Genomic DNA, 288,358 nt, shown 5'->3' with positions numbered 1-288,358 from the left:
GAATGGTGATATAATAAATTGTGCACAATGTTTAGTTTCAAAGATATATGATAAAAAAACAGATGGATCTCGGTTTTTCTTACATATCTTTGAAACGGTCAGTTCTAAAGCATTTTAACATGGATTTTCGTTTCTCTCACCCCAAAATACATATATTTTGAAAGTTTTATCTTTATCCGAGATATTAAAAAATATCGCTGTTTTTCCATGCAAATGGTCGGAAATTTTGCGATTTTTTGCCATTTTCAATGTTTTTGTTCCCATTTCTGATCAAGTAATCTCGGGTTAATATAAATTACCAGGTTTATAGAGAATTTTACGCTGAATCGAATGGTGATATAATAAATTGTGCACAATGTTTAGTTTCTAAGATATATGATAAAAAAACAGATGGATCTCGGTTTTTCTTACATATCTTTGAAACGGTCAGTTCTAAAGCATTTTAACATGGATTTTCGTTTCTCTCACCCCAAAATACATATATTTTGAAAGTTTTATCTTTATCCGAGATATTAAAAAATATCGCTGTTTTTCCATGCAAATGGTCGGAAATTTTGCGATTTTTTGCCATTTTCAATGTTTTTGTTCCCATTTCTGATCAAGTAATCTCGGGTTAATATAAATTACCAGGTTTATAGAGAATTTTACGCTGAATCGAATGGTGATATAATAAATTGTGCACAATGTTTAGTTTCTAAGATATATGATAAAATAGCAGATGGATCTCGGTTTTTCTTACATATCTTTGAAACGGTCAGTTCTAAAGCAATTTAACATGGATTTTCGTTTCTCTCACCCGAAAATACATATATTCTGAGAGTTTAATCTTTATCCGAGATATTAAAAAATATCGCAAATTTTCCAAGCAAATGGTCGGAAATTTTGCGATTTTTTGCCATTTTCAATGTTTTTGTTCCCATTTCTGATCAAGTAATCTCGGGTTAATATAAATTACCAGGTTTATAGAGAATTTTACGCTGAATCGAATGGTGATATAATAAATTGTGCACAATGTTTAGTTTCTAAGATATATGATAAAATAGCAGATGGATTTCGGTTTTTCTTACATATCTTTGAAACGGTCAGTTCTGAAGCAATTTAACATGGATTTTTGTTTCTCTCACCCCAAAATACATATATTCTGAGAGTTTAATCTTTATCCGAGATATTAAAAAATATCGCTATTTTTCCATGCAAATGGTCGGAAATTTTGCGATTTTTTGCCATTTTCAATGTTTTTGTTCCCATTTCTGATCAAGTAATCTCGGGTTAATATAAATTACCAGGTTTATAGAGAATTTTACGCTGAATCGAATGGTGATATAATAAGTTGTGCACAATGTTTAGTTTCTAAGATATATGATAAAATAGCAGATGGATCTCGGTTTTTCTTACATATCTTTGAAACGGTCAGTTCTAAAGCAATTTAACATGGATTTTCGTTTCTCTCACCCGAAAATACATATATTCTGAGAGTTTAATCTTTAACCGAGATATTAAAAAATATCGCAAATTTTCCAAGCAAATGGTCGGAAATTTTGCGATTTTTTGCCATTTTCAATGTTTTTGTTCCCATTTCTGATCAAATAATCTCAGGTTAATATAACTTACCAGGTTTATAAAGAAATTTACGCTGAATCGAATGGTGATATAATAAATTGTGCACAATGTTTAGTTTCTAAGATATATGATAAAATAGCAGATGGATCTCGGTTTTTATCCGAGATATTAAAAAATATCGCTGTTTTTCCATGCAAATGGTCGGAAATTTTGCGATTTTTTGCCATTTTCAATGTTTTTGTTCCCATTTCTGATCAAGTAATCTCGGGTTAATATAAATTACCAGTTTTATAGAGAATTTTACGCTGAATCGAATGGTGATACAATAAATTGTGCGCAATGTTTAGTTTCTAAGATATATGATAAAATAGCAGATGGATCTCGGTTTTTCTTACATATCTTTGAAACGGTCAGTTCTAAAGCAATTTAACATGGATTTTCGTTTCTCTCACCCCAAAATACATATATTTTGAAAGTTTTATCTTTATCCGAGATAATAAAAAACATCGCTGTTTTTCCATGCAAATGGTCGGAAATTTTGCGATTTTTTGCCATTTTCAATGTTTTTGTTCCCATTTCTGATCAAGTAATCTCGGGTTAATATAAATTACCAGGTTTATAGAGAATTTTACGCTGAATCGAATGGTGATATAATAAGTTGTGCACAATGTTTAGTTTCTAAGATATATGATAAAATAGCAGATGGATCTCGGTTTTTCTTACATATCTTTGAAACGCTCAGTTCTAAAGCAATTTAACATGGATTTTCGTTTCTCTCACCCCAAAATACATATATTCTGAGAGTTTAATCTTTTTCCGAGATATTAAAAAATATCGCAAATTTTCCAAGCAAATGGTCGGAAATTTTGCGATTTTTTGCCATTTTCAATGTTTTTGTTCCCATTTCTGATCAACTAATCTCAGGTTAATATAAATTACCAGGTTTATAAAGAATTTTACGCTGAATCGAATGGTGGTATAATAAATTGTGCACAATGTTTAGTTTCTAAGATATATGATAAAATAGCAGATGGATCTCGGTTTTTCTTACATATCTTTGAAACGGTCAGTTCTAAAGCAATTTAACATGGATTTTCGTTTCTCTCACCCCAAAATACATATATTCTGAGAGTTTAATCTTTATCCGAGATATTAAAAAATATCGCAAATTTTCCAAGCAAATGGTCGGAAATTTTGCGATTTTTTGCCATTTTCAATGTTTTTGTTCCCATTTCTGATCAAATAATCTCAGGTTAATATAAATTACCAGGTTTATAAAGAAATTTACGCTGAATCGAATGGTGATATAATAAATTGTGCACAATGTTTAGTTTCTAAGATATATGATAAAATAGCAGATGGATCTCGGTTTTTCTTACATATCTTTGAAACGGTCAGTTCTAAAGCAATTTAACATGGATTTTCGTTTCTCTCACCCGAAAATACATATATTCTGAGAGTTTAATCTTTATCCGAGATATTAAAAAATATCGCAAATTTTCCAAGCAAATGGTCGGAAATTTTGCGATTTTTTGCCATTTTCAATGTTTTTGTTCCCATTTCTGATCAAGTAATCTCGGGTTAATATAAATTACCAGGTTTATAGAGAATTTTACGCTGAATCGAATGGTGATATAATAAATTGTGCACAATGTTTAGTTTCTAAGATATATGATAAAATAGAAGATGGATCTCGGTTTTTCTTACATATCTTTGAAACGGTCAGTTCTAAAGCAATTTAACATGGATTTCCGTTTGTCTCACCCCAAAATACATATATTCTGAGAGTTTAATCTTTATCCGAGATATTAAAAAATATCGCTGTTTTTCCATGCAAATGGTCGGAAATTTTGCGATTTTTTGCCATTTTCAAAGTTTTTGTTCCCATTTCTGATCAAGTAATCTCGGGTTAATATAAATTACCAGGTTTATAGAGAATTTTACGCTGAATCGAATGGTGATACAATAAATTGTGCACAATGTTTAGTTTCTAAGATATATGATAAAATAGCAGATGGATCTCGGTTTTTCTTACATATCTTTGAAACGGTCAGTTCTAAAGCAATTTAACATGGATTTTCGTTTCTCTCACCCCAAAATATATATATTCTGAGAGTTTAATCTTTATCCGAGATATTAAAAAATATCGCTGTTTTTCCATGCAAATGGTCGGAAATTTTGCGATTTTTTGCCATTTTCAATGTTTTTGTTCCCATTTCTGATCAAGTAATCTCGGGTTAATATAAATTACCAGGTTTATAGAGAATTTTACGCTGAATCGAATGGTGATACAATAAATTGTGCACAATGTTTAGTTTCTAAGATATATGATAAAATAGCAGATGGATCTCGGTTTTTCTTACATATCGTTGAAACGGTCAGTTCTAAAGCAATTTAACATGGATTTTCGTTTCTCTCACCCCAAAATACATATATTTTGAAAGTTTTATCTTTATCCGAGATATTAAAAAATATCGCTGTTTTTCCAAGCAAATGGTCGGAAATTTTGCGATTTTTTGCCATTTTCAATGTTTTTGTTCCCATTTCTGATCAAGTAATCTCGGGTTAATATAAATTACCAGGTTTATAGAGAATTTTACGCTGAATCGAATGGTGATATAATAAGTTGTGCACAATGTTTAGTTTCTAAGATATATGATAAAATAGCAGATGGATCTCGGTTTTTCTTACATATCTTTGAAACGCTCAGTTCTAAAGCAATTTAACATGGATTTTCGTTTCTCTCACCCCAAAATACATATATTCTGAGAGTTTAATCTTTATCCGAGATATTAAAAAATATCGCAAATTTTCCAAGCAAATGGTCGGAAATTTTGCGATTTTTTGCCATTTTCAATGTTTTTGTTCCCATTTCTGATCAAATAATCTCAGGTTAATATAAATTACCAGGTTTATAGAGAATTTTACGCTGAATCGAATGGTGATATAATAAATTGTGCACAATGTTTAGTTTCTAAGATATATGATAAAATAGCAGATGGATCTCGGTTTTTCTTACATATCTTTGAAACGGTCAGTTCTAAAGCAATTTAACATGGATTTTCGTTTCTCTCACCCCAAAATACATATATTTTGAAAGTTTTATCTTTATCCGAGATATTAAAAAATATCGCTGTTTTTCCATGCAAATGGTCGGAAATTTTGCGATTTTTTGCCATTTTCAATGTTTTTGTTCCCATTTCTGATCAAGTAATCTCGGGTTAATATAAATTACCAGGTTTATAGAGAATTTTACGCTGAATCGAATGGTGATACAATAAATTGTGCACAATGTTTAGTTTCTAAGATATATGATAAAATAGCAGATGGATCTCGGTTTTCCTTACATATCTTTGAAACGGTCAGTTCTAAAGCAATTTAACATGGATTTTCGTTTCTCTCACCCCAAAATACATATATTCTGAGAGTTTAATCTTTATCCGAGATATTAAAAAATATCGCTGTTTTTCCATGCAAATGGTCGGAAATTTTGCGATTTTTTGCCATTTTCAAAGTTTTTGTTCCCATTTCTGATCAAGTAATCTCGGGTTAATATAAATTACCAGGTTTATAGAGAATTTTACGCTGAATCGAATGGTGATACAATAAATTGTGCACAATGTTTAGTTTCTAAGATATATGATAAAATAGCAGATGGATCTCGGTTTTTCTTACATATCTTTGAAACGGTCAGTTCTAAAGCAATTTAACATGGATTTTCGTTTCTCTCACCCCAAAATACATATATTTTGAAAGTTTTATCTTTATCCGAGATATTAAAAAATATCGCTGTTTTTCCATGCAAATGGTCGGAAATTTTGCGATTTTTTGCCATTTTCAAAGTTTTTGTTCCCATTTCTGATCAAGTAATCTCGGGTTAATATAAATTACCAGGTTTATAGAGAATTTTACGCTGAATCGAATGGTGATACAATAAATTGTGCACAATGTTTAGTTTCTAAGATATATGATAAAATAGCAGATGGATCTCGGTTTTTCTTACATATCTTTGAAACGGTCAGTTCTAAAGCAATTTAACATGGATTTTCGTTTCTCTCACCCCAAAATACATATATTTTGAAAGTTTTATCTTTATCCGAGATATTAAAAAATATCGTTGTTTTTCCATGCAAATGGTCGGAAATTTTGCGATTTTTTGCCATTTTCAATGTTTTTGTTCCCATTTCTGATCAAATAATCTCAGGTTAATATAAATTACCAGTTTTATAGAGAATTTTACGCTGAATCGAATGGTGATATAATAAATTGTGCACAATGTTTAGTTTCTAAGATATATGATAAAATAGCAGATGGATCTCGGTTTTTCTTACATATCTTTGAAACGGTCAGTTCTAAAGCAATTTAACATGGATTTTCGTTTCTCTCACCCCAAAATACATATATTCTGAGAGTTTAATCTTTATCCGAGATATTAAAAAATATCGCTGTTTTTCCATGCAAATGGTCGGAAATTTTGCGATTTTTTGCCATTTTCAATGTTTTTGTTCCCATTTCTGATCAAGTAATCTCGGGTTAATATAAATTACCAGGTTTATAGAGAATTTTACGCTGAATCGAATGGTGATATAATAAATTGTGCACAATGTTTAGTTTCTAAGATATATGATAAAATAGCAGATGGATCTCGGTTTTTCTTACATATCTTTGAAACGGTCAGTTCTAAAGCAATTTAACATGGATTTTCGTTTCTCTCACCCCAAAATACATATATTCTGAGAGTTTAATCTTTATCCGAGATATTAAAAAATATCGCAAATTTTCCAAGCAAATGGTCGGAAATTTTGCGATTTTTTGCCATTTTCAATGTTTTTGTTCCCATTTCTGATCAAATAATCTCAGGTTAATATAAATTACCAGGTTTATAGAGAATTTTACGCTGAATCGAATGGTGATATAATAAATTGTGCACAATGTTTAGTTTCTAAGATATATGATAAAAAAACAGATGGATCTCGGTTTTTCTTACATATCTTTGAAACGGTTAGTTCTAAAGCATTTTAACATGGATTTTCGTTTCTCTCACCCCAAAATACACATATTTTGAAAGTTTTATCTTTATCCGAGATATTAAAAAATATCGCTGTTTTTCAATGCCAATGGTCGGAAATTTTGCTATTTTTTTGCCATTTTCAATGTTTTTGTTCCCATTTCTGATCAAGCAAATGGTCGGAAATTTTGCGATTTTTTGCCATTTTAAATATTTTTGTTCTCATTTCTGATCAAGTACTCTCAGGTTAATATAAATTACTGTGTTTATAAAGAATTTTACGCTAAATCGAATGGTGATATAATAAGTTGTGCACAATGTTTAGTTTCTAAGATATATGATAAAAAAACAGATGGATCTCGGTTTTTCCTACACATCTTTGAAACGGTCAGTTCTAAAGCAATTTAACATGGATTTTCGTTTCTTTCACCCCAAAATACATATATTTTGAAAGTTTCATCTTTATCCGAGAGTTTAATCTTTATCCGAGATATTAAAAAATATCGCTGTTTTTCCATGCAAATGGTCGGAAATTTTGCGGTTTTTTGCCATTTTCAATGTTTTTGTTCCCATTTCTGATCAAGTAAACTCAGGTTAATATAAATTACCAGGTTTATAAAGAATTTTACGCTGAATCGAATGATGATATAATAAATTGTGCACAATGTTTAGTTTCTAAGATATATGATAAAAAAACAGATGGATCTCGGTTTTTCTTACATATCTTTGAAACGGTCAGTTCTAAAGCAATTTAACATGGATTTTCGTTTCTCTCACCCCAAAATACATATATTTTGAAAGTTTCATCTTTATCCGAGATATTAAAAATATCGCAAATTTTCCAAGCAAATGGTCGGAAATTTTGCGATTTTTTGCCATTTTCAATGTTTTTGTTCCCATTTCTGTTAAAACAATCTCAGATTAATACAAATTACTGGGTTTACAAAGAATTTTATGCTGAATCGAATGGTGGTATAATAAATTGTGTACAATGTTTAGTTTCTAAGATATATTATAAAAAGTGTATTTTCAAAAAACTGATGGATCTCGGTTTTTGTTACATATCTTTGAAACCGTCACTTTACAAGCAATTTAACATGGATTTTCGTTTCTTTCATTACAAAATACTTGTATTTTGAGAGTTTTATTTTTTCCGAGAATTTAAAAATATCGCAATTTCTTTGAAGCCGTCAGTTTTTAATTTACTATTTTAATTAATTATATTTGATGATTTTTCTGTTCAATTATTTGATTTATATTAGAATTTTGTGGTATGTCAAAGCCAAACTATATTAAAACTCAGAGTTGAACGTTGCGGCAACATTGTGATGTTTCGACGTCGCAAATTTAGACGGCGTATATAAAAAATAATTTTGAAAAGATTATATTTATAACAGGTGTTTATATTATTCTGTCAATCCCTTGTACATACATGTCTTTACTGCAATAAAAACTTAAATAATAAGCACCAAAACAATGATTCTACATTATAACATCGATATTAATTTCGTTTGACGTTAACGATACTTCAAATCCAGGCGATATATAACAGAGAAATTAAATTGTGAAAAAATGTACTGCTTAAAATTTTACGAACACACCCGAGGGTATCCCGCTTTCTTGAAAAAAGATTTAAAATTCTTGCAACATCTAAAATGTCCCAATATCAATATTTAATTGGGTAACCTCTCTGAAAAATTGAAATGAAGCAGGGGTTGCCTTGGATGTTGCAAATTTAATGATCCGTATAGCCGGCCCTCAAATATATAATTGAATTCTTTAACGAAAATTGTCATCTGCTGAGTGTAAGTACACTTTTCAGCAACTTTTTATGTTTACACATTAGTTTATTAACTTTTTTAGATGCTAAGTTTATTAGACAAAACTATTTTCTGTAGTGATGCATCGTTGGAAACTTCGTCATCTAGTATTTTGTTTTTCTAATAGCCTGTCATTCAATTCATGTTCAGTCATCCCAGCACCTTTAGGATCTTTTTCGTCGCTTGCAATCATTTCTCTAAATAACTTTTCTGCCAATTGCTTTTTGAGTATGAGTTGGGCCTTCATCTAATTATAATACATCCTCAAAAGTTATTGCACCATCAGGATGTTCCTTGTCTTGAACGGTGAGATTATCACATTTCAATTGTCGAAAACACGTGTGCATAAAAGGTCAATTGAAAAGTCCCCGGCCTGACAGATAGATGGCGCTACCAGAATTAAATCTATATTTTTTAGTTATCTCTAACCCTCAAAAGAAGCGGGTACAAATTTGACAGCTATCGGATCATTAGTTTGTGATTTATAGCATTTTGAGTGAAGCAACATTTGTTATTGTGAAAAAATGTTTAAAAAGGAATTTCGCGTGTTGATAGAATATTGGTTTTTAAAGGGAAAAAATACAGTTGAAGCAAAAGCCTGGCTTGATTCCGAGTTTCCGGACACTGTCCCAGGAAAATCAACCATCAAGGATTGGTATACTACGTTTAGACGTGGTGAAATGAGCACCGAAGTCGGTGAACGCAGTGGACGCCCAAAAGAGGTTGTTACCGATGAAAACATTAAAAAAACTCCATAAACTAATTTTGAATGACCGTAAATTGAAATTGAATGAAACAGTAGACACTCTAAAGATATCAATTGAACGTGTACATCATATCATTCACGAATATTTGGGTATGAAAAAGCTCTATGCAAAGGTGCCGCGCGAGCTCACTTTTGACCAAAAACAACGACGAGTTGATGATTCAGAACAGTGCTTGAAGATGATCAAGCGTAATTAACCCGAGTTTTTGCATCGATATGTGGCAATGGATGAAACATGCCTCTATCGTTTCACTCTGAGGTCCAATCGACAGTCATCCGAGTGGACTGCACACGATGAACCCGCTCCAAGGCCTGGGAAAATGCAACAGTCAGCTGGCAAAGTTATGGTGTCTGTATTTTGGGATGGGCATGGAATAATCTTCATTGACTACCTTGAAAGAGGAAGGACCATCAACAGCAACTATTACATAGCGTTAGTGGACCGTTTGAAGGACGATATCGCCGAAAAAATGTCCGCATTCGAAGAAAATGAAAGTGCTACTTCACCAAGACGTAATGAAAAATCCATGGAAAAATCCTCATCCACCGTAATCTCCAGATTTGACCACCAGCGACTATTTCCTATTCTCAGATCTCAAAAGAATGCTCGCTGGGAAGAAATTTTCGTCGAATGAAGAGGTAATCTCCGAAACTGAGGCTTATTTTGAAGCAAAGGTATAAAAGCATAAGGTTTTGAAAATCGTACTACAAAAATGGTATCGAAAAGTTGGAGGGTCGCTATAATCAATGTATCACCATTGAAGGGAATTATGTTACCTGTTATGTTTTTATCGTTCACGTAACTTTTAAAAAAAATGCTGAGGTTAATACTAGTAAAAAAAAACTGAAAGGTAATTACTGACACACCTGGTATGTCATATTGCGACCGAATTGTGACTGATTAAACACAAAGTGATATCAAATATGATTTTAGCACCCAATATTCGAATAATGCGCTTAAAAAATGTTTTAGACATATATACACTGAACTGATAATTTAGTAATCATAAAGTTTTCGAATGGACTCTCAGAGTGGTTAAAGTTCTGTCATTTACCTGGTTATATGCGCTCTGTGTGACAGTTCGGAAATTCCTTAGACCGAAAGTTCGGAATAATTTCGAGTAGCAGTCCTATCATGCAACATGATTTATGTAGAAAGTTAGATGGACGTTCACTTCAGCCTAAAGAATATAGGGGTCGCTCTTTCTGCGCGATGTCTGCATTAGCTGATGAAAATTTAATTTGTGTAAAGTAGTCGCATTTATTTAACATATTTCAGTCTATACTTTTATATAAATATCGCTACATACAGTCTTTGAAGGTTGTGTTACCTTTTTGCTAAAGTTAATTTATGATTTTGTTAACGTATATATATATCTACTGGTATATTTTCTTCTCCACTTCTCCAGCCCGCATTATTGTTTTGCTGCAATTTGTAGACGTATTTTCGACCATTTCGAATTCTGATAACTCTCTCTGTCTAATTTATATAACAGCGTCTGCAAGTTTTGCTGAAAAATGTCTTTAGTTCGACAATATCGACGTCTTTGACCTTGTAGCCTAAGGCATACGCGAAAGAGACGAACACTTACAAAATACTAGAGAAGAGTATCAGTGTTTGAGTGAGGCAGACACAAATAATAAAAAATATATTAGCTAGACAGATTTTATGGTCTCCAATAAATTTTTTATTAGATCAGGTTCGTTTTTAGCCGAGTGAGACACAGAGGGACAGAGATTTTCGTAAAAGTTCTAGTCATACTAGAATTTCCCGTGAAAGTTGCATATATTTTGTCTGTTCTATAAGTTCCTTGTTCTGGTCTATATGAATATTACAGAATGACTGGAAAATATAGGTAATATTTTAAAAATTATTTATTATAGCAATCTAGTAAATTAACAGAAATAAGCTATTTGTATTATTTTAATATGCAACAGTTTTTGCGCACTGGATTTTACTAATAAATTCACTGAACTAAATCAAATGGTTTTTCTCTCCTTTATCTTTTAAAGAATAAGCCATCATTATCTAGAAGCTGGAGAACTTCAACAATGACGTGCTGGTGGAGCCTATGCTCGTGTTTTCGATATAGTTCTTGATAACATTGTCACACTACATTTCCTACCTTGCGGTCCTTATGCAGATTGTCATAATGAATATGTCATGAGGCATCAACAATCTCTTACAGTACCTTGGTTTGGAGTTTTTTAATGTCTTAATGTCTAATGGCTTTGCTAATGGCTTCTACCTGAGTTTAACATTAAAGGCTATGCCAGTATATTTGGTGGTGTTTCTACACGGGACTACTTATTGATTTATATATACTAGCTTGTGCATGATTATTTGTTGGTTAATTCAATATGCACTGATTTATTTTGATTCATTTTGATGCGCTATTTTCATGTCCCACATTGTATTTCAGTAATAGCTATTTGTAACTTCTCGGATGATTCACGGTTGTTATAACCAATGGCTAGGATTGTAATGTCATCTACAAATGTAGCAATAATACTTCCATTGAATCTAGCCAGTCCCCAGTGAATGATAGATGTTTGATGATATTCTGATGCTGATGCTTCTCAAACCAGACTGAACCGTAACAGAACAAAGCATATAAGGTTTTTAAATATTAACAAGATTTAGCATACCGAGCATTACTTACTCGGAAGCAATATTGCGAACATACAACAACGTGTACTATATTGTATAGCATTGCATATCATTGTTGTTTATCCCCTGCACTTTCTATGCCATAACATCTTTTGGTAATATTAAAGATATATGTGGATTTGGGCTTATAACTGATATTGTTACTGCAACATTGTCTCATGCAATTGTTTTCACACAATACTTATCATTCCTACCACTTTAACAAATTAATGGAATATCCTTAATTAATAAGTTACGGTCATTTACCATTATTTATTTACATGGCTAAGAAAAAAAAATTATAAATTTTAAAATAAAGGTATCCTATTTTTGTATAGCTAATTTAAAATATAGTCGATCCAAAGTTGGTGTGAACATACGTCATATCAATTTATGACGTTAAAACAAAATTCTAGACTAAATAGAATTATGAAACAAAGATGTTATCAAATATAATTTATTTTAACATTATAGTACATCTAAAAGCTACAGTTAATTATACAGCCACAGTAGTTTATAGATTAGAATTATAATCTCCTGTTACTATCGTTCTGAAGATTTTTGTATACGCTTGACAAACGGACGACTTTGACAGGCTGGCTCTGTTACATGTTCGAACTTATCAGGCAGCATTGTGTCTCTTTTTAACTAGAATAAAATGAGAAGGAAAATACTGTGTCTCGAAAATGAATTTACAAATTGCGGCAGGCAATACATTAAACATTTTGATGACGTATGTTCACAGTAATTTTGGATAGATTATAAATAACTATCATGGAAATAGTGCAATTCTTAAGAGATATGAAGCAACGGCTTTTAGAAATACCTTTAAAATATTTCAGTACTCTTTTTAAGACTCAAACCAGGAAAATATTTCTATTTTAGACATAATTTTAAGCTCGAAGAACCCACCTATAAGAATCACTACATAGTATAAAACAAAGTCGCCTTTTCTGTCCCTATATCCCTATGTGCGCTTAAATCTTTAAAACTACGCAACGGATTTTGATGCGGTTTTTTTCAATAGATAGAGTGATTCAAGAGGAAGGTTTATATGTATAATACATGCATAATATACTAAGGCAACATTGCTAATTTTAGAGGTTTCTAACGTGATGTCGTAAATTAACCTATTTTTTTAGGCTTATTTAGCAATTAGCAAAAACGCTGCCTAACCCTACGAGTTAGATCAAATTAATGTACTACAGTATTGTACACCATAAAAAGGTCTACAAAAAAGTCCGGGATGGTATATGTTTATCTTTTAGGGATAACCCACATTAACCATTTTTATTGTTTACTTTTTACGTGAGAAAATGGCTTATTTACGAAGCTATTTTAAGCAATACGGCATTAATCTTTATCGAATTAAGTACCTTAAATACAGTGTGCAATTAATATAGATCAATATGGTTCCTTACAGCATGTAAATTAAACAAATATTTTCGGAGATATTACAAATTTAAAATTTGCGTTTAAAAATGTGTAATGTAATAAAAATTGTATGAATTTAGATATTCCAAAGATAGCAGGAAATCTTCATAGTAAGTATAGGGGAAGAGGAATTGTTTTACTCCAAATTTAATGCGTGCAGGCCAAGGGCAGTAATGAATGAACCAAAAATACTGGATCGATTTTAATCATGTTTTCATTGAGTGACATAGGCATATATATTTTATGTCCGTGCAAAGTCGGAGCGGGTCGCTATGTTTTTATATACAACGTTCATATTTTTTCTGTAGTGTATTTAATTTAGTATCAGCATTGCACCCGTGCGAAGCCGGGGCGGGTCGCTAGTTAAGTCATAAATCTTTGTTACAATATCTTTATTATATATAAAAACGCCGAATAACTATTCTAAAGTTGAACTGGATATATCCTATGCGACGTGAGAACTTGAAAAATTCTATTTTAAATTGTGTCTGCATTTCTCCTTTTTTTTAAATGTCGCCAGTCTTAAGTCTGATCGTGCCCCATCAATTCCGTCGGCTGCTGTAAAATGTGTAAAGGAACGTAATTTATGTGATGTCGTCTGCAACTTCCACTGAAAAATGTCTATAGTTCTCCGGGGCCATTGTCTTTGACCATTTCGCGTCGAAAAAAAAAGGAAAGATCGTTAGCTAGTTTGCTTCGAACGTATTAAAATGTAAATTTCGTTAAGGCTTTAGAGGCTATAAATCGCCTTCCGCCTATGTTTGTTCATTATGTTTAAGAATGAGAGCATTTCCAATTTTATATACTCATTTTATGGCTTTAGATCTATATTAGATTCTATTTTATAATTTGCAAAGAAAATTAATATAAATTCATTATACATTTATCTAACAGTAGATTTATTTGTTTCAGGTATAGCACATCATCATCCATTATATGGGCCGCAAATACAAATAGGGGTACAGTTTACACTGCAAAATGCAGTTATTTTGTATATATGTGAGTAAATATTAATGAGTATAAATAAGTATGTCTCATTATTGAAATTTCTTCTTCTGACAGCACGAATAAAAAAAACAGTCCAACCGTGCATTTGACTGAAAATAGTAACTACTATTTTCTGTCGCTAGTTTTTTGACTATCGACTGTCTCGACGATTTTGCGACTATCGACTGTTTTCAGTCGATAGTTTTCAGATAGTTTAGTTTTTAGTCGTTAGTTTTGTAACTTTTAGATTTTTTTTGCAGACTTGCCTGTTTTTGACAATTCCTTTAAGAGAACTTAAACATTCTATATTTCTGTCCACTTTATAACATATGGAGCTAATTTTAATCAAACGATAAAATCAATAATTCAATGTCTATATTACGACATCATAAATTTTTAATAATCAAACATAATTGTTCACTAACCTTTTTTCGATATTACTTTTATTGCATGTTATAAATATCAATGTTTGTGGCCCTTTCTGTTGGCAAACATCCAACAACAGACAGCAACGACAACAACACCGTTAACAAGAAAATTCGGCGCTCTTAATTTTCCGTTTTTATCATCTTGTTTTTATCTGGAACACTTTTTTCCTTTCATTGGCACATAATGTCGCGTATTTTATTAAGGTTTATCGTCGGGACCTTCCACTGAGAACTGTGTCAAGAACGTCATTGCAGAATGCGTCTAAAAAGGTCACTCTGGAAGTGTATATGTGCATGCATAATATATATATATGGCTCTTATCTCTTAATTGATTACGTACGAAATGTAAATTTCCTTATCGTTATGAGTTTCATTAGAATAAAAAAGGGAATAATTATAACGGTATACGATGAATTTTAATTGTAATTAACAACATTTTTTAATTGTTAGTACTTGTAAAATGCAAATAACTACTATTATCCATATTTTATATTGAATTACTCAATGTTTCAAGCACGAAAATAGCCTGTTTTCATATGTTTTCGTCTGATGAGTTCAAAAATCACCATGAAAAGTATCGATTAGTTCTAGTTATAAAGATACTGAATAGAAAAATTAGAAAGTTTAACTAAATATAACAGTGCGAGTGAATTTGTGAGGGTTTTAAAATCTCGAAATAGTTACATCAATATATCAAAGAAATGCTTAGTCAAAACATCTTGATTATATTTATATTAAAATAACATTTGGTTCACAGAAGGACAATTTGTGATGGTGAAAGACAACCTAGAAAAGTCATTAGCTTCATATATAAGTTGTAACTCACGTGATTTAACTTATTATTAACTTATAGACTAAATTGGAAAGTAGCGGCAAAACCATAACCTTTATGTAGCTCTCTTTACCTATCCAAGAAGAGGGAGGGATCACTTGCTGAAAATTTCCTCAGGAGTACACATATGAAGAACCACAGTAGGCGCAACTTAAGCTTATTCTCGGGTCTTAGAAACGGTCACTGCAAACTGAACCATGAGTTTCTCATTAAAGGAGGAAGTCCACCACTTAATATCTTTAGAGCGTCTGCTATTTCATTAAATTTCAATTTACGGTTATTCATTCAATATTTAATTCATTTCAAATTACGGTCCACTGCGTTCACCGCCTTCGTTGCTCATTTCACCACGTCTAAACTTAGCATACCATTCCTTGATGGTTGATTTTCCTGGGGCAGTGTCCGGAAACTCGGCATCAAGCTAAGTCTTTACTTCAACTGTATTTTTTCCCTTCAAAAACAATATTTTATCAACACTCGAAATTCCTTTTTATTCATTTTTTCGCAATAACAAAAGTTGGTTCACTCAAAATGCTGTAATTCACAAACTAATGATCCCACAGCTGCCAAATTTATACACGCATCTTTTGAGAGTTAGGGTTAACTGAAAAACATATGGATTTAATGGTAGCGCCATCTATGTGTCAGGCCATTGTATTTCTGTAAACAAACCCTAAATAGTTCCGCAGGTTGATGGATCTATAATATACAAATAAAGAAATAACATTGCTGGTAGTTCTTTTATGTCGGCACTTTGTGTAGGTCGGTTTAAACGCGGTAGTTTTTGTGCGTGTGTACAACAAATCTCACTCGACAGCGACTACGCGCACGCATACATCTTTAATTAGTGGTTCAGAAAATGAAAGCACCCATTCCCGAAACACAATGTCGGTCCTCCGGGAGGGGTTCCGCACAGGAAAAGCCAGACCGGATGAGGGCGATAGAGAGGCGCTAGAGGGTGAGGAGGAGGAGGAGGAGGAGTAGGGACGAAAACCGCTCCCACGCCCGAACGGAGTATTTATCAGCGGATTCTCCGGCCAGATAAGACGGGAGGACGTGTTGCGGCATCTCTAAATACGCTAAACAGATTCGGTGTTTCTCTTGTGGCGGGATCCAAACAATTTTCGAAACAACTGCGAAAGTTTGTTCGGAGCTTAATTAAAACTCGATCAATATGGCTCAACCGTCATCAACTAGGGTTGCAACCCGCCAGCCGTGGTGTACGAACCAGGTGCCAATAATTTTGTATGGTTTTAGTAAAACTATTCGCTTCAGAAGTCGCGATAAAGTTTAGACATTCTAGCATGGCTTGTTACATTTTCGTTTCGAATTTATTGTCAGATTTATGGAGTTCTATACATGCAACATCCATGTGGTATGCAATATCCGCATCAAAATAGTTTTTTTTTATTAATTATGTCACTACTTAGTCATTAAAACTGTTTATTTTGAAGATGTGTCTTTCCATTAATTTTATAAGAACCGTTTTTATTTGTGTTAATATTTTTTATTATTTAATTATTACATTTTTACTAGTCGTTTCCGTCTAACATATAATTTGTCTTTATAATAACTTAAATCTACATATATACCTAGGAGGACCCATCAGTCCTATCTCACTCTCTGGTGAAATAATGTTTATACATGTCACTGCTGTATATTTATTAAATGCACCTCATTACACAACATGCCTTTGAGACTGTGTCCTGTTCTGGTAGTATCCAAAAGCTGCAAAACTTCATCATGCCCCCTTGTTGTTTTCTTGAATTCTTGTCCGACTGTGTGTATCTGAAGGTCTCGATGTAAGTAATCAGTCCTAAAGTATTTGGGTGCGCTTACAATACCTCTCAGGACTCTGCGCTGAAAAATTTGTATTTTATTTATGTTACTCTTTGCAAGACATCCCCATTGTTCAACTCCGTATGTCCAGATAGGTTTCAGTATTTGCTTATATAATAGCAATTTATTAGGTACTGTTAATTGTGTTTTTCTTCTAATTAGCCAGTACATTTTCCTATATTTCAATTCCAATTCTATTCTTTTCTTTTTTATATGTTCCTTCCAGCGAAGTTTTGCATCAAGATTCATTCCGAGATATCTAGCGTTGTTACTATATGGAATGATAGTATTATTATGTAATGTTATTGATGCTTGTACGGTCTGTTTATAGGTGAACTGCACATGTACATATTTACTTTAATTAATTCTTATTTTCCAAGCTTGTGTTCAATTATTTATATTGTAACTTGCCAGTTATAATTTTCATGATTCTTCACTATTGTCTCCGACAGCTATAATCGCAGTATCATCAGCAAATAAAGCCATCGTAATATTCTCCATTTGTGGTAAATCACAAGCATAGAGTAGATAAAGTATTTGTCCCAGTATAATTCCTTTTGGTAAACCTGCATTAGCTTCTTTTATGGTAGAGTAAGCTTCTTCTTCTTTGACTCCAAACATTTTGGTTGTAATAAAGAATTTTAATAGTTTGGTGTATTGTTTTGGTAACATTTTCTGTAGTTTATGAACAAGGCCTTCATGACAAACCTTATCGAAGGCTTGTGACACATCTAAGAATATAGCTGAGCATACTTTTTGACTTTCGTAGGCTTTTTCAATACCATCTGGGATTCTGTGGACCTGGTCAATTGTTGAATGCTGGTTAATAAACCGAAACTAGTGTGTTGGTATTAGGTTTTTTCTGTCTATGATCGTTCTTATTCTTTTCAACAGGGGTTTATCAAAAATCTTAGTTGGTGATTTTTCAGGTTTTGTATTTTAGTATTGAAAATCATTATTTGGGAATTGTTGACGTTTGTAGGAAAGGATACCAGTTGCATGTTGCATATGACACAATATGTTAGTATTTTCTCCCTTCATTGTGCAAATTAATTTCACTCCAAAGTGATCGATCCATGTTTCATCCACTGTCACATATCGATGCAAAATTTCGAGTCCGTTAGGTTTAAACATGGCCAAACATTGTTTAAAATCATCAAGACGCTCTTGTTTTTGGTCAAGAGTGGCCAAATGTGACACGTTATTTGAACAAAATTTTCTCATAGTCAAATGACCATACAACACGTTCTTTTGATATCTTTACGATGTTAGCTAACTGATGCAACCTCACTTTTCGATCATTCAAAATGATTCTGTAGATTTTGTTAGTGTTTTCTGGGGTTACCACCTCATTGTCCTCATTGTCCAATGCGTTCTGCACCATCGGTGTCTCTAAGACCACGTTTTAAATCAGAAAACCAAAGTTTTATTGATTTTTTTTGAAGAAGCAGGGTTCTTATAACACTTTTCAAGCCATTGCCTTCATCCCTATCAAGAAGCAGTGTAAAATTAAAACACGAAGTTGTTTTAGATCCATTGTTTCGAAAATAACAAAAGTATGTTAGTGACATTCTTAGCGCACTAACTCAGAAACTTATGAGTAGAATACAATGAAATTTTAATCGCATTCTTTTTAGTTAGTTAGTACCAACTGAAAAAAGGGTGAATGCAATAAAACGAGCGCCATATATGTTTTAGGCCCGGGAATTTTCAGCCCCTGTTCTATATCTCTATGTAAAAATCTATTGAATAACCCATTATTTCAAGACTTAGCATTCTGCTTATTATTTTCAATATCCGTTATGTCTGCGGGAAATAATTGTTTAAATTGCGGCCCTTAATTATCCCCCCAAACGGTATTTATTAAATGTAATAATTCCGGTATCGATTGTACGGTACTCCATATCCGAACAATACCCTTTCGACTATTGCTAAACGCTTGACGAGGTCACCAAGCAACCTTTACAAACAATAACCTCAATTTATGTCAGTTAGTCGGTTCATGCACTGCTTGTTAAACAGTCACATAATGAAATCTCGATTCCCCGACGAGCCAATTTTGGGGAATAATTAGTTTCCTTGTTTTATGTTCAGTCTGTTTTATTATCGATAAAGTTTATCGGGACGAATGAGACGGGATCGTCAATGGGGATGTTTAAAACGAAGAAATGATGGAATAACTAATTAATTTAATCTATAGGACTGACATATAGTCTGGTTTGCGGCAAATTGTAAAATAAAACGTAAACGGGATTGAATTATAGAGTTGTTAAACTTTAGTAGGATCGTTTCTAGGTTTGATAGTCATCATTTGAAGCCTTGTTGTGAAAAATCGGTGTAATGTATTTTATTGAAAGTATTGTCCATCGATAGTTGCAACTTTTCCCCATCTTTCAGGCAATTTACGGATTCCATCTCTAAAGAATGATATATATTTTGGGGCTTCTCCTCTTATCGCTCTATGAACCTGTTACCTGTGATAAACGCAAACAGCTTGGGCTTAAACTAAACCAAGTGTATTGGCTGATAAACTCTAAATTATCATTAGATAACAAGGTTTTGCTGTATAAGTCAATACTTAGGCCCATTTGGACCTATGGTATTAAACCGTGGGGCACTACTAGCAAATCTAACATAGATATCCTCCAGAGGTTCCAGAATAAAGTGTTGCGAGTCATCGTCGATGTCCCATATTATGTCTCCAACAAACTGATTCAACGCGATATCCCCTTAGAACCCATAACGAGTGTGACTCGGAGTGCGAAGTACTTGGAAAGACTATTAGTGCATCCCAATGCACTCGCCAAACAGTTAAATGTGTGCGATGACAGTGAAGTGCATAGGCTCAAACGCAAGCTACCATACGAACTGATTAATAGACATATTGAGTGATATTTAATAATCTCTAGAATGAGCTAGAATAGTTTTTAAAATAAGTTATGATAGTATCTACAATAAGATTTAGATTATAAGCTGTACAGTAGATCACTTACTGAAGCGATCTAGTACATGTCAGGATAGTATTATATTGTATAACTGAAATCATATAATAATACTTATTGCCCACGGGCAGATTGTTGACGTTCTAGGAGATCAATAAAAAAATCTTTTTCATGTGCTGCTCAGAGAGCTTACGACTTATATGTGGGAACAAGTAGTAATCAAAAGGAGCAAGGTCTGGAGAATACGGCAGGTGGGGTAGCATTTCCCATTTTAATGTTTCCATCGGTTTTGCATTTTATGGTCGGTTTCACTGATGGTTTCACCGAGTAAAGTGTCTGTCTTCTATACCAAAATCACTACCTTCAGCCGTTGTTATCTTCAAATAGAAGCAAAGTAGTAAAACTTCTTGCGAATGCGATTCATTTAGTACGCATCTAGACACTTTCGATGCACTGAAAAAAGTTTGATGACATGATACATATTGAAAAGTGAAGCCTGTCAGTGACTAATTATTCAGTGTTTCAGTGTTTTATTTCCATGTGTTCTAAATACTTTAAATTTAATTTATAGACCTCAAATAAATGTAAAAGTAAATGTTAAGGTTTTGTTAAAGGGCAATTTTATCGGACTTTATTTGAACTTTTCTAATACGTGGATTTTAATTTACTGCCTTGCTTGGTCTGCGGTACGACGTTGACTGACGTAGTTTTGTTAAATGGCCGATTCGCATTTAAACGTCCCAACATTTCTGCGGAAAATACACAGCTTTCAGCCGAACTTCGGCTAGGGGAACTATATGTAAAGGTCAGTTCGTGGTAACAGACGGTTCGTATTGATCCAAAAACTTTATAGGAAGCATATTCCTTTGATTGTCGTCGGGTTTTTTTTTTGCAAAAGCCATATGTAACCGACCTTTATTTTGTCTTTATGGAAATGTTAACGTTCGTGATGTCTTAAAAATAATGTATCTTTTTGAAATAATATAATTATGTATATACGTTTTAATCATGAAGCAAACTTAATTTAAATTAATGAAGCTCATCTGCGTAACTAGGAAGACTATTACATCGTTTACTATAACGCATGTGCTTAGAGATAACTGCAAACAAAACACCATGCTAACTAGATTGTAGTAGGTAATCGAGTATGTTTAGTTTCTGATACGTTGAGTGTATAGATAGAATAGTTTATATTATATTAGAAACACATATTTTTTTTACTATAGATATAGACAAATACAGTCATACACTACCGTCATTTTGAATCAAAACAAGACATTAAGTGGTATTTTGACTTTGAAATGAAATATATATAGAGTGTACAAATAATTTTGATCAGATATGAATATAAATGTGAATTGTTCTAATCTACTTTAGTGAATTTGATTCTTTGGTCCCTTATTTCGGTTTGTTATTCCTATAAAATTATAGTGTTTCGAATAATAAAATAATATTCCGGCTTGGTTGGCGCAGTGGTCAAGGAGACAGGACGGTTCTGCTACTGTTACGATAGTCGTAGGTTAAAATCCTGCTGGGGCATGATCGTAAGGACACTCATTTATTAAAATATACCTGATCTTAAATAATCTTTTATTATTTATATTGTTTTGATGTATTTTCTGTGATTTTTTTTTCGTTATTTGCCAGCAATATCATTAAGAAAGATATAAGTTTGGTAGAGAGATGGAAATACAGTATTATAGTATTCAATAGATCATAGAAGTTCCAGTACAAATATATGTATAATACAGGATGTCCATCAAACATCGATACTTCGCATATTTAAGAATAGTTGTCTCTGATCAAAATATATTGAAGTATCGATTTTATAACGCATCTTGTTTTAAATAATATTGAATTAACAAATTTAATCTATAGACCAATTTAATTACTCATATTATAAAATGAAACACTTTTTTATCTTGCGTGGTATAGTAAATAGATAACAAGTATTGGTGTTCTCGTGCTGTTCAATTTTGAAGGGCACGGTCAGTCACAAATGTTTTACTGGCTTTGATTGAATTTATTTCCCCACCATATGCACCCGATTTCAGTAACTGAAGTAAATATGTTTTCGCCGAACTATTCCAGAACATCTGTTGCAGTGGCACAAGCACATATTTTTTTAATCAAATATTGTTTTCCAATATTTTCCACTTTAGCAATATGTATGGGGACTAGTGATATATTGGTCACATATACATTATTACAAAAAATTACAAAATGTCAAAAAACTTTTTATATCTAAGTTAGAAACGTAATATATATGAAATACAAAATTTCCATGCTCTTTGAATATCATTAACTTTGATAAGTTTCTTTGTTAGGTTACCAATTCAATTTCCTTAATATGCTGGAGACCATCGTGTATATTTTAATCAAAACTTGTTCTCAAACTGGATTTAGATTAGATAGTTGGTGTTTTTACAGTTAGTTCTCTTGTCCTATGAGTTTAAATATATAAAGGAGCTTCTTATTCGCATTTTAAAAAGTATAATGTAATATGTGAGTATATTAAAATGTGAAGTACATGGGATGGACAAAATGATATGAACACCTGACATATATACAATATTAGTTTATTATGAAGGCGTGGAGTCAGCACTGGCAATTCTTCACGGAATAGATTCTTAGGGTGTTTGAATAGTTTCCGATCAAATTTTGTCCCGTTCTTATACCAAAACATCCAACAGATGCTTGAATGATGTTGGAGATGGAAATCTACTTCTCACTCTCTGCACCAAAAGTCGTCATAACAGTTCAGTTATGTTAAGGTTTTTGGAAGCGATATTTTAGTAAGAGTAAGAACTTTATCATTAAGGATGTCGATATATTCATTCGCAGTAATTCGGTCAATGATGCGAATGTCAGTTGTATACTGCGATATTGTCGCCCAAATCATAACCGAACCTCCACCACGCTTGACTGTAAAAAGAAGACGGTCCTGGTTGTAGGCTTCTTTTGAGGTTCTTCATATGTAAACCCGACCTTTTGTAGGAAACATCCTTTCAATCGCCAAGTGTTTAAGTTTTATCAACATTTTGTAAATTTTATGCGTTTGACTGAAGATATATTGGGAAATTCGTAAAAGTATCGTAACACAACATGGAAGAGCCTTAACATTTTAATACTCCATTCTTACATATTTACCGTCATAAATACCATCCAAAAAAACTGAGAAAACGTGGTTGACAGAAATGGGCAATAAGAAGAAAAATAAAAAATCCCTCAGAATTAATTCACATGTCTTATTAGCAATTCCTCCCTATTCTCTGTTAATTTATATTATATTTTCTGCTTGAAAATTCAGATTTCTGTTTCGTTGAGTAGTCCTAGTCATTAATTATAACTTTTCTAGAGATTTATCACTTCCCATAATTTTGCGGAGAATTTTATTAACGAAATATGGCGAATATTGGCTGGTAGATCTTGATTTATTTAGGAGAGACATGTTTCCATATAATTTTCGAAATTAATACCGCAGGGTAAGAAGGCACGCGCTGGTTAGAAAGTTTCAGTGTAAGTTTTCAGGATAATTCGCTGATATAGATGTTGATGATTCAAACTATTTTTATGGCCAGCTTCGTTGGCGCAGGGGTAGTCCTGCTGGAGTATGTACGTACTTTATGTTTGTGATTGTATTTGTAAATGTCTTTATAGGCAACAGTGGCAAATCCAACAAGGAATAACCATTCCAGTCACGCCAGTAGGACGCCAAGCTGGGCAAGATTGGATGTCTTCTGGAATGGTCTCTAAGTTGGTTACCGGCCAGTCGATAGGTTTAATGCCGAGGACTATGGTTCGGAAAATTCAAGAATATGAATGTCTATGAAATGAATTCAAATTTCTAGTCGAAATTACGCGTTTAACTCGCTATATTCAAACACGATTTTACTGCGGTCCTCCCATCGGTGACTTCTTCATATTTTATCATTCCCGATAAAAATATATGTTTGCGTTTTACGATTTCATCTTCTTCTTTGGCATCCCTCATTTTAGCAGCCGACCTTGTTATATTACCGTCGAATTACGTCTCCTAATTTAATCAAAAACATACGTAAGTAAATGGCGAACGTTCGATTCGCCAATAAAACCGTTCGCTGCCGTTTGACAATCGCGCGTAAAACGAAACGGGCAACTTTGAGGGCATCCCAAGCGATTTTCGCCGCCGCCTCATCCTCAAATATGTACATTTTATTACCATTCGGGCAAAAAAGCAGGGCCTCGTCAACGCGCCAGACGCGATACACAGCAAGTTTCGTCTAGCATCGGAGTATTATCGCTAAAAGAACGGTCGTCACGGATACGAGATCCTTTTTATTTTTATTATATTCTGGTGGATGCGCACGTCGCGAAATATCGTAAAGGGTACACTGCTAGTACAAGTGTTTTTATTAGTGTTGGGAACTGTCGACTGAAAATAGTCGAAACAGTCGATAGTCGCAAAACAGTCGATAGCTAAAGGACTCTAATGCACGGTTCGATATTGTTCAATTGTTCAATTTGTGATATCAGACGATGTACGAACCCTTTCCTGTATAAATTGTGAGAGAGGAAAGGACGGAGATAATTGCATGGAGCAGTTAATATTATATGTGCTTGTATTTTCCAACGGTAGTATAGGTGAGACGGAGATGTACATATTCCTTCATGAACTAACTTTAGAAAAGAAAAGGAAAAAAATAATTACTGAAAACTATGAACATGCAAATAATAATTTCATTTTAAACGAAGTACAATTACTTTTATATTTGAATGTTCTGTGGATCTGTAATAAGGAATGTAATTTTTCTATGGAACGGTGTAATACCCCACAAATGTTTTATCGTATTTTAATATATTAATTGCTCTTTTCAAATAATATACTATAATACATATATATATAGAAAAAAAATTCTTATGACATAATTAAAAATGATCGCACAATAACAAGTAGAGCTTTCTTAAATAAAGTAAATGCTTTATTTATTATTGAACGGAAATATTTTTAACAAGAATCAAGAGAGTAATTGAAATATTACCTATTATTGTCATAAAAACAGTCAAAAGTATTTTACTATTTATCATGCACAATTTTAATCTTTTTGTCCTATTACATAAACAATCTTGAAAAATATGGTTCCAAAATGATGCTATATTAATATGCAATACATTGTTATTTAAAAGCAAACTAACAAAAAAATCATAAAACCATATTATTACATATAAATCCATGTGAGAACAAATTGGGTACGTTTTTATCAAGGTCGTGGCTTGGACGACATCCAGAGCTTTAAAAATCAGTCGAATGAAACTAGCAGAACCAGAAATGGTGACTAAAAGTACACGACTGAAGCAGTCGATAGTAAATAGTAGTCAATTATTAAACAGTCGATAGTCGTTTTCAGTTGATAGTTCCCAACACTAGCTTTTATTATTTATCTGTTGGTTTTCAGCTAGTGAATCGTTACACTGGGTTAATTCTATATAAAACACGTCACTGAAATGTATAACTGTGATAGTTTTTTCGATATGAACATAATTTAACACAATTGTTTCAGAGTAGAGAGTATTTCACTAGTTATCTTTATACTATGGAAATCCTATGTTTTATAACAGTGTCTGGAACATTAAAGTAGATTACTTTCTTTCTATGAATCCAAAATTATATTGTTTTTTGGTTGAGAGATTTTAATCATAATGTCCATACTAATATTCAGTATAGCTGTAACGTAATAAAAACATTTACAATAAAAACCCACGCAGCTTAATATGCAACAATATCAACGCGTTTACCGACTTCAAAGTAGTCAGTTGGAAGTAGTTAAAATAATATGGTAAATAGATAAATAGGTTTAGGTAGGTATTAAGCTAAATTGTGTGTATATAGTATAATATAAAATACGTGTAGCAGATAGGTTAAATAAGATTTTTGTTTATTTTTATTTAGTTATTATAGCGATTGTTACGTACATAATTTATTTTAAAACGATTTTTTTATGTTAAAAATGTAGGTTTGATTATTTTTTACTATTTAGTGAGTTCCTTATTTTTTATTGAAGTCAATTCAATTTAGTTGTTAAAAATATTGTATTACAATCATGAACCATATCATTGTCATAATTACAAAAATATCTTATGCTCTATAGCGAATGGTAGACCTTCTATACGTTTAAATGATTCATAATTAATTTAAGATCGTTATATAACGACAAAGGATTAGAGTTTTTCACATAACGCATTATATAACATACATCTAACTACACTCGATTTACTATATCTACATGCTGCTAGTCAAGACGTTGATTAAGAGACCCTCAAAACAAAGCCTTCAGTATAGAACGCAAACATTTATCCTCTCCAAATTAGCGCGCATGTTTAATTAATTGTTCATCCATAAAAATTTCGCTCAGGGCTGGAAAGCATTAAACTCTACGGGCTTTACGACCCATCAGAAACATTAATTGTAAATTTGTTCATCAGGCTCTTACGATGGCGATCTCATTTGCTTAACAATGCCTTCAATGTATTTTAATTAAAACGCCTTCAGTTAATATCTAACTATAACAGAGTTATAAAAACTATTCGCAAACTGTGTGTTGTGACGCAATTATGTTTTAGTTGTATTGTCAATTTTATTTCATTTTCTTTAGTGTTAATTCATTCTGATATGTATAGTTTTTGTGCAAGTGGATAGTTTATTGTTCCATTTTATTATTATGTGTAAAACGAAAATCTATTAGCATATTCTTGTACATGATTAAATATTTTCAAATTTCTTGTCTTCCTATCGTTTTACAGGGATATACATGGCGCCAGTTTTATTATACTTACCGATTTTTCAGTTAGTACTAACCTTCAAAAGTAACAAGTCAATTGAAAAGTCCCCGACACATAGATGGTACATCTAGTATTAAATCCATATGTTTTTTAGCTTTAACCCTTAAAGGATGCGTGTATAAAATTTGATAGCTGCGGATCACTAGTTTGTGAATTATAGCATTTTAAATGAAGCAACTTTTGTTATTGTGAAAAAAAATGGATGAAAAGGAATTTCGAAAAGACGGTGAATGCAGTGGACGCCTAAAGAGGATGTTACCGACGAAAACATTAAAAAAATCCACAAAATAATTTTGAATGACGGTAAAATGAAATTGAATGAAATAGCAGACACTCTAAAGATATCAACTGAACATGTACATCATGTCATTCAAGAATATTTGGGTATGAGTAAACTCTGTGCAAAGTGGGTGCCGCGCGAGCTCACTTTTGACCAAAAACAACGACGAGTTGATGATTCGGAACAGTGTTTGAAGATGATGAAGCGTAATAAAGCCGAGTTTTTGCGTCGATATGTGACAATGGATGAAACATAGCTCCATCTTTTCACTCCAATCCACAGTCATCCACAGTGGACTGCACATGATGAACCCGCTCCAAAGCGTGGGAAAACGCAACAGTCAGCTGGCAAGGTTTTGGCGTCTGTATTTTGGGATGCTCATTGAATAATTTTCAGTGATTACCTTGAAAATGAAGGACCATCAACAGCGACCATTACATTGCGTTATTGGACCGTTTGAAGGACGAAATCGCTGAAAACAGCCACATTTGAAGGAAAAGAAAGTGCAGCTTCACCAAGACAATGCACCGTGTCACAAGTCAGCGGAAACGATGGCAAAAATCCAAGAATTGGACTTCGAATTGCTTCATCAACCACGGTATTCCCCCAGCGACTATTTCCTGTTCTCAGATTTCAGAAGATCAAGAAACTGAGGCCTATTTTGAAGCAGAGGACAAATCGTACTACAAAAATGGTTTCGAAAAGTTGGAGGGTCGCTATAGTCAGTGTATCCCTTGAAGAGAATTATGTTGAATAAAAAACTAATTTTGCCAAAAAAATGTGTTTTACTACGGTAGGCCGGGGCTTTTCAATTGACCTGTTACAGGCAGTATTTTGAACAGGGATTTGATATAGGTTGGAGCAGCAGCGACGAACAGGAGAAAACTACACTATGGCTTCCTAGACTATTGGTAAGGATTATAGAGGTATATATTTTGTTAATACTTTATCAATGCCATATGGTAGGTAATTAAAATTATATCTGATATCAAACACAGTTTCAACATCCCCAAATACATAAGATTTACGTGAACTAGTTTTTTTATTGGCCTTTGCTAATGATTAGTTTACTTAAAAAATAATTTGTAAGGTCCATTATTAGATCTACTTGATTACTCCCACGTACAAGACCGACAATAAAAGAAAGGGACCGTCGAGCCCGATATACATATCAGCGACAATGCGACTTCGATTTTAGCGACAAAAGCTGACCCAAATGGCAAATAGGGTTCGACGGCTTCAATGCCTAAGGGCTTTTTGTTCGCTGATTTAGGCTTACCAGTGTTTTTTATTCGGATCAAAAAAGCCCGAACCAATTCGGGTATCTAATAAGGGGATTAGAGACATATCCCGAGTTAATTATGATACGAAGTTACAAGTATCTGTTGAAATAATGCTATTGTATTAGGATCCATTGTTATAATATACCAATATTTAAAAATATATTTTTTTAAAAGTTGATTATGTATATAAAGTACTATAGTCTATTCAAAGTTTATTAGTATATGCGTCATCAACATGTTTAATGTATTGCCTGTCGCAATTTGTAATTCGTTAAAAAGAGACACAATGCTGTCTGATTAGTTCGAACGCGTAAACGAATGAGCCTGTCAAAGTCGTTCGGTTGTCAGACGTATGCAAAATTCTTGAAAGCTCTCTAACCTATAAACTATTGTGGCTGTATAATTAACTGTAGTTTGATTTGATAACAATGCTGTTCAACCATTTTATTTAAACTGAACTAAACTGCGGCAACATTCCGAGGTTTTGACGTTACAAATTTCGATGACGCATGTTCAAATAAACTTTGAATAGACTATATATATTCCTATATAGATATAATATGTTATTGGAAGCTTTATTTAGATAATCTATTTGAGTACATTTTATTCAATGCTCTATCATTAGCTGCGGCTGACTTAGACTGCGGACTCTTCATATAACGAGGACACAATGACCACAGATAAAATAGAGAGTTAACATTAAAGACAATTTTGGGGAAATATTTCGTAATTGTGTAATATCTAGATGTCACTACTTTCAATTTGTTACTTATTTGAACTTCTGTGCTAAGGGTTTGTTTTTAGTTTGTGCTTGCCTTTTGCAGTGTCTCTCTACATTTTTCTGTTTAGTCGACCAACGTCTTTCGTAAAATAAAATAGTTCTAAGCAAAATAAAACTTTTTGTTGCTTTAAACCATTCAACTTTCATAATTCTTAATGCTTTATTCGAACGTCCCAAGAAGAAAACATTTCCTTACACAGTACTATTTACTAAACATAATTTTTAATGAATATACCCTTTTTGATGAAATCAACCATCGTGCCCAATATATCTCGTTATAGGCAACCCGCAGAACAGAAATCACTCCCCCCCCCCCCCTTCCAGAACACTTTTTAATATTAAATAACTTTCAACGTTAAAATCTGATATTCAGATAACACAAAACGAAAGCACCCTCGTTGTGCGGCCTCGGTGAAAGTGGTCCTTTTTTCCTTTTTGCCATTGCCTCGGTCTGAACAAAAGCAAGGACCGGTCTCCTCTTATTGAATTAGAAACTTTTACTGCAATAGCATCTCGACGTTGCCCGACACTCGGGTTTAGAATAAAAGAAAGAAGATGGCCAGACAATTGGCCAGGAAAATAACTAAACATTAACATTTGGGACACTTGACGTCGAATTATTCAGAAGGGACGAGATTGTAAAAAAAATGCATTACGTGCTGGTTTTATGCTTCTTATTGCAATAGTATACTGCATGCCTTAATAGTGATTAATTCGTTGAATAATATTGTACACTAGTGATCGTCATGTGATCGAAATTTGACCACAATTTATTAAGCTCAACTTGATTTCATAATATTTTTAATATAAAATAAATAGAATAATGTTGTAAATAGATAAATAGGTTTAGGTAGGTATTCAGCTAAACTGTGTGTATATAGTAGAATATAAAATACGTGTAGTAGATAGGTTAATTAAGGTTTTTGTTTATTTTTATTTAGTCATAGCAAGGTTTATTATGTACATATTTTATTTTAGAACGTTTCTTTTGTGTTAAAAGTCATCAAACTTATCGTATTTATTTTTTACTCTTTAGTGAGTTCCTTGTTTATTTTTTGAAGTCGGTTCAATTTTTCTGTTAAAAGTATTTTATTTTTCTCTTTTTAGTGTTAGATAGTTACTCAATAAATTACTCATTATTTTCAATCATTATTATTTTAAGTATTACAATTGATAGCCCAAGTAAAAGTGCAGCCCGTATGAGAAAAAATAGGAATAAAGAAACAACGATTGAAAATAAGGAATGCCTCTGGCCCCGAAGTCCGCTACCTAGTCTGGGTCATTTGATAAATGTCCCAACCGAACTAGAACAAAAAAAGTTGGTGCTCTGATTGGGAATCGAACCCGCGAGTTCTGCGTGAGAGCTTAGCATTCTAACCGTTACACGATAGAAACAGTTGCCCGCAGTATTTATACGACTTCTCATATGATATGGTTGACGTATGATATGATAAGCAGATCCTGATTTGGTTCTAATGGTACCATCTCGGAAGTGCACTCTTTCGATTAAAAAAATAATTTTGAAAATCGGTCCATAATTGATTGTAAAATCGGCGTACATACATTAAAAAAAATTACAGCCGAACATAGAGCCTCCTCATTTCATATCTCCTCATATCACTCACTTTCCATTTTAGTATAGTCAAATGTAAAATTTAGGTATTTAGGGAATATTGCCAGCCGGCATTTTACGACACAACGTTGCCAGATTTTTAACAGAAACAATGAATAATCTCCCGTATAAAAAATTGAGTTCCGGCTTGGTTGGCGCAATGGTAAAGGCGACAGGACGATCCTCCTGCTGTTGCGATAGTCGCGGGTTCGAATACTGCTGGGGTATGGTCGTAAATGTATGTTTGTGATTGTCCTAGTCAAGAGCGCAAAATCCGACAAGGAAAATGATCCCAGTCACGCCAGTAACCAGGCTGGGTAAAACCGGATGTCTTCTGTGATGATTTCTAAGTTGGTCACTTGCCAGTCGATAGGCTTAATGCCGAGAATAGTCGTTCGGAGCCCACGTTAAAACAGTAGGCCCTGTCCAGAGACTCAAAAGCAATTTCTATATGTTAAGAAGTTCTAATAATACCTGGCGACAATACCATCGGTCTGTTTGCTTGAAGCATTAATCCCAATAGATATTGGCAAATTAAAGAAAAATATGATCAACATTTGCACTATTAATAACAAACCGTAAATGAGAAATAACGACAAGAAGCGCGTGTTTTCAACGAGATAGTCGCTTGTAAAGAATTTCCGACGAACAGATTCCTAATGGGAAAAAAGCCCATTAAAAAGAAAATTGGTTTTTCCGAACTGGTTGCATCATTCCCGAAGTTTAATTAAAAATTAGCCGACTGGGAGCGAATCGATGAAATGAAAATTCGAGTGAATCCGTCTCGTATGCTTGTTAGAAGCGACTTTCGTTTATAATCAGTTTTCTACGTACTTGTTCGAACTCCTGGGACAATCGCGACTTATTAACGAAGAAAACTTTCAAGATCAATTTTTATTTTAATAGAGTATTGATTTTTTTATAGAAATTTTATAAAAATCCTCATCAGAGTCCTCATCAGTTTGTAATCTACATGACATATATTATATATAGCATTTTGGGTGAAAGAACTTTGTTATTGTGAAAAAAATGGATAAAAAGGAATTTCGCGTGTTGATAAAATATTGCTTTTTGAAGGGAAAAAATACAGTTGAAGCAAAAACTTGGCTTGATGCCGGGTTTCCGGACACTGCCCCAAGAAAATCAACCATCAAGGATTGGTATGCTAAGTTTAGACGTGGTGAAATGAGCACCGAAGAACGGTGAACGCAGTGGACGCCCAAAAGAGGTTATTACAGATGAAAACATTTAAAAAATCCACAAAATGATTTTGAATCACCGTAAATTTAAATTTAATGAAGTAGCAGATACTCTAAAGATATCAACTGAACGTGTACATCATATCATTTACGAATATTTGGGTATCAGAAAGCTTTGTGCAAAGTGGATGCCGCGCGAGCACACTTTTGACCAAAAACAATGATGAGTTGATAATTCGGAGCAGTGTTTGAAGATGATCAAGCGTAACAAACCCGAGTTCTTGCCTCGATATGTGACAATGGATGAAACATGGCTCTATCATTTCACTCCGAAGTCCAATCGACAGTCATCCGAGTGGACTGCACAAGATGAACCCACCCCAAAGCGTTGGAAAACGCAACAGTCAGCTGGCAAGGTTATGACGTCTGTATTTTGGGATGCGTATGGAATAATTTTTATTGACTACCTTGAAAAAGGAAGGACCATCAACAGCAACTATAGCATAGCGTTATTGGACCGTCTGAAGGACGAAAAAACCGTCGCATTTGAAGGAAAAAAAGTGCTGCTTCACCAAGACAATGCACCGTGTCACAAGTCAGTGAAACCTACGGCAAAAATCCATGAATTGGGCTTAGAACTGTTTCCTCGTCCACCGTATTCTCCAGATCTGGCCCTCAGTGACTATTTCCTGTTCTCGTATCTCAAAAGAATGTTCGCTGGGAAGAAATTCTCGTCGAATGAAGAGGTGATCGCCGAAACTGAGGCCTATTTTGAAGCAAAGGACAAATCGTACTACGAAAAAGGTATCGAAAAGTTGGAGGGTCGCTCTAATCAGTGTATCACCCTTGAAGGGAATTATGTTGAATAAAAAAACTAATTTTCCAAAAAAATGTGTTTTACTATGGTATGGTATGTGAGGTAGGACTTTTCAATTGACCTGTTATTTTGATAATTCAGCTGCTGGTGGTTATATTTTATTCTTTTATGATTTTTTCGTAAAGTGCTCGTTACGTAATTTTACCAATGAATATTAATAATTGATATAATATTAACTGAACGAAAATACTGTTATCAAATATACTTAATTTTAACATTATAGTAAACCTGATGCTTATATTATCAAAGGACTTAAAACTACAATTAAGTACTCATTTATAATAGTTTGTAGGTTAGGGTTGTGTTTGATTATATGTACATTGAACTCTTTTCCATACCACCTATGTGTTGGAGTTCTAGGTGTAAAAGTAACCTTATAATTTTTTTAAAATATATTTTAAAGTCTCCTTTTACCAACTATGGGTTTATCTGGACTGGGCCTAAAGTTTAACGTGGGTTTCGAACCACAGTCCTCGGCTTACCGAGTGGCGAGTGACCAAATTAAAAGGTATCCCAGAATATATCCGGTATTACCCAGCCTGGTTACTGGCGTGACTGGGACCATGTTCCTTATCGAATTTTACATTCTTGCATAGGACAATTACGAATATTTGCGACCATGCCCCAGCAGGATTCGAACCCGCGACTATCGCATCAGTAGGAGGACCTATGCTTGCCTATGCCTATGCCACTGCGCCACCAAGCTGGCAACTATTTATTACTGGAAGGTCGAAATTATGCATCTATCGATCGGTTTTAAATATTTCAACCATCCGCTTTCTAATTTTAACCTCAATTGATATTTAAATTATTTGCGACACAACGTTGCCAGATTTTAAGTATATTAATTACGCGTCTGTAGTTGATTTACCTACAACAGAAACGATGAATAATCTACCGTATAAAAGATTGAGTGCCGGCTTGGTTAGCGCAGTGGTAAAGGCGACAGGACGATCCTCTTGCTGTTGCGATAGTAGCGGGTTCGAATCCTGCTGGGATATGGTCGTAAATTTATGTTTGTGATTGTCGTAGGCAGGAGTGTAAAATCCAACAAGGAAAATGATCCCAGTCACGCCAATAACCAGGCTGGGTAAGACCGGCTGTCTTCTGGGATGATTTCTAAGTTGGTCACTTGCCAGTCGGTAGGCTTAATGCCGAGGATAGTCGTTCGGAGCCCACGTCAAAAAAAAAGTACGTCTAGTCCAAAGACTCAAAAGCAATTTCTATATGTCAAGAAGTTCTATATAATACCTGGCGACAATACCATCGGTCTGTTTGCTTGAAGCATTAATCCCAATAGATATTGGCGAATTAAAGAAAAATATGATCAACACTGCACTATTAATAACAAACCGTAAATGAGAAATAACGACAAGAAGCGCGTGTTTTCAACGAGATAGTCGCTTGTAAAGAATTTCCGACGAACAGATTCCTAATGGGAAAAAAAGCCCATTAAAAAGAAAATTGGTTTTTCCGAACTGGTTGCATCATTCCCGAAGTTTAATTAAAAATTAGCCGACTGGGAGCGAATCGATGAAATGAAAATTCGAGTGAATCCGTCTCGTATGCTTGTTAGAAGCGACTTTCGTTTATAATCAGTTCTCTACGTACTTGTTCGAACTCCTGGGACAATCGCGACTTATTAACGAAGAAAACTTTCAAGATCAATATTTATTTTAATAGAGTATTGATTTTTTTTATAGAAATTTTATAAAATAAAATAAATAAAAATAAATTTTATAAAAATTTTATAAAAACCTGATGCTTATATTATCAAAGGACTTAAAACTACAATTAAGTAATCATTTATAATAGTTTGTAGGTTAGGGTTGTGTTTGATTATATGTACATTGAACTCTTTTCCATACCACCTATGTGTTAAAGTTCTAGGTGTAAAAGTAACCTTATAATTTAAAATATATTTTAAAGTCTCCTTTTACCAACTATGGGTTTATCTGGACTGGGCCTAAAGTTTAACGTGGGTTTCGAACCACAGTCCTCGGCTTACCGAGTGGCGAGTGACCAAATTAAAAGGTATCCCAGAATATATCCGGTATTACCCAGCCTGGTTACTGGCGTGACTGGGATCATTTTCCTTATCGAATTTTACACTCTTGCATAGGACAATTACGAATATTTGCGACCATGCCCCAGCAGGATTTGAACCCGCGACTATCGCATCAGTAGGAGGACCTATGCTTGCCTATGCCTATGCCACTGCGCCACCAAGCTGGCAACTATTTATTACTGGAAGGTCGAAATTATGCATCTATCGATCGGTTTTAAATATTTCAACCATCCGCTTTCTAATTTTAACCTCAATTGATATTTAAATTATTTAAAAAGGGACTGGCGAAGTAGAAAAAATCGGAATCCGATTATACGATGCGAATGTGGAAAATATATAGATGAACTGTCTGACATGGTGAGAACTTAAATAGGTTCGGGTGTAGGATGATAAATAATCGTGACCCGCGCTTTATTTCTGTGAAAAACAAGGTGAAAGATACGCCAGAAAGAAGGCAATATATTATGAGCATAGACCAGCGATTTTAGCAGGAGTAAACTCCAATTTGATGTTGAATTATTTCGGCTATTTCAAACTAAGTCTATAAGTGTTGTAAGACAAAATAAGAAGGGCTGTTAAATCGTTAAGCTCATCGATATTGTAACTATTACCCTTAGACAGTAAATAATTAGTGTAGAAAGGAGTTATTTAGGTTATTTAAAGGTTCTTCAAAGCGAATTTATTCATATTAATTTCTGATCACAACAGATCTTTACCAAAATCTTATTAATCTTCTGAGATCCAGAGTTATACGGCAAAATTCAAAAGAAAATGGTTGAAATAGAGGATGTTTCTGTTAATATATTAGTAATATGGTCTAAATTTTAAAAAATCTTAATAAAGAAATTAATACGAATATTTTTATCGATACATATATATATATATTGCTTGAGAAAGAATTTGTAAAAAAAAATGGACAAGAAAAAATATTTAAAATACTTAAGCTACCACAAGATTTTTGTTATATTTTTAAAACAAAAAAAAAGTTATATTTAGTTTACAAGAGTTTTCTAAATGCATTTAGGTCTTATAAAGAAAAAAACAAGCATTTTTGTGCTAAGTCTTATGAAAAAAGAGCCTGAAAATTTTTGTTTTCTAAATGCGATGAAACCCTCATATTATACGTAAATTATCTTGAAAAAAGTGATAAAACCATTATTTTCTGTGTGGAGCGAATAGTTTAACAAAAAAGTTGACAGAAACATTATTTTGTCAGTATTTGCAGAATATCTAAATTTCGAAGGAAAACGATATCACCAGCTTATTAAGCATCTGATTTTACACAAGTGGCGATATTCTCATCAACACATCTTTTACTAAATCAGAGTTGTGATGAAAAGTCCGAAAATTGCCAAAAATCGCGATTTTTCCTGAGTATATATATGGAAAAAGTACGACAAAATGTTAGATCTCTAAATGAGCTAATAGCTCCGAATTTTATCAATGTTAAGGTGAGAAAAACATAAAAACCATTATTTTTCATGTACGGTAAATTGTTTTTAAGTTATGAATAAAAAAGCTTAAAAAAATTGTAGTAAAAAAGATATTTTATATTAAAAAAATACGAATATTCTAAATAATTTTAAACGTACAAATAAAGTGATATTACCATCTTATTACGCTTAATTGTTTCTTAGTTTGTAGCAAAGTTAAATGAGAAAGAATCACATATTCAAAATAAATAGTTATATTATCTTATTAACTATTCAATTCTACATAAGTAGTGATATTTTCTTGAATATATTGTGTATCCAATATAATTAGAATAAACGTATTTTCGATTAAAACGATATTTACTGTTTTAATTTTAAAATTTTTAAATAATTACAGCACCATGTTAAGAATTAACATTAAGCATAACAATTTATTTCATAGAGATAAGTGAGAAATACTTAAACATACTTTTAGTCGCAGTTAAAAAAGGAAACAATATTTTTGTCAAACTCTTGAAAACCATAAAATATATAACACTAATAATATTATTATCTAATTGAGCATTAAGTTTTATATAAGTGATTATATTTTCATGAATATGTCATAGTTTCATCCACAGTTATATGAGAATATTCAAGAGAATTATAAAAAACTTATTTCTGATTAAAATAATAGGTGCGTTTTTAAGTGATTTTGACGATGACTATATTTCTTTTTTTCCGAAGTATTAAAGCAAAATACGACGAGAATTACCAGAAAAGTTTATTTTCAAAGTGTACAATAGCTTCTGACTGAGTTTCAGAATTTCTTGTTAATAAATATTTTATTTATATATTAACTGTTTATATCATAAAGGCTTTTCTCTGCACTTATATCTAATAATAAATTAATAAATACGTCCTCACTATATGTCATTCAATAAATTATTAATAACAAGGCAAAATAACAATAAACTATTATTAAATATCCAAAACTAGGCGGCAATTTAATTAAAACATTTTAATCAGAAAACGGATCGTCTAAAGAGCCCCAGAAATGCGAAAATAAAAATCCCGTTTTTTTTCCTTCCACGTCCGGACATTTCCAACGTTTAATTAAAAATTACTCGGCAAAGATTCAATCGCCGAAATTGAAAATTTGTGTTAAATTGAATTGTAGATCCTACGGTGAGGGCTAGAGTTCTACGGTTGGTCTTAAGATTACGCGATTAGGGAAACGGAACTACTGCATAATTATTTCACGTGTCGAATTTTTATAATCACTCAGATTAAATCAACAAATTTAGTTTTATTTATTATATATAGTTTGGGAGCTTTATAACATATACCAGTGATAAAAAAAAATTAAAATATTACAGGAAGACCTTTTTGCCAACGAGTGTTTATCTGGACTGGACCTACCATTTAAGGTGGGCTAAGCCTAGCGGCTGGCAAGTGACCAACTTAGAAATGATCCCAGAAGATATCCGGTCTTACCCAGCCTGGTTACTGGCGTGACTGCGATCATTTTCCTTGTCGGATTCTGCACTCTTGTCTAGAACAATCACAAACATAAATTTACGACCATGCTCCAGCAGAATTCAAACCCCCGACTATCGCAACAGTAGGTGGACCGTCCTATCGGCATTACCACTGAGCCAACCAAGCCGGTTATACCAGTGGTCAAAGTTATAATAGAATAAAAAGAATAATTTAAAAGTGATTTGTTATGTTACTAAAACATGTTTTGACAATATTTTCAATATAATATGAAAAATATATACGATATATAGTATTAATTAACATACGCTTGTATGTTAAAACATATTGACATATTAAAATAACGAAAAATAGGCACTTTTTTCACATTTTGGAAAGGGGAAAGAAAAAACATATTAAAGGATGTAATTTTATAACCATATACAAAATAACTGTATATTTCTTTGTATTAACTAATATATTTATAGGGAATATATGAATTTTGAATTTATTCTTCGAGTTATAGTGTATTACTAGCGACCCGCCCCGGCTTCGCACGGGTGCAATGCTGATACTAAATTAAATACACAACAGAAAAAATATGAACGTTGTATATAAAAACATAGCGGCCCGCTCCGACTTTGCACGGGAATAAAATATATATGCCTATGTCACTCAATGAAAACATGATTAAAATCGATCCAGTATTTTTGGTTCATTCATTACTGCCCTTGGCCTGCACGCATTAAATTTGGAGTAAAACAATTCCTCTTCCCCTATACTTATTATGAAGATTTCCTGCTATCTTTGGAATATCTAAATTCATACAATTTTTATTACATTACACATTTTTAAACGCAAATTTTAAATTTGTAACATCTCCGAAAATATTTGTTTAATTTACATGCTGTAAGGAACCATATTGATCTATATTAATTGCACACTGTATTTAAGGTACTTAATTCGATAAGGATTAATGCCGTATTGCTTAAAATAGCTTCGTAAATATGCCATTTTCTCATGTAAAAAGTAAACAATAAAAATGGTTAATATGGGTTATCCCTAAAAGATAAACATATACCATCGGGGACTTTTTTGTAGACCTTTTTATGGTGTACAATACTGTAGTACATTAATTTGATCTAACTCGTAGGGTTAGGCAGCGTTTTTGCTAATTGCTAAATAAGCCTAAAAAAAATAGGTTAATTTACGACATCACGTTAGAAACCTCTAAAATTAGCAATGTTGCCTTAGTATATTATGCATGTATTATACATATAAACCTTCCTCTTGAATCACCCTATCTACTGAAAAAAACCGCATCAAAATCCGTTGCGTAGTTTTAAATATTTAAGCGCACATAGGGATATAGGGACAGAAAAGGCGACTTTGTTTTATACTATGTAGTGATATTAGTATGTATATTGAAGGAATGTATTTACCGTCATTAGATTTTGCAAAACCTAGATCTATAAACTATATTATTAAAATAATTCATAATAAAAAGTTCAAATAATAAAATGTCATATGGTTACATATTTTATTAAATTAACTGTAGTAAATAAACCTTTAAAATAGTAGCTGCCATATTTTGTCTTGGGTCTCACATGGGAATCAACAAATTAGGAATTAAAATTCTACGAAGCTATATTATAAATTAATGTCTTTACAACATTCATTCTAACTCTTGTAGAAATTAATACGTTTATTACTTGCAACGAAATGTATTTACAAATGAATCCTGAAATGGATTAGAAATTAATAACAATGAATTATACCAAGAAATCCTAACAACTTTTACAATTCTCTCTAGTATAATAATATATTATGCTTCCAGAACCTTTAGAACCTGCTTTTTTAGTTCTGTATTCACCGGACATCACCGGAAATTCTTAAACTTTAAAATGGATTGGTTAATGTTTATATTATATATAAGAAAAAGCTGCTTGTAAAAATCTAATCCACCTTGCGAACTAGAAGATTTCTTGTTATTCTTTTATTTGGCTGAAATTTTCGCAATAGCATTATTTCTAATTATATTTAACTAGCGACCCGCCCCGGTTTCGCACGGGTGCAATGCTGATACTAAATTAAATACACTACAGAAAAAATATGAACGTTGTATATAAAAACATAGCGGCCCGCTCCGACTTTGCACGGGCATAAAATATATATGCCTATGTCACTCAATGAAAACATGATTAAAATCGATCTAGTATTTTTGGTTCATTCATTACTGCCCTGGCCTGCACGCATTAAATTTGGAGTAAAACAATTCCTCTTCCCCTATACTTACTATGAAGATTTCCTGCTATCTTTGGAATATCTAAATTCATACAATTTTTATTACATTACACATTTTTAAACGCAAATTTTAAATTTGTAATATCTCCGAAAATATTTGTTTAATTTACATGCTGTAAGGAACCATATTGATCTATATTAATTGCACACTGTATTTAAGGTACTTAATTCGATAAGGATTAATGCCGTATTGCTTCAAATAGCTTCGTAAATAAGCCATTTTCTCACGTAAAAAGTAAACAATAAAAATGGTTAATGTGGGTTATCCCTAAAAGATAAACATATACCATCGCGGACTTTTCTGTAGACCTTTTTATGTTGTACAATATTGTAGTACATTAATTTGATCTAACTCGTAGGGTTAGGCAGCGTTTTTGCTAATTGCTAAATAAGCCTAAAAAATAGGTTAATTTACGACATCACGTTAGAAACCTCTAAAATTAGCAATGTTGCCTTAGTATATTATGCATGTATTATACATATAAACCTTCCTCTTGAATCACTCTATCTATTGAAAAAACCCGCATCAAAATCCGTTGCGTAGTTTTAAAGATTTAAGCGCACATAGGGATATAGCGACAGAAAAGGCGACTTTGTTTTATACTATGTAGTGATGATTCTAATAATATACACTCTATATAGTTAAGTTTCGCCTTTGCAAAAGGAAAAGTAACAGGACAGCGGCGCTAGACATTAACGTATTAATGAATTTATTGCATAAGTGTTGTTTTTGTTGTTAAGGAAAAGAACCGTTGTACCGGTTGTTGCTTTCACACTGCTTATTTTTAACAACTTCAAAATAAATTAACATTAATTTTGTTATTGTCTTGAAGCTTTAACTAATATATATCGTTTGAAATATGCCAAACTGCTGCAAATATTTCTGACTTAAAACACTTAACTTTACCTATGGTTTCCTTTAAATTTTCTAAATAGTTTTAGAATAATTATTAGATTTTGGTGGCCATTTCTTTATTGTTAGTTTTGGTAGTACATTGAAATTATGAGAATCAAGCCAAACGGTCCCTTCAACAAATAAAAAATGGCACATCCTCACATACAACAATAAAAATAAGAAGACTACTATCTAAATACGCTTTTATAGCTATTTTTTAAGATGTAGAAACAAAAAGAATTTAGTGGGAACTAATAATAACAACAATTTTTAATTTACGTAATGTTCCATAGGCTATTTTCTTGCGTTTGTTGATCAATTTCCTTTAATAAATTAGTCTTAATAAACAGTGTTTTTTCAGTAGGACATGGAAAATAAAAGAAAAGAAAAAGAGAATCTGATTTTATTGGTAGTTCGACTGACTTTACGACAATACACCCTGTAAAGGTTTCCTTACGTATTCAATGCCATCGCCAAGAAACAACCATTTACTCCAATTGATTTTTATTACTGTAAAATATAGCACAGCTATAAATACTGCTAGATATATTTAAACTGATATTAGTTTTGTGCTGTGTTTTCTTTGATTTTGCAACTTTCTGTCAACGAACATGATTTTGGTGGTGGCTGCCGTAACATTTTTTCTTTTAGCGCTGCTGTAATGTAGTTCCAGATGTAAATCGTTTAAATATTTCATAGGTACGTAATTAGGTTAGTTATTTAGTGAATGAAGACAACAAAGAATATTAAAACAAAACAAAAATGTTCGAAAATAGACTAGCGAACTGATAGATTGAATGAATTCTTTGTTAAATTTTGCCATCGTCAATTTTACTATTAACTCTATTAAGTATTCCCAGAAGTCTAGCGTGTTCCATTTACATTATATGTATTCCCACAACTGTACTAGGTATGATATCTATTTCGTTATTTGAACATTTCTTCATTTTGTTTTTGCTCTGGGAACCTCTCACATAATGTTGATAAAGACTTAAGTCCATTGTTCTGTTTAAAAATCATATCAGGAGGAATCACATTTTCCTGAAGTATTTTCAGATGGGCTCCTTTATTCAGTTTTCCATCAATTTTTATTTTTATTACCAACTAGCGACCCGCCCCGGCTTCGCACGGGTGCAATGCTGATACTAAATTAAATACACTACAGAAAAAATATGAACGTTGTATATAAAAACATAGCGGCCCGCTCCGACTTTGCACGGGCATAAAATATATATGCGTATGTCACTCAATGAAAACATGATTAAAATCGATCCAGTATTTTTGGTTCATTCATTACTGCCCTTGGCCTGCACGCATTAAATTTGGACTAAAACAATTCCTCTTCCCCTATACTTACTATGAAGATTTCCTGCTATCTTTGGAATATCTAAATTCATACAATTTTTATTACATTACACATTTTTAAACGCAAATTTTAAATTTGTAATATCTCCGAAAATATTTGTTTAATTTACATGCTGTAAGGAACCATATTGATCTATATTAATTGCACACTGTATTTAAGGTACTTAATTCGATAAGGCTTATTGTATTGCCGTATTGCTTAAAATAGCTTCGTAAATAAGCCATTTTCTCACGTAAAAAGTAAACAATAAAAATGGTTAATGTGAGTTATCCCTAAAAGATAAACATATACCATCGCGGACTTTTTTGTAGACCTTTTTATGGTGTACAATACTGTAGTACATTAATTTGATCTAACTCGTAGGGTTAGGCAGCGTTTTTGCTAATTGCTAAATAAGCCTAAAAAATAGGTTAATTTACGACATCACGTTAGAAACCTCTAAAATTAGCAATGTTGCCTTAGTATATTATGCATGTATTATACATATAAACCTTCCTCTTGAATTACTCTACTCTATCTGAAAAAAACCACATCAAAATCTGTTGCGTAGTTTTAAAGATTTAAGCGCACATAGGGATATAGGGACAGAAAAGGCGACTTTGTTTTATACTATGTAGTGAAGATACCAAACTACTAGATAGCGTAAACTGATTGTATTCATAGTATATAAATAAGATTTACATATTATAATATTTTAAGAGTCTCCCTTTTCTGGACTGGACCTAGAGTTCAACGTGGGCTCCCAACCACGGTTCGGCATTAAGCCTACCGACTGACCAACAACCAACCAACCATAGAAACCATCACAGAAGACATCCGGTCTTACCCAGCCTGGTTACTGGCGTGACTGGGATCAGTTTCCTGGCCGGATTTTACCGCTTGCCTAGAACAATCACAAATACTAAACAATCACAAACAGACATTTACGACCATGGAAAGGCAGGATTCGAACCCGCGACTATCGCAACATTCGGTGGACCGTCCTGTCGCCTTTACCACTGCGCCAATCAAGTCGGCAAGATTTATTTTCGATCGGCAAGAATATTTTATGACGTTAATTCGAAATCTACATTAACGATGAGGATAATATAAAATCGATAGCGTAGCAAATGCTATTTATGCTTCGAGGATTTTTAGCGAATGAATTAACTTGCATCTGGCTCAACGTTATCGAATTGGAAGGCACTACTCTCCTGCTCACTAATTCCACGGGTTTACGTTTGATGTCACCGCTTGATTAAATAATCGGATGAATAATACACACTGGAATAAATCGAATATTATCGGAGGGTACAAAGAAAAGTTTCCGTTCTGAGATGAAAATTTACCACAACTTCTGGGATTTGTTCGAATAATGACTCTTTCAGTTTGAACTTTATTTTTTTTTTAATAACATGGTTAATAACAGTATGTGAACTTTAGCTCAGTTTCGCTTTAACCATTGTGTTGTGTAGACGTCCAAACTTTATTATAGATATATACGCCACAAGAACGAGCAGAAATAGTGACAATATTTATTGAAAATAATCGTCCATTATTGCCACTCGGCGGAAATTGCGTCAAAAATAATCGTCGTTTTCGACAGTACGGTACGACAACAGACAGGTCTCGTTCTGGAAGGCAACGGACGTCTCGTAACGCTGAAAATGTAGCTCTGGTATGTCATAGTGTCGCCGAGTCTCCAGAAACATCAATTCGGAGACGTGGTTCCCAGTTTCACATTTTCTGCACGCAGTTTAAGGCGAATTTTGAAAATTGATGTGAAAATGTTCCCGTACAAAATTCAATTAGTCCAAAAATTGCTATCGAGAGATCCAGATCAACGAATTCGATACAGTATTACAATCCTAAGGCTGTCTGGTGGAATTGAAGATTTTTCGTCCAAATTGATAATGAAAAATGAAGCCCACTTTCATCTCAGTGACCACGTCAGTAAACAGAACAGTCAGGAACATATAATCCTTAATTAATTCATGAAACATCATTGTATCCACTAAAAACAACTGTATAGTATGGTATTCATGATGGAAACATTATTGGTCTCTATTTTTTTGAAAATGACCAAGGTGTTTCAGTTACTGTTACTGCTGAACGGTACCAAGACATCATTCGAAATTTTCTTGTACCCGAAATGAAAGTGGCTTCAGCAAGATGAAGCCACAGCACACACAGCTCGTACATCATATTGAAAGACATTTTTTCACGATGACTAATTTCGCGAAGTGGCGTCATAGTATGGCCAGCCAGATCTCCGGATTTAACAGCGCCAGACTTTTTCTTATGGGGATTTTTAAAATCAAAAGCTCCATTCGTCACGAAATTGAAGAAATTCAGTCTCATATATTGCAGGATGTCATGAAAAATGGCTTAAAAAGAGCCGAAAGTTGGATAGCGAATCGCGATATAATTTTTCAATAATAACGAAAAAAAAATGTAAAGACCAAATAAACATTTATCAAACTTACTCATCTTTTCTTTGAGCAAAGTTATAGGCAATCAAAATGGTAGCGGAACTTTTGCCCTACGTTATATACTAATAATTATAATAATTAATATTAGGCGTTGAAATTATTTCGTAGTATTTAAATTTGTTTTTTTTTTCAATTTATTTATTAAAACTAATAAATAACTAAAATTTAACTTTTATCTGACTTAATCTACTAACAAACAACCACAACTAAGATATTTTTTAACTTCTTTAAAAATACTTCACCGGATGAACATTTCTGCTCGCAAAAGTAATCGGTTCGATGTTAATTTAGTCGAAATCTTTCCGGAAAACTTTTCCAAGATTTCAGATTTTATTTAAAACTCTCGGTTGACATTGTTCTATTCAAAAGTAAATTATTTGTCCCCCGGGATTCCGTATAAAATAATAAAAATGCCATAAAAGGAAAACGTAAATTCGCGGAATTTTCATTTGAGGGAACCGAATAATAAAAAAAGTTTAGCAGCCGTACGTAGGTTGTCGCAGCGTCGATTTATTCCATCTATTTTCTGGAATAGTAGTCGGGTTTAATAAGAGAAATTTTCAGCAGACCAATAAGTTTCATTGGAAATGACGTTTGGGCGATATGAGTGAGAAAATAGTGTTAGTAAGTGGAAATGGTGTAGGATTTGGTTTCAGTTCCATTCAAAATTACTTTATTAGAATTTATTTTATAACAGATAGTTCGATGATGAAATTTTTCCTAATAGATGGCGATAAAGTACATATAAAATACTAACAGGTCAATTGAAAAAGTGTAAAACACATTTTTTTTTTTGCCAAAATTAGTTTTTTTATTCAACAAATAATACCTCAAGGGTGATACACTGATTATAGCGACCCTCCAACTTTTCTATACCTTTTTTGTAGTACGATTTTTCTGCTTCAAAATAGGCCTTAGTTTCGGCGATAACCTCTTCATTCGTCGAAAATTTTCCAGCGAGCATTCTTTTGAGATCTGAGAACAGGAAATAGTCGTTGGGGGTCAGATCTGGAGAATACGGTGGATGAGGAAGTAATTCTAAGCCAATTCATGGATTTTTGCCATTGTTTTCACCGACTTGTGACACGGTGCTTTGTCTTGGTGAAGCAGCACTTTCTTTTTTTTTAATGTGACTGTTTTTCGGCGATTTCGCCCTTCCAACGGTCCAATAACGCTATGTAATAGTTGCTGTTGATGGTCCTTGGTTGATGAAAATTATTCCATGCGTATCCCAAAATACAGACGCCATAACCTTGCCAGCCGACTGTTGTGTTTTCCCACGCTTTGGGATGGGCTCATCGTGTGCAGTCCACTCGGATGACTGTCGATTGGACTTCGGAGTGAAATGATAGAGCCATATTTCATCCATTATCACATATCGACGCAAAAACTCAGATTAGTTCCCAAAATATAAAAATACAATACACGCTCATCGAAAGTTACATGTTCTTTCTAGTGGTGAGTGCTTAAATGAACGCTAGTGTGAGAATGGACTTACTTATTTTCATTCTGAATAAAGTTCCGACATTGATTGTTCATGTTTGATGCTATTGATCAACAGAAGTCATCAAAAGGAATTACTACAGACAATACCTTCAATAAAATACTAAGTTCTATATCTATATGCTATACTAAGTTTTATGTATAAAATTATAAAATTATTTTAAAAAACCACGGTTGTCGTAATTAAACCTACCGACTGGCGAGTGACCAACTTAGAAATCATCCCAGACGATATCCGGTCTTACCCAGCTTGGTTACTGGCGTCATTGGGATCATTTTCATTGTCGGATTTTGTACTCTTGCCTAAGAGCAATCACAAAAGTTAAACAATCACAAACATACAGTTACGTTCATGCCCCAGAAGGATTAAAACCCGCGACTATTGCAACAGTAGGAGGACCGTCCTGTCGGCTTTACCACTGTGCCAACCAGGCCGTGGCCGTCAGATAATCGTGGATTATATTTCCCTGCGCCTAATATTAATAGTATTTTTGCATATTCCTTAATAGTTACTAATATTTATTTCTTTTCTCTTTGTAGGATGACTCTGCTTCCTAAAGAAATTTAGGAATCGTTTGAGTCTGTCACCATCATCTACGTCATCTTCACTATACTCTCGAGATAACTCTCGAGACTTCATATTACGTGCTATGAAACGTATGAGACTTCATACCTTTACTATTGCGTAGTGCTGCTGTAAAATCATCGATCTTAGTACCTGTAACATCGACTGAGTACAAGTTATTTTTTGTTTTCATTGCTATAATTATTTAAATTTAACTGTTTAACATGATGCGCACTAAAAGTTCAAACAAATATATCGATTTATAGCTTATTTTGTAGTTTTATTTTGAAACAAAGCTTCTTATGAAATAAGCTCTGATGGTTACTATTAAATATTTAGTGAGCGTTACATTTTTGTGATAAACCAGAGAAGAGGTAAACTTTCTGGGTAAAATTATCATTATAAGAAACAAATAAAACTGAATATTTTCGTCAGTTTATAGAATAGTTAAATAATTCGACACTAGTGACCAATTTAATGACATGCAGAAAAATACCTTAGTAAACACCTGTAGTGTATGTCAAATTATCAGGTCACTGCGTTTCATTGGTTGGTTTAAATTACCATTACAAGGACCGGTAAAGAAAATATGTTATCGGGAAAGCAATTAATTGGTTGACGATATCATACGCATCACGTAACCGACGTCTCAGATATGATTTTTAAAAACAATTTATTAAAATACAAATATTATAAAATATCAAAGAGCTAGTATATATATATATATATATATATATATATATATATATATATATATATATATATATATATATATATATATATATATATATATGTATAGATATATATATATGTATATATATATATATATATATATATATATGTATATATATATATATATATATATATATATATATATATATATATATATATATATATTAAATACATATCTATCATATCATATCAAATATATCAACATATTTCTTTAATGCTATCAATTTAAACAAGATGTATTAAAGTTTCTATCTTTTTGTTCGTTCGTACTGAAAGCAGAGCAGCAGAGCTGAAAGTCTTTATCTGTTGATATTTTACTTACTTGTTCAACACAAAAATGTATTGAGGAAAGCTATAATTAATTTTACAATGTTATTGTGAAAATTGTGGAACGGATCATTAAAATGGTTAAATTGCATGATATACATCAGAGTGGAGAAATCCCAACTACAATAAAGTAACACTTTAAAGAATAGCAACAAAAAAATTAGAATTTGTGATATATATCAAAGTTCCTGCTGTGTTCTTATTATGGTAAAATCGAGGAGTTAAAGGATTATTATGATTACAGCTTAAGGATCTATTAATAATATAATAAAACAATCATAAGATAATCTCTTGTCTATAAAATCAAGCTCATCTTGTTGGTATACAAATTGTATTATTTTATTTTATATTAATGTATTTTTTAACATCCTTGTTGAAAAGGTTATCTCGGTTAAAGTGCCTTAAGCCAAAATATGAATTATACGTATCTTAACCAATATACATATTGACACTGACTTGAAAGTGATCAGTTGGTAGTAGTTATACTAATATAATATTGTAAATAGACAAATAGGATTAGGTAGGGATTAAGCTAAATTTTGTGTATATAGTAGAATATAAAATACATGTAGTAGATAGGTTAAATAAGGTTTTTATTTATTTTTATTTAGTTATTACAACGATTGTTATGTACATACTTTATTTGAAAACATTTTTTTCTTGTCTTAAGTTTGATTATTTTTTGCCTTTTATTGAGTTCCTTATTTATTTTTTGAAATCGGTGCAATTATTTTGGTAAAAATATTTTTGTCACTTGTATTTTAATTAATATATATATATATATATATATATATATATATATATATATATATATATATGTATATTATCGTTCGTACTGAAAGCAGAGCAGCAGAGCTGAAAGTCTTTATCTGTTGATATTTTACTTACTTGATCAACACAAAAATGTATTGATAATTAATTTTATAATGTTATTGTGAAAATTATGGAACGGATAATTAAAATGGTTAAATTGTATGATATACATCAGAGTGGAGAAATCCCAACTACAATAAAGTAACACTTTAAAGAACAGCAACAAAAAAATTAGAATTTGTGATATATATCAGAGTTCCTGCTGTGTTCTTATTATGGTAAAATCAAGGAGTTAAAGGATTATTATGATTACAGCTTAAGGATCTATTAATAATATAATAAAACAATCATGAGATAATCTCTTGTCTATAAAATCAAGCTCATCTTGTTGGTATACAAATTGTATTATTTTATTTTATATTAATGTATTTTTTAACATCCTTGTTGAAAAGGTTATCTCGGTTAAAGTGCCTTAAGCCAAAATATGAATTATAAGTACCTTACACAATATATATATTGACACTGACTTGAAAGTGATCAGTTGGTAGTAGTTAATATAATATTGTAAATAGATAAATAGGATTAGTTAGGGATTAAGCTAAATTTTGTGTATATAGTAGAATATAAAATACGTGTAGTAGATAGGTTAAAAAAGGTTTTTGTTTATTTTTATTTAGTTATTACAACAATTATTATGTACATACTTTATTTGAAAACGTTTTTTTCTTGTCTTAAGTTTGATTATTTTTTGCCTTTTATTGAGTTCCTTATTTATTTTTTGAAATCGGTGCAATTGCTTTGGTAAAAATATTTTTGTCACTTGTATTTTAATTAATATAATATATATATATATATATATATATATATATATATATATATATATATATATATATATATATATATATATATATACTGGGATCATAAATTTTGCCGAGCTCTGTGAATGTCTATGTAAATTTATAAACAAGCTAGATTTCTATTTAATTGAAATACTTTATTTATAAAATAGTTAAATACTAACGTTATCTCTTGATCACATCATCGAAATAAAGCGTTTACTAACTTGTTGAAACATTGGCGAATCGATTAATCAGCGATAATGACGAGCGCCATGAAGCTTTATGATGAAACGGGCCCTTTTTATACATAGAGCACGCCGGAGCGTTCAGTCCTAACGAGTATCCAGGCTCCAAATAACATTTTAATTAACGTTGTCGCATACCTTTCGATCCGGACCGTCCCGTATCCAGTTTATTTTTCCCGGCGATGTATTAGGACAGGGCGGAATTCAATTATCGACAGATTGTAAAATCTACAAAATATAAACGGGCTATCGGGAATATTGGAATACCATAGATTTTATGGTTCGTATCGCAATCGGTGAAATAGATCGCGGATTTACGTTCGAATCTATGTTCAGGTTAGGGATGCCGAAAAAATATTTTCATTCATTTTTCAAAAAATATCGATAATTTTGACCGATATATCGATATTTTTTCGAAAAAATTAATTATATTCCTTAAATATGATAAAGAACCGTTTAATAATTTTTTATAAACAATTTAAATTGATACTTAATTTTAAAGGTTTGGTAATAAATTATCCTTTTTACCAACGAGTACGTGGGCTCCCAACCACGGTTCGGCATTATTTTATATATATTTTAAAGTCTCCTTTTACCAACTATGGGTTTATCTGGACTGGGCCTAATTTTTAACGTGGGCTCCGAACCACGGTCCTCGGCATTAAGTCAACCGACTGGCGAGTGACCAACTTAGAAATCATCCCAGAACCCAGCCTGGTTACTGGCGTGACTGGGATCATTTTCCTTGTCGGATTTTACAATCTTGCCTACGACAATGATGAATATTAAACAATCACAAACATAAATTTACGACCATGCCCCAAAAGGATTCGGACCGGATATTTTAAAAAATATCGAAATATCGATATTTTGCTCGGTGGCCAGCACCCTTAGTCCAGATTATTTCTATTATGAAAAAAAAATATCTAGGCAAATTTTATTCAATTAAATATCGGACCAAAGTTGTGGACTTCGCCTGGTGTTCTCCAAATGTTGTCTGGGGACTACTCATGTATCTGCTCTGCACTGCTGAGCTCCTAATACCAAAGAAACAGTACTTGGAACCATAACTACACCACACGTTCAGAGCCATATATCATTATTCCGTGGCTTTTTTTTTGTAAATTTGAATTAAAAAACTGCCAACTAATTGATCTTTATATCACAGAGATCCAAACAATTATTTCTATTCTTTCCTTCTTCAAGGTTAATATGGGAAGGGATTCGTACTAGGGGTGTCGGCCGCCGAGTAAAATACTGATATGATTTTAAAAAATATCGATATATCGGAGAAAAAATATTGATATTGTTAATGAACCATTATAATTAAATACCAAAATATCTAACAATACACTTTCTCGTGTAGTTTAAGAAAACCGCTCATCGAAATCATTGAACTCGTCCTATTCGCCAGAGTTATCTCCATCTGACATTTAATTTTTATCATGTTTCAAAGATGAATAAAAAAAATAAATATGGAGATTTTCGGAATGTTTTATGACTGAAGTCATAAAACTGCGTTTTTACAACAATTTATTCAACAATTACTGATATTTTTCAAATACAGAAAACTATACATATTAATGATGATTATACTTTCTAAAAAAGAGCGATAAAGGATGTATAAGCAAACTAGGTTATTGTGATGCAATACTGCAGGTAAATTTCAATCTTCAGGCAGGAGAAACATATAAAATAGCTTGAGCTTATATTTCCACATCAGTCAATCACAGAATCTCGTGGTAAACTTTCAAAAATCACAATGAAATTCCTTATTGTTGCTCTGTTCGCCATCTTGGCCATTGCATCAGCCTATGGAGGTCTCCTTGCTTCCCCCGCTGCCGTTATCGCTCCCAAAGCCGCTGTTATTAATCCCCATGGCATAATCGCTGCATCAGGATTAGTGGCTACACCAGGAATAGTAGCTGCGCCAGGAGTAGTACCAGTTGGAATTCCTGCATTGAAGGTTGGACCTAGTGCTATCAACCCTGGACTCTGGCATTGAATATTTTAATTAATATTATAATGTTCTGGTATATACTGTGGCATCAATAAGTAATAAAAAGTAAAAAGCAAAATATTACTTATTTTATATTAATAAATAACTACACAAACTTTAATATTAAATTCTCTATTATTTACCTAACAGTAATGGCACTTTAAAGGTTTAAAAAAAAACACGATTATTTGATTTAATTAATATCTGACACATTTTATTAACATATATGAATAACATATTTCATATATTTCAGTTATCCCACATCTCAAAGCATTCGTAGATAGTTTACTCAAATATATTTTTAAAATGGCATAGAAGTTTAGAGAAGAATAAGGGAAGAGAAGTTTATAAAGAGACCCTTCTGAAAAAAAAGCATTTTTTTAGAGCTAAGAAGCTAAGCTTTTTATGTCATACATTTGTTTATTCAATTGTTTCAAAAACTTCATTTCTACAATATTATTTATTTTTATACACAATATGAAAAAACTATTCAAATACATTGATTTTAAAATATGTTTAATCTACGATATTTAAAATCTCAGATAGCTATGTAACATAATAGGTTTGACTTTAATATATTGTAATGTTACAATAAATATTTAGACATACTGCAGATCCAGATATTATCATAAGGATATTTGCCTACTCTATATTGGATATCAAAATCACATCAAGAGTGCAATCTTTTGCAGTGAGTTCATCTTTATAAAAACTTACAGAACCTTCAGCTACCCTTTATTATATTTAAAATATAAAATGATACCCACAATACTTCTTTGATTTCTGTGACAATTTATCAAAAATTTATCTTCTAAATTTTCTTCTAAAACTTATGTATGTATTATGCAAAAATATATTATTGGGCTCGAAAGATTTTCATTCGTGAGCAGTGTAGTGGAAATGCGTTTATCTCTCCTGTAGTACTGTTTTTTAACCGACTTCTCTTCTATCAACTGATTATTTTGAAATCAGTGGTGAGCCCAAAAAAACAAAACAAAAATAATAATATAATTTTGTGACATACAAAAACTTAAATTACCAACAAAGCAAATCTAAATTAGTATCACTGTTTGGGTTGGGCATCAACTTCAAAGTAGTCAGTTGGTAGTAGTTAATAATATTGTAAACAGATAAATAGGTTTAGGTAGGTATTAAGCTAAATTGTGTGTATATAGTAGAATATAAAATTCATGTAGTAGATAGGTTAAATAAGGTTTTTGTTTATTTTTATTTAGTTATTGCAACGATTATTAGGCACATATTTTATTTTAAAATGTTTTTTTACGTTTTTTTTTATGTACCCACTTCTTAAACTCGGGATTATAAGTAAATCAGTTTACAAAATTGCATCATATTATTAGAATGTAGTTTATGATGCAACTCTTGTGATAAATATATAGTTCTAGATTATAGATCAACTTAGGTAAAGGTTAAAAGACAATTGATCTATATTTCAAAACAAATTACCTTGAAAATGACATAACATTAGAAAAAATCATCCCATCTACCCTTGTATCTATTTCTGTAACAATCAAGAGATCTATATCTTTAAACTTTTAATACGGTAAAAATAGAGTAATATTTGGGCAATTAGCCATGAAACGCGGAAAATAAAAACAGAAAACATGAGTTATCACTATTACAGAACCCAATCAAAGTTTTCCTATTTTAGATTTAGTATAAATCAGAAAGATTAATGGCCGTTGTGCGTGACATACCCATTACGTGTACCCATATTACTTTGGGTAACCAGATAAATGATTATCTATTAATTTTTAGAAGCACACAAAAAGTTTACCCCTAAAAAATAATGACAAATTATTCAATGGGTTAAAATACGTGGGAAATATGATGATATTTCTTGAAATTGTTTATTTTAGTAACAAAAAAGTTTTACTCTATATGTTTAATAGCGGTGTACTTAGATGACATTTAAAGCTAATTTTTAAATAATTTATTATCCAACATAATATTTATAAGTCCTAAGATTTAAATTTGTCATAATACTTCTAGTAATAAAATATTTTTAACAAAAAAATTGAACCGACGTCAAAAAATATATAAGTAACTCACTAAAAATTAAAAAATATCAAACTTAGATTTTTAACATTAAAAAACATTTTAAAATAAAATATGTACCTAATAGTCGTTACAATAACTAAATAAACATAAATAAAAGCCTTATTTAAACTATCTACTACACGTATTTTATATTCTACTACATACACACAATTTAGCTTAATACTTACCTAAGCCTATTTATATAATTTAGATTTGTTTTATTTGTTCGATTTCAAAGTTGATAGAAGAGAGGTTAGTTAAAAAAGCAGTACCACAGGAGAGATAAATGCATTTCCACTACACTACTCAACAATGAAAATATTTCGAGCCCAATAACATATTTCTATATAATATGATTCTATTGGGTCTCTAAACAAGAGTTTTGTTTTTAAGTAAAAATTAAGTTATTCTTTTAATAAAATATATTTTTAGAACCCAAATGTTGAAATAATTTTCAATAAAATCGGCAGAAATTTACTATGGCTTTGTAAAAACTGCAATAAAAGATGTAGCTGCTTTCGATGTTATATATTTGGATCAATTCCCATTTTTGATTCAATATAACATAAATCCGAAAGATTGATGGTGATTGTGCGTGACATACCCATAATATGTACTCATTTTACTCTGGATAACTATATAAACGATTCTGTATTTTTTTTTGGAGTGGATAAAAAATGGTTAAGTTATAGAAGAAAAATTATGGCAGAAATTTTTGATAAATTGTCACTGAAATGAAAAGAAGTATTGGCGCTATCATCTTATATTTTTAAAATAATAAAGGGTAAGTGAAGGTTTTGTAAGTTCTTATAAAAATAAAATGATATTTTTTTAATTAATTTTTTTTACTGCGTATTAAATGTTTTCTTAAATATATTTTAAGGTCTCCTTTTACCAACTATGGGTTTATCTGGACTGGACCTAAAGTTTAACGTGGGCTCCGAACCAACTTTAGAAATCATCCCAGAAGACATCCGGTCTTACCCAGCCTGGTTACTGGCTAGAACATTCACAAATTTTAAACTATCACAAAAATAAATTTGAACAAAATAAAGATTCGAACTCGCGCCTATCACTATAGTAGGACTTATCGAATGTTTGCACACATTGGACGTATTGCACTCCAAATGTGATTTTGATATCCAATATAGAGCCGGCAAAAGTATACTTATGATATATCTGGGTCTAAAATATGTCTAAATATTTGTTGAAATAAAATAAAATGTGTCAGATGTTAATTAAATCAAATAGGCGTGTATTTGTTAACCTTTAAACTGTCATTACTTTCAAGTAAATAATAGGTAATTTAATATTAAAGGGCTTATGTATTTATTTATTAATACAAAATAAATAATATTTTGCTATTTATTTATTACTTATTGATGCCACAGTATATACCAGTATATTACATTATTAATAAAAATACTTAATGCCAGAGCCCAGGGTTGATAGCACTATGTCCAACCTTCAATGCAGGAATTCCAACTGGTACTACTCCTGGCGCAGCTACTATTCCTGGTGCAGCGATTATGCCATGGGGATTAATAACAGCGGCTTTGGGAGCGATAACGGCAGCAGGGGCAGCAAGGAGACCTCCATAGGCTGATCCAATGGCCAAGATGGCGAACAGAGCAACCATAAGGAATTTCATTTTGATTTTTGAAAGTTCACCACGAGATTATGTGATTGACTGATGTGGAAATATAAGCTCAAGCTATTTTATATGTTTCTCCTGCCTGAAGATTGAAATTGACCTGCAGTATTGCATCACAATAACCTAGTTTGCTTACACATCCTTTATCGCTCTTTCTTAGAAAGTATAATCATGATTAATATGTAAAGTTTTCTGTAACAATATTTGAAAAATATCAGTAATTGTTGAAAAAATTGTTGTAAAAACACAGTATGACTTCAATCATAAAACATTCAGAAAATCTCCATCTTGAATTTTTTTATTCATCTTTGAAACATGATAAAAATTAAATGTCAGATGGAGATAACTCTGACGAATAGGACGAGTTCAATGATTTCGATGAGAGGTTTTCTTAAACTGTATGAGAGAGTGTGTTGTACTGATGAAAAATGAGTTTTTTAAAAAGTAGATTCGTTCTGCCAAATTTTTATATCAAACTAGTCCATATGTTTGCAATAATAATCTCAGTAAATTGTTTCCCAGTTTAGAGTCATTTATATATAAATTATATTATAATTACGTCTTTTTTGTAGTAAATAAACTTAATAATTTATATTTAATTAAGTCGATATGATGCAACAATAGAAATATATTTCTTGATGATAACTTTTAAAAGTAGGAGCAATATATATAAGATTAGTTGCCTCCTGTGAATATCAGTTAATCACATAATTTCGTGGTAAACATACAAATTATAATGAAGTTCCTTGCTGTTGTTTTGTTCGCCATTTTAGCTGTAAACAGCGCTTATGGAGGACTACTTGCCGGTCCCAGTGCTATTGTAGCTGCTCCTCAAGCTGCAGTCATTAATCCCCATGGAATAGTAGCTGCTCCAGGCATCATTGGCGCTCCAGGAATTGTTGGAGCACCAGCAATTGTCCCAGCTGCGCCAGGAGTACTTGCACTTGGAACCCCCGCATTGAAATTAGGTCATGGCGCTATTATCCACTGAATGAAAACTGATATTTCTTATTTTGGAGATTTGCTAATTTTACGTGAAAGAACAAATAAACATATTTGAAATTATTTGATTATTTTATTTGTAACCACAATTTTTTTCTTTGTATATATAAAGTAGAGACATTTTACCTTTTTCGAGAAAAACTATACTACTTTAAAACTTTAAACCTCAGTACTACTTTTTAATAGAGATCGGGTAGTAATTACATTTCGACTAGAAAAAACTACTTTTAATTTATAATCGATATAATTCCTTCTATCTTTGTAAGAATGATTTTTGTTAAGACAATATTCCCAATTGCAATCTATTAAAGGAAGTGCGATAATATCCAGAACATGGTAAATTTTGCGTTGCTCAAAGTAAATGAATAAAGATCACAAGAACTCATGGATATTTTGACGAACAATTGAATGGGAAACTGATATTAATGAAGTAAACTTATGTATAAGCTTATTAAAACGAACGTACAAATAAAGACTAAGCACATTGATATAAGATTTACAGCGACTTCTTGGAAACATCACGGTATGTGTCCATTGATAACGTTTGTTATGCTTGAAGATTCAATGGAAAAATTGATGTTAAAGTGTGTATAGAGGTATTTAAATATATAGAACAATTAGTATTTTGCAATTTATTTATTATTTATTTAAAACACAATATACATATAGTGTTATTAATCATGATATTTAATTCCAGATTCCATGGTTGATAGCACCATGTCCAAGCTTCAATGCAGGAACTCCAACTGGTACTACTCCTGGCGCAGCTACTATTCCTGGGGTGGCAACTATTCCTGGGGTGGCAACTAGTCCTGGTGTAGTAATTACGCCATGAGGACTAAGTACTGCAGCTTTGGGAGCAATGATGGCAGCGGGAGAAGCAAGGAGACCTCCGTAGGCTGATCCAATGGCCAAGATGGCGAACAAAGCAACAATAAGGAATTTCATTTTGAGTTTTGAAAGTTTACCACGAGATTTTGTGATTAACTGATGTAGAGATATAAGCCCAAGCCATTTTATATATTTTTCCTGCTTGCAAGTTGAAATTTACCAGCAGTGTTGCGTCACAATGACCTATTTTAATTATACTTCCTCTGGTGTTCTTTGTTGGAAACTATAATCGTCACAAATATTCTTAATATATAAAAGAAATATTACAAAAATGAAATTTTATAATTTCAAATATAGAAAATATAGAAAATCGAGAAAATCTTGATCCTTTAGTTTTGAGACCTGAAAAGAGTTACCTGGTAGAGAGAGGTGATGCAACAATAGAAATATATTTCTTGATGACAACTTTTAAAAGTAGGAGCAATATATATAAGATCAGTTGCCTCCTGTGAATATTAGTTAATCACATAATTTCGTGGTAAACATAAGAATTAGAATGAAGTTCCTTACTGTCGTTTTGTTCGCCATTTTAGCTGTAAACAGCGCTTATGGAGGACTACTTGCTGGTCCCGGTGCTATTGTAGCTGCTCCTCAAGCTGCAGTCATCAATACCCATGGAATAGTAGCTGCGCCAGGCATCATTGGTGCCCCAGGAATTGTTGGCGCTCCAGCAATTGTCCCAGCTGCGCCAGGAGTACTTGCAGTTGGAACCCCTGCATTGAAATTAGGTCATGGCGCTATTATCCACTGAATGAAAATTGATATTTCTTATTTTGGAGATTTGCTAATTTTATGTGAAAGAATAAATAAACATGTTTGAAATCATTTGATTATTTTATTTGTAACCGCAATTTTTTTCTTTGTATATATAAATTAGAGACCCTTTTCGAGACAAACTTTACATATTTAAAACTTTAAACCTCAACACCACTTTTTAATAGATATCGGGTAATACATACATTTCGACTATAAAAAACTATTTTTATTTTATAATCAATATAATTCCTTCTATCTTTGTGAGAATACATTTTAAGACAATATTACCCAATTGCAATCCATTAAAAGAAATGTACTAATATCCAGAACTTGGTAAATTTTACGTTGCTCAAAATGAATGAAGAAATACCACAAGAATTTATGGATATTTTGACGAACAATTGAATGGGAAACTGATATTAATGAAGTAAACTTATATACATCAATTTTTAATCAGACTGAATGTTATTATGTATATAATCAATGTACTAAATATGTATAAGCTTATTAAAATGAACGTATAAACAAAGAATAAGCACATTGATATAACATTTACAGCGATTCCCGGGAAACATCACGGTATCTGCCCGTTGATAACGTTTGTTATTGCTTGAAGATTCAAGATTCAATGGAAAACTTGAAGTTAAAGTATGTATAGAGGTATTTAAATATATAGAACAATTAATATTTTGCAATTTGTTTATTATTTATTGAAACCACAATATATACACAGTGTTATTAATTATGATATTTAATTCCAGATTCCATGGTTGATAGCACCATGTCCAACCTTCAATGCAGGAACTCCAACTGGTACTACTCCTGGCCCAGCTACTATTCCTGGTGCAGCTACTATTCCTGGGGTGGCAACTAGTCCTGGTGTAGCAATTACGCCATGAGGACTAAGTACTGCAGCTTTGGGAGCAATGACAGCAGCGGGAGAAGCAAGGAGACCTCCATAGGCTGATCCAATGGCCAAGATGGCGAACAGAGTAACAATAAGGAATTTCATTATGATTTTTTAAAGTTCAGCACGAGATTTGGCGATTAACTGTTATAGAGGTATAAGCTCGAGTCATTTTATATATTTCCCCTGCTAGCAAATTGAAATCTAGCTGTAGTCTTGCATCATATTGATCTGATTTGTTTCTCAATATTTATCGCTCTTTATTAGAGAGCATATTAACAAGAATTAGTACTCTAAAGAGTATAAAGATTAGAAGTTGTCGAAAACGCTCTTATAAAACATATAATTATATAGGTTTTAACATAAATATACTTCGATGAACCTTCTATTCCAGACATATATCTCCGAGGTGAGACAAGATCTAGAGGTCACACGGAGATATATTCGGTTAATAGGATTAGTTCATATAATAAATAGCAGTGAGCTACTACATGTTAAAATAGAAAAACTATGTAACATTTTGGGGGGTTTTGGGTCAATTTCAGGTGCAAATAATTTGAGATGTTTAATGTGATTTCTATTCGTTGCATTATATCTAATTTATTGTATTTCTGTAGATGATCATTTGTAGTGCATAAAGACAATAATTTGTGAATAATTAAGTTGATATGATGCAACAGTTGAAATATATTTCTTGACAAATATGAATTTCAAAAGTAGGAACAATATATAAACTCAGTTGTCTCTTATGGATATCAGTTAATCACATAATTTCGTGGTAAACATTTAAATTATAATGAAGTTCCTTACTATTATTTTGTTCGCCATTTTCGCTGTAAATAGTGTTTATGGAGGACTTCTTGCTGGTCCCAGTGCTATTGTGGCTGCTCCTTAAGCTGCAATAATCAATCCCAATGGAATAGTAGCTACGCCAGGTGTTATTGGCGCTCCAGGAATTCTCGGTGCTCCAGCAATTATCCCAGCTGCGCCAAGAGTACTTGCACTTGGAACCCCTGGATTGAAATTAGGTCATGGCGCTATTATTCACTGAATGAGAACAGATATATCTTATTTTGGACACTTGCTAATTGTATTGCAGAGACGAAATAAACGTGTTTGAAATAATTTGGCAATTTTATTTTTTACCGCAAGCTTTCAATTCGTTTATATGCATTAATTGTATTTTATAAATGAAAACTTTATTCAGAAAAAATCGTATACATTATTATTTAATTTAAGCTAGTCAGTAGTCTTTACTAGATGTCTAGCAGTTTATACAGTTCGACTAAAAAATCCTTCATACTACTCGTATTTTCCAATCGACACTAGTTTCTTCTAACTTTATAACAATGTTCTTTGAATATTGCAAGCGCCTTTATGACAGATCATGGATCAAAACAAGCCGAAATTCAAATTAAATAAAAATGACATCTTTAATGTTTTAGTATGTGGCTGAGTCGTCGCCTATCGGTATATAACTGGGGGTAATAGAGTTTTTATTATATAAACCAATTCTTATATGACAGAACGCCCATATTTCATTTAATACAACCGATTGACATCGTTGCTAAGTAGAAGCGATTGATATTGATTAAAAGCCAATGTCCATCTATATTACTGTGAATTTTGGGTCGAAATATTAGCTGGGATCAGCACTAATGTAAGGTACTACCATCCCAAGAGCTCAAAGCTAACGAAGAAGATAGCAATAGCTTTTAAATATTTTGCAAGAAAGGTAGAGTGAAGAAAACTTAATATTAAAAAGTTTTCGGTTCATTTATGTCAGAAATGTACCAAATACTTATACCACATTTTATACCATAGATGAAGATATAAAACGGAGATAAAGCAAATAAAGATATGCTTAAAAGACTTGGAGGAATTTTTAATCAGGCTGTTGATATGTTGAATCCTTTCAGGATTTATAAAAACATTTAGTAATATAAAACAATTAATATTTTGCAATTTATTCATTATTTATTTAAGCCGACATATATGTACATGATCAAGGTTTTTAATGCCAGGCACCATGGTTGATAGCACTATGTCCGAGTTTCAGTGCAGGAACTCCAACTGGTACTACTCCTGGTGCAGCTAGAATTCCTGGAGCGGCAACTAGTCCTGGTGTAGCAATTACGCCATGAGGACTGAGTACTGCAGCTTTGGGAGCAATGACGGCAGCAGGGGCAGCAAGGAGACCCCCATAGGCTGATCCAATTGCCAAGATGGCGAATAGAGCAACAATAAGGAATTTCATTATGATATTTTTAAGTTCGCCACGAAATTTTGTGATTAACTGACGTGAAAATATGAGCTGAAGCTATTTTATATGTTTCTCCTGCCTGAATATTGAAATTTACCTGCAGTATTGCATCATATTGACCTAGTTAAGCTATACATCTTTGTAGTCCTTTATTAGAGACCATAATTATCTTTTTTTTTTCAAAGCAAAATTTTCCATAAAAGTCTCGAAGAAATATTAATTTTGATGAAGAAAATAGTATTTCGCTCAGTTCTGAATGTTTTCCTGATACCCAAAATATTTTAATCGTTTTAAAATTATATCAGAATCTATTTTACTTCTTTTGCGACAAAAAATTAAATTTTGTAATGCACAGTCAAATCAAATTCTTAGTTTAAGTTCTCTCAAATCCCATACGATAAATATTTAAAGACAACATTGGCATAAAGTATATGATATATTACATATAAGGGAATCGTTTTCATGTTCATATTTTGGATATTTTTTCATAATAAATATTGTATAATATTTAATTTAAACTTAATATTAGTTTGGGGAAAAAGTAATTTAGGTTTTTTATTTAAGATTCTCATGCAAGTTTAATATAATTTTAGTTTTATTCGATATTTTCGTCAAGGCATACATTAATCTAACACATAGTTGCATATATGTATTAATATTATGCACAAATTGCGTCATTTCCTTTGTTTGGAGTTTTTGGACCTCCCAGGTCTTTAAAAAGGTGAACAACTACAATCTAACAATCAACAATGTTGTATGATGTAAATTTGTGATGAAATTTCAAAAGATATGTATTCTAAAATTATCTAATTATACAAAGTAACATTTATCAATCTGACAAGACCATAGATTATCTATGTTAAAAGATAACAGAAAAAACATATTAGAATATGATAATTTGACAGATGAAGGTTTATTGAATTACAGACAGCTAGACAATAATTATTAATATATTTTTTATTATTGCTTTGTTTTCATTTAAATGTGATTATACATGAACCTATATTCACCATGTTTCTTTAATAACCATACGTTGACAAGGTTGTTCAACAACGTCCTCTGTTCAAGAGGTGATGAATAGTACGTATAAGATTATTTGTGTAATATTAGAATGCACACAAGTAACACCGAAAATATCCGTTTTAATTAAAAAAAAATGCCATAATAGCTGACACATTACGGAAAAAGTTTTGTCTAATTGTATGGCGAACAGTAATGACCTGTAAATAATGGCATTAGATTTTTAATTTTTGCATCCGAGCGATAAAGCCAAAATACCTTGAATATATTTTGAAGTTATAATAATATGATAATATATTTTGAAGTTATGATAATATTATTGAAGTTATAATAATATAATTGAATATATTTTGAAGTTAATATAATAAATCGAAATGTTCAAATTTCAGTAACGTTTTGAACACACCTCGTAAATGACTCCAGATTGAAGTAGAACGTGTTAATTGTTGAAAATATTGATTAAACTATCATTTAAACGGAAATTTCACCGTTAGAATTATTTCTCGATATCCGAATAATTTAATCAAAATACACCAGTTGTAAAAATAGTTTTAAGTTAATTATACTTACCCGTACTGGCAATTTTAAAGAACACATCGAAGTTGGTGATAGAATTGTTCATTTAGCAATTACCTGAAAATTAAAAAGATGTATTAATATCATATATTAGCCAGCTTGGTGGCGCAGTGGTAAAGGCGATGGGACAGTCCTCCCACTGTTGCGATAGCCGCGGGTTCGAATCCTGCTGAGGCGTGGTCGTACATTTATGTTTGTGATTGTTTAATATTTGTGAATGTCCTAGGCAAGAGTGTAAAATCCGACAAGGAAAATGATCCCAGTCACGCCAGTAACTAGGCTGGGTAAGACCGGATGTCTTCTGGGATGATTTCTAAAGTTGGTCACTCGCCAGTCGGTAGGCTTTAATGCTGAGGACCGTGGTTCGGAGCCGACGTTAAACTGTAGGTCCAGTCCAGATAAACCCATAGTTGGTAAAAGGAGACTTTAAAATATATATAAAAAAATAATATATGTTATTAAGGCTAAATATTATTAAATGGTAAAACACTATTGATATTAGGAGTGCATATTAATTAAAAGTAAAATCAGATTTATAACGAAACATTTTGATAGCCTATAACTTTACTCAAAGAAAAAATAAGTTAGTTTGGCCTTCATAAAAAGTTTATTTGGTATTTAATTTTTTTTATTCTGATTAAAAAAATATATCGGCTAAATGGTGACCGCGATTCGCTATGCAACTTTCGGCTCTTTTTAAGACTTTACTTTTTTTAAGCTTTTTCTTTTATTTTCTTCGTGACGAATATTGTCTTTAAGATGTTGAATCGTTTAGGGTTTATTCATATAAAGTTTTAATCAAAAAAAAAACCTAAGAAAAATTCTGGTACTATTAAATCCGGAGATCTGTCTGGCCGTGCTAAATCGCCACTTCGCGAAATTAGTCTTCGTGGAAAAACGTCATTCAATAATCGAATTGTTGAACGAGCTCTGTGTGCTGTGGCCTCATCTTGCTGAAACCACGTGTCCTCTAGTCCTTATTCTTGGTTCGGTATTATTGGTTATTATTGGTACCGTTCAGCAGTAACAGCAACTGCAACACCTTGGTCATGTTTCCAGCATGAATACTACACCATATAGTTGTTTGTCACCCCAAAACTGACTGTTCTGTCTATTGACGTGGCCACTGACAAGAAAATGGCCTTTATCACTCATCATTTTCAAATCAATTTTCAAAATGTGGCTTAAACTGCGTGCAGAAATGTGTAACTGCAGAGACTCTGCAAGGCTATCGCGCGCTATTGCCACATTTTCAGAGTTACGAGACGTCCGTTATCTTCCAAAACGAGCCTCTCTGATGTCGTACCGTACTGTCGAAAATTCGCATGTGAACCTTAAATTGTGGTTTTGTGAGGCACTGGACGATTAGTATATTTTTGACGTAATTTTCGCTGAGTGGTAATAATGGAACAACTATTTTCAATAAATATTGTCACTATTTCTGGTCGTTCTTATAGCGCACATTTATCCGTAATATAATTTGGACGTCTACGCAACGCAATGGTTAAACCGAAACTAAGCTAAACGTCACATAACCAAGAAGGCGCGTAATCAAAATGGTAGCAGGACTTTTGCCCCACTTGTTGTTACTAATATTGATTCATATTCACCGTAATAGATTATTTCTGATCAAAACTACCCTACAATATTATTAGCCAAAGTTCAGGGTTTATAAGGTTTTTCTAATCAAGACAACTTAAACCAGCCAAGATAACTAATAGTTTTGTGATTAATACCCTTTCCCATTTCATAAAAAAATTCAAACCAACAGATTTTAGAATGGTAGAAAGTCGATTTACTAAAATTTTATTTCTCAAATATCGAAACTGGCGCGTTCAATATTCATCTTTGGCCAAAATTACGAAGAATATGTTAAGGAATGCTTTGAGTAACTGCAGAACGATTTCCAATCCAACGACAACTCGTCATAGTCTCGAAATATTGACGATGTTTAACTAAATAATATGTTTAATTTATCATATGTAAAATATGACCTGATTAAAGCTCACTCTCTCAGCTCTATTTCATATAAATATTATATTATTATACAAATCCTAATAGTGAAATGCATTAAAAGCTATATTATGGCAAATAGATTACAGAACACTGTCTAAGTTTTACATACATCATGAAAATGTGTTTGTTGAAGGATTGGTTTATTTGCCGGAGGGCTTAAACAAAGTATATTCGTAGCGTATATGAACGAAGGTTAATCAGTTATATCCCGAAACGCCCGGTCTCCGCACTTAACACGTTTGTTTTCCAGATAGAGCTTTTATACCTCCCCTAGTAACATAACAATGATGAGAATATGTATACCATAGTTTAGTGAAATTTGTCCAAGCTTAAGTCACGGCATTTTCACACATTGTTTTCACACGTGATCCTTTTTTTACCGTCCTAAAAATGACTTGACTTCGTTTAGCTTCGAACCTTTTTCACTGATAATTCATTTGGAACCCAAGTATCGAGCATCTGTTGGTATCTAGTTTTAAGTAAATGGTACAAAACTATTTTAGTTCTTGCTTAGTCGTTTTGGTTATTCGATGTTTAGCTCCATGGAGATCTTGTGAAATCAAATACCTCAGTACACCTCGATATATTGAGGAATTTCATCGACTTTTTCAACAAAATGTCACTTCAGAAGACGTCTATATTTTACAAAATTGAAATATCTAGAACGAAAATGAGAAAAGCAACTCTGACATTAGATGACACAAAAATGATCTGGAATATCTATTTTTAAACGAGAGTAACTGTTGACTGGAATGGATGGAACAAGTATTAATAGATACATGACGTCTTAGAAGCATCTACTAGAAAGAGTCAAAATTACTTATTTTGCTAATCTTAGAAGTTCCGCCAATTTCTTGTAATAAAGTCTTTACATCTAGATAAAAACGATTCTTAATGTATAATAAACTTAATATGAACTCAGATCTTCAGTCTTTGTGTCAAGAAAGGTTCTGCAACATTGGATTGGGCAGTACTGTACTCTTATAGCGGTTGTCAGCGTTAAACATCATTTGGAACTTGATTTTGTATTGTGACTGTACATCGGAACGCGTGAAAATGCAGACAGAGACCGTTGGCAAAGACGGAGATGTGCATTTGCAGTACTTTTATTTTGCTGTACAATACCAAGCCATGGATACCGTAACTGTTTTGTAACTGGTGCGTAACAAAGCGGTACAAGTAGCCACTTGGTGAAACTGTATACTTTTCGTTTTCTGTACCAATGTTAAAAACAGAAAAATCATATAGATGATTGTTACTTTTGCTCGATAAATGTCGTCGGTATACATTCAAAAAAATAGCACAGTATAAAAATCCTGACGTAATGTAAAATCTGATACATTGCCAATTTGTCCAGGTATAAGTGCAAAAATGCTTTGAGAACTTTAATGAAAGCGATTTCGTTCTGGAAAAAAGCATTTAATTGCAAAAAGCGACCTGATATTCAAAACTAATAACTGACACAAATTTCACGAAATCTTTAACGCCTAACGAAGCAGCAAAGTGTAGATATAGCGGAAATCAAAATGTTATACCAAGGATATTGGGACAAAGGCATGGTGAGCGATAAGTGTCGAACCCTAGTGCGAGAAAATGACCAAAAACAGTAAAATAATGAATGAAAACGGACTGCTAATTTGGATTCGGCTTCTCATTTTACCTTATAAACAGTTTCTGATTGCTCAGATTCAAAACTGAGTATACTTGTGCAATTGAATACTTCGAAAATCAACCTTGAACATAATTTTTTTAAAACAATTTTACTATAACGGAATCTAGAAAAATAATTTAATTTATTTGGGCATAGGTTCAAAATAAAAGGAGAATTTACAACTAATACTAATTTATTTCTACTAATACTTGTAAATAACACAGACAACCTTCAGTACCAAATCCTACGACTGATAAAACTCGAACCAAAACCAGATAGGATCGATTTTTTCACGGTAATGGGACTAATGATAACCTCCTGTGCCTTGGTCGGCGTCTCTTCAAGATCTTTCGTCTCGTCAACGACTACTCTTCCGCAAACCAAACAGACTAACGCTAGTGTAACAATCACGGCAGCGAAAAGATGTTTCATCTTTCGGTCAGACGGAAGCAGTGCTTTATATATGTCAATGGTTCGTAATTAACTGACTCTTCGATAGTGGTACTACCAATATTTATAAATTCGACCTTCGAAATAATATGTGCATATAAAAAGTTGCAAGCGTGAGAAATTTGCCTGCGTTATTACGTCACATAGTGGTTGATATTGAACAATTCCGCAGTATACACCTCCTATCTTACAATGAGATTATCAAAAACGAAAAAACTTATCTGTTAAAAAAATTATGTATAAAAAAACAATACGATATGATGTAATATCTAGAAATGTTTTAACATTTTCAAGAGAATATGCTCTAGGAGGGCCATATTCATATTTTTATTATTTATTAGATTTTATTGTTATAGAACTGTGGAACTGATGTTTATTAATAATGTAATTTAGTGATGTTTTATGCCAGGCTATAAGAAAATGTAATAGTACATTTATTACATGTCTGCTTGTTGTTTTGTTTGTTGTTATAGTTATTACTATTTTATTTGCTGCAATAAATAATATGTATGTTTATTACGTTAATTTTTTTAATATATCTTCTTCTCAAATGTTCATTATTCATTAGTTCTTAATAAGTCTGAATTAACTAAATCTCGCGACAAATCTTTAGCACACTTGATATTTTTCATTACCACCCTGAACAAAAATGTATTGCAATTTACATATAAATAAAGCGTTCTTTTTTATGTTTTCGACTTAAAAACGTTTTATCATTATATTGCAGAAGTTAGAGTTACACATTTAGATTTATTAAGAGTAGTAATGAAAAATGCTTAGTGTGCTAAAGTTTTGTCGCGAATGTACATTGGATAAAGGTTGGATTTCAACCAATTTACTAAAGTATATCCAATGTTTTTGTCAACTTTTAATAGTTTAACATAAACTCTACAAAGAAAATTTGATATAATTATATTGTAGCAACATATATCTGACGAATATATTTCATTTCTCAAATATCGAATATCGAATTTTATTTCACAAATATCGAAACTGGCGCGTTCAAGTTCTTAATAAGTCTGAATTAACTAAATCTCGCGACAAATCTTTAACACACTTGATATTTTTCATTACCACCCTGAACAAAAATGTATTGCAATTTACATATAAATAAAGCGTTCTTTTTTATGTTTTCGACTTAAAAACGTTTTATCATTATATTGCAGAAGTTAGAGTTACACATTTAGATTTATTAAGAGTAGTAATGAAAAATGCTTAGTGTGCTAAAGTTTTGTCGCGAATGTACATTGGATAAAGGTTGGATTTCAATCAATTTACTAAAGTATATCCAATGTTTTTGTCAACTTTTAATAGTTTAACATAAACCCTACAAAGAAAATTTGATATAATTATATCGTAGCAACATATATCTGACGAATATATTTCAATATCATCTGTCGTAATATTCAAAAAGCTCTCAGGGAAATTTAACAAAGGATAATTTCTCGGGAAAACGTTCCCTCAACCCTTGTCCGGAAATCGTCAGTTTCAGTCTTATTCGTCTTTCCACTTGGTGGTTGTGTTTTAATAAAGACGGAATTATTTCCAACCCTCAAATTCAACTTCCGCGTAAATTCTGACCCATATTCCGTCAGTCAGTTGAACAAGTCAGCTGTTAAATTATTAGAAACAAAGTACTATAAATTGTACATATAATTAGATAATTTTGGAGGATTATTTTGATTATTAAAGCTTTGAAAAGAAAAATTGTTACACTATTTGTATTTCGAAGAGATATTCTTTAATTACGACTATTTTGTGACAGTATTTGATTAGTAAATCATAAAAATCATATATTCCTGATAATTCAATTGACACATATCGGATTCAATCCAAAAATGGTTCCTGTCCTGGAGTTGATGATATTTTATTAGAACCTATTTTAGCTACAGTTTCGAAAGCTAGTGTCTTAGAATCACTTCTGTATCCGCTCTACATTACTGATATCTCAACAATAAAAGCAACTATTTGGAACATTTGCCTACAGCAGAGTGATCAAAATCAAATAACTGTACTGCTTAGTCAGGAGACTAACTATAAAGCCTATTCAGACTTATGTGATGCAAACTTTCAACCGATTAGTAATCCAATGCTGCCAATACATAGTTCCCTGATTAATTACCAATGCTTATCGCTACATAACCAACGAATAACTGCACAATAACCTCGAAATCAAACGGATATTCGAAGGGTTCCAAGGTTTCGCCCTACAACATAAAATAAGGTTACCTAACAACGTGGAAGTAATATAGCTGCAACAATATGCAGGCAATCAGAAGACTGAAGCAAACCAAACCACACGAACTTGTATACTATTATTCTTAAGTTTAGAAAAAATAGTTTAATTTAATTTCAATTTAGAGAATATATTGCTTGGGTATTGATGCAAGTACCACAGAACACTAGTAGTAATCTCTATACATTTAATATAATACATTTGGTGATTAACAGAGAGTGGTACAAAGACTTAAAAACATAGACAGAGAGAGAAACAAAGCAAAAACAAAGAAATTATATAGTTGTACAAGTTAGCTAACAAGAATGAACTCAATAAAGGAATAATGGAGCAAAAAACTGATGAAGAACATAAAATGTACCCCTTATTAGCCGATAACTTTACTTACTTTTCTGCCAACGCTTGAACACACAACATATTGAATAACAAAACATACTGTACGTTCAGAAAAATTGTTAAACTAACCATATTAGATAAACTGTCAGATATTAGACAAAAGTCCCGCCACCATTTTGATGGCGTGCCATCTTGGTTATGTGACGTTTAGATCAGTTTCACTTTAACCATTGTGTTCTGTAGATGTCTAAATTTTATTATGGATAAATATACGCCACAAGAACGAATAGAAATAGTGACAATATTTATTGAAAATAATAATACCACTCAATGCAAGTTGCGTCAACAGTGGCGGGACTTTTGCCCCACATTGTAGTTTCTTAAAGAGCCTATAGAATACCTCTCTAAAAGAGTCATTGATTTATTTAAAAGAGCCAGATGTTACAAGGAATTAAATTCGAATAATATTGAAGCAAAATTAATATTTCTCCTGCAATTACAGTGCACGAAAATAGTACAAAATGTTGCGATAATAATCTGATTTTAATGTTTTATAACACAGCTCTCTTTAGAGAATATATTGTTCAAGAGAATAAGGATATACTATATCAAATAAGATATTATTTTGAGAAACACTATAAACTAATTTAAATATCTAATATAATATCACTGAACTATAAATTCAGTTCAGTCGGATATAAAATTTACGTCTAAAATAATTTACAGAAAAAGAGAGCGTATATGTGACAATTGTGCCGATTTTTTAAGGACATCGAGCAAAACAAAACGCTAACACCGAAAGATATAATAGCCGTGAATTAATATCAAAGCAGGATAAAATATCTCGACAAACGACGTATACATTCCATTTCCTTTTGTTTTTGAAGTGGAGACACAACCGTTACCAGGACAACACATTCACGCAGAATACCCCAACCGTCCTCAATGTTACAATTTTTGTCCAAAAGTCCGTTTTTTACGTCCAGAACGGTTTAATGAACAATATATTATGTTAATTTGGTACTTGATGGTTATAGTTAATAATTTTCATTAAACATTTCTTAAAATGTATATGTTTAATCATATAAATATCTAAACTAAATGAAAACCCGGAGTATAATTCCGAAAACAATCGATTATTACATACAGTTTTATTTGAGGTTCAGCTTTTGAGTTTAGATATGAGTTTATATTATGATATTCCAAAATATTGGGCTGGTAAACAAAATACTTTCTTTTAAATATATTTTTAGCTTTGACGTAACTTATAACATCCAAAAAACTGAACTGACTTCAAGAGATAAGCAAAGAAGTCACTAAAAATAAAAAAATAATCTTACTAAATGAAATAAAATAATATAATCTTAAACTAATAAATAAAATAATAAAATAAGGTAAAATACTCTTAAACATTTTAAGATAAAGTATGTACATACGTAAGTAAAGTACATAATAATCGTAATAACTAAATCAAATTAAACAAAAACTTTATTTAACCTATCTACTACATGTATTTTATATTCTACTATATACACACAATTTAGCTTAATACCTACCTAAACCTATCTATCTCAGTTAACGTGTTGATTTTAGAGTTCTATTTTAAATAAACGCTGATAGTTTAATTCATTTATATTGTGCTATCAAAGTATTGGGGAAAATATAAGTAACAGTTAATTAAAATTATTTATATTATTAACTGATACTTTTGTCGTCATTTTCCAGAACATTTAAACTTGCAAAAAAATTGTATAGTACCCTGACAAACAGCTAGTGTTGCTTGCGTACTATAAAATTTTTATATCTGATAAATATAGTGGTGAAAAAAACAAATAAAGCATTATTTTTGTTCTATATTAAATATGTTTTGAAATAGGAGTAAAATTTGAATTTAAAAAATGTTTAGCCAACACAACGTTTAAGGCATATTTGTACAAATGTTCGTATCTACTCAAAAATGACGTCACCACCTTATGTGACATCCAGCTTTACACACGTAATGATATTTTTAGCTATGTATCCTTTTTTGAACCGGAGTTATAATGAAAATTTTGAAAGAGGCCAAAAAAATGCAATATTTCCTAAATATAAAAAAAATTGACATTCAAATGAGATGAAATTCATATTTATAAGAAAAAAAAAATAATTATCCAAAGTTATTTATAGATGAGAAAATAAAATTATAACTATTTTATAGAAGTTTCAAATATACACAGAGTACAATTACAGTATCTGCTTGAGATTTGAATTCTATACAAACTTTGATCATTTCATTAACATATCGTAAACTTTTCCAGGGTTATAAATAATATTCAATCATCCTTCAATCATCAAGTCTCCAGCAGCATATATATATCGAATATTGTGTTACTAACATACAACAAGAGATACTATATTGCACAGTTTTCATATTATTTTGTCTACCTTATGTAAATATAAAGTAAATATATATTTTATTAGAAAATGATTTACTTATGTTAACAAATGATGTAACTCAACGTCAAAATTATTTTTTTGTTAAATGATCCTATATACTTTAGGATTAATTAACATAACTACACTTAATGGTTTATATGATGATAATTAATATATCTACTACAACTGATTTTTTAAAAAGTACAAGAATGCACACGGTTTATCTAGTCAATGCCATTGGAATCAACCGTAACATGAATATCCCCTTTGCTTCCACCGCATATGAGTAATTCTTAGGTCCGATTAGATTTTCTTTCCCGTATCCTTTGCCGACATTTCCTGGTAAAGAATAGGGCAAATTCGCGGGATTACATTCGATCCTGTCTATTGATAATGCACAGTCTAAACCTTTTATAAGCTCTGGTTTAAAAGCATCCCCGGAATATCCGCCATCATTAATTCTGATTCACAATTTCGAGTATGTTTTGATATGGGTCTAACGAACAGTTTGTAGGACTTTGGACTGTTATTGGAAATATCAGCTCGCAATGCGTGTTTGCGATCAATTTATATATTTTCTGATTTATATGATTTATTGGCGAAACTACAATCTTATGCAATAACAACACAACAAATATTTTTAGAAACAGTAAACATAAACATTTTCCCCGAAATGATGTAGACAACGGAGGGCAAAAGATCAATACTAAAATAGACGAAACAGCCTTTCTAACTTCGCAAAATATTCTTTTCTTCTCTCCTAAATTCTCTCTCGCAAAAATACTTTTTGGGTAACATCATAATATATATAACGTATGGGATACAATATATGTTACTATTACTTGTAGGTTATGTCTTTATAGGTCTTATTCGTTAAAAGCTCGTAAATTGCCAGAAAGACCTCTTATAGCTGGTTTAGTTTCAATTTACTTTCACATGTCTCGCATTATTAAATTGTTTTTGAAATTGTTTTGTTTTGAGTATTCTTGAAATTAATTAAATAATGATATTTACGTATGCCAATAATAATATATGACATATCTTAGATTTTAGCTTATATTTGAGACCCATTGCTATTTTTAACTTTCAAGTATTTAATAGTATAAAGCAAATAATATAACCTTATTAATATTTTTCAAATTTCAAAAATAATAGTAACTTTTTCTTTCTTTTTATATATTTTAAAGTCTCCTTTCTACCAATGAGGGTTTATCTGGACTGTAACTACTGTTTAAAGTGGGCTCAGAACCACGATCCTCGGCATTAAGCCTACCGACTAAGGAGTGACTAACTTAGAAAACATCCCAGAAAACATCCAGTCTTACCCAGCCTGATTACTGGCGTGATTGAGATCATTTTCCTTGTCGGATTTTACACTCTTTCTTATGACAATCACAACTATTAAACAATCACAAACATAAATATATAACCATGCCCTAGCAGGATTCGAAACCGTGACTAAATAATAAATAATAAATAAAAATAATGAATAAATGATTTAAAACCTCATGAAAGTGTACCACCAATATTGAAAATTTCTGTATCATTTTGAATGGGTCAGTTTCTGTTTAGTTTCTATTTTATATATTTATTTTTTTCAGATATTTTCTTTTGTGGTATTGGAACTTTTTACTTAATTCTTGTAATATTTATATCTGTTAACATATTTTTTTGTTCTATTTATTGTTTTTGTTGGCGATGTCTACACTTGTTTGTTTTCTATCTTTTCACTCTTAATTTTATTGTATTCTGTTTCTTTCTCCTCTTCTATGTCTGTGGTTGTTTCTTTCTTATTGTCTCCTTGTTCCTTCTTGCCTTTTCCGTAACAGTTAGTTCTGCTTTTTCTATTTCTCAACTGTTCAATTTTGCTGTTTTGTTAGTTATTATAGTATCAGATATGGTTTCGGCATTATGTTAATCTCTGTAGTTTTTTTTGCCTACATATTTATGAATTCTTATTAACTTTTTAAAATTTCTTTTCCTTTTTCACTAGTAGGTTTTCCTCTTTTCTTTATATTTGTAGTTCATGTCATACTTTAGTAGGTTAGGATTTTAATAGGATTTATTATCTATTGTCTCATTATCTATTGTCTGATTATCTATCTTCGCATTATAATAATTGCTTCCTATTATTTTCCTTTTACTCTTCCACTGTTTTTTCTGTTATTTGTCTTGTATCTTATATGTTGTTATAGTCCCTTTGTGTATTTACCGTTGTGTATTCTACCAATTTCTGTTAATTTTAATTGAATATTGAACTGCATTGAATTATTAGCGAAAGTCTAAAAAAATTTTAACATATTTTGCTGAAATTCTATTTCTAATTCTGCTAAAATTAGTAAATAACACATTAATGAAATATTGCAACAAAATATTTCTTCAGTTTATGTAAACAACAGCATAAAATGTCCAAAACTAGGTCAGAATACTAAAAGGGACCGGTCCCAACTTTGTATAATTCTCTTTCCGCTATCAAATATGCCGTCATTCTAAAAGATGTTCATGAGATGAAAAATAGGGTTTTACAACACAGCATAGTCATGATATGGTTGATCAATAACTTTTCTTTGAACAGTTGTATTTTTAATGAGTGCTCTGATAATAAATAACATATTATTTAATTAGATTCAGGAGTAAAATTTGATATATTATCTAATTAAATGTTATATAATTTATTTATATATAAATGACAAAACATAATATTTAACTTGTTTTATTCTTGTTTGATTGCATATAAGAATATTTTTTGGAGAATCTACCAAGGTTGTTTCGATTGGTCTTTAGTTCTTTCACAAGAGATATTAGATAATATATCAGAAGGAATCTTCCGGGAACATTGTTTTCTAGACGTCAGCGAGGTGTTTCCTACTACAACGTGAGGACAGATTTATTTCTCATTTTAATTTAGGACCGAAATATCCATAGTTGTTTTGCTTATATAAATTGTTCTTTACTATATGTTACAGTTCACTGACATCTACAAAGTATATATATACCGAAGTATTTGTTACATACGGATTACAATATTTGGACTTTTTACCGTATATAAGTTGTACAGTTTGCTCGGCTTCATATAAAAACTCTCCAAATATTTTATAACACATTCATATTTGCAAATTTGTCATAAAATTTTACATAAGAGAAAGTACTTTCTTTAATATATCTAGAATATTAATGAAATGGAAAAAGAAAGTCTGAAAATGGCCAAAAATCGCGATTTTTCCTGAGTATATATATGGAAAACTTGCAAAAATGCTTTACATCTCCAAATAAGCTCTCAATCTGTAATTGGTACTTTATAGTAGTGCTAATAACGAATATCGCATTTATTTTGCGATGAGATAAAGAGTTAAGAAACTATAATGAAAATGTCGCAATATTGCCTTTTTTAATAAAATCTGAATTAGAGACATAACTTTTAAACTAATAGAAATATCTGAAATATAATAACTATAGCAAATTTGTCATAAAATTGTATATAAGAGAAAGTATTTTCTTTAATATATCTAAAATATTAATGAAATGGAAAAAGAAAGTCTGAAAATGGCCAAAAATCGCGATTTTTCCTGAGTATATATATGGAAAAATTGCAAAAATGCTTTACATCTCCAAATAAGCTCTCAATCTGTAATTGGTACTTTATAGTAGTGCTAATAACGAATATCGCATTTATTTTGCGATGAGATAAAGAGTTAAGAAACTATAATGAAAATGTCGCAATATTGCTTTTTTTAACAAAATCTGAATTAGAGACATAACTTTTAAACTAATAGAAATATCTGAAATATAATAACTATAGCAAATTTGTCATAAAATTGTATATAAGAGAAAGTATTTTCTTTAATATATCTAAAATATTAATGAAATGGAAAAAGAAAGTCTGAAAATGGCCAAAAATCGCGATTTTTCCTGAGTATATATATGGAAAACTTGCAAAAATGCTTTACATCTCCAAATAAGCTCTCAATCTGTAATTGGTACTTTATAGTAGTGCTAATAACGAATATCGCATTTATTTTGCGATGAGATAAAGAGTTAAGAAACTATAATGAAAATGTCGCAATATTGCCTTTTTTAACAAAATCTGAATTAGAGACATAACTTTTAAACTAATAGAAATATCTGAAATATAATAACTATAGCAAATTTGTCATAAAATTGTATATAAGAGAAAGTATTTTCTTTAATATATCTAAAATATTAATGAAATGGAAAAAGAAAGTCTGAAAATGGCCAAAAATCGCGATTTTTCCTGAGTATATATATGGAAAAATTGCAAAAATGCTTTACATCTCCAAATAAGCTCTCAATCTGTAATTGGTATTTTATAATAGTGCTAATAACGAATATCGCATTTATTTTACGATGAGATAAGGAGTTAAGAAACTATAATGAAAATGTCGCAATATTGTCTTTTTTAACAAAATCTGAATTAGAGCAAACTATAGCAAATTTGTCATAAAATTTTACATAAGAGAAAGTATTTTCTTTAATATATTTAAAATATTAATGAAATGGAAAAAGAAGGTCTGAAAATGGCCAAAAATCGCTATTTTTCCTGAGTATATATATGGAAAAATTGCAAAAATGCTTTACATCACCAAATAAGCTCTCCATCTGTAATTGGTACTTTATAATAGTACTAATAACGAATATCGCATTTATTTTGCGATGAGATAAAGAGTTAAGAAACTATAATGAATATGTCTCAATATTGCCTTTTTTAACAAAATCTGAATTAGAGACATAACTTCTAAACTAAAGGAAATAGCTAAAACATAATAACTGTAGCAAATTTATCACAAAATTTTACATAAGAGAGAGTATTTTCTTTAATATATTTAGAATATTAATTAAGTGGAAAAAGAAAGTCTGAAAATGGTTTTTGAAAAAAATTTTGAAAAAATGAAAAATTAATATAGAAAAACTGTAAGCAATGTTTCCTTTCCAAACGAGATGAAACTTTCAAATCTTATGAGTGTTATAATCAGAGAATCTGAAATAACATTATTTTTCATGTAAGTTTAATGGTTTTTAAGACACACGCGAAATTGTGTTTAGTAAGTAACTAGCCAAAAAGATATTTTATCGCTATTTTTAAAAACCATGTCATTCATACCATAATAAAATTAGAAATGTTATCTTATTAAACACTTGATTTTGTGTACGTACCTACTGGTAACTATAGAGAAGTATCTAGTTTCGTTTCTTATTTATAACAAAAAAATGAAAATTAGTTCCCAAAATTATTTATAGACCAGCAGATATTTTTGTAACTATATTATAGAAGTTTCAAATATACACAGAGGATAATTACACTATCTTATTGAGAATTAAATTCTGAACAAACTGTGACGTTTTCAGTAATATATAGTAAATTTTTCCAGAGTTATAAAAATAAATAGAAGAAAAATTAGCTAAAATTATTTATAGCTGCAGTGATATTCTTACAATTATTTGCTAAAACCTTCAGTTACATACATAATATAATTATACCATCTTATCGGGAATTAATACTCATATATTAAATTATTTATATTGTGTTGTTTAAGAATTTTAGGAAAATATATAAGAAATATTTAATAAAAATTATTTTTAGTGAACTGATATTTTTGTTTTTCTTGATATTTATATTTTCTTAATGAAATTTCTAATTATGAAGTTAAACTTAATAATAAGTTCAGCACGTGTCATTATCTGGTTACAGCACTACAAGAAGTACTAACGAATCAAACCTTGTACTACGGAACCCATGAGATATTCCCGAACTAAAAAAGGGAAATGCCCAACAATACATTTCAACCGAAAGTCCTGGAAACTTCAACGAAATTGATTCAATGTAAACAGATAAATAACAGGATAAGACAAATATAATTTAACTTGTTTACTTTCGCTTTGTTTAAGGAATATTCTTTAAAGATTGTACGAAAGTTTCTCTTTTTTTTCTTCCGGGGTAGAGCAAAACAAAAGATGGAATAATAAATTTTATGAGATGTTCCGAAGGGAAAAATTGGTTTTGTTTGAGAACAAGGACCGAAATTAGGTCACTCGTCAGTGATGAGTTTCGTACGATATACTATAACATAATTTGGGAAGAATCGGCGCTTATAAAGAAATAAAACAATTTTAGGTTTCTGAAAAAAGGCGACTTGATTATCTGGCATATATTTTGGATTATCTAGTTATCACAAATGGCTCTAATCAGTCATATATATATTAAAATAGCTGATACCCCGAATTTCTATAATAAAACAGAAAATGAGTCTGTTAAAACATTATCAAACGAAGTTTTATATATATATATATATATATATATATATATATATATATATATATATATATATATATATATATATGTTGTTCATATATATATGTTTGTTCACCGTCAATTTTTTTATTCGAAAGAGTGCATTTCCGAGCTCCACACCAACCCAAATCAGGATCTGTTGCGGGAAGTGGGTGAAACCGAGAGAAAACCTTAAATTTCAAAAACACGTGCAATGCTTCCACATATTTTTTGCCTAAAATAATCATATATTTGGGTATAATGTTATTCCTGAGCTGATGTTGCGGAAAATCGGAGGTCGTTCAGTGCAAAAGCCATTCAGTTTGCCTTTTAAGCACTTACTATAGCATATAGCAATAGAATGTTTAGTTTGACTGAATCTTCCTTTCTGCTTACCAGATAGTCGGCACTTTCGTTACCGGGAATTCCCCTAAAACCCCTTAATTAGTACTTTATAATAGTGCTAATAACGAATATCGCATTTATTTTGCGATGAGGTAAATAGTTAAGAAACTATAATGAAAAGGTCTCGATATTGCCTTTTTTAACAAAATCTGAATTAGAGACATAACTTCTAAACTAATGGAAATATCTAAAATATAATAACTGTAGCAAATTTGTCATAAAATTTTACATAAGAGAGAGTATTTTCTTTAATATATCTAGAATATTAATGAAATGGAAAAAGAAAGTTTGAAAATTGGCAAAAATCGCGATTTTTCCTGAGTATATATATGGAAAACTTGCAAAAATGCTTTACATCTCCAAATAAGCTCTCAATCTGTAATTAGTACTTTATAATAGTGCTAATAACGAATATCGCATTTATTTTGCGATGAGGTAAAGAGTTAAGAAACTATAATGAAAATGTCTTAATATCGCCTTTTTTAACAAAATCCTAAATAAAGCCATAACTTCTAAACTAATGGAAATATCTAAAATATAATAACTGTAGCAAATTTGTCATAAAATTTTACATAAGAGAGAGTATTTTCTTTAATATATCTAGAATATTAATGAAAAGGAAAAAGAAAGTTTGAAAATTGGCAAAAATCGCGATTTTTCCTGAGTATATATATGGAAAACTTGCAAAAATGCTTTACATCTCCAAATAAGCTCTCAATCTGTTATTAGTACTTTATAATAGTGCTAATAACGAATATCGCATTTATTTTGCGATGAGATAAAGAGTTAAGAAACTATAATGAAAATGTCTCAATATCGCCTTTTTTAACAAAATCCTAAATAAAGCCATAACTTCTAAACTAATGGAAATATCTAAAATATAATAACTGTAGCAAATTTGTCATAAAATTTTACATAAGAGAGAGTATTTTCTTTAATATATCTAGAATATTAATGAAATGGAAAAAGAAAGTTTGAAAATGGGCAAAAATCGCGATTTTTCCTGAGTATATATATGGAAAACTTGCAAAAATGCTTTACATCTCCAAATAAGCTCTCAATCTGTTATTAGTACTTTATAATAGTGCTAATAACGAATATCGCATTTATTTTGCGATGAGATAAAGAGTTAAGAAACTATAATGAAAATGTCTCAATATCGCCTTTTTTAACAAAATCCTAAATAAAGCCATAACTTCTAAACTAATGGAAATATCTAAAATATAATAACTGTAGCAAATTTGTCATAAAATTTTACATAAGAGAGAGTATTTTCTTTAATATATCTAGAATATTAATGAAATGGAAAAAGAAAGTTTGAAAATTGGCAAAAATCGCGATTTTTCCTGAGTTATATATGGAAAATTTCCTGATATGGAAAACTTCCAAAAATGCTTTACATCTCCAAATAAGCTCTCAATCTGTTATTAGTACTTTATAATAGTGCTAATAACGAATATCGCATTTATTTTGCGATGAGATAAAGAGTTAAGAAACTATAATGAAAATGTCTTAATATCGCCTTTTTTAACAAAATCCTAAATAAAGCCATAACTTCTAAACTAATGGAAATATCTAAAATATAATAACTGTAGCAAATTTGTCATAAAATTTTACATAAGAGAGAGTATTTTCTTTAATATATCTAGAATATTAATGAAATGGAAAAAGAAAGTTTGAAAATTGGCAAAAATCGCGATTTTTCCTGAGTATATATATGGAAAACTTGCAAAAATGCTTTACATCTCCAAATAAGCTCTCAATCTGTTATTAGTACTTTATAATAGTGCTAATAACGAATATCGCATTTATTTTGCGATGAGATAAAGAGTTAAGAAACTATAATGAAAATGTCTCAATATCGCCTTTTTTAACAAAATCCTAAATAAAGCCATAACTTCTAAACTAATGGAAATATCTAAAATATAATAACTGTAGCAAATTTGTCATAAAATTTTACATAAGAGAGAGTATTTTCTTTAATATATCTAGAATATTAATGAAATGGAAAAAGAAAGTTTGAAAATGGGCAAAAATCGCGATTTTTCCTGAGTATATATATGGAAAACTTGCAAAAATGCTTTACATCTCCAAATAAGCTCTCAATCTGTTATTAGTACTTTATAATAGTGCTAATAACGAATATCGCATTTATTTTGCGATGAGATAAAGAGTTAAGAAACTATAATGAAAATGTCTCAATATCGCCTTTTTTAACAAAATCTTAATTAAAGCCATAACTTCTAAACTAATGGAAATATCTAAAATATAATAACTGTAGCAAATTTGTCATAAAATTTTACATAAGAGAGAGTATTTTCTTTAATATATCTAGAATATTAATGAAAAGGAAAAAGAAAGTTTGAAAATTGGCAAAAATCGCGATTTTTCCTGAGTATATATATGGAAAACTTGCAAAAATGCTTTACATCTCCAAATAAGCTCTCAATCTGTTATTAGTACTTTATAATAGTGCTAATAACGAATATCGCATTTATTTTGCGATGATATAAAGAGTTAAGAAACTATAATGAAAATGTCTCAATATCGCCTTTTTTAACAAAATCCTAAATAAAGCCATAACTTCTAAACTAATGGAAATATCTAAAATATAATAACTGTAGCAAATTTGTCATAAAATTTTACATAAGAGAGAGTATTTTCTTTAATATATCTAGAATATTAATGAAAAGGAAAAAGAAAGTTTGAAAATTGGCATAAATCGCGATTTTTCTTGAGTATATATATGGAAAACTTGCAAAAATGCTTTACATCTCCAAATAAACTCTCAATCTGTTATTGGTACTTTATAATAGTGCTAATAACGAATATCGCATTTGTTTTGCGATGAGATAAAGAGTTAAGAAACTATAATGAAAATGTCTCAATATCGCCTTTTTTAACAAAATCCTAAATAAAGCCATAACTTCTAAACTAATGGAAATATCTAAAATATAATAACTGTATCAAATTTGTCATAAAATTTTACATAAGAGAGAGTATTTTCTTTAATATATGTAGAATATTAATGAAAAGGAAAAAGAAACTTTGAAAATTGGCAAAAATCGCGATTTTTCCTGAGTATATATATGGAAAACTTGCAAAAATGCTTTACATCTCCAAATAAGCTCTCAATCTGTTATTGGTACTTTATAATAGTACTAATAACGAATATCGCATTGAACACCTCGGTATATTCCCTAATATTATTTGAAACAACGACCCCAAATATGTTCAAGTTCAAGGCGACGCATGTTAAACGGAACTAAATTAAATATAATAATAAAATAAAGCGGGGGCAAAACTAATCTAATTTGGAGGGTGGGGGTTGGTAAACGTGCCACCGTAAACCAACTCGGTTTCGGTTCAAAATTCAATCTTTTACATAGGCGTTAAATACATTTTCGTATGTAAATGAATTTACGGATTTTGTAATATAATTAGGTTTGATTAATTTTAAATTGCTATGTATTGTTATCAATAAATATTTGAAATTGATTGTCGTTTCATTGTTTTTTAACCATTTCAGATTAACAGAGTAAAACTAGGCATACCTAACATCCTAGATATTTGTTCTTGCTATTTTCTCTCTCTCTCTCTCTCTCTCTCTCTCTCTCTCTCTCTCTCTCTCTCTCTCTCTCTCTCTCTCTCTCTCTCTCTCTCTCTCTCTCTCTCTCTCTCTCTCTCTCTAGATGAACTTTTAGAGCTTGTCTTTTGTTTCCAAGAAGTTTTTGTTGCTATTTAATTTTTTTGTTTTATGACAGGTACGTTAATCCGTTTGCTGTTAGTACCTCAATACATTTTGGCAACTGCAATTTGAAGAACATGTTAGATGCTCAAAGTTTGCTATTTTTGTTTCTGCTGATCTTCGTGTGGATAATGACTTTAAGTGCAAGCCCACATTTTGGATAATTTCAAAAACTAAACACCGTTCCATAAAATATTCGTCATGTATCTTACCAGAAGATGTATCATAGCACTTGAATAAAGTTATAGGCGCAGTTATATGAAAAGAAATATAGAGTCCACAATAATGCTACAAACTTGTTGACCCATGATCGATGGTAATGATGATGTAAGGGCTTTGCATCATCATTACCTTTGCAATTTGAGCTTTGCAATAAGCACGAGACTATAGAACAAATCCATAGACTGGTAAACAAAATATATATTGGCTTAAATGCCAAAATATATTGTTCGGCTGCATTCTTGGATATTTCTCAGGCTTTTTATAAAATATGGCACACAGTGTTGCAGATTAAATTAAATAAACTTCTCCTTCATTCACATTTTCTGTTACTAAAATCCTACCTCACATATAGACATTTCACTATAAAATATGACGATGAACTCACTTTCTGTATGTCATGTATATATTATAATATAATATAAATAAATAGCGTTGGGAACTATCGAGTGAAAACGACTATCTATAATATTTTTGGTTCGACTGATTTTACCACTTTTTACCAATGACTGTTTCAGTCGCTATTTTCGGTCCGACCGATTTTGTTACTATTTACTATCGACTGTTTCAGTCGTGTACTTTTAATTACTATTTTCGATAATATTTCGATTACTTTCGGAATTTTTATTAAAAAATATTTCCGTTCGATAATAAATAAAGTGACGGAATATGTACATCTGCGTCTCGTTTTTACTACCGTTGAAAAATATAAGCACATATAAAATTAACTGTTCCAAGCAATTATCTCCCTCCTTTCCTCTCTCACAATTTATACAGGAAAGGGTTCGTACATCTTCGTCTGGCATCACGAATGGAAAAAATAAAATGTAATAGTAATTACTATTTTCAGTCGCTAGTTTTTTACTATCGACTGTTTTGCGAGTATCGACTGTTTTCAGTTGATAGTTCCCAATAATTGAAATCATAAGGAATACTTTCTACCGATTGGACACGTTGTTGGACACATTCTAGAAACACTCATAGCAAAAAAAGAATTCAACCAAAACACACACACCAACAATAAAGAAAAGTAGATGCGAATTTCATAGGAATAACCATAGCCCGTAACAAATTTCCGAACCTCCGCGTCCGATCGGCATTCCGCACGCCTTCCGACATCATTAAATTCCGTTCGTTCTAACGAAGCGGAATCAACATTCCACGTCGGGCCATCGTTCGAACTTTTTCGATGTATTAAAAGGGTTTTAGAATTAGGAAATTCCTGATCCCGAAAGCCATAAATCATCTCCATAATGGGACAGACTCACGAAAACTCCCGGGTATGTGCTATCTAGCGCGGGCGAATAATAATATGAGGCAGAACTCCATTTCTGGAACGATTACCTTGAACAGCGACGACGAAAAGATTGCGAAAACGATATGTTTTACGTTATATGCGTCGATTGTGAGTTTAATAATAGTTTCAGAAGCTGTCATACTGTGAGGGTGAGTTAATTACCGCTTATTATTCTAATTATAATATATTAATGAATATTAGGGAACTTCTAAAAAAGGTCCTGTTTCACACCTCTTTAAGTAACGTTATAAAACAGTACACAACAAGAAACTGTTTTCTGATGTTTATGACAATACAATATATAATCGATTCAAATTTTTTTTGTACATACATGTCATTAAGATGCTTAATATATTGCCTGCGTAAATTTGTAAATTCGTTTCAAAATCTAAAAAAGAGACACAATGTTGCCTGATTAGTTCGAATGTCAAATGTCAAATTCGTCCGGTTGTCAGACGTATGCAAAATTTTTGAAAGCAATAGAGTGATAAGAGGTTATAACTCTAACTTATAACCTATTGCGGCTTTATAATTAACTGTAGTTTTTAGATGTGCTATAATGTTAAAATAAACTATATTTTTTTAAATTTTTGTTCAATTATTTTATTTAGATTAGAATTTTGTTGTATATCAAAACTAGACTGAACTAAACGTCGAGCCATATATATTAAGATATATTAACGAAAATAGTCTCTCCTATGTAAAATTTTATAACAAATTTGCTACAGTTAATATATTTCAGCTATTTCCTTTAGTTTCGAAGTTATAGCCCTAATTCAGATTTGCTTCAAAAAAGCAGTATTGAGCCATTTTCATTATAGTTTCTTAACTCTTTATCTCATCATCAAATAAATGCGATATTCGTTATTAGCACCATTAAATAGTACTAATTTCGGATTGGGAGCTTATTTGGGGATCTAAAGCATTTTTGCAATTTTTCCATATATATACTCAGGAAAAATCGCGATTTTTGCCCATTTACAAACTTTCTTTTCCCCTTTATTTAATATTACAGATATATTAATGAAAATAGTCTCTCCTATGTAAATTTTTATAACAAATTTGCTACAGTTAATATATTTCAGCTATTTCCTTTAGTTTCGAAGTTATCGCCCTAATTCAGATTTGCTTCAAAAAGGCAGTATTGAGCCATTTTCATTATAGTTTCTTAACTCTTTATCTCATCGCAATATAAATGCGATTTTCGTTATTAGCACTATTAAATAGTACTAATTTCGGACTGGGAGCCTATTTGGAGATCTGAAGCATTTTTGCAATTTTTCCATATATATACTCAGGAAAAATCGCGAGTTTTGCCCATTTCCAAACTTTCTTTTCCCCTTTATTTAATATTACAGATATATTAATGAAAATAGTCTCTCCTATGTAAATTTTTATAACAAATTTGCTACAGTTAATATATTTCAGCTATTTCCTTTAGTTTCGAAGTTATAGCCCTAATTCAGATTTGCTTCAAAAAGGCAGTATTGAGCCATTTTCATTATAGTTTCTTAACTCTTTATCTCATCGCAATATAAATGCGATTTTCGTTATTAGCACTATTAAATAGTACTAATTTCGGACTGGGAGCCTATTTGGAGATCTGAAGCATTTTTGCAATTTTTCCATATATATACTCAGGAAAAATCGCGAGTTTTGCCCATTTCCAAACTTTCTTTTCCCCTTTATTTAATATTACAGATATATTAATGAAAATAGTCTCTCCTATGTAAATTTTTATAACAAATTTGCTACAGTTAATATATTTCAGCTATTTCCTTTAGTTTCGAAGTTATCGCCCTAATTCAGATTTGCTTCAAAAAGGCAGTATTAAGCCATTTTCATTATAGTTTCTTAACTCTTTATCTCATCGCAATATAAATACGATTTTCGTTATTAGCACTATTAAATAGTACTAATTTCGGACTGGGAGCCTATTTGGAGATGTAAACCATTTTTGCAATTTTTCCATTTATATATTCTCAGGAAAAAATTCGACATTTCTTTCTTCGATTTTCTTGTGCCAGTTTATAAAATATTTTAGAAAAATGTTTAGTTAAATAGAAATGTATGATATCTGTAAGATGAAAAATTAAACGGGATAAAATTCTGAGCTTTTTTATGTATAAACAGTTTTTCTGTGCTAAGATTAGCTGAATAATGAACGAGTGAGATGGGTTTGGGCTGTTTTGTAATAGATAAAAACAAACGATAGTAAAAGGAGAAAGATGTGCATTTGTTCAAGTACAAATTCTTTGTGTATAATGTAGCAAGAATACAGAGATTAAATTGTAAAATATGGAAGAAATTAATGAAAATCTACAAAGGGAGGATTAGGTCTACAGAGGAGACCACAAAATAAAAAAACGTCCTTGGAACTCTACCTCATAGGTGATGTGGTAAAGATTTCATTGTAAATATAAGAAGGATATAAATATAACCCAATAATCTGCAGTTGATCAACACTTGGGCATAGTTGTCTGCTTTTGTAAAAAATGTAAATACTATGACAAAATAAATCCTATATAGAATATTGATATTATAATTGTGTCTTACTTAGATGTTATTACCAATTTAATACACACTTTCTGTTCATATTTCATAATTATATTATCCTAAAAATTCATTCAATTCATATTTCATTTAAGCATCTACTTTTTGATAATCTTTTGAAATATCTGCGTTAAGTTATAAGACACTTATAGGGGTAAGGTATAGAACTATGACCATTTTTCATATCTTTTTTGCTATAATCTACAAATAAATCCTATTTTCATATTAATTAATATAAATATCCTCTTGTTCCATAGCAATTTATAAACTAGTGCTGCAAGATTATAACATTTTACTGATAATCCACATCCTATGCATTTATTTTCATATTGTTACCAAAACTTGTAAAAAAAATTATATTCTACTGTAATGTCTAATACCCAGTATAGTCATGATCGTCGATGAAAAATGTATTTAATAATTTTTAATGACAGTTTTCGGTCATAATTATCAGTGACAAGTACCATCATAAAGTTTTAAAGTCCATTAGAATGTCAACCGTTAACGAAATCTCCTATAATTTCAATTAATCTTGTTTGATTGATATTTATTTTAGCCCTGGATGCCATCAGGGAGATTAAAGGTAAATTGGTTTAAATCAGATTTACATTTTGACGGTATTCATTCCTTCAGTGGTCTTGTATTTCTAGTTAATTTGTTAACGGCGTTTTAGTTAGGTAGTTCCACTATGAATTAAGACAAAATATAGCTTGTGCGATATAGTTTTGAGGTTTTTTTTGTAACTTCAAAGTTATATTCAGAGAAATTGAAATGATGCGTTACACTGAAAGTAATTAATACTACAAGTGCAACAAATAGTGCCTTTTATGTCCCTGGTTCGAGTACATTTACATTTGGTGGAACAATTTCTCCGTATATTCTATGTTCTAATTGAAGGACTAAAGAAACATTTCCTGCAAATTGTGTTTTGTTGGTAAAAATTATGATTTGCTTAGAGCACAACGAATATTTTTTACATGCATTTGTACACTTTATCACATATATATTTTTCGAGAAATTTATGACATTTTATTGTGAATATGGATACAAAATTTAATAAAGAGTTACAACAGTAATCTTAATGTCCCTCAAAGCTTATTTAGCAGCTAATAGTAATATTCAAAACAAACAAGTTGATTATGAAAATGAACATAAATATAATTAAGACGTTTTTCCGTTATTTATTATAAATATACCTATTGAAAAAAAGTTTTGTAACGATTTTAGGGTAATTTAGTCCCCTGCTTTCCTATATTTAGTTCCTCATCAAATTGATGGTATAATTATTAATAGATTAGCATAGACTGAGCCTAATTTGCGTGTCGAGTGTAAATTAATAAAGGATATAATAAAAGAAGAAGCTCTAGGCTTTAATGTACCTTTACGGGTTTTAATAAGTAATTACCGCTCATTCCAGTTTTTGTCTGAAATGGCTAAATTGAGTTAATTAGTTTTCCCCAACTACAAGATACTATTTATTTAGATTTTTTATTGTTGCTTTATCGGTTTTTCATCCACGTTAGATTCTCAGGAGAATCGTCAACGTGTTGACAATATTTGGACAATATATCACGTGCCTTGGTCGAATTTTTTAAAGAATTTTTTAGTTTACTTAATAGTAACATCAGAATTGCTATGGCCTCTTTATTGAGCAAAATATATGAAAGAGAAACTCATTCTTCATAAGAAATTACTCTAAATACAGATACGAGGGTCACTATTTATATTTCGGGAATAGGAAAAAAAACAGTTAAGCTGCGAATATATTTTTATTGTATTTGAAATCGATTTTCACGGATGTGATGTGTAAAATTTGGACGTCTACACAACACAATGGTTAAAGTGAAACTGAGCTGAAACTCACATAACCAAGATCAAAAATAGTAACGGGAGTTTTGCCCCCCGCTATAGAAGAAAAGTCTCCTGCACCTTGGCCGATTGTACTTATTATTTCAATGGTAGAAGGAAACTTCTGATTTCTGTCGTAATCTACAAGACAAAAATTAACGAAGTGAAGAATTTACAAAATGAAGTTTAAAATTTGAACTGAATACCTCTTTCGAACAGAAAATTGAAAATAGTAGACAGCTTTATAGCAATTCGGAACGTTTAAACGGTTTTACGGCGGATAAAGCTTTATCTAGAGGATAATTAAAATGTCCCATTTCTAAGGTGATAGATCACCGGCCGCCTTTAAGTAGCGTCCAATTTTGACAGTTATGGCCCTTCATTACCGTAATTTAACTTTCCTGGACACGGAACGTCGTCGGACTGTTGCCAAGATGCCTTCTTTGCCAGGTTATCGGGAAATCTGAAGCGTAAACTTTTCAACTCTGGCGAAGTATAAACAGACATTTGGTGGGTTGCCGAACGTAGCATTAGCATTTAAAAAGGTCATGTTGAATGAAATAGTAACGGCTCTGGTTATAAGCAGCGTTGGGAACTATCGACTGAAGACAATCACAATACATTGAAATATAGAATGGGAACTTAAATGAGCATACCCGTAGCCATGATGTCCGTGTACTGCCACACCGCTAGAGGGCCGCCGATAAAAATATTACATATTTCTTTCTTTCGAATTATAAATATAACGTGAGCTTTTGTCCAGTGAAGGTTCCAACCACAAAATATACAGACTCGATTTTAATGTTTTAATATGTATCTCAATGTTTCAATATTTCAATGTATTGTGGTCCTAACAGAATGCATAGTTTTCTCAATAGTTATGCTTTAAGCTAGAAACTGCTTGATAAGGTAAACAATGATAAACTTGAGGGGTTCTTTTAGCAATATTTATATATACAAATAAGGATTTGCTCTTTGCATTTTAGAGCAGAAGATTATAGACCCAAATGTGGCAGTGTTCCCAATTGCAACCTAAATAGTGTAAAAAGTACATTTTTTTTACAAATAGATACCTCAATACCTAAAATTATATTATGCCTCTATATAGATCATACAGAAATAGAGGAACATGTGCCTTCAATCTCAGGCAGTTAGGAGCCAGATCATACAACACCAAAAAGTACAAGTAAGTATGTGAAATGTTTTTATTTTGTTAATTTTTTAATTTTGTTGTTACAGAATCTAGAGGTCGGATACTATCTGGAGTTAATGTTACTCGATAACTTATGTTAACTCCAAAAAGCTCGGCATTTTTGACAAAGTAGTTTCTGCTTCTAAAGAAGTTAAATTAATAGAATAAATAGTACATACATAGTACCACAGAAGAGAGAATTCGTAATGATTAGGCCATTTCAGGACAGTTTTTAGGAAATATTAGAAGCTAGAGGATTAGAGAGGTTTCTCCGACACCTGACCATTTGGTCTCGCCATTAAAAAGCCTCATTATTAACAATTTTTGTCTCAAAGATCACCAGGAGCCGACTGTGAAGAGGATTTTCAGAAGGAGGTTTGGATAACTTAAGAAATTTTTTACAAGTGATGTCGTAAATGGCAACCAATCTACAACAGCCTTCACATTATCATCCATGCCTTCCATAACAGTTGCTACACACATAAAAAAATAAAATAAAAAAGCTCGCCAGTATGACAAATGTTGTCTTACGATAACAGGAACATGTTTCAATTGATATATTTTGTAGCCATCTCTAGAATAAGTTTATGTATCGCCCAGAGTATGTACCAAAGCAAATTTAAAGATATTTTTGATAAAATGTTATGCCAGCAAATGTCACTCTCTTTTCAAGTCATTACTTGTGTTCAACATCCAGAAGGGGAAATTATAATAATAGAAAAATAATAATTAGGTGGTCCTTGTTCTGGTGGATGAAAAAAGTAAACAGAACTGCAAAGGGAAAAAATGAAAAATTTTGCATGGCTACATATCTTATGGATAGGGTCTAATTAAGCACCTATAAAAATAGATAAAAAAGTCTGGACATATTTAATAGACGTTCCCGTTATAATGTTTATGATAATAATTAACGTACAATTAGAAAACAAGTTATAAGTTGTGATATTACATTTTATGTATTTTGGAAAATATTTTAAACAAATGTAAACTAATAATTAAATAAAATATTTTATTAATATTGTAGTTTTTTAATTCCCCCGGTAATATAAATTTTATTCTTATTTTTTAATCCCTCTCGTATTACATAAACCTGCTTTGCACGACCTCTGGTGGCGTGGCAGAGCATAATTTGGTCCCATTTTTATACAGCGGAGATCGCATTCTAAGTCTGTATATTTTGTGAAGATAGCCGAAACAGTCGTTAGTCGCAAAACAGTCGAACTAGACGATTGTAAAAAAAACTAGCGACTGAAAATAGTAATTAGTATTTCAGTCAAAGGCATGCTTCGACAGCTTGTTTCATTTGCGAGATTTAAATGTAATCGGTTTATTTCTATTTCATTCCAATGTGTGCTTACGAAAGTTCTTTTTAACCGTAGCGTAAGTGAGATGGGGAGATACGTTTTCCTTCTCATACTAATTTTGAGAAAGAAAACGAAAGAGATAATTGCAGGATTTGATGACGTTCCAATGAACAGTTTCATTGTAAATCATGTAAATACTTTTTTAAGTTTATACAATCAACTCATTGCAAAGAAGACTGGATTAATCGTATTTCCCCACTCAATATTTATCAACTATTTAACAACCTAACACATAAACGTTCTTACACTAGAGGCAAAGACAGGGCAGATGGGTCCTCTTAGATATATACCTAGATTTGTTATTGCAAAGACAAATATATTTCTTGGTGTATGGTGGCGCAGTGATAAAGGCGCCAGGACGGTCCACCTACTGCGATAGTCGCGGGTTCGAATCCTGCTGGGGCACGATTCTTCACGAAATGTATGTTTATGTGATTGTTTAAGAAATTGTTAATTGAAGAAAATGATCCCAGTCACGCCGGTAACCAGGCTGGGTAGGACCGGATATCTTCTGGGATGATTTCTAAATTGGTTATTCGTCAGTCGGTAGGCTTAATGCAGTGGACCGTGCTTCTGAGCCCATGTTAAACAGTAGGTCCAGTCCAGATAAATCATGGTAGTAAAAATGGGACAAAATACATATTATAAAATATTTCGTCTTGCTGAGCAGTGATATAATTTATTTATAAACTGCATATATTGATATTAAAACGAGTTTGTAATTTATTTATTGTAATTAGTATTAATTATTTGTATTAATCAGTTGAATACGAACAAACATTGTCATAAACAATATTAAGCCAATTAACGTTCAAGTACCGGGACAATAATGTTCGATATATTAAATCATTTTAAAGGGCTTAATTTTACAATAACGATAGTAACGATATCGGCAATTATAAGTTATGAAGTATCGAAATGAAAGCTCTAATTAATTTATTCGTCAGCAACAATTAAAAGCGCTGTATCGCTTCAAAAACGGTTTTATTATTCATGAGTTTCGAATAAATTTTAACGGGATTTAAATTGGAATCGAATTTAAACAGGGGTCAGGATTAAAATCGACGGTCGACCAAAGCAAAAAAGGACAAATATATTTACAGCGATCTGAATGGTGTTGTATTAGAGGTACAGAACTTGAATTAAAGGCAGTACTGTTTACTTTATCCGCAATACATGTCGTTTCTGTGAACAAATTAATTTTTTTCTCTCCTTTTTACGAAACGAGGGTTTATCTGGACGTGGCCTAAAGTTTAACGGGGGCTCCGTACCACAGTCCTCAGCATTAAGCCTACCGACTGGCGAGTGACCAACTTAGAAGACATCCGGTCTTAGCCAGCCTGGTTACTGGCGTGACTGGGATCAATCTCCGTGTAGGATTTTACACTTTTGCTTAGAATATTGTCAAAATACAAACATAAATAATTTTATGTTATAATGAAGAATTCTAACGTAGATATGGGGCGTGAGGTTCCCCAACATAGTTATATATTGGTAAAAAGTCCAAAAAAGTTGTGTATTTTAGTGGCAAGAGCAGTTTGCCAGCAAGGCAAGGCAGAGAAGTGTTCGAGAATGTGGTTCGATTGTGCAAGGCGAGAGCCAGCAGAAATCCCTCGTCTGTGTCAATGTCTGTTCAATCCCTTTTAATGTTAACATATATTTTATTGAAGTTGTCACGACGCAATTATTCATATAAGTTTAGGAAAAATTGTGTAGTTACGATTGGGAATAGTATTGTATCGTATTATATGGAATAGAATTGTAAGTAGTATTGTATATCGTAATTGTATTATTTCGAACCTTTATTAAATATATTATGAATGGTTGGGATAGCCCTGTAAAATGTAGGTTAAGCTAATTGTAGAATTCTTTCGGTTCTATTGTTAGAGGGTCTAATTCATTAGACCTTTCAACTGAAGTTTTTAATATATATGACATTGAAAATAATTATGACCTAATAAAAAAAAACTAACGTTCGCAGTATGTTGAACGTCTGGTAAAAATATATACAAGCAAAAAGATACCAAGTAAACAGAACAGACGTGTTCAACAAGGATGATTTCCATCGACTCGTTGTCAAATGTTTAGGATAACGAGGGTTTAAATACCGAGGCTAGACGAAACGTGTTGGATGTTAGACCTGGTAGAGACTCTTGACGGCGCCTAATCATAAATATATGAAGAAGACCCGAAATCGTGAAATTTTTGGGAATTCCTTAAGAGTCCGAAACGCATATTCATCAATTTTATCGGCGTGAAAAGTTCCTAGCTGGAAGAGTGTTTCCCGCCCCGATATTATCAGTGAAAAAAGGGTTTCTTGGACCAGCCTTGTCCACCACCACCAGGCACTCGAGGGAGGAGCTTCACCGATAAAACACTGTTTGAACACCGAAGAAAATGGTATTATTAAAAAATGAGAAGAATAAAGTATTGCCGAGAGGAAGTATTGAATTGTTTGAAGAAAAACAATTGAATTGAATGAGTAAGAAAGAATTGAATGAGCATTAATTGAAGAAATCATTGCATTAGTTGAATTGGTATAGAATTCCTGTCTATATTAGCCAATCTACACCTTTCGCTAATAGTAAGTATAAGCGATTTCAATCATAATCATTTTCCCATGACGTATTAACTAATATCTTTTAAATGTATATATATGTATTATCAATTAAACAACTCGTCTTTGAGTATTAATTTACTCAAGGAAGAGAGAAAATAAATTGTATTCAATTTACATCCTTGTTTTCTCTCCCGCATCTCAACAAAAGTTTGGACGAATAATAATTTTAAAATATTCCTGATAAAGATAAAATAAAGTTATTATTTTATTTAGAAAGGATACGGTAATTAAATAGTTGGTAAAGTTTGATTAAGGAAATAAGATTAAAATGTATGGAGGTTATTATTCCCGTCCTTTTTGCAATCAAATCAAATGTATAGAAAATAAAAATAATTTTACATTATTCGCAATGAAACTGTTCATTCGAACATAATAAAAACCAACAATTATTTCTTTCCTTTTCTTCCTCAGAATTAATATGAGAAAGAAGACGTACATATACTGAATATTATCATTTGAATATATTTATTTGAAGTAAATGCTAAGGAATAAATTAGATTCGTTTAGTTAGTAATTTAATTTTGTGTATATGTCACAAAATTATATTATTATCTTGGTATTGATTGGGCTCGGCACCGACATCAAACTGATCAGTTGGTAGTAGTTAAAATAATATTGTAAATAGATAAATAGATTTAGGTAGGTATTAAGCTAAATTGTGGGTATATAGTAGAATATAAAATACGTGTAGTAGGTAGATTAAATAAGGTTTTTGCTTATTCTTATTTAGTTATTACAACGATTATTATGCACATAATTTATTTTAAAACGTTTTTTTTGTGTTAAAAATATATATTCAATTATTTTTTACTTTTTAGTGAGTTCCTTAATTATTTTTTGAAGTCGGTTCAATTTTTTTATTAAAAATGTTTTACTTTTTCTTTTTAGTGTTAGATATTTACTCAATAAATTGCGGAGTTATTTTTTTAAGTATTACAATAGGTGGAAAAATAGGAATAAAGAAGTAGTGATTGAAAATAAGGAACGTTTCAGGCCTCGGGGTCGGCTCCCTAGTCTAGATGATTTGACTAACTAAGTGTTCTAACCAAACTAGAACAACAAAAAGTCCAAAAATAGCGCCGTTTATAACTTTTAAGCAGAGAAATCGTATTTTCGGGAGTTAGTAAGTGTGCTAAATATAGAAAAATAAATTTCTTGCAGAGTGAAAATGGGAATAGGTACCTGTCATGGTCATTTTTAAAATTAGTAGATATGTAAAACTCCATGACAAGAATCTTGATTTGCACAAAGAAGACAATGAAAACAAAAATATGTTACCTGCAACAAGGATAAACGTGTTAAGAGATTACAGCATCAATGAATCCAAAAGTAATAAATTGATATTTTCTAAATGATTTGATTAGTTCGATAGAATCAGGCGACGTATTTTATCTCTCGAGACATAAATAATGACCTCAATAATTTCAAGACCACCCTACACGAATTTCCTATTTATTTTCAATCGAAAATGCATAAGATAAAACGGGAGCCGTTTATTTCTCGTCAGGAAGACGTCGTCAGCCGTGAAAAGAGACAAATTATATTCGCCAACAAAAAAGCGTCGTCTTCGGATTAGAATACGCCAAATAAAATTCTCTTCCTATCGGTTTTATACTGTAGTAGCTTGCTCATTGATAGGATACGTTACTTCACAACTATCTCCGGATTTGGTGCATGCGCACTCTCCGGTCATTTCATAAAAATAGAAAGGCATATAGAAATTATTTTTATTATTTCGTTTTATTCAATAATTTTTAAAATAAAATGTGTTATATTTATATTATATTTATATTTATATTATTTTGTTTTATTCAATACAAATAATATGTGTGTGTTATTTCCAAAATTTTACCATTTTAATTTACCTCCTGAACCTATTTACCTGCTTATATATATTCCACATCACTACATAGTATAAAACAAAGTCGCCTTTTCTGTCCCTATATCCCTATGTGCGCTTAAATCTTTAAAACTACGCAACGGATTTTGATGCGGTTTTTTTCAATAGATAGAGTGATTCAAGAGGAAGGTTTGTATGTATAATACATGCATAATATATTAAGGCAACATTGCTAATTTTAGAGGTTTCTAACGTGATGTCGTAAATTAACCTATTTTTTTAGGCTTATTTAGCAATTAGCAAAAACGCTGCCTAACCCTACGAGTTAGATCAAATTAATGTACTACAGTATTGTACACCATAAAAAGGTCTACAAAAAAGTCCGGGATGGTATATGTTTATCTTTTAGGGATAACCCACATTAACCATTTTTATTGTTTACTTTTTACGTGAGAAAATGGCTTATTTACGAAGCTATTTTAAGCAATACGGCATTAATCCTTATCGAATTAAGTACCTTAAATACAGTGTGCAATTAATATAGATCAATATGGTTCCTTACAGCATGTAAATTAAACAAATATTTTCGGAGATATTACAAATTTAAAATTTGCGTTTAAAAATGTGTAATGTAATAAAAATTGTATGAATTTAGATATTCCAAAGATAGCAGGAAATCTTCATAGTAAGTATAGGGGAAGAGGAATTGTTTTACTCCAAATTTAATGCGTGCAAGCCAAGGGCAGTAATGAATGAACCAAAAATACTGAATCGATTTTAATCATGTTTTCATTGAGTGACATACGCATATATATTTTATGCCCGTGCAAAGTCGGAGCGGGCCGCTATATTTTTATATACAACGTTCATATTTTTTCTGTAGTGTATTTAATTTAGTATCAGCATTGCACCCGTGCGAAGCCGGGGCGGGTCGCTAGTTAAATATAATAATCACTATAAAAGAAATGTAAGTAAATAAAGCTGTATGCACGCATGCGTCAAACTCGGATTATTCTCGGTTTTAAAATTAAACGGAGCTCAATATACGCATACGTCAAATCCGGAGATAGTTGTGGAGTAACGTATTCTACGACTGTGCGTGTTTCCAAATGACTTCTCTCCGAATACAAAAAGTAAATACTTTAAATTCCAAGTTTCAGGGCCCAGACAAACAGACATCAGCTATAATACATACAATAACTATATTTAAGTTTTAAATTTATCTTTATTGTTATTTTGAAAAGCGAATGAGCAGGTTATCTATTAATTATTTTCCCACTCTTTTTTACATTCATTCATTATTTTTAATGTTTCTCTGCATTCTGATCTAAAATTACAATATCCCTCTATATGATAATGATAAGTTTACTGCCACGAGCAAAGTTGTCTGCAGGAGAATCGATATGAGAAAAATTGCTTTCCTCGCTTACTAGGAAACTAAAAACCAATCCGAAAAAGATATTATTCAGCACATTTCCATCCGGAATATACGGTTTTTACCAGTGGAAATAATTTGTCTTTACTCTTTTTTCACGTCTTTCTCCACGTAGCGCGAACGGTGACGACAATTCGGTGATATCGTCTATTCTGTATTCGAAATAAATGGAAATATGGTAACTTCGTTATATTGTCGGAATGATATATTAACTTTTATTCACCGGTGCTTTTTTAAAATGGTTCATCATTTTGAGGATATTTAAGAGAAACTATAACCGTTATTGTTTGCAGTTAATATGGTAATATGGTATTTAATATTGCTGAGAATGATCTTAAAGGAACTTCATAGATCACACACTTTAAACCTATATATATTTCAATCAACTTGGAAAACTCGGGGGTCTCTTTTCTTATATAGTTTTAATTTATATTTCATAATTTTATAAAGAAATATGACATAGTTAAGAAAATATTTTAATATGGAATGAATTGAATAGTCGATGGAACATTGTGCTATTGACCTCAAAAACAAAACAAACCACTTGTAGGACTCGATGGTCTCTGTTCGTATACACTTTTAATTTATATTTCATAATTTTATTCATAAATAGGACATGGAAAATATTTTCATATGGAATTAAGTGAATAGCCCAAGGAACATTATGTCATTCATCTAAAAAACAATCAACTAGGAAATCTCTATGGTTTCTTTCACTATATTTTTAATTTATATTTCATAATTTTATGAATGTTTGTAGAACATTTTAAACTTCTAGCAAATTCCTTGAAATATTTGGATAAGTATAATGCCCAAATAATAATTTAAAAGTTAATTAGTTAATAATAGCCCTACAAACTTATAAGCACCTGTAACTGCAATACTTAATCAAATACTTTATAAAATATGTGTTATAATTGCTTTAATATATAAAATTATCCTATGATTCTTAACTTATCATCACATCATTATAAAAATGATCACTCACCCTTAACTTGGTGAAATACAGCTCATCAGTATAATGTCTCATTATAACACGAGATTATTAAAATAATATATAAATAGGACCTGTTCTCAAATAAACTGTCCAATGCAACCAAAACATCTACGTCAGAAACACAGATATTAATATTTTAATATATAATATTTTAAGAAAAATTTTAGCACATATTTAAAATTACACTATTTCAAACATCAATGTTTGTTTCAAATTCATTTTTTGCTGAAATATGCACTTTTTTCCAGTAAAGTAAATACGTAGAATTGCCATAAAATAGCTTTTTTAAGTATATTCTTCACATTCAATCATTTACATATCTAGTTAATTATCTAAGTGAACCTAAAAAAGTGTATCATAACATTTGTAAGTCAATTTAACGGAGATAATTTATCTAGCCTCATCTAGTTACCGAGAATTCGAATTTCGTAAATTGATTTTCTGTTGTTGATTAATATTCCTGCTTCGAAATTAATATGCGATGACTCTACGAATCCTGGAGGAGGGAAACCATTCGTAAAAGGATCAATACCGAAAAATTGTTTTCTCTTTATTGATGAAAGCGTTGATTTACGAAGGGGAAGATTATTCAGCGTATATAGTACTTCGTTATAAATAAATCATCTCTTGCGTTTACAAATAATTTGTCTCTTTGCGATGTTATTTGAATTAGAACATTATTTAAATAAAGACAACAGCATATAGTTTGAAAAGACGAGTTTTAAAATCAAATATGCATGTGTAGATAATAAAAGTCATTGTGGAAATTATTAATTATTATTAATAACAGGCAGTTTGTTGGATTAAAAATATCTTCTTTAGAATTTCTGAAAAAGGCGAGAAACTAGCGAACTATAACTTACCAATAGTATACACTAGCGACCCGCCCCGGCTTCGCACGGGGGCAATGCTGATACTAAATTAAATACACTACAGAAAAAATATGAACGTTGTATATAAAAACATAGCGTCCCGCTCCGACTTTGCATGGGTATAAAATATATATGCCTATGTCACTCAATGAAAACATGATTAAAATCGATCCAGTATTTTTGGTTCATTCATTACTGCCCTTGGCCTGCACGCATTAAATTTGGAGTAAAACAATTCCTCTTCCCCTATACTTACTATGAAGATTTCCTGCTATCTTTGGAATATCTAAATTCATACAATTTTTATTACATTACACATTTTTAAACGCAAATTTTAAATTTGTAATATCTCCGAAAATATTTGTTTAATTTACATGCTGTAAGGAACCATATTGATCTATATTAATTGCACACTGTATTTAAGGTACTTAATTCGATAAGGATTAATGCCGTATTGCTTAAAATAGCTTCGTAAATAAGCCATTTTCTCACGTAAAAAGTAAACAATAAAAATGGTTAATGTGGGTTATCCCTAAAAGATAAACATATACCATCGCGGACTTTTTTGTAGACCTTTTTATGGTGTACAATACTGTAGTAAATTAATTTGATCTAACTCGTAGGGTTAGGCAGCGTTTTTGCTAATTGCTAAATAAGCCTAAAAAATAGGTTAATTTACGACATCACGTTAGAAACCTCTAAAATTAGCAATGTTGCCTTAGTATATTATGCATGTATTATACATATAAACCTTCCTCTTGAATCACTCTATCTATTGAAAAAAACCGCATCAAAATCCGTTGCGCAGTTTTAAAGATTTAAGCGCACATAGGGATATAGGGACAGAAAAGGCGACTTTGTTTTATACTATGTAGTGATATCGCATATCAATAGAGGAGAAACTGTTAATAATAGTATGTTCCATCGACTATTCAATTCATTTCATATTAAAATATTTTTGTAACTACGTCCAATTTTATTATAATTTATAACGATATAGGAAAACACCATCGAGTCTTCCAAGTAGATTGGTTTTGTTTTGAAATCAATAACAGAATGTTCCACCGACTATTCAAATCATACCATATTAAAAATTAAAACTATATAGGGAGAGACCATCGAGTTCTCCAAGTTGATTGGCTTTGTTTAATAACAGAATGTTCCATCGACTATTCAGTTAATTCCATATTAAAAATTAAAACTACATAGGAAACGAGACCATCGAGTCTTCCAAGGTGATTCGTTTTGTTTTGGGTAAAATATTCCAAACCACACTGACTGAGTGGGAACCAGTCTACAGCGACAACATAATCAACTAAGATATAAATGATAATTTTATCATGAAGCTTATAGTTAACAGTTACGTGAAGTTAACAATTTTAAATGCCACAAAACATAGAAATTGACAAAAATAGTCACAAATCATTATGTAATATTAAAACAAAAAATGTTCTGAATTCATATATAAATGGAGCATTCGTATTTTTTATTTCATATCAAGTTTTGCGTATGTCTTTTTAATAAGATTTCTCATATATAAAAGATTGGAATTTTTCCATTTCTCTTCTTGATTGACATTCCTTTTCTAGAGATTAATAAACGATGACATTGGGGAAGTGGAAAAGCTATACGATGTATAGATAGATCGATACTGGAAAATTGCTGTGCTAGCTTACAGAGCGTTATTCAACACATTTTCCTTCAAGATATGTTTTAATTCACTGAATGTAAATGTATTTTTTGAATATAATTTTTAATAATCAACGTTATTTTTCGGATTATTTTCTTGTTAGGATTTATATCAATTGTTAATAAAAAATATCAAATAATTGTAACTTCTTTATAATTAATAAGTACTTTCTTTCATACTTTATCAATTTTATATGTATCCGTCCTTATCTCCTGTTTTGAAGTCGCTAGTCTTCATGGTTAGTAGGCTATTTTAATTAAAATATAATCAAATTAGGCGCTCTATCAAAAATTTATTTTAATATAAAATGAGTTGTAATTAAAAGAACGCCATTATTGAAGTACTTGTAAATTCTAAAAACAACTTGAACTATAAAAGAATTCAAAAAATTATAAATTTAAATCATTGTGGTATTATCAGGGTATCTTTTTAAACTCTGTGGTCACGATGAAAAACAACGAGTGAAAATATTCAGGGGAAAGAAATGCGGAAACTTAATTAAAGTGAAAACAATTCTATTTTTAGTGTTTCTATTTTTGTTTTTTTTTGCTTACCTACAGTAATATTTGAAGGCAATAGAGGTTTATTCTTTAACTACAATTCAGTTAAATTCCTTTAAATATACATTTAGCTTTTGTATGCTCGAAATATATAAAATCCAATTGACCGAACACCAGTGGGAATTTGTGGCTGTTTTTTTATTGATCGTAATTTAATTTTATTAACCAATATATAGGACAATGGAAAGATTTAATCAAACTAAGTCTCAACTAATAGCAGCGTATTTATATTGTTTTATCCTAAAATGTTGTTAACGACATGAATAATAATACTTTCCAAGAAATAATTTAGTAAATAATAATAATTAAAGCAGTATGTTGAAGCAATTTTCACATTAATTCTTTCATTCGTTCATTTTCTGAAAAATTCTTCCCAGCGAGCATTCTTTCGAGATCTGAGAACAGGAAAAAGTCGCTGGGGGGGCAGATGTGGTGAATACAGTGGACGAGGAAGTAATTTGAAGCCCAATTCATGGATTTTAGCCATCGTTTTCACTGACTTGTGTTTCACTTACTTTTTCCTCAAATGAGGCCGTTTTTTCGGAGATTTTGTCGTTCAAACGGTCCAATAACGTTATATAATAGTCGCTGTTGATGGTCCTTCCTTTTCCAAGGTAGCCATTGATTATGAAATGAAATTATTCCATGCGCATCACAAAATACAGACGCGATAACCTTGCCAGCCGACTGTTGCGTTTTCCCACGTTTTGGAGCGGGTTCATAGTGTGCAGTCCACTGAGATGACTGTCGATTGGACTTCGATGTGAAGTGATGGAGCCATGTTTCATCCATTGTCACATATCGACGCAAAAATTTGGTCAAAAGTGAGCTCGCGCGGCACCCACTTTCTGATACCCAAATATTCGTGAATGATATGATGTACACGTTCAGTTGATATCTTTAGAGTGTCTGCTATTTCATTCAATTTCAATTTACGGTCATTCAAAATCATTTTGTGGAATTTTTTAATGTTTTCGTCGGTAACACCGGTAACCCCTTTTGGGCGTCCACTGCGTTCACCGTCTTCGGTGCTAATTTCACCACGTCTAAACTAAGCATACCGATACTTGATGGTTGATTTTCCTGGGGCAGTGTCCGGAAACTCGGCATGAAGCCAAGTTTTTGCTTCAATTGTAGTTTTCCCCTTCAAAAAGCAATATTTCATCAACACGCGAAATTCCTTTTTATCCATTTTTTTTCACAATAACAAAAGTTGCTTCACTCAAAACGCTATAATTCACAAACCAATGATGATCCGACAGCTGTTAAATTTATACGTGCATCTTTTGAGGGTTAGGGCTAACTCAAAACATATGGATTTAATTCTAGTAGCGCCATCTATGTGTCAGGCCGGGGACTTTTCAATTGACCTGTTACGTATATATGTAGAACATTTTTATTCGGTTGTAACACAAGTTCTTGTGGCAATAAATATTTAGCTTTGATGTTGATATGGACATGACATTGTGCATTTGAGACTGTTATAGCAGATCAGTCTTTCATCGCCAGTTATAATTCGCCCTAGAAAACTTCTTCTTCCACTAAGCAAGCAATGAAATTGCTAAAGTCTAAAAAGTCTGATGTTTTCAGTCTGCTAGTGTGGTAAACATGTTCCATCCTTTTGAAAAATCCTTTTTTGAAAAAGTTAATTCCTCAACTTCTAAATTATCTGAAAGTTTTTTGAGATTCTAAGCTGAAATTACATGCAATGAGTCTTACAATTTATTGTCTTCGAGTGTTCTTGAGCCTCCAGACGGTTTTTTATGATTAATATCAAAATCTCCACTTTCAAATCAATGAAGCCAAAACTGAGAATTGGGCATCCATCATTATAAGTTGCTAAAAGTGCTTCGCTAGCAAATTTCTGGAAATCCATCCGAGCCCAAACAATAAAAAAATAATAAATAATAATTTTGTGACATATACAGAAAATTAAATAAAGAACAAAACAAATCTAATTTATTGCTAGATACCAACGTCAAAATGATCAGTTGGTAGTAGTTAAAGACATATTGTAAATAGATAAATAAGTTTAGGTAGGTATTAAGCTAAATTGTGTGTCTATAGCAGAATATAACATACGTACGTATAGTAGATAGGTTAAATAAGGTTTTCGTTTATTTTTATTTAATTATTACAACGATTATCATGTACATATATTATTTTAACATTTTTTTTTTGTATTAAAAAGTTTGATTATTTTTTACTTTTTAGTGAGTTCCATATTTACTTCTTGAAGTCGATTCAATTTGTTTGTTAAAAATGTGTTTCAGTGTTCTGATTAGCAATGATTAACGTCTATATATACTGAATAACTCAATAAAATTAAATTAAAATGTTATTTAATGATAATTAAATAATAGATAATTGATAAAGATAGATAATTGTCAAAATAGTCGAATGTAGTTATAGTAATTAGTAGTCTGCAATCACCGATATTAAAATATTTTATAGTTTCCTACATTTTCGCGAAGGAAATTAATAAAAAATTCTATTCCTATTGGCCGTAATTTAAAATATAAGGAGATTTTTTAATTTTCGGTATTTAAACGGCCATCCCCATAAAAATCCCGGGAGATTATTTCTTAATATACCGGAAATTCCCATTTTCTTTTTACGATACACAGAATTCGGTGACCAAGTGGTCGAGCCGTTACGAAATGAAGTCGGAAAATGATTTTCCCTGGTTCTCGACGAATCGAGAACTCTTCTATCAAAAACGTTCCCATTAAATGCGAAATTGCAGTTGGCCGTGGCACCTAATTTAAAACTTAAACGAGCGTAAATATAAGTACGGAAAAATCTTCATTATAAATGAAAAAGTACCGAGCGCAGTTTCGTGTTTGAGTTCGAAGTTTGAGTAGTGCTACACTTAGTAGTTTCGAGAGAATTGTTCTTCAAGTTTTCGCTGATACTTAATGCTATTTAGTTATTTTTTTAAATTTATTACAGTATTATTACTTGTCCTTGACGACTAACTTACAATTTGTCTTTACAATGACTTAAAACTAGATACTTATCCGGCAAAACCCATTGGTCCTTACTTAGTCTTCAGTAAAATACAATATAGATTAGTAGCACGTTTCAGTGTTTTTACTACGTTGGGAACCATCGACTGAATATAGTCGAAACTATCGATAGTCGCAAAACAGTCAATAGTCAAAAAACTAGCGATTGAAAATAGTAGTTACTATTGTTGGGAACTATCGACTGAAAACAGTCGAAACAGTCGATAGTCAAAAAATAAGCGCACGGTTCGACTGTTTTGTCCAATTCGTGATGTCAGACGAAGATGTACGAATTCCTACCATTATAAATTGTGAAGGAAAGGATGGAGCTAATAGCTTGGATCAGGTCGTTTTAAATTAAATTAAATAGATAATTGGCAGTGTTAATTAATATTATAATTTAGTATTACGTTGAATTTATGAAAATTATTATTAAAAGAAGTAAAATAGAAAATTTTTATTACTTATGAAATAATTATACCAAATACGTTTCCAGATAGTTAATTTTAATAATTAGAAAGTAATGAAGACATTATAAATGTAATTGCCTGACATATTTTATTAGAATGAGTATATATGTTCCAACCGTACAATAAATGAGACGGAGGTATACGTATTTCTTCCATGCCATGGAAGTGCACTACTGAAACAGTCGATAGTAAAAGGTAGTTAATTACTAAACAATCGGTAGTTGTTTCCAGTCGATAGTTCCCAACGCTAGTTTTTACCATTTAGTGCATTTCACTACCCAAAATCACACGGCTTGGCTATCTTAAGTGTGTAAGTGTGTGTCCTAGTATAGTGTTGTCACTGAGCGGAATCTTTCCTCATGTCTTGTTGCTATTCTCTTAATTTCCTCTATGAAACTATAATCCGAAGGTCTTAGTGTAAATAATTGTTCATGTAGTAACTTGGTGTATCCAGAATACTATTTAGTTTATGATGTCCCTATATATGTAACTGCACTGTGACCTGACGGGCTATCTGTTTCGAATAGTGTTACGAGTAAGATATTTGTAAGATACAAACAGACGTCGTGATGATTTTTACTTGTATTTACCGTCAGTTTCGCTCTGTATTGTTGTTTAACAAGTCGACTCGTCTTTTGTTTAAATAAAATAGTTCCTTATTTATTTTTTGAAGTCGGTTCAATATTTTTCTTTAAAAAATTTGCCCCATTCTCTATGTTATAGGTAAACACACCCAACATTTTCTTTTTCGTATGGTACGATAATGTTATTTAAGTATCCGTTATAACAATTAACGAAATAATATCGAAAACAATAACAATATTCTTAAAATACTTCTAACATAATCTGTTGGAAGCAAATTACCTCAACGAACATAATTTCTAGGGTATTATTCTAAATGAGGCCTTACCTAACGAACTGTTAGAATATTGATATATCTTTAAGAGATTACCTAACGAGATTTCACTCGTAATTCACTCGAAAGACAAATGGTGGCTTGAAATTTCTGAATAACGTCGGGCTTTTGAGGTCTTTGTAACAAAACTGTCGGATCGGACTTCAGAATCAATAATCGCAGATGACGGGGCAATGGAAGTCCGTAGTGGAAAAAGGTCGCTAAAACATCTTAAAAGTTGACTCGTTATCTCGTCGCTCGTAAAGTTTATGCAGTTTAAAATATTTTTTTTTAATTTTATTGTTTTTTTTTGTAAGACTATAAAGATTATGCTGACATTCAGCTGTTTTTAATTAGTTTTATACTTTGAGATAATGTTACTGACTTTTTCATATAACTACGTTAACGTTCTTAAAGACAGTAGACGCTCGTTAGTGATAATCATATCAAACTAATGACAGTTCACATTATTGAAAAGGTAGATTCTATATATAATTTTCATTACATTCTACTTTTTCGAAGATTTTTCGTACTGTTTATGGTGATAAAGTGATGATCATAATTTGCTTTCTTATTTCTCTTCCAGAAGTTTCGACGTTAAAGATGAATTTTGACCCAAGCGATTAATTTTCTAAAACTATCGAGGTTCATTGATTTTTCATCACGAGGCACTATGTATGAATAATACAAAAGTAAACGAAATTATTTTTCTTAATTTTATTTCTTTATTTTTCACCTCAGTGCATTATGTATTTTCGAGGTACTAGTGCAAATATAAAATATAATATCCGAATATTTCCCTAAAATGATTAACAAATAGCACTTGCGCTCTAATCCCCAAATATAAAAGGCAACCTCTAAAAACCAATTAAGTCGAAAAAAATAATTATTTAAAGTATCAATTTTCCGTTTTCTTTTTTAATTGTCGAAGTATTTCTATTTTAACACGAAAACCAATTAGACACATTATTTGAATTAGCGTTGAGAACTATCGACTGAAAAGAGTCAAAACAGTCGATAGTCATAAAACTAGCGACTGAAAATAGTAATTACTGTATTCAGTCAAATGCACGGCACCAAAAAAAACAGTCAAAAGTATGTTACTATTTATCACTCACAATTTTAATCTTTTTTCCCTATTACATTAACAATCTAGAAAAATATCGTTCCAAAATACTGCTGTATTAATATACAATATATTGTTATTTACAAGTAAACTACCAAAAAATTCATAAATATATATATTATATTATATTGTCAAGGTCGCGGCTAGAACGACAGAGTCAGAACGTTAAAAATCAGTCGAATGAAACCAGTAGAACCAAAAATAGTAACAAAAAGTACACGACTGAAAGAGGCGATAGTAAATAGTAACAAAATCAGTCGGACCGAAGATAGCGACTGAAAACAGTCGACTGAAACAGTCACTGGTAAAAAGCAGTAAAATCAGTCGAACCAAAAATAGCGACTGAAACAGTCGATAGTAAAAAGTAGTGGCAATTACTACACAGTCGATAGTCAAAAATAATTTCAGTCGAAAGTTCCCAATTCAGTTAAAACTAATTTTAAATTTCAATTAATTAAATTATGCAAATTGTCGAGTACTAAATCGGGTTATGTTTTCCCCTACAGAAGGAAATCGACGAAAATCGTAAAATTCCACCGGACTAATTAAATTTTATATTAACATTTTTGCGAGAGAAAAATCTTAACCCCTTTTGCGAGACCCTCCCCGTTAACATTAAAACTTTTTCCTCACTACAAAGGTCTTAATTCATGGCGTTGATTTTTTCCTCGGACAATTAAACAAAGTTCGTACGAAGAAGATAAATTCAGAATTCTAATTAATTTCGTTGACTTGTTTATAACCGAGTGGGGGGAGGGAGTGAGGGTTTCCTTCGTTCATCGGAATTGTGTTTATTTTTGGAATACTCCATTTTCCCTCAAAATCGTCAGGAATTTTAATTTAGCGACGAGAGGTCAGATATAGGAGCGAGATTTGAATTACACCGAAATGAAGAAACGTCGGATATCCAACAATGGATGCCCTTACGAGGGCTTTTTTTGAAGATTTGTAATGAAAATAATCATATTTATTTCTTAATTATGTTTTCTTTGTGGGTTATTGGCTTTTTATAGTCTAATAAAATTTTAATTTTGTAATATATAATTTCAAAACATTTCATTGTTTTCAATATAGTTTTTAATAAAAAATAAAAGAGAAATTTTTAAAAAATATATACATTTTTGACAAATACTAGACTATAATATGACCACCTTGTAACTTTTAACCTTTCGGTGTTTTTTTCAATAACAGAAAAAAATGGTGTAATTGTGTGTGACATAGTGTATTGATTTTTTTTAAGAAAATTATCTGTCAAGAATGTTTTCAAGAAGTATCTATTCTGTCAAGAACTTTTTCAATATTTATTTTTAAGTTTGAAACATTCCTCCAGATATTTTCCAGGATACATTACTCCACAAATATCTCCGGATTCGGCGCACGCACATATTGAGCCCCATTTCATTTTAAAATAGAGAATAATCCAAGATTGGAGCATGTGTACATACTACTTAATTTACTTATTTTTTTATGGTGATTATTAGATTTAATATCGAAAATATATATATAAACAGGTAAATAGATTCAGGAGTTAAATAAAAATGGTAAAATTTTGGAAATAACACATTTTATTTAAAAAAGTATTAAATAAAATGAAATAATAAAAATAATTTTGCTGGCTTGGTGGCGCGGTGGTAAAGGCGATGGGACAGTCCTCCTACTGTTACGATAGCCGCGGTTTCGAATCCTCCTGGGGCATGGTCGTATATTTATGTTTGTGATTGTTTAAAATTTGTGAATATTCTAGGCAAGAGTCTAAAATCCGACAAGGAAAATGATCCCAGTCACGCCAGTAACCAGGCTGGGTAAGAACGGATGTCTTCTGGGATGATTTCTAAAGTTGATCACTCGCCAGTTGGTAGGCTTAATGCCGAGGACCGTGGTTCGCAGCCTACGTTAAACTTTAGGCCCAGTCCAGATAAACCCATAGTTGGTAAAAAGGAGACTTTAAAATATATATAAAAAAATGTATATGCTTTTCTATTTTTATAAAAACACCATATTTATATTAATTTGCATATTTGAACAATTAAAAAGAACTCCAAGAACCATATAAATAAACATTACCATAACAAAGACAAAAATCGTTTAGATCAAACCCAGCCAATACAGTTAACACCAAACAAAAAAGCCACCACTCTATATGAAAGTAGTGAAAAAATTTCCAAATATGATCAACTATGATCACTGCTATCTTGATCCACAAACCCTATTAATTAATTGCCTACATCGAGCTTTCGATTAACATATTGTGCATTTATTACTTTAAAATGAATGGATTATCGTGCTTTTAAGATGAATGAAATACACGATTATTTTTACAAAGCAATAATTTATTTACTTATACTCTTATATAATAATGCATTGTATTTTTCTTGTCATTAGATCATTAGGATGTCGTTGATATTTTTATATTTTGTTTATTTGATCCAGGTCTACTTTTTTTAGCAAATTTAATTATTTCATAGTATTACTGTACACTGTTCTTACATCTTAGCAAAGTGCAGTCTAATTTTTTCATCTCTGAATCTCTGAATTTCACATTATTCGACTTTCACTCTCAACAAATTCTAGCTACATCTCAGCTGTAAAATAAAATTTACATCATTACTAAATTTTATTACATTTAACATAAATGTCTAATTATTTCCAATTACTACAATTTTCTACTATTCTTGATGGACAAACATCATTAATGACTTAACTTCCAACACAACAAGAATCATTTTCTTCTCTGTTCTTGTTATTAAAAAATTTTTGCCATATGTTGACTCCTATTCGATGTCGTTGAATATGACGTGTTATAAATTTAGCAGCTAACATTCCAACTATAAATAAAATTGATGCTGTTTGGACTTTATAACTTTTAAAAATTTAACCTTACGTTCTGTACCTACCCTCGTTCTTGCATATTTTAAAACCAATGCACGTTAAACCACCAAAAATAACAGGACAATTTAATTATTATTACTATAGTATTAAAGTAACACAACATTTAAATGTTCTAGATATTTTAGACGAGACATTAGAAAAGGAGCACAATATAGTTTATTCTATTTTGTGGTTTATCTAACGCAGGAGAGCGCGCGTGCTCCAAATCCGGAGACACATATATGTATCATGGCTTTTACAAATTAATTATATAAAAAAACATATGTATTAGAAAATAAACAAACCACAAAACCGAATAAAAATGTTCGAGGGTTCTGAATCGATAACAGGGATCCAATTCAACATGCCAACTCTCATTTATTTCACAGGGAACGTACATCGAAACTATCGATATGGCGTTGAATTGGATAAATTGTATTGAGCCAATTTATTTTCTATCATGCACTTACTGCCACTCATTATTGGCTTCATAGCAACAATCTTTTAAAGCAGATGGATTATTTGGGAAGCGTAATATATACTAGGTTATTCAATAACACATGTTACATATTATTAAACTCTGTTTAATCTTAAAGAGCCACTTAAAAATTCAATTATAGTATATTCAAAGTTTTTTAGTAATTTTAATTCTAATATTTTGAATAATTTAGCGTAGATCTGAAAACCGGACGGCGACCATCTGTCAGACGTATGCAAAATTATTGAAAACAATAGCTTGTAAACAACAATTGTGGCTGTATAATTAACTGTAGTTTTTAGATATAGTATAACATTAAAATAAATTATATTTGGTAACATTTGTAGCGACCTTGAGGCATGTCGAATTTTACATCGTGGAATAACGGTCTACGAAATACCCAGAAATATAATCCCAGATGTTGAACACGGGCGGGGTGCCAGCAGCGCCAACTAGAACCCGATAACGAATAGCTGGCGGCAACCCCGAGACGTTTATCAGGGATGTGATTGAAGGGTATTTCGATTCATTCAGTGCTCAACCATCGTTTGGTTTAGACGTGCCACCATCGACTGCCCAAGCCTCGTCTCCAGGTAACACCGTTGCCATCCGATTTATCTAATTGTTTTTTCACATTTTTTATATAGCCAATAAATAACGGCCACATAATGTAAACACCACTGTTTCATTTCGTTTTACCTCCATTCACCGAGCCACATCATTTACCCTAAACATTTTTGTTCAATTATTTTATTTAGATTAGAATTGTTTTTTATGTCAAAGCCAAACTAAACTAAACTCAGAGTTGATGCGGCAACATTGTAATGTTTCGACGTCACAAATATCCACGACGCATCTTGACGCAAACTTGACAAGAAGGAATGATAAAACTTCTGTTGGTTAGTTTTTAATTGAAAAAAAAGGGAAAGATAAATGTTTCCAAAGAGAATAGAATTATCTCGGGATAACACCGCCTTTTGATTGGAAAACCAATATTTTATTAAAACCCATCTAGCAGGATGAAACAAAGTAGGCGTTCCTGCTTTTTTTGTAGCGCACGCGTCAGATCTCTTAACCTGATTCTGTTTTGAAATGGAGCGATTGTTTCATATCATTAAGGATTTCATATTTTTAAATGAATATAGAATTTTAAGTCGGTTTCATGTCCATATCATTTAAAGATGAAGATGATGATATATATTTTAGGACCGTTTTTAAAGAACGAGTTCAGATACCAAGAAAATTCTCCTGCCAAATCGTTATTTTGATTTTATCCTTTTGTTGGAGAAGCAACAATCGAAACTTTTCGGAAGCATTGATATTATTGTAAAAAATAAAAGAAAAAGGTCGTCATAATTTGATGATATAAGTTTATAAATATATAATGTCGTATTATGTTATATAGAAAACTGAAAGAAGTATATACATAACTTACAAGACGAATTGTTATAAATTGCTTATCATAATAATTATTACTATTATGTTACACCAGAGACTAAGATAGGGTTGAGAGATCCTTCTAGGTATATATCTAGATTTAAGATATTCTACAGACAAATTGTAGATAAACGACTATTAACAATGCACTAAATTAAAAAAATACGACTTCTTCCCAACATTGACAAAATCGTGATACCGTATCGAAAGAACGACATTGGTTTGGCAACGATTCAATCATCGATGAATATTTAGACTTGTTCAAGTCATGTTGTATCGTCCTTAACAAGTGATAATTACATTGATTGTTGTAGTCGATACACTTTTCATCGTCAGTCATAATACGACTCACGAAATGTTTCTTCTTTATCTGGTAATTAACGAGCCCGCAATGTTAAAACCGTCTGGAATAGAATTCTAAGTCACGATGCGATAGTCATTTCCTCGTAGCTTTTTCATTCATCATTTCATTTCATTTCATCCTCCATTCATATTTTCATCACATGTAAACTTACGGAAAGTATTGATTAATCAACTGCCAAACTCTCGAGCTCAATTTTCATCCAACAGATCATGAATTTCATTGTTTTCGAACTTTTTTTATTTCTAAAAGAGTTTGATGGGCTGCACCACTAGATTTCTTGAAATCAAATAACAAAAGCAAAGAACGTCGAAAATGATTTGATGATTATCAACCGTATAAATCGAATAATTCAATTAAGCTAAATGGAAAACTGTTATTTTATATAAAGGAACGTTTAACAGTTTTTTACATTAATATTTCACATTTTTACCAAAACATATCGCCGATGAAACTATATGCAAGCACCTAATAAAAGCTCCAGTATAACTAGCCGTAGACAATGTCGTTTATCAACGATAAATGAATTGAAATATTAACTGTTATTTATTGTAGTTGCCATATTTCCGAATTGCCGACTGCCATTGAACGAAATGACAGTTAATTAAGGGCCGGACATGGAGACTCGACCTCAAACGCTTGTCGTAAAACGTCATTTTGCATTTCCGAAAGGGCATATTCACGGCAATGCAGCTTAATAAGCCGTCGTGATTTTTAATGGGATAGCAGGAACGACGAGGCATGCAATTGTTATTATGTGCAGTGGCGTCGTGTCGAAATACTTTTTAATTTAAATTGGTCATTATCTTTTTTTATTCGGGTATAAAACTATAGTCCTTCCAATAAAACAACCAATGCGCGTCAACACCGTCGAACGTATTTCCCAACTGGTGCCGAGCCCAAACAATACAAATACAATTGTGTCATATACGCAAAATTAAATTACGAACAAAACAAATCTAATTTGTTGCTCCTACTGACTTCAAACTCATCAGTTGATAGTAGTTAAAATAATATTGTAAATAGATAAATGGGTTTAAGTAGGTATTAAGCTACATTGTGTGTATATAGTAGAATACCAGGTAGGGCAAAAATCTCGCTACAATTTTGATTGCCCTCTTGGTTATGTTACTTTTAGCTCAGTTTACATTGTGTTGTATAGACGTTCAAATTTTATTATGGATAAATATATGCCACAAGAACGGGCAGAAATAGTGACAATATTTATTGAAAATAATCGTCCCATTATAACCACTCAGCGGAAATTGCATCAAAAATATACTAATCGTTCAGTGCTGCTTAAAAACACAATTTATGGTTTACATGCGAATTTTCGACAGTACGGTACGACAGCAGACAGGCCTCGTTTTGGAAGACAACGGACGTTTCGCTAGCGCTGCAAATGTGGCTCTGGTGCGCGATAGAGTTGCAGAGTTTCCAGAAACATCAATTCGGAGACGTGGTTCCCAGTTGCACACTTCCGCACGCAATTTAAGGCGAATGTTGAAAACTTATTTGAAAATGTTACAAAATTTACCGGTACAAAATTCAGTTAGCCCGAAAATTGTTACCGAGAGATCCTGATCAACGAGTTGATTACAGTAATGATGAGCGACAATAAACAAAATAGTCAGTTTTTGGGAACGCAGAATGCTCAATTAATTGACGAAACATCATTGCATCCACTAAAAACAACTGTATGGTGTGGTATTTATGCTGGAAACATCATTGGTCCCTATTTTATTTTGAAAATTACCAAGTTGTTACAGTTATTCTTACTGCTGAATGATACTAAGACATGATTCGAACCAGATATCCGGATTTAACAGCTCCAGAATTTTTCTTACGAGGTTTTTTAAAATAAAAAATTTATGTGAATAAGCCCCAAACGATTCAACATGTTACAGACAATATTCGTCACGAAGAAATTCAGCCTCGGACGTTGCAGGATGTCATGAAAAATGTCTTAAAATTCGTCAAGCCGGAAGTTGCATAGCGAATCGCGGTCACCATTAAGCCGATATAATTTTTCAATCATAACGAAAAATAAAATAAAGACCAAGTATTTTTTAATGAAAACCAAACTTACTTATCTTTTCTTTGAACAAAGATATAGGCAGTCAAAATGGTAGCGCATTCATTCATGTTTCTAAATTGAATAAAATATTTGTGTTTATGGCTATAAATTTATTCAGAACATCTTTTGAATTATTCAGTCGTCTTTATTTTAGAGGTTTTTATTAGAATTGGAGATAAACCATTTCAGTTTCAACTTTTAGGGTCAGTTTTACTACATATTATATTTCTTGTAGGCGTCTCTTTCCAACTGATCTTTGCATATGTTACTTCGTAATAGGTATTTTTTAATATAAATAAACAATCTTATAAATGTATCTCACTACAACATTATTCCAGGAATCATCAGGATTTAATTTTTTGAACAATATTTCTAAAAAATTTGGAGGGTATTAGGTTTTTTCTTTACTATAACCGAATTATCCCTTTCAATAGGAGTTTTTCAAGTATCTTATCACTTGGAGATGGTTTTCAAATCATAATAGTATCAGTCATCTTCCAAAGGACTGGGATATGTTTTAGTTGAAATGCTACATTTATCAACTTGGTGAGTTTCATTCAGGGTCACAGCCTAGTGATTTATTTGGACCAATGTCAACTTTGATACCTTTGGGAACGATACCCAATATCAGTTTCATATGGTTGTAAAACAGATTACGAAGAAACGCATTAATAATATATAGCGCAGTATTTTTCATAGCAGATGACCATTAAATGTGAAAATTTGATCAGAATACATGGTTGATCAGTGTTCTTATTACAACAATAAAACATATATTTGTTTCTTTCAAGGCTTTGTCATTGTAACATTTCCTTTATTACGTTATTTTTTAAAACATTCTCCTTTAAAAAAGGGACGGACCCAAATAAATGAAGTCGTTCGTTCCAGAAACATTTCCGCGAGTAGGCGTGTTTGCAGCAGTGCAGTGCAATAACCAAGTTCTGTAATCTGTTCTGTGTAATGGAACATCAAAAAATACCATGTCATCAGATAGTTGCGATGGGTGGGATCATGACGTGACTGCGGGACATTACGTACGAGTAATCTGATGTTATTCCGCTAGAAACGAAAGAGAAGAAAATAAAAGTGCGTGACTAGGTATTTCCAGTTTATTTATAAGCCGAATATCTTATATAAATGGCTTTATTGGTTTCTATTATTACTCCTTTGTCTTTTGCGAATCTAACGTAATTTGTTAACCTATTTATAGTTTTTTCGTTATTGTTACTGTCGTGTGCTTATACGTTATAGTTCTGGTATTCGTTATCTATTTTTATAAGTTCTGGTATTAAATCATATTATCATATTAGGCTTTTTCATATTTCTAAACAAATGGCAGGACTTACTGATGGAAAGGTTAATTTGTATTCGAAATAATTTATTACAAATTAAAAAGGATATTGTTTTGTTTAAATATGTTAAATGTAAAAAAATCCAGAACGGCATTGCTGACGAATTTCGTAGAAAGTCAGGACCGAGGATACATTACTTAAAAAATATCTCCGGATTTGGCACATGCACACTATCCTGCATACGATAAACCATAGAAAAGAATAAACTATATTGTCTTCCTTTTCTAATTGCGGTAGATTCTTTTCGTGTCGATTGGTATAGTCGATCAAATCAAAATAACAAAAAAATCTAGAAAACTTAGATTTTGTGTTACATTAATAGTTTTATAGTAATAATATTGGTGTATTGGCTAAGATATATGTTAATCGAAGGCTCGAGGTAGTTAATTCATTAATGGAGTTTGTGGACCATGAATAATAGCGGTCACAGTTGATCATACTTGAAGATTTTAGGAGAACTTCGCGGCTTTCATATATAATGTTGGCTTTTTCGCTTGGTTTTAACTATATTGACTGGATATTATCCAAATGATTTTGATCTTTTTTATGGTAATGTTTTTTACACGGTCCTTGGTCCTTATACCAAGGGTTCAATAGACATAATAAATAAATATTTATCCTCTTAAATCTGTAAACGTCTATTTAAAGTCAGATGTTCCTTTGTATACAAACTTTTCCAATTAGTACTCGTGTACATCAGTTTAAAGAACAGGCCACTTTAAAATTTCCTGCTAAAACTAGGCCAATTATTTCTTATTTGGCAAAGAAATAATTGGAAAAACTTTCTTACCAAGTAATTTTAGTTCAACGTTGAAATATGGGTAACATTATCCAGTTTAACATGCACAGAGAGTCGGCAACACGCCGTAATGGTGCAGTAATATTGTTCAATTACTATTGTTGAAGCGTGATTTCAATGTAAAAGCAAGTATACGTTATATTAAATAAGAGACAGATAACAGGTCAATTAAAAAGTCCACGGCCGATCATAGTAAAACAGATTTTTTGACAAAATTAGTTTTTTTTATTCAACATAATTCCTTTCAAGGATGATACACTGATTATAGCGACCCTTCAACTTTTCAACACCATTTTTTGTAGTATGATTTGTCCTTTGCTTCAAAATAGGCTTCAGTTTCGGCGATCACCTCATCGTTCGACGAAAATTTCTTCCCGGTGAGCATAGTTTTGAGATCTTAAAACAGGAAATAGTTGCTGGGGACAGATCTGGAGAATACAGAGACTTGTGACACGGTGCATTGTCTTGGTGAAGCAGCAATTTCTTTTTCTTCAAATGAGGCCGTTTTTCGGCGATTTTCGATTTCAAACGATCCAATAATGCTATGTAACAGTCGATATTGATGGCCCTTTTGTTTTCAAGGTAGTCAATAAAAATTATTTAATGCGTATCCCAAAATACAGACGACATAACCTTGCCAGCCGACTGTTGCGTTTTCCATATGCAGTCCACTCGGATGACTGTCGATTGGGCTTGGCAGTGAAATGATGGAGACATGTTTCATCCATTGTCACATATCGACGCAAAAGCTCGGGTTTATTATGCTTGATCATCTTCAAACACTGCTCCGAATCATCAACTCGTCGTCGTTTTTGGCCAAAAGTGAGCTCGCGCGGCACTCACTTGCCCATAGCTTTCTCATACCCTAATATTCTTGAATTATATGATGTACTTGTTCAATTGATATCTTTAGAGTGTCTGCTATTTCATTCAATTTCAATTTACGGTCATTCAAAATCATTTGGTGGATTTTTTAAAGGTTTTCGTCGGTAACAACCTCTTTTGGGCATCCACTGCTTTCACCGTCATCGGTGTTCATTTCGCCACGTCTAAACTTAGAATACAAATACTTGATGGTTGATTTTCCGGGATAGTGTCCGGAAACTCGGCATCAAGCCAAGTTTTTGCTTGAACTGTATATTTTCCTTTCAAAAAGCAATATTTTATCATCACGCGAAATTCCTTTTTATGCATTTTTTTCATAATAACAAAAGTTGCTTCACTCAAAATGCTATAATCCACAAACTAAAGATCCGACAGCTGCCAATTTATACACGCATCTTTTTAGGGTTAGGGCTAACTAAAAACATATATATTTAATTCTAGTAACGCCATCTATATGTCAGACCGGAGACATTTCAATTGACCTGTTATTTTCTTTATTAATTAACATTAAATATATTTTCTTTAACTTTTAAAGATAAGGTCGTCATAAAAAGATACTGAAGATACTGAAGTTAAAATTTCGTACTAACTATCACAACAAAACACCCAAATGTCATATTATTAATTTAATTCAGGAAAATGACATGAGAAATAACCCCAGCAAGATATTAATAGAAACAAATGGAGACGTTTTTATTCAGAATGTGGATTATAAATAAAACAAAAATATATCACGCTATTTTTTACGTTTTCTGCTTTGCTATGTCTAGTGGCTAAATACGAGATTGTTATCAGTATTTAATACGCTTTAGTCACGCCACTGATCTAACTCATCGTAGACATCACATTTCTGCCATGACGTAAATATATAAAAAATTTAATTTATTGATAAAATTTTTCTCTTAAGGCAGAGAAAGTTATTACATAATATTTCAGTAGCCTGTAAAATATCTTTATACAGAAATCAGAGGAACCTAAATCTTGCCAATAATATAAATGTGGGAACACGCACAACATTATAAATTCTCATACGGGTGTGTTATATGAATATATAACAATTGATAGAAAATAGTGCTTTTTCTACGATGTGGTATAGTTTTAGTGTCAGAAGTAATTAAATCTCACTGAAATAATTTTTAAAATGTTCATAAACATGTTAAAACAGAATCGATATGATGTGAAACAGGTCTGACAAGCTTTAACAGCAATGAGCGGTCTAGATGAATCGACACAAAAAAGGGCAGGACGTATACCAGGTGAATACTGATGACATTGAACAGTCAGAATTTGTCACAAAGAAAAGCTGATAGGTTACCAAAACGAAATACTAAACCAGAATAACTAATATAATGGGTTGAAATACTGGATTTGTGAGAATATTGATTTCTCATGAAACTTCCTAGATATTTTTCATTATTTCTGGTATATGTCATCTGGTATCAAACTATAAGCCAAATTCATAGATATTCAGAAAAGATAATTAAATGACAACAAATGACCCTACTATTATATTTAGAAAAGTCTAATGGACTGTTATCTTTCAAAGTGGTGTCATATCTTTTACGAAAAAAACGTAATTACTTTTCGCCCAGTTTATATGATATTGTCCATCAAGGAAAGCTCGAGAACCTTAGTACTAACCTATAGCCAAGATTTAGAATATTTTTTATCACATTTTACTTTTTAATTACTACAAGTTTTTTACATATGTTTTTTGAATTTGTAAAAAGTATCCCCAAAATTAATCAGGTTTAACTTTGAGCCTTCGTATAATTTCTGTCACTACAGTATAAAAAGACACCTATAATTTCTATAAAACGCTACTATATTATATACTACCTATATTCGATTAACTCTTAATAGCTAGACAAGATAAACAGACAGAATGCTGCAAAATAGGTTTCAATTTTCGAGTATTTTCGTTCTTTTAACATGGATTATTTACTTGGCTAAATTAGAAAACCTTTTGTTGGAGAATATGAACAGCCACAGGGTTTTCCCTTGTGGAAACAGAGCAGGATATTGAGAAAAAACATTACCCCAATTCCTTTATACTGACAAATGTATAAATCCAAACATTTGCCATGCTTCTAACTTCATAAATAATTATTGTTGGATTACTGAGAATTAACTAGTTGTTATAGATTTAAATAAAGCTAATAAAATATAACATTTTTAAATGATCATAATTACTAACCGTTAATTTTACTACGCATAAAACGTTATGACAAGTAGAACGTAGTCATATCAGGTCAATACGGTAGTTGTTCAACGATGTTTGTTGTGTTTCTGAACAAAAAAGCGCTCAGAATGATAGCTCTACTGTTGTGAAGCCAAGTACAAGAATTTATTTCAATAATCCTGGCCTCTTTTGAAGAATTGGTGTTCAGTTGTTAGTTCAGCGATGTTAGCTTTAGTTGAAGCCGTTGATGACCGCCTAGAGGAGATCAAATTTTATACCACACCTTGACCAATTTTGCACTTAAATCTTTTGTAATATTTTCAAGGGACTGAGGGTTTAAAATTCCATTTACAATCGAATAAGATTTGCTCAAAAGAACTGATAAAACCAAACACTGTAAACAAACCAAATGATACATGACTCTTAAAATATCTAGTGAAATAAAGGATATTCGCACGCAACTTAGCGACAATATAGAATTTATGTGATTTCTTTTCATTCAAAATAAAAATACACGTGAAATATTCTTTTCAAAATCAAATCATTTCTAAGTTAAGAAAAATCGTCGTAGAATTCTCCCGACGTTGAGACAAGATTAATTCTGTGGAGAGTCCTTGAAAAACCAGCAAGCGAAGTTCCGGAATCGTATATTCTCGGTTTATGTTGCCCTAAAACCTTGAAACTATAAACAATATCTTAACACGGTTCGGAACTTTAAAATATCGTCAGCATTTTTCAGACAGTCTACGATGAGAGTTTTTCATCCTTATCTTATCAGTGTTTACGACATGAACGTGAACACGGCCTAGCGTTGACTCTGAAAGTGCCATTTTCTCTCGAAATATCAAGAAGTAGTAAACGGTACAACAAGCGATCGAAGCTTTTACCTCTTGTTTTATCCGACGGACTTTTAACTAATAGAGACATACAAAAAAAACAAGTGTTACATTATGTGTTACAAGTCAAGTACTGCATTGGCTACGGACTGTACGGTGATCTGAGGGGTTTCTCGCTGTTTTGAATGGTGTTACGAATGATATATCGAAAAATAGATGTCGGTTTTTACCGTCAGTATCGCTTCAACCAATCAACCAGTCATCAACCTCTTCTTTCCATAAAATAAAATAGTTTTTAAAGTAAATTAGTAAATTTTGTTTTTCAAGTGTCCTAATTGGGCGATGGCAAAATGGTATTGAAAGTAAATGTGATTATACTACATGAAAAGTTTATGTTACGCTTTAAAAAGTTGTTTGTAAAGTGGCATCAATTAAAAACTCAATTACTTTAAAGGGTTTCATTTACTTGAAACAAATGTATATTGGTTAAGATACTTATAAATAATATTTTGGCTTAAAGCTCCTTAACCGAGATAACCTTTTTAAGAAAAATGTTAACAAATATATTAATATAAAATAAAATAATACAATTTGTAGGCCAACAAGATGAGCTTGATCTTTAGACAAGAAATTATCACATGATTGTTTTATTATATTGTTAATAGATCCTTTAGCTGTCTTTTTAACTCCTCGATTTTACCACAATAAAAACACAGCAGTAATTTTGATATATGTCATACATTTTCATTTTTGTTGCTGTTTTTTTTTGCTATTATTTTTATTAAGTATTATTCTTTAGTATCTTTTCTCCATTCTGACGTATACCATACAATTTAACCGATTTAATTATCCATTCCACACTTTTCACAACAACATTGTAAAAATAATTATACTAATTATAACTTTTCTCAATACATTTTTGCAGTAATATAATTTTTTGTAATAATAAAATGCTAACAGACACAAACTTAGTCTGTTTTCAGTATGAAGGAATATATATATATATATATATATATATATATAATAATTAATGTATTCATTGGTAACGACCTCTTTTGGGCGTCCACTGAGTTCACCGTCTTCGGTGTTCATTTCACCAAGTCTAAACTTAGCATACCAATCCTTGATGGTTGATTTTCCTGGAGCAGTGTCCGGAAACTCGACTTCAAGCCAAGTTTTTGCTTCAACTGTATTTTGTCCCTTCAAAAAGCAATATTTTATATATCAATATATCAACACGCGCAATTCGTTTTTATCCATTTTTTTGCTCAAATTGCTTCACTCAACATGCTATAATTCCCAGACTAGTGATGTCATTTTACATACGTATCTTTTGAGGGTTAGGACTAACTAAAAACTAAACATATGGATTTAATTGTAGTAGCGCCATCTATGTGTCATGCCGGGGACTTTTCAATTTACCTGTTATTCAAAAAATATGAACGAGAAAAGAGCTTTATCTAGATTAATGTGATCTTCTTTATTAAGAGACCGCACAAAAATAAACTAACCGTCGGCTAGAACTAACACTGAGCCGAGAAGTTTATTCAGAGTGAAATAAACGCGTACTAAATCAAAAATAAACCGCTTCCCATTGCTCCCCATAAATCGAGTCGTTTTCAACGATTCCGAATCGGAATTTAAATTTGCATTATTCCCTTTTACGAGCTAAACAACGGCGAAAATTAACTGGAGCTTAAATTTGTTAGTCAACTGCTCGCGAGCTTCTCTCTCCTCGCATATGAACAGTTTCGGCTATAATCCTTAAAGTTCGACCTGATCCAAGTTCTAAAGCTACAACCGCATTCTAGTGAAAATTACACTGCCTACTTCAGATGTCAAAGTTTAGTTTATATAGGGTGATCTCGCGAAACTTCCCACCCTCTCTCAGTTCCTCTTAATAGTTGCAAGAATCGTACATACCCCATCGATTGATATTTTAATTTTCAGCTCTAGGATTATTTTTGGTAATGAAATTTCTTCACTGTATAGGTGTTTAATAGATCTTTTTTTAAACAAAAACCAAAATTACCCCTTCTAAGACTTTAGTTGTTCACTAATCCACGGATATATTCAAAGGAGAAAAAATAAAACACCAAAATATCTAGAAATAATGCCGGTATATAATAAATAAACATAAGCTTACAATAAAAGAACAGTTTTTTACACTAAATATGCTTACTACTTTCTTTTACACACAGCTTTAGCTATCTGATTTCCTAAACACTGTATGGTAATTCGAACTTTTCTTTCAAGTTTTTCGACAAAGATAACTTCATAAATCTGTTTGATTTAGAGATCATCGTGCAGTATCTTGAACTACTATTACTATTATTCGCTTTTTAGAAGAAACTCATGTATTATTTTCATATGAACTATATGCTGAAGAGTAGGACTGTTTTTTCTTTAATATTTTGGCAATATCTGGCTGAAGATGTAAAATTTCCACTTTTTGCACATATGTTGATCAAAGTATTCTGTTATGTAGATGTAGTTAACTAAGTTAGCTTCTGTGGAATTGGCAGCAGGGCAGTCAACAAGTTATTATTACTAATTTCCACGTGAGAGATCTTATAAGTTCACCAACAAAAGCTTTTTGCGAATAACGAGACCCAATAGATGACTAGAGATTTATAAATAACAAGGAATTAGGCTGTGAGTACTCCAATTACCCGTGACAAAATTGAGAGCCTGTTGAAACAGAGTGCAGATCAACAATGATGATAGGAAGTGTCCAATGGTAAACAATTGCGAGAAGGAGAAATATAAAGGAATTATCAAAACTCTTAGATAGCGGTTGCTTCCTTCAAGGAACTGGTGTACATAAGTGCGGTATATACAGCGGTTAAGTTATAATTATCCATTCACACATTTAACTAACATCCATTCACCCCTGATGGACAATAACGGAAGCTCAGTCTTATTCTTGAAGTGTGATAGCATTTGTATATTTATTCATATGTATGACTTAGGGGAAACAACGTTAACAATTTAATTATATGGGTATAGAAACACGTACAAAACAAACAATCAATAAAGTGTTTAAAGTTACTCAATTTTAATGCATCGGTCGAAAGCTATTAAGTAGTACCATCCATATCTAGGCAGTTCCATTCATATAATTATTAGATTGCCATCGAGTAACAGAGTTTCGTTTGAAGTAGTAGATTTAGATAATTCTTGGCGTATATTTCTTTCAGTATTAAACCTGGATCTGATTAGTGCTTCTTTCTATTTCCATTTCTATGTCTTGGTACATCTTTTAATATTCCTAATAATAGATAATTCATTCCGTGTAGATTTTACCCTGTCATTTCTTTAAATTTAAGTCACTGCACAATTTTTTGTCTATTATCATTACTTGCTCTCTATTGCACCATGTTTGGGGTCATATACAACACCGCTTCCTTGTGCCGCAGTCCATTAAATTTTTAATTTATTTATTCTGATACTCTTTGAAGAGTCACTCAGTTACTGTGTATTTATATATATATATATATATATATATATATATATATATATATATATATATATATTGTAAATGGAATTTTAAACGCTCAGTCTCTTGAAAATATTACAAAAGATTTAGGTGCAAAATTGGTCGAGGTGTGGTAGAAAATTTGATCTCCTCTAGGCGGTCATCAACGGCTTCAACTAAAGCTAGCATCGCTGAACTAACAACTGAACACCAATTCTTCAAAAGAGGCCAAGATTATTAAAATAAGTTCTTGTACTTGGCTTCACAACAGTAAAGCTATCATTCTGAGCGCTTTTTTGTTCAGAAACACGACAAACATAGTTGAACAACTACCGTATTGACCTGACATGACTACGTTCTACTTGATATAACGTTTTATGCGTAGTAAAATTAACGGTTAGTAATTATGATCATTTAAAAAATGTTATATTTTATTAGCTTTATTTAAATCTATAACAACTAGTTAATTCCTAGTAATCCAACAATAATTATTTATGAAGTTAGAAGCATGGCAAATGTTTGGATTTATACTTAACTTGTCAGTATAAAGGAATTGGGGTAATGTTTTTTCTCAATAGCCTGCTCTGTTTCCACAAGGGAAAACCCTGTAGCTGTTCATATTCTCCAACAAAAGGTTTTCTAATTTAGCCAAGTAAATAATCGATGTTAAAAGAACGAAAATACTCGAAAATTGAAGCCTATTTTGTAGCATTCTGTCTGTTTATCTTGTATAGCTATTAAGAGTTAATCGAATATAGGTAGTATATAATATAGTAGCGTTTTATAGAAATTATAAGTGTCTTGTTATACTGTAGTGACAGAAATTATACGAAGGCTCAAAGTTAAAGATAAAATCTGATTATTTTTGGGGATAATTTTTATAAATTCAGAATACATGTAAAAATCTTCTAGTAATCAAAAAGTAAAATCTGATAAATCAAAAATATTCTAAATCTTGGATATAGGTTATATATATATATATATATATATATATATATATATATATATAGTATTGTAATAATAGTTATAAAATAGTTATAATTTTAATAAAAATAATAATAATATAATGAAATTTAATAATATAAAGTTAATAAAAACCTTTCAAACTTAATAAGCAATTAAAACTGCAACCGCAATACTTCATCTAGTACTTTATTTATATAGAGTTATGGGGATGTGTATATATATTATTTTAGAATCTTTGTCTTGTTAATCCTTCAGTGTGGCTCCGAAACTTGGACGCTATTACAATTACAATCTGATATTATACAAGAAAATTAATAAAACCCGCTCTATATATCTATCAAAAGCCTTTGCATAAAGAAATTATTTTAGCCTTATTTATAACATTTAAAAATGTCAACTTTACGTATATACGAACTAAATCAAGGGAAATATTCTAGTAAAACTTAATTAAAACGTAAAATTTAACATTATATTTCCTTTATTGTATGTCAATCAATGTCCGAAACAAAATACCGGCATATACTGCGATATAACTCGATAATAACTCGATAACTTTTAGAGAGCTTGTCAACAATAATAGGCGAGTTATATTTCCTCGAGTAATCACTTAAGTTTCACGTAAAAATGCTGTCCATTAACAAAAGTATAGCATTGTAAAGCCCACTTCGCAGTATTATGAAGTAACTCCATTAAATGATACGCCTTGCGATGCCATTATTAATTGTTCTGGCGAACGAAATGAATTAGACGAATAAATTAGAACCAAATTAGCGACAGCTTTCTTTCTTTGTGGAACGCTTTCAACGATGTTGCCGAGTCTTTTTGGTATCGTTTCAAAGTATTCCTTAAAAGTGTGAAAAGAGTTTTAATCATATTTAAAAACAGGTTTTAATCGTACCTATCAATAATTTTAAAGGATTTACAACAGATGATGTTTCTGTTGATAGATTATGATCAAATAGCATCGAGTACGTTTGCAACCGACTTCATGTTGAAGCTTCACTGACGGCGGCTGAAGGTCATCAAATATTTGTGGGGAAGGCTTATGGAATATGAAACTTATAAGTTATATAACAAGTCAATTGAAAAGTCCCCGGCCTGAGGCATAGATGCCCCTACTAGAATTAAATCCATATGTTTTTTAGTTAGCTCTAACCCTTAAAAGATGCGTGTATAAATTTCACAGCTGTCGGCTCCTTAGTTTGTTAATTATAGCATTTTGAGTGAAGCAACTTTTGTCTGAACTTCGCGTGTTGATAAAATATTGATTTTTGAAGGGAAAAAATACAGTTGAAGCAAAAACTTTGCTTGATGCCGAGTTTTCGGACACTGTCCCAGGAAAATCAACCTTCAAGGATTGGTATGCTAAGCTTAGACGTGGTGAAATGAGCACCGAAGACGGTGAATGCAGTGGACACACAAAAGAGGTTATTACCGATGAAAACATTTAAAAAATCCACAAAATGATTTTGAATAACCGTAAAATGAAATTGAATGAAATAGCAGACACTCTAAAGATATCAATTGAACGTGTACATCATATCATTCACGAATACTTGGTTGGCAAAATGGGTGCCGCCCGAGCTCACTTTTGACCAAAAACAACGACGAGTTGATGATTCGAAGCAGTGTTTGAATATGATCAAGCGTAATAAACTCGAATTTTTGCATCGATATGTGACAATGGATGAAACATGGCTCCATCATTTCTCTCTGAAGTCCAATCAACAGTCATCCGAGTGGACTGCACACGATGAACCCGCTCCAAAGCGTGGGAAAACGCAACAGTCGGCTAGCAAAGTTATGGCGTCTGTATTTTGGGATGCGCATGGAATAATTTTCATTGACTACATTGAAAAAGGAAAAACCATCAACAACGACTATTAAATAGCGTTATTGAACCGTTTGAAGGACGAAATCATCGATAACGGCCTCATTTGAAGAAAAAGGAGTGCTACTTCACCAAGTTAATGCAGCGGTGTCACAAGTCAGTGAAAACGATGGCAAAAATCCATAAACTGGGCTTCGAATTGCTTTCTCATCCACCATATTCTCCAGATCTGGCCCCCAGCGACATATCCTGTTCTCAGATCACAAAAAAATGCTCGCTGGGAAGAAATTTTCGTCGAATGAAGAGGTGATCGCCGAAACTGAGGCCTATTTTGAAGCAAAGTACAAATCATACTACAAAAATGGTATTGAAAAGCTGGAGGGTCGCTATAATCAGTGTATCACCCTTGAAGGGAATTATGTTGAATAAAAACAATTAATTTTGCCAAAAAAAAATGTGTTTTACTGAATATGTACATCTCCGTCTCGCTTATACTACCATTGGAAAATGTAAGCACATATAGAATTAACTGCTCCAGACAATTATCTCCGTCCTTTCCTCTCTCGCAATTTATACAGGAAAGGGTTCGTACATCTTCGTCTAACATTACGAATTGAACAAAACCGTCGAACCGTGCATTTGACTGAAAATAATAATTAGTATTTTAGGGTAAATTTTTTATGGCTCGGTGAATGGAGGAGAAACGAAATGAAACAGTGGGGTTTATATCATGTGACCGTTATTTATTGACTATATAAAAAATGTGAAAAATACAAAATAGATAAAACGGATGGCAGCGGTGTTACCTGGAGACGAGGCTTGGGCAGTCGATGGTGGCACGTCTAAACCAAACGATGGTTGAGCACTGAATCAATCGAAATACCCTTCAATAACATCCCAGATAAACGTCTCGGGGTGGCCACCAGCTATTCGTTAACGGGTTCTAGTTGGCGCTGCTGGCACCCCGCCCGTGTTCAACATCTGGGATTATATTTCTGGGTATTTTGTAGACCGTTATTCCACGATATAAAATTCGACATGCCTCAAGGTCGCTAAACTATTTTCAGTCGTTAGTATTTTGACTATCGACTGTTTCGACTATTTTGCGACTATCGACAGTTTCGACTGTTTTCACTCGATAGTTCACAACGCTAATAAAAATACATGTATATCACTACGTTTTCATGACATTTATCCACATTTTCCACGTTAATTTGAGGTCGTTCAAAATGACGCGGGTTTTACCTTGAACATTCGTCGATTGCACGTTACGCGGTAAGTTTCATTGTACGAGAACTGGAATAAAACACGGGATACACAAAGCGTAGGAAACAAAGGCGATATTCCTCAAAAAAATATATAATAAAATTTCCTCACGCATCCGCCCGAATTTTTTTCCGTTGAAAAGTTTTTTCCCTCTCGCTTCGTTTAGTCCGATTCTAATAAAAGTTACAATACGACTGGCTTAATGGGCAAACATAATGTTAAAAGTCGTTACCAATTTATTTCTAAATAGCTTTTGATATCGTAAATTTCGTTATGGGGATCGTTGGAAAAAATGCTCCGTTCACTTTGGCGTCACATTTTTGTTTCATTAATTTTAACGGATTAATTAATGCTCTGAATATTAGATCCAATTTCAAGATTTTCAAAGCCAACTCATTCATATTTGTTTAAAACACTAATGGATTCATTAATCAATGAGGTCGATTGGTAATTGGTGTTTGTAAGATGACAGTAAAATGACCCCCAAAGTGGGTGTTTATCACAAAATATCTAAAGAGAAAAAAACCAAATACCAGCAAACCAACTTGGGTTTATTAACAAACACTCAACAATTGACCAGGTCCACAGAATAACAGATGTTATTGAAAAAGCCTACGAAAGTAAAAAAGTATGCTCAGCTATATACTATACCTTCGATAAGGTTTGCCATGAAGGCCTTGTTCACAAACTAGAGAAAATGTTACCAGAACAACACACCGAACTACTAAAATCGTACGTTTACAACAAAAATGTTTAAGAGTCAAACAAGAAGAAGCTTACCCTACAATCAAAGAAGCTAAAGCAGGTGTACCACAAGAAAGTGTACTAGGACCAATGCTTTATCTACTCCACATTTGAGATATACCACAAATGGAGAATATTACGATGACTACATCTGCTGGTGATACTGTGATTATAGCTGTCGGAGACAATATTGAAGAAGCCTCACGAAAATTACAACAGGCAGGTGACAATATAAATAATTGGCCACAAGCTTGGAAAATAAGAATTAACGAAAGTAAACCAGTACATGTGCAGTTCACCTATAAACAGACCATACAAGCACCAATAATATTAAATAATACTATCATTCCATATAGCAACAACGCTAAATATCTCGGAATGAATCTTGATGCAAAACTTCGCCGGAAAGAACATATAAAGGAGAAAAGAAAAGAACTGGAATTGAAATATAGGAAAATGTACTGGCTAATTGGAAGAAAATCACAATTATCAGTACATAATAAATTGCTACTATATAAGCAAATACTGAAACCCACATGGACATACGGAGTTCAATTATGGGGATGCAAAGCAAAAAGCAAAGAGTAACATAAACAAAATACAAATTTTTCAGAACAAAGTCCTGAGAGGTATTATGGACGCACCCAAATACTATAGGACTGATTACCTACATCGAGACCTTCAGATATCTACAGTCAGTCAAGAAATCAAGATAATTGCAAGGGGGCGTGAGGAAAGACTCCATTCTCATGAGAATATTGAAGTATTGCAGCTTTGGATACCACCAGAACAGGACACAGACTCAAAAGAATCAAACCATCTGATCTTGTATAGTGTGGTGTTGTGAGAAGCATGTAATAAAAAATACAGCATTGACATGTATAAACATTACTTCACCAGAGAGTGAAATAGGGCCGATGAGTCCTCCTAGTTATATACCTAGATTTAAGTTATCATAAAGACAAATTATAGGTTAAACAGAAACGACTAGTAATTAAAATAATAATTAAATAATAATAAAGAATCACAAAATATTGAGAATTTAGAAGGGTATCTTATATGGGCGCATGTTCCGGAATAACAACGACGTACTATGCCAAAATAAGAGCATACACACGACGTGTTTCATTTATATGTTTGCATTTTTGTCCGCTGCATGGGACACAGATCTCCTTGTCGAATCACCGGCAGACTTGATCCAGAAATAGACACCCTCGATTATTGCAACATCGTGACAATCCACCAAAGTTCTTGTTGTCACGTTATCGGGGTAACAATCTACATTTCAGACAACTTATAGAATATTATACGAGGGTTGATTTCTATATTTTGGGCTTATTAATCAAAAGACAGTAATTTATTAAGGAAAATGGCTTTAGTGTAGTTTTTTCGAGTAGACCCCATCATGATCAATACGTTTTTTACAAGCTTAAACCAATATACATAATATTTTTGTTTTATTGTATTTGGTGGAAATAATCAAGAGGTTACTGGATATTTTGGACCTTTTGTGGTAATTTTATAGTTCCTATAAAAACAATTTGATTTATACACAAATAATTTCGGTTTATTTTTTTTAACAATGCTTTTGTTGAAAGTGTATTTTTCGAATTGGATGAATTATGAATTATTCAAAGCTATACAAGTTATATTTTGTGAGAGTAACACCGTCAAAGATTTATATCAAAAGAAATAAGCCAATAGAGACTGATGGTGCACCATGAAAACATGTGATCTCGATATGCTAGACAAAGAACTTTCTGGCAGATCGAAAAAGTTAGAAGATGCGAAACTGTAAGAGTTATTGGATGAAGACCTAACCCAAACTAAAAAACATTGGCAGAAGTACTAAATGTGGCTTAAGAAACGATACAGAGCACAGGGGAAAATCCAAAACATGTGAAGATGGGTATTACATCCATTGAATGACATTCAAATGGAAAATCGAAAATCGTCTATGAAATGCTGCTTCCAAGGTATGATAGGAAATAATTTCTGCATCGAATAGTGACGGGTGATGAAAAGTGGTTTAATTTTGAAAACCCTAAGCACAAAAATTTATGGTTATCACCTGGTGAAACCGGCCGATCGACTCCAACGCCAAATGGTTTTGGTCCCAAGACAATGCGCTGTGTTTGGTTAGACCGGAGTGGAGTGATGTACTAGGAACTGTTGAAACCCGGTGAAAAAGCTAATAGTGATCGTTACCGACAACAAATACTCAATTTGAACCATGCATTGACCAAAAAACGTCCAGAATGAACCCAAAGATACGGTAAAGTGATTTTACAGCACTATAACGCACCGTCTCATAAAGCAAAACTGGTCAAAGAAGCGTTGAAAGCACTGGGATGAGACATATTATCACGCCCTCCGCACTCTTCAGACCTTGCCTCGTCGCACTATCAATTTTTCGTATCAATGGGACACGCGCACCTCGCCAATTTTCAAAAAGTTACAAAATGGCTCGATGAAAGGGCATACGGTTTTTTTGGGATTGGGAGTTTTTTTTCTCGAAAAAACCTGTAATAACTTTCCAGTACACCTGGTATATTTATTATTTCAACCAGTGTTACTTTTTTAAATTAAATTCTGGATGTCGAAACGCATTAAATCTCACAATATCTCGGTTAACTTTTATCGCAAACGGCAATAACTCATTTACGAAAATCGATTGACCGCCAATATCTCATTTTCTATCTAACCGGCTTCGGGAAAGACATTTCAGATAAATTGTTAGTGGGCGGTTTTTTCGTCTCCGGCTTAATTAAAGGAGAAAATACGCTTAGGAAAATTATACATCTTCTTCAGCGCAGCAAAAAGTCAAATTGATGATTCCAGCATCGGAAGGGTTGTTGGTTTAAAATGTTCTACGGTGTTTTGTTGACGTCTGCTTTACCCCCGAGCTGTACAGGGAGTAAATTACGAACATTGTGATGTTACAAATAGTTACAAAACAAAATATTTTATTTGACATATTCTTTATTTTCTGGTTATAATAATGCAATTTCTGTTTGTGTTAAAATTATAAATATTAGAAATTAGAGACTAACTATGGGAGAACCAGGAAAAAATAGGGGTTCCAACTAAAATAAGAATTTCGATAAAGCCCACACATAGCCGACAGGGCTATCCCTCCACTGTTGCGATAGTCGCGGGTTCGAATCCTGCTGGGGCATGGTCGTCAATTTATATTTGTGACTGCCTAATTTGTGTAAGCAAGAGTGCAAAATCCGACAAGGAAAATGATCTCAGTCACGCCAGTAACCAGGCTGGGTTAGACCGGATGTCTTCTGGGATGACCTCCAAAGTTGGTCACTCACCAGTCGGTAGGCTCAATGTTGAGGACCATGGTTTGAAGCGAACGTTAAAAAGTTCAGTCCAGACAAACCCCTCTAAAATATCTTTAAAAAAGTAAAAATAATAATAACATACTATATAATAATAATACATATGATGATACAATCTACTCGTGGGCAATAAGTATTATCATATCTGCCGTACATCTGCTGTACAACTTATAATCTAATTCTTATGCTAGATACTATTCTAACTTATTTTAAAGTCTATCCTAACTTATTCTAAAGACTATTTTAACTTATTTTAGAGATTCTTAAATCTCACTCCATTATCTATTAATCAGTTTGTATGGTAGTTGGCGTTTGAGCTTATGCACTACACTATCATCGCGCATGTTTAACTGTTTGGCGAGTGCACTGTGACGCACTAGTAGTCGGCTAACACTTCTAACACTAACACTTCGAATCAAACTCGACGATGACTCGCAATACTTTATAATGGAACTTCTGGAGCATAGCTATATTAGAATTGCTAGTTGTACCCCACAGTTCAATATCATAGGTCCAAATGGGTGTAAATATTGACTTATACAGCAAAACCTTGTTACCTACTGATAATTTAGATTTACGCCCTATCAGCCAATACATTTGGTTTAATTTAAACCGAAGCTGTTTGTGTTTATATGGTTTTTTTCCACGTCAAACGTCGATCTAAATGCATTCCCAGTTATTTAACGTTGTCTGCTGGAAGTTCATGATTATTCAATTTTAGTGAGTTTAACAAGTTCTTCTACAAATGGTGAATGTCACATTGGTAGATTTTATCTCATTTGAACTGATACGCCACATTTTCAACTATAATTCGACTTTGTTAAGATGAAGTTGGAGTATCCTCATGTGAAATAATAATAAAATGAAAATATTTTTTAATTAAGTGCTCTTATGTATCATGGTGAGAATCTACTGCGAAGTATTATTGTAGATAATTAATAGTAGTGTAAATAACATAATCTATCCATAAAATTCGATAGTTTTGTTCTTAATTGGCTAAAAAAATCATTAAAATAACCCGGAATAAGCCTTCCAACATCTATTTCCCCCATTAAGATGCGAATTAAAAAATGTATTAAAAAATACACAGAAGCAAAAAAAATTTAAAATGATTTTTAACAAAAAAATTCAACCCACCCCAATACCAACTGAATAGTTTGAAACCGATGCCGAGCCCAAACAATACAAACATAATATTATGTATAAATGACATATTATTCTAAATAGATAAATAGGTTTAGGTAGGTATTAAGCTAAATTGTGTGTATATAGTAGAATATAAAATACGTGTAGTATATAGGTAAAATAAGTGTTTTGTTTATTTTTATTTAGTTTTTACAAGGATTATTATGTACATATTTTATTTTAAAACGTTTTTTTTTGTTAAAAATCTAAATTTGATTATTTTTTAATTTTTAGTGAGATCCTAATATATTTTTTGAAGTCGGTTTAATTTTTTTTTAAATATTTTATTTTTCTCTTTTTAGTATTAAATATTTACTTAATAAAATACGTAGTTATTTCGTTCAGTATTACAATGGATAGCCCAAGTAAAACTATAGCCCATATGAGGAAAAATAGGAATAAAGTCTAGGTGATTTGACAAATGTTCCAACCAAATTAGAACAAGAAAACACACAACTCACTACTTCCGACTTTTCGTCACATCAATTCAGTATTAACATTACAAACAAATATCTAATTTTAGATAAAAAAGATATATGAAAACTTTGTACAGGCCTTTGAAATTTAAGGTTTTCCCTCGATTTCCCCCCATTCTCTCCACCAGATCATGACTTGGTTCCAATGGAACCACCACGGAAGTGTACTTTTTCGAATGAAAAAAGAATTTTACAAATCGGTCGATAATTGACGGAAAAACTGAAAATCCCAAAGACACCTAAACGGTTGATAGCCTCATGTCGGACGACGTACTCAAGTCGTCTTGATAAACGACCATCCCACACCGTGTAATTGGTTCTCTCGACGCGACGCAAACTATCCCAACGTATGACGGACTCATTAAAAACCACTCGAGCGAACAGAATCCACTGACAAATGAAGATTAATTAATCGGCGTCCGCCATTTAAGCGTGGCTCCATCGCGGATCCCGATGAAGACGCATCCCGAAGAGACGTAACGAACGATTGCAGGTTACCGCGTTCGTTACGTAACAATGGATCGAGATCCATCTCGGGGCCATTCAATAAGCGGGCGGCCTTTTGTTACGCCGCCATTTTTGCTTATTGTGGGTGTTGGAGCTTTCGACGTTTTATTGGATCGGTATCAAAGGGATCGCTTTCTCGTGCCGTCGAGTAAAAAGAACTCCGTAGGCACGTTAAACTGGATTCATTGACGCATTATTCGTCGGACGATATTGAGGTTGCCGCCTTTGTGAAATGAGGAATGAAATGAGGCAATAAATAACTAAGTAAAATAAATTGATTATATAGGGTGTAATGTAATGTACAGAGCGTCCAATTAAACAGCCAATTTACGGTATCCATCGAAAATAGCAATGAACTCACGTCATCATAATATATTGCCTATTGCAGTTTATAAATTCGTTTGAGGATCAGATATTTTCTATGGTATCCGCTATAAATAGCTATTATAAAGCTATCTGATACGTTCGAACATTTCAGCGAAGCAGCCTGCAAAAGTCTTCCGGTTGTCAAACGCCTACAAAATTCTTCATCATCAGAATTCTTCAAATTCTTTCTTGCTTGTTTTGATAAATTTCAAGTATTGAATAGAGTATTGCAGCTTTTCTGAATATCAGTATATATACTGTGATTAAAAGTCCTCAGAAGGTCAGGAACAATAGAATGTTAGATCCGCCAAAGAGGAACCGTCTACATACGTCTTGTTTAATATCATTACATATCATAATTGGCATGAGGGTCAAGAAGCTCGAGATGCTATTGGAAACAATAGTTATCTACAATAACATATTCGGTTTGGATATACTTCATCAGACACATAGAAAAATAAATTGACAAATAGATAAAGTGACAGCGACTGATTGAAACTTTTCTACTGTGCGCTTATAGCCCAATGCTGACAATTACTGTAGAAGAGCTGAAAGGATTAAAGATGAGTACATAGTTAATATAGTTATTATATAGGAAAATTGTAGAAAATAGTATTATAAGACAAAGGTTTGTGTAATTGCTCAGAATATACTTGAGCACTTGGTTGGAATGTTACTAACATAATAAATTTACATAATAAATACTAACTTTTTTACAGGTGAAATGACAAATGCATTAGGGGGAAAATATTAAACACTGCTTCAGAAGATATAGAGCCGATTTTCTCTAAAATTTTACAAGAAAAAAGCACACAGACAGTAACAGAAGTAAATAAGGAGTTATACAGTAATATCAAAATGATTTGACAAGGAATGAGTGGAAGCATTAAGATCAAGATTATGTTAAAAATTGATACGAAATGCTGCCGAAAGAGACTGATTGAAGTTGCGAAAAATAGTTGAGGATGTACCCATTACAGAAATGCAAATTAAAAAGATTGATATGTTGTTTTAATAGTTTTTCCTGACTGTGCTGCAGTTTTCTTGCCTTGTTCAATCGGTACGGTTTTATTCGAAACCTATAAATAAACAACAGCTGTCTGAATGTTTTCACCATTACTGTGACTAGCCGTATGTAATTATGGTAGAATTTAACGTTAGGAACTATCAACTGAAAACAGTCGATAGTCAAAAAACTAGCGACAGAAAACAGTAAATACTATTTAAGTACTTACTAATTAATAATAGTAATTACTATTTTCAGTCAAATGCATGATTCGGCTGTGTTTTTTTTTCAATTCGTGATGTCAGACGAAGATGTACGAATCCTTCCCTGTATAAAAATATATTGTAATATATATATATATATATATATATATATATATATATATATATATATATATATATATATATCTATATATACATGTACGTATACACTCGGAGTGTGTAAAAGATTTTAATCAATGAACCCATTCAGAACACACAGTGAAGCCGAGAAGAACTCTCCACGGACTGAGTATTTTTAAGGGGGCTTTCGTTTTAAACCAGGTCACGTCCAATGTTAGGAAACTGTATTAAATTCGAACCACTTTCACAAGGTGGAGCAAACGCAAATTGCCGTCATTGGAGGCAGACAGTTCGGCCTTTTAAGAGGGTATGTGCGCTTGAATTTAATCGACTTTACCGTTACGACCTATTCAATAAAGACATTTAATGAGTCGGGTCAACAATCCGGCTTTCTTACACGCCAATTAATGGGTCTTATTAGAGGTTAAAATATAGATCCGTAGTAAAATACAATTAAAATGAGCCGAAATTCTTTTGGAAAGTAAATATTATTAATACGTTCTCAATTTTGAAAAATAGTCGCTAACAGATCAATTGAAAACTCCCCGGCCTACCATAGTAAAACACATTTTTTTGGCAAAATTAGTTTTTTTTTTTTCAACATAATTCCCTTCAAGGGTGATACACTGATTATAGGGACCCTCCAACCTTTCGATACAACTTTTGTAGTACGATTTGTCCTTTGCTTCAAAATAGGCCTCAGTTTCGTCGATCACCTCTTCATTCGACGAAAATTTCTTCCCAGCGAGCATTCTTTTGAGATCTGAGAACAGTAAATAGTTGCTGGGAGCCAGATCTGGAGATCGTGACTTGCGACACGGTGCATTGTCTTGATGAAGCAGTACTTTCTTTTTCTCCAAATACGGCAGTTTCCAATAACGCTATGTAATCGTCGCTATTGATGATCCTTCCTTTTTCAAGGTAGTCAATGAAAATTATTTCAGGCGCATTCCAAAATACAGACGCCATAACCTTGCCAGCCGACTGTTAAGTTTTCCCACGCTTTGGAGCGGGTTCATCGTGTGCAGTCCACTCGGATGACCGTCGATTGGACTTCCTGTTTGGAAGTCATGTTTCATCCATCGTCTCATATCGACGCAAAAACTCGGGTTTATTACATTTGATCATCTTCAAACACTGCTCCGAATCATCAGCTCGTCGTTGTTTTTGGTCAAAAGTGAGCTCGCGCGGCACCCACTTTGCATAAAGCTTTCTCATACCCAAATATTCGTGAATGATATGATGTATACGTTCAGTTGATATATTTAGAGTGTCTGCTATTTCATTCAATTACAATTTACGGTCATTTAAAATTATTTTGCGGATTATTTAAATGTTTTCGTGGGTAACAACCTCTTTTGGGCGTCAACTGCGTTCACCGTCTTCAGTGCTCATTTCACCACGTCTAAACTTAGCATACCAATTCTTGATGGTTGATTTTTCTGGGGCAGTGTCCGGAAACTCGGCATCAAGCCAAGTTATTGCTTCAACTGTATTTTTTCCCTTCAAAAAGCAATTTTTTATAAACACGCGAAATTCCTTTTTATCCATTTTTTTCACAATAACAAAAGTTGCTTCACTTAAAATGCTATAATTCACAAACTAATGATCCGACAGCTGTGAAATTTATACACGCATCTTTTGAGGGTTGGGGCTAACTAAAAACGTGTGGATTCTAGTAACGCCATCTATGTGTCAGGTCAGGGACTTTCCAATTAACCTGTTCGGTTTTACCAGCTCACAGTATACCATTAGCTTGGAGCAATGGATATTCGGCCTTGCTCTTGATGTTGACGCATGACTAAGTGGTCATCATGATCATGGTTCGTTGGATTATCGCAATAGATCCCCTATTCACCACCAATAACAAAACAATACCTAATGGCCTTTCAATATGTCTTCGATTCATACGACAGAAAATATCCAAGACTTTCGATCACCCTTCAGTTCTTCAACCGATCGGAAATGGTTTCTTGTGCTACTCCCAACAATTCTGCACATTCTTGTTGTATATTACATGGATTATCATGGAGTATTCACATGTTGCCAAAACCTTCACACATCATTCGATGACCTTTAACGATCTTTTTCTTAAAACTGAAGTAAAAAAACGAAATTTGCCGCAAATGCGATTTATTCGGTACAAAAAATTCTGAACGCATCGAAAATATTTGTTGTTCGCATTTCGTCACAATGAAATATTGACTCACCTCAGTGAAGCTTCAACACGAAGTTGGTTACAAATACACCCGATAAGATTTAATACACAGCAGCACCATGTGTTTACAAATTTACATTAAAATTAAATTATAGGCCAATACATTAATATTGAAATTTATTAACTCCATTTTAAATACTCCCATTATTATATTTAAAGTAAATCAACCTTATCAAAAACAGAGGAGGTGTTCAAAAAGGGCCCCGAAATCATATATCTTTCCTGACAAGTATCGGCATTAATTACCATCTAAAACAAAGGACGAGTGGTTTCAATATACAAATTGTATTCTATATAAAATATTCATATTTCAATTCATGGTACTTAATAATATTAGTATTTAAATGAGCTAGTCTTGTAATGATATCTGCTTCATAATACGGTCACAGCCACCTTAATTTTAAATGAAACATATTCCATAACGATATAATCTACTGTAACTTGGTATTCAAAAATGTCGTAGCATATTTATTCTAAAAATTCCTGTTTTTTTTGTCTTGCGTCTAAATAATTCCGAACATGTATATAGTTCCGGAATAACAACGACGTGCTATGCCGAAATAAAAGCATAAACAGGACGTGTTTCATTTATATGCTTGCATTTTTGTCCGCCGCTTGGGACAAATATCTCCTTGTCAAATCACCGGCACACTTGGTGCAGAAAACGACGTCCTCGATTACTGCAACATCGTGACAATCCACGAAAGTTCTTGTTGCCACGTTATCGACGTCATCGGGGTGAAAATCTACATTTCAGACAACTTATAGAATATTATACGAGGGTTGATTTTTATATTTTGAACCTAATAATCAAAAGACAGTAATTTGTTAAAGAAAATGGCTTCATTGTTTTTTGGAGTAGTCCCCATGATGATCAAAACGTTTTTTTACGAACTTAAACCAATGTACATAATATTTTTGCCACTCTAATTTAGATCCTCCAAAACATAGCCTTCGAATGCATCAATAGCTTCTTTAGGCCACAAAATATTGAAACAGTGTTTTAATTTGTTCATCTGCGGCTAGGTGGCTTGAAATTTAAATTTGGCAACAAAGCTAAATTTTACATATTCAGCTTTCAGAAGACCCTTCCAGAAGATAAGAAATCGTAGAGTAGGCGTGTTCATAATTGATGGAAATAATCAACAACTTACTGGATATTTTGGACTTCTTTGGTAACTATATGCTTCCTACAGAAACAATTTTATTTATATACAAAGAATTTCGGAATAATTTTTTTCGTCATAGCTTTTTTGCTGAAAGAATCTCTTTCGAATTGGATGCATTTTTCAACGTATCTGACAAAGCAAACTTAAAAAACTTGTAAACTTACGTGTTAAATATTCTTATTTTGTTAACTGTGTTTTTATGGTCATTTTTTAGTTAAAACGACTTGTTTAAATCTGATGACATCTCAGGTGTTGCGTCTCTGGATATAGTACCCTGTCAAACAGAATGCACGGGATTCTTAGGTATCCTGATCTATGTCAGAAATGACTTTTAACAATAAATAATGAAAAACTGATGAGAATTTCTTGTGAGGTCTTAAATAAGAGCAAAAGGGTTTGTAGTATACATTTTACACAGGCTGACTACAAACCAAAACGTGGAAGAGCATTGCTTAACAAGGATGCGGTTTCCAGTTGTTATTTCAATTGTAAATGTTTTATAATGTTAATTATGTGTCACTGAGAAGGAAAACATTGATCAAAATATGTCAAAAAACATTATTGCGTTGAACAGTGGAGTTATTGAAGCCTAGCGGTATCATAGATGTAATTTGACAAAGCCAGGGAGTTTCTTTACTTTGTTACTTTGTTGTTGACGTGATTAGAATGATAATAGTTAGGTGTTGTCTGTTTTGGTGAGTGAGAAAAGTGAACAAACTAGCAAACGGCAAAAACGAAACATTTTTCATTGCATCATCTCAATATTACACAGCCTTATGTACGACTTACAGATATATAATTAAAATAAATAGTCTTTATGTGGGAGTAAAAAAGTAATTAATTGTTAAATCGGGGCTGTACCGAAGACGATCCATCAATATGAACTTTTTGTCACTTTTAGAAAGGAAACAGATCCAGCCTAACAATACTTACCAGATTTTAAAGCATAAGCAGCAACCCTTGTATGTTTGTTGTCATTTACAAATATGTCGGGATTCAAAATTTTAACATATATTTAAGTATTTTTATGGGTTCTAAAAATCAATATACTATTTGAGTTTATTCCTGATATACTGAAACACAAAGGTGAATGTCCCTTTATGAATGGCACCAATATTTTGAGTGCTGAAAAAACTACTTCTTTCAGTCTATTTGTTAGAGTTTGCATTGTTGTGGTAAAGAATGGCCAGCTCTGATATCCAAATATGTACTAACTGTTATATATAGTTTCATGTATAGCGGAAATAATAACAAAAGAAACTGTTACGAAAAATTTATCTTTTTATACCATGTTTTGTATCATTATTACAAATTGAAGACAATAGCGAAGATATAACATGAAAATTACAACATAAATAAGTCGACCCAGGCTTGGAAAATAAAAATTGACGAAAGCAAATTTTTGATTGTGCAGTTCATGTCCAACGTGGGGCAAAAGTCAGCCATAAAAAGTTTATTTGGTCTCTACAATTATTTTTGGTTGATTGAAAAATGATATCGGTGGCCGCGATTCTCTACGCAACTTAACAGAAACTTCAACACCTTGGCCATTTAAAAAAAAGGGATCAATTATGTTTCCAGCATGCATATCACACCATACAGTTGTTTTAAGTGGATGCAATGATATTTCATAGATTAATTGAGGATTCTGTGTTCCCCAAAACCGACTTATTATCAACCTGTTATAATCAGTACCTCGGAATGCAGTCTTGATGCAAAACTTCGCTGGAAGGAAAGTGAAAAAGAAAAGGAAATAACTGGAGTGAAAATATAGGAAAATCTATTGATACATCAATAGATTCATCAATTTTTAGTTGTTTATTATCCCTTTGAGCCAAATTATTTAACATTTTGGGGTAGTTATTAGAGGTTGACCTACTAAATGTGCTTATCCAGAAAATGTCTCCATAGTCGTTATCACCGTTATAATTTATCCAGCCGCATTCCCCGCGTTATTGGTGTTATCAGGATAAAAATGTCGTTACGCCTTTATTCCTCCATCCCAAGACAACATTATTTAGATTTATTCGCTCTGGCTACACGGTATTAACATTTAGTAGAATGAACACGGATATACATAACCTATTTAAATTCATCAGGGCCCATTCTAACCGGTTAATTGATCGTTTCGTTTTCATTCCCTAAGGAAGGGATATTTTTATATTGTGACCTTATTCCTTACTGCGGTGCCTTGATGAATTTAAGAATGAATTGTACTTCGGCAAATGTTTTAACTAAGGGGGTATTTAAGTTTACATAACTGAAAAAATCGATTGTTTTCGTATATTTTGACTTAACCCTATAGGAATATGTCCTTAAGAGCACTCTTCTAAATTCGAATTATTTTCGAACTGGAGTCAGTATTTTAGTGACGCAGAATCTAAAAATGAAGCTTTAAACGTGTTTCTACCGAAAGTACTAGTTGGGGACACTTTGGACTATTAATTTTTGCATTTTTTTTTCTTTTCTGGGTTCTTTAAATATTGAAAAATGCCGTGGTGAAGGCGATAGGACGGTCCTCCACCTGTTGTTGCGAGAGTCGCGGGTTCGAATCCTGCTGGAGCATGGTCGTAAATTTATGTTTGTGATTGTTCTAGGTAAGACTAAAAAATCCGACAAAGAAAATGATCTACGTCACGCCAGTAACCAGGCTGGGTAAGACCGGATGTCTTCTGGGATGATATCTAAGTTGGTCACAGGCCAGTCGGTAGCCTTAATGTCGAGGACCGTGGTTCGGAGCCCACGTTAAACAGTAGGTCCAGTCCAGATACCCTCGTGGATAAAAAGGAGACTTTAAAAAATATGTTAAATAAATTCATAAATATATCTCTGGGCTAGAATACCCCCTTAACTGTTTAGAATTATTTTTTTATTGTCTTTAATTAAATTTTAATCAATTCTTTTGAAAAAATTTTGAGTTTTTACCTAGATTTTACTAAACCTTGTACTGAATTAATAGATCATAGAACAATTCTATCTATATATTGAAATTTGAGAAAAAATTATGGAGTTTTATATAATAACTGGGCTTTCGTCTGAGCCTATATACATTTAAGTTAATAGCTCTGTTTGAAAGTCGTTTATTTTTAAACAAAGAGAGATGCGAAAGAATTATAAATAAGGGTGGACGTAAGAAATATCAACATATCGTAACAGATATCAAAAACAAGAGGAAATACTATAAAAGAAAATGATAGATTGTTACTAATTATTTTTCCATTGACTACAAAAATGAAAGGAATAAAAATAGATAATGAAACTAAAGAAATCCAAAAATTATTATTATATCTGATTTCTTCTAAGTCATTTTAGATTATTCTTATTATCCAGCACTAAGGTCTATCACACCTTTATCCTCTCTTCCAACTATTATCAAAGATTTCCTTCTTGTCTCTGTATTAGCTATTCTATCTACTCTGTACCCCTCGTTTCCCATGTTTCTAAATATTTTTTATCTTTATTAGTGTCCTATTTCATAATTTCTAATATTTTGGTATTAAAATTAATCTTTTCTGGTGATGCCAGTTGGCTTTTCACGGGTCTTCATGTGTGGATTTTTAACTTTCTAAAATTCAGCTCATTTTATGAAATAAAAAACAACATTGTTTCTTAAAATCACCAGAATAAGCAATGAAGATCAAAAACAGTCAATTCCAACTTTAGAACTATCACTCCAGGTATTTTGTTACTCGTATTTGTTCTGGCAGAAATCCCAAGAAAAAATATCTGCAATATTCACACCGGGTTGAGGGCTGAAAATCGCCTGGCTCGCCCCTCAACATTCAATATTAAAAAACCAACTATTCGCCACACTTCTTTCGGTAATTGGAGTTGCATAATTGATGCGGATTTTCCTGCAAATTTAACTAAATATTCAGCAGGGTAATCTGCCGCCGTAAAAACTCATTGAACCCGGATTATAAATTCATTTTCTATTGCTATTAGGTTATAAAGATGCCAGGAAGAACTTAATTAGGTTATGGCGTTGCTGAATTTTTACTCTTTTATTTCCGGACGTTTAAATCGCAGGTTGAAAATACAAATCCTCACGTTCTGTATTCGAAACGATATTAAAACAGAAAGAGAGAGATTATTAATTAGAAAATCTGTAGAATCTCTAGAATCTGTAGATATTTGGACCAACTTAGATGGAATCTAACAGAAAACAACAAACTTTGCGAGGTGAAAGAAAGTATTATTAGAGCCTTAACTTCACTAACATCAGCAGACGCAACTTGAGCTTATTCTCGCGTTTCAGAATTGGTCACTGCAAACTGACCCATGAGTTTCTCATTAAGGGAAGAAGTCTGTACGTCGAATGTGGTTCCTCACTGTCTATCAAACATATACTAATCGAATGCCGAAGATACAACTCGGAAATACGGTTGGTCAACCTGGGAGAGACGATGGACAAGTGTCTTAGGCTGGAGAACCTGGACAAGCTGATTAATTGTTTAACCGTAACAGGACTACTACTAGAAATAGAATAGTGTGCATCTATGTAATATCATGCATGTTCGTTAACATTATTTGTATCTTGTATCCTTATCACTGTCATGGTTTGTACGACTTTTATATGTAGCATTCATATATTCATGCATCTGCATGCTTTTGCATATTTTACTTGCCATCTTGCAATAAGTACACTTTATGCTACATATTTAACTCTAGTTTTTATATTCCGACTATCTATTTATATTCCTCTTTGCATTCTATACTTGTAATAACACTGTATACTTTAACTGATGTAAATGTGTTGTATATTGTATATTTGCAAACAGACCCTGGATATATATATATATATATATATTAAAAACAATAAATACACCAGGCTTATTAAAAGAATAATTTCTTTACTTACATTGTTTAAATAGAATTGCATCGTTCTTTGCTTATTTATTCCATTCTTCGATCTCACCCTTACAGAGTTTATATTTAATTTGCGTTGCCTTGAATAAGTAGTCTAGTCTCAAGTTTTGGAATGAACCTCTCGTTCGTAGCGATATATCTTCATAAAATTCCATAATAATGTTCATTACGACTAAATAACCAGCTCGAAAGATTGTTTAATACCCGGAAAATGCAGCGGGTTCCGTGCCAAGTGGATAAAAATGAAATTAAATATGTCCCTATTTTCGAATGTTCGTTCCTATTAATTCCCGGTTTAAACGGGTCCCGATTTCGGACATTGTGCCAACCAATTTGATATTTAAAAGATTGCGAACGCTACACAGCGTAAAATTCAAATATAATGGCCGTAATACACTGGCTCTTTGTCATGTGATTTTTTGTTGGCACGAAAGCTTCATAAACCATTCTATTTAGGACTCGTTTTTAATTTAAAAGTCTTCGATCAATTAAGGACCATTAAAAGAAAATAAAACTGCTAGATATTCCATTTTTATGATCGGCTTCTTACATGAAAATATTTGCGTATTAAAATAAAACGAAATTCAATTTAATATATGTTCTTGTTTAATAAAAAAGTGTCAAGTGTAAAATATTTTCAACAAAAAAATTGAACCGACTTCAAAAAATAAATACGGAACTGAATATAAAATTAAAACAATCAAATCAAACTTAGATTTTAACACATAAAAAACGTTTTAAAATAATATATGTACATAATAATCATTGTAATAACTAAATAAACATAAACAAAAACAAACTTATTTAACCCATCTACTACACGTATTTTACATTCTACTATATACACACAATGTAGCTTAATACCTACCCAAACCTATTCATCTATTTACAATTTTATGTCACAAAATTGTATTATTATTTTTGTACTGGGCTCGGTATAGAGTAGAATAATAGATTGCCATAAAATAAAGCGATATGTATACTAAATAGTTTGTAAGTACAATTTGCTTATGATTATTAATGAAAATAATAAACACTTGTTTAACTAAATAATTTTGCAGATATTCGAACAAACCAGTGGTAGATGTTCAATAGCTTTGACTTGTTAAGACATCTAACTTATTTTTATTGAATATTTATTCATATTGTATTGCTTTATTCATTTTTCTGTATACACATACGATAGCTAAAGTAAAACCTATCCCTATATGTATACTCCCTTTTCAAATATTTTTATTGGGCATATACATTAGTTTTAAAGGATTTTCGTTTCATTTCAAGCTTAATTGTGAAAAATTGGTACAATCTATATTATTCAAGGTATTGCCCATCGATAGACCCTACTTTTTCAGGAGTTTTAAACCCACTGAATAAAAAATTGTCCACACTTGACGAATTGGCTATTACTGAAAAGTGAAGCCTTAACATGAAATTGGTTACAAACAAAAAGTCATTGATGCAAACACTGTATGTCCAAACAACAATCTAACTAAATCATTAGTTAAAATAAATCAGTAATATTAGTTAGAATTCGCCAACGATACATGACTCTAATACCAAGAAAATCGATAAATTGACAAATGTGTAAGAGAAAATGAAATTTCGAGATATCCAAATGTAGGAGAAACCGAAAGATTCGGGATTCGTTTGGAATTTATTCAAACCCGCGACAGAATAATGACCCAGATTCGATTTAAATTGCAAAGTTTTCTAAGAAGCGGAGATCGAAACCTTCCCGGGTCCCGGAATTTTCCGAATAACCTAATAGATGTCACCTAAATTGTTCGCTCGATATGTAAGCGTTTTAATAGAGCGAACGCTTGCCAATTTATATGACAGCTTAAATATTTCCATTCGAGTGGTAGTGTTTAAAATTTTTTAACAAAAATATTGAACCGACTTCAGAAAATAAATAAGACGCTCACTAAAGAGTAAAAAATCATAAAACGTAGATTTTTAACACAAAAAAAAAGTCTTAAAATAAAATATGTTCGTAATAGTCGTTGTAATAACTAAATAAAAATAAACAATAGTATATTACACCACAAGGGCCGAAAGTTGAATTTTCTGAATCATGAGCAGGACCGAGATTTCAAATTTTGGTCCGTGGGGTGTATACGATTTTCTTTCATAGCCGGTCGAAAGTACGTTATTAACAACATTCAAAACAACATTGATGATTATTTTTAAGGATAGAGGTAGCAACGTTAATGACAGCGGTGAACAATTGGTTGTAGCGACAGAATAAATAATCCCTAGTTACGAGTATAAATGCGTATAAGAAATTCTTTCATTCCGCCATTATAGAGGGCGCGGGTGTACTTCTCACAGGCAGTAAATGTTTAAGTTTCTTTCCGGCTATTAGTGACGAAAGTACATACTTTCGAAAGAGGTATAAAAAAACATATTTTATATTCCACTATATACATACAAGCTAGCTTAATTTAACTTATTTAACTATTTATAATATTATTTTAATTACTACCAACTGATGAAACTGTGTTTGAAGTCGGTGCCGAGCCCAATCAATACCAAGATAATAATATAATTTTATGACATATACACATAATTAAATTTCTAATTTAGATTTACGACCTATCAGCCAATACATTTGGTTTAGTTTAACACGAATCGGTTTGCGTTTTATCACTATATGGTTTTTTCCACGTCAAACGTCGATCTAAAGGCATTCCCAGATATAATAGATAAATAGGTTTGGGTATGTATTAAGCTAAATTTTGTGTATATAGTAGAATATAAAATACGTGTAGCAGATATATTAAAATAAGGTTTTTGTTTATTTTTATTTAGTTATTACAATGATTATTATGTACATATTTTATTTTAAAACGTTTTTTTTGTGTTAAAAATCTAAGTTTGATTATTTTGTGCTTTTTAGTAAGTTATTATTTATTTTTTCAGGTCGGTTAATTTTTTTTTGTTAAGTATATTTTATTTTTCTCTTTTTGGTGCCACATATTTATTTACTCAATAATTTATGCAGTTATTTTATTAAGTATTACAATGAGTAGACCAACTAAAGTTGCAGCCCATATGAGAAAAAATAGGAATAAAGAAAAAATAGTTGCAAATAAGGGGGGTTTCAGGCTCCGGGGTCCGCTACTTATCTTAGGTGATTTCACAAATGCTCTAACCCAACTATAACAACAACAAAAAGTCGTTACCCCCGCCGGGAATCGAACCCTCGACCTCCATGTTGTGAGCTGAACGCTCTTACAATGGTGTATTCCAAAAAAATTAGTGTTCAAAAAGCAAACAGAACGACTGTTTCACTGAACGACCGTCACATCAGTTCGGCAATTACATTATACATAAATATTAGATTATTTTAGCTCAAAATATAGGTGAAAATTTGAGGTTTTCTGTCGATTCCCCCCCTTCCCCCATCAGATCCTGATCTGGTTCCAATGGGACCACCTCGGAAGTGCACTCTTTCGAATAAAAAGAGAAATTTTGAAAATCGGTTCAAAATTGATCGAGAAATCGGCGAACATACATAAAAAAATATGCAGTCGAACACAGAACATCCTTCTTTTCTTGAAAGGCATAATCTGCATTTCATTGAATGTTAAAATAATCTCTAACTTGAATTAAATATAATAGCAAATGATCGGTTCAAGCAAAGCCGTTGCCATTCCGGAAATTGCTTCAAACCCAATAAACTAAAGAAAACGACCGCGAACTTAAGCCAAAATTAGTTCCGGAACGTTATGTAATGCACCAGAATGGGGAGACAATGAAAGCAGATGCAGCGCCGTTCAAAATTTATTCAAATCCGTGACAGGATGACGGCCTCGAATGTACTTAAATTGCAAACTATCCGAATTTCCGCCGAGATTTTGACAGGAACCGACTCCGGTGATCCATTTTCTCTAAGAAACTTCCAACCATATTTGCATTATTTAAATTATTGGTAAAAGTTATCGAATAATTGCAATTCCACAGCGTTCTCTGGTCCGTATATTATGGTCGTAAACGTAGGAGTGCAAAATCCGACTATAAAATCATCCCAGTCACGCCAGTAACCGGGCTGGGTAAGACCGGTTATCTTCTGGGATGATTTTTAGGTTGGTCACTCGCCAGTCGGTAGGCTTTCAGTCGGCCTCATTGGTAAAAGGTGACTTTAAAATAGATAAAATATATAAAAAATAGAAAAAATAAAAAAATATTCAACTAAATAAGTGGATAAAATCCTATTTATTTCATTTTTTAAAAACCTGAACCACTAAATTATTAGAAACCTTTAGAAGTAGAAAGGCTTAATCATAAAAAAAATAAATCTATCAAAAAACTTACCTATTGTTGAAAGAAAACTGTTTTTGTTCAATGTTTAATAACAAATAATTGGTGTTCTTACCTACAAAAAAGAAAATAATATATTACATAATTTATGTTAAATATATTTCCAGCTAATTAAACATGTGTTACAAAATTCATGTAATAATTAAATACAATATATTTAAAGTGTTTATTAAAATTCATAGAAACATTTTTTACTAGCATAGAATAGAATATATTACAATTATATTACGTAATTATATTTTAGTTTATAATATCTTTTGTTTCAATTATCACCTATAAAATATACTAATATTTGAAAACTAATGATGCCCGCGAAAGGCATCAGGTCTTACACAAACTATCTACTGATGTCGCTGGGGTTACAATTCTTGACAATGTGATGTATTCTAACCTAGCACAATCAAAAACACGTTTATGTTTAAACAATGCAAAAACCAGCTTTTACTGTTATAAATCAAAAAATGTGCGGCCCATAACAAATATAACCGTTTCACTACAATTGGTAGTGCATTTTGTTGCTTGTTTCCACGTACACACTCAGGCAAAATCGCGATTTTTGATCCTTTTCAGTATTTCCCTTATAATTTCGGTTCAAATCAACATATATTGATAGAAATATCTCCACTTATGTAAAATCGGACGCTGAATAAGATGGTAAAGCCATATACTAGTGCTTTAAAAATTGAGGTGTTTATTAAAAAATCTTTAAAACCAACTTTTACATGTATTTCAAATACTATTCATCCGATATAAAAACTAATTATTCTATAAGACATCAAGCTTGAAATGATGATTTCGATGTACAAGTCAAAGAACGTTCTAGTAGACCGAAAAAATGTGAAGTTGAAGGATAAACCCTGTGAAACAATTAATAGTGACCGCTACCGACAACAAATGATCAATTTGAACCACGTATTGATAGAAGAACGTCCAGAATGGACGATAGATACGGTAAAGCGATTAAAAAAAAAAGCAAAACCGGTTAAGGAATCATTGAAAGCACTTGGATGTGACATATTATCACACCCGCTGTACTCTCCAATCCTTGCCCCGTCCGACTGTCCACCATCAATTCAAGTTAGAAAATGACTCGATGAATGGTTTTGCTCCAAGGACGAACAGTTTTTTTGGGATGGTAATCAAATGACCAATACTTTGAATACATTTTTGCACTTTTTGAAAATCATGTAGTTTTTTTACGGAAAAACCGGCAATGACTTTCCGGTAAAAACACCGGGTAAATTGTATATTTTATAATATGGCAGCTTGAAGTATCGCCACAAATATGGTAATAGGCATAATGAATGATATAAAGAACCACAAACATCGATGTAGCAGCTATTGTTATTGTCGGAGAAAATTCACCACCAGGAGAGTTCACTAGGTCATCTAACAGGTCAATTGAGCCCCAGCCTGACTCATAGATGGCGCTACTAGAATTAAATCCATATGTTTTTTAGTTAGCCCAAATCTTCAAAAGATGCGTGTATAAATTTGACAGCTGTCATCATTAGTTTGTGAATTATAGCATTTTCAGTGAAACAAATTTTGTAATTGTGAAAAAAAATTGGATAAAAAAAAATTTCGCGTGTTGATAAAACATTGCTTTTTGAAGGGAAAAAATATAGTTGAACCATCAAGGATTGGTATGCTAAGTTTAGACATGGCGAAATGAACACCGAAGACGGTGAACGCAGTGGACGCCCAAAAAAGGTTCTTACCGACGAAAACATTTTAAAAAATCCACCAAATGATTTTGAATTATCGTAAATTGCAATTGAATGAAATAGCAGACACTCCCATGTCCAATCGACAGTCATCCGAGTGGACTGCACACGATGAACCCGCTCCAAAGCGTGGAAAAACGCAACAGTCGGCTAGCAAGGTTATGGCATCTATATTTTGGGATGAGCATGGAATAATTTTCATTGACCACCTTGAAAAAGAAAGGACCATCAACAGCGACTATTACATAGCGTTATTTGACAGTTTGAAGAACGAAATCGCCGAAAAACGGCCGCATATGAATAAAAAGAAAGTGCTGCTTCACCAAGTCAATGCGCCGTGTCAAAAATCCATTAATTGGGCTTTGCATTGCTTCCTCATCCACTGTATTCTCCAGATCTGGCCCTCAGCGACTATTTTCTGTTCTCAGATTTCAAAAGAATGCTCGCTGACTGAGATTCATTTTGAAGCAAAGGCCAAATCGTACAACAAAAATGGTATCGAAAAGTTGCAGGGTCACTATAATCAGAGTATCACCCTTGAAGGGAATTATGTTGAAAAAAAACTAATTTTGTCAAAAAAATGCGTTTTACTATGGTAGGCCGGGGACTTTTCAATTGACCTGTTAGTTTAATAAAAAAAGATAAGTAAAAAGATAACCCTCCACATGGAGCTAGTATCATTTCATTACAGCATTTAAACAAACTTTATAGTGTGTTGTTATTTTTTTTAAGATATGCAGAAGTAGGCGCAAAAAAAGTCAGATTAGAGGGCTGTAAAATACTAATTTGTCTTAATTTGTTATTTGCCTGTTCCCCATTGCCATTAATAACCGCGTTTCCGTTGGAAACGTGCTACCTAAACTTCTGTTTTGCAGGTAGTTATTAACTAGATTGGCGTGGGCCAGCGCAAAAAAACCCCGTCCGCTATTTTCTCCCCCCTAATTAATGGAGCCGTAACGTTTTCGGGACAGGCACGAATCGGCGAACGGTTTACGGCGTAGCCGGCCGGCAAACGAACTGAAAGACGGGGAAAGTTCGAGGAAACGGGTCGCCATAACTGTATCTCGCGACGTCACAGGGCGACCGTTTCGACGATCGAAACTTCGAACCGATAAAATGGGATATTTCACGCGGAGAATGGGAACTTTGGGCCGTTCGAAAATTTCCCCGGTACTCTTTCCCGTGTTTTGTCGATACCGGAGACAAATTTACGGGCGATTTAAGTCGTTCGGCTTTTAACAAGAAAAACTTTTTGTCGAGAGCGTGGGTCGATTGATTTCTGACCGTGGATTCGCGGAAAGCGTGGTTCGAGAAGCTATTTCTGCTGTTCTAAGAGTTTCGATACTTTTTCGATACACAATTTTAACAAAACTGTCCATATAGTCCTTCCAAAGCAGCCAAAGCACTTCATTAACATCGTCGAACCTATTGCCAAATTGAGTTTATAAAAATGTAAAATTCCTTTTAAAGTCGAAGCATATTTCTGACTCATATTACTAATTAGCGTTACTCTACTTAAAAAGAGACATAATGAAGTTTATTTTTTCGTTTTCTAGATTGACCAGCTAGAACCAAATGGTCTTTGGCTGATGTTGATTCAGGTTCGATATATGATTGTTTTGCAGGCGACGGAGACCCTGGGTTACGACTGGGACTGTCGTAGTTTGTTTACTACCGGGGTTTGTGGACTAATAGTGATTTTATTAAGGTATTATCGTGTGCTAAAGTTCCTATGGAGAACCCCACAATGAGCATGTTTGTTATAAACCATGGGGCCCTGAGTAACGCACGGACTTTTTTGTATTAGAACACTTGGAGCAGTTCAAGTTGTCTCTCCGAGACATACCTGTACCATACCTATGCTCCATTGAGACAGATTGGACAGACTAGCACTTTATAGAGAGTCACTTTCTGTGGGACTGGGAGTTTGCTTTTTCTGCAGGAAATAATAGGCTGTACACGCCAGTTCCTTATCAAAGGGCGTGCTGGATTTGGGCAGATCATTGAAATCTATTGCGTATTGCATCGGGACAGTATCCCGTTGTGAAGAAAGCGGTATCATCTGCATAAAATGATGTGTGGGAACGTTTGTAGAGCGGGAAATCAGCCATATAAAGGTTGAATAGGGCTGGGGCTAATGAAGCTCCTTGTGGGACTCCTGCGGAGATTTGTTTGCGAGAGGAGATTGCGTCAACGATCCTCACCTGAAAGGACCTACAATCCAAGTATGAATCTGTCAGGGATATTAGGTCATTCGCTAGACCTAATTGTTTAGCTTTAATTATTAGACTGTGATGCCATACTTGGTCGAAAGCTTTGAAGACATCTAAGAATATAGCTCCTGTTTTTCGACCTTTTATCATTGTCTGGCGGATAGTTGCTGCGACGCGGGCAGCTTGATGAAGGCATGCATGTTTAGCACGGAAACTGAATTGTTCGTTTGGAATTATGTGATGTGCCTCTGTGAAATCGTTTAAGGCGTTTAATATCGCATTTTTTCGGCAAGTTTGGAGAGTGAACTAATCAGACTGATTGGCCTGTAGTCAGAAGGGTTAGACTTGGCATTTTATTAGGAATAACAGCGACAAGCGCATATTTCCAAGACTTTGGGAAATGCTTTCACCTCAGGATGGAGTTGATAATGTTGGCAAGACATAATGAAGTCGAATGCGTCCGAACATGTAACCAAATCAGTCTATAAAATTCGATTGGTACTGGTCGACGTCGTTGTCATATGTCAATGTAAATATAATAAAACAACTCTAACTCTATTTAATTAACTGTAGTTTAAGTCCTTCAAAAAGAATGGATTAGATGTACAATAATATTTCATATTATATATAAATAAATAATATTTCATAAGGTTCTTTTTGTTTGATTATTTTATTTTCATTAGTATTTTATTGACAGAGTCAAAAGAAATTAAAACTTAAATTTGGTACGGCAAAGTTGCATTATAAATTTTGATGACGCGGATTGGCTGTTTTTCTCAAAGGATTATATCTTCTTCTTTTCTATATAATATCTTTTTCCATATAACATTTTAATCGGCTTACAGAAAATTTTGCCTCCCTTTTCGAAACCTGCGGACACTAGGAGGCGTAAAATTTGGCATGGTTAAAGCTTATATCATCGTCGGCACCGACTTCAAATTATTCAGTTGGTAGTAGTTAAAATAATATTGTAAATAGATGAATAGGTAGGTATTAAGCTAAGTTGTATATATAGTAGAATATAAAATTTGTGTAATAGATATGTTAAAGAAGGTTTTTGTTTATTTTTATTTAGTTATTATAACGGTTATTATGTACATATTTTATTTTAAAACGCTTTTTTTTAATTAAAAATCTAAATTTGATTATTTTTTAATTTTTGGAAAGTTCTTTATTTATTTTTGAAGTCGGTTCAATTTTTTTATTAAAAATATTTTATTTATAGGTTGGTATGACTATTACTTACCATACCTAAGTGAGCTAGCAGCTTATGTTCGAAAATAATATCCAAGAAAGGTTACAATCAAGGGCCAAAGAAGCTACACAAATAGTTGTCGAACTCATATTGCAAAAAGAGGCTTTTAGATACTGCGTCGTTAAGTTTTTGGCCCATAACTCGCAAAAACACAAAAATACGATTTAAAAAAAATGGGGTAAGAGGTCATCAATCAATACTGATATAACATCATATCATTGATTGGCCTGTGAAATTTATATGAATAAAATCACACGAAATAATCGAAATTACTTTTTCTTCCCAACTCATTATATATATATATATATATATATATATATATATATATATATATATATATATATTATACAAATGGAAACTGCTAACTATATTCGTCATACAACGGTTCCAAAATAAAGTGTTGCATGCCATTGTCGATGCTCCGTACTATGTTTTAAATGAAGTGATACAATGCGATATTCCTCTAGAACCAATAACGAGTATAATTCAACATGTTTCTTTGAAGTACTTTAAAAGAGTGTCGGTGCATCCCAATGTACTCGCTAATCAGCTAAATATACGAAGACAGTGAACAGTGTCAGAGACAGTGAAGTGCGCAGACTAAAATATCTAACACCATGCGATCTGATTATTGGATATATATAAGCCTTAAAATAAGATTAAAATAATACTTTGTACAGGATATCACTTAATGAAGTGGTTTTCTACATGCCATTTATATATAATATCAACACAACAGATACTTATTGCCCTCTGGGCAGATTGTGGAACTACTAAGAGTAATAATGTAAAAAAAAAACGTTGAATTGTCAAGTTTCATGATGAAAAAGAAATAGTTTTTTTTTATTACTCTTCGTGAGTCCACAATGTGCCCTATTGGCAATAAGTATTTCTTCTGTTTATATTATATATACATGGCATGTAGAAAATCACTTCATTAAGCAATCTTTTATATATATATTATTTATATATATATATATATATATATATATATATATATATATATATATACGAGATATATATATTATATATATATATTATATATATATATATATATATATATATATATATATATATATATATGCATATTTTAAAATGTATCTATACATAAGGATAACAAAATAAAAACCAACAAATTTGTTATGAAGCTGCCGACCGTGCTCATTTCTATTCATATATTCATTAAACTTCGCCACGAATCGTAATTTCGAGACTGGCGCATCGAAAATTTGGAAAGGGAAAGTTTTTCCCGTCAGGAAAAACGAGAACAAAGGAACAACGGCAAGAAAGTTTCCACCGCGCAAAGAATAACGAAAAAAATTGGCCGGGAGTTGGGCATTCATATATTACGGCTAATGGTAGGTTTTGAACTTTTGACGAGCAAAGTTTCATCGGTATCCAATGACATTGTCAACGCGATAAATTTATCTAAATTAGATTTTTTATAAAGTCATAATTTCTATCTGATTACTGTTGTACGTGGAAATAATATATAGTTACAAAACGCAAACAGCTTGGGCTTAAACTAAACCAAATGTACTGGCTGATAGGGCGTAAATCTAAATTGTCATTAGATAACAAGGTTTTGTTCTATAAGTCAATACTTAGGCCCATTTGGATCTATGGTATTGAACTATCAGGTACTACTAGCAAATCTAACGTAGACATCCTCCAGAGGTTCCAAGATAGAGTGTTGCCCCATATTACGTGTCCAACAAACTGATTCAACGAGATATCCCCATAGAACCAATAACGAGTGTGATTCAGAGTATTAGTGCGAAGTAATCTGAAAGACTATTAGTGCATCCCAATGCACTCGTCAAACAGTTAAATGTGCACGATGACAGTGAAGTGCGTAGGCTCAACCGGAAACTGCCATACGAACTGAGTAATAGACAAATAGAGTGAGATTTAATAATCTCTAGAATAAGCTAGAATAAGTTGGGATATACTTTTACAACTCTGGCAACATACGCAGACGACACGGCAGTCTTAACCTCTCATGAAGATCCAGCTTTAGCATGAATTAACCTACAAACACACCCAAATCAAATACAAATTTGGCTAAAATTACAAAATCTAATCTTATGTCTTTTACGGTGCGTAGAAGTACATGTCCAGCAGTCTATATCAATAATTCTCAACTCCCGCAAGCAGGGGATACTAAACATCTAGGTATGCACCTAGATCGACGACTAACTTGGAAGAAGCACATACTCGCCAAACGGAAACAACTTAGACATAAACTCTACCAAATGTATTGCAAGTTACCGTTAGATAACAAGATATTATTGTATAAGTCTATACTCAAGCCAATTTGGTCATATGGAATACCACTATTGGGAACTGCTAACTATATTCGTCATACAACGGTTCCAAAATAAAGTGTTGCGTGCCATTGTCGATGCTCCGTACTATGTTTTAAATGAAGTGATACAATGCGATATTCTCTAGAACCAATAACGAGTATAATTCAACATGTTTCTTTGAAGTACTTTAAAAGAGTGTCGGTGCATCCCAATGTACTCGCTAATCAGCTAAATATGCGGAGACAGTGAACAGTGTCAGAGACACTGAAGTGCGCCGACTAAAACATCTAACACCATGCGATCTGATTATTGGATATACATAAGCCTTAAAATAAGATTAAAATAATACTTTGTAAAGGATATCACTTAATAAAGTGGTTTTCTACATGCCATTTATGTATAATATCAACACAACACATACTTATTGCCCTCTGGGCAGATTGTGGAACTACTAAGAGTAATAATTAAAAAAAAAAACGTTGAATTGTCAAGTTTCATGATGAAAAAGAAATATTTTTTTTTTATTACTCTTCGTGAGTCCACAATCTGCCCTATTGGCAATAAATATTTCTTCCGTTTATATTATATATACATGGCATGTAGAAAATCACTTCATTAAGCAATCTTCTGTATAAAATATTATCTTAATTAATTAGTCTTATTCTAATGCTTATTCTAAACTCTTCATATGTCCAGTAATCAGATCAGGTGGTGTTAAACGTCTTAGTCTACGCACTTCACTATCACGTCGCATATTTAGCTGGTTAGCGAGTACATTGGGATGATACGACACTCTCTCGAAGTACTTCACACAAACACGTTGAATTACACTCGTTATAGGTTCTAGAGGAATATCGCGTTGTATCACTTTATTTGAAATATAGTACGGAGCATCAACAATGGCACGCAACACCTTATTTTGGAACCGTTAAATGATGGATATATTAAATTTACTAGCGGTACCCCATAGTTGAATTCCATATGTCCAAATGGGCTTGAGTATAGACTCATACAGCAATACCTTGTTATCTAATGATAACTTGGATTTGCGCCCAACGAGCCAATACATTTGATATAATTTTAGTCCTAGTTGTTTCCGTTTAGGGAGTATGTGCTTCTTCCAGGTTAGGCGTCGATCTAAGTGCATACCAAGATATTTAACATGCTCTGCTTGGGGGAGTTGACGATGATTGATATTCACTGGTGGACATGTTCTTCTACGCAGGGTAAACGTTATATGCGTGTTTTGATTCATTGGCTTTAATGCGCCATGTCTTCAACCATAATTGTATTTGCTCCAGGTGGGTTTGTAGGTTTATTGATGCTGTGACTGGATCTTCATGGGATGCTAAGATTGCTGTATCGTCTGCATATGTTGCCACAGTGATTATTTTTGTGGTGGGCAGATAAAAAGAAATAGTAAAAGTGCATATGTTTCACGAACGTACTGAAAAACATAACACAAAAATGATAAAATAAAAATTAACCATACATAATTCTGTATAAAATATCGTTAAACAAAATAAAATACACAACCTCCAACCTAATACTAGATCTATGGAGTATGGATACTATAACATTCATACATCACATGTCAACACTAGAGAAAAAGACTTCATATATTACACGATCTAATATACTCGTATTTAACGCAAAATACTGGCATGTAGGCCTTTTTAGGGTTTAATGCCTCCGTCAATAAGAGCCCCGACTTATTTTCGGCCAACCCTCTGACATTTTCCCCTTTATCCTATTAAACCTCGTCTATTTTGTTATGTCACGAAACTACCCAACACTAACCGCAAACGGAACAACAACAACAAAAGTAAGTTGAGTGGTAAAGTGACTGAACAATCCAGATAACACCATGTAAAATGAACATAAACTGTATTATAAATTATACTTTTTTTTTAATAGTTTCGAAAGTCAAAACTATCAGGTAAATTAATTAATTAATTAAAAGTTATTAATTAAACATTTCAGTTATATCTTTTGATATATTAAAGAAGATCCGTAACAAAAATAAATCATAAACATTCAGGGATAGAGAAATTTTAAGAAAACTGGAGAAAAAAAATCAAAAAGACGAAACCTCGAAATATTTACAATCTTCGGAAATAAGACGGGAAATGGGAAAAAAATCACCAAAGAGTCGGAAAGAAAAAAAATAAATATAAAAACCGCTCGAAATAAGAAAAATAAAATAAATAGAAACTAGAGAAATATAAAAGTACAATAATATGTCGAAATAATAATAATAAGGGAAAATGTTAAGAGACAATAACGAAAATGTCTCAAAATGGCCTTTTTGAACAAAACCAAAATTAGAGACATAACTTTTAAACTAATGAAAATAGCTGAAATATAATAACTGTAGCAGATTTGTCATAAAATTTTACATAAGAGAGAGTATTTTCTTTAATATATCTAGAATATTAACGAAATGGAAAAAGAAACTTTAAAAATTGGCAAAAATCGCGATTTTTCCTGAGTATATATATGGAAAAATTGCAAAAATGCTTTGGATCCCCAAATAAGCTCCCAATCCGAAATTAGTACTATTTAATAGTGCTAGTAACGAATATCGCATTTATTTTGCGAAGAGATAAAGAGTTAAGAGACAATAACGAAAATGTCTCAAAATGGCCTTTTTGAACAAAACCAAAATTAGAGACATAACTTTTAAACTAATGAAAATAGCTGAAATATAATAACTGTAGCAAATTTGTTATAAAATTTTACATAAGAGAGAGTATTTTCTTTAATATATCTAGAATATTAACGAAATAAAAAAAGAAAGTTTAAAAATTGGCAAAAATCGCGATTTTTCCTGAGTATATATATGGAAAAATTGCAAAAATGCTTTAGATCCCCAAATAAGTTCCCAATCCGAAATTAGTACTATTTAATAGTGCTGATAACGAATATCGCATTTATTTTGCGAAGAGATAAAGAGTTAAGAAACTATAATGAAAATGTCTCAATATTGCCTTTTTGAACAAAATCTGAATTAGAGACATAACTTCTAAACTAATGGAAATATCTAAAATATAATAACTGTAGCAGATTTGTCATAAAATTTTACATAAGAGAGAGTATTTTCTTTAATATATCTAGAATATTAACGACATGGAAAAAGAAAGTTTAAAAATTGGCAAAAATCGCGATTTTTCCTGAGTATATATATGGAAAAATTGCAAAAATGCTTTAGATCCCCAAATAAGCTCCCAATCCGAAATTAATACTATTTAATAGTGCTAGTAACGAATATCGCATTTATTTTGCGATGAGATAAAGAGTTAAGAAACTATAATGAAAATGTCTCAATATTGCCTTTTTGAACAAAATCTGAATTAGAGACATAACTTCTAAACTAATGGAAATATCTAAAATATAATAACTGTAGCAGATTTGTCATAAAATTTTACATAAGAGAGAGTATTTTCTTTAATATATCTAGAATATTAACGACATGGAAAAAGAAAGTTTAAAAATTGGCAAAAATCGCGATTTTTCCTGAGTATATATATGGAAAAATTGCAAAAATGCTTTAGATCCCCAAATAAGTTCCCAATCCGAAATTAGTACTATTTAATAGTGCTGATAACGAATATCGCATTTATTTTGCGATGAGATAAAAAGTTAAGAGACTATAATGAAAATGTCTCAATATTGCCTTTTTTAACAAAATCTGAATTAGAGACATAACTTCTAAACTAATGGAAATATCTAAAATATAATAACTGTAGCAGATTTGTCATAAAATTTTACATAAGAGAGAGTATTTTCTTTAATATATCTAGAATATTAACGACATGGAAAAAGAAAGTTTAAAAATTGGCAAAAATCGCGATTTTTCCTGAGTATATATATGGAAAAATTGCAAAAATGCTTTAGATCCCCAAATAAGCTCCCAATCCGAAATTAGTACTATTTAATAGTGCTAGTAACGAATATCGCATTTATTTTGCGAAGAGATAAAGAGTTAAGAAACTATAATGAAAATGTCTCAATATTGCCTTTTTGAACAAAATCTGAATTAGAGACATAACTTCTAAACTAATGGAAATATCTAAAATATAATAACTGTAGCAGATTTGTCATAAAATTTTACATAAGAGAGAGTATTTTCTTTAATATATCTAGAATATTAACGAAATAAAAAAAGAAAGTTTAAAAATTGGCAAAAATCGCGATTTTTCCTTTATATATGGAAAAATTGCAAAAATGCTTTAGATCCCCAAATAAGCTCCCAATCCGAAATTAGTACTATTTAATAGTGCTAGTAACGAATAGCGCATTTATTTTGCGATGAGATAAAGAGTTAAGAAACTATAATGAAAATGTCTCAATATTGCCTTTTTGAACAAAATCTGAATTAGAGACATAACTTCTAAACTAATGGAAATATCTAAAATATAATAACTGTAGCAGATTTGTCATAAAATTTTACATAAGAGAGAGTATTTTCTTTAATATATCTAGAATATTAACGACATGGAAAAAGAAAGTTTAAAAATTGGCAAAAATCGCGATTTTTCCTGAGTATATATATGGAAAAATTGCAAAAATGCTTTAGATCCCCAAATAAGTTCCCAATCCGAAATTAGTACTATTTAATAGTGCTGATAACGAATATCGCATTTATTTTGCGATGAGATAAAGAGTTAAGAAACTATAATGAAAATGTCTCAATATTGCCTTTTTGAACAAAATCTGAATTAGAGACATAACTTCTAAACTAATGGAAATATCTAAAATATAATAACTGTAGCAGATTTGTCATAAAATTTTACATAAGAGAGAGTATTTTCTTTAATATATCTAGAATATTAACGACATGGAAAAAGAAAGTTTAAAAATTGGCAAAAATCGCGATTTTTCCTGAGTATATATATGGAAAAATTGCAAAAATGCTTTAGATCCCCAAATAAGCTCCCAATCCGAAATTAGTACTATTTAATAGTGCTAGTAACGAATATCGCATTTATTTTGCGAAGAGATAAAGAGTTAAGAAACTATAATGAAAATGTCTCAATATTGCCTTTTTGAACAAAATCTGAATTAGAGACATAACTTCTAAACTAATGGAAATATCTAAAATATAATAACTGTAGCAGATTTGTCATAAAATTTTACATAAGAGAGAGTATTTTCTTTAATATATCTAGAATATTAACGAAATAAAAAAAGAAAGTTTAAAAATTGGCAAAAATCGCGATTTTTCCTTTATATATGGAAAAATTGCAAAAATGCTTTAGATCCCCAAATAAGCTCCCAATCCGAAATTAGTACTATTTAATAGTGCTAGTAACGAATAGCGCATTTATTTTGCGATGAGATAAAGAGTTAAGAAACTATAATGAAAATGTCTCAATATTGCCTTTTTGAACAAAATCTGAATTAGAGACATAACTTCTAAACTAATGGAAATATCTAAAATATAATAACTGTAGCAAATTTGTCATAAAATTTTACATAAGAGAGAGTATTTTCTTTAATATATCTAGAATATTAACGACATGGAAAAAGAAAGTTTAAAAATTGGCAAAAATCGCGATTTTTCCTGAGTATATATATGGAAAAATTGCAAAAATGCTTTAGATCCCCAAATAAGCTCCCAATCCGAAATTAGTACTATTTAATAGTGCTAGTAACGAATATCGCATTTATTTTGCGAAGAGATAAAGAGTTAAGAAACTATAATGAAAATGTCTCAATATTGCCTTTTTGAACAAAATCTGAATTAGAGACATAACTTCTAAACTAATGGAAATATCTAAAATATAATAACTGTAGCAAATTTGTCATAAAATTTTACATAAGAGAGAGTATTTTCTTTAATATATCTAGAATATTAACGAAATAAAAAAAGAAAGTTTAAAAATTGGCAAAAATCGCGATTTTTCCTGAGTATATATATGGAAAAATTGCAAAAATGCTTTAGATCCCCAAATAAGTTCCCAATCCGAAATTAGTACTATTTAATAGTGCTGATAACGAATATGGCATTTATTTTGCGATGAGATAAAGAGTTAAGAAACTATAATGAAAATGTCTCAATATTGCCTTTTTGAACAAAATCTGAATTAGAGACATAACTTCTAAACTAATGGAAATATCTAAAATATAATAACTGTAGCAAATTTGTCATAAAATTTTACATAAGAGAGAGTATTTTCTTTAATATATCTAGAATATTAACGAAATAAAAAAAGAAAGTTTAAAAATTGGCAAAAATCGCGATTTTTCATGAGTATATATATGGAAAAATTGCAAAAATGCTTTTGATCTCCAAATAAGCTCCCAATCCGAAATTAGTACTATTTAATAGTGCTAGTAACGAATATCGCATTTATTTTGCGAAGAGAAAAAGAGTTAAGAAACTATAATGAAAATGTCTCAATATTGCCTTTTTGAACAAAATCTGAATTAGAGACATAACTTCTAAACTAATGGAAATATCTAAAATATAATAACTGTAGCAGATTTGTCATAAAATTTTACATAAGAGAGAGTATTTTCTTTAATATATCTAGAATATTAACGAAATAAAAAAAGAAAGTTTAAAAATTGGCAAAAATCGCGATTTTTCATGAGTATATATATGGAAAAATTGCAAAAATGCTTTTGATCTCCAAATAAGCTCCCAATCCGAAATTAGTACTATTTAATAGTGCTAGTAACGAATATCGCATTTATTTTGCGAAGAGAAAAAGAGTTAAGAAACTATAATGAAAATGTCTCAATATTGCCTTTTTGAACAAAATCTGAATTAGAGACATAACTTCTAAACTAATGGAAATATCTAAAATATAATAACTGTAGCAGATTTGTCATAAAATTTTACATAAGAGAGAGTATTTTCTTTAATATATCTAGAATATTAACGACATGGAAAAAGAAAGTTTAAAAATTGGCAAAAATCGCGATTTTTCCTGAGTATATATATGGAAAAATTGCAAAAATGCTTTAGATCCCCAAATAAGTTCCCAATCCGAAATTAGTACTATTTAATAGTGCTGATAACGAATATCGCATTTATTTTGCGATGAGATAAAGAGTTAAGAAACTATAATGAAAATGTCTCAATATTGCCTTTTTGATCAAAATCTGAATTAGAGACATAACTTCTAAACTAATGGAAATATCTAAAATATAATAACTGTAGCAGATTTGTCATAAAATTTTACATAAGAGAGAGTATTTTCTTTAATATATCTAGAATATTAACGACATGGAAAAAGAAAGTTTAAAAATTGGCAAAAATCGCGATTTTTCCTGAGTATATATATGGAAAAATTGCAAAAATGCTTTAGATCCCCAAATAAGCCCCCAATCCGAAATTAGTACTATTTAATAGTGCTAGTAACGAATATCGCATTTATTTTGCGAAGAGATAAAGAGTTAAGAAACTATAATGAAAATGTCTCAATATTGCCTTTTTGAACAAAATCTGAATTAGAGACATAACTTCTAAACTAATGGAAATATCTCAAATATAATAACTGTAGCAAATTTGTCTTAAAATTTTACATAAGAGAGAGTATTTTCTTTAATATATCTAGAATATTAACGAAATAAAAAAAGAAGGTTTAAAAATTGGCAAAAATCGCGATTTTTCCTTTATATATGGAAAAATTGCAAAAATGCTTTAGATCCCCAAATAAGCTCCCAATCCGAAATTAGTACTATTTAATAGTGCTAGTAACGAATATCGCATTTATTTTGCGATGAGATAAAGAGTTAAGAAACTATAATGAAAATGTCTCAATATTGCCTTTCTTAACAAAATCTGAATTATAGACATAACTTTTAAACTAATGGAAATATCTAAAATATAATAACTGTAGCAGATTTGTCATAAAATTTTACATAAGAGAGAGTATTTTCTTTAATATATCTAGAATATTAACGACATGGAAAAAGAAAGTTTAAAAATTGGCAAAAATCGCGATTTTTCCTGAGTATATATATGGAAAAATTGCAAAAATGCTTTAGATCCCCAAATAAGCTCCCAATCCGAAATTAGTACTATTTAATAGTGCTAGTAACGAATATCGCATTTATTTTGCGAAGAGATAAAGAGTTAAGAAACTATAATGAAAATGTCTCAATATTGCCTTTTTGAACAAAATCTGAATTAGAGACATAACTTCTAAACTAATGGAAATATCTAAAATATAATAACTGTAGCAAATTTGTCATAAAATTTTACATAAGAGAGAGTATTTTCTTTAATATATCTAGAATATTAACGAAATAAAAAAAGAAAGTTTAAAAATTGGCAAAAATCGCGATTTTTCCTTTATATATGGAAAAATTGCAAAAATGCTTTAGATCTCCAAATAAGCTCCCAATCCGAAATTAGTACTATTTAATAGTGCTAGTAACGAATATCGCATTTATTTTGCGAAGAGATAAAGAGTTAAGAAACTATAATGAAAATGTCTCAATATTGCCTTTTTGAACAAAATCTGAATTAGAGACATAACTTCTAAACTAATGGAAATATCTAAAATATAATAACTGTAGCAAATTTGTCATAAAATTTTACATAAGAGAGAGTATTTTCTTTAATATATCTAGAATATTAACGAAATAAAAAAAGAAAGTTTAAAAATTGGCAAAAATCGCGATTTTTCCTTTATATATGGAAAAATTGCAAAAATGCTTTAGATCCCCAAATAAGCTCCCAATCCGAAATTAGTACTATTTAATAGTGCTAGTAACGAATATCGCAATTATTTTGCGAAGAGATAAAGAGTTAAGAAACTATAATGAAAATGTCTCAATATTGCCTTTTTGAACAAAATCTGAATTAGAGACATAACTTCTAAACTAATGGAAATATCTAAAATATAATAACTGTAGCAGATTTGTCATAAAATTTTACATAAGAGAGAGTATTTTCTTTAATATATCTAGAATATTAACGACATGGAAAAAGAAAGTTTAAAAATTGGCAAAAATCGCGATTTTTCCTGAGTATATATATGGAAAAATTGCAAAAATCCTTTAGATCCCCAAATAAGCTCCCAATCCGAAATTAGTACTATTTAATAGTGCTAGTAACGAATATCGCATTTATTTTGCGATGAGATAAAGAATTAAGAAACTATAATGAAAATGTCTCACTATTGCCTTTTTTAACAAAATCTGAATTAGAGACATAACTTCTAAACTAATGGAAATATCTAAAATATAATAACTGTAGCAAATTTGTCATAAAATTTTACATAAGAGAGAGTATTTTCTTTAATATATCTAGAATATTAACGACATGGAAAAAGAAAGTTTAAAAATTGGCAAAAATCGCGATTTTTCCTGAGTATATATATGGAAAAATTGCAAAAATGCTTTAGATCCCCAAATAAGCTCCCAATCCGAAATTAGTACTATTTAATAGTGCTAGTAACGAATATCGCATTTATTTTGCGATGAGATAAAGAGTTAAGAAACTATAATGAAAATGTCTCAATATTGCCTTTTTTAACAAAATCTGAATTAGAGACATAACTTCTAAACTAATGGAAATATCTAAAATATAATAACTGTAGCAAATTTGTCATAAAATTTTACATAAGAGAGAGTATTTTCTTTAATATATCTAGAATATTAACGACATGGAAAAAGAAAGTTTAAAAATTGGCAAAAATCGCGATTTTTCCTGAGTATATATATGGAAAAATTGCAAAAATGCTTTAGATCCCCAAATAAGCTCCCAATCCGAAATTAGTACTATTTAATAGTGCTAGTAACGAATATCGCATTTATTTTGCGAAGAGATAAAGAGTTAAGAAACTATAATGAAAATGTCTCAATATTGCCTTTTTGAACAAAATCTGAATTAGAGACATAACTTCTAAACTAATGGAAATATCTCAAATATAATAACTGTAGCAAATTTGTCATAAAATTTTACATAAGAGAGAGTATTTTCTTTAATATATCTAGAATATTAACGAAATAAAAAAAGAAAGTTTAAAAATTGGCAAAAATCGCGATTTTTCCTGAGTATATATATGGAAAAATTGCAAAAATGCTTTAGATCTCCAAATAAGCTCCCAATCCGAAATTAGTACTATTTAATAGTGCTAGTAACGAATATCGCATTTATTTTGCGAAGAGATAAAGAGTTAAGAAACTATAATGAAAATGTCTCAATATTGCCTTTTTGAACAAAATCTGAATTAGAGACATAACTTCTAAACTAATGGAAATATCTAAAATATAATAACTGTAGCAAATTTGTCATAAAATTTTACATAAGAGAGAGTATTTTCTTTAATATATCTAGAATATTAACGAAATAAAAAAAGAAAGTTTAAAAATTGGCAAAAATCGCGATTTTTCCTTTATATATGGAAAAATTGCAAAAATGCTTTAGATCCCCAAATAAGCTCCCAATCCGAAATTAGTACTATTTAATAGTGCTAGTAACGAATATCGCATTTATTTTGCCAAGAGATAAAGAGTTAAGAAACTATAATGAAAATGTCTCAATATTGCCTTTTTTAACAAAATCTGAATTAGAGACATAACTTCTAAACTAATGGAAATATCTAAAATATAATAACTGTAGCAAATTTGTCATAAAATTTTACATAAGAGAGAGTATTTTCTTTAATATATCTAGAATATTAACGACATGGAAAAAGAAAGTTTAAAAATTGGCAAAAATCGCGATTTTTCCTTTATATATGGAAAAATTGCAAAAATGCTTTAGATCCCCAAATAAGCTCCCAATCCGAAATTAGTACTATTTAATAGTGCTAGTAACGAATATCGCATTTATTTTGCGATGAGATAAAGAGTTAAGAAACTATAATGAAAATGTCTCAATATTGCCTTTTTGAGCAAAATCTGAATTAGAGACATAACTTCTAAACTAATGGAAATATCTAAAATATAATAACTGTAGCAGATTTGTCATAAAATTTTACATAAGAGAGAGTATTTTCTTTAATATATCTAGAATATTAACGACATGGAAAAAGAAAGTTTAAAAATTGGCAAAAATCGCGATTTTTCCTGTATATATGGAAAAATTGCAAAAATGCTTTAGATCCCCAAATAAGCTCCCAATCCGAAATTAGTACTATTTAATAGTGCTAGTAACGAATATCGCATTTATTTTGCGATGAGATAAAGAGTTAAGAAACTATAATGAAAATGTCTCAATATTGCCTTTTTTAACAAAATCTGAATTAGAGACATAACTTCTAAACTAATGGAAATATCTCAAATATAATAACTGTAGCAAATTTGTCATAAAATTTTACATAAGAGAGAGTATTTTCTTTAATATATCTAGAATATTAACGACATGGAAAAAGAAAGTTTAAAAATTGGCAAAAATCGCGATTTTTCCTGAGTATATATATGGACAAATTGCAAAAATGCTTTAGATCCCCAAATAAGCTCCCAATCCGAAATTAGTACTATTTAATAGTGCTAGTAACGAATATCGCATTTATTTTGCGATGAGATAAAGAGTTAAGAAACTATAATGAAAATGTCTCAATATTGCCTTTTTTAACAAAATCTGAATTAGAGACATAACTTTTAAACTAATGGACATATCTAAAATATAATAACTTTAGCAGATTTGTCATAAAATTTTACATAAGAGAGAGTATTTTCTTTAATATATCTAGAATATTAACGACATGGAAAAAGAAAGTTTAAAAATTGGCAAAAATCGCGATTTTTCCTGAGTATATATATGGAAAAATTGCAAAAATGCTTTAGATCCCCAAATAAGCTCCCAATCCGAAATTAGTACTATTTAATAGTGCTAGTAACGAATATCGCATTTATTTTGCGATGAGATAAAGAGTTAAGAAACTATAATGAAAATGTCTCAATATTGCCTTTTTTAACAAAATCTGAATTAGAGACATAACTTCTAAACTAATGGAAATATCTAAAATATAATAACTGTAGCAAATTTGTCATAAAATTTTACATAAGAGAGAGTATTTTCTTTAATATATCTAGAATATTAACGACATGGAAAAAGAAAGTTTAAAAATTGGCAAAAATCGCGATTTTTCCTGAGTATATATATGGAAAAATTGCAAAAATGCTTTAGATCCCCAAATAAGCTCCCAATCCGAAATTAGTACTATTTAATAGTGCTAGTAACGAATATCGCATTTATTTTGCGAAGAGATAAAGAGTTAAGAAACTATAATGAAAATGTCTCAATATTGCCTTTTTGAACAAAATCTGAATTAGAGACATAACTTCTAAACTAATGGAAATATCTAAAATATAATAACTGTAGCAGATTTGTCATAAAATTTTACATAAGAGAGAGTATTTTCTTTAATATATCTAGAATATTAACGACATGGAAAAAGAAAGTTTAAAAATTGGCAAAAATCGCGATTTTTCCTGAGTATATATATGGAAAAATTGCAAAAATGCTTTAGATCCCCAAATAAGCTCCCAATCCGAAATTAGTACTATTTAATAGTGCTAGTAACGAATATCGCATTTATTTTGCGATGAGATAAAGAGTTAAGAAACTATAATGAAAATGTCTCAATATTGCCTTTTTTAACAAAATCTGAATTAGAGACATAACTTTTAAACTAATGGACATATCTAAAATATAATAACTGTAGCAGATTTGTCATAAAATTTTACATAAGAGAGAGTATTTTCTTTAATATATCTAGAATATTAACGACATGGAAAAAGAAAGTTTAAAAATTGGCAAAAATCGCGATTTTTCCTGAGTATATATATGGAAAAATTGCAAAAATGCTTTAGATCCCCAAATAAGCTCCCAATCCGAAATTAGTACTATTTAATAGTGCTAGTAACGAATATCGCATTTATTTTGCGAAGAGATAAAGAGTTAAGAAACTATAATGAAAATGTCTCAATATTGCCTTTTTGAACAAAATCTGAATTAGAGACATAACTTCTAAACTAATGGAAATATCTCAAATATAATAACTGTAGCAAATTTGTCATAAAATTTTACATAAGAGAGAGTATTTTCTTTAATATATCTAGAATATTAACGAAATAAAAAAAGAAAGTTTAAAAATTGGCAAAAATCGCGATTTTTCCTGAGTATATATATGGAAAAATTGCAAAAATGCTTTAGATCCCCAAATAAGTTCCCAATCCGAAATTAGTACTATTTAATAGTGCTGATAACGAATATCGCATTTATTTTGCGATGAGATAAAGAGTTAAGAAACTATAATGAAAATGTCTCAATATTGCCTTTTTTAACAAAATCTGAATTAGAGACATAACTTCTAAACTAATGGAAATATCTAAAATATAATAACTGTAGCAAATTTGTCATAAAATTTTACATAAGAGAGAGTATTTTCTTTAATATATCTAGAATATTAACGAAATAAAAAAAGAAAGTTTAAAAATTGGCAAAAATCGCGATTTTTCCTGAGTATATATATGGAAAAATTGCAAAAATGCTTTAGATCTCCAAATAAGGTCCCAATCCGAAATTAGTACTATTTAATAGTGCTAGTAACGAATATCGCATTTATTTTGCGAAGAGATAAAGAGTTAAGAAACTATAATGAAAATGTCTCAATATTGCCTTTTTGAACAAAATCTGAATTAGAGACATAACTTCTAAACTAATGGAAATATCTAAAATATAATAACTGTAGCAGATTTGTCATAAAATTTTACATAAGAGAGAGTATTTTCTTTAATATATCTAGAATATTAACGACATGGAAAAAGAAAGTTTAAAAATTGGCAAAAATCGCGATTTTTCCTGAGTATATATATGGAAAAACTGCAAAAATGCTTTAGATCCCCAAATAAGCTCCCAATCCGAAATTAGTACTATTTAATAGTGCTAGTAACGAATATCGCATTTATTTTGCGAAGAGATAAAGAGTTAAGAAACTATAATGAAAATGTCTCAATATTGCCTTTTTGAACAAAATCTGAATTAGAGACATAACTTCTAAACTAATGGAAATATCTAAAATATAATAACTGTAGCAGATTTGTCATAAAATTTTACATAAGAGAGAGTATTTTCTTTAATATATCTAGAATATTAACGACATGGAAAAAGAAAGTTTAAAAATTGGCAAAAATCGCGATTTTTCCTGAGTATATATATGGAAAAATTGCAAAAATGCTTTAGATCCCCAAATAAGTTCCCAATCCGAAATTAGTACTATTTAATAGTGCTGATAACGAATATCGCATTTATTTTGCGATGAGATAAAGAGTTAAGAAACTATAATGAAAATGTCTCAATATTGCCTTTTTGAACAAAATCTGAATTAGAGACATAACTTCTAAACTAATGGAAATATCTAAAATATAATAACTGTAGCAGATTTGTCATAAAATTTTACATAAGAGAGAGTATTTTCTTTAATATATCTAGAATATTAACGACATGGAAAAAGAAAGTTTAAAAATTGGCAAAAATCGCGATTTTTCCTGAGTATATATATGGAAAAATTGCAAAAATGCTTTAGATCTCCAAATAAGCTCCCAATCCGAAATTAGTACTATTTAATAGTGCTAGTAACGAATATCGCATTTATTTTGCGAAGAGATAAAGAGTTAAGAAACTATAATGAAAATGTCTCAATATTGCCTTTTTGAACAAAATCTGAATTAGAGACATAACTTCTAAACTAATGGAAATATCTAAAATATAATAACTGTAGCAAATTTGTCATAAAATTTTACATAAGAGAGAGTATTTTCTTTAATATATCTAGAATATTAACGAAATAAAAAAAGAAAGTTTAAAAATTGGCAAAAATCGCGATTTTTCCTGAGTATATATATGGAAAAATTGCAAAAATGCTTTAGATCCCCAAATAAGTTCCCAATCCGAAATTAGTACTATTTAATAGTGCTGATAACGAATATCGCATTTATTTTGCGATGAGATAAAGAGTTAAGAAACTATAATGAAAATGTCTCAATATTGCCTTTTTGAACAAAATCTGAATTAGAGACATAACTTCTAAACTAATGGAAATATCTAAAATATAATAACTGTAGCAAATTTGTCATAAAATTTTACATAAGAGAGAGTATTTTCTTTAATATATCTAGAATATTAACGAAATAAAAAAAGAAAGTTTAAAAATTGGCAAAAATCGCGATTTTTCCTGAGTATATATATGGAAAAATTGCAAAAATGCTTTAGATCCCCAAATAAGTTCCCAATCCGAAATTAGTACTATTTAATAGTGCTGATAACGAATATCGCATTTATTTTGCGATGAGATAAAGAGTTAAGAAACTATAATGAAAATGTCTCAATATTGCCTTTTTTAACAAAATCTGAATTAGAGACATAACTTCTAAACTAATGGAAATATCTAAAATATAATAACTGTAGCAAATTTGTCATAAAATTTTACATAAGAGAGAGTATTTTCTTTAATATATCTAGAATATTAACGACATGGAAAAAGAAAGTTTAAAAATTGGCAAAAATCGCGATTTTTCCTGAGTATATATATGGAAAAATTGCAAAAATGCTTTAGATCCCCAAATAAGCTCCCAATCCGAAATTAGTACTATTTAATAGTGCTAGTAACGAATATCGCATTTATTTTGCGAAGAGATAAAGAGTTAAGAAACTATAATGAAAATGTCTCAATATTGCCTTTTTGAACAAAATCTGAATTAGAGACATAACTTCTAAACTAATGGAAATATCTAAAATATAATAACTATAGCAGATTTGTCATAAAATTTTACATAAGAGAGAGTATTTTCTTTAATATATCTAGAATATTAACGAAATAAAAAAAGAAAGTTTAAAAATTGGCAAAAATCGCGATTTTTCCTGAGTATATATATGGAAAAATTGCAAAAATGCTTTAGATCTCCAAATAAGCTCCCAATCCGAAATTAGTACTATTTAATAGTGCTAGTAACGAATATCGCATTTATTTTGCGAAGAGATAAAGAGTTAAGAAACTATAATGAAAATGTCTCAATATTGCCTTTTTGAACAAAATCTGAATTAGAGACATAACTTCTAAACTAATGGAAATATCTAAAATATAATAACTATAGCAGATTTGTCATAAAATTTTACATAAGAGAGAGTATTTTCTTTAATATATCTAGAATATTAACGAAATAAAAAAAGAAAGTTTAAAAATTGGCAAAAATCGCGATTTTTCCTGTATATATGGAAAAATTGCAAAAATGCTTTAGATCCCCAAATAAGCTCCCAATCCGAAATTAGTACTATTTAATAGTGCTAGTAACGAATATCGCATTTATTTTGCGATGAGATAAAGAGTTAAGAAACTATAATGAAAATGTCTCACTATTGCCTTTTTTAACAAAATCTGAATTAGAGACATAACTTCTAAACTAATGGAAATATCTCAAATATAATAACTGTAGCAAATTTGTCTTAAAATTTTACATAAGAGAGAGTATTTTCTTTAATATATCTAGAATATTAACGAAATAAAAAAAAGAAAGTTTAAAAATTGGCAAAAATCGCGATTTTTCCTTTATATATGGAAAAATTGCAAAAATGCTTTAGATCCCCAAATAAGCTCCCAATCCGAAATTAGTACTATTTAATAGTGCTAATAACGAATATCGCATTTATTTTGCGATGAGATAAAAAGTTAAGAGACAATAATGAAAATGTCTCAAAATTGCCTTTTTGAACAAAATCTGAATTAGAGACATAACTTTTAAACTAATGGACATATCTAAAATATAATAACTGTAGCAAATTTGTCATAAAATTTTACATAAGAGAGAGTATTTTCTTTAACATATCTAGAATAATAATTAAATGGAATAAGAAAGTCTGAAAATGGCCAAAAATCGCGATTTTTCCTGAGTATATATATGGAAAAATTGCAAAATTGCTTTATACCTCCAAATAAGTCCCAAATCTGTAATTAGTACTATTTAATAGTGCTAATAACGAATATCGCATTTATTTTGCGATGAGATAAAAAGTTAAGAGACAATAATGAAAATGTCTCAAAATTGCCTTTTTGAACAAAATCTGAATTAGAGACAAATTATTAGAAACAAAATTCAGCAAAATTTATTCAAAAGTATCATTGAAAGCTTCGAAAATATATACCTTATTACTACTAAATAAGATTATAAAGAAACATATATTAAGAAAAAGCAAAACAAGACTTTTTACGTACAAGAAAACCCCGTTATACTGACAAATATATATTTATATTTTATCTGGGTAGATTACTTTTTGTACAATAACGCCGGATTCGTATCGAATATATCACACGTTAAACTTTTCGGACTTTTTAGGTATTCGGAACTTACGAGCATAAATAGTTGGGAAGAGCAATATTTCTAGAAGCAAGCATTCCATTCAAATTTTATCTGCCAGACGAAGCCCGGAAATTGTAAAACGGATCTTCCTTCAGGAATTAGGGAGATTTCACGTAGACGTTCTTGCAAATAGACGAATAAACGATTGAATTTAAACGATTTAAAATAAAATAATTTAATATAGTTGAAAAAATACGTCAATAAGCCTCTTTTTCAACAACAAACAACAATGGATTTAATATTTCATAATTAACAAAAAGATAACCAAATTCGGAAATTGTTACATGGGACCTACTTTATACACCATATTCTCCAGATTTTGTTCCACCTGATTATACTTAAATATATGGTTTTATATTTTGTTTGGAATATGATTGCCAAAAACAGTGTACATTAACACAGCGGCATTTAGGAAATAAAAAGAGTAAAATGTTTATAGATATATAATAAAATACTTTTTAATGTATTTGTGATGTTATCTAAATATCTATTATGTATCTTTTTGGTTGACTTTTTCTATTTTATAAATCTCTTGATGTTTATTAAAGATCTTTTGAATGTTTTGAATGAAAATTATTTCATTGAAGTTTCTTCTGGCTTGATTTGTAAGTTGGTCATTCGCCAGTCGGTAACAGCCGAGGCCCGTAGTTCGGAGCCCACATTAAACTATATATACAGTCCAGAGATAAACCGCTATTTGGTAAAAGGAGACTCCACTCACTCACCACACACAACACTCAACACCAATAAAAACCTAACACTTGAACGGATATAACACACAAAATAATATGTTAGATTAAGATAAAATATATATAAAAATATTCTACAACTAATATTTTTCTATTTTTAATGACTGTAGTTTATTTGAGTACAATAGATATCTCTTAATTTTTCATCCACATATTCATAACAAGGCCGAAACCATAATAAACCGAATATAAGGAGCAGTTTTTTGACCAAAAACGGGGGCCTTTTTTACGATAAACTTGGATATTGTCCAAAACGATCTATTTATAGAGCCGTATGCAAAATGTGTTGTTTACTAAAATGAACTTGATGACTATATATTATCATATTGCTCATGATATACACGAAATAAAATTGATGCTGTTGATATTAACTAATATATCACTTTGAAAGTATTCTCTAATGAAAAAAAGATAAAATAAGAAAGATAGATAGTCTTTGTGTAAGGCTTTATTTTCTTAGCGCTTTTTCGTATAGGGTGTATACATAAATTTTAAGGATTTTTTTGCAAGTTTAATGCTTTATTCCAAAAAATTTATATAATTTACCTTATTCCAAATATTAGTTACCTTACTTAATTCGCGGTAACTGATTAAGTAAGGTAATCCGTTACCTTAGTAATCCGTTAGGTCCATATTAATTACGGAGAAGTTCGGCGAAAACTAACATAATTATAATACAAAATTTCCAAAACAAAGTCCTGAGAAGTATTATAGGTGCTCCGAGCTATTGCAGGATTTATTACTTACACCGAGACCACCAGATGCCAACTGTCGCTCAGGAAGTCAATATAATTGCAAGAAGACAACAACAACTCTTGATCTTTGATCTTGAGTAACAGGTCAATTGAAAAGTCCCCGGCATACCATCGTAAGACACATTTTTTGGCAAAACTAGTTTTTTTTATTCAACATAATTCCCTTCAAGGGTGATACAGTGATTATAGCGACTCTCCAACTTTCGATACAATTTTTGTAGTACGATTATTCCTTTGCTTCAAAATAGCCCTCAGTTTCGGCGAACACCTCTTAATTCGACGAAAATTTCTTCCCAGCGAGCATTGTTTTGAACTGAGAACAGGAAATAGTCGCTGGGGGGCATATCTGGAGACGGTGGATGAGGAAGTAATTCGAAGCCCAATTCATGGATTTTTGCCATCGCTTTCATCAACTTGTGACACGGTGTATTGTCTTGGTGACGCAACACTTTCACCAAAAAATACAGACGCCATAACGTTGTTGCGTTTTCCCACGCTTTGGACCGGGTTCATCGTGTGCAGTCCACTCGTAGAACTGTCGATTGGATTTCGAAGTGAAATGATAGAGCCATGTCACATACCGACACAAAAATTCTGTTCCGAATCAACAACTCGTCGTTGTTTTTGGTCAAAAGTGAGCTCGCGCGGCACCCACTTTGCACAGAGCTTTCTCATACCCAAATATTCGTGAATGATATGATGTACACGTTCAGTTGATATCTTTAGAGTGTCTGCTATTTCATTCAATTTCAATTTACGGTAATTCAAAATCATTTTTTTTATTTTTTTAATGTTTTCGTCGGTAACAACTCCTTTTGGGCGTCCACTGCGTTCACCGTCTTCGGTGCTCATTTCACCACGTCTAAACTTAACATACCAATCCTTGATGGTTAATTTTCCTAGGACAGTGTTTGTTTTGCTTCAACTGTATTTTTTTCCTTCAAAAAGCAATATTTTATCAACACGCGAAATTCCTTTTTATCCATTTTTTTCACAATAACAAAAGTTGCTTCACTCAAAATGCTATAATTCCCAAAGTAATGATCCGACAGCTGTGAAATTTATACACGCATCTCTTGAGGTAATTCCAGTAGCACCATCTATGTGTCAGGCAGGGGACTTTTCAATTGACCTATTAGCGTAGTGTAATGAGATGCAGTTAATAGAAAAACAGCAGTGTTAATATGTAAATATTATTATAATAAAGACTACGATGGGCCAACGGAGTCTTTCTAGATATATAACTAGATTTAAATTATTATAAATAGAAATTTTAAGTTACTCGAGAACGACTAATAACAATGTAATAAAAATTATTATATCTACGTTAGTATTTTGTTATGTCTGAGCCAAAATAAACCAAAAATTTAAGTTAATGCGGCAACATTGCGTCATAAATTGTGATGACGTGCATTGACCGTCTTATTGGAAGGATCATAACACTCTATTCTTGCGCGAACCACCTCCAATAGTAACCCAGTTAACCGACCTACTTATGCAACCCCCATACACTTCCGTTCCGGTTATTCTAATGAGTTATCGTCCACTGCATGGCCGAATCTATTCTCGAACACTCCTTATACACATTTCCGGTGCCGGCGTCCTCCCCTCCCCTCTTCAACGTCACGTCTCGTTTTTAATGCCCGCCAAACACGAAATCGAGCAAATGATCATTTTTAATCCCATTCAGAAATTAAAAGCCAAATAAAAATTTACGACGTAGGCGGATATGATGCCATTATTTATAAGCGTTAAGGAGATATCGATCGGAGTGAAGGGGGTGGTGGCTGTCGGAGGGGGAGCGAAGAGGGGGCGGCCGAATCCGAACTAGAGAGTCGACTACGTGTGTAGGGCCGTTCGTAAACACGGCGGTAAACAATCGGGCTGTGGCATTAATCTTGATTTTGACTTTTATTCTCGCAACCCGAAATGGCGAAAGAGCCCGCAAAAATTAGATCGGGGCGTTGCGGTCGATAGTTGAGGCGCGCTCGTTGGCTTTCGAACCTCGATATTGTGGGTTTCTGATGAGTTATGTTTTTTCGGATATTTGTTTATTTGAGGAACTTTTGATTTTATCGTAACTAAATCTCCAGTATTTTTTCGCATTATTATAATGTAATTACACTGTGTGACACATTTTTTTTAACATAAATAAATAGCGTTGGGAACTATCGACTGAAAACGATTATCGACTGTTTAGTGATTGACCACTTTTTATTATCGATTGTTTCAGTCGCTATCTTTGGTTTTACTACTTTTTACCAGTAACTGTTTCAGTCTCTATTTCTGGTCCGACTCATTTTGTTATTATTAGCTAACGACTGTTTCAGTCGTCTACTTTTAGTTACTACTTTTGATTCTACTCGTTTCATTCGACTGATTTTTGACGTTCTGGCTCTGTCATCCTAGCCGCGATCTTAACAAAAATATACCCAGTTTATGCTTACATAGATTTATATGTAATATATATAGTTTTATGATTTTTTGGTAATTTGTTTGTAAATTACAATATATTGTATATTAATATAGCAGCATTTTGGAACGACATATTTCAATATTATTATTGTAATATGGTAAAAAGATAATGTTTATGAATGATAAATAGTAAAATACCTTTTACCAAGATGTACGAACCCTATTTTGTATAAATTATGAGAGATGAAAGGACGGAGAAATAATTACTTGGAGCAGTTCATTTTATATGTACTTACATTTTCCAACGGTAGTATAAGCGAGACGGAGATGTACATATTCCTTACTCGTACGTACTAATTTTAAAAAAGAACAGGAAAAAAATTACTGAAAACTATTAACATGCAATTTGTAATTTCATTTTAAACGAAGTAGAATTACTTTTAAATTTGAACGCTCTGTGGATCTGTAAAAAGGAATGTTATAATAACCGCACAAATGTTTTATCGTATTTTAATAATATGTTAATTGCTATTTTTAAATAATGTACTATAAAAATATAGATAATAAATAGAACTTAAACAAAACCTAAAAACTAAAGATGTACAATAACCATAAATAAAAATTAAACACGATAACTATTAAAGCTTCTTTAAATAAAATTAATGCTTTGTTTATTATTGAACGCAAATATTTTCTAACAAAAATCGAGAGAGTAATCGAAATATTACCTATTATTGTCACTTATCATTCACAATAGTAATTACTATTTTTAGTCGCTTGTTTTTTGACTACCGACTGTTTTCAGTCGATAGTTCCCAATGCTATAAATAAGATTACGTGTTTTGTATTCTTATTCTATCGTTAAGAACATTATACTGATATGATTGTCTAATACATCATGCTCCTTACTAATTGTGTAAATACTATTACACTTAAAAGCTGTATTACTTCACAATGGCAGGCAATATCCTTCCATACCTATTACATATTCACTGACTTTAAAAAGAAACGCATGAAAACATGAAACTAATTTTAGGATTATTCAAATACAAAGAGCTCTGAACACGTTGGAAACCTTATTCTGATTTAAAAGTTTTTGCAATATTTCTTGGACTACAGGGAGGTTTCACAAAATACTGTTGCTTCCTCCGTTTGTGAGACAAAGATACCAGAAACCACTAGGATGTTAAATATTGGTCAAAAACTTTATTTGTGATTAACTTAACTTTAAATATAAACCCCTTATTCAAAGAAAAATGTGATTATTCCACCCTTAACAGACCAGAACACCTGCAAAATATCTGTCATGATTATGTTAAAGCCAGAAATAATTAATATCTAAAGTGAAAATCTAAAAATAGAAAAAGTAAATTTATGTATAACCTTTGTAGCAAAATCGAAAATAAAGCCAGCTGATGGAAATGAATGAGAAAATTGGAAGAACCCATGAATTTGTACTTGTTTCTGCTTATTGTGGTGTCTTATTTATTTATGGTGATATTTCCCATTATTGCATTGTTGGCTACACCAATATTGTCAACCTTTTCTCCTTTCTATTTCTCACACTTGCATTAATTTATTTTTGTCTCTGTTTTACTTGTTTCATTTTTTTATTTCGCTGGTAAAATAATTTTGATCTATGAAAAGTTCATGTCATCTTTATCATTCTGTTATTATTATTTATTTTGTCATTTCAGCTTTCTTTGTCAGGAACCCTTCTTAGGTCAGTTTTAGAAGTAAAAGTTTTAAAGAACTTCAGAAATCAATGTTTCTGTATAATATTCAGCGTCACTTAAAATGCAACTTTAAAATCATCAAATTTGTTACCACTTTTTTAAAGAGTTTATACTTATTTTACTTATTTTTGTCATATTTTTACCTTCATGCAGTTTTCTTTACCAAAAAAATTAGCCATTAAGTCAAACTGGAGATTTATCACCTAATCTTTATACCCCTTTACGGCATAAAACGAGTTTATAAAGCAATCAACCGAAATGGTCGATACACGTAGCAGCGGATTTTAAACTTCTTTATAGTTAACTTTTATGTCGAGGAAAGAGAGTTTGTCAAAGTAATTAGAACTACCAACAGACGGATCAGACTAGTCTTAACGTATCGGCGAACTTCTTAATACCTCCTACGAAAATTGGAAACGAACAGTTTTCGTTGATTGCAACTTAGGGATTACAAAATTTATAGAGCTCGATCAAAGATAAAACATCCATAAAAGTCACTGAGAATATTTTGATGTATTTCCTGAATAAAACAAACCAATTAAATATAGTATTCTGCATGAAAAAAGAGTTTTCTGTGACATGTTGTGAATAACGATGAAAAGTTGATCTACTAACAAACGGGCAAAAGTCATTTGATTGGGCGCCATCTTGGTGATGTGACGTTCAGCTCATTTTCGCTTTAACCATTGTGTTGTGTAGACGTCCAAATTGTATTATGGATGAATATACGCCACAAGAACGAACAGAAATAGTGACAATAATTATTGAAAACAATCGTTCCATTATTGCCATTCAGCAGAAATTGCGTCAAAAATATCCTAGTGCCTTACAACACCACAATTTATCGTTTACATGCGAATTTTCGACAGTACAGTATGACAGGCCTCGTTCTGGAAGCCAACGGATGTCTCGTAACCCTGAAAATATGGTTCTGGTACGCGATAGTGTGACAGAGTCTCCAGAAGCATCAATTCGAGGACCTGGTTTTCAGTTACCCATTTCTGCACGCCATTTAAGGCGAAAACTGATTTGAAAATGTTCCTGTATAAAATTCAATTAGTCCAAAATTTGCTACCGAGAGATCCCGATCAATGAGTTGAGTACAATAATGCAATCTTAAGGCTGTCTGGTGAAACTGAAGATTTTTCGTCTAAATTCAAAATGGACGATGAATTTTCTTTTCAGTGACCACGTCAATAAACAGAACAGTCCATCATCTTTGCGTCACTAAAAACTGTATGGTGTGGTATTCATACTGTAAACATCATTAGTCCCTGTTTTTTTAAAAATTACAAGGTATTACAGTTAGTGTTACTGCTGAATAGCACCAAGACATGATTCAATATTTTCTTGTGCCTGAAATGGAAGAGCAAGAACTGGAGGACATGTGGTTTCAGCCAGATGGGGTCACAGCATACACAGCTCGTTCAACAAGTTTTGCTTTATGTATTGTGGAATCAGAGAGGTGTAGTGTATTATAAGCTGCTTAAAATAAATGAAAATATTACTGGAGATGTCTGTTGATGTCATCCATCAACACAATGAACACCATATTGATGTCAAAATGGCATATATGCCAACTCTATGTAACAGTAGACAATTGATATAATAAAAGCATTCTTCCATGACGGGCGTAATTAATTTCCCATGATCTGGAAGTAATCGAATTCTTCAGATGTATTGTCGGTCCGAATAGTCGATTCCATTTCAGCTATTAATTCCTAATCGGAAGGAAACAATTAATTATCAGCTATATAACAATTACAGGTAATTGGCTTTATGTTATTATGAAGCTTAGGGAATAAATTTTAGAAAGAAAATATATTTTCTCGAGAAAATACTTCATATATTACATATATACACATAATCGTACGTACATATAGTCTATTCAAAGTAATTTTGTACATACGTCATCAAGATGTTTAATTTATTGCCTGCCGCTATGTGTAAATTCGTTTTAGAATCAGACAATATTTTCCTTCTCATTTTATTCTAGATAAAAAGAGTCACAATGCTGTCTGATTAGTTCGAACACGTAAATGAATGAGCCTGTCAAAGTCGCCCGATTGTCAGACGTATGCAAAATTCTTAAAAGCAATACAAATGCTGCACAGGATGAGAGGTCAAAAAATAAGAAAAGACCTCAAAACTCAATCGGTGGAAGAGTATTTCTATATACTCAACAGACAACTCATTTAGTTTTTTTTTATTAATTAGTTTTCTATTTATATCGAAGTACATATTTATGGATTTTCGAATTCTGGCATTCATTTCGGTTGCGAAAACGATTTTTATGTCTCTATTATTTTCATAGCTCCAGAGATCGTCGCTAAAATCAGTGGATGAAAGTACAAATTGTTGTACGAATCCAGCTTATTTGCTACATTTATCTCCCTCTGACTTTTGTGTCATCTTACACTTGGAATAAAAGTATTCGCGTTAATATTTGTGATGTTGGTAACTTACAAAAATATTCCTGAAAATAGGTTTAATTAAATTGAACTTTTTTGTACACGTTTTGTTTTATGCTATATCTATTTACATTTTATTTTCTTTCCTGCTATCACCTCGATTCACATAAATTCGGTTAATTTATTTGAAACGTTCATCCAAAAAATGGCACAAACTAAGAGTTTATTGCCTATGTGCGTTTCGAGAACAAAAATATCGATTAAATGACATAACTCGTGCCTTGAGGAAATTTTCGGTAACCGTACACGTAGTCCCGTCGTAATCCAGATATTCGGAATAGACACGCTTTTAAGGCCTATAAATCATACTCGGGATATTCTCCCACGCCAGAAACTTTTATTACATTTTTAATTCGACTTGATGGCACGATAACATATATATATACCGCGGTCTCAAATGTGTAGGACGAGGTGTATCCACAAAAAATTAATTTTGAAAATTATACTTTATATAGAAATGTATAAAAAAATATTCAGCAGAAAAACTACAAACAAACAAAATAACTATTCAAATAAATTGAGAAGTGAATAGATATAAATGAGCGACTGTAAACTGATACAAATTTTCACTAAAAATCACAAAATAAATAAAAACCCTGTTCAGATAAATCATAAGAGGTCACTCATGATTAATTTTTACGGAGTCTAAACAGTAACCAGGATATCTAGAACATGCACTGCATTCATAAATAGTGCATTTTCTATTTTTTTTTTGTAAATAACAATTTTTTAAAATCAATGCTTTCTCAATACCTATCCTGCTATATTCTCCTCTCGTATTATCAAAACATGTTCGCTGATAACCGCTCTGGAAGTAGGTGAGGACGGAGCCTGTAATCTTTTTATGACAGACAAACCAAAGTCGTAAATTGGAATACAATTGTTTGAATGTTTATTGTAAAGTTAGAGCACGTTTCATATCTATTTTTCCACTTTTATGTAATCCCGCCGTATGCAATTATGTAATACATATGAATCAAAAAGACCACCGCATATCTAACTATATACAAAGTAAGAGACTATATGAATCTTTATCTTTTATCCATATTTCTCACTTAAAATTTCTATTGTAAAAACAATAAATACACCGAGCTGATTAAAATAATAATGTATGTACCGTAAAAGACTTGAAGTTGGTTGCACGTCGGCCAGAGCTTAAAATATTGGTTTAGAAAGTCTCCTTTCACCAACTAGGAGTTTCGCTGGACTGGACCTACAGTTTAATGTGGGCTCCGACCTACGGTCCTCCGCATTAAGCCCACCAACTGGCGAGTGACCAACTTAGGAATCATCCCAAAAGACATCCGGTCTTACCCAGCCTGGTTACTGGCGTGACTGGGATTATTTTCGTTGTCGGATTTTGCACTCTTGCCTAGGACGATAACAGACATAAATTTACGACCATGCCCCAGCAGGATTCGAACCCGCGACTATCGCAACAGTAGGTGGACCGTCCTGTCGCCTTTACCACTGCGCCACCAAGCCGGCACAAAAGTTTTAAGTTTAAAAATTTCACGCCTTCAGGATCAATATATAGATTTGTTGGAAATAGAAACATGAGAGAAGATGAAATAAGGACAAAAGCTAATGGTGGTCCACTTTAAAGTATCCCTTTATGGGTATTACGTTATCAGTCTTCATCAAATTCAGTAATTTTTTCCGAAAATATTCTAATCATGTCAAACAAAATTAAACATTTCATAAAATAGAGCTCAGAGTTCTTCCCTTGAAGCCAGACAAATATCTACATCCATAAAAAAAAGAACGTTTTTGACGAAATACAACTATAAAAAACCTCCACGTCAGATATGAGACTTTATTCGAGTTTCTGTCATAACAAAACGATCTTATCGACATTCGGAATATGGAAACTATATCCATAACCGCTAATGGACTCGAGACGGAAAAATAGGAAAATACGTGTATCGTTTTTTTAATATGACGGCCATGATTAATTTTCGAGTTCCTGAAAATAATAATCTGGCACAGTGGGTCAACGCTACCCGTTTCCGAGCAAAACCCCGAGACCGATTCACAAATCAAACCCAAGATTTATGCGGCGATTTATGTCGTCTAGTATCTGGTTTATCGATAGATATACGTCGAATATACCGCCATAGAATGCTGGTATCTAGTTTATTTTCAATCCGCCGTAAATTCATGGTATTAAACTAGAATTTACACAATACACATTAAAAGGGGAGTTTCCTCAAACTAATTTCTATAAAACTGTTTATTTTAAATAATATGGAAATAATTTATAGCCCTTTTTGACTACAAGGAAGTGTTTGGTGGAATTGGAAGGAATTATTCATCATAATAATTACACAACTCCCACATCAAAATGTTAGGGAACGGAATTTACCGTTCGAAAGTAAAACAAATTTGATATAATATCTAGAAAAATCTTACAAGAACTCTTAGAAAAGTGCTTCAAGTATTAACTCTTATTTTAATTTCATGTTACGACTAAACTACTTTCCTAGTACTTGGAAACTAGACCAAATCATTGTCCGTCAAACCAGGAAAAAACAGAATATGTCTCCTGCTATCGTCCTATAGGTCTGGCACCGATAGGACGATTACAAACTCGATATATTAAAAGTTTCTGGGAAACTACATCAAGAGATGACAAGATAATGACAGAAAAACGAAATCATCAAATAAATACCAGGCATACCGGAAAGTTATTACCGGTATTTCTAACATATGTCGCTAGGCTTAAGTATAAAATATGATGTGACACGCATGTGATTTTATTCTACTTCAAAGCTATACGTGTTTCATTTTGCTACAGTAACACCATCATAAATTTATACCTTTTTGAAAATATCAAATTTCGTGCCAGAAAACGTGCTTTTACGACAAGCCTACTTCTTATTAGGCAGCTTAGTTATTTACTTGAGTAGTGATAGTGACACTGATTGAATAAAACTTTATGAATGTTGGTTTATGATTCAGTGCTGACAATTACCAAGACAGGGTGATGAAAGTGGAAACAACTAAAGGTCAGCATATAGTTAATATAATGTAACTGTACGAAATTGTATTATAGAGTGTGAAAGCTTTATGTACAACTGTGTTATTGTTGTTATTATTCAGAATACACATGAACGTTTGGTTAAAACGCATGAGGAGAGAAATAATACTAACTGTTTTGCAAATATGGCAAATGGATTGAGGAGAATGCAGTGATGAAATGTAGTTTTAACTAGAAAGATGTAAACAGGTAGTAACAGAACAAACTAAGGAGAAATGCAGTAATATCCAAATAACTTTACAAGGAAACAAGAACAACGAAGTGTAAAAGGTAAATATGCTCACTAATTAGGTGGATTAGGTCTTCGAGGAATACCACTAAATAAAAAACGCGCCTATACTAGTGTGGAAAAAATGTCAAAGTAAATATAATAAAACAACTCTAACCTATAAATTATTGTGGCTGTACAATAAATTGTAGTTTTAAGTCCTTCGATAATATATGCAGTAGATATACTAACGTTAAAATAAATTATATAAGATAACATTTTTGTTTCATTATTTTATTTAGATTAGGATTTTGTTATATGTCAAAACTCAGAGCTGGTGCGGCAACATTACATCATCAATTCAGATGATGACGTGAGTTCACTGCTGTTTTGAATACATCATATGTATCAAATCTTAACATTACGTTCTTATGGCTAACGAAATATGTTACGAATACCGGAAAATAATTACCACCGATACACTGAACTACATCAACTTATCATCATCAGTATCAACTTTACCTCGACCATTATTACACTACTGTAAATCATTAATTAGTATTTCAAATTTATGTGAGTAATTTTTTTTGAAAAACATGAAAAGAATTAGTTCTTACCCATCCCATTATATAAATTCAATCAATCAACACAGGAAAGTTCAGTGCACTACTAATAGTCCACGAAAACTAACGTGTATCGGTTTCCTCCGCGCTTTGGGTGATTAATTTCCAGTGTCCGGGAAATAATAATCTAGCGCAGTGGGTCAACATTATCTATATCCGAGAAAAACCGAAAAGCAATTCACAAATCAAGTGGTGGAGATTAATGCGAAGACCAGGTTGTCTACCGGCAGGTTATACGGGTATCCATGCACATTGCTAATCGTACTCCAGACTTCCGTTATCTATTCCTTTTTACCGACACATAAATTACGGTATGTACAGCGGTTTTGCTTAGTTTTATGAGTAAAAGAAGCTTAAAATTACAAGTAGATTGTGCCAATATATTTGTTATAGATAATAAAATAATAATAGTACTAAATATAATGTATTTTTCCTCCAATGTTAACGATAACGCCGTTTTTTAACTAAATATTGAGCTATAAATACAATCAAACACATTCCAAAGGTAGCTCTTTATTGCACTTTCCATTTTTATACTCTCGGCGTACCAAATATTGATGGAAAATATTTGGAGATTATGAAATTATTTAAATACTTTTATTTTATTTATTTTTATTTTTTTATTTTTTTTTTAGTTTCTATGTTCGGCTATCTTCATGTTTCTATCATGGATGGAAGGGGTGGATGAATCAAGGGAAAACCCCTCACACACGTACACCTTTATGGCACGTACAATGTTTTCGCATATTTTTATGTAAAATAATCAGATATTTGTGTATAATGTTATTGCTGAATTGGTGTGACGAAAAATCCAATGCAGTTCAGTGTAAAAGCCATTCAGTTTGCTTTTTAAGCACTAACAATGTCATATGAGACGTCGTAGAAACATTATAGGGTGTAACTGCTTCTATGGTATAATGTTTGGGGAACGTTAAATTCACACGCGCAGGTCACGGGTTCAATTCCCCACAATTTCAAATGTCAGGGACATTTTTCTTTTCTAATTTGGTTGGAACATTTGTCAAATCATCTAGACTAGGTAACGGAACCCAGAGCCTGAAACATTCCTTATTTTCAATCATTGTTTCAATATTCCTATTTATTCTTATTTTTGTCATAACAGTTGTACTTTTAGTTGGGCTATCCATTGTAATAATTAATAAAATAACTGTGTAATTTACCGAGTAAATATCTAACACTAAAAAGAAAAAAATAAAATATTCTTAACAAAAAAATTGAACCGACTTCAAAAAATAAATAAGGAACTCACTAAAAAGTAAAAAATAGCAAATTTAGATTTTTAAAGAAAAAAAACCCAAATTTATATTATAAACAAAACAAATCTAATTTAATATAAGTGTTAGGGCACGGCACCGACTTTACACTTTTTTTGTGTTCAAAATCTATATTTTATTATTTTTTACATTTTAGTGAATTCCTTATTTATTTTTTGAGGGAGGTTCAATTTTTCTTGTCAAAAATATTTCATTTGCAACAATTTGAAACTATATAAGCTCTCCAGTGAAGAAAGTATATACAAAGCATCCAATATTAATATAAGTTATTTAATAAATAAATTTTCGAAGAAATAGTACAAAAGTATATCAAATGTAACAATAACAAGTTAGTGATGGTGTATTTTGTTTCAGGTTGGTATGGAGTCGATATAACCACGATATCTTCAAAATTACACAATTTAGTTACAAGTTAGTCACGTAAAAAACAAGAATTAAGGTAAAACTATAACTTAGTTATAATCATACAACGACAGGCAATACAATATATAATATTTGGAACACATATTAACTGATTTAATTTAATTTTATACATATAATATCGACCTTAGTTCATTTTTCTAATTGCGGACCAAAAAACAGAACGAATTAATTAAATGTGGGCTTCAAGAGACCCATAGTAGCCCATAAAATGTAAATCCCACCCTAATCTGTCAGATAAATCAACTATATATACTTTCGTTTTATTGGGACATTATATGGGATTCAGTTATATAACTCAAAATACTATCAATACTTCTATATTCGTAAAATGTTCACAGATATATATGGGTGTTCAAATAATTATTTGTAGTTTAATAAAAATTTTACTGAAAAAAAGTCCAAAAATACAAAACAAATCCTCAAATCCTATAAAGCAAAAATCAATGTCAAATATACTCGATAGTTTTCCGGAGATGTAATTTGACACCCCCCCCCTCCGTTATTCGCAATCAACACCTGGATCTTTCCAAGCACCACGTGTTGCCGTTTATAACTCATAGCCTGGCCAAGCAGCACTTTACTACTTACAGAAAAGCAGAAAATTTCATCAAATATTGGATCGTATTAAAAGAGTGATTTTTCCAACGTTAAATCCTTATGTTTGCTGAAAGATGGTAAAAACTCATAGCTAACAAAGAGATCTTCAAAGAAACACTCAAAAAGAGCCCTCAAAACTTATTTATATATCCCTTAAAACCTAAATAAATCTATATCAAACATTATAATACATAATTATTAAAAAAAATTTTATATACTATATTTTTTTAAATTACCGTTTTTTCGAACACCTGTAATAATGCGAAACATTTTGTTGGACTTTTTTTGGATTGCTTTTTGACAGAAGCATGTATAGAGAAAGCTCACGCCAAATTTCAAATACATCGGTTCGATAGAACTTGAGATATCATGCCAATCGAAAGAAAAATAGTTTAAAAAAAACGCGTTTTAGTTTCATTTTCAGATGCCGCGTCAGTAAAACTATCTCCGAAAATAATTTGAATTGATGGAAAATCCAAAAGGGTTAAGTTTTGAAAATGAAAAAAAAAACAATGTTTCTAAATTTCTAGACTAGAACCCCCTTAAATTACAAAATAAAACTCAAAATTTATTTATGCTTCCTACTAAGCGAGAATATATATCAAAAGTTATAAATTACTGTTTTCTTATCTTAATGGAAAAAACTCAGAAATGTTATTAATTAATTATACATTCACAACAAACATTAAATAAGAACGAATGTTTCAATATATATTCCATAAATTATTAGCTTTTACAACGACCTACTGAAAAACTACGAAATATGGCAACAATACAAACCGTTAAACTCTGTAAACTACACCGTACGCACCGGCCCAAACATGATCGCCTAATTAATAAAAAAACAACAAGCGATAAAACAAAAGCCACACCTTTTCTGTACGCCGCCTTTTGATTATCGTTGGGCACAACAATCTTATAACAATACACGAAAACGCAAAACATCCCGTACAGGACAGAGTGTAACGCGCCGCTCCTGAATTCTCCCCGAAAGCTTCTATTATTCATAGCGCCCACGCCGAGAAAAACACATCACTGGAAATCAGCGCATCTCTCTCTGGCCCGACCGAAAAACATCCAGCCCAGAGACATCAAGTCGCCCTGCGCTTTTCCAAATAGTTCCCATACAAGAGAATGTCGCCTCTAAAGGTCTCAGATGTCGATCTGAATCGTTCGACTTCACTGGCATAATTCGATACAATGTTGTTTTATTGGGTGCGCACACTTTTATCGTGTTTGCGATTGTATTAACAATGTATTTGTGGGGGGAGTGTCGAATATAACGATATAGTCGATGGGTTTAGGGCTCTTTGCTGTTGTAATATTTATTGACCCATAATAGAGTCAGTGTTAAGTACAATAGCATTCAATAAACAAATTCTTAATAGATTATTTTTAACAAAAAAAATTAACCGACTTCAAAAAAATAAATAAGGAACTCACTAAAAAGTAAAAAATAATCAAACTTAGTTATTTTTCACGCAAAACAAAAACGTTTTAAAACAAAATATAGTACATAGTACTAGTTAATAACTCATCGTGTAATAACTAAATAACAAATAAACAAAAACCTTATTTCACCTTCCTGCTACACGTATTTTATATTCTACTATATACACACAGCTTTAGCTTAATACCTACCTAAAAATATTTATCTATTTACAATATTATTTTACTACTACCAACTGATGAGTTTGAAGTCATTGTCGAGCATCAAATTAGATTTATTTTATTCGTAATTTAATTTTCTGTAACAAGTCAATTGAAAAGTCCCCGGCCTGACACATACATAAGTCAGTGAAAACGATGGCAAAAATCCATGAATTGGGCTTCGAATTGCTTCCTCATCCACCCTATTATCCACATCTGGCCCCCCGCGACTATTTCCTGTTCTCAGATCTCAAAGGAATGCTCGCTGGGAGGAAATTTTCGTCGAATGAAGAGGTGATCGCCGAAACTGTGGCCTATTTTGAAGCTAAGGACAAATCGTATTACAAATATGATGTCGAAAAGCTGAAGGGTCGCTATAATCAGTGTATCACTTTTTATGTTTACTATGGTAGGCCGGGAACTTTTCAATTGATCTGTTATTTGTTCAAAACATTAAATCGTAGATTTAGTAGTGTTGTGAGTAGTTGTTTGTACATCAACTAACAAGCTAGCCTTAAGGGCATAAAAATGCGACCAAGGGATTTCGAAACATTGGTCAGATCTTGCAAAATGCTTCAATGGAAATCCCTACACTATTAATAGTATCCAGCCGACCTTGCTCTTTTCTATTATCACTTTTTCTTGGTTGTTTTTATGAAGAAACCAGAAGCTAATATACTGTATTGTAAATTCGTCTACTCTTTCGTTCAGAAATTTTGACATTAACGAAACAAATTTAAGACTATTTTACAGTAGGAGAGAGATTCTATCAACTAACAAAAATACCAATAAATGAATACAGATTAAAAATGAAAAAAAAAACATTAATTGATGAAAGAAAGAAAAGTAAATATGTTAGGAAAATGAAAGCAACAGAGAGCAAAAAAAGGCGATAAAAATGTTATATAAAAACAATGGATGGAAGATGGCAGGAGGAATTTTATTAGATTTGTTGGAAATAGGCATGTCAAAAGAATAAACATAAAAAAGTTTAAAAAATTATCAAAAAATAAAATAGAAACGAATATTTCAAACAATTTTACAACAGGTAGTAAACCAAGATGTAACTAAGTCATGTAAGAAACATCGCAGGAGGCGTTAGTTCTCGTAGTCCACAGTAAAAATTTCTTTAAGCTATTTTGAAATATTCCGTCATATTCAACAGACTTTGCTCCATCCGAGAAATACAAATACTTTAACGATTTTTAAATGTCTTCTGAATTTTTAGAACAAAGTTCTTCACAGCATTGCCAACTGTATACTGTACCAAGCTGATCCCATCAAGGAGAGAGCATTAGCTTGGAGCCATAAGATATCCATAAAACTTAAATTTTTAATGCAAAAGAAAAACGTTTTAAAACAAAATCTGTACAAAATAATCGTTGTAATAACTAAATAAAAATAAATAAAAACCTTATTTAATATATCTACTACACAAATTTTATATTCTACTATATACACAGATTTTAGCTTAATACCTGCCTAAACCTATTTATCTATTTACAATATTATTTTAACTGCTAACAACTGATCAGTTTGAAGCTCAGCAATAACATTATACACCAATATCTGATTATTTTAGATGAAAATAAATATGAAAACTTGTACGTGCCTTTGAAATTTGAGTACACTCTTTCGAATTCGGAAGTACACTCTTTCGAATAAAAAATTAATTTTGGAAATCGGTCCATAATCCTCCTCCATAGAAAGTCGGTTAAAGATGACATTTAGAGCAGATAATATTTATCATTACAGTCCACAAACTCTAAGTTTCTGGTCGTAAAATTAGAAACAGTCTAAAATGTTCTTAATAATCAATAAAAATAAATATCTCATCATATAAATTAAATGAAAATATGGTAACAAAAATGAAAATTTTGGTCATAGCTCAAATATAACTGTTAATACTCTAAATAAAATATCAGTTTACCTTTTTGCTGCCTTGTATTGTGGTTCTTCCAATTAGCAAATACACATCCATTGGCGAAATTGTCAATAAAGTTACCTACAACAAAAACAAATGTTAAAAATAAAATATTGTGAGGAATCCACTAAAATCAACGGGCAGAACTTAATTACGAAGCACAGAATAATAAAATTAAATACGACTATATATTTTTTGAAATATAATCGATCTAAACGTGTGCCAATTTTAAAAGAAAGAAGAGCTTTGACGTAAACGGTATATTTTCAGCACAAGGTAACATTTAATGGACGTCATTTGTATCTCTGTTGACCGTAGTATATTGACCAATTAAGGAATAAACAGCCTTAGCGCTTGTACCACCAAAACATCAATAATGTTTGTCCTATTTGTTTTAAAATGAATTATAATGGAGTTTAATTATTTGAAAACATTAATAAAGCTTTTTTTATGTACATGAACTTGTAATCGTTCTGCAAAAGTGGTATTAAAATGTTAGAGCAGCGCTTGAATGATTGTGTCGTTCTTAATGGAGATTACCTTGATAAATAAAGCCAATTTTGGACAAAAACACACGTTCTCTTTGTTACGCCCGGGACTTTTCAGCCCATAACAGGTCAACTGAAAAGTATTCGGCCTTCATAGTAAAACACATTTTTTAGAAAAATTATTTTTTTTATACAACATAATTCCCTTCAAGGGTGATACACTATTTATAGCGACCCTCCAACTTTTCGATACCATTTTTGCAGTACGATTTGTCCGTGACTTGTGACACGGTGCACTTTCTTTTTCTTCAAATGCGGCCGTTCTTCTCTTCGTTCTTCAAACGGTTTAAAAACGCTATGTAATAGTCGCTGTTAATGGTCCTTCCTTTTTCAACTGTTGCGCTTTCCAACGCTTTGGGGCGGGTTCGTCGTGTGCAGTCCACTCGGATGACTGTCGATTGGACTTCGGCGTTAAATGATGGAGCCATGTTTCATCCATTTTCACATATCAACGCAAAAAAAATGGGTTTATTACACTTGATCATCTTCAAACACTGCTCCGAATCATCAACCCGTCGTTGTTTTTGGTCAAAAATGAGCTAGCGCGGCACCCACTTTGCATAGAGTTTTCTCATACCCAAATATTCATAAATGATATGATGTACACGTTCAGTTGATATCTTTACAGTGTATGCTATTTCATTAACTTTCAATTTACGGTTATTCAAAATCATTTTGTTGATTTGTTTAATGTTTTCGTCGGTAACAACCTATTTTGGGCGTCCATTGCGTTCACAGTCTTCGGTGCTCATTTCACCACGTCTAAACTTAGCATACCATTCCTTGATGGTTAATTTTCCTGGGGCAGTGTCCGGAAACTCGACACCAAGCAAAGTTTTTGCTTCAACTGTATATTTCCTTTCAAAAAGCAATATTTTATCAACACGCGAAATTCCTTTTTAACCATTTTTTCACAATAACAAAAGTTGCTTCACTCAAAATACTATAATTCACAAACTAATGATCCGACAGCTGTCAAATTGATACACGCATCTTTTGAGGGTTATGGATTATTTAATTCTAGTAGCGACATCTATGTGTCAGGTCGAGGACTATGAACTGACCTGTAAATTACAAGGCACTAGAACCAGTGAAAAAGATAGACGTTGTTCAATGATTCCAGAAAGACTTTGATGTACTTCTGCTAATTTTTAAATGTTTTCACAATATTAGTAACAACTCATTCCAAATATCTAATATATTCAATCATACTTAAATAATTTATGATATAACGATTTACGGAAAGATTCTCTAAATTCGCATTCAACAAAAAGTGGCTTTTTTCCCGACTATTAAATTTCTTTGTTTAGTGCAGCAATTTTAAGTTTCTAAGGGACTTAAGACCCCATTCACTAGCAGGTCTCAAAGGAATGGAAATAATGCCAGTCTGGAAACGACGGTAGTTCATTTTAAAAAGGAACAATGGGGGGCTGTTTATTCAGAGAGCTTTGTGTGTAAATAAAATAGTTTCTAGTGCTGTTGAATTACAATATTGTCATAGTTAAAGGGCGTACATATGTAGACTATTTATTTTCAAGATCCTAGTCATCCTATTTCTTTATTTAATCTTTTATATTTTTTAATATGTTGAGTTTAATTTTTGTTTTTTTATAAATGTATTAATAAATATTATATAATTCATTATAATTATATTATTTGGTACATTTACTGGATCATGATACCCAAAATGTACACTTTGTATCCAAGCCTTTAAACACGTAACAGAATCCACATTAGAATGTAACAAACAAGATGAATATTTATTTAATCTGAGGATGCTCTTTTCAATTATATAAACCTGGTTATTGGTTATTGGCTAATTTTATGCTTATGCTTTTATGTTATGCAACGTTAAGTCTTATTATTGTGTGAAAACTTCATGAAATTCAGCAACAAGTTTTTTTTTATTTACAAAGATTGAAAAAATTAAAGATCAATAGTGAGCTTAAGCAACATATTGAGTTTTCAAATATATAATACTTAAAAAAGCAAAAAACAAATCACTGCCCCAAAGGCAATAGTTCAGCACTATATATTACAATTATTATTGTAATAAACTATCCATATACAGATATTACTAGTACAAAATCCGAAAAATTATGAAATGTTGAATGACATGTCAACAAAATTGCCAGAATAGGATAATTTTCACAACTCACATAATCGGAGAGTACTCGTTAATAACTCCTCGTGTAATAACTAAATAAAAATAAATAAAAACGTGATTTAACCTACCTACTACACGTATTTTATATTCTACTATATACACACACTTTAGCTTAATACCTACCTAAAAATATTTATCTATTTACAATATTATTTTACTACTACCAACTGATGAGTTTGAAGTCATTGTCGAGCAACAAATTAAATTTGTTTTATTCGTAATTTAATTTTCTGTAACAGCTCAACTGAAAAATCCCCGGCCTGACACATACAAAAGTCAGTGAAAACGATGGCAAAAATCCATGAATTGGGCTTCGACTTGCTTCCTCATCCACCCTATTATCCAGATCTGGCCCCCAGCGATTATTTCCTGTTCTCAGATCGCAAAGGAATGCTCGCTGGGAAGAAATTTTCGTCGAATGAAGAGACGATCGCCCAAACTGAGGCCTATTTTGAAGCAAAGGACAAATCGTATTACAAATATGATATCGAAAAGCTGGAGGGTCGCTATAATCAGTGTATCACTTTTTATGTTTACTATGGTAGGCCAGAGACTTTTTTAATTAATCTGTTATTTGTTCAAAACATTATATCGTAGATTTAGTAGTGTTGTGAGTAGTTGTTTGTATATTAACTAACAAGCTATCCTTAAGAGCATAAAAATGCGACCAAGTGATATCGAAACATCGGTCAGATCATCCAAAAGCTTCAATGGAAATCTCTACACTATTAATGGTATCCAGTCGACCTTACTCTTTTCTATTATCACTTTTTTCTTGAAAAAATTAAAAATCAATAGTGAGCTTAAGCAACATATTGAGTTTTTAAATATATAATACTTAAAAAAGCAAAAAAAAATAATTACTGCCCCAAAGGCAATAGTTCAGCACTATATATTACAATTATTATTGTAATGAACTATCCATATACAGATATTACTAGTACAAAATCCGAAAAATGATGAAATGTTGAATAACATATCAACAAAATTGCCAGAATAGGATAATTTTCACAACTCAAACAGAAAACAGATCCACCCGTCTCACTTGTACTCCATTCTGATAGTCAAACAACAGATAGCTGGATAGGCAGATGACATGAAGTACATATAAATATTTCAATGTAATTCCATTAATCATATTATACAAAAGTTTCAGCTCTATGCATTTTAATTTTTAACTAATCAAAAGTTTTTGGCTTAGCATTTTAATATCCAATTAATATATTTTACGATCAATATCAAGATGATATTATCAGCTAAGAAATGTAGAATGATATGATACAAAACATCATATTTTAGTATTGAACGTCCGTCAACAAAATAACATACAAACAGCACAATGCATAAATGCGATCATGACCATAAAAATGCTCTAGAGTCACAGATAACAATGCACAATTATTTAAATTAAACATATTGTACTAATTTCTCTGCATAGAGAACCCTTAAAACTCGTTAAAAGTAATGCCAAAATATATTTAAACGAAATACCTTTGCGGTGTGCCCCAAGACAAAGACCTGCTTTCTATCCTGCAAAATTAACAAGCTCGTATTTTTATTTAAATTTTATATTTATATTTCAACATAAAGCTTTGCTGAAGATGTCGTGACTGGGGGACATAAAACCAGATTTTCTCGTGGACTATAAAGCGGACAAATGTTGGTAAGACAGGACGGAGACCTAAAAATATGGTGGCAATACTGAGGGGAGGAATATCGATAAACTATTGGAGCATACATCACCCTCCGCTGGGTGTGTTATGGTAATTTTGTTCGATAACAGTTTCCAAAGTCTTTTGGCGGTGATCGTGTTGGCCCTCTAATTTGCTTATTAATGAGAGATATATTTAAATTTACCTGGCTGCGTGATTTGGATTTTATTATGCAGAACACTTAAAAATTGTAACATAAGGATTCAGAACTTATTTACAATAGAAAACTATCCAATCAGTTGTCAATACATTCTTCATTAATTCGCAAGCCGTATGGCTCTACATTGAAAATTATATCATGAAGAATTCTAGAAGTTTCTATATATTCATCAGCTAAAAATATATATTGCAGGAAATTAATACAAATTAAAACAAAAAAATAATGACAAAAGTAACATAATAACAAGTCAATTGAAATGTCCTCGGCCTGACACATAGATGGCGCTACTAGAATTAAATCCATATGTTTTTTAGTTAGCCCTAACCATCAAAAGATGCGTGTATAAATTTGACAGCTGTCGGATCATTAGTTATTTGAGTATATTGAAGTATAGCATTTTGTAATATGCTATACAATGTAATAAATAAATTAAAAAAAAGAAATCTAGAATAATATATGGTCATGTTAATTACATCTGAAACTATCCCAGCGATCTATAAAATTCCTATTCATCATAAAATATTACATTAAGCAAACCATTCGGGCATTTCTCTATGTGATTATTCATCAGGAAACTTTAAACTTCTCTCCGGTCGATCGGAGACGAGAAATGTTTGCAAATTTGAAAGTTCCCAGAATATATATACACTCGAAATAAATTGAACATTTCATACACGCCACAGAAATACTTGGGATTTATGACACATCAGCGTATAAAAAATGTCCCCCATAATTCCGCAAAATGAAAAAAAAGGGAATATTATTCCTTACACATCCTAAAAGGTTGTTGAATATAACAACAGATAGACATCTATCTACATATATCAAACTTTCAACATACGATAATTATTTATTGTGAAATCCATTGGTTCAGTTGAGGTCAGCTGTAAACGAAATTCAATTTTATCGATTTAGTGATTAGACAGTAGTTTCATTCTGCACTTTTCTCTTATAGAAAGACTTAGTTTTTTCCAACCTATTAAATAAGTAATTTAATTTTGATATACTTCTCATAAGCTGTACAACAGAATCCTGAAAAAATTTCCATCTGGTGGGACATGAATATATTAAGAGAGGTCCACGGCAGTGTTTTAAAACTTCAGCCGATTTTGAGCTCAAATTATATTTATGTTCAAATGTATTTTGAAGTCATAAATATTTGCAATACTAATTACAAAATATATGCCAATTGATATATAAATTATGTAAAGTCTATTCTCTGTCCATAAGTGTTTTTGTACATACGTATAGATGTCCGTATGTACGTCAATTTGTGAATTCGTTTCACGGACAATATTTTCCTTCTCAATTTATTCTAGTTAAAAAGAGACACAATGCTGTCTAATTAGTTTGAACAATTAAACGAATGAGCCTGTCAAAATTGTCCGTTTGTCAGACTTATGCAAAATTCTTGAAAGTAATAGTGATAAGAGGTTATAACTCTAACCTATAAACTATTGTTGCTGTATAATTTACTGTAGTTTTTAGATGTACTTGTACTTGTACTCAATTATTTTATTTAGATTAGAATTTTGTTGTATGTCAAAGCCAAACTGAACTAAAACTCAGAGTTGATGCGGCAACATTGCGACGTTTTGATGTCACAAATTTAAATGACGTATGTACAAAATAACTTTGAACAGACTATACTTGTATTTCAATTGCGTAGTATAACTATAAGTAATTCAAACAACACTAAGCGCCTAACTAAGAAATACACTACTAAGAACGGCTTCTAATTAACTGATACAGAGCCATTTGCCAATGCATAAACAAACTTAATGAGGTATTTAAATGAGTTAATTTACCGAACAAACATTGTTACGAGTCCATAAAAAAATAATTTGTATCCCAAGTTGTTTATCTTGTACACAAACAATCCAAAAATGAAGCATCTTCCTTCTGCTTTCGGGATTTATCCACCAACTTATAAATTTCCCTTTTGTTTGGTGCAGAGGTTCGTAAAATTTTAATTACCAAAAAAGTGCTCTTTTATAGACAATTTTAAACATTAAAACATTGGGAATGTTGCTTCTTAAATGGATTTTAACAGGGCATAAAAAAGTTTATATATCATTAAATAAAAATAATAGAAAATATACAAAATACATCCGTGTATATTATGATGACAATTTATTAAGTTATGTTAATTATCTCATAATAGAGTAACAAATTTCGGACAGATTAATACCTTTGCCTGTTTCAGACAGTGTTTGTATAACGTAGCAATATCCAACGCGGTTCGTTACTTGTTTAGCCATTATATGTTGTAATGAGTTAGAAAAAGATTTGTATTGACTTTACTCTAATTGCCTGGTTAGAAATTACACTAAAAAATCATTTATGTGTGTATTATTAGTATAACTGTGTAAATATTCTGCGTATTACAATTAAATTTTCTACAGAAAATCAGTAAATTGAAGTATGAATGGTTTCAATGTTCCCCGTATTCGCCTGATTTAGCTCCGGCTTCTGCATCTTTTCAAAAAGTTTTCATCAATATTATAACAACCTACTATATGTAGTATCAATATTCCCTTATATTTTATTTATATTAATTATTTTTCAATGTGAATTACTGTCGTCAATTATAACAATTATTTTCTTCCTTCTAGTAATAATTATAATTATATACAATAAGTACGGTGATTTGTAAATCCGGTCAATCATAGGATGATGTTTCTTGTAAAGAAATTGATGATCCAGAATAAGGTACTTTTCCTAAAAGGATGGTTTTAACCTTTTCAAAAGAAGTTTTTCACATAACTCAGACATTATCGGCAACAATGATATTGGCCGATATGAGCTTGTTTCATGAGGTGGCTTTTGTGGTTTAGGAATCACAATTACCTTTCTGCCACCCTTCACAGCTACGGTACATATTGTAGTATGAATGAAGCCTTTATTAGGTTGACGATATTATCTTATTAGTTATTTTCTTGGCGCTATATGTGTAAGGAATAATATTCCCTTTTTCTGTTTCTGTGGCGTCTATGAACTGGGAACTTTCAGGCGCTAATATAGTTTATCAAATATCTCTCTTAACCTAGGCCTAAATGAAAAATGGAATTTTCATCCATCTGTCCAATGGGGTAGGGTAATGATTTAAATTCATCCACTGTATGGGTTTAACACATTCCCTCAAGGTGGTCTGCAACCTTCTCCCGATTATCTTTGGCCCAGCCCTCATCCTCGATTTTTTATCGGAGGCAAGATTCTAGTATCGACAAATTATGAAAAGATATTTATAAAATGATATATCTTAAAATGTTGCATGAATAAAATATATAAAGGGATTATTCTAGTCTATAAATGTGAATAAAATGATTTTTCTTTCATATTCGCAAAGCTTAACCGTACAAAAATGTACCCTCAAGAGGATTCTTGGAGATATATCTGTTTTAGTGATGCGGCATGTAAAAATGGTACTTTAAACGTGTTTTTCTTGAAACTATTTTTTCCAGGCGGTTGGCGCAGTATCTTAAGCAAGTTTTGATGATTATTTCAAATTCCTAAATCAGAACACCCCCCTAATAAAACAAGTTAAAATCGATTTTTTTTATATACATGTTTTAAAGTCTCCTTTTACCATCTATGGGTTTATCTCGAGTGGCCCTACAGTTTAACGAGGGATCCGAACTACGGTCCTCGGCATTAAGCCGACTGGCGAGTGACCAACTTAGAAATCATCCCAGAAGACATTCGGTCTTACCCAGCCTGATTACTGACGTGACTGGGAACATTTTCCTTGTCGGATTTTCACAAATATTATAATTTACGACTATGCCACTGCAGGATTCGAACCCGCGACTATCGCAACAGTAGGTGGACCGTCCTGTCGATCGATTTACATGATGACAATGTAACAGTGGTTTAAACAACAATTTGAATAGTATATAAAAAAAGAAAACAAGGAAAAAGAATCGAGAATAAATAACGCGAACGAATTTTGATCACCGACAAGCGCTGCAAATTAATTTTCCTAAATTATTCGTAACCTAAAAAAGAAAGTCAACGATATTTGAGCCTTTCATTGTTTTTTTAAACAGTCAGGTCTATTACAAAGTCAAATTCGAGCGAGACATGCAATACGGGACTGAAAGCTTAAATTTAAGCTGAACAAAAATAGCTGGGTAACGGCAAAAAAATGGTTTAGGTCTTGTTTGTTTCAGGCAGAGAAACTAGCAAACCATATCTCATAAATAGAAGGAATAAAAGAAAACCTCGCTATAAAAATAGGCCGAATAGTCACATATGACTCACGGTTTGATAGAGGACAAAGCCTTAATGACGAAATATAAAATGTTATATATGTATATCGGGCGTACGAAAGAAATTGTTTGGGTTTGGGTAACTGTACAAATAGACCCACAGTATTTTTTATAATCTATAGATACTGTAAAAAGAATAATTAAAGGAAAAGTAAGTGAAAGTTCAAGGCAAAAAATCGAAACAAAATTAAATAAAAACATGAAAAGAAAAAACAAAGAAAACAAAAAGTGTTGACAGAGTTCAATAACACCTGAAAAAGAGTAGAATAGAATGGAACAACCAGGTCAGAAGTAATACAGATCACAACAGACACCGATCAAAAATTAAACAATTTCGAAATTATACTTTGACTTAATTAATTAATGAATCAACAACGAACACTTTATTTTTACAATTTAGAAATAAATATTAAAGGACTGTATTTACAATAATTAAATGAACTATTGTCTTTCTCCTAATCCTGTCAATGAAATACATATTTTAAATTATATATTTATATAATACAATATTTAATATCAATGAACAGGCAGCCTCCAGCAGACAGTTGTCGTTGACAGCGTAGAAATATGGTTCGTTACTTGTCATTATTATTCATTACATGTTGTATTTAGTTGAAAAAAAAACTTGTATCGATTTTACTCTAATTGCCTGGTTAGAAATTCTACTAAAAAGGTATAATATTATTTATGTACGTATTGTTAATAGAATTCTGTCAATCTCCTACATATTTACTACAATTTTTTACCGCAGCTCAGTAAATCAAAGCACGAATTGCTTCAATGTTTGTCATATTCGACATATTTAGTGATCTCTGGCTTGTGTATCTTTTTAAAAAGCAGTTTTCATCAAAATTGAACGACCTACTGTAGGTAGTATCATTTTTATATTGTAATTTTTAATTTATACTAATGAATTTTTAATCAGCGTTACTGTTGTTAATTATAGCAATTCATTTTTTCCTTTTAGTATTTATTACAAATGATAAAAATTAAAACAAATTATCAATAGGTTGAAAATTTAGGAATAATAAATAATAAGTATTGTAGAATAAAAAATGCAGCGTTGCCAGAGAATGCATAAATTACTATTTCTCATATAGGGCGGGTGCTGTTTAGTTTTCTTTAAAACCGCTTGTTGCTTCAATATTGACAACATTTGCCGGGTTCATAACCCCATATCTATATAGCCGTTATAAAAACTAAGTTTTCTTCTGTTAAAGATCTTAAAAAAAATTTTTATTAGATACGCTTAGTACAATCTTAATTATTATTATTATTACAATTAATTTATTACTACTTTTCCTATGTGCTTGGATTAATTAGCAAGCAAGACCAGTGCCAGAAAATACATCAGTATGTATTCCTCAATTATAAAATTACAATTATTTATTAATTATTAACTTACAGCTATAGTTTACGCTAATAATACACACTAAATGTTCACACAAGTTCGTATGGTTTTGTTCGTTTCAATCTCCTGACATCCTGTGCGCTGTCCAGCAGTTGTATTGCTTCCACGTTAGAATGATTTAGTAATCTTCTTTCGTGTTTCAAGGCGAAATCCTGCACAACTTCGCAAATCCATTTGATTTCCGGGCCATCGTGCAGTTCTTCATTGGTTACATAGCGATAGGCATTGGTAATCAATCGAAGAATCTTGTTTTGACAGCGCTGTATGACTAACTGATTTGAATTTTTAGTGCAACCCCATATTTGCACCCCATAGGTCCAAATTGGTTTTATAATTGTATTATAGATCAACCTCTTTGATTTTAGATCAAGTCGAGAGTATTTTCCGACTAACCAGTATAGTTGTTTTATTTTGGTTTTAATGTGTTTTGCTTTTTGTCTAACGTGATGCTTCCAATTTAATCTACCGTCAAGATGGATTCCAAGGTATTTTGCTGATTCTGCTTGAGGAATCTGACATCCATTGAGTGATATAGTTAAGTTTTTATTATTTCGCCTTAATGCAAAATTAACGTGGACAGATTTGGAGCTATTAAGTTGAATTTTCCAATCTTTTGTCCACTTGTAGATTTTGTTGACTGCCACTTGCACTTTTTCTATGGCCCTAGGCAGAGATATATATTTTGCCATAATAACTGTGTCATCAGCAAAGGTTCCAAGAAATGTTTCTTTTGTTGTTGGAATGTCAGCAGTGTAGAGCAGCCTAAAAAAATTGTGATTTTTTTTAATATATAAAGATATCCGAAAACTTGTATATACTTTTCTATTCTCAACATTTTCACCGTAGATTGACCTCCGTAGTGAACTCGGTAGATCGACAAGAACGCCGATTACCTGGTGATTAATGTTTCCCTTAAATAAATTTGTTTTGGAAATGGCTATTGATTTTTAAAGGGGGTTGATACGATTCGAAAAAAAAAACGGCGTAATGGAGCTTTTCAAACATTCGTCTGGATACATAGTCGAGATCTAAGTAAAGTTGGAACATTACCAAACCATTAAACCGTGTTTTGGGACCAACTTCTGGGTTAATGCCCTTTAGATTTAGATGCCACGCGATGCGATTTTTAAGGCCATTTAATATATCCGAGCGTTTGCATGGAAAAAAGTAAAATTTACGAGCCGTAGGTAATTTGAATTGTATTTTTTTTACTTAAAAATTTTCAAATTTCACATTTATGAACTGGTAATAAAACACCTAGTGAAATTAATTTATTATTTTCTGCAAATATTCTCTTAGAATTTGAATTTTCACGCCTTTGAGGAAGAGTATAAGGTGATGCAAGTCCCGCAACCATTAACACTATATCCGCTAAGCGGCGATAATGGAACGATTATTTTCAATAAATATTGTCACTATTTCTGGTCTTTCTTGTGGCGTATATTTATCCATAATAAAATTTGGGCGTCTACACAACACAGTGGTTAAAGCGAAACTGAGCTAAACGGTAGTGGGACTTTTGCCCCACCTTATATTACCGATTTCTTAATTTTTTTTTAAACCGAATTTATTTATTTATTTATTAACTTAGTTAAATATGACAGATTAATTTAAAAGTCCCCGGCCTACCACAGTACAACACATTTTTTTGGCAAAATTAGTTTTTTTTATTAAACAAAATTCCCCAGCGACCCGCCAACTTTTCGATGCCATTTCTGTACTACGATTTGTCCTTTGCTTCAAAATAGGCCCCAGTTTCGGCGATCACCTGTTCATTCCACGAAAATTTCTTCCGAGCGAGCATTCTTTTGAGATCTGATTCGTCCATCGATCGATGGACGAACAAGAAATAGTCGCTGGCGGCCAGATCTGGAGAATACGGTGGATGAGGAAACAATTCGAAGCCCAGTTCATGGATTTTGCCATTGTTTTCACTGACTTGTGACACGGTGCATTGTATTGGTGAAGCTGCACTTTATTTTTCTTCAAATGCGGCAGTTTTCCAGCGATTTCATCCTTCAAATGGTCCAATAACGCTATGTAATAGTCGCTGTTGATGGTTCCTCCTTTATCAAGGTAGTCAATGAAAATAATTCCATGTTCATCCCAAAATACAGACGCCATAACATTGCCAGCCGACTGTTGCGTTTTCCCACGCTTTGGTTCATCGTCCATTCAGCAGTCACCTCGAATGACTGTCGATTGGACTTCGGAATGAAATTGTGGAGCCATGTTTCATCCATTGTCACATATCGACAATTTATTACGCTTGATCATCTTCAAACACTGCTCCGAATCATCAACTCGTCGTTGTTTTTGGTCAAATGTGAGCTCGTGGGGCACACACTTTGCACAGAGCTTTCTCATATCCAAATATTCGTGAATGATATGATGTACATGCTCAGTTGATATCGCTAGAGTATCTACTATTTCATTCAATTTCAATTTATGGTCATTCAAAATGATTTTGTGGATTTGTTTAATTTTTTTTCGTCGGTAACAACCTCTTTTGGGCGTTCACTGCGTCACCGTCTTCGATGCTCATTTCACGTTTAAACATAACATACTTGATGGTTGATTTTCCTGGGCTAGTGTCCGGAAACTCGGTATCAAGCCAAGTGTTTGCTTCAACTGTAATATTTCCCTTCAAAAAGCAATATTTTACCAACATGCGAAATTCCTTTTTATCCATTTTTTCCACAATAACAAAAGTTTCACTCAAAATGCTATAATACACAAACCAATGATCCGACAGTTGTTCTCAAATTTATACACGCATCTTTTGAGGGTTAGGGCTAACAAAAAAACATATGGATTTAATTCTAGTAGCGCCGTCTATGTGTCAGGCCAGGGACTTTTCAATTGACCTGTTATTATCACCGATTTCCATCACCACATCCTTACAATTGCAATATCTTAATATAAATATACTGATATGTAATTTATATGGTGCCCATCTTCCATTGCCATTGTTTTTGATAAAAAATACATTAACTCACCTCTGCAAATGTACCGACCTTTGAAGAGCGGACATCCTAAAGAGGCACTGAGAAAAATAAGAACCATTGAGGAAAGAATCTACCACACAAGAGAATCATAAGTTCTTATCAGGCAACGATGACTTTAAACGACGTTTTCCTTTTGATCAAGCGAGAAAAGCATTGCGTGCCTCGCAAATGCATGTTTTCAGGTACGAAACTCCAAATTTTCAAGAAAAAAAAACTACAACGCTGTTATTTTGGCGAAACGTAACTTGTTTAATTTTGAGGTTAATATTAGAACAATAAAATGACATAAAAATGATATAAACCAAATCATAACATTACATACGTATGACTAGTGAAATCTGTTGCAAAAACCGAAAAGTAATTACCAACACATCAAGTATAATGTAAAAATGTAACTGAAGTTATTCGAAAACTTATTGAATGTTACAACAGGATATTATCAACTTTCATCACAAATCCAAATAATTATCACAGTAAAACCTTATTATTTCGTATGTTTTGTTTTACTCTAAACGAAGGGCTACAGTCGTTAATATTCTTAATTAAAAACTTAATAGCATTGGTCAGCAATGATTCATATCACCGTCGCCGTTAAATCCATATGATTCATAAAAGTGAATAATAAAGCAGAGCAAAATGGGGTCGAGCTAGTAAAAGTATTATTTATTAACGTAATGAATTCGCTGCTTTGCATTTGATATGAATAGAAAGAACGAGTGAAGATCTAAATCTAACTGTAATTATTAAAATGCACAAGGAACGGTGTTAGTATATTCACGCATGATGTCTAGTTATTAAAAGTGCGAATTAGCTTAGAGTGTACTGTCCTTGTTTCCTTATTTTCGTAGTATGTATACAAAAAGTACCTTACGTTTAACAAAACAAGTCTCCAGGTAAGACTTCTTATTACAAGATTGAATATCTGCCCATAACATAATCTTCAAGTATAGCTCGTTATCATTCAGATTCACGTTTTTTTTTTTGACTCACGTATGATTTTGACTTTTGACTCGAACCTGAATTCCGTATCTCCATATAGGTTTCAACAGTTGCTTGTATAATAGCAATTTCTTATGTACTGATATATGTGTATGATATATGTATGTACTCAAATCGCGTCAGCAAGTGGCGACAGACTTTCAACCGCGTAAATTTTTGCTCGAAGTTCAACAGTTTACGATCCCATCGCGCCGTTATTTTGCGATATTGAAGATGTTCGTGGATTATAGATTCTACACTACCAATACTGATGCCGAGTTCAGCCGAAATGTCTCGAACATTCATCCCTACGTCCTCCAAAATGAGTTGTTCTACGCGACGAATATTGTCTGGTGTGATGCTAGTTCGTGGTCGACGATCATGCGGCTCGATGTCTCGACTGTTTAGCGGCCATCCTTGAACGCTTTGGCCCATTTAAACACGGCAACCTTACTCAGGCACTCACTACCGAACTGATTTTGCAAACACAGAGAAATTTCCGTCTTTTTAACGCCTTCCACTCATGGTGGTAACACGCGCTTGAAACATGCGCTCCCGACGAAAACCATGCCACACTGTTCGTAAGGGACCCAGCTATCACATAATCAAGCCACGACATTCAAAACATAGATGCGCGCCATCTACAGAGTTTGTCTCCATCATATTTGAACCACCCTCGTAGGTAAAGAATTGACTCCAATACACTTCCTTATGTTTTAGAATACGCCATGTTTGCTTGTGATTGTCTAATATTTATGATTGTCCAGTGTCCAGGCAAGAGTGTAAAATTCGACAAGGAAAATGATCCCAGTCACGCCGGTAACCAGGCCGGACCGGATGCCTTCTGGGATGATTCCTAAGTTGGTCACCCGCCAGGCGGTAGGCTTAATGCCTAGGACCGAGGTTCGGAGCACTCTTTAAACAGCAGGTCCAGTAGAGATAAATCCTCGTTGGTAAATAGGAGACTTTAAAATATATATAAAAAAATGGTTTTAAATTTTCTGTTTGACGGTAGATTAAATTGGAAGAATCACGTTAGGCAAAGAGCAAAGCACATTAGAACCAAAATAAAACAACTATACTGGTACTACGGGAAGATACTCTCAACTTGATCTAAAATCAAAGATTTTGATTTATAATACAATTATAAAGCCAATTTGGACCTATGGGTTGCAAATATGGGGTTGCACTAAAAGTTCAAATCAGTTAGTCATACAGCGCTGTCAAAACAAGGTTCTTCGATTGATTACCAATGCCTATCGCTATGTAACCGATAAAGAACTGCACGATGACCTGGAAATCAAATGGATTTGCGAAATTGTGCAGGATTTCGCCTTGAAACACGAAAGAAGATTACTAAATTATACTAACGTGGAAGCAATACAACTGCTGGACAGCGCGCAGGATGTCAGGAGATTGAAACGAACAAAACCATACGAACTTACATAAAGTGTATACATTTAGTGTAAACTATAGCTATAAGTTAATACTTAATAAATAATTATAATTTTATAATTGAGGAATACATACTGATGTATTTTATCGCACTCGTCTTGCTTGTTAATTAATCCAAGTACATAGGAAAAGTAGTAATAAATTAATTGTAAATTAAGATTGTACTAAGCGTATCTAAAAAAGATGTTATAAAAAAAATCTGTTGCTAATATTAAATAGCTATAAAATAACCAAAAAAATCATCTAAATTAATTATCTGCCTACGTATATATACGATTTTGAGTATTCAGTTTAGTAAATTAGTTAAATTTCGTTGTTAGTACGCCTAGTTAACAATTTATCGTTAATGAACCAATTAAGGGACGTGCAAACTTTGTAGCCCAATTTGTCGATTGATAGAACATCATATATTTGCCAGATCAACTTAATCAGAATCTCTAATTAAACTAGTTACGTTAATCTGAGAATAAGATAATTACAGTGATGTCGTCTTATTATTTATTTAGCCTCTTACTTTTTAAATTACCATAAAATTAACTAAACTTTTGTAAACATCCAAAGAAACTTTAAATTCATTTGATTTTACTGTAATTACAAAATTGAAAATAAATAAAAATTCTTGTTTTACATCTGGTGGATGGCAACAAATCACACATAAATCAAGAACCTTATTCACTATATACAATTGCTAATTTTTGCAAATTAATGACAATAATTGACAATTGATGGTAGTAAGACATATTACCAAAACTTTATTGATGTATGAGATGATGATGTATCAGATGCCAATACGATTGACTGTAAAAATCTATTGATAATTCTTCTGGAGTTGATTTACCACACAATTGAGCATGTTCGAAAATTAATATAACTATTGATATTCCTATTAATTCATATATTGGATAGTAGATAAAGGATATATTATAAAACGCTATTATGAATTGCTACTCCTATTCCCATGTTTTAATTTAGCACCTCTGTGTCCTTGTTTAATTTTAAGGAGACTGTCTGAAAATATAGGTTGTGAACCTCAACAAACTGCTTTTGTAACATTCATTTCGGTTTATAAATCAAGTTCTAATGAAAATGTTTGACTACGTTTAGGCTTTTTTTTCAAAAATACATAAACATAATTTTTATTTCAGGTTTATAAACAAAATAAAGTAAAACCTACTAATATTTGATGTACTCCTTGATGTCCTAAACAATTTTATAGTTATAGCCATAATCAACTTTTTAACGATCAAGTTCGATATTTAATAGCCTTCACATGTTATCAACAGATAAAATCTGTAATTTGAATATTGAAGTTTAGACGAAAAGCATGTTTTCAAGAATCAGGGCTAATTTTAGTTCTGTTGCCTAGTTATTACATAATATTTATCCTTTTTTACGTCAACTGTTCCTATTTTTTGATTTCTATGTCTTTGTTGATTTCAAGTAACTTGAAAATGATACAATTCGATGTACTGTTGTATATCTAAGATGTTCTATGAACAATTATCTTTCAAGAGGGCTTCATATTGATTAAATATTACAAGATATATGTAATTTTTTAAAGTTTCACTTGTTCCTAAAACCATTGTATTCTGACAATAACAAAATACTTTTTTGTTAACAATAATATATTTACAATATTGTACTATGGATAATATTTTATGTATTAACCGCTAAATTACAATAGAAAAGAAATTGTATACAAAATCTAATAGTCAATATATTAAATAACATAAATAACATATATTTAATAACATAAAACAGTCGAAATGTATATTTAAAATTGTAACGACTGCTTTGTTACATCTGTCGCCCTTCATTAATTCATTTTATGCCTGTTTCCAAAACAAAATTCAAGAATGGTCGTATGCTAATTTTTATAGTTTTATAAGTTACACAATTTCTGATTATGTCACATAGCTTGAAAACTATCGATTCTAATTCAATTTAACATGGATTTTCGTTTCATTCACCTCAAAATACATATATTCTGAGAGATTTATCCTTATCCGAGATGTAAAAAATTTTGATACTTTTTCCATCAGTCGTGAAAATTTGCGATTTTTTGATATTTTCAATGTTTTTAGTTTTACGCCGAATCGAATGGTTGTATGCTAATTTTTATAGCAATTTTGGTTTTATAAGTTACACAATGAAAAGTATATTTTCAAAAAATTAATGAATTTCTGATTATGTCACATAGCTTGAAAACTATCGGTTCTAAGGCAATTTAACATGGATTTTCGTTTCATTCACCTCAAAATACATATATTCTGAGAGATTTATCCTTATCCGAGATGTAATAAATTTTGATACTTTTCCCATACATATAGTCGTGAAAATTTGCGATTTTTTGCCATTTTCAATGTTTTTGCTTTCATTTCTGTTTAAATAATCTCAGGATAATGAAAACTACAGGGATTATAAAGAATTTTACGCCGAATCGAATGGTTGTATGCTAATTTTTATAGCAGTTTTAGTTTTTAAGTTATACAGTGAAAAGCGTATTTTGAAAAAATTAATACATTTCTGATTATGTCACATATCTTGAAAACTATCGGTTCTAAGACAATTTAACATGGATTTTCGTTTCATTCACCTCAAAATACAGATATTCTGAGAGATTTATCCTTATCCGAGATGTAAATAATTTTGATACTTTTTCCATATATATAGTCGTGAAAATTTGCGATTTTTTGCCATTTTCAATGTTTTTGCTTTCATTTCTGTTTAAATAATCTCAGGATAATGAAAACTACAGGGATTATAAAGAATTTTACGCCGAATCGAATGGTTGTATGCTCATTTTAATAGCATTTTTAGTTTTCAAGTTATGCAATGAAAAGTGTATTTTCAAAAAATTAATGAATTTCCGATTATGTCACATAGCTTGAAAACTATCGGTTCTAATGCAATTTAACATGGATTTTCGTTTCATTCACCTCAAAATACATATATTCTGAGAGATTTATCCTTATCCGAGATGTAAAAAATTTTGATACTTTTTCCATACAGTCGTGAAAATTTGCGATTTGTTGCAATTTTCAATGTTTTTGCTTTCATTTCTGTTTAAATAATCTCAGGATAATGAAAACTACAGGGATTATAAAGAATTTTACGCCGAATCGAATGGTTGTATGCTAATTTTAATAGCATTTTTAGTTTTTAAGTTATACAATGAAAAGTGTATTTTCAAAAAATTAATGAATTTCCGATTATGTCACATAGCTTGAAAACTATCGGTTCTAACGCAATTTAATATGGACTTTCGTTTCATTCACCTCAAAATACATATATTCTGAAAGATTTATCCTTATCCGAGATGTAAAAAATTTTGATACTTTTTCCATACATATAGTCGTGAAAATTTGCGATTTTTTGCCATTTTCAATGTTTTTGCTTTCATTTCTGTTTAAATAATCCCAGGATAATGAAAACTACAGGGATTGTAAAGAATTTTACGCCGAATCGAATGGTTGTATGCTCATTTTAATAGCATTTTTAGTTTTCAAGTTATGCAATGAAAAGTGTATTTTCAAAAAATTAATGAATTTCCGATTATGTCACATAGCTTGAAAACTATCGGTTCTAACGCAATTTAATATGGACTTTCGTTTCATTCACCTCAAAATACATATATTCTGAGAGATTTATCCTTATCCGAGATGTAAAAAATTTTGATACTTTTTCCATACATATAGTCGTGAAAATTTGCGATTTTTTGCTATTTTCAATGTTTTTGCTTTCATTTCTGTTTAAATAATCTCAGGATAATGAAAACTACAGGGATTATAAAGAATTTTACGCCGAATCGAATGGTTGTATGCTAATTTTAATAGCATTTTTAGTTTTTAAGTTATACAATGAAAAGTGTATTTTCAAAAAATTAATGAATTTCCGATTATGTCACATAGCTTGAAAACTATCGGTTCTAACGCAATTTAATATGGATTTTCGTTTCATTCACCTCAAAATACATATATTCTGAGAGATTTATCCTTATCCGAGATGTAAATAATTTTGATACTTTTTCCATACATATAGTCGTGAAAATTTGCGATTTTTTGCTATTTTCAATGTTTTTGCTTTCATTTCTGTTTAAATAATCCCAGGATATTGAAAACTACAGGGATTGTAAAGAATTTTACGCCGAATCGAATGGTTGTATGCTCATTTTAATAGCATTTTTAGTTTTCAAGTTATGCAATGAAAAGTGTATTTTCAAAAAATTAATGAATTTCCGATTATGTCACATAGCTTGAAAACTATCGGTTCTAACGCAATTTAATATGGATTTTCGTTTCATTCACCTCAAAATACATATATTCTGAGAGATTTATCCTTATCCGAGATGTAAATAATTTTGATACTTTTTCCATACATATAGTCGTGAAAATTTGCGATTTTTTGCTATTTTCAATGTTTTTGCTTTCATTTCTGTTTAAATAATCTCAGGATAATGAAAACTACAGGGATTATAAAGAATTTTACGCCGAATCGAATGGTTGTATGCTAATTTTAATAGCATTTTTAGTTTTTAAGTTATACAATGAAAAGTGTATTTTCAAAAAATTAATGAATTTCCGATTATGTCACATAGCTTGAAAACTATCGGTTCTAACGCAATTTAATATGGACTTTCGTTTCATTCACCTCAAAATACATATATTCTGAAAGATTTATCCTTATCCGAGATGTAAAAAATTTTGATACTTTTTCCATACATATAGTCGTGAAAATTTGCGATTTTTTGCCATTTTCAATGTTTTTGCTTTCATTTCTGTTTAAATAATCCCAGGATAATGAAAACTACAGGGATTGTAAAGAATTTTACGCCGAATCGAATGGTTGTATGCTCATTTTAATAGCATTTTTAGTTTTCAAGTTATGCAATGAAAAGTGTATTTTCAAAAAATTAATGAATTTCCGATTATGTCACATAGCTTGAAAACTATCGGTTCTAACGCAATTTAATATGGACTTTCGTTTCATTCACCTCAAAATACATATATTCTGAGAGATTTATCCTTATCCGAGATGTAAAAAATTTTGATACTTTTTCCATACATATAGTCGTGAAAATTTGCGATTTTTTGCCATTTTCAATGTTTTTGCTTTCATTTCTGTTTAAATAATCCCAGGATATTGAAAACTACAGGGATTGTAAAGAATTTTACGCCGAATCGAATGGTTGTATGCTCATTTTAATAGCATTTTTAGTTTTCAAGTTATGCAATGAAAAGTGTATTTTCAAAAAATTAATGAATTTCCGATTATGTCACATAGCTTGAAAACTATCGGTTCTAACGCAATTTAATATGGATTTTCGTTTCATTCACCTCAAAATCCATATATTCTGAGAGATTTATCCTTATCCGAGATGTAAATAATTTTGATACTTTTTCCATATATATAGTCGTGAAAATTTGCGATTTTTTGCCATTTTCAATGTTTTTGCTTTCATTTCTGTTTAAATAATCCCAGGATAATGAAAACTACAGGGATTATAAAGAATTTTACGCCGAATCGAATGGTTGTATGCTCATTTTAATAGCATTTTTAGTTTTCAAGTTATGCAATGAAAAGTGTATTTTCAAAAAATTAATGAATTTCCGATTATGTCACATAGCTTGAAAACTATCGGTTCTAACGCAATTTAATATGGATTTTCGTTTCATTCACCTCAAAATACATATATTCTGAAAGATTTATCCTCATCCGAGATGTAAAAAATTTTGATACTTTTTCCATACATATAGTCGTGAAAATTTGCGATTTTTTGATAGCCAAATAGCGCATATTTTTTCAAAGACCTACGGATTTGCCAATCCCAAACAATCTCATTTTACAAAAAAAAATCAGTAGCTCTTTAAAATAAAGCATTATAATTCGCATATTTTAGTAAACAAGACTAGAAATAAAATTAGATCATCAAAGGAAAAGCGGGAATCTATGAAATATAATAAAATAGATTGCAAAACCAAAATAAAATCGGTTAAAATAGTGTAAATATAAACATGAAATTGTAGGAAAATTAGAATATATATTTTTTTATTATAACCCTTATATAAAGCAATAAGTATTAAAATAGTGATAACAGTGATTCAATAGTGATCTTTGGGGCTGCAAAATTTAGTTAAAAAAATTGTTTAAGTAAAATTTTACGAAAAATCAATTTTTATTTTGATATTTCTCGAAGAATTAAATCATATGTTAGTCTGTAATTTACACAATGCCAAGAATAATCGCTAACAACTACTAAAAGTATTTTCGGTTTACTAATAATAAAGGCTTTTCAATATTTTTAGTTGTTGTAAAGCATAACTATTGATACAATCGACCAGTGGGCTCATACTACGTGAAGTCTAACACAATGTCATTTTTTTTTAGTTCAGTGATCCTTGTTTAATTTATTTCAAGACCAAATATTTGTGCATTGTAATTAACAAGGTAATGAGAAATACGTTACGTAGCCTTAATTATATACTAATTATTATTTATTATATAACACCAAACAAAAGAAGTAGTAATCGAAAAAATAGATACAAATACGTAAGTTTAAAAAATTAATTTCTATAGTATGCCTAGTAGGATTTATTTTTGTATAAAATGCTCTCCAAATGTTCCAGTGGTTCCATCCATTCTTAGAGAGTGATTAACCGAAAATTGGTTATATTTGAACTGCTTTATATCTTTTAGTTTAATTTATATGATCTTATATATGAGAATACAATTCGTTCAAATAACATAATATTCTTCCAAGGCAATTTTTTCTTGACTTATAATAATTAACCATTAATAAGCATAATTATACTAAACTGGATATATAAACGACTTTATTACTGACAATTTAAAGATATTCTAACATTCTCCCTTATAAACCTTACTGCTTTATGAGAATATATAATAAGCAAATGCGTTAAAACTCATAACTAATATCTATATGACCATCCAATATTGTTTAATGCGTTTTTTGAAATGGTTTTATCGTTATGACCGCCATTCGGCGAAATAAAACTCAAATTTATTTGGCGCTTAATGGCTACCGAATGCAATCAACGGCGATAGCTTGTTTAACTTTTTATTTAAACAAAAACTATTTTAGTATATCTGGATTGCTGGTAATAACAACGAATCGTTCTAAATTAATGTCATTAAAAGTGTATTTATTCACTCAAAAGCAAATAAATCACTATATATAGAATATTATGACATTCTGACAGCGAATAGGGCCGTCAAAATTCTTGAAAGCAATAGTGAGAAGAGGTTATAACTATGACCTATAAACTATTGTGGCTGTAAAATTAACTGTAGTTTTTAGATGTACTATAATGATAAAATAAATTTTATTTAATACTATTTTTGTTCAATTATTAGATTTATATTAGAATTTTGTTGTATGTCAAAACCAAACTGAACTAAAACTCAAACTTAATGCGGGAACATTGTGACATTTTGACGTTATGTTACAAGTTTAGATGACGCATGTACAAAATAACTTTGAGTAGGCTATAGATGAAATCACAATATATTAAAATATAAGAAACTGAAAAAGAATTGTATCAAAAAATAAATACAAATATGAGCTATTACTTGTAAATTTTGACTATAACATATAACAAACAGTTAAAGTAATAGAAAAATATAAACGTTAAACTGAAATAATATTAAGTATACCATACACTACCATATTTTTGTTGTACATTCATATTGTAATAATCAGTAACATAAAGATGTAAAAATTATCACGTATTGTATTAAAAAAGTTTGTTTGAAATACTTCCTAGTACGTGCTGTTCATGGTGAGAGTTCCGTGACTAGACTGGGGATATTGTATATTCGGAATTTTCGTATTTTTAAAGGTGCTTTGTTAGACGTCAACAAAGAAACCCTCAAAGGATAATTCCTCATTGTTATATTGAGGCTTTATTTCACTTAAACAGCTGAATGTTTTTAATCATATGACACATACGTTCTTCTTCGTTGTTTAATGGGTATTTATTATATAAACTTTATTTATTGGTCCATTCTTGTGGATGCTCTATATTTATACAGTATGGTATTTTGTCAATGAGCCTTCAAATATCTTCAGAAAAATATGGTTCATCAAAATTAACAAACTCACTTTATATTTTTCTATTACTATTATTAATTTTTAAAAAAATATAGCCGACTTGGTGGCGTAGTGGTAAAGGGGATGAGACGGTCCTCCTACTGTTGCGATAGCCGCGGGTTCGAATCCTGCTGGGACATGGTCGTAAATGTATGTTTGTGATTGTTTAAAATTTGTGATTGTTCTAGGCAAGAGTGTAAAATCCGACAAGGAAATTGATCCCAGTCACGCCAGTAACCAGGCTGGGTAAGACCGGATGTCTTCTGGGATGATTTCTAAAGTTGGTCACCCGCCAGTCGGTAGGCTTAATGCTGAGGACCGTGGTTCGGAGCCCACGTTAAACTTTAGCCCAGTCCAGATAAACCCATAGTTGGTAAAAGAAGACGTTAAAATATATATAAAAAAATATAGCTTTTAAATTCACCGAATAAAAACACAGATTTATAAAGAGATTCATAAAGAGATTACAAAGACACTGCTATTGCTTCCTTAAAGGTTCCATCTAAGATCGTATTACCCGAATAAAACAACAAAACTATGACACTAGCTGTCCAGCAAACAATCAATATATGTTTTTGTTTGATGAATACCATACGTACCTCAAAATATTACGGGTTAATGATATCTAAAATCGGTTTATGTTTTCATCATGCCTCGCGAAGTATTTTTCACAACACAATATAAACTAGCACGTGCAGTGTACTCAAAATCAAGTAAACAATTAAAAGTATCATTAAAAATTATATTTTCACCGACAATATTTCAATTTACCAAAAAAAAAACATTTTTTAGTATCAATAATAAGCTGATAAATAATAAACGCCAAGAGAATTTTATATCGTTCGGGCTATAATTAAAAGAAATCGAAACAAACAAAAAACATTTCGTGTTTTATTGAATACTAACTAGTGCTAAATGAATTCTTCATAGTTCTCTGGGTAATTGTTCGATTTCTAATCGAGTTTGGGGTTTGGAGGTTAGAAAGAAATGATTAATGGTCCCGATACATCGATAACAAAAAAAAGAACCCAACCGCTCTATTAGAAGTTGTTGTAAAATAGTCAGGTGTGTTTAATTCGCATTACAATAAAATTATAGTGTTCCTACCAGTGTTAATTGTCGCGTGCAACAGGTATCTGAAAAGTTTTTAAAATCCGTATGTTATGCAAGCGTCAATAGAATTTCGGAGAACCTTTTATTACATTTTTATTAAAAACATTTGTCCCCGACCTACCACAGTAAAACACTTTTTTTTTTGGAAAAATTATATTTTTTATTCAACATAATTCCCTTTAAGGGTGACACATTGATTATAGCGACCCTCCAACTTTTCCATACCATTGTTGCAGTAGGATTTGACTTTTGCTTCGAAATAGGCCTCAGTTTCGGCGATCACCTCTTCATTCGACGAAAATTTCTTCCCAGCAGGCATTCTTTTGAGATCTGAGAACAGGAAATAGTCGCTAGCGGTCAGATCTGAAGAATACGGTGGATGAGGATGCAATTAGAAGCCCAATTCATGGATTTTTGCCATCGTTTTCACTGTCTTGTGACATGGTGCATTGTCTTGGTGAAGCAACACATTCTTTTTCTTCAAATATGGCCGTTTTTCGGCGATTTCGTCCTTCAAACGGTCCAATAACGCTATGTAATAGTCGCTGTTGATGGTCATACAGACGCCATAACCTTGCCAGCGGACTGTTGCGTTTTCCCACGCTTTAGAGCAGGTTCATCGTTGCAGTCTACTCGGATGACCGTCGATTGGACTTAGAAGTGAAATGATGGAGCCATGTTTCATCCTTTTACACATGTCGACACAAAAACTCGGGCTTATTACGCTTGATCATCTCCAAACACTGGACCGAATCATCAACTCGTCGTTGTTTTTGATCAAAACTGAGCTCGCGCGGCACCCAAATAGTACAGAGCTTTCCCATACCCAAATATTCATGAATGATATGATGTACACCTTCAGTTGCTATCTTTAGAGTGCCTGTTATTTCATTCAATTTCAATTTACGGTGATTCAAAATCATGGATTTTTTAAATGTTTTCGTCGGTAACAACCTCTTTTGGACGTCCACTGCGTTCACCGTCTTCGGTGCTCATTTCACCACGTTGAAACTTAGCATACTAATCCTTGATAGTTGATTTTCCTGGAGCAGTATCCGTAAACTCGGCATCAAGCCAAGTTTTTCCTTCAACTGTATTTTCCCCTTCCTTTTTATCCATTTTTTCACAATAATAAAAGTTGCTTCACTCAAAATGCTATAATTCACAAAGTAATGATCCGACAGCTGTCAAATTTATACACTAATCTTTTGACTAACTCTCAAACTAACTAAAACTGCATATGGATTTAATTCTAGTAGCGATAACTATGTGTCAGGCCGGGGACTTTTCAATTGACCTGTTACGTTCAGTGTATAATGGTACTGCAAAATGATATTGTATCATGTGAAATAACTGAGAGTGAGAGTCATGAAGAAGACATGAATGTAACAAAACGAATTTCGCGAATTTCATAACATAACTTATAACTATGAAATTATATATTTTATAACATTATTTATATAAAGAAAAACTACTTTTATATAAAGCTAAATATCAATTACAGCATATAGTTTTGAATTAGCTTCATTTTTTATACCTAATGCAGAGTAGCAGCGCATAACTTAATATAAATTACGTCCATCAAGAAGAAAAACAAAGAACCAAGGCTCCATACGTTCTCTAATAAAAAATAAATACTAAATTCGGTCGTAACAAGAAACAACGGTACGCAGAACGCGGGGATATGCGACCCCACGAAGAAAAAACACTGAAAAGCTCGTCTTTTATTATTTAGCAGAAGCTCGTCTGCGTTAAAGTGATACAGGGCCAGAGGATATTTCGGTCCCCGGTAACCGAATAAAAAAAATATGATATAAGTATAACGGGAAAAGAGCAAACAATGAAACAACGACTCTTTTCGGCCACGAAAGGGCTCTATATCAATTGAGCCATTGACGTGTTCGGGTCAGAGCGAAAAATCGATAGGTTTTTTCGCCCCATTGTTTTTATTTTTTTTTTGCGAGTACATTTAACGAGTCTGACTGAAATTTAACCAGTGCTGTGCGGCTCACAATAAAGATTCTCCGCTGTTCCAGACGTCGAAAAAATATATTTTCTGTTTTCTAAAGAAATACCACGGTTGTTGTAAAAATTAAAAGGATCTTATATAAACTATTACAGATAAATATACGAGAACAATACAATATATATACTAGTAAAACTGCTGCTGCCCTGCGAATGTACAAGCTGCCGCAGCTTCAGTATTTGTTTCTTTAGTTTGATTGGATTGTTGGTCGTTTGTTTTATTCCAGTGCAATTGAAAAAGAAACAGAACACGACAAAACTATTGCACGGTTAGGTAAAAAAATAATGAAAGAACGTCGTTGGAAGGAGAGTTTCGAAAAGGAAGAAAAGAATTCGAATTAGAATACAGACAAAATCTGGGACCAGGAAATAGTCGATGGTGGCCGATGGTTCACTCAAGATGCTATAATTCATAAACTAATGATCCGACAGCTGTCAAATTTATATACGCACCTTTCGAGGGCTAGAGCTAACTAAAAAATATATGGATTTAATTCTCGTAGCGCCATCTATGTGTCAGGCCAGGGACTTTTCAATTGACCTGTTATTAAGAAGCAAAAAAAACTTTTTCTTCGATATATTTACGTTCAGTTTGAATAAAATCCCGAATTTTGCCCGTCTGTTTGTGCTAGAGATGGGTATTTAACCTGCCATCAGAATGCTTTTGAGTGACTATGTTGAGATTTATTCTCCGTTTTTGTCCTCGTTTTCTCATCATCAACGACCCAGGATTCCTCTGTGGGTCGGCAGCTTTAGTTTTTACAATTTTTTTTGAATTTTCTTTTTCTTCCACACACAGTACGTAATCTATCGGTCGAATTTAAAAAAAATTACTTTGCTACTGTCCTGTAGAATGTAAAAACTGCTGGGGCTTAGTATTTTGTTTCTTTAGTTTCAACTTTTATTACTTTTTTCTGTATTGTGATGTAGTAGGAATTCAGATTTTAGGAAATTAACTTTGTTTTCCTTATATTTCGATTCAGTATTGATGAAATCTCGAATATGTTTATCCGTCGGTGATAGAAATGGATCACATTCATCTCTATATCTTTCCTTTCTAAATTGTGAGAGAAGAAAGAACGAAGATAATTGCTTGAAGCAGATACATTTACAAAAAAATAAGCTAGCTACGTTTGCAATGAAAAAATAATGTAATTATTATCAGTTATGTAAAAGTAGTTTTATAGCTTTGTTAAGTACGTATCTACAAATTTTAAAAGATCTTAGCAATTGTCTAAATAATACTATCCTCATAGTACACTATCTATCTATATCTATCTACTATCTATATACGCATAATAATATGAACTGCACTGATACAAAACGACATATTATCAGATAGTACGAAAACCTTGGTAACGTTGAGAGAAAGAGCATTAAATATCTTCATTACTGGAACAACTATCTCTATATTATAAATTGTTATTATACATAAAAATGTTAAAAGAGTGTAGTAATAGTGTTCTTCATACTGGTAACAGGAATGCTTTTATTCCTGGTGAATTAATGCTTTCCTCTAGATCCAAGGATGAATACTATGGAGAAATGAACTAAAAGATGTTTTACTGTGGTATATGACAAATACATTAGGAAGAATGTAGTCATTAAATCTAGTTTTATCAAGACAGATGTAAACAGGTAGTAACAGAACAAACTAAGAAGAAATATAGTGATATCAAAATGACTTTACAAGGAAACACTGCACCGAAGAAAACAAGAACCAAACGTAAAAAGTAAAAGTTTCTAATAAAAGTAAAATAAATTACTTGGATATACATTCGTTAATTAGGTGGATTAGGCCTCAAGGGGATACCACTATACAAGAAAAGACAGAACTCAGAACCTTACAGATGCTGTGGAAAAGTGTTCAATGTAAATATCATAAAACACAACCGTAACCTACAAACCATTATGGCTATATAATTAACTGTGCATCCATTATTATTCAACCAATTAATTTAATTAATTTATTCAGACTATAATTTTGTTATGTCAGATGCTATCTTATTTTGATCATACCCTGTATACTATATATTATAATATAAACAAACATGTAACGTTTGTCCAAAGAATGACAAGCCAAGCGTAGCGTCTGTTGGCTTCTTATATCGAACGAGCCATTAAGTTTACAAATCACTAAGATCTTTAAATAATTAAACCCTCAGGACGAAGGTTCTCACTGCCCGAACCCGAACGATAAACAAATGTACCCCGAAGCCCACTATTAACCGAAAGCATCTCCGTCAAAAGAGGAATTGTGCTTTCAGTGCTCTCGCTATTAGGGCCACCCTGGCCATAAATAACAAAACTACTTTTGCTCAAGGAATAGACCGACAATTGCCGACAGTAAATCCTTAACCCGGGACTCTGGAATGACCGCAAGGTAAATCGAAAATTGGCCGAACATTAATAAGGTTTCCTCGAAGAAAAAATCTGTCAGGACTTTTTCGTTCTCCGGGAAAGACGAAAATAAAAAACCCTATTTCTATATTTCTAGGTCTTGCTACGTCAAACGCCTTTTCAGGGAAAATTGAATTGAATACAATTAAACAGGCCTGCAAAAAATGTTTTCTAAAAACTTTTTAAACCAAGTTATATATACAAAATATATATATATAGTCTATACAAAATATCATTTTTAGGTACGGACCGATTTTTTTCACTAAAGCCTTAATATTAAGCGCTTATTTCTTGCAAATAATGCACACTGTTATTCTCTGTGACTCAACCAACCAAGTAAAATATACTTCTTCATTAAACCGCCCCCTTAGTCTTAACTCGCATTACGTAAGTTTTTAGAAGTAAAAGAAAGAAAACATATAATCAACAAAACGTCATTTATATACGTACAAACAAATCTAACCTACAAACTATTATTCTATGTTACTCTATGTACTAGAATGTTAAAATAAATTATATTTTATAACGTTATTTTTGTTTAATTATTTTACTTATATTAGTGTTTTGTCATGTCACAGTCAAAATAAATAAAACTTAAATTTGGTGCGGCAAGGTTGCATTATAAATATCTGTTTTATTGGAAGGACTATATCTAGTCTTTAAATTATTATAAAAACAAATTAATGGGAAACGACTACAAACAATCCAATCCAATACTAATAATTTAAAAAAATAAATACTTATATAAGTAAATATAAGCTTTCTTTTCAGATACCTTATATAATGCTAATTATTAATGTTGCATGAATGTAAAACTTTTATTGATATAAAGTTATTAACGAATATTATCCCAGAAATTTGATTTAAAAAGTCGTACTTACCACTAACGACATACTCTAAACGCGAACACTATTCTGACACTGACAACACACGAAAATATGGAACAAAACTAAACTAAAATCGTTCAATATTAAAATTAAATCTATTTTTAAGGCACACAACGAATAAACCGGCATTAAACGTTTCATCGTAAATGCGATGAATACCTTTTTTTACAGGCGACAATCCGACAAAAAAATCGCCACTTTTTTAACTCTCCTGAAAAGGGTCTATATAAAATTGTAGTGAGGCGTTTTCGATTGAAGTTTTTTAATAACGAGCCGCGAGTTAGTACGTCACATGTCGCCGCGGCATGCTTGAAAGTTTTTGTCGGAAAAGGATTATTATATAGTCGATTTTAATCTGGCCTTTTTTCAACTTTTAGTACAAAATGAGATATGTTTTTGGCATAGTGTGAGGTTAAAAAACAAATTATCGTATTTTTCCTATTGTTACTGGTGTTGTTTAGTTCTTCTTATTTAAAATTTAAATTATAAATGATATATTAATAACTAATACAAGTTTTTGCATGTATTCTGATCATTTGTCTCACTTTGTAGCATAATATGTTTGGTGTGGCATAATGTTAAGAGACAACTAAGCATAAATATTGTCGTATTTTTCGTATTTGTAGAGTTATTGGGTTGTACTTACTTAAAATTCAAATTGTACTTGTTTATTAATAACTAATTAAGTTTTCATTTTGTTTAATGTTCTTATTATTACAGTATATTCGGTGTTTGCAGGTATTTTAATCATTTTTCTTCTTGTGTTTTAAAACTTATAAAAACAATGCAATTTAGAAGATCATAAAAGCCAAACTGGCAGAGGAATATACATGGGATATTCAGGCGGAACAACGACCACATATATCCGACTCTAAGATATCCGTCTCGTGTCCAGTGACGTGATGTGTCCAGTGAAGTGTTTATATTCCAAGAGTCTCGTTTATATTAGAGTGGGCTTAAGCCGGCAATAAATATCCTTACAAAAACGTAGTAAAATCTGCAAAAACTTCCTATAATCCTCCCACGGGTCTATTTCTAGCACATCAAAACTATATTTTCCTTTCGTATTACTTTGAACGATGGCGTGATAACGTATTTATTAACGACGGAACCATAAGCAAACTTATAATTTTATTTATGGATGCGGTGTTTATATGTATGACTTGCCAGCTGTTACTCAAAGTTGCTTTTTTGTTTTTCTCGCACGAAGGTATTAGGATTTAATGAATGTGTGCGATAAAACGGCGCGAAGAAAGACCGGACGACTGAAAGCGGTCGAAAAAGTTTGCTAATAGGCCATTTATTATACCTGTCGTCGTTATAATAGATAATATATTATAAATAGGATATTTAATTTTAATTAACTCGCCATATTTTTATTAAAAGAGAAACAATGGAGGTTCCTGGTAAAAATTTTAAGGTTTCCTGCAATTTTTATACAAAAAAACTTACCCATTTTATATAAATTAATATACATATATACTTTTTATACTGATACTGTAATAGAAGCAATTACCAATACCTATAAAACTGAATTTCTGTCCGTTAATCTCGCTAAAACTTCAAGGACGTCTGGTCCGATTTGGGTAATTTTGGTTTTAAAATATTTGTGGAAGTCCGGGGAAAGTTTATATAGTGAGAAAATATGGAATAATTGCGAGGAAAATAGTAAAAACAACAATTTTCATTGCCGGATATATATTTTGTGACTTTGGCCGGTTGTTATTGTGACAAATTGTATAAAAAGGAAATTCATGTGTTGATAAAATATTGCTTTTTGAAGGGAAACAATAGGGTTGAAGCAAAAACTTGGCTCGATGCCGAGTTTCCAGACACTACCCCGAAAATGAAATGTCTTCGGTGAAATTAGCACCGAAGACGATGAACGCAGTGGACGCACAAAAGAGGTTATTACCGACGAAAACATTTAAAAAATCCACAAGATGATTTTGAATGACCGTAAATTGAAATTGAATGAAATAGCCGACAATCTAAACATATTAACTGATCGTGTACATCATATGATTCACGAATATTTGGGTAAGAAACAGCTCTGTGCAAAGTGGGTGCAGCGCGAGCTCATTTTTGACCAAAAACAACGACGAGTTGATGATTCGAAGCGGTATTTGAAGATAATCAAGCATAATAAACCCGAGTTTTTACGTCGATATTTGACAATGGATGCAACATGGCTCCATCATTTCACTCCACAGTCCAATCGACAGTCATCCAAGTGAACTGCACGCGATGAACCCGCTCCAAAATGTGGGTAAACGCAACAGTCGGCTGGCAAGTTTATGTCGTCTGTATTTTGGGATGCGCATGGAATAATTTTCATTAACTACCTTGAAAAAGGAAGGACCATCAACAGCGATTATTACATAACGTTATTGGACCTTTTGAAGGACGAAATCGCCGAAAAACGACCGCAGTTAAAGGAAAATAAAGTTCCGCTTCACCAAGACAATGTACCGTGTGAAAAATCCATTAATTGGGCTTCGAATTGCTTCCTCGTAGTCTCCAGATCAGCCCCCAGCGACTATTTTCTGTTCTCAGATCTCAAAAAATGCTCGCTGGGAAGAAATGTTCGTCGAATGAAGAGGTGATTGTCGAAACTGAGGCCTATATTGAAACAAAGAACAAATCGTACAACAAAAATGGTATGGTAAAAAATTGGAGGGTCGCTATAATCAGTGTATCACCCTTGAAGGGAATTATGTTGATTAAAAAAAACTAATTTTGCCAAAGAAATGTGTTTTACTATGGTAGGCCGGGGACTTTTCAATTGACCTGTTCTATACAGCCGAACATAGAACCTCCTTCGTTTTAGAAGTCGGTTAAAAATAAATATTTTACTGTTTAAAAACGTTTTGTTACCATACGCTATAAAGACAAATTTGAAAATAACCTATCGAAAAAAAACCATCATAATTTGACCTTAAAATAAAAAATTCAGCGTCTCCAATATGTATGCTAGTTTTCATCAACCTTCGTAAATAATTCTGCGGCTATTTCATTTATCGTCGACCGACAATATTTCAATAGCCCAATTAAACGAAAGCCCATTTTCCATATCTCAATTTCCCCCACGGTTACAATGTAACGGCGAATATTGTGCTTTCGATCTTGTCTATTCAACATCCTCTCTACTAATTAGCATTGTTCTTTGATGGTTTGGATCTCTCTTTCTATTTATATTTTCGTTCTGTGACACCAAGTGTTATCTTTACTGGAAACTTAATATTGTTCAGGATTACCTTCTTTGGGATAAAAAAAATTAAATTATGTCAAGAATACTTTTGTAATTATTATTTTCTCATAACATTATCTAAAAACTTTTCAATACCTGTTTGAGACTGAAGCATGTTCCGGAATGTCTTAAGGCTGCTCGAATAATTATGCTTAAAAAACCTGACAAACTGGTAGAACAAGTTGTTTGTATCAACGTTGTTTGAGAAACTGTTGTTAAAACGTATTGGACAATTAATAGAAACACCAGATTTCAAGTTTGCATTTCGAAATCAAAACTTTTGACCGAATATGGCATTTGGAATTAATCTACAAAATGAACAAATTGCTAGCGCGGAATTAGTGTCTACTCCTGCAGTCATATCTTTTCGAAAGAAAATTTAGTCTCGCATGAAAGGGTATCTCTCAAGACTTAAACCTATTTCGGCTGGAGTCCAACAGGTCAGTATCTTGGGACCACTCATATATCTGCTCTATACTGCAGATATCCCACCAATAAAATAAACACTACTTGGAACACTTGCCGATGATACAGCAGTTATCATTGTAAAAGATGTATCTATGTCAAAGGCTGTAGAAAAGTACAAGTAGCTGTTAACAAGATCTACAAATGAACTGAAGAAACTGGATAATATAATTTAATAGTTCCAAATCTGTCCATGTTAATAGTTGCGGCGAAATGACAGAAACCTAATTATAACACTTAACGGATGTCCGATTCCTCAAGCAGAAATACCTCGGCATACATCTCGATGGTAAGTGAAGTTAGAACCATCATGTTAGATAAAAAGCAGACCCGATTAGGCTCACAGTCAAGCGACTGTCGGAAGATACTCTCAAATTGACCTAAAATCGAAGAGATCAGTCAATTATGAAGTCAAATTGGATCAATGGGATGCGAATATGGGGTTGCACTAAAACATCACACCAACTGGTAATTCAACGAATCCAAAACAAAGTTCTACGATTAACTATCAATGCTTATCGCTACGTAACCAATGAGGAACTATTAACATATAACGATGACCTCAAAATCGAATGGATACACGTGATCCAAGATTTGAGCTTAAAATATGAAATAAGTTTGCTAAATCATAGCAACGTGGAAACGATACAGCTACTGGACAATACGCAGGATATCAGAAAAATCGTAATCGTAACCTTAGCTCAAGTAGTTTACATACTCGCATTGCTGGTGTATTAATACAAGTACAGCAGAATAGTAGTAATAAATTTACTTGTAAATTAAGATTGTACTAAACATATCTAATGTAAGATGTAATCAATAGAACAATATCTAAAAACTTAATTATTTATGCATTATAAAACGAACCAATATATACAAGGGGTGGTGGAAAAAAAACAACACCTGACAGGGTACCACAATTTACTTTTAAACAGCAGTAATTCCTGTTGTTGCAACGAAACATCCGTCAATTGCTTCATTGATGTTGGAGATGGGAATCTACCACTCACTATCTACTCTAAAATCAATTATATTGAGATCTAGCGATTGTACTGGCCAAGGAAGATGTCAAACTAAGACGAAACATTTTTCGCTATGTTTATTGGCAGATTATCGTTTTGAAATATGTCAGTGTTTGGCAGCAATGTGCTAGTCATAATAGGAACATCATCATTGAGATTGTCGATATATTCATTCGATATATATAGTGTTGGGGACTATCGACTGTTTCAGTCGTTATTTTTGGTTTGACTGATTTTGTTACTATTTACTATCGACTATTTCAGTTATATATTTTTAGTTACTATTTTTGGTTCTACTAGTTTCATTCAACGCATTACGCTTACGTAGATTTATATACAATATATAGTTTTATGATTTTTTTGATAGTTTGCTGATAAATGACAATATATTGTATATTAATATTATAGCACGATATTTTTCAAGATTGTTAATGTAATAGAATAAAAAGATTAAAATTGGAATGATAAATAGTAAAATACTCTTGACTGCTTTTATGGCAATAATGGGTAATATTTCGATTACTCCCTAGATTTTTGTTAAAAAATATTTCCGTTCAAAAATAAATAAATCATTAACTTTATTTAAAAAAGCTCTAGTAGTTATTGTGCGATCATTTTTAATTGTGTCATGGATTAGTTCTTTTTGTTCTATGATTGGTATATGTTCAGTTTTTATTTAGTATTTATGGTTATTGTACATCTTTAGTTTTTAGGTTTTGTTTAGGCTCCATTGTATTGTCTATATTTATTATAGTATTTTATTTTAAAATAACAATTAACATATTAAAATACGAATAAAACATTTGTGGAGTATTATTCCATTCCATAGAAAAATTCCATTCCTTTTTACGGATATACAGAACATTCAAATATAAAAGTAATTCTACTTCGTTTAAAATTAAATTATTAATTTAATGTTAATAGTATTTAGTAATTATTTTTTCCTTCTCTTTTTTTAAGTTAGTACGTGAAGGAATACGTATATATCCGTCTCGCTTATACTACCGTTGGGAAATATAAGCACAAATAAAATGAACTGCTGCAAGCCATTATCTCCTTTCCTCTCTCACAATTTATACAAGAAAGGGTTCGTACATTGTGTATTTGACTGCAAATAGTAATTACTATTTTTCGACTGATTTAACTCGATATTTCCCAACGCTAATATCAATCAATAATCATAATAAAACATCATGCAGGACTGAAGGAAGCAAGCAGGTCGGATCGTAGGTTTCTTTTGGGGTTCTCCATAACCGTTTATAGGAAACAATATAAAGGATGACTTATTAGACCATACCACATTCTCCTAATCATCGTATGCCCACGTTTTATAATCATTGAACTAATTTTTGTGTTTGTCTATTTCCTGTAGCTGCTTTATAATATTTTGATGCCAAATATCTATACAAAATTACTTAAAGGTCGTAATTAATTATTAAGTTATTTATTAATAACCTATTAATATTATTTTGCTTAGTAAGTAGGATTCATTCCGACTGTATTCTGTATATTTATAATGGATAATTCATTAATATTGATTTATATATTGGAAGAGCTGACGTGATAATTTATCATTGGCTTTTTAACACAATAATTAAATTACCCGTCGATCGATCTTGAATAAAACGGGTTTATATGAATATAATTTAAATGACTCGATATGAAATGCATAGACACACAATTGTCCGCAATCAGCGAATGCATTACACATGAAACGATCGTTATGCATTATATAGTACATCGACGATAAAAAGTACTTGGTTTGTCCCGTAGATATCATTTTTAATTTTAAAAAAAGATGGTGATATTATGGAAATGATTTAAAAACATTGAGTTAAGTGTAAGTTCTGGAAAAAAGTATCGCAAATGAAACTCTAAGGCCACAAAAGGTAGATTAAGGTGTTCATAGACCCATAGCTATAAACTATTGCAACTGGATACTATTTGAAGCATCACAATTCAAAGTATATCAATGGCGTGGTGAGTGAATACGTTCAGACATAGGGATATAATTTATACTAGAATAGATTTAAACCCTCAGTATCGTTTTGTACTCGCTATGCAACAATCGCCAATTCTTTTCGTAAATTAAACCAGTTTTTTTTAATAGAATAAAAGTTTTTGTGTTGTAAACCCTTCACACCTCATAACCGGTCAGTCGCTAGTATTCCGGGGTTATTTATCAACAAAAGAAGACAGGGTCACTTTGGATTGACAATCGTTCCACAGTTACTCGAAGCATTCCTCGGTGTAGTTAAATGGAGTTCTGGAAAAAAGTATCGCAAATGAAACTCTAAAGCCACAAAAGGTAGATTAAGGTGTTCATAGACCCCTAGCTATAAACTATTGCAACTGGATAATATTTGAAGCATCACAATTCAAAGTATATCAATGGCGTGGTGAGTGAATACGTTCAGACATAGGGATATGATTTATACTGGAATATATTTATATCCTCAGTATCGTTTTGTATTCGCGATTCAACAGTCGCCAATTCTTTTCGTAAATTAAACCAGTTTTTTTTAATAGAATAAAAGTTTTTGTGTTGTAAACTCTTCACACCCCATAACCGGGCCAGTCGCTAGTGTTCCGGGGTTATTTATCAACAAAAGAAGACAGAGTCACTTTGGATTGACAATCGTTCAACAGTTACTCGAATCATTTCTTCGCAAATAAAGCTGTAAGGCCACAAAAGGTGCTCAAAGACCCTTAGCTATAAACTATTACAATTAGGAACGCTTTGAAGAACAGCACTAGTTCTTGGTACAAGCACCACAGTTCAGGGTGTAAGGCGTGTCGAAATTGACCTGAACTAACATAGTCTATTAGAATTCGGACAGAAACATACAGTTCAATGTGTAAGGATGACACCAAAGACCAACTGAAATTGCTGTGAATTAACTTAATCTCCAAAGAAAAAGTCTTTCCAAGTCTCTCCATTCGTCATATTTACAAGATCTTAGACACATTGAAATTACACCTTAGTAGCTAATGTCTATTCAAAGTTTATTTGTATATGCGTCATTAAGATGTTTAATGTATGGCCTACCGCAAATTGTAAATTCGTTCTAGAATCAGACAATATTTTCCTTCTCGTTGTATTCTACTTAAAAAGAGACATAATGCTGTCTGATCAGTTCGAACACGTAAACGAATGAGCCTGTCAAAGTCGTCCAGTTCTCAGACATATGCAAAATTCTTGAAATCAATAGCAATAAAAGTCTATAACTCTAACCTATAAACTATTGTGGCTCTATAATTAACTGTAGTTTTTAGATGTACTATAATGTAAATTATATTTGATAACATTTTTGTTCAAGTATTTTATTTAGATTAGAATTTCGTAGTATGTGAAAGCCAAACTGAACTAAAACTCATAGTTGATTACAGCAATATTGCGACGTTTTGACGTCACAAATTTCGATGACGCATATACAAATAGACTTTAAATAGACTATATCATGTTATAACTCAGGAATATCATCGGTATGCATCAGGTAAGAACCAAGCTCACACTACGCTGCATCACCCCCACTATTATTTCCTTCAATTAACCCTGAAATAGATAGAACCTATCCAAAATATAAGTTTTTAACAATTCCGCAAACTACCTCGGAAACATTTTGTTTAATTTAAAATCAACTCTCTCATGTCACGCCTTATCTACACTTACAACCATAACCACAAGAAAAATTATGAATATTTGTTCTTATTATAATGGTGCACCAAAGAAAAATAAGAATTTAAAAATCAAATTTCTGATAATCTTCGCCATACCGAAATTATTTTCGTGACAGGCGTTATTTTCAACAATATTTTAACTTAGTTTAATAAGTCAACGATCTGAAATCCGATTTTATAATTCGTAATGTTTGAAATAGGTGATTAATCATCATTTAATTTTATATCAAACTCCATCGATGTTAATTAGAAAGCCATGTGTATTATAAGTTTGTGATTAATTAAATTAGTATACGAACTGTTAGTGTATGATTAGCGTATTAACCCTTAATGTGTTTCATACTGTATTAACACGATATAAAATATTAAAAAATAAAATAATAAACTCTAAATAAAATATATTATTAATAGTATTAATTATTATTAACAAAAATGATCATACTAATTTCTTGTGTTATGAAAATATATAACCAAATATTATTAATATAAATATAATTAAAACTTTTATTATATTACTATATAGTCGTATACAATATAGAACAACTTTTTATTCAAATTTTATTTTCAATTTGGTCGAAGTTAACATCAACAGAAATACTCAACACATAAATTTATTGGGCCATTAAAAATAATTACTATACTATAATATTACTTAAATAAACTAAATAATTAAACTTAAATAAAACTAAATAATCAGTTCTTGTACAATAAAAAAATGACGTTTAACGCGAACTAACATTTAAAATTTTTCTTTTCTGTTTTATTTTTTTATATATATTTTAAAAGTCTCCTTTTACCAACTATGAATTTATCTGGACTGGACCTAAAGTTTAACGTGGGCTCCGAACCACGGACCCAGCATTAAGCCTACCGACTAGCCAGTGACCAACTTTAGAAATCATCCCAGAAGACGTCCGGTCTTACCCAGCCCGGTTACTGGCGTGACTGGGATCATTTTCCTTGTCGGATTTTACAACGCTCTTTCCTAGAACAATCACATTTTTTTAACAATCACAAACATAAATTTACGATGATGTTCCAGTAGGAATTAAAAACAAACAAATATGTTTATATAAATATATTAAATGCTGTACTTAATGTTGTTAATCCTTATTACAGTTTAAAATATGTTTAACATTTTTTATCTTCTAACCTATACAAGTATAATAATATATTATATATGTATGTGAATAGAGTTCAATTTCTATTTATAATATATTATAATATTTCTAGTAATATATATTTTATGTATGTTACTTTCTTGTAAAAAAAATAGAAACGTCATAGAATTCATAAATGTTTAACTGATGTTTTAAATAATATAACAAACAACCGTAACAATTGGTGAACGTCGTTGATTATCTTCTTTCTAAATTTGTTTAAATCAGTTTATAATTTGTTTACAATAATATTTATATAAATACCATTAATAAATAATTAATATTTATTATTATTTGAATGTACCTATTATACGTATATATTTTTTGTTATTTTAACTCTTGTTTATGTGTTTTATTTATATAATTATTAACAAAAATTCATGTATTCTCATGGATTACTTCATTTCTACTTGGTTATTTTATTATTTAATTTTTTTTCGCAAAGTATTTAATGTATTTATAACGAAAATCAGACAGTATTGATCTTGATGGCGATCTAGAAATATGCAGGAAGTATTCTTGGTATGTCCAGTGTATCAAAATAAACAAAATCTATGTAGTATGTTGTAAAGTGATGATTGAATTTTTGGGTGGAGAAAGATCTGAATGGAGGGAAAGAAAATAAATGGGGGTAATAGAACTTTATTAGTTGTCTTAAATGTAAGTAGTCTAACGCTCACTGGTTGTTATATGACATTTGAGGCATAAACGCGTATATGACGTAGAACAGAAAGGACGTAAATCGGGCATATTGTTGTTTACCTTTTGTCAGCCACTCGACTGTCAAGACTGGCAATAACTGGTCGAATATGATGACGTGAGGGCTTACAAAAAAAAAACACACAGAACCAAAACTCAACACACGTCCCCCGGATACTGATGAGCGGCGACGGCCGATCGAAACGTCGGATATTCGATGGGATCGCGACAATCCCGGCACATTGCCGCCGTCCTCACACGACCATCATCGTGCCGATGGTGGCGCTATGGTACGTCACCGTTTTCAATAGCGTAACGTCCCCAGTTACGTCAGATACGACGGGCATCGTCGAACTGGCGGCTTAGGCGTCGCGGCGCCACGGCCGAGGGGTGGGACTGACGTCGCCCCACCACGCCGTTACCGAGCTGGTCGAAAAGTAGCGGCTCCGGAGCGGTCCGGGCGGTTTGGAAAGGTCCGTTCGTGCTTTCCGGGAAATGAGAATCGTTTTGTTTTCGACGGGGCCAAATAAATGCAGGAAAACGCACGAAAACATTTCTTGGAAATGGGAATTTGGCCGGATATTATCCGGATTACGCGGCACAACAAAAAACTATTATTTTTAATGTTTTCCTCACTTGGTTGCAGGTTAAAGCAACGAGGGAGGGTTCACATTTTCAGTAACTAAAATCTCATCAAGTCACGTCGCTATAACTCTGAAAATGAATCGAATTTTGAAAAATATTTTTGACAAAATGTTCCTAAAGATCTAAATTTCGAATAGTTGTCGAAAAAAACAAGCTCTTTATAGAGAAATTAGCTGGTAAAACACAAAAACAACCATATTTCATATTCAAATCCTCTACCCCTCATTACGCCACTCCCAGATATTTTTCACACCTTGTTAAACTAGTATCTCGTCACGGCTAAAGTAACAGAGGGAGGCTCACATTACCTCACGCCTCAACGGACAATTTTCACGAGAGATGCGTCAGAAAAGTGGGCTTCCTTCGCAGAAACGCCCGAATCTCTCACGAAAACGGTATAAAATGCGAAAGCCTCTTGGAGATCTGCCTCCGCTTCTCCCGCAGTTTTACGTGGAATTTAACGGTAACAGCTTCGACCCCATTCTTTACGATCATTTGATTTCGGCGGTAACAGCTTCTGTACGAAACAGGAGGGAAGAAATCATCGGCCTTGCCCGAGAAAACATCCATTTTGGACTGTGCCTGCGCGGCGATGGCGTAACGACGGATATTAAAAGGTAAATAAATTGCTGCCGCTGCCGTATGTATAGAATTCGGCTTTTATGAGGCCCGTTTTGTAAAACCGTCGAAAAAAAGCTTATTTTGAATTTCGGGTTAATTGTTTCTCTTTTTCCAATTTGAATTTGGAGTGAGTAACTTGTTTTGTGATATATTTAGAGTTATATGAAGGGGGGGACAAAGAAGTTTAATTTTATCCTAATACACAGCATTTAAACTCGTGTATCCTAGTCATATTTATTTAATGAAATCTTCAATAAGCATCTTCTGGTCGTTTATACCTCTCAGATCAAGTTAAAACATTGAAAATATATATATTTTGGGGTGAATCAAACGAGAATCTATGTTAAATTACATTAGAATTTAGATTTTTTAAGATTTGTGTATAGTATATAACTTAAATACTAGATTCAAATATATACATACTACAAAAATCATCATACAGCCATACTATCCAGCGTAGAATTGTTTATATTTCCTATAAATTATATTAAGTTGCGATATTTAGAAAAATAGAACACCAAAAAACTTGAAAATGGTAAAAATATCAAATTTACTACAGTTTACTTTAACTTATACAGTTTCGCTTCAACCATTGTGTTGTGTAGATGTCAAAATTTTATTGTGGATAGAAATACGCCACAAGAACGTGCGGAACTAGCGCTAAATCGCCAGCCAGATCTCGGGATTTAACAGCACCAGACTTTTTCTTATGGGGTTTTTAAAATCAAAAGTTTAATCAACATTTTAAGACAATATTTGTCACGAAATTGAAGAAATTCAGCGTCAGATGTTGCAGGATGTCATGAAGTTATAGGCAAACAGATATCTGCTAATTTTCTGAGAATATATAAAAATTGCAAAATTGTTTACAATTTGTTTACAAGCCCTGTACATTTCATTAACTTGTGATAAGTACAAAAACAATTACAGTAGAAACTTTGAAAACGGCAAAAATTTGTAAATTTTAATGATTATATATAAAATACGGAAAAAGTACCAAAATTTCTTATCTCCCGGATAATGATGAAACTATCAAACTACATATATTTTGACGCGAAAGAACCAAAAAACCATATTAAGTTGTTTTAGAATTTATATTTTTTAAGATATGTTACAAAAACTGATATCCACCCATTTTCAGAGAATACCCAATAAAATAATTATATTACTCAAAAACTAGATGTTATACAAAAATCACTATATTGTCATTCGATTCAGCGTGAAATTATTTATCCCCATAAATTTCATTAACCTGTAATTTTTTGAGACGAAATGATAACAAAAAATCTGATATTAGGAGTAAACTAAATTCCATGGGTCCATATAAGTTTTACTCTCTTCTTATACAGCAGCTACTTATTATATTTTTGCTATTCTTTGTATTTAATTGGAATTTATCTTTTTCATATGCTTCTTCCAACGAAGTTTTGCGATAAAATTCTTTCCAAGTTATTAAGTTTTGTTACTGTATGTGATTATAATATTATAGTATTCAATTTTTTTGCTATATGAACAGTTTGGCTTAATGTGAATTCAATTTGCACTTATTTACTCTTGATGGCTTTTATTCTCCATGTCTGGGTCCACTTATTTATTTCATTCCTTACGAGTTGCAGTTTCCTGGTTGTTTCTTCGCCATTGTCTCCAGTAGCAAGTATCGTAGTGTCATGATCAAATGTAGCTATAGTAAAAGTTTCTATCAGTGGTATGTCACATGCATAAAGTAAGTAAAGAACAGGAACCAAAACACTACCTTACGGTACACCTGCTTTTGGTTCTTTCGTTGTTGAACTCGGGTAACGATACCTGACATTTACATTTTACTAATAGGTGATTCCAAATCCAGTATTAGACATTCTTCTCCACTTTGTGGGTGACAGTTACGTGTCTATTTAATCTAATCTAAGCCAATTTAATGTTAAATGTTCCAGCCAAGTCTAATCTGCATCAAAGTGTGAGTTTCACTCCAACTAATCTTTAATTAAGTCATATTTGTGATTCTATATCTTTGATATGATTCACACAGGTTAACATTGAGAAGACCATGGATCAAACAGTTCAGCCAAACATTTTAAAGGGTACTCTGCCTTAGAAGACTAAAGTTCTGTTTTAGGTTTTTGGACTTTAGTTCGTTTTCTGTGTAGGATAAAAAATAACATTTTTACTGTTCAATTTTGTAAGTTGCTTGTTAGGGTTTCAGGATAAAGAAATCACCAATATATTTGGTGAAAAAATTCACTAATGAACTATTTTATTTTATGGAAGAATCATTTTTGCATGGACTTGCTCTTTTGTTCTCTATTTCTCAATTCATTACACAAGCTAAGCTGAACAGTGAGAGTTGCAAATGGTAAATAAATCATCTGCCCTCCCAATATAGACCGAAATATCCACCCCACCGAACCAGAAAGCACAAGAAACCGAGAGAAAAAAAAAGACAATCTAGACGACTTTTATTCTCCATGTCTAGGTCCACTTATTAATTTAATTGCTTATGAGTTGCAGTTTTCTGGTTGCTTCTTCGCTATACTTTCTAGTAGCCAGTGTTATGATCAAATGTAAGAGTAAGAGTTTCTTCAGTTGTGTGTCACATGTATAAAGTAAGTAAAGAACGCGATCCAAAAAAACTGCCTTTCGGTGCATCTGCTTTTGGTTCTTTCATTGCTGAACTCGGTTAATGATACTTAATATTCACAACTGAATAATAGGCGATTCCAAACCCAGTATTGGACATTCTTCTACTTCAAAATTGATAATTTCCGAAGTTTTTCAGGTAAGGACCCTGTACTAGCATCGTTGGAAGCAGAAGAAGCTCTCGATTCGAAAAATGAGAAGTCCCACTGAGAGAACATTCTTCGCCAATTCTAAAATCATTGATTCGTTTTGAATTTCTATACCAAAACCACCGTTAATTTTGATTGAACTGTTTTGTCGTTTAAAAAAAACCATCTGCCATCCAATATAGACCTAAGTATCGACCCCACCGGTCCAGACACCGTAAGAAACCGACAGAAAAAAAAAGACAATCTAGATTCCGATTCGAACACGTCGCACGTTATGAGTTTTAATACTGCCGCTTTCGGCCCTCCTCACCCAATACCCCTAATCGTCGGGAATCGAATAAACCGCATAATTTATTTTTTTCTCCGTTCTCATTCCAGCTGGACGGTCGAATACACATGGGCCGGCTGGAATACACACCGGGAGGTGTGGGACGCAATATCTGCGAGGCGATGGGGAAACTGGGCCGCAATTGTCACTTTATATCGGCGGTGGGAGACGACGAGCAAGGTTAGTATCATCTTATCAAACGATAACTAAAAATCGTTACAAATAAATGTATTAAAATGTTTGTATAGCTCTAGGAGTTATTTCAGGACCTGTCATTTTGTTATTACCCTTAGTTATAACTAAGTGTTGGGAAGCAAAAGTCGAAAGGGTCGATAATCACAAAAAATCAAACAAAGCAAAAGATATATCTCCGCCTAAGGCTGTAGAAAAAGTAGCATCGACTGAAAATAGTAATTACTATTTACAAAATGGAAAATGGCATTCATCTATATAATGAGTAAATTGCTACCGCAATGTTACTGTCGACTACTGAAATAATATATTTTCGAAAGAAAATGTAGAGTCACGCATGAAGACGGATTCTCAACACTTAATAGGTCAATTGAAAAGTCCCCGGCCTACCATAGTAAAACACATTTTTTTGGCAAAATTAGTTTCTTTCTATTCAACATAATTCCCTTCAAGGGTGATACACTGATTATAGCGACCCTCCAACTTCTCGATATCATTTTTGTAGTATGATTTGACCTTTGCTTCAAAATAGGTCTCAGTTTCGGCGATCACCTCTCCATTCCACGAAAATTTCTTCCCAGCGAGCATTCTTTTAAGATCTGAGAACAGGAAATAGTCGGTGGAGGCCAGATCTGGAGAATACGGTGGATGAGGAAACAATTCGCAGCCCAATTTGACTTGTTGAATACTTGTGACACGGTGCATTGTCCTGGTGAAGCAGCATTTTCTTTTTTTTCAAATATTGCCGTTTTTCGGCGATTTCGTCCTACAAACGGTCCAATAACGCTATGTAATAGTCGCTGTTGATGGTCCTTCCTTTTTCAAGGTAGTCAATGAAAATTATTCCATGCGCATTCCAAAATACAGACGCCATAACTTTTCCAACCGACTGTTCCGTTTTCCCACGCTTTGGAGAGGGTTCATCGTGTGCAGTCCACTTTGTCACCACCATTGTCACATATCGACACAAAAACTCGGGTTTATTACGCTTGATCATCTTCAAACACTGCTCCGAATCATCAATTCGTCGTTTTTTTTTTGGTCAAAAGTGAGCTCGCGGCACCCACTTTGCACAGAGCTTTCTCATACCCAAATAATCGTGAATGATATGATGTACACGTTCAGTTCATATCTTTAGAGTGTCCGCTATTTCATTCAATTTCAATTTACGGTCATTCAAATTTATTTTGGTAATTTTTTAATGTTTTCGTCTGTAACAACGTGTTTTGGGCGTCCACTGCATTCACCGTCTTCGCTGCTCATTTCACCACGTCTAAACTTAGCATACCAATCCTTGATGGTTGATTTTCCTGGGGCAGTGTCCGGAAACTCGGTATCAAGCCAAGTTTTTGCTTCAACTGTATTTTTTCCCTTTAAAAATCAATATTTTATCAACACGCAAAATTCCCTTTTATCAATTTTTTTCCCAATAACAAAAGTTGCATCACTCAAAATGCTATAATTCGATAATATACAGCTGTCAAATTTATACACGCATCTTCTAACTAAAAATCATATGGATTTAATTCTAGTAGCGCCATCTATGTGTCAGAGTGGGAACTTTTCAATTGACTTGCTACAAAAAATTTATAATAAAGAAAAAGTTTAAAAGAGTATATAGTATGTTACAAGACATTTTATAAGTAATACATTTTAATGTTAATACTGCTAACCATCTAAACTAAATAAGTTTCCGTTATATAAACTCGCTATATACCACGATTTCATAAAAGATGTTAAATAAAAATGTCAATACCCTTTAGGGCGGTTTCTTATTAAACTGTATAGACCGATCCCGCCGTTCTATGAAGAAAAAAACGAACAATACTACCAACAATGTGATATCATTTTTCTTTCTAATTCGTTTAAACAATTTTCACAATTTTATCAAACATTGACTTTAAAACATTTGGAAGTATGTATTCGAGGCGTCAAGTGGTGGATTATTAACAATGTTATTGCAATAAAAGCAACTATAATTTAAAAAATAATGGTAATTAAATATATTAAATTTATATGTCAATGAACTAAATCCGTCCTTTGAATAAACTTTATTACAGTGTAGAAATAAGCTAATTACTTTTTGGTCATTTGCCATAGTCGTCTGGGATTGATTAGTACTTTTTCGCGACAATATTTAAACACTAACTATTTCAAATAGATATAAAATAAAACACTAATATAAAATAGACGGGCCAACTATCACTATTTGATTAATGTCCAATTTTATTTTTTTCTCTTTCTAACTTGAGGACGAAAAAAGAGATCCAGATAATAATAATTTAATGGGAAATAAGACACTGACAGTTCGATTTGTACACCCATTTTTTTTAGTATTTATTACCTACTTATACAGTTACCAAAAGTAAATTCTTGTTTAGTTCAATACACACTTTTGCAGTTATACAAACTAAAATGTGTTTGTAATGTTTCATTTTGTTCGTTTGTTTCTTAGAATGTATTAAAACATTTCTTATTTAATTTGGTCATCAGTTGTTATTAATATACAAACCTGCATAGCGTATTTTTAACCTGGAAACCCATGCTTGAATCTAGTAATTGTTCCAACTAATTAAAATGATTAGCTACATACTAAAATAGATCTTATGGTTGTTTTAGGGCGTATTTTAACAAGAAATCTATCGGAAGAATCCCGAAAATGCATCAAAATATGCAGAGACAATCATTCGGCGCAGTGTATCGTCGTTTTGGATAAAAATGGAAATTGCTCCTTCCTAATGGGCGACATGAACATCCATAATCAAATAACACCAGAAATGGTAAGATTTTATTTACATAATACATATATGACCAGTTAAACCATCTACGGATTTACGTGACTGGCCACTATAATAATTTCTTTTAGATTGAATATTATGAAGACCAAATAAAGCAGAGTCCTCTTTTAATTATCGACGGTAATTTGTCTATTGATGCAATGGAGAAAACACTTCAAATTGCTCATTATCATGCTATTCCAGGTAAGTATATTTAAATGGAATTTAAATGGCTACTTTATTATTAAATAATATATCAAAAGATAATTAAGACGTTGGAATAATTACTCTGGTGAAAATATATTTTGTTGAGCTTATAAAGTAAAACTAATAATAATAACCGTACGCAAAAATTGCCACAAAACTAGATGGAATTGGAAATCTTTAAGTTGCCACATGAAACTTTTCTATTAATGTTATATTTTTTAATTGATCTAAATGAAATGATAGTAGGTTGATATTTAAATAAAGCAATTGGTGGATGCGCCGGTATCAGCGTTGCCAAGCGACCGATAAATAAGTTACAGGACTAATTTGACCCCCCCTATGAATCACCTATAATTTTAAGTTTCAGATATTTACACAAAAATACGGAAGCTGTAATATAATTACGTATAGAAGTGCATTAGTCAGTTCCGTTTTGTTGATTGCGCCTCTTATAGAGTTATGCTCTAGTGTTTTTATTGATATCCCAGACAAGGAATAAAAACATATGATAATAATTTAAATATTTGGCATAGTACTTCCAGAAAAATTCATATTAATAAATATCTCAGAAAAAAATTAGACGATAGTTATACCACACAAAACTTTCTTAGTAACGTATTATATTCTTAATTTGTCAAAAATTGAACAAATGTCCCTTATCTACTGTTAGATGTGTTGCTAAGCAACTGGTAAATAAACTGGAAGAAGTTGACATTTGAAAGTTTTAAACTTCAAGTCAGTTATTTTGAATCCTAACTTTTGTTTATTATTGTGGTGTGGCATTTTTGTGAATACTATGGATAACAAAGAAACCTGAAATAAAAATTGTATACCACTAATTATAAAGAAAAACACATAACAGAGGAAAAAGGTATTTAATTTAAAAAATTAAATAATATCAATTAATTTGGATTTAAACAAACACAAATAGCAAAACTATAATAATAACTATATAAAAAAGAAATTGCCACTAAAATGGATGGAATTAAGTTTCAATTAAAACAGATCTCTCAATCACATGTCAGAAAAAAAAATATATTTTAAAAATATATTCTTGTACTTCTTCAAGACTTTCATTTTGATTTCAAAGGCCACTTTGATATATACAACACTTGAATCCAAAATACAATTTGAACAGTGTACACAGATATTGCACCTTGGATCAATTAATGTTGCTTGCTAAATAAATACTATTAAAAACAGTGATTACCTTAAATAATCTCTAAATATCTCGTACTTGCATAGAAAAATAAGATTAATATCTTCAAGAACTATCACACATTTGTTATATGTATACATAATAAATTGTGGTTATGTAAATGTATCATCCCATTGACAGGAATCACAATTAATAATATAATGTGTTTCATGAAAAACAAAAACTACGACTTAATATGATGGCCACCCCAAACGGTGTTGAGGATTGGGCTGCATTTGCATGATGAGATTCTTGGCTTCCCGACGACGTTCATAACTCAATCTTGCTTCTTTGTATATAAAAAAAGTTGCAAAACTGTGGAAAAAGAATGACAAACAGGCAAAACCATATGACCAGCACAAATAGTTGAAATTGGGGTACATCAGCCAATCGCGTCTAACGTGGGACCCTCCAAACACAGCAATTGCAAAAAACATAAATACACCTGGAAATAATAAAGAAATAACTAATATTTAACTATTTCTGAGATTCAAGGCACTTCACTACTCAATCTAGCTTGTAAAATAAACTATTATATTGTTAAAACTTACTTGTTGTGGCTACGCATATCAAGTCGATTCCTGATAAAATCCATTCATACCTCAAAACAAATTCCAATGGCCAGCGACAAAGCTGCATTGCCATGATAACTTGGGATCCAAAGCTCAGTAGGAATGACATGGTAACAAAAGCCTGCACGGCCATTAACCATGGAGGTAACAGCCATTCTCTTATAACATAGTACTCCTGACTGAAGACGTGGTGACAACCGTTAAATAAATGATCGAACTGGTACAGTGGGTACTGAAAATCTTGAAAACAATACTCCCACAACCCCATGTTCTTGAAGTTGGAAAAAGTTTCGTCGTAAGACTTTACCCAGTACGGACTAAAAACAGTAAATACATTTTTTAAAGAATAAACCCACCGAAAACATATGAACTCACCTGCAAAATGCAATCATCAAAAACATCCCGGCAATATACGTTAACAACGCTCCATTAACCAAATATTCTGCAAAATACAAGAAAATACAATCTCAATCATTATAATTTATTTAAGAAACACTCACTGGATGCTTTTGGATAATTATTTTTCTCCATTTCGGTACTCATGATGATATAAATATTAAATACGGCTCAAAAATAAGTTTACTTTGTTGACATTTTACGGTCAACAGGAAAGGCAGACGCCCATTTGGTTTTGACTGACGTCTGTCATTGCTTACGGTTAAAACTCTTTTCACGACACCCGCTACTAAATATTGAATTAGTAGTAAAACTATAATTTAAAATTCATAATCTCTCTAAGTAAACGTATAAATGAGTTAAAATTATATTTAAACTTATCACTTGGTAATTGAAGTGATAAACTAGTACTAATGTTTTCTCAAATGTACCGTAAATAAAACAGAGATGCCTGCATTTTTTCAAATGTATATGTTTGAGAGAGAAATGGTAAAAGCAAATTGTTACCTCTTTATAGTGTGAAAATAGTTCATTATCTCACCGATGTCAACCATTTTTTCTATACATTAAAGAAATATTGACGAACTATTATTTAAAATGAAAATATTTGTATATTGAATTATTAATGTTGAGTTGAGAGGCGAATATTATTGAAATAAATAAAAAAAATTTTTGATTAACGACATTGTCAACAAATTCGAAGACAAATGAAATAAAATAAGCCTTCTACTAATTTTCAAAATAACTATATTTAAAATGTAATATTAAATGAAACACGGATATTAGTTCAATAAAAAATTTATTATACTGAAAACATTGTACAGAATATATAAAAAAGAAACACACTTTTTAAGGTATAGTGCAATACCAGAAATAAAAAATAATCTAATTTTAATACTTAAACATAAACAATAACTTAAATATATATTTAAAATTAAACATTTTTAGAGTAATATGGACGGAATAATTAAACTTAAAACAATGGCTACACGATCTCAAGCTTCCACTATGAGGAGAGTGACAGATAGATGTACAAGGCACCTTAATTTATTAATTTGTACTGTACAACTACCGAATAAGTTGTGCTGTTGAAAAATTATTTTATTTATCGTTACAAAATATATAAAATTCTATATATATTTTTTCCCTGATAAAATAAATTGTTTTAATTATTTTTTTGTTTACATCGTATAAAAGCATTCAAAATATTTACAAATCTATACATACTTTTTATAGTATATAATGTATATTCGAAAAAATTACTATAAAAACATTGTATACAACCTTCTGTGCTCTTTAAAATCAAATATACCAATTATAACAGAAATCGGTAACGTTCACGCAAAATTCGAATTTGTTAATGTTCCATTTCAAATCGCATTTGCGAATCTTTGATTTTATCCCGCTTCCTTTGCTGGACGTGACCGTCGACGAAAAATAACGTTGAAGCGATCAGAGCTGCTATGGATCCTATGCATGCCAAAGCAAAAGACCAACCGAAGAAGTTGTTATCGTGACCGGGCATCCAGCCTTTCCTGTTAGCGCACGAGGCAAACACCACCACAGCCAGGCCACCTGACAATCCTCCTACCAACAAAACTAAAGCGTTCGTCTTAATCAGCGAGACGTATCGTGTCATATCCGGTCCACAACACAAGAAATACAACAACGTGAGAGCGGCGCTGCACAAGGCGGCTAAGAACGATATGGTGAAAAAGAACTGGGTGGCGACCATGAACGAGGGCACCAGGTATCCTCGGATCTGATCGTATCCCGTGGTGAACGGGTCGTATATCCAGCGACATCCCACGAAGAATCTTCTTTGGTTGTTATCCATGGGATCGGGCAATGACCGGAAACAGTGACTCCATAGGCCGAAACGGTCCAGGCGGGCTCCGGTTATCCGGTAATCGGACACCAACCAGCTGGGGGTGGCGAAAGCGACCGCTATCAGGACGAAAGTTATCACCACGAAGCCTATCGCAACGTTACCAGCTAAGGATCTCTTCTTCATCTAAAAAACCAAACTTCAATTAGCAAAAACACGCAATATTGTGAATATGATTCAAAATTAAAAGCATTCATAAGTTAAGAACTGCCAAAATTTAATGAACAATTTAGTTATTTAAGGTAGATGTAAGGTAGATGAACAATGCATTTTTCTTTGACAAGTTATTAACAAAAGTCACTTATTAAACCAATCTTAAGTCAATAAAAACAAATGAAAAAAAAAATTATATATTAAAATTTTCATCTTTCATCTTGACATTATACTAGTCATATTATGCCAATATATAGTACCTATAATATCTAATATTATGTGGTAAACATAGTTATTATATATTAATAACCAATCATAAAAATCCAAATTCTAATTTTCTATAATTACCATTTTTTATGTAGTACATGCGCTATTTTCCATAATTTCCTTATTGATGTATATGTATTTTAACATTAAAACAATATAGTGATTACAAAAATCAGTTGATAATGCATATTCCCTAACAACTTGTCAACTGAAGCCATTCATTATCACTATCTAGCCGTAGGTCAATAAAAATTCATTTTTGGCAATGCAATAAATAAAACATTCTTATTTTAAAATATATTGATTAATGGCAATTTAAAAAGAACAAAAATTAAAGTTAGATCCGTCTATAGTATATAAACAACAATGTATAATATCATAATACATATTTGATACTAATTTATTATTGTATTACATAGCCCTAATGTCACAATGACATTATCTGTCATAATAATGTATGCAAGTATCATGATAATCTATTGACAAGCAGATATTTTCAAATACATTAAAAAATACCTTAAATTATGTATTCATAACAAATCATAAAGATGATTATTGAAATTTTCTCTAATGGTTAGTTTAAGACACGAATTATACTTAGCAAAACGTGTAACTAAACTCATTATATCATTGACTGTATGTTTTATGAATATCAAGCGTTTTATAGGATATATTAATTGAGTAACGTAGGAAATAAGATTATGATGTTATTTACCTCCTCTTCTTCTTCTCGGTAACGGTCCACCATTAGTCATATATGTATTTAAAAGGTTTCTTTGGCGGTAGGATGTAAAAATGTTTTTTGTTGGCCGATGGGTGGTATTTTTGGCAGTTGCGGAAGACTACGGGTGGAAGTGTTTTCTTGATTAGATGTTACCACGAATGTCTTAAAATAATTAAAATTGTAAAAAAGGCCCGACCACGCCTGTAAACAGCAAAAGTAACGAACAATAACAAACTTGCTTCGCTGGTAACTTCACCTAGCGCAGTACGCTGCCCGACACACCGACCATTAATGTCCGAACTTACCTTTGCCAGGACCGTAATAAGGCAAAATTTAAATAATCGTTAAAATAAATAGTTGATATATACAAATTGTATATTTTCAGTGTCATTCATGTCAAAAAAAAATATTTTTTGGTATGACTTGTCTTTGTTTTTAAAATAGTCTTTAGTTCGATAATTATTTGAGTCAAGTCTCTATCCATAGAATATCTTTACGGATTCTTCATGTCTCTATCCCTCAATTTTGTCAAAAGATGTTGACATGTGTCAAAGGTTGCTAGGTTAGGAGGTGTTTTCATTTGTATTTCAGGCGCGGAACTTTTTGATTGATATTAAAAATCCGGAATTTATAAATTAAATAAATACATATGGATAAATTATATGAAATAATACAAAAAGTTGCTTTTTTAACTGATTTGAGTCGTAGAAATACAAAAATCTGCTCAATGGAACGCCTGATATGCGTATTAAAATTTGATATCGCCACGTTGCCAGTTCTTGTAACTAATATGTAAATTTCAAAAATATAGCATAAAACAGAATATACAAATTAAATCAATTAAAAAACTAATCTAAAATACTTCTCTATAAGAAAGTTCACTTTTGAAAAGTTTATTGGTACAGATATCTTCTACAATATATGAATAATGATACTAATAACTTATAAAAATATATAATAAATATATTTAATTTTAAAATAATTTTTATCAGATTATTATGAAATTTTGACATATGTCATTTGAAAGTTTGGGTTGCTAGTTTAAGTTTAGGAAGGTTCTAAGGTAGATTTATAAATTAAATAAAGACTTATCTAATAATTTATTTTCGTTTGCTTCTATTAGTGTACAAATAAATATTAAGGTTTTTTTATGCAACAAACGTTTCTGGCTTTTTATTACCCAACGGTTATTCGTAAAAAGTGAAGTGCTACTAAGACTCGGAGCAATGTCTGGTAAATACGGTGATTACATTTGCTTTTTTACGTTTACTTATCCAAAAATTATAGTGACTGAAAATTATAGTATAGATAAAGTGACTGTAATGGCTATTCCTTGTCGGATTTGATACTGTTATTTGAACATTGAAAATTATACTTTATATTGTAGTATAGTCAACAGTACCAGCTCAAGATTTCTCGTCTACAAATTTTTTCAAACTGAATAATTAAAATAAATGCGTATATGACGCTGGTTATGTTATATGTTACTGGTTTCAAAAGTACAAAAGGAGAAAACAAATACAATGATGCAAAATCGTTAATGATCGGTTATATTGTTGACAGATGTCTAATCATACCAAATAACGTTTTAAATAAGACAACCCCACTTCTGATAATTTAATTTAATACTGAATACAGCCCTGTCACTTCTTGGCAGCAATAATCAAAGCCAATCGTAGGGCTACGTCACTTGCGTTAAACTCTGGCCTATTTCCCTATCGCTGTTTTTCTTCATTTTTTATACAGATAAAAGGGCCAATATCATATTGAAATTAAATTTCCGTATATTAAACCGTTTGAAATCGGTTAGGTATTTCTTAGAAAAAAATAGTTTGTTAGAATTTCTAATTAGAATATAACAAATATTTTATTAACTTATAATTAAATTTACGTACTAATTAAATGATTTGCATAGATTTTAATGCTGGAAATACGCGATTTCCACAGTAACTCTGATTTAATTGAATTAGTAAATGCGAAAATATAATGCAGTTTAATATAAACTTTTCCGTTGCCTTTTAACAAATTATTATTGTTAACGTATATAGTAAAGATACTTTTTATGTTCTGGTATCCACCAAAACAGTAAAGGTAATTTAACTCAATATAATATCACAATAATAACATAATAGAACTGAATCATGACACTGAAAAAAATTATTTTCCCATCTTAGTAGTATATACATTTGACTGATGAAAAGTTTGAATAGGATGAAAGATTCATTAACGCAAAATTACACCATAAAATGGTTCTAAAGTGTTGTCAAGGTTCTTAAACAATAGATTTTCTTGAACTCTTTGGAAAAAACCACCACACATAGATTCACACAAATTTACAAAAAGATTATTATTACTGTAGTTCGGTTGGAACAATAGCTGTTGGTAGTATTATATACGAGGCATCATTTTTCTCATATCTTTGAAGGTATCTTGAAAGTTCAGAATAATTTACATATAGCTATAGTACTGTATTATTGATTTTATATTACTTACTGATTTACCAAGTATGAAATAAATTAAGTAATTAAATTAATTAAAAGTACCTTTCCAGTATAAACTTATATATTGATATTATCTGTATTCAACACAAAGTCTTATAGGCAACTAAGAATACACCTACATAACATTTTTAAAACAACTACTTATTCTGTATGTTATTCTAAGATATTTAAAGTTGTTATAACATCATAAAATAAATAACAAAAGGTATTATACAAATGGATAAACTATTGCGGATGTAGATATTAACAATTAATTGAAATATAGTTAATTGTAATTATTTGGTCATTAAATATTTAATAAGGTGTATCAAATGTATTTCCTTGAATTCTTTTTAATCCATCAAGCTATTTTAAATACTTTCTTTTCATGAACATAACGAATCTAATATTAAGTGAAAGTCGTTATTATAGATTCCCTATAATAGTACCTGATATATGAGGCTATATTTTGAATAGGCCATAACAAATCTATAAATCCTACCTTAATTATGATATATAATTATGTCATATTGTTGCAATCTACTGTGTATTTACATAGCGAATAGTCGAGCTACTTATCAAAATATAACAAAACAAAAACACTAATTTATGAATGTGACAGATGACATATGGTATTTAATCAAATTATGATTTAAATCTCAATTTTCTGAGCTTGGAAATCTTTAATGGATATGAAGAAACGTTAGTGAATGTCAATTTTTTTCCTATTCTAATAATTTGATAATTTTTTTCTCTAAAATTGATTTACCCTGATAAGAGAATAAAACAACGTAAGTTTTCATTAACTTTTTTATTACAATAGTTTTGTACACTTGTATAAAACAATAAAAAACGGTTAGTACAAAAATACAGCGAGTGTATTACAGCACAATATTTGTTATGGACGGATATAACCTAATTTAAAGCAACTATAAATATGAAACTTAACATTAATAACGTAACATTTGTATAATACATATAAAAATATTTTCAAAAAGATTGTACCAATATTAAGAATTAAATAAGAGACTCAAACAAAAATTCCTGATGGTAAATCAAATAAAAATACATCAGACAGGAAAAATACTGCAACTTTTACTCATAATATTTACAACTGAGTATTGATATTTAAATATCGGTATGATGAGGTCCAGGCTTTTGTATTTCAATGTTATAGTGAGATTGCGGCGCGGAACCTCTCAATCTACGATATCTGGTTCTGCGGGCTTCCACTAAGAACAATGTGCCAGCAGGTAACAACAATAATGATCCAATACAAGCCAATCCGAAGGACCATCCCAGATCATTATGTTGCCAGTAAGGCATCCAATCTCTATTGTCACCGTTAAAACCGAAAATTAGTACTGATATTAAGCCACATATACCCCCCAAAATTAAATTGGAACCATTACTTAGTAACAGTAGAAGGTACTTATCGTGATCTCTACTGCAGAAGCAATATAACCAAGTTAGGAAAGCTGCTACAAGAACAAGGGTCATGCAGAGTGTGAAGAAAAATTGGGTTGCGATAAAGAACCCGGGTAACAGGAAATCATCAATAATGTAGTATTCTTCCTCAAACACCCACCAGCAACCAGTAAATTTATAATCATAGTGATGACGAAAATCTTCGAAATTATTTAAACACACTTCCCATAGGCCTGGAATAAAATTTAAAAAATTAAAACTACTGATAAAGAACGAAATAAAATAATAAAGTGAAATATTTATGTCTAAAATTATTTCGTAAGATCGTACCTATTTTTTGGAAACTAGCCTGCAGTATCTTTCCATCGTTTACTAGCCAATAGGGCGTTACAAATGCAATTAAAATGCACAAAAACGCTGTAATTGTTACAAGAATAGCACAACTTCCGGTTTTAGTTTTCATTCCCATTTTTATATTATAATAACACTACACTGTTTTCATCTGAAATCTAAACGCACAAGTGGGTGGCTAAAAAATGTAAATGTCAAACAAAGAAAAATGATGTCAAATTGAATGTCTATTTTGAAACCAAAGTTACTAAATATTAGTGATGAGAGCAGTAAAACAATTCGATTATCTCAAAATATTCGATAGAAACCATAGGATACTTAAAAAATTAGTAGAACGAAGCTACAAATTAATATCAGCGCTTTACTATGAGATACTATGATCGAAATATACATCTGTATCTATGTTGTGATAAATAATACGTTCTATATCTCAAACGATTATTTGAAATGATTTTTTTATTTATTCTATCGATTCGTCAAACACTAGAGACACAAAAAGACTAGAGTATCAATCAAGTTTATTGGTTGGCAGTCGAAAACGGTTATTTTATTAACACATGAATTTTAACAACTCTAACAAGAGTTAGACGGAAATGTAAGATTTTCTTTTCGTAATGCCCTGTGACATAGAAAAGGCAAGAGATAAGAGTATTTCATATTCCGGAGTAGAACTTATTCTATGAGATCAGTTTAGGGCAAATGTTATTTTCAGTTTATAAAAAAATATTATTCGGATAGTATTTGATTACATAATAAATATAGTTTAAAGATTAGAATTTTTTCTAATGTACATTAACAACAATTTAATATAAAGCTAGTAACTACCGTAACATTTTTAAAAGTAATTCTGATTCTATTTATCTTAGCCATAAATGATTTCAATTTATCATTTATTAATCATTTGATAGTAACTAAATCTATTTAATGGGATCATTATGTCCAACAGTAAAAATTACTTGATGCTGTTTGGAATGTCAACAACTAAGTTGATTAATATATAAAAAAAATGGCGGTAACTTAGAGATAACTAAATAAATTGTTCTTGTTGTTTCAGTGTTTTACGAACCAACCGACATAACTATTGCTACTAAGCCATTGATAACCCATTATTGGAAAGCAATCAAGTTTATTACACCTAATTTAGGAGAACTAAAGCAAATATATCAGCACCTGGAGGGAAATACAACTAAAGAATTAACATATAACTTAGATAATATTGTTAATATAGCAAAGAAAGTAGCAAATTTTATTGACAATGTTATTATCACTTTAGGTGATCAAGGTATTCTCATTGCTAGGAAAGGATTAGCTACAGATCCTTTTCTTGAAGTCAAAAGCGACACCAATATTTTTGTAAGGCATTATCCAATAGAAAAGAGAACCGATATCCTGAATGTGAGTGGAGCTGGCGACTGTTTTGCAAGTGGATTTATTACTGCTATCCTAGACGATCAGCCTGAAGAGACGTGTATGTCTGTCGGTTTTGCTGCAGCAGTAACAGCTTTATATTCACAGTCTCCAGTTCCCTCAAAGATATTTTCCAGAGATCACGTGTCTTGGAAACAAAAAGCGAATTATGTAACACTGTAAGAAGAAGGTTGTAGATAATTTTAACCAATAAATAATTAATTACATATTTGTTTTTTACTTTCGTTGGTGCCTTGGTTAAGATAGTATTAACTTTTATTCTCAATTGCAACATGTAGTATGTTAATTAAAGTTCCTTCGCCATTTTATAGTTAATATTTAATTAAAAGTGAAATCAAAGAACAAAATTTAAATTTAGAAAATTAAGGATCAATAAGAAAATATTAAAAATATAATAAGAGTATTTATTTGTGTCAGATTTTTAATTTTTTGGTTCATTTAAATTTTGATTAAAAATTGAAAAGTCATACAGAATATTTCAAAAGTGCCTTCACCATTTTAGCAAGAATATGGCAGCATTATCACAAATGGATTCTTCAAATATATTTTAATTTATCCGGCGAAAATGTGGTGTACGACCGATTATATTAATAACAAAAGTTTACTTTCCACAATTATTTTAATTTATTTCAGTATATGCTAGAGAACTCAACGAAGTAGTTGAAAATGTTTAGATTTTTGTTGTTTCTTTCTTTCGTATTTTTTTATGTTAATGGAGGTATGTATTTTGCTTTTTTATATACGGTGTTAGTTGTAACCTGACGTACCTAGTTTGAGTTGATACTAAAATACTAGATATTGCCATTCTTATCTTAGGCTATTGACTATAAATTATTGTTTTAACTGGTAATTATGCGCAGGTGAGGCTTTAAGCTGTTATTCATGCGATGCTACAAGTACCAGATTGGGTGAAGACATATGTAAAATTATTGGCCCACCCAAAACTTGCTCAGCGAATAATGTTTGTTTATCTGCCACATATCAGGGTAAGTACTTATTTGAATTGCTAATAAATACCCTATTTTTGTGCAATGTTTAATTATTTATTTCAATCATCGTGCCAGTTTAAAATTATACAATTGAATAATTAAAAATACAACAAAAATAAATTAATTAAATTAATTAATCAATTAAATTGATTTGGGTTCAACATGTCTAAAGGTAGTCAATATTTTTGATTTTGAATTCAATTGTTATACACTGAGATAGTAGGAGTATCGTAGTATCGTTTTCAATAATGTTAAATATAAGTTAATATCACGCTAATTCTATACTATTCTATATATTCTATATCACACTAATATTTACCATTTTCTTTAACACGACAAATCCTCATCTATTCTTTGTTACAATTATATTATATGACTCATCAGAGTGAGGTTCAATTTTTTTTGTTGGGCAGTGTATTTTTTTCAAGCAGTTTTATTTAGAAGGTGATCCTAATTAATATTTCTAAGTCGAATGACATGATTGAAATAAAACTAGAATAATAGTAGTAGGAAAGTAGGTAGAAATTTTCCATTTGTTTATTTGTTTTTTTTTTGTTTATTTTCGTTCAGCAGCGAATGGTCAGTGAGTTCAGTTTAGAAACCTATTTTTTTCTGTCTGGTTGGCTTTCGAATCTTGCACTTTTGTAAAAATAAATCCATCGCATTATATTGAATATATTTTTTTTATAAATTTTGGTGAAACACACAATAAACAAAACAAAGGAAGCTTAACTTCAAATTTTATCAGCAGTGTCGTATACTTTTTTACGCCACGGAACGAAAATACACAACTTTTTTGTAGTATTTACCTATGTATAAATATATTAGGTAGCTTCACATCATCGATACACATTAGGGTATCTAATTATATTATATTATAATATATAATACAAATCGTTTAATGCTGACTAAACAACTGTTATATAGCATATCCGAAATGTCAGTGAATAAATGTCATTACATTACAATGTATAATGTGTTGCCTATAGCAGGTTGTAAAATCGTATTAATATCAGAGAATATTTTCCTTCTTATTTTGTTCTAGCTAAAAAGAAATATAATGTTGAAAGCGTTGCTTTGGCGTTTTACATTATTCTTTTCTCCAATCCTTTTTTTGCAAAAATAAGTTTCATTGTAAAAATTGCGGGTAAAGTAAATACGTTTCTAAAAATTGTAAATAATTTTTGATTAGTCTGCTGTGAGTGTTTCCGTTTTTTAGAAATAAAGGAAATTAAATATGACGAAAGACAAGGTCATTTTTGGCCGGTTAAGTGAATAAGAGTTGCGGTACTCTATGAACTGCTACCTATCAGTTAAAGAGTTTTGGCAACAATATAGTTTTATTTAAATTATAATGGTTCTCTATAATTTATAATGTTTCAGTGAATGCAGCCGGTGTTCGATCATACGTAATATTCAAAAGTTGTTTCCCCTACATGGCCGGCCAGGAGTGTAACAATTTCTTCACCACCCAAAAGAATTTATTGTGGAAACTTTCAGGAGCAAAAGAAGAAAGTTGCGAAACTTGTGAAACGGACAATTGTAATTGTCGGCTTGTCAATGGTTCGGCGAATTTGTATAATATTTTGACCCTAAGTATTTTAGGTTATGTTTGTCTAAATTTATTTTAGATCGAACAATATTTTATGTTTTAATTTATTTTAAGCTATTATTAGATGTGGCGTAAAGTATATGAATTATTTAATGAAAATAATTGATTTTAAACGATTTATTTATATGTTATGTTATTTAAAATTGTTAATAATGAAAACACCTTTTCTATATATTTAGTATAGATTTCAATATAATTAAATTTTTTTGAATCATGTTTTGAATGTTCGGTTTCTATTGTTTTCCACGAGTTATTTACTGTGTTAAAAATATTTTTATTCTTATTCAATTCAATAAAATATTTCTTATTTATTACGTTTTTTTTCTTGTTTAATTATATTTTCTTATGTTTAATGTTCTTTATACTTTTATGTGACATTTTAAATATTATTTTATTAAGTCAAATAAGAATTCAGGAATAGTTAGTCCAGAGAGATAAAAAAATGTTGGTAAAATCAATTAAATTGCGTTACGATTATTGATAAACGTTTAGCGGTTAATAGAATGCGACGAAAATTAAAAGAACTAAAGAGATAGAGAGAGATAGCAAGAGAATATCCTGTTGCATCAGTTGGCGTTAAGTTTTCTAAATGGTTTTGATTTCCTTGATTTTGTTCCTTATTTATTAGCTCTTACAGTTCTTTTGTGGCCTTGTTGAATTTTCTCTTGTTTTATTCTGTTCTTATTTGTCGCTAGGTTTTTCGCAGTTTTCTCTTTTGTTCAATTATGGATGAAATATAATTAAACTTTTGATATGTCACGCTATTAGGTGTTGCCTATCATGCGGCCTCTTGTATAGATTTTGTTATATTTTTGCTGCTATTTCTGTATCACTTTCTGTTTTGAAGAGGTAAATTTAGAGATATTAAACTGTTTAATTTCTCACTAAATAATGGCCAGTTGGTTTTGGTGTTATGTAAAGAAGGTGGTTTTGTTTTGTTAAGAATATTTGAGTTCACTGTTATAATAACTATCGAGTGATCAGATGATCAAAGAATGATTCAGCTTTGCACGTTTTGTTGTAAATATCTTTTGTAACATAAAAGTCTATGGTATCGGGAATTTTATTTCTATCTGACGGCCAATATGTTGGCTCACCAGTAGATATATGCCGTAGGTTATGTGCCTTCATTGCTTTGGCCAATTCTCTGCCTTTTGCTATTATTAATCTAGAACCCCACATTACATGTTAAGAAATACAGCGCAGTAATATTTTTTATCGTTTAATTTTTTAATATTTTGTTGACTAATCTACGCGTTTGTTCTATTGTTCTGTGTTTATTACGGAAACCAAATTGATGGTCTGGGATAATATTTAAAACGAGAAAATAATAAAAACGATGTTTTCTCGGAATATCACTTAGTAGGTTCGACGGCGATGGCCCTAAGTACTCTCCCATCCGAAAATCTCAAATAAAAAGATCGTTCTACCCCGTAATGATCTCTGCCGTCCCCGTAGCACTGCTGCGGATCCCGCAAATCCGGTTAAATGCGATCCTTTGGCGCGGCAGCGGCACCGGCCTGGATATCGAAAGGTGGCAATCCAAATTCTATTATGTCCATCCCCCGGGTCGTCGGCCAGTCTCCGTTATTTTATGAGCTGTCATATTGGCGAAGTTGACCCTCGGGCCGTAAAAAGATATATATCTCGATTGCATTACCGACGTTTCTCCTCGCAGCCAGTCGCAGGACTCGAACCAAATGAAGTTTATACGTCGTAACGCGCTATAATGTCCATTTTGAAACCGGGATTCAATTTCGATAAAAGGACATCGATCAGGAGCGGTTTTTTCTCTCGTGGCGCTGGGTCGGTCTCCGCATCCAGTCGATATTGCAATTAATTTGTTTTATTGGCTGCCAATTGCTTTTCCTTATGATAAGATACGAGTGGATCTATAGGAGGTGGGGGGGGGGGTTATGTACATCGTTTTAATTTTTTCATAATAAGATGCTTGACCAAACGAAATAAAACTATAGACCTATATCACTGTTGCCAGTAATATCTAAGGTTTTTGAAAAAGAATGAAACCTAATACCAACACATCAGTTCAGGTTTATTAACAAGCATTCAACAGGTGATTGGGTCTACAGAATAACAGATGTTGATGAAAAAGCTTACGAAAGTATGCTCAGCTATATCCTTAGATGTAGCACAAGCTTTCGATAAGGTTTGGCATGAAAGCCTTGCTCATAAACAACAGAAAATGTTACCAAAACAATACACCAAACTACTAAAATTGTACATTACAGCCAATGTTTAAAGTTCAACAAGAAGATGCTTACTCTACAATAAAAGAAGCTGTGGCGACCGCCACGACCCTTTAGGCCACCACCAATTCACCATCAACAACTACAAAGGTTGGCAACGCCGGTGGATTGGTATCATGCAGTTCCAGGGTATAAAAGACCATCAGGACGACGTCTCGCTCTCTTTTCTTATCACCGTCCCCCTGTAACAGTACCACTTCCACAGCGCTACCGTACTTCCTTCACCTTAACCTAATATCCTGTCAATTCTCCCATCGACCACATGTATCAATCGTAAGTTAGAATAAACAACTTTGATTCAATCAGTGTTTTTAGTTCCCGTGCAAATTCCTTCCAAAGATAGTAGTGAGTGTTCTGATAGATAACCGCAGCGGCAGCCACACGTTTCGACCGACCGACCGACCCGACGAACATCCTACAAAGCTAAAGCAGGTGTACCACAAGGAAGTGTACTGGGCCCAATGCTTTATCTACTCTACACTTGTGATATACCACAAATTGAGAATATTACGATGGCTACATTTGTTGATGATACTGCGATTATAGCTGTCGGAGACAATAGTGAAAAACCACACGAAAATTACAACAGGCAAGTGACTTAATTACAACCGCAATCAATTTCTGACCTGAATATCTATAGTTTCGGCATTTTTAAACAAACTGATATGATATATTACGGACCGACTTAACATTGATCAAAATAATCAAAGGGCTAAAAGAACGTTTGCCAGTTTATAACCTGTAGTAATTAATATTCTGAATAATTCAGTGTACATCTGACAAACGGACGGCGTTGTCAGAAGTATGCAAAATTCTTGAAAGCAATGGTGATAAGAGGTTTTAACTCTTACCTATAAATTATTCTGGCTCTATAATTAACTGTAGTTTTTATATAAGGTACTATAATGTTATACTATTATGTTAAAATAAATTATATTTGATAATATTTTTGTTTAATTACTTTATTTAGATTATAATTTTTTTGTATGCCTAAGTCAAACTGAACAAAAACTCAGAGTTGATGCAGCAACATTGCGACTTTTTGACGTCACACATTTCCATGACGGGTCAATTGAAAAGTCTCCGGCCTACCATAGTAGGAAACATTCTTTTGGCAAAATTAATTTTTTTTATTCAACATAATTCCCTTCAAGGGTGACAAAGTGATCACAATACAGACGCCATAACTTTGCCAGCCGACTGTTGCGTTTTCCCACGCTTTTGAGCGGGTTCATCGTGTGCAGTTCACTCGGATGACTATTGACCTGTTAGATTATTTAATTTCTAAATTCTATCTCACAAGAATTTCGCCGAAATTCAGTAATGGATACTAAAATCATAAATTTGAAGATACAGAGAGGGTAAATGATCTAAATAGGTGCAATATTCTAAGGTAATATAAGGCATATGAGGAGTAACATACCTAATATATAAGGTATATTATACTGTGGTACCAAATAGTAAAAAAACGTATCTGCTCTATTATTATTTTTTGTTTCAAAACGAAATATACGTACATTTGGCAACGTCGACTTTTAGAATTTCAGATAGCCGCGAATATATTGCGCCGACAAATATACGAATAGTCTCGAAAGTAGCCGAATCTCCGGACCACGATGTTTTTTAATTTATCCTCTGAAGACTGTAAAATTAGAAAGAATGCAACGAAGATTACTTCAAATATATGCCAAACTGTATTGATCATCATGGGGAATACTTCGAGAAACAATTTTTTTTTATTACTCTTCGTGAGTCCACAGTCTGCCCTATTGGCAATAAGTATTTCTTCTGTCTATATTATATATACATGGCATGTAGAAAATCACTTCATTAAGCAATCTTCTGTATAAAATATTATCTTAATTAATTAGTCTTATTCTAATGCTTATTCTAAAGTCTACATATGTCCAGTAATCAGATCAGGTGGTGTTAAACGTTATGCACTTCACTATCACGTCGCATATTTAGCTGATTAGCGAGTACATTGGGATGCACTGACACTCTTTCGAAGTACTTCACACAAACACGTTGGATTACACTCGTTATAGGTTCTAGAGGAATATCGCGCTTTATCACTTTATTTGAAATATAGTACGGAGCATCAACAATGGCACGCAACACCTTATTTTGGAACCGTTGAATGATGGATATATTAGATTTGCTAGCAGTACCCCATAGTTGAATTCCATATGTCCAAATGGGCTTGAGTATAGACTCATACAGCAATACCTTGTTATCTAATGATAACTTGGATTTGCGCCCAATGAGCCAATACATTTGATATAATTTTAGTCCTAGTTGTTTCCGTTTAGAGAGTATGTGCTTCTTCCAGGTTAGGCGTCGATCTAAATGCATACCAAGATATTTAACATGCTCTGCTTGGGGGAGTTGACGATGATTGATATTCATTGGTGGACATGTTCTTCTATGCAGGGTAAACGTTATATGCGTGGATTTTGATTCATTGGTTTTAATGCGTCATGTCTTCAACCATAATTGTATTTGCTCCAGGTGGGTTTGTAGGTTTATTGATGCTGCGACTGGATCTGCATGGGATGCTAAGATTGCTGTATCGTCTGCATATGTTGCCACAGTAGTTATTTTTGTGGTGGGCCGATCAGCCGTATACAGAAGATACAGTACTGGACCCAGTACACTACCTTGCGGAACTCCTGAATATATGGGATTTAATTCGGTATGTTCATCGCTTTGATTTACAATAAAATGTCTGTCAGTGAGATACGATTTTAGTAGCTGATAGTCCGGATGAGGGAGAAGTTTCTTTAGTTTAACCTGCAAGCCCGTATGCCATACTTTGTCAAAAGCCTGAGATATGTTTAGGAAAGCAGCCGAACAATATCTTTTGGCATTTAGGTCAGCGTTTATTTTGTTTACAAGTCTATGCACTTGTTCTATAGTCGCATGCTTATTGCGAAAGCCAAACTGATGTTCTGGAATAATTTTTCTTTTTTCTATTATGTAGTTTAGCTTTTTTATGTATAATTTCTCGAAAACTTTCGAGATTATTGGTAATAAACTTATAGGTCGGTAGGAGGTCACATCTTCCGGTATTTTTCCTGGTTTAAGTATCATTAATATTTTAGCTACTTTCCAGATACTAGGGAAGTAATTAATTCGTAGCATAGCATTAAATATAAATGTTAATAGTTTTATAACCTTTTCTGATAGTTCTTTTAAAATTTTGCCAGTAATTAAGTCATAACCAGGAGCTTTTTTAATATTAATCTCTCTCATTATTGTATGTTTAACTTTTTTGACCGTTAATTTCTCGTGCGGTAAGTCCATTTGAAATGGCGAATCTAGAAAGCTAGTAATTTTATTTTCGTCTTCTTTATGTAGCTGAGACTGGAAAGGTTTAAAAACATTTTTTATGTGTTTTGAGAAAATGTCGGCCTTCTCTTTATTGCTTCTCGCCCAATTATTTTCGCTTGTTTTAATAGGTGGGTTATGCTGCTGGGATCTCCTAAGCTTTTTTGTTGCTTTCCACAACGAATAGTCTGTAGCCTCAGTTGATGTCAAGTTTTCTAGGTATTCTTGAATGCCTTGGTTTTGTTCAATTTGGATTAGATCGCTCAGCTCTCTCAGCTCTTTTATGGCCCTGTTCGAGAAACAATAAGGTAATTTTCGTTAATGAACTACCGTCATTTTATTATTAATCTCGAAATATACCAGTCCTCGTATCATAAAAAAATAAGAATAGATAAAATCGTTAGTTATTCAGTACTAGAGCACAAAGGAAATATATCGAGAAGTAAGAAATGTCTTCAAGACTTTTTGATTAATGAAAGGGTTCGATAAAAACGAACAAATGAAGATCGCGGTTGTATCGCCGTTCGATTGTTTTTTATTGGCTGCCGAGAACGGCGACGGGAAACGAAATAAAACCGGCGAAGCAAAAGTCCAACGGTTCTGACAGATAAAGAAACCGCTTTATCAGGCGAACTGTTCGACTGTCAAGTCGGCGCAATCTTGTTTCGAGACCATTAAGTTAATTATGGCGAACCCTTCCACGAAAAGAGACGGTCGCAAGTTCGTAACGCTAGCGATGGAGCGAGATGTAGACGCTGGGGAAGGACGGGTAAATGAAATGCATTCATTTAAGGGTTTGGGTTTGTTTCTCGTTGTTGGTTCGGACTTTTTGTCCATACTCTATCGATACCATCTTAATTTCGGAAATATTCAGTCTATTATGGTGGGAACTTTAGTCTCCAGGACGTTTTAAATATCTTATCGGACTCTGTGGATTATTATGGTCATATACTTGGTTGTACTATCTATATGTCAAATCTGTACAGGCTTCGGCGGTACATATAACAGGGAAATTTAAAAGTCCCCCGCCTATCATAGTAAAACACATTTTTTTGCAAAAATTAGTTTACCTTATTCAACATAATTCTCTTCAAGGCTGATAAACTGATTATAGCGACCCTCCAACTTTTCGATACCATTTTTGTAGTACGATTTGTCCTTTGCTTCAAAATAGGCAGCAGTTTCGTCGATCACCTCTTTATTCGACGAACATTTCTTCCCAGCGAGCATTATTTTGAGATCTGAGAACAGGAAATAGTCGCTGGGTACCAGATGTGGAGAATACGGTAGATGAGAAAGCAATTCGAAGCCCAATCCATGGATTTTTGCCATCGTATTCACCAACTTGTGGCACGGTGCATTGTCTTGGTGAAACAGTACTTTCTTTTTATTCAAATGCGGCCTTTTTTCGACGATTTCGTCCTTCAAACGGTCCAATAACGCTATGTAATAGTCGCTGCTGATGGTCCTTCATTTTTCAAGGCATGCTATACTTATTTGTAATAAAATTGTATTGTGGCTATCGCCACGACCCTTTAGGCCACCACGTTTTCATCAACAAGTACAAAGGTTGGCAATGCCGGTGGATTGTTACCATGCAGTTCCAGGGTATAAAAGACCATCACGACGACGTCTCGCTCTCTTTTCTTTGCTCCATCCCCCTGTAATAGTATCACTTCCACAATGCTACCGTACTTCCTCAACCTAACCTAATATCCTGTCAATTCTCCCGTCGACCACATGTATCACTCAATATCGAAATAAACAAGTGATTATTAAACCAGTGTTTTCAGTTCTTGTGCAAATTCCTTCCAAATATAGTAGTGAGTGTTCTGATAAGTAATCGCAGCGGCAGCCACACATTTCGACCGACTGACCGACGCGACGAACATTCCTACAGTATATTTTAACTGATGTCAATGTGCTGCATATTGTATATATGTATAAATGTGTCAGGAGGCCCTAAATAGCCGAGGAGGCTGATGGTTCAATAATAAATAAATAAATAAATAAATAAATAGCAAATATAATAACTTATTTTTAATAAAAAATGTAACCAACTTCAAAAAAAAGAGTTCACAAAAAGTAAAAAAATTTAAAGTCTTTTTTTACCAACTATGGGTTTATCTGGACTGGACCTACAATTTAACGTGGGCTCCGAACTACGGTCCTCAGCATTAAGCCTACCGACTGGCGACTGACCAACTTTAGAAATCATCCCAGAAGACACATCCGGTCTTACCCAGCCTGGTTAACGGCGTGACTGGGATCGTTTTTCTTGTCGGATTTTACACTCTTGCATAGAACATTCACAAATTTTAAACAGTCACAAACACAAATTTACGACCATGCCCCAGCAGGATTCGAACCCGCGGCTATCGCAACAGTAGGAGGACCGTTCCATCGCCTTTACCACTGCGCCACCAAGCCGGCTGTTTGTAATTTAAATTAGCGTATATGTCACGAAATTATATTATTATTTTTGTATTGTTTGGACTCGATAGAAGTATATGCAGATTTCGAATTGAGATATTTGCCATTGGTTAATTGTTTTTTTTTAAATAAATATACAGTTTCCTCTTTTGCTAAGCTTGTTTTAATCGATCCCAAAACTGAGTATCTTAGTTTCCCGTAAGACACCGTTTAGCTAAACGATTTAAATGCACGTCGCATACTCGCATCCCAAGCGATTAATATGGAGGAAAACTTTGCACGACGCCCAAGCTTTTACCCATCTGATTACATCAGTATTCCAGTCCCACCGGTCCAGATCTGTCCAGAAGTGCTCAAATTCTCGTAAACGTTTCAGTAGTTCATTTGTCATTCGACCTGCGGACACTGTCTCTTTCGTATGGAGTGAAGTATATCGACGGCCTTTACAATATTTTGCGGTAGAGTTTGTACTGCATTAGCTATTTTTTCTGGCTTTGTGGAAATTAATGTTTTCGTATACAATACATATTTTTAAGTAGTATATGTATCGAGTTTAATTAAAGTCTTATTTTTATTCTTATTTTTTAACCGATTTCAAGAAAAGTTGCATATTTTTTTTATGTATGTTCGCCGATTTCTCGGTCAATTGTGGGCCGATTTTCAAAATTCGTTTTTATTCGAATGAGATGATCTCATTGGAACCAAATCAGGATCTGTTGGGGGAAGGGGGGTAACGCTTACATTTCGAAGGCACATACAATGTTTTCACATATTTTTTATCTATAATAATCAGATATTTGTATGTAATATTATTGGTAAGCTGATGCGACGGAAAATCGGATGTCGTTCTATGTAGAAGCCATTCACTTTTGCATTTTAACGTCTTAACTTCAAACTGATTTTTATTTAGTTATTACAACGATTATTAGGTAAGTATTTTATTTTAGAGCGTTTTTTGCGTTAAAAGCCTAAGTTTGATTATCTTTTACATTTTAGTGAGTACCTTATTTATATTTTGAAATAGGTTTAATTTTTTTGTTAAAAATATTTATATATTTTGTTACACACATTTCTCCATACGAAATTCTTCACATGTTTTCTGTTCCTTTTTCTAATGCAGGTTTTCCCTCATAATATAAAATGTTTCTCCTCATATTCAGTCTCTCGTCTTATTGATTTAGTTTTTTACGAGTTTACTCTTGAATGTTCTCTTAGTTTTCTGATGTATGCTCTTGATCCTTTAAAATAGCTGACTGCAATTTATTCTGCAAGCAATATATACTAAACTCAGCTTAAATTATTCATTCTAAACTAATATAATAAAGCCAGATCACTCTGGGAAATACAAGAATCATTTATTGCACTAATAATCAATTTCTTAAAACTTTAGTAGTATTAAATTAAAAAAAATATATTTGCAATAGTTTGATAAAAACAATGGAAATGGTCTTGAATACGATGTGTACAAATAAGTTACGAATGCAATTTTATTCAGATAAATTGATAAATATTATTTTATTCAAAATATTGTCCATTATTGGCAACAATTTTGTGCCAATATTTAGGCGTCATGCAGAGGAATTGTGCCAATATTTAGGCGTCATGCAGAGGAATTGAAGTACTACTAGGTTAGACCATCACCGATCTAAGAGCACTAAAGGTGAATAAGTTTGATCGAGTAGGATATTCCATTTATAGGATTTTCCATTTCTGTATTAATGTTTCCAACACGTGACTAAACTTTCTTAAGTTTACTGCACTACATAATAGCTGCAGTTTTATTTTATTACAAATTTAAAAATCTAAGAATAATACATTACTATTCTTCATCCATCAAGAACTAGCTTCATAGTCACTACATAGTATAAAACAAAGTCGCCTTTTCTGTCCCTATATCCCTATGTGCGCTTAAATCTTTAAAACTACGCAACGGATTTTGATGCGGTTTTTTTCAATAGATAGAGTGATTCAAGAGGAAGGTTTATATGTATAATACATGCATAATATACTAAGGCAACATTGCTAATTTTAGAGGTTTCTAACGTGATGTCGTAAATTAACCTATTTTTTTAGGCTTATTTAGCAATTAGCAAAAACGCTGCCTAACCCTACGAGTTAGATCAAATTAATGTACTACAGTATTGTACACCATAAAAAGGTCTACAAAAAAGTCCGCGATGGTATATGTTTATCTTTTTGGGATAACCCACATTAACCATTTTTATTGTTTACTTTTTACGTGAGAAAATGGTTTATTTACGAAGCTATTTTAAGCAATACGGCATTAATCCTTATCGAATTAAGTACCTTAAATACAGTGTGCAATTAATATAGATCAATATGGTTCCTTACAGTATGTAAATTAAACAAATATTTTCGGAGATATTACAAATTTAAAATTTGCGTTTAAAAATGTGTAATGTAATAAAAATTGCATGAATTTAGATATTCCAAAGATAGCAGGAAATCTTCATAGTAAGTATAGGGGAAGAGGAATTGTTTTACTCCAAATTTAATGCGTGCAGGCCAAGGGCAGTAATGAATGAACCAAAAATACTGGATCGATTTTAATCATGTTTTCATTGAGTGACATAGGCATATATATTTTATGCCCGTGCAAAGTCGGAGCGGGCCGCTATGTTTTTATATACAACGTTCATATTCTGTAGTGTATTTAATTTAGTATCAGCATTGCACCCGTGCGAAGCCGGGGCGGGTCGCTAGTATAATATAAAACTGAAATAACATTACAGCCAACCAGATATTTTGAATATAAATAGAATAAGCAACTAATAAATACAAGCGTTAATAAAAGTACTATAAATTAGAGATATGTTTTGCTTAAACTACAAGTTCAACATAAAACGACGAAAATATCTGAAACTATAAAGTCATTTGAGCCCTAAGCGCTGAAACTAGAAGTATTATGGCCCGAATTCGCCTTCTTATGAATATAACATGTCTCTTTGGCACCCTCAAAGTGTTACATATCAATAATAATTTTCACGGTTACGAATCCAATAGGTCCTCACAAAGAGTCGCTCTCTTGCCATAATTTGTGACCGTTCAGGATATGCTGAATTTGGGTAACAGGACCGGAATAACAGAATATATTTATATCTGTGGATGTGCGGTTCACGTTTAATCAGACCGCACAAGCACCAATAACATTAAATAATGCTATCATTCCATATAGCAACAATGCTAAGTATCTCGGAATGAATCTTGATGTAAAACTTCGCTGGAAGGAATATATAAAGAAGAAAATAAAATAACTGGAAATGAAATATACAAAAAAGTATTGGCTAATTGGAAGAAAATCGCAATTATCAGTACATAATAAATTGCTATTATATAAGCAAATACTGAAACCTATATGGACATACGGAGTTCAATTATGGGGATGTTCTGCAAAGAGTATCATAAACAAAATACAAAGTTTTCATAACAAAGTCCGGAGAAGTATTGTGGCGCAGCCAAGTACTACAGGACATACACCGAGACCTTACCCCCAGTCAGTCAAGAAATTAAGAGAAGTGCAAGGGGGCATGAGGAAAAACTCCATTCTCATGAGAATATTGAAGTATTACATTTTTTTGATACCACCAGAGCAGGACGCAGACTCAAAAGAATCACACCATCTGATTTTGTGTAGTGTTGTGGTGTGAGGTGCAGTTAATAAAAAATACGACAGTGACATAACAGGACAGTTGAAAGGTCCCCGGCCTGACACATAGATGGCGCTACTAGAATTAAATATATATATTTTTTAGTTAATCCTAATGCTCAAAAGATGCGTGTATACATTTGACAGCTGTCGGATCATTAGTTTATGAATTATAGCATTTTGAGTGAAAAAAATGGATAAAAAGGAATTTTGCGTGTTGATAAAATATAGCTTTTTGAAAGGAAAAAAATACAGTTGAAGCAAAAACTTGTCTTGATGCCGAGTTTCCGGACACTGCCCCAGGAAAATCAACCATCAAGGATTGGTATGCTAAGTTCAGACGTGGTTAAATGAGCACCGAATACAGTGAACGACACCCAAAAGAGGTTGTTACGGACGAAAACATTTAAAAAATCCACAAAACGATTTTGAATGACCATAAATTGAAATTGAATGAAATAGCACACACCCTAAAGATATTAACTGAACGTGTACATCATAGCATTCACGAATATTTGGGTATGAGAAGGCTCTGTACAGAGTGGTTGCCGCGCGAGCTCACTTTTGACCAAAAACAACGACGAGTTGATGATTCGGAGCAGTGTTTGAAGATGATCGAGCGTTATAAACATGAGTTTTTATGTTGATTTGTGACTATGGATGAAAGACGGCTCCATTATTTTACTCCGAAGTCCAATCGACAGTCATCCGAGTGGACAGCACACGTTGAACCCGCTCCAAAGCGCGGGAAAACAAAAATAATAATTTAAAAAATTCAATTAACGTTATGTATCAAATTCTTATATTGAAAAAAACAAGCTTACCATTTTTGAATTCGTCCATTTGCTCTGCTATAATAGACAAATTGTTAATTTAATAAATTATAGCCGAATTTCGACCAACCACACGAAGATCGTTCTACTTAACTGTCAAAAAAATACTTATCATTCGATTTGTAAGAGACGGTCCTGTTCATTTCACGAAAGCAGCCTCCAGTCGCCGTATCCAAAGAAAATATGATTCGATTCAGTGTGGAAATCATAATTCACCGGTCCGACAACGTTTCTCGATTCTTTTGACCAATAATGTATGCCAATGTGTGCCAGTGCCTGCCGTAGTTCGCTCTTTGTACTTCAATGGATGGCGGAACGTAAATATTCGCATACATCATGCTCGATTCCGTCTTTTCTTCACACGTGTATCGCCCTAGTTTAGTCAGATTATGTTGAATCGATGGAGATTTTTTATTTCGGGTCATAGATTTCAAACAATAGTGAAAAAATTGGGTACACCCTTGAAAATGGTTAGAAATTTAATTAAGAACCATGTTAGAATGGCTAATACATTTGAAGAAAGACAAAGTTGTTAATTCTAACTAGGAGACCCATGGATCATTGGTCGGTCCTATCTTAATCTCTATACTAGTGAGAGTCAAGAATTGGACAACGTGGGGCAAAAGTCCCGCTACTATTTTGAATGCCTATAACTTTGCACAAAGAAAAGATAAGTAAGTTTGGTTTTCATAGAAAGTTTATATGGTCTTTACATTTTTTTTTTCATTATGATTGAAAAATTATATCGGCTACATGGTGACCGCGATTCGCTATGAAAATTTCGGCTCTTCTCAAGGCATTTTTCATGATATCCTGCAACATCTGAGGCTGAATTTCTTCAATTTCGTGACGAATTTTGTCTTTAAGATGTTGAATCGTTTGGGGCTTAATCACATAAACTTTCTGATTATAAAAAACCCCATAAAAAATAGTCTGATGCTGTTAAATCTGGAGATCTGGCTGGCTATGCTAAATCGCCACTTCACGAAATTAATATTCGTGGAAAATGTCACTAAATAATTAAATTGTTGAATGGGTTGCGTGTTTTGTGGCCCCATCTGGCTGAAACCACGTGTCCTCTAGTCCTTGTTCTTCCATTTCAGGCACAAGAGTATTTCGAATCACGTCTTGGTACCATCAGCAGTAACAGTAACTGTGAATAAGTTGGAGTAATATCTAGAATAAGAGTTAGCATATAAGTTGTACAGTAGTATCACTTACTGAAGTGATCTTCTACATGTCAGGATAGTTATATTATATATAGGAAAATTCCCCGGCCTACCATAGTAAAACATATTTTTTTTTAGCAAAATTAGTTTTTTTTATTCAACATAATTCCCTTCAAGGATGATACACTGATTATAGCGACCATCCAACATTTCGATACCTTTTATGTAGTACGATTTGTCCTTTGTTTAAAACTAGGTCTCAGTTTCCCAAAATACAGACGCCATAACCTTGCCAGCCGACTCTTGCGTTTTCCCACGCTTTGGAGCGGGTTCATCGTGTGCAGTCCACTCGGATGACTGTCGATTGGACTTCGGAGTGAAATGATGGAGCCATGTTTCATCTATTGTCATATATCGACACAAAACTTGGATTTATTACGCTTGATCATCTTCAAACACTACACCGAATCATCGTCGTTGTTTTTTGGTCAAAAAGGAGCTCGTGCGGCACCCATTTTGCACAAAGCATTCTCATACCCAAATATTAGCGAATGATATGATGTACACGTTCAGTTGATATTTTTAGAGTGTCTCCTATTTCATTCAGTTTCAATTTACGGTCATTCGAAATCATTTTGTCGATTTTTTGATGTTTTCGTCGATAACAACCTTTTTTGGGCGTCCACTGCGTTCTTCACCGTCTTCTTAGCATTACTTAGCATACTAATCCGTCATGGTTAATTATATGGGACAGTGTCCGGAAACTCGGCATCAAGTCAAGTTTTCCAGCTTCAACTGTATTTTTTCCCTTTAAAAGGCAATATTTTATCAACACGCGAAATTCCTTTTTATCAATTTTTTCACAATAACAAAAGCCGTTTCACTCAAAATGCTATAATTCACAAACTAATGATCCGACAGCTGTCAAATTTATACACGTATCTTTTGAGGTTTAGGGCTAACTAAAAAACATATGGATTTAGTTCTCGTAGCGCCATCTATGTGTCAGGCCGGTGACTTTTTAATTGACCTATTACATATTGCCCACGGGCAGATTGTTGACGTTCCAGGAGATTAATAAAAAACGAAAAAATATTATTTATTATGTTCCATGTAAATCGGGCAATGTATATGATATTCAATCGTACATGTCAGCGACACAAGCATCCAATTGCCGTGTCAGTTTCGCGCGGTCGCCCGACATAAGCCGGAAAAATGCCGGGCGACGGCAAGAAGAAGAAGTAGATCCGTCCCACCGAGCATACTGAAACTGAATTGCGACCAGGCGTCGAAGAAAATCCGATTCCGTTATCTTTTTTACCATTCGCGATTATCGGCCTGTTTCCCCCCGACCCTTTCGAGTAATAAATTACGGTCGGAGTTCTTCCTCGATACCGACGGCGACTGAGGCCAATCTCACCCAGCGCAATTTACGACCGTTCGAGATTTGAATCCGGCGCTGGAGGAGCAGGAGGAGGAGGACTCGGTGAAATTGTGTACGGGTTTACGACCGTCGTAGAAGGAAAAGGAAAATTTCGCATATTAATTTTAGAAGAACGGGCACTTATTGTATTTGTCTTAATATACAGTCTATCCAAAGAAGTTTTGTACATACGTCGTCTAAATTTGTGACGTCAAAATGTCGCAATGTTGCCGCATCAACTCCGAGTTTTAGTTCAGTTTGGCTTTGACATACAACAAAACGAATTTATAAATTGCGACCGGCAATACATTAAACATCTTGTCCAAGTGTGTACAAAACATTTTGAATGGACTGTATATCTCTGTTTCATTGTTAGTGAATGTGAAATATATTGAACAATCGTCTCTTTACAATTTCGATTGTTATCAGAACAATAAAATTGATAGTATATGAATTGGTTTGTATACTTTCCTAGAATTTTGATATAAAAAGATAGTTGATAAAGAGATTTAGTTTATCAATAGATTTTTCATTTCATTGTTTACGTTTACGTTTACTGTAATGTGCTGTTCTAAAATAATAAGTTCTTTAAGAAAGTAGCCGAGGGTTATATACAAGATCTATTAATCACGAGGGTCACTATTTATATTTCGGGAGTTGGCAACACTGTTGACATGTGAGTCCATCTGACGGTTCCATCGTAAAGTTTGACATTTTTGACGATATACGTACTCAGAACATTTTGTCGCACGGACGCTATTTGTTTCTTTTATATTTAGTTTTGAAAGTTTCGTCTCGGCAAAAAAAGGAACTGAATCGTGAACATTTCCCTGCGATGATTTTTTACGATATTCGACGTGGATTATCGCAACAAGAGTGCAACAATCAACTTAATTTGACTTTTGGCGATGAAGCTCCATCAAATATCACCGTGTATCGCTGGTTTAGTGAATTTATCGTGGTCGCAGTTCGCTGTCATGACAATGCGAGCTCTTACACATCGGCTCAAACAAGAGATTATTTGAACACTCAAAACATCGAAGTGATGGGTCGTCCGCCGCACAGCCCTGATATGGCACCCAATGACTTCTTTTTGTTCTCATCCGTGAAGAATAAACTGCGTGGTCAACGATTTTCATCGCCTGAAGAAGCTATTGAAGCGTTCAAAAATCATGTTTTGAAAAAACCTCATTCGGAATGGAATAAATGCTTTGGAAATTGGTTTAAGAGTGTGCAAAAGTGTATCGATCGTCGTGGCGAGTGGTTTGAAAAACAATAGAAATATATTCGCAGTTTAACTATTTGTTTTTTTCCTATTCCCGAAATATAAAAAGTGACCCTCGTATTATTAGTGTTGGGAACTATCGACTGAAAATGAGTATCGACTACTTTTTACTATCAATTGTTTCAGTCGCTAATTTTGGTTCGACCGGCTTTATTACTTTTTACCAGTGACTGTTTCAGTCGACTGTTTTCAGTCGCTATTTTCTCTCGGACTAATTTTGTTACTATTTATTATCGACTGTTTCAGTCTTATACTTTTAGTTACTATTTTTGATTCTACTTGTTTCATTCGATTGATATTTAACGTTCTGGCTCTGTCGTTCTAACCGCGACATCGACAAAAATGTACCCAATTTATTGTTACATTGGTTTATATGTACTTTTTTGATAGTTTGCTTTTAAACAACAATATATTGTATATTAATATTATAACATTTTAGTACGATATTTTTCAAGATAGTTAATGTAATTGGAAGAAAAGATTAAAATTGGGAATGATAAATAGTAAAATATTTTGATTGTTTTTATGGTAATAATTGATAATATTTCGATTACTCTCTCGATTTTTGTTAAAAATATTTCCTTTCAATAATAAATAAAGTATTTAATCAATTCATTCAAATTATTTTTAATTATGTAATGGGTCAGTTTTTTTTTCTAATATTAGGTATATGTTTAATTTTTATATAATATTTATGGTTATTGTGCATCTTTAGTTTTTAGATTTTTTTAAAGGTTTTATTGTATTGTCTATATTTACTATAGCATATTATTTAAAAATAATAATTAACACATTAAAATACAATAAAACATTTACGGAGTATTATTCCATTGCATAGAAAAATTCCATTTTTTTTACATATCCACAAAACATTTAAATATAAAAGTAATTCTACTTCGTTTAAAATTAAGTTGCAAATTGCCTATTATGTATTATTATTGTTATAGTTTTCGGTAATTATTTTTTTCCTTTCATTTTTTATAGTTATTTGGTGAAGGAATTTATACACCTCCGTCTAGCTTATACATATAAAATTAACTGCCTTAACCAATTATCTCCATCCTTTTCTCTCTCACAATTTATACAGGAAAGGATCCGTACATCTTCGTCTGAACTTCATCGAACCGTGAATTTGACTGAAAATGCTAACTACTATTTTCTAGTTTTTTAACTATCGACTCTTTCGACTGTTTTGTGACTATTCACTGTTTTAGTCGATAGTTCCCAACGCTGGTTATTATCATATAATTTTTGAGCTCAAGACATTTTCATTGATGAGTATTATTATATGCAATGGTAGGTTTAAACCTGAACATTCTTTTCGAGGATAACTAACTTTTTGAACAACTTATATGTACTATTTCTCTCCCTTTATATGCAGATGTTCCAATATCATTCGTAGATAAGCCGTAGCGTATAGAAATATCGCGAGCACTCCTCGGAAACAAATGTTATTAAAATATTCCTTTTCCGTGGAAATTTCGCCGTGGCATCAGAGCAACGAGCAAAAAAAACCGCCACCCTTTCCGTGGTGGCAAACAAAAGGCGCAAAAAAAGCCGAACGCCGCCATAAAAGCCAAAGACGGAAAAAGGAGCAATAAAAGCGGAAGTTCTGGAATAATTTTCGCCCGGCAATCGATTCTAGACGGGCCAAAAATATTCGTCGGCATATAAAATATGATTTTCATCCATACGGATACAGTCCATATAATAATTTCGAGAATCAAATAAAAATAACCATAAATCATGGACGTTAGCATAAAGCGACGCTCTATGCAAATGGCGATGTCGAAAAGCAAGAAGCCATCTTTCCACCGCGATGAATCCGAAGCTTGTTTTTCTACGTTATTGGAGTATACGAGGTCTGGTTTATAACGTCGCTTGTGATTATTTGACGATTTTAATGATAAAAATTAATTCAACATGTTAAATTATGTCGGGAATCCGCCATAAAATGGTCCAACTTTCAAGCTTCTTAAAAATATTACATTATTTCAGGGTCCTTTGGTGATTCAAAATAAATGGTGTTAAAAATCACAAGAAATAAAAATGTTTAATAACAAAATTGAACCGACTTCAAAATATGAATAGGGAACTCACTAAAAAGCAAAAAATAATCAAACTTACATTTTTAATACAAAAAAACATTTTGAAATAAAATATGTACATAATAATTGTAATAAATAAATCAAAATAAACAAAAACTTTATTTAACCTATCTAATACATGTATTTTATATTCTACCATACACACAAAATATAGCTTAATACCTACCTATTTGTCTATTTATAATATTATTTAAAAAAAAAGGAAAAATATGATTACTGAATGCAATTAACATGTATTTAACAATATCATTTTAAATGAAGTAGAATTACTTCTATATTTGAATGTTCTGTGGATCTGTAAAAAGGAATGGAATTTTTCTATGGGATGGAATAATACCCCACAAATTTTTTATTTTAATATATTAATTCCTATTTTTAAATAATATACTATAATAAATATAGACAATACAATAGAAGTTAAACAAAACCTAAAAACTAAAGATGTACAATAACCATAAATACTATATACTATTTATACTACTAATACTATTTATCATTAAGAATCTTGAAAAATATTGTTCCAAAATGCTGCTATATTAATATACAATATATTGTTATTTACAAGCAAACTAGCAAAAAAATCATAAAACTATATATATTACATATAAATCTAGGTAAGCATAAATTGGGTACATTTTTGGATATTAATGATAAAAATTAATTCAACATGTTAAATTATGTCGGGAATCCGCCATAAAATGGTCCAACTTTCAAGCTTCTTAAAAATATTACGTTATTTCAGGATTCTTTGGTGATTCCAAATAAATGGTGTTAAAAATCACAAGAAATAAAATATGTTTAATAACAAAATTGAACCGACTTCAAAATATGAATAGGGAACTCACTAAAAAGCAAAAAATAATCAAACAGTTATATGGTCATTTATGTCCACCTAAACAACTTACTAACCTTTAGACTTAAGAATAGCTAACACAGCATAATTTTACTATAAATGTAAAGGCAGAATGCCTAGATTTCAGTCCCGCCTATTCCTCTGTATTGTGCATATCAGTGTAGTTAAGTCTCGCTTATTGTAATCTTAATCATTGTATTGTATTGTAACAATTGTTGTAAACCTCTTCATTATTATTTTTGAAATAAAGTTTGTTTTTTTTAAAGACATTCTGAGTTTCAAACTTAATTGGCGCAGTCGGTAGGATACTTCCGGATTATCATATAGTTCACTGTGAATTGTGATCACCGTTTGTATCTACAATTAAGAAGAAAGAACCACCACTCAACGTTGTTACTTCAATTGGAAGGCGGACTCCTGCTTTGGAACTGGACAAAGAATCCCAACCATTAGCAGTTAGCATAAGGAACCAGGACAACTTGGCGTAGCTAGTGTCCAAGGCGTATAGCAGACCAGTCGAGAAGTGAATTCTCCTCGCAGACGGCTTCTACTATTACGACATCAGGAGCAATCCAGAGACGAATACATTACTGTAAGTCACTTATTGGTATAATCCTGATTAATTAAGAAACAAGAAGAATAATAATTATTGAATTGAAAATCTTGATATTTATATAATAATTATTGTAAAAAAGGAAATCCAAGGACAACTTATTCATTAAAAGTTGTATCCCATTGGTGCATTCCATATAATTTCATTGATATTTATATACGATTTATATAACAATTATTGTAAAAAAGGAAATCCAAGGACAACTTATTCAATAAAAGTTGTATCCCATTGGTGCATTCCATATAATTTCATTGATATTTATATACTATTTTTATATAACAAATATTGTAAAAGGAAATCCAAGGATAACTTACCAAGCTAAGTTATATCCTATTGGTGCATTCCATATATGTATATTGTAATTTCATTATTTTTATAAATTAGTTGTATGAAAAGATTTACGAAAAAATTAGAGGGAATAACATACCCAACTATTAGAAACAGAAATAGAGAAAGCTCCGACGAAAGTTTAGAAAATATTTATTCACACCTAATTAACTTTTTTGATACCGATATGGCAGAATCATTAAGATCAACAGTTCAGTTATTGAAAACATTCGACGGAACTTCATCTAAATTAGATAGCTTTATTAACCAAATAGACACATTTTATGCTCGATATTATACGAATGATCAATCCCAACAAGAATATGTGCTGTTAGCAATCAAATCAAAAATAATTGGTGAAGCTGAAGATTTCATACTTACACGTCCCGATTTAATTTCTTGGGATCAAATTAAAATTGCTCTTCAACAAAAATTCAGTGACCCAATCACTAGATGTAATTTACAACAACAGCTCATCTTCTTGGTGAGAAACAAAAACGAACCATGCTTAGATTATATTCAAAGATTGAAATCCATTAACACCCAAATTAATACTAAGATTTGTACAGAAGTACAAAACTTAGAAGCACGAAACATCTTAATCAAACAAAACGAATTAACAGCTACACAAAATTTACTTGCTAATATATCGAAGAAGAAGAAGACGAGTTAAGAACTTTATTGATCGTACAAAATCCGCAAAATTTAGATTCCGCGATTGATATTATTACTAATTATGAAATATTATCAAGTCAAGACAGATTTAAGAATAATTTTACACAGAATTTTGATTCAAAAAGTCAAAACATTAATTTAAAACGTAACTTGTTCCTTAAACAAAATATGACAACATATCCAAAAAATCAATTCCCTAGTCAACCAATACCCATTAGACCACAACCGGTTAAAACATATTTTCCCCCAGCCTATGCAACATTTGGCAAAAACTTCCAAAAAACTCAAACTCCTCACGTTAAAAGTCAATATCCAAAACCCATGTCAGGTGTTAGTATAACTCCACGACAACCCCAACAATCAAACTTTCAACATCAATATCGAAACAAACCACAACATTTTAATACCAATCAAAATCATTTCAAAAATCAATACCCTCCAGGTCAACAAAGATTTAAGATAGAAGAATTAACTCACATCGAAAGAAACTTACCAGAGTCATCCTCAGAATCAAACGACTCTGAAATGAATGATCCACCTAATGATTATCCTTTCCCTTATGATGACCAAAATCCAGAATTTTTATATCCAAATGAAGAAGAACAAAATTACTACGTAAACTTTCCCACAGAATTAGAAGATAACGAAAATTTTTGTTCACAAGCTTCGGAAAATCATGTCTCCAATTAAATACTTTTCAAGTCAACCAACTTCCTTATATCTATATTCCAAATTTAGATTTAAAATTATTAATTGACACAGGTTCTCATGCCTCTCTGCTTAGACCTTCTATAGCCGAACATTATTTCCCAGAAACAATCAAACCTCATATAACAACACTCCACACTTGTACAGGCAGTCAAAAAGCATTTTCAAAAGCCAGAATTCCTCTATTTCTTAGTTTAGGAATATCCCAATCAGTCAATTTCGTATTATATTCTTTCCATGATTACTTTGATGGAATATTAGGAATCAAAGACCTCAAAAGATTAAACCTAAATATTAATCTAGAAGAAAACCTATTATATAATGACTATCTCAGAATACCATTCTATTTTCGCGAAGACTTCAGTACATTCATTGTAGAAATTCCTCCCAATACAATAAAAAACACAAGATTGTTCACCGATCTTCCTGAAGAATCTTCTTGGTATATCCATGAATATAAAACTGACCAACTAACCATTCAACCCACTATCGTAACAATTAAAAATAACTCTTTCTGCGTGGATATTAAAAATCCAACTAATAAACATCAATCAATTAGGTACTCGATAACAGAACATCCCCAAATGAGTCCATTTAACGAAAATAACTTTGAAATTTATAACTTTGATATTGGAACTAATAATAATTATTATAAATCAAACGAAATTAGCGACAAATTAAATTTAAAGGAACTAATTAGACATTCTCATTTAAACCACGAAGAACAAAACAGTCTATTCAAATTATTACAAAAGTACCGTCACGTTTTACATAAAACTGGAGATAAACTGACATTCACGAACGAAGTAAAACATAAGATCAAAACCACTGACGAAATTCCAGTGCATGCCAAGACATACAGATATCCCTATGTCCATAAGAATGAAATAGAAAGACAAATCGCAGAAATGCTTGAAAATAAAATCATACAACCATCAAGCTCACCTTGGAGTTCTCCCGTATGGATAGTGCCCAAAAAACTAGACGCATCAGGACAAAGAAAATGGCGCTTGGTAATTGATTACAGAAAACTTAACGAAAAGACCATAGACGATCGATACCCCATCCCGAACATTTCCGACATTCTCGATAAGTTAGGACGAGCACAATATTTTACAACTTTAGATCTTGCTAGCGGTTTTCACCAAATCGAAATGGACCCAGAATCAATTCAAAAAACTGCTTTTAACGTAGAACATGGTCACTACGAATATTTACGAATGCCATTTGGTCTAAAAAACGCACCCGCTACTTTCCAGCGTACAATGGATAACGTATTACGTGGTCTACAAGGAAAAATATGTTTAGTATACATGGACGACATAATTATCTTCTCAACTTCCCTACAAGAACATTTGGAATCTTTAAGAAAAGTCTTCGATCGCTTAACCTCCTATAATCTAAAAATACAGTTAGACAAATCTGAATTTTTAAAGAAATCAGTAGAATTTCTTGGACATGTAATTACCCCTGAAGGAATTAAACCAAATCCTAAAAAGGTATCCGCAATAAAAAATTTTGAAATCCCGAAAACTCCTAAAGAAATAAAATCTTTCCTCGGATTAATAGGATACTATCGAAAATTTATTAAGAACTTTGCAAAAATCACAAAACCTCTCACACAATGTTTAAAGAAAAACTCCAAAGTTAATCACGATAGAGCTTTTATAGAAGCATTCGAAACATGTAAGAATATCCTTATGAATGATCCTATTCTTCAACACCCAGATTTTCAAAAACCCTTTATCTTAACAACAGATGCTTCGAACTTTGCTATCGGTGCTGTATTATCTCAAGGCACAATTGGAAATGATTTACCTATTGCATACGCTAGTCGAACCTTAAGCACAACGGAATGCAATTACTCCACTATAGAGAAAGAACTATTAGCCATAGTTTGGGCAACCAAATACTTCCGCCCTTATCTTTTCGGTAGAAAATTCTCAATAGTAACTGATCACAAACCTCTTCAATGGCTATTTTCTATTAAAGAACCCAACTCAAAATTAGTACGATGGAGATTGAAACTCCAAGAATTCGACTTTACCATACATTATAAAAAAGGAAAGCAAAATTTAAACGCTGACGCTCTTTCCCGTCCTCCTCTTAAACATTCAATTGAAATACATCCTGTAGAAATACCCAAACCTCCTTTAACTCATATCTCAGAAATAAGTGATAGACCAGATGTAAATACTGAAGATCAATACCTATGGCTTGATCGAGTAAAACACTTTTTCGAAACGCAAGAACAAATACCAGTCTTTGAGAAACCAAAAAAGATAAACAATAATAATAGTGAATATGAAATTTGGAACAAAAACTGGATGAATATAGAATACTCAGAAAAAATTCGAGAAATTAAAGGAAATCTCTTCGAACAATCAACAGATTACTCATTAGCGCACTGTGTTGCAGCTGACCTTCGAATGAATAAAGGAATAGCGTGCATATTTAAGCACAAATATAAAAATCAGAAGGAACTATTAGAGAAAAAGGCCAAAGAAGGAGAAATACTTATATGGCCAGATCAAAAAGAATCCCGTAACATATATTATCTAATTACAAAACGAAAATCGGAAGACAAACCAACGTACGAACTTCTATGGAAAACATTAGTCCTTATGAGCGAACATATAAAAGAAAATCACATTCGAAAATTAGCCATCCCAAGATTAGGATGTGGTCTTGATCATCTAGATTGGAAAAAAGTAAAATCTATGATAGAATACATATTTAAAAATATAAGCATTGACATACTTGTATGTAATTTGGAAGAACCAATGATATCGATAAAAGAAAAGCCTAAGATCAAAATCATTTCAGACATACAAATTAGACCACCCTACAGTAAATCAAATATTCAAGAGAAATCGCAAAACTCCAATGAATCAAATATCCCTGAAAACGCTCAAGATAACATTTCAGAATCCGATACGATACACACCTCTTTGGAAAATCCTATACTTGGTGCTCCGTATGTGAATAAAAGCATCAACACTTTCAAAAACCAAATCGTTTTTAAATGGACAAATAAAATTAAACCATACGTGGTAAAACAAAACTTGTTTAACGAAAAGAAAAGAACATTTATATTTGTAAATGAAAATCCCACTACGGAAGAAATTCAAAATTTAATTATCAGTTATCTACCTCCAGATACATATTGTCTACACTTCCCATTTAAAGAATTGGAACCACTCATTCTTCGAGTATTCGCAGAAACTTTCAAAAATAATGCTTACAAATTAACTATATCAAACACTCTATTAGAAGATGTAACCAATCCTGATAAACAGAAGGAAATTATCGAAAAATACCACAAGACAAAGACATCTCACAGAGGTATTACAGAAAATATAAAAAAATATAAAGCAAACATATTATTGGCCAAGCTTAGAACGAGATGTAATAGACTATATAAAAACATGTGAAACATGCCAGAAGAGTAAATACGAAAGACATCCGTACAAAGTAATTTACAAACCTACACCTATCGGTTCTAAACCCTTTGAACATATATACATGGATATATATACCATATCATCTCAAAAATTCCTAACGATTATAGATAACTTTTCCAAATTTGCCTCTGCTTTTCCCCTAAACGATAACTCGATAGAGATATGTCAAAATCTAATCAAATTCTTTTCTCAACATGGCACTCCAAATATTATTACCACCGACAATGGCACTTCTTTCAAAAATAACCTCCTACAAGAATTATGTAAACTTTACCAGATAGAAATTCACTTTACTACTCCCTATAACCCAAATTCAAACTCACCAATTGAACGATTTCATTCCACATTAAAAGAAAGCTTAGTTGCATTAAAGGACGAGCATCGTTCTAAAACAATCCAAGAACTAGTAGACATTGCCCTCTTAAACTATAACAATAGTATACATTCATCGCATGACTACACACCGTTTCAAATAATTAAAGGAAATTTGAATTACCAATTAAATTTCAATAGAAGTCTAAATCAAATGCAGACAGATTACATATTTGATCTATCAAATATTTTCAAAGAACTAAACGAACATATACACTCTAAATTAAATGCAAGAAAAGCAACCACTTTAGCAAAATTAAATAAAAATCGAGAAAACGACCCCGAAATACCAGAAGGCACAGAACAATTAATTCAAACTCCCCATAGGCTACCCACGAAAAATCTCAATCCAAAATTTATCAAAACTAAGTTTACTAATCAACGACATCCAAAAGACGTTAAAAGATTTAATTAACCAATCACTTCCAGATAAAATCCCTATAAACAATCCTCTTCTTTATAACTTACATGTATGAACAATACAACATAGAAACCTAAGACAAATCAAAAATAATTCACAAACTATGATGGGTAATCTTTCTGTAACGATGTCAATGACAACGCTTACTACACACTTTATCCTAACAATGGACAATATAGAAAGTAATTTGCGTATCATATCAGAATTATGTAACAATATACAAACCGCAATCAACTTTGCTGAGACCGGTACCCTACATCACAGCATAATAAGAATCACAGACCTAAATAAAATTATCATACAGATAAATCCCAAGGCGCGAATCCCATTCGATAACATAATCAAATATTATGAAACAGCACACGCTGACGTTCTAATAAAAAATAGTTTAATCATATTTCATGTTGCGATCCCGTTAATCTCGGACATACCATATACATTATACCACCTTTTTGCTATACCGATTCAAAATCATATTGTATCTATTAAAAATCCTTTCCTTTTATTAAATAAGAATGATTATTTTAATACCCCAGAAAATTGCATTAAAATCGAAGAAATAATATTATGCTCAAAATTTAACTTGAATAAAGATGAAAAATGTATAGTCCAAACTATTAATGCTGAATTCGATCATTGTCCCATGATACCCATATTATATAATCAAACTAGTGTAAGACAACTGCAAGATAACTCCATCATAATTATACCAGCACTTGAAGAAAGAATATCACTATTTTGTCCGAAACAAAATTCTATTGAAATAGTCAAAGAACCTTCAATTATTTTCCCAAAAACATGTAAGGTTAATGTTAAAAATGAACATTACGAATCCCAAAAAATCAATGTAATTAATCTACGGCTTAAATTGCCATCCATAAAAATTAATACTGGTTTATTCCAACAAAATAAACCTGTAAAATTAAAATCAATAAATTTAGAAACTTTGCATAATGATATAAAAGCTGTTGATTCCCTATCAATTCATCCTCTCCATTCTTTTAATGTAGGAGAAGGAATTTCAATTTTAACTATAATTATTATATGTATTGTATTTGTAACTTTAGGAATATATATGTACTTTAAATATATTAAAAAGGACGATGTAAAAATGAGCATAAAACTAGACCCACTCGAGAATGCCACCCCATTCTCTCATACTTAAGGAGGGAGGAGTTATATGGTCATTTATGTCCACCTAAACAACTTACTAACCTTTAGACTTAAGAATAGCTAACACAGCATAATTTTACTATAAATGTAAAGGCAGAATGCCTAGATTTCAGTCCCGCCTATTCCTCTGTATTGTGCATATCAGTGTAGTTAAGTCTCGCTTATTGTAATCTTAATCATTGTATTGTATTGTAACAATTGTTGTAAACCTCTTCATTATTATTTTTGAAATAAAGTTTGTTTTTTTTAAAGACATTCTGAGTTTCAAACTTAATTAAACTTAGATTTTTAACACACCAAAAAAACATTTTGAAATAAAATATGTACATAATAATTGTAATAAATAAATCAAAATAAACAAAAACTTTATTTAACCTAACTAATACATGTATTTTATATTCTACCATATATACAAAATATAGCTTAATACCTACCTATTTGTCTATTTATAATGTTATTTTAAAAAAAGGAAAAATATAATTACTGATTGCAATTAACATGTATTTAACAATATCATTTTAAATGAAGTAGAATTACTTCTATATTTGAATGTTGTGTGGATCTGTAAAAAGGAATGGAATTTTTCTATGGAATGGAATAATACCCCACAAATGTTTTATCATATTTTAATATGTTAATTGCTAATTTTGAATAATATACTATAACAAATATAGACAATACAACAGAACTTTAACAAAACCTAAAAACAAAAGATGTACAATAACCATCACTACATAGTATAAAACAAAGTCGCCTTTTCTGTCCCTATATCCCTATGTGCGCTTAAATCTTTAAAACTACGCAACGGATTTTGATGCGGTTTTTTTCAATAGATAGAGTGATTCAAGAGGAAGGTTTATATGTATAATACATGCATAATATACTAAGGCAACATTGCTAATTTTAGAGGTTTCTAACGTGATGTCGTAAATTAACCTATTTTATTTAGCAATTAGCAAAAACGCTGCCTAACCCTAAGAGTTAGATCAAATTAATGTACTACAGTATTGTACACCATAAAAAGGTCTACAAAAGTCCGCGATGGTATATGTTTATCTTTTAGGGATAACTCACATTAACCATTTTTATTGTTTACTTTTTACGTGAGAAAATGGCTTATTTACGAAGCTATTTTAAGCAATACGGCATTAATCCTTATCGAATTAAGTACCTTAAATACAGTGTGCAATTAATATAGATCAGTATGGTTCCTTACAGCATGTAAATTAAACAAATATTTTCGGAGATATTACAAATTTAAAATTTGCGTTTTAAAATGTGTAATGTAATAAAACTTGTATGAATTTAGATATTCCAAAGATAGCAGGAAATCTTCACAGTAAGTATAGGGGAAGAGGAATTGTTTTACTCCAAATTTAATGCGTGCAGGCCAAGGGCAGTAATGAATGAACCAAAAATACTGGATCGATTTTAATCATGTTTTCATTGAGTGACATAGGCATATATATTTTATGCCCGTGCAAAGTCGGAGCGAGCCGCTATGTTTTTATATACAACGTTCATATTTTTTCTGTAGTGTATTTAATTTAGTATCAGCATTGCACCCGTGCGAAGCCGGGGCGGGTCGCTAGTACTAAATAAAAATTAAATATATATGTAATCATAGAAAAAAACTAATCCATGACATAATTGAAAATGATCACACAATAACTAATAGAGCTTTTTCAAGTACAATTACATATAAATCTAGGTAAGCATAAATTGGGTACATTTTTGTTAAGGTCGCGGCTACGACGACAGAGCCAGTACGTTAAAAATCAGTCGAATGAATCTAGTAGAACCAAAAATTATAACTAAAAGTACACGACTGAAACAATCGATAGTAAGTAGTAACAAAATCAGTCGGATCAAAACTAGCGACTGAAACAGTCGATAGTAAAAAGTAGTCAATCAGTAAACACGCACTCGATAGTCGATTTCAGTCGATAGTTCCCAACGCTAGTATTAAACAATTCGGGCTCGATTCCGAGATAAATCTCATTTCGGCCGGTTGTCGCGCCCGTAACGCCGCCCTGCGCCCTAATCGGAAATAATCGCGTCATCGCCAAAGCGGATCAAGCGGTCCAAGGGCCGCGCGACGGACCGGTCGTCGTCGCGGGGTGGTGCGCGGAGGCGGTGAGGCTGCGATGATGCCCCCGTTTTGATTAATCGTTACCCAATATGATGCGGCGGTAATTTCAATTTATCTACCCCGACCATTCGGCGAGCGGTCGGAAACAAAAACCCGAAATTTATGGCCGGTCGGTTAAGGATGGCCGCTCCGCGCCAGTTCAGAAAATGCGTGGTTGTTAACGCGTCCGCAACCCACCACGGCGGTAATGAACGGTGGTGCGGTTCGCGTTTACGTTGGTCGAGCTACGTTATTTACGGCCCTGGGTGGTAGTCGTGCTTTTCTTGGTCTAATATTCATAAGTAATTAATTATAAAGTCTATCCAAAGTTTTTTTGTACATACGTCCTGAAGATGTTTAATATGCCTGCCGCAATTTGTAAATTCGTTCTAGAATCAGACAATTTTTCTTTTCATTTTATTCCAATTAAAAGGAGTCACAATTTTATCTGATAAGTTCGAACGTGTAACCGAACTAGTAAGTCGTCCGGTTGTCAAACGTACGCAAAATTCTGCAAAACAATATGAAAAGAGGTTAGAAACCGGCAAACGTAATTTTAATGCTCTGCTTGTTTTGATAAATTTCAAATTGCTGCTTATTATTACTCTGATTGAAAATTCCAAAGCCATGCAGAACAGATTGCGTATCTAATCAGTTTCAAAGTAACTAGAGGAACGAGATAATGGAGGCAACCTCTTGCCGGTAAAATTCGTTTGAGATTTTTGTCGTTGGTGATTATTATTGAAAATATTTTTGGGATATGTACATTACGTGGATATACGACTGTTAATTAGGTGGATTAGGCCTTTAGGAAATAGAACTACATAAAAAACGCCTAGAACTCTAACTTATAGGTAGTATGGAAAAGAGTTTAATGTAAATATAATAAAACACAACCCTAATATGCAAAATATAGGTCCTTCGATAATATATGCATTAGATTTACTATAATATTAAATTAAATTATAAGCCAGCTTGGTGGCGCAGTGGTAATGGCGATGGGACGGTCCTCCTACTGTTGCGATAGCCGCGGGTTTGAATTCTGCTGGGGCATGGTCGTAAATGTATGTTTGTGGTTGTTTAAAATTGGTGAATGTTCTAGGCAAGAATGTAAAATCCGACAAGGAAAATGATCCCAGTCACGCCAGTAACCAGGCAGGGTAAGACCGGATACCTTCTGGGATGATTTCTAAAGTTGGTCACTCGCCAGTCAGTAGGCTTAATGTTGAGGACCGTGGTTCGAAGTCCACGTTAAACTTTAGGCCCAGTCCAGATAGACCCAGAGTTGTTAAAAGGAGACTTTTAAAATATATAAAAAAAAATTAAATTATATATGACTAGCGACCCGCCCCGGCTTCGCATGGGTGCAATGCTGATACTAAATTAAATACACTACAGAAAAAATATGAACGTTGTATATAAAAACATAGCGGCCCGCTCCGACTTTGCACGGGCATAAAATATATATGCCTATGTCACTCAATGAAAACATGATTAAAATCGATCCAGTATTTTTGGTTCATTCATTACTGCCCTTGGCCTGCACGCATTAAATTTGGAGTAAAACAATTCCTCTTCCCCTATACTTACTATGAAGATTTCCTGCTATCTTTGGAATATCTAAATTCATACAATTTTTATTACATTACACATTTTTAAACGCAAATTTTAAATTTGTAATATCTCCGAAAATATTTGTTTAATTTACATGCTGTAAGGAACCATATTGATCTATATTAATTGCACACTGTATTTAAGGTACTTAATTCGATAAGGATTAATGCCGTATTGCTTAAAATAGCTTCGTAAATAAGCCATTTTCTCACGTAAAAAGTAAACAATAAAAATGGTTAATGTGGGTTATCCCTAAAAGATAAACATATACCATCGCGGACTTTTTTGTAGACCTTTTTATGGTGTACAATACTGTAGTACATTAATTTGATCTAACTCGTAGGGTTAGGCAGCGTTTTTGCTAATTGCTAAATAAGCCTAAAAAATAGGTTAATTTACGACATCACGTTAGAAACTTCTAAAATTAGCAATGTTGCCTTAGTATATTATGCATGCATTATACATATAAACCTTCCTCTTGAATCACTCTATCTATTGAAAAAAACCCCATCAAAATCCGTTATAGGGACAGAAAAGGCGACTTTGTTTTATACTATGTAGTGATAACAGTATTTTTGTTTAATTGTTTTATTTAGATAAGAATTTTTTTGTATGTCAAAGCCAAACTGAACTAAAACTTAAAGTTGATACGGCAACATTTGAACGTTTTGACGTCACAAATTTAGATAACGTATGTACAAAATAACTTTGGATAGACTATGTAAATTGAGTGACGAGGGTATTGTATTTCAGAAATTTGAGAAAATTGTTTTTTTTTCAAATTTTCGAAGCTTCAACATGAGGGTTTACAGTGTAAAGTTAAGATCCTTAAAATTACAAAGAGACAGTCAAGTAATAGGAATCCTACTCTATAATAAAAGAAGCCAAAGCAGGCATATCACAAGGAAGTTTATTGGGGCCAATTCATTACCCTTGTCTACACATGTGACATAACACAAATAAGTATTACGGTGGGCACAGTTGCTGATAACTGCGATTCTTGCGGTCAGAAATAATAGTGAAAATTCCAAAGAAAATTACAACAGGCAAGTGACAATATAAATAACTGGACCCAAATCTGGAAAAATTAAAATTAACGAAAGTAAATCTGTGCATGTGCAGCTAACCACCATTAGACCACACCACCACTAATAACAGTAAACAAAGCTAATGCAAATCATTCCATATATAAACAACGCTAAGTATCTCGGAATTATACTTGATGGAAAACTTCTCATATGATATGGTTAGTGTTTAAAAAGCAAACTGAATGGCTTAACGATTCCGGTCTTCCATTATATCAGTTCGGCAATAACATGATACCCAAATATCTGATTATTTTGGACAAAAGATAGGTGAAAACTTGTACGTGCCTTTGAAATTTGGGGTCTTCCTTTGATTTACCCCCCTTCCCCCCAATCTGATCATGACTTAGTCCAATGGGACCGCCTCGAAAGTGCATTCTTTCGATTAAAAAAGTATTTTAAAAACGGTCCATAATTAACGAAGAAATCGGCCAACATACATTAAAAAATTATATAGCCTAACCTACAAACTTCTTCTTTTTTGAAGTCGGTTATAAAAGAGCACATTTGGTTAGGACGGTCCTCCTACTATTGCGATAGCTGTGGGTTCGAATCCTGCTGGGGCATGGTCGTAAATTTATGTTTGCGACTGTTTAAAATTTACAATTGTTCTAAGCAATACTGTAAAATCCGAAAAGGAGATGTCTTCTGGGATGGTCTCTAAGTTAGTCACTCGCCAGTCGGTAGGCTTAATGCTGAGGACCGTGGTTCGGAGCCCATGTCAAACTGTAGGTTCAGTCCAGATAAACCCATAGTTGGTAAAAGGAGATAAATAGAGGTACCATAGAGGTAAAAGAAGAGAAAAATAGCATATTACCCTTGGTGGAAATATTAATATCCACCTTATTAAAAAATGTAAACATCTAAAAAAATATTTTCTTTTGAAAATCATGAAGAAAGCATCGCCTGGTCCAATGTTTCAGTTTTTAAAAACTATATAAAACTATAAATAACAAAATAAATAATAATTAATAAATGATTGTTTAACACCAATGATTAATCACTGCCTTAACAGATTATCGATGTATCAAACTAGACACAACCGAAGTTATAACCGAACTAAGCGTAGAAAAAGCCCCACTTTCCAACATTTAATGCACGAAGCGTCACAGCCGTCCAGTTAATATTTTTTTAGTGCTATAATCTGATATTGTCTTTCTTGTCGGCGCCGAGCTCAACTCACAACCCGGAAAATTAAGTTTGCCTCGCCGGAAAAAAGACCGAACAAGTGTTGGACTACAGATTACTCTTCTTCCCCCTTTTCGCACTCCGTGTCCCGGGAACGATTCGCTTTTATTTACTTTAACGCTGATTGTTTTTCAAATACTTTCGGTTTTTTAGAACAAATAACATTTAATAGATAATATATAAATATAAATATAGTTTAAGAGTAAATTCCATAATTCATAACAACAGTTTTGGTCAGCAATCAGTTGACATATGTAAATATTCGATAGCAGATAACTAGGAAACTTTAAGAGATAACACAATTAAGCCAGCGACTACTAATCAGCTGCCGAAGAGTATTTAGTGTGTAAATTAAAACAAAATCCGTAATTCACAAGAACAATTTTCAATTTTGCTGGAATAAGGAATCAGTTGAAATGTAAAAGAAAAACACTAAAATGTATTAAGTTAATTATGTTTCTGTCATAATAGAGAAAAAGGTTTTAGATCATTAAAAATTATTTGTTATTAAAACTTGTTTTCAAAGTATTTTAAATACAAGAAAATGTTATTTATATATAACATTAATTACAGTAACAAATGTTCATTTAACAAAATATTTAGAATTTTGTACCAACGTAACAGTATAATTATTCGTATTCAATTTAAAAAAAAAGACACACTAGATAATTCCGGATAATAAAATATTTAGAAATTTGCGCCAAGGTAGCAATATGATTATTCAGATTTAATAGAAAAATAGCATCTTACCGTTGGTGGAAATATATATATCCACGTTGTTAAAAAATATAAGCACTTAAAAAATATTCTGGATCTCTTCCATCTTTCCTTTAATAAAACATTTGCAATATTTGCAAGAAATTTGCGTCAACTTAAAAGTACGCTTATTCAGATTTAATAGAAAAAGAACATATTGTGGAAATATTATTAAAAAAATTGTTAATAAAAAATATATCAAGAGTATATCTAATGTAAGATATAAGTAATTAAAAACATTCTTTACTCATTTTTTTAAACATCTTTATTAGATACTCATAGTACAATCTTAGTCTACAATTAATTTATTACTACTTTTCCTATGTACTTGGATTAATTAACAAGCAAGACGAGTGCGAGAAAATACATCAGTATGTATTCCTCAATTATAAAATTATAATTATTTATTAATTATTAACTTATAGCTATAGTTTATACTAAATGTATACACTTTATGTAAGTTCGTATGGTTTTGTTCGTTTCAATCTCCTGACATCCTGCGCGCTGTCCAGCAGTTGTATTGCTTCCACGTTAGTATGATTTAGTAATCTTCTTTCGTGTTTCAAGGCGAAATCCTGCACAACTTCGCAAATCCATTTGATTTCCAGGTCATCGTGCAGTTCTTCATTGGTTACATAGCGATAAGTATTGGTAATCAATCGAAGAACCTTGTTTTGACAGCGCTGTATGACCAACTGATTTGAATTTTTAGTGCAACCCCATATTTGCATCCCATAGGTCCAAATTGGTTTTATAATTGTATTATAGATGAACCTCTTTGATTTCAGATCAAGTTGAGAGTCTCTTCCGACTAACCAGTACAGTTGTTTTATTTTGGTTTTAATGTGTTTTGCTTTTTATCTAAGGTGATGCTTCCAATTTAATCTACCGTCAATATGGATTCCAAGGTATTTTGCTGATTCTGCTTGAGGAATCGGGCATCCATTGAGTGATATAATTTAAGTTTTTATTATTTCGCCTTAATGCAAAATTAATGTGGATAGATTTGGAGTTATTAAGTTTAATTTTCCAATCTTTTGTCCATTTATAGATTTTGTTGGCTGCCACTTGCACTTTTTTTATTGCCCTAGGCAGAGATATATCTTTTGCCATAATAACTCTATCGTCAGCAAAGGTTACAAGAAGTGTTTCTTTTGTTGTTGGAATGTCAGCAGTGTAGAGCAGATACAGGAGAGGTCCTAAGACGCTAACCTTGTGGAACTCCACCCGAGATATTTTTAAATGTCGAGAACGCCATTTCGTGCGATACTCTAAATTTTCTTCCGAATAAATATGACTCCAGCAATTGACAATAGTTACGCGGTAACAATTTGCTCATCTTGCAGATTAATCTCAAATGCCAAACCCGATCAAAAGCTTTTGAGACATCCAGGAATATTGCAGGGCAGTATTTCTTTTCTTCAAACGCTCTTTTAATAGCCGCAGTTACTCTGTGCACTTGATCGATAGTTGAATGGTGATTTCGAAAACTAAACTGGAAATCTGGTATTGTTACCAAATGTTTAACACGTTTAAATATCAGTTTCTCAAATAGCTTTGATATTGCAGGTAGTAGCGAAATATGCCTGTAAGATTCGACTTGTTCTGCAGGTTTGTCAGGTTTCTTGAGCATAATTATTTGTGCAACTTTAAAGCATTCCGGGACATGCTTCAGCCTTAAACAGGCATTAAATATATATGTCAACATGATGATTGCTTTTCGTGGCAGATTCTTTACTTATTGTTTCTACTTTTCAATATATATTTTTTAAACCGTTGTATTAATTCTGTTTTTTTTTGACAATTCCACAAGTAATAGATGTAATAGAAAATCAAAGGTAGTTAAGTTACATATTGGAAAAACAATGTTTTTTGGGAAAAAATTAATCTGTTTTGCAATTGTGCTAGATAATACATAACTTTTTCAGAAATATTTCTCATAAAGGGTAATGATATATATTGATATTGTGGTAATAATGAAGAGATAAAATGGCCTGACCAGAAACACACTACCAGATCTCA

General features: G+C 31.9%; 6 protein-coding genes and 1 long non-coding RNA gene across 9 annotated transcripts; 3 read left to right on the top strand and 4 right to left on the bottom strand.

Annotated features, from left to right (window-relative positions):
* Nucleotides 1-59,194: 59,194 nt before the first annotated feature.
* Nucleotides 59,195-231,758, bottom strand: LOC143203054 (uncharacterized). 2 transcript variants are annotated; one of them, XR_013007275.1, is made up of 2 exons: nt 231,466-231,758; nt 59,195-63,323 (listed from the first exon to the last, which is right to left on the bottom strand). It is a non-coding gene; the product is annotated as an uncharacterized LOC143203054 (long non-coding RNA). The 2 variants fall into 2 exon arrangements; XR_013007276.1 differs by having other exon boundaries at nt 61,365-63,323.
* A 4,050-nt stretch (nt 231,759-235,808) lies between these two features.
* LOC143203049 (uncharacterized) lies at nt 235,809-250,046 on the top strand. The gene is made up of 4 exons (XM_076415148.1): nt 235,809-235,959; nt 238,591-238,751; nt 238,838-238,952; nt 249,467-250,046. The coding sequence occupies exons 1-4, from the start codon at nt 235,848-235,850 to the stop codon at nt 250,000-250,002; spliced, it is 924 nt and encodes a 307-aa protein (XP_076271263.1). The 5' UTR covers nt 235,809-235,847; the 3' UTR covers nt 250,003-250,046.
* pck (Claudin superfamily protein pickel) lies at nt 239,817-241,494 on the bottom strand. Its single transcript, XM_076415149.1, has 4 exons — nt 241,226-241,494; nt 241,101-241,167; nt 240,705-241,042; nt 239,817-240,598 (listed from the first exon to the last, which is right to left on the bottom strand). Exons 1-4 carry the CDS (start codon nt 241,266-241,268, stop codon nt 240,345-240,347), a joined length of 702 nt encoding a protein of 233 aa, XP_076271264.1. The 5' UTR covers nt 241,269-241,494; the 3' UTR covers nt 239,817-240,344.
* sinu (claudin family member sinuous) lies at nt 241,904-244,421 on the bottom strand. Of its 2 annotated transcripts, none has more exons than XM_076415150.1 (2): nt 244,145-244,421; nt 241,904-243,135 (listed from the first exon to the last, which is right to left on the bottom strand). In XM_076415150.1, the coding sequence occupies exons 1-2, from the start codon at nt 244,175-244,177 to the stop codon at nt 242,479-242,481; spliced, it is 690 nt and encodes a 229-aa protein (XP_076271265.1). In that variant the 5' UTR covers nt 244,178-244,421; the 3' UTR covers nt 241,904-242,478. The 2 variants fall into 2 exon arrangements, with proteins under 2 accessions (XP_076271265.1, XP_076271266.1); XM_076415151.1 differs by lacking the exon at nt 244,145-244,421 and adding an exon at nt 243,946-244,029.
* Nucleotides 247,430-248,608, bottom strand: kune (claudin). The gene is made up of 2 exons (XM_076415152.1): nt 248,392-248,608; nt 247,430-248,294 (listed from the first exon to the last, which is right to left on the bottom strand). The coding sequence occupies exons 1-2, from the start codon at nt 248,528-248,530 to the stop codon at nt 247,762-247,764; spliced, it is 672 nt and encodes a 223-aa protein (XP_076271267.1). The 5' UTR covers nt 248,531-248,608; the 3' UTR covers nt 247,430-247,761.
* A 367-nt stretch (nt 250,047-250,413) lies between the features above and the next one.
* On the top strand, nt 250,414-252,604 carry LOC143202019 (uncharacterized). The gene is made up of 3 exons (XM_076413288.1): nt 250,414-250,558; nt 250,701-250,826; nt 252,213-252,604. Exons 1-3 carry the CDS (start codon nt 250,507-250,509, stop codon nt 252,458-252,460), a joined length of 426 nt encoding a protein of 141 aa, XP_076269403.1. The 5' UTR covers nt 250,414-250,506; the 3' UTR covers nt 252,461-252,604.
* A 20,332-nt stretch (nt 252,605-272,936) lies between these two features.
* Nucleotides 272,937-273,422, top strand: LOC143203188 (uncharacterized). Its single transcript, XM_076415321.1, has one exon. The coding sequence runs from the start codon at nt 272,937-272,939 to the stop codon at nt 273,420-273,422; it is 486 nt and encodes a 161-aa protein (XP_076271436.1).
* The last annotated feature ends 14,936 nt before the right edge of the window (nt 273,423-288,358 follow it).

The sequence above is a fragment of the Rhynchophorus ferrugineus genome, unplaced genomic scaffold, assembly GCF_030347505.1.
Source record: "Rhynchophorus ferrugineus isolate W39M unplaced genomic scaffold, kcgeb_rfMv2 rfM9, whole genome shotgun sequence".
Taxonomy (NCBI): Eukaryota; Metazoa; Arthropoda; class Insecta; order Coleoptera; family Curculionidae; genus Rhynchophorus; species Rhynchophorus ferrugineus.
The sequence above is the reverse complement of the archived record's forward strand: the minus strand, read 5'-3'. Positions and strand labels throughout refer to the sequence as shown.

Coding starts and splice junctions, on each gene's coding strand:
- LOC143203049 (XM_076415148.1), top strand. CDS start 235,848: ATGGGCCGGCTGGAATACACACCGGGAGGTGTGGGACGCAATATCTGC. Junction 235,960..238,590: donor GGTGGGAGACGACGAGCAAG/GTTAGTATCATC, acceptor TGGTTGTTTTAG/GGCGTATTTTAACAAGAAAT. Junction 238,752..238,837: donor ATCAAATAACACCAGAAATG/GTAAGATTTTAT, acceptor AATTTCTTTTAG/ATTGAATATTATGAAGACCA.
- pck (XM_076415149.1), bottom strand. CDS start 241,268: ATGAGTACCGAAATGGAGAAAAATAATTATCCAAAAGCATCCA. Junction 241,168..241,225: donor TAATTATCCAAAAGCATCCA/GTGAGTGTTTCT, acceptor TGTATTTTGCAG/AATATTTGGTTAATGGAGCG. Junction 240,599..240,704: donor GATATGCGTAGCCACAACAA/GTAAGTTTTAAC, acceptor TATTATTTCCAG/GTGTATTTATGTTTTTTGCA.
- sinu (XM_076415150.1), bottom strand. CDS start 244,177: ATGGTGGACCGTTACCGAGAAGAAGAAGAGGAG. Junction 243,136..244,144: donor ACCGAGAAGAAGAAGAGGAG/GTAAATAACATC, acceptor TTGGTTTTTTAG/ATGAAGAAGAGATCCTTAGC.
- kune (XM_076415152.1), bottom strand. CDS start 248,530: ATGGGAATGAAAACTAAAACCGGAAGTTGTGCTATTCTTGTAACAATT. Junction 248,295..248,391: donor GGCTAGTTTCCAAAAAATAG/GTACGATCTTAC, acceptor ATTTTATTCCAG/GCCTATGGGAAGTGTGTTTA.
- LOC143202019 (XM_076413288.1), top strand. CDS start 250,507: ATGTTTAGATTTTTGTTGTTTCTTTCTTTCGTATTTTTTTATGTTAAT. Junction 250,559..250,700: donor ATTTTTTTATGTTAATGGAG/GTATGTATTTTG, acceptor AATTATGCGCAG/GTGAGGCTTTAAGCTGTTAT. Junction 250,827..252,212: donor TTTATCTGCCACATATCAGG/GTAAGTACTTAT, acceptor ATAATGTTTCAG/TGAATGCAGCCGGTGTTCGA.
- LOC143203188 (XM_076415321.1), top strand. CDS start 272,937: ATGGCAGAATCATTAAGATCAACAGTTCAGTTATTGAAAACATTCGAC.